Source organism: Pristiophorus japonicus, chromosome 4 (assembly GCF_044704955.1).
Source record: "Pristiophorus japonicus isolate sPriJap1 chromosome 4, sPriJap1.hap1, whole genome shotgun sequence".
NCBI classification, from domain to species: Eukaryota; Metazoa; Chordata; class Chondrichthyes; family Pristiophoridae; genus Pristiophorus; species Pristiophorus japonicus.
In genome coordinates this window covers 30,521,006-30,809,363 of record NC_091980.1, presented here as the reverse complement: position 1 = coordinate 30,809,363, position 288,358 = coordinate 30,521,006, and the positions used below count along the sequence as shown (strand labels likewise).

Sequence of the window (288,358 nt, the reverse complement as noted above, 5' to 3'; positions counted from 1 at the left end):
CAGAGCCGCAGATCGAGGAAGCAGCGGTACATGGGCTGCACACATTCACCATGAATTGTCCCCCGATAATGCTGAATATTGAACTAAATGGACTCCCGGTGTCAATGGTGCTGGACACGAGCGCGAACCAGTCCACCATGGGCAAAAAAACCTTCGAAAGTTTGTGGTGCAACAAGGCTTCAAGGCCAGCCTTAACTCCAATTTGCACAAAACTAAGAACTTACATGAAATAACTGATTGCTGTAATCGGCAGTGCTACCGTGAAGGTCTCCTACGCTTGAGCGGTGCACAAGCTACCACTCTGGGTGGTACCGGGTAATGGCCCCACGCTGCTCGGCAGGAGCTGGCTGGGAAAAATACGCTGGAACTGGGATGACGTCCAAGCATTATCACCCGCTGACGACATTTCGTGTGTCTAGGTCTTAAACAAATTTCCTTCGCTGTTCGAACCATGAATCAGGAAATTCCAAGGAGCAAAAGTGCAGATCCACCTAATTCCGGGGGCGTGACTCATCCATCACAAGGCGAGAGCAGTACCGTACATGATGAGAGAAAGGGTAGAGATCGAGCTAGACCGCCTGCAAAGAGAGGGCATCATTTCACCGATCGAGTTCAGCTAGTGGGCCAGTCCTATTGTCCCAGTCCTCAAGGGAGACGGCATCGTCAGAATCTGTGGCGATTACAAAGTAACTATCAATTGTTTCCCCCTGCACGACCAATACCCACTACCAAAGGCCGACAATCGCTTTGCAACGCTGGCGGGAAGAAAAACGTTCACGAAGCTGGATCTGACTTCAGCCTACATGACGCAGGAACTGGAGGAATCATCGAAGGCCCTCACCTGCATTAACACGCACAAAGGTCTTTTTGTTTATAACAGATGTCCGGTTGGAATCCGATTACCCATTCCAGAGAAACATGGAAAGTTTAATGAAGTCGGTCTCACACACCGTGGTCTTCCAGGACGACATCTTGGTCACAGTTCAGAAAACAGTCGAGCATCTGCAGACTCAACTGTGTGGCGCTCAGGTTAAAACGCTCAAAGTGCGTTTTCCTGGTGCCTGAAATGGAGTTCTTGGGAAGGAGGATTGCGGCGGATGGCATCAGGCCCACCAACGCGAAGACGGAGGCAATCGAGAACGCACCAAGGCCACAGAACGTGACAGAGTTGCGGTCGTTTCTGGGACTCTTGAACTACTTTGGTAACTTCTTACCGGGTCTCAGCACATTGCTAGAACCACTGCATGTCTTACTACGAAAAGGGGATAAATGGGTTTGGGGCAAAAGCCAAGAAAATGCCTTTGTAAAAGCGAGAAAATTGTTATCCCCAAAGAAATTGCTTGCTTTGTATGATCCATGTAAGCGTTTGGTACTAGCATGTGATGCGTCGACATAAGGCGTCGGGTATGTATTGCAACAAGCTAATGATTTCGGGAAACTGCAACCGATTGCTTATGCATCAAGGAGTCTGTCTAAGGCTGAGAGAGCCTAGAGCATGATTGAAAAATAAGTGTTAGCGTGTGTCTATGGGGTAATGAAAATGCATCAATACCTGTTTGGGCTAAAATTCGAATTGGAAACTGACCATAATGCCACTTATATACCTGTTTATCGAGAGTAAAGGGATAAATACCAACGCATCGGCCCGCATCCAGAAATGGGCGCTCACGTTGTCCACATACAACTATGTCATCCGCCACAGGCCAGGCACAGAAAACTGCGCCAATTCTCTCAGTCGGCTGCCATTGCCCACCACGGGGGTGGAAATGGAGCAATCCGCAGATCTAGCCATGGTTATGGAAGCATTTGAGAGTGAGCAATCACCCGTCACTGCTCAGCAGATCAAAACCTGGACAAGCCAGGACCCCTTATTATCTCTAGTCAAAAGCTGTGTGCTTCACGGGAGCTGGACCAGTGTCCCAGTGGAAATGCAGGAAGAGATAAAGCTGTTCCGGCAGCGCAAAGATGAAATGTCTATAAAGGCAGAATGCCTTCTGTGGGTCAATCGAGTAGTGGTCCCCAAGAAGGGCAGAAAGACGCTCATCAATGACCTCCATCGTAATGATGAAAGCGATAGCCAGATTCCACGTGTGGTGGTCCGGTATCGGTGCGGACTTAGAGTCCTGCGTTCACAGATGTAATACATGCTCTCAGTTAAGCAATGTATCTAGGAAGGCGCCACTAAGTTTATGGTCAAGGCCCTCCAAACCATGGTCTAGGGTACACGTCGACTATGCAAACCCGTTCTTGGGTAAAATGTTCCTTGTGGTTGTAGACATGTACTCCAAATGGATTGAATGTGAGATAATGTCGGCTAGCACATCCGCTGCCACTACTGGGTCATGTTTGCCACTCACGGCTTACCCGATGTCCTGGTGAGCGACAACAGGCCATGTTTTACCAGTGCTGAGTTCAAAGAATTCATGACCCGTAACGGGATCAAACATGTCACATCTGCCCCGTTTAAACCAGCATCCAATGGTCAGGCAGGGAGAGCAGTGCAAACCATCAAGCTAGGCTTGAAGAGGGTAACTGAAGGCTCACTGCAGACTCGCCTATCCCAAGTCCAGCTTAGCTACCACACGAGACCCCATTCACTCACTGGGATTCCACCTGCTGAACTACTCATGAAAAGAGCACTAAAGACAAGGCTCTCGTTTGTTCACCCTGATCTACATGAACAGGTAGAGAGCAGGCAGCTTCAACAAAGTGCATACCATGATAGCGCAAATGTGTCACACGAGATTGAAATCAATGATCCTGTATTTGTATTGAATTATGGATAAGGTTCCAAGTGGCCTCCCGGCACTGTCGTGGCCAAAGAGGGGAGCAGGGTGTTTCGGGTCAAACTTTCAAATGGACTCATTCACCGGAAACACTTGGACCAAATCAAACTCAGATTCACGGACTATCCTGAGCAACCCACCTTGGATCCTACCTTTTTTGATCCCCCAACATACACACCAGTGGCAACCGGCACCACGGTTGACAACGAAGCAGAACCCATCATCCACAGCAGCCCAGCAGGGCCAAACACATCAGGCAGCCCAGCAAGGTCAGCTGCACAGCAGCCCAGCGAGGGCCCAACAAATGATTCAACAACACCAGCTTTCACACCGAGACGATCAACCAGGGCAAGAAGGGCCCCAGACCGACTCACATTGTAAATAGTTACACTTTTGACTTTGGTGGGGGAGTGTTGTTATATATGTAAACTTGTATTTACTCTGAACAACCACCAGAGGGCTCATCCCCTGGAGTCCCAAGAGATCCCACAATCCCTTGGGAGCACAGGTATTTAAGGAGGCTTCACAGGTTGGAGAGGCACTCTGAAGACCTGCAATACAAGACTACGGTCACACTTTACTTTGAGCTCACAGTGTTCAGTCTGACTCTTTCTCCATACACTACAGATACCCTGTTCAACAATTCCATCTCCGTCCCTGGCTACTCATTCAGGCTGAACTCACAGGTGCACAACCATAATATTTTGTTTGACCCTGAACTAAGCTTCATACCTCCCCCCACCCCGCCTTCCCCCCGATGCAAAATGTCACTCATCTAATTTTATTGAATGGAAAATCCTGTGAATCCTGATGCCATCTGCACCCAACTCCCAATATTTGCTCATGATGTGTGAAGCTCCTCATGGGAGTGTGAATTCAATGTACCCTTAATATCCTCTGCATGCTTTTTTAATGTACTAGTTAATGCACTTTTAACATGGGTCAAAACTGTGTTATAGTTTAACACACATGTGTTAACCAATGTGCTAATGCAACACAAATTAATCTTCCCAGTTTGGAACTGAGCAATACAGACTAGGAACACCCAAGGCTTGGTTCCTGATCAACGCTGTGTTAGCTAGTCTCAGTTCAGGTGTGAAAGGTACACTGCATTTAGCTTTAGTGCCTCTGGACTAGGCCATGGCTTCTGCTCCTGATCACTACCTAGTGACCTTCTGCAATGGGTTTTTGCATGGACATAGATTGAGGACAGATTTGGACTTCTATGATGAGTCTCTTGAATAATCTGCTGATTTATTTCTGCCTAGACTCAATCATTAAGAATGGGCATTTGGGTGAGGTTTTAGGGGACTGCCAACATAAGTGGAACTGGTTTCCAGCACAAGTCACTGCCTTCAGTTTGAAAGGAAGAAGAGAGAAGGAAAGAATTTGGAAAAAATCTCAACTTCCACTACCAGTAGAGTTTAGTTTGTTAATTAGTTGTGCAAGTCACTGAAAGAGGAGATACTTAAAGTCGTAAAGTAAATAAAAAAGTGTTGTGTATGCAATAACTGTTCGACTGAGTACTGTTTAACTCCAAGAGGTATAACCTTGGCTCTGCTTTATTAAGGTCCAAAGTGACTAATATACAAAATGGCTGGCCTTTTATACTTGGGCCGCACACACATGCGTGCAGACCAATGGCCTCCAACAGTGATGCCATCTAGTGGCTATTGATCCCAAAAGTGGATACATGATAATACCCCCCTCTGAGATATTATCACAGTCTTTTACAAATTGAGATGGTCTGGTGTTGTACGCTCCCGGGTTAACTATCTCAGTTCAACTCCAGCCTTGGGTGAGTGTTCAGAGTCTGTTGTGACTGGTGGCTGGGTGGCTGACCTGGTGGGAGTGGTAATGGCCATGTCAGGGATTGAAAGTCCATGTTCATTGAACATGTCAGTGATTGAAAGTCCCGATTCACTGATGACCACTGAGTCCTCTGATGACTGGAGGTAGGTTGGTTGGTTGTTGATTGTCTCTTCCTCCGACTGTTCTGGTTCGTCTGTGTGCCACAGCTTTGTCTGATCCATATGTTTCCTGCATATTTGCCCATTTTTGAGCTTGACAATAAATACTCTGTTGCCCTCCTTGGCCATGACAGTACCAGCGATCCACTTGGGACCCTGACCATAATTAAGAACATATACAGGATCATTTACAGAAATATCGCGTGACACAGCTGCGCGATCGTAATACCCTTGTTGACTTTGTCTTCTATATTCAACATGATTATTCAAGTCAGGGAGTACAAGAGATAGCTTGGTCTTAAGACCTCACTTCATCATGAGTTCAGCAGGCGAGACCCCGCTAAGCGTGTGTGTCTTGTCCTGTAACTAAGCAGTATGCATGACAGGCGGGTCTCCAGTGACCCTTGGGTTACTCGCTTCATACTCTGCTTTATGATTTGGACAGCACATTCTGCTTGCCCATTGGATGCAGGTTTGAACGGTGCTGACCTTACATGTTTGATACCATTGAGTTTCATGAACTCTTGAAACTCCTGACTGGTGAAGCAAGGTCCGCTGTCGCTAACAACAATATCAGGCAGACCATGTGTCACAAACATGTCACTGAGATTCTCAATGGTAGCTGTGGATGTGCTGGATGACATGATTATACACTCTATCAATTTTGAATATGCATCCACCACACCTAAAAACATCTTTCCCAGGAAGAGACCTGCAAAGTCTATGTGGATCCTCGACCATGGTTTGGACGGCCATGACCACAGACTCAGCGGCGATTCCGCTGATGCTTTGCTGAGCTGCATGCAAGTGTTGCACTGATGCACACATGATTCCAGCTCAGAGTCAATTCCCGGTCACCATACATGATACCTGGTGATGGCTTTCATCATTACAATGCCAGGATGTGTGCTATGTAGCTCATGTACAAATTTCTCTCTCCCTTTCTTGGGCATAACAACACGATTGCCCCACAGTATACAATCCGACTGAATAGACAGTCGTCTTTGCAACGAAGATAAGCTTTGGTCTCCTCGCACATTTGCTTGGGTATGGCAAACCAATCACCTTTGAGGATGCAACTCTTCACCACTGATAAAATCGGGTCCTAGTGCTTCTTTCTCTACCATGCAGTAGGCTCTTTCCGCTTTAGACAAACTTTTGGAAGCATGCGCGACTGGTTGAAGTTTACCCGACTCATTAGCTTGTTGGAGTACGCAATCAAATCCATATGACGAAGCATCACAGGCCAATACTAAACGTTTACATGGGTCATAATGTACCAGCAGCTTGTTAGAGCAAAGCAGATTAGTGGCTTTTTCAAAAGCTCTATCTTGAGACGCACCCCACGCCTTTTCTTAGCAGCATGTGCAGTGGTTCTAATAAGGCGCTCAATTTAGGTAGGAAGTTACCAAAGTAGTTGAATAGACCCAGGAACGAACGCAGCTCCATCACATTCTGCAGCTTGGGTGCATTCTTGATGGCCTTGGTTTTCAAATCCGTGGGACTGATGCTGTTAGCAGCAATTTTCCTCCCCAGGAATTCAATCTCTGGTCGAGCGTTTCAGTCTGAGACCCACTTTGTCCAGACATTGTAGAACCTCTTCCAGGTTGTTCAGATGTTCCTCAGAGTCACGACCTGTGATCAGGATGTCATCTTGGAACACGACGGTTCTGGGAACGGACTTCAGTAGACTCTCCATGTTCCTCTGAAATATTGCTGTAGCCGAACGAATTCCAAAAGGGCACCTGTGATAAATAAACAGTCCTTTATGCGTGTTAATGCACGTAAGTCTCTTCGACGTCTCGACCAGCTCTTGTGTCATGTAGGCCGACGTCAAGTCCAGTTTGTTGAACGACTTCCCCCCGGCTAGCATTGCAAACAAGTCATCAGTCTTCGGTGACAGGTACTGATCCTGTTTCGAAACCCTGTTGATCGTAGCCTTGTAGTCTCCACAGATTCTGACTGTGTCATCACTTTTCAGCACAGGAACAATGGGGCTGCCTCATTCATTAAATTCAACCGGTGATATGATCCCTTCACGCTGGAGTCTGTCCAGTTTGATTTCAATCTTCTCCCTCATCATATACGGAACTGCCCGAGCTTTATGATGGATGGGTCTTGCATTCGAGTCCATGTGGATCTGCACCTTGGCTCCCGTGAAGTTGCCGATGCCTGGTTCGAACAGCGCGGGGAACTTGTTCAGTACTTGGGCACATGTATCTTTCTCCGATGACAATGCCTTGATGTCGTTCCAATCGCATCTGAGTTTTTTCAAGCCAGTTCCTGCCGAACAGCGTTGGGCCATTGCCTGGGACAATCCATAGCAGTAACTCGTGAACCGCTCCATCATACGACACTTTAATTGTGGCACTGCCAACCACCGTTATGAGTTCTTTGGTGTACGTGCACAACTTAGCATTGACTGGACTCAGCCTGGGCCTCACAGTCTTAGTATCCCACAGCTTGTCGAATGCCCTCTGGCTCATTATCGATTGACTCGCTCCCGTGTCCAGTTGCATCAATACCGGCACCCCATTAAATTTCACGTTGCTCATTTTCAGTTTGCTCTTAGTTAGGAACAAGTACAGTCCATACACTTTCTCCTCTGGTATCTTGGATTGCGTATCCAGATCCGCACTAGTCTGACCATCATCCTCCACGTGGTGTGTCGCAGCGCGCTTGCTCATCTGCGGACACTTGCGCTGGAGATGCCCCGCTCTCAGACAGTCTTTGCAACTATATTGCTTAAATCGACACTGCTGGTGCCGATGATTTCCCCCACAAAGCCAACATGGAGAAATCAGATGCATTCCCGCTGGCGGACTTTGGGCAGGTTTCGCATATGCCGTCGAGTAGGCCCTGCCATGTGCCGCTCTGCCGATCGCCGAATCAATCATTTTTACAGTACTTGCCGAGTTTCAATTGTTCACTAATATCTGCTTTAGACTTCTATCCGTCATCATGCATGACTGAGCGATCATGATGGCGCTGTTCAAGTCCAACATCTCCAGTAGTTTACGCAGGATCACCTCGTGGTTGATGCCGATTACAAAGAAGTCCCGCAGCATGTCTGCCAACACAGCCCCGAACTTAGACGGTCCCGCTAGACATCTCAGGTTGGCAACGAATTCTGCCGCATTCTGGCCTTCTGAGCGAACGTGCGTGTAAAATCTGTATCTCGAGATGATGGTGCCTTCGTCTGACTTAAGGTGGCCCTATACCAGTGTACACAATTCTTCATACGTCTTCTCTGTTGGACTCACAGGCAGGAGTAGATTCAATATCATAAATTTTTGGACCACAAACCGTGAGGAACACCGCCATGCGCGATCTACGTCACTGACCTCCTCCATTTTGTTGGCCACGAAGAACTGGCTCACAAAGTTTGCCCTATCTTCTCCTTCCACAAATCACTCCAACAATCCATTTGTGCTCATTTTTGCATGTAAAGGTTCTTGTTGCCTCGTCGCCAAATGTTGTGCATGCAATAACTGTTAGACTGAGTACTGCTTAACTCCAAGAGGTATGACCTTGGCTCTGCTTTACTAAGGCCCAAAGTGACTAATATACAAAATGGCTAGCCTTTTATACTTGGGCTGCACGTGGCCTCCAACAGTGATGCCATCTAGTGGCTAATGATCCCAAAAGTACATACATGATAAAAGGATAGAAAGAACATAGCACTTTTTATGACCTCAAAATATACCAAAGCATCTCACAGTCAATGAAATACTTTTGAAGTGTTGCAATATAGGGAAACATGGTAGCCAATTTGTGCACAGCAAAGTCCCACAAACATGACTGAGGTACAGATGAGCTGCCAGCACCCATGGAATTGTGCCCCAGCATGAGTTACCAGCCTTCAGCTGGGAGTAAAAGATATAAAACTGAGATGGAAAAAGGAACAGAGATGCAAGAAACCTGAACTGATGAGAAAGGTTGAGATAGCAACAATGCTCTGATAGAGTTACTTCAACAGTTTGAAATACAAGAAATAGCTTAGCATTGCAAATAAATGAGAAAAACAGCAGGGCTGTAGCGAAATGAGTTAATTGATCCAACGGTCCTATGTGGTGACATCATTATCTGCCGAGAAGATATTCCTGTAAATAGCAGTGCCACACTGTGTACACCTTCTGCAAACTCAAGGACATATGGTACAAAAGCAAATGCCCTGATAATTTGTTATTTGGAGCAGCTGTGCTTTGGTCCAACAGATGGCATTCAGTTTGACTACCCATGAGCATGGAACTATTCACCTGTAACCCAAAACAACACCTCACTTCAACATAAATTAGAACAATTCACAGACTGACTTTCTCGGGGCTAAAAGTATGTGTCCCTGCTTACCACAGGAATTTTTGTGACCCAGCGCCCCATAGACTAATGTCTTTGCTAAGCCAGTTTTATTTTCTTTCTCTCTAACTTTCATTGCCCTGAAGGTGCTAACTTATAATTCTACTGGTGCCAGTGCCCTCTATTAATTCATTCAAGTGGCCATTATTCCTTTATAAACCTTGCTAGCCAGTGCCAGATGCATTTTCCATGGTTACCTCTAATGTCAACCAAGAATCTGTTCTTGCTCCCCTTCTCTTCCTCATCTGCATGCTGCCCCTTGGAGACCATATTTGCAGATGTGTATCAGCTTCCTCGCATCTGCCAATGATATCCACCTATCTCCACCACTCCACTGCCTCTATGCTGTCATAATGTTTGTCAGGAATCCAGTCCTGGATTGCTGCAATTTCCTCCAGTTAGACATTAGGAAGACTGAAGGTATCATCTTAGGCCCTCTCACAAACTCTGTAATGTTATCACTGACTCCATTCTCCCTCTTCGCCACTGTCTTAAGCTGAACCAGAGTGTTCACAAACTCGGTGTCCTATTCGACCAAAGCTGAGCTTCCAATCCCATATCCTCTTGATCACAAAGACTGCCTACTTTTACCTCCATAAAACTGGACGCCCGCACTCCTACTTCAGCCCATTGGCCACTAAAACCCTCATCTCTGCCTTGGTCACCGCCAGACTCGACTATTTCAGTGCTCTCCTGGACAGCTTCTCATCCTCTACCCTCCACAACCTTCTGCTCATTCAAACTCTGCTGCTTGTATCCTATCCTGCACCAAGTCCCACTCGCCCATCACCTTTATTCATACTGGCCTACATTAACTCCCGTTCCCCCAACACCTCAAATTTATAATTCTCATCCTCATACTTAAATCCCTTCATGGCCTCACCTCTACTTATCTCTGTAATCTTCTTCAATCCTATAACCTTCTCAAACTCTCCGTTCCTCTGACTTTGTGCCTGCCCTTCCCATTGATGCAATACCTTCAGCTGCTTAGTTCCCATACTCTAGAATTCCTTCCCCAAGCCCATCTGCCTCCACCCTTTCCTTCTTTAAAACTATCCTTAGAACTCCCCTCTTTGACTAAGTTTTTGGTCACCCCCTCCTAAAGTCTCCATCTTTTGCTTGGTATCCCTTTTTTATTATACATCTATGAAGCGCTCTGGGATTATTTTCTACATTAAAGGCACAATATTTGTTGTTGTTATGTATGTAACTATGTAATATTTGCCACCAGAGGGCGCAACTGTTGGGGTCCTAATGGTCCCTTGCACACACGTGCAGGGCCAGTATAAAAGGTTGGCTGCCATGTTGTTTAGGCACTCTGGAGTTGTAATAAAGAAGACTAAGGTCACAATCAGTTTAGCTCACGGTACTCAGCCTCGTGGAGTTCTTGTATACCTAACAATTGACGACGAGTAACAGAATACAAACCTTCAAGCAACCATGGCTGCCATTGGAATATTAGAGAGATTCATAGATGGTGATGAGTGGGAAGCCATCGTCGAGCGTCTCAACCAGTACTTCGTAGCCAACAAGCTGGAAGGAATCACTAACACGGCCAAGCACAGGGTGGTTCTCCTCACCGTCTGTGGGCCTAAAATATACGGCCTCATCAAGAATCTGCTCGCACCGACAAAACCGACGGAGAAGGAATATACAGAGTTGTGCACGCTGGTTCGGGACCACCTCAAGCCGAAGGAGAGTCTCCTCATGGCCAGGTATCATTTTTACACGCACCACCGCTCCAGGGGCTAGAACGTGGCGGATTATGTCGCTGACCTGAGATGCCTCGCGGAACCTTGGAGCTACGTTGGGGAAAATGCTGCGGGACTTTTTTATGCTGAACATCAGCCACGAGGTCATTCTTCGAAAGCTGCTGGCTGCTGAAACCCCAGAACTGAGCAGGGCAATCGTGATCGCCCAGGCATGCATGGCCACGGACAGATATCTTCTCAACATCGAAGCTCACCGGCAGGTACTGTGCATAAAATGACGTCACTAGCCGGCCGAACTGTATATGGCAGGGCCTATATGTCTGCGGCTGCAAGACCTGTGATGACTCAGAGTCCGTCATCGGGGGTGAATGTGAATCCATTAGCACCGTGTTGGCGCTGTGGGGGTTATCATCGGGCCCATCAATGTCGATTCAAGCACTACGTGTGCAAAGGCTGCGCAACAATGGGGCACCTCCAGCAAATGTGCAAACTTGCTGCGACATACCACGTGGCAGAGGATGATCAATCCGGCGCGGATCACGCAGCACAGGCAACTCAACCCGAGGAGAAGTGTATGGAGTACATACCTTCACCACAAAGAGCCCTCAAATTAAATGGAGTTCCAGTATTTATGGAGTTGGACACGGGTGCAAGTCAGTCAATAATGAGCCAGAATGCTTTCAAGAAACTGTGGGGCAATAAGGCACAAAGGCCCAAACTGAGCCCGATTAATGCAAAGCTGCGTACCTACACCAAAGAACTCATACCAGTCATTGGAATTGTGGCAGTGAAGGTATCGTATGATGGAGCTGTGCATGACCTATCATTGTGGATTGTTCCAGGCAATGGCCCAACGCTGTTCGGCAGAAGCTGGCTAGAAAAGATTAGATGGAATTGGAACGACATCAAAGCATTATCTTCAATGGATGACGCCGTGTGTGCTCAAATGCTGAGTGAGTTTCCCTCGCTATTCGAACCAGGCATCGGCAACTTCACAGGCGCCAAGTTACAGATCCATCGAGGCCCTGATGCACGGCCCGTCCATCATAAGGCTCGGGCAGTTCCGTACATGATGAGGGAGAAAGTCGAGATGGAACTGGACAGACTCCAATGCGAAGGAATCATATCGCCAGTCAAGTTCAACGAGTGGGCCAGTCCAATTGTTCCAGTGTTGAAAAGCAATGGCACGGTCAGAATCTGAGGAGACTACAAGGTAACAATTAACCGAGTCTCACTACAGGACCAGTATCCACTGCCCAAGACAGGTGACCTGTTCGCAACGTTAGCGGGGAGGAAGTCGTTCACCAAGCTGGATCTAACCTCGGCCTACATGACAGAGGAGCTGGCTGAATCTTCGAAAAGACTGACGTGCATCAACACACACAAAGGGTTGTTTATATACCACAGGTGCTCTTTCGGGATTCACTTGGCTGCAGCCATTTTCCAGAGAAACATGGAGAGTTTGCTGAAATCTGTTCCGCGCACCGTTGTGTTTCAAGACGACATCTTGGTCACCGGTCGTGACACCATTGAACACCTACACAATCTGGAAGAGGTTCTAAGTTGCCTGGACAGAATGGGAGTCAGGCTGAAACGCTCCAAGTGTGTTTTCCTGGTGCCAGAAGTTGAATTTTTGGGGAGAAAGATTGCAGCAGACGGTTTTAGGCCCATGGATTCAAAGACGGAGGCTATCAAGAAATCACCCAGACCACAGAATATGATGGAGCTGCGTTCGTTCCTGGGACTCCTCAACTATTTCGGTAACTTTCTACCCGGGTTGAGCACATTGTTAGAGCCTTTGCACATGTTGCTATGTAAGGGTGACGACTGGGTTTGGGGCAAATCTCAAGACAGTCTTTGAGAAGGCCAGGAACCTGCTATGTTCAAATAAGTTACTTGTACACTATGACCCATGTTTAGTGCTAGCTTGTGATGCCTCATCATACGGGGTCAGCTGCATGTTACAGCAAGCCATTGTATCTGGCAATCTCCATCCGGTTGCATACGCGTCTAGAAGTCTGTCTATGGCAGAGAGAGCCTATAGTATGGTCGAGAAAGAGGCGTTAGCATGTGTTTATGGGGTTAAGAAAATGCACCAATACCTATTTGAACTTCGGTTTGAGCTTGAAACTGACCACAAGCCGCTCATTTCGCTGTTTTCAGAGAGCAAAGGTATAAACACCAATGCTTCGTCCCGCATCCAAAGGTGGGCACTAACATTATCCGCTTATGACTATGTTATCCGCCACAGACCAGGCACTGAAAACTGTGCCGATGCTCTCAGCCGGCTACCATTACCCACCACTGGGTTTGAAATGGCGCAGCCCGCAGACTTGCTTCTGGTCATGGATGCTTTTGAGAGCGAGGGGTCACCCGTCAGGGCTCGCCAGATCAGGATCCGGACCAGCCAGGATCCTGTGCTATCATTAGTAAAGAGTTGCGTCCTAAATGGTAACTGGTCGGCAGTTCCTAGGGAGATGCAAGATGAAATTAAGCTGTTTCACCGACACAAAGATGAAATGTCCATCCAGTTGGTTTGTCTCTAATGGGGTAATCGCGTGGTTTTGCCAAAAAAAGGCAGGGAAACGTTTATACGCGACCTACACAGTACCCACCCAGGCATTGTCATGATGAAGGCAATTGCCAGGTTGCATGTTTGGTGGCCCGGCATTGACTCAGACTTGGAGTCATGCGTGCATCAGTGCAACACTTGTTTGCAACTGAGCAATGCACCAAGGGAGGCTCCACTGAGTCGGTGGTCATGGCCCTCCAAACCATGGTCCAGGATCCTGGCCCCTTTCTAGGAAAGATGTTTTTAGTAGTCGTGGACGCTTACTCCAAATGGATTGAATGCATAATCATGTCATCCAGCACGTCCACAGCCACCATTGAAAGCCTCCGGGCCATGTTTGCCACCCATGGTTTGCCCGACGTCTTTGTCAGCGACAATGGACCATATTTCACCAGCTCGGAATTCAACGAGTTTATAACCCGCAATGGCATCAAGCATGTCAGGTCTGCCCCGTTTAAGCCTGCGTCTAACAGTCAAGTGGAGCGGGCAGTCCAAACAATCAAGCAGAGCATGAAACGCATGACGGAAGGCTCCCTGCAGACCTGCTTGTCTCACATTCTGCTCAGTTACCGAACGCAACCCCACTCGCTTACAGGGCTTCCCCCGGCAGAATTGTTAATGAAGAGAGCCCTCAAAATCAGGCTCTCCCTCGTCCACCCGGATCTTAATGATCACGTGGAAACCCGGCGACATTGGCAGAACATGTACCATGATCGCGCGGCTGTTTCACATGACATTGATGTTAACGACCCTGTGTTTGTCCTGAATTACGGTCATGGTCCCAAGTGGGTTGCTGGCACTGTTTTGGCCAAGGAAGGGAATAGGGTGTTTATAATCAAACTGTTAAATGGCCAAACGTGCAGAAAGCATTTAGATCAGACCAAATTGCGATTTACTGACAACCAGGAATGACTTGAAGAGGACATCACCATCAACCATTCACCAACACACAATCAACCAGCAATCGACCTCACTGTCAATCATGAGGGTGAACTCACCATTCCTGACAGTTTGGTCAGACCAGCCGCGGTACAGTGCAGCAATGGTCTGACTAACTCACACACGCCATTGTTTGAACTTAGACGATCAACCAGGGAGCGAAGGGCTCCGGATCGCCTCAACTTGTAAATAACTTGTACCGAAGACTTTGAGGCGGGAGGAGTGATGTTATGTATGTAACTATGTAATACTTGCCACCAGAGGGCATGATTGTTGGAGTCCTAATGGTCCCTTGCACACACGTGCAGGACCAGTATAAAAGGTTGCCATGTTGTTTAGGCACTCTGGAGTTGTAATAAAGAAGACTAAGGTCACACTCAGTTTAGTTCACAGTACTCAGCCTCTTGGAGTTCTTGTATACCTAACAGTTGTTATTGTAGTTGTGCTTCCTAACATATGCGTACCTTCCGCCAGTTGTCACTAGATAATGGCCAAGAGTGGAATCCCTGGCTGATTTACAGACAGTGAACAGAAACGGTTGTAGTCGAAGATAACTACACAGTAATAAGAACTCAACACTGTACTGCATTACCACAGGCTGTTGGCAACAGGCTTGGCACTATTTAATTCAATGTTGTCTTTCCTTGTACTTAATAATTACCCCACTTTGTGGTGATAGGGGTGCTACAATTAGCCTCTGGGTTAGGGAAAGAGAAACAAAAAACATCCAGTATTAACCTCTCCTCATTGCTATCCAATGGCCCTTTGCTGGAAAATGCATTGATGGTTGATTAGCTTGTTGATTAGATTGAGAATGGATCAACTAACCTAATTCACAAAATTATTCCACAATATGACTACAGGTGCAAACAGCTCTCCACACCATGAAGGAACAGAACCATTTGAATATGTTGTCCTGGAAATGATAACCGTGTGATATTATTGTACAAACATTTTAATGGAGGTATTAGCCTGTCAAAATAGCAGACAGCTTTAAACTGTCTTATGATAATATTGCATAGACATAACCTTAGTTTGGATCAAGGGTAAAAATAGGGACTTCTCTTGACATACAAACACTCTTTATAAGGTGCACTCTTTATATGTAAATAGAATTACTCACTCTGTACTTCGGGTTCAGCTTTGCCATGTAAAGGAACCTGCTCTTATTGTATAAATGACAGGTCTCACAAGTCTTACCACCGCACTGTGATCCATTTGCATCACTTAGAACCTTATAATGACAGTTCAAGAGGAAATGGTCAAATTTAGGTGAATTCTCTCACTCTATAAACAGAGAGTAATCTTGCTATGAAATGGAGACAGTCCTTGACATGTAAAGGCAATAGTTCTTGATAGTAACTGAAATAGATCTTCCTGTGTAAATGAATGTATGGGTTGTATGGGTTCAAGTAATATCATGATTGATCTGTATCTTCTATGCAAATGCATGTATTCCACAAGAGTACATGGAAGTGAGATTAAAATCATAGAATCATAGAAATTCACAGCACATAAGGAGGCCATGTCTGTGCTGGCTGATTTTCCAGCTCTTTGGTCCATAGCCATGTAGTTTACGGCACTTCAAATGCATGTCCAAGTACTTTTTAAATGCTATGAGGGGTTCTGCCTCTACCATCCTTTCAGGCAGTGAGTTCCAGGCCCCCACCATCCTCTGGGTGAAAAAATGTATCTGCAAATCTCCTCTAAACCTCCTATCACTTACTTTAAATCAATACTTCCTGGTTATTGACCCCTCTGCTAAGGGAAATAGGCCCTTCCTAGCCATTCTATCTCGGCCCCTCATAATTTTATACTCCTCAATTAGGTCTTCCCTCAGTCTCCTCTGTTCCAAAGAAAACAACCCCAGCCTATCCAATCTTTCCACATAGCAAACATTCTCCAGTCCAGGCAACACCTCGCAAATCTCCTCTGTATCCTCTCTAGTGCAATCACATCTTTCCTGTAATCTGGGGACCAGAACTGCATGCAGTACTCTAGCTGTGGTCTAACTAGTATTTTATACAATTCAAGCATAACCTTCCTGCTTTTCTATTCTATTCCTTGGCTAATAAAGGCAAGTGTCCTGTATGTCTTCTTAACTATCTTATCTACTGACCTGTTATCTTCAGGGATCTGTGGACATGCACTCCAAAATCCCTCTGTTCCTCTACATTTCTCAGTGTCCTACCATGTATTGTGTATTTCCTTGCCGTGTTAACCCTCCCCAAATGCATTGAATTCCATTTGCCACTATTCCGCCCACCTGACCAGTCCATTGATATCTTCCTGCCGTCTGCAGCTTTCTTCTTCATTGTCAACCACACAGTCAATTTTTGTATCATCTGCAAACTTCTTAATCATATCCCCCAACATTCAAGTCCAGGTCATTGATATATACCACAAAAAGCAGGGTACCCAACACTGAGCCCTGTGGAACTCCACTGGATACAGCCTTCCAGTTACAAAAACACCCATCGAACATTACCATTTGCTTCCTGCCACTGAACCAATTTTGGATCCAATTTGCCACTTTGCCTTTGATCCCATGGGCTTTTTCTTTCATGACCAGACTGCCATGTGGGACCTCATCAAAAGCCTTTGCTAAAATCCATATACACTATATTGTGTTCCTAACACAGATGAGACTGCACACAGGGAGGTTAAGGTAACAGTGACCTCAGTCTTTATTAAGACACTCCAGAGTGAGGAACAGGCCTTTAGGGGCCAGCTTATATGCGGTGCTCCCAAGGGATGCTGGGATCCCTTGGGACTTCAGGGGATGCACTTCCTGGAGGTGGAACATGGGAGTGCATGCTTTACAGATACACAACATCACTCCCCGCCAAAGTAAAAGTGAAAACTATTTACAAGGTGAGTCTTTCTTTCCCTGGTGGACCGCCTCGGTACAAATGTCTGTTCTGGTGTGTTGGCTGTGCCCTCGCTGGGTTGGTGTGTTGTTGGCCCTGCAGTGCTGTTGGGTGAGCCAGGCCTTGCTGGGCTGTTGCGCATGCTGGGTTCAATTTCCTGGTCCGGCGTGGTGTCGTTGATCCTTTGGGTGTGTGTTGTGGGCTCGAAAAAGGTGGTGTCTGCTGTGGGTTGTTCAGGGCAGTCTGTGAACCGCAGCCTCGTTTGGTCCAGGTGCTTGCTGCAAATTTGTCCATTGTCTAGTTTGACTACAAACACCCTACTCCCTTCTTTAGCTATCACTGTGCCCGCGATCCACTTGGGACCATGCCCATAGTTTAGCACATACACAGGGTCATTCAGATCAATTTCCCGTGACACAGTGGCGTGACCATCGTTTACATTTTGTTGCTGCCGCCTGCTCTCTACCTGATCATGCAGGCTGGGGTGAACCAGTGAGAGTCTGGTTTTTAGTGTCCTTTTCATGAGTAGCTCAGCCAGAGGCACCCCTGTGAGCGAGTGGGGTCTCATGCGGTAGCTGAGCAGTACTCGGGACAGGCGGGTTGGAGTGAGCCTTCTGTGACTCATTTAAGGCTCTGTTTGATTGTTTGTACTGCCCGCTCTGCCTGCCCATTGGAGGCTGGTTTAAACGGGGCCGAGGTAACATGTTTGATCCCATTGTGAGTCATGAATTCTTTAAATTCGGCACTAGTGAAACATGGCCCGTTGTCACTGACCAGTATGTCAGGCAGGCCGTGGGTGGCAAACATGAGCCTCAGGCTTTCAATGGTGGCGGTGGCGGTGCTTCCCGACATTATTTCACATTCAATCCATTTTGAAAAAGCATCCACCACCACCAGGAACATTTTACCGAGCAACGGGCCCGCATAGTCGACATGGATCCTCGAACATGGTCTGGAGGGCCAGGACCACAAACTTAGTGGTGCCTCTCTGGGCGCGTTGCTCAACTGAGCACACACACTGCATTGCCTTACACAGGACTCTAAGTCAGAGTCGATACCGAACCACCGCACGTGGGATCTGGCTATCGCTTTCATCATTACTATACCCGGGTGTGTGCTGTGGAGATCCGAGATGAACGTCTCCCTGCCCTTTTTGGGTAGCACTACACGGTTACCCCACAACAGGCAGTCTGCCTGAATGGACAGCTCGTCCTTTCGCCACTGGAACGGCTTGATTAGCTCTTGCATTTCAACGGGGATGCTGGCCCAGCTCCCATGCAGTACACAGTTTTTTACTAGGGACAGCAGAGGATCTTGGCTGGTCCAAGTCCTAATCTGGCGGGCCGTGACAGGTGATTTATCATTTTCAAACGCTTCCATGACCATCAACAAGTTTGCAGGCTGCGCCATTTCCAGCCCCGTGGTGGGCAATGGTAGCTGATTGAGAGCATCCGCACAGTTCTCGGTGCCTGGCCTGTGGTGGATGGTATAGTTATACGCTGATAGCGCGAGTGCCCACCTTTGTATGCAGGCTGAGGCATTAGTATTTACCCCTTGTTTTCAGCGAACAGGGATATGAGGGGCTTGTGATCGGTTTTAAGCTCAAATTTGAAGCCAAACAGGTATTGATGCATTTTCTTTACCCCGAACACACACGCTAATGCCTCTTTCTCAATCATGCTGCAGGCCCTCTCGGCCTTAGACAAGCTCCTGGAGGCATAGGCGACAGGTTGCAACTTCCCCGCAACGTTAGCTTGTTGTAATACACACCCGACTCCGTACGACGACGCATCATATGCTAGCACAAGTCTTTTACACGGGTTATACAATGCAAGCAGCTTGTGGGAGCATAAAATGTTTCTGGCTTTCTCAAAAGTATTTACTTGTTTTTTTCCCCATACCCAGTTCTCACCTTTACACAATAACACATGTAGGGGCTCTAAGAGGGTGCTTAACCCTGGTAGGAAGTTACCAAAATAGTTGAGGAGTCCCAGGAACGACCGCAGCTCCGTGACGTTCTGTGGCCTGGGCGCATTCTTGATAGCCTCTGTCTTGGCGTCTGTGGGCCGAATGCCGTCCGCCACTATCTTCCTCCCAAAGACTCCACTTCTGTTGCCATGAAGACGCATTTCGACCTCTTCAGCCGCAGAACTATGCGATCCAGTCGCTGGAGGACCATCTCCAGGTTTTGTAGGTGCTCGATGGTGTCCCGACCCGTGACTAATATGTTGTCCTGAAAAACAACTGTGTGTGGTACCGACTTGAATAGGTTCTCCATGTTTCTCTGGAAGATCGCTGCAGCCGACTGAATTCCAAATGGGCATCTGTTGTAGATGAACAATCCCTTGTGCAGGTGAGGCCCTTTGAAGACTCCTCCAGCTCCTGCGTCATGTAGGCCGAAGTCAGGTCGAGCTTGGTGAATGTCTTACCTCCTGCCAGCGTCGCAACTAGGTCGTCTGCCTTAGGTAGCAGGTATTGGTCCTGTAGCGAGAAACGATTAATAGTTACTTTATAATCACCGCAAATCCTGACTGTGCCATCACTTTTGAGTCCTGGAACAATCGGGCTGGCCCACTCGCTGAATTCCACTGGGGAGATGCTGCCCTCGCGTTGCAGACTGTCCAGCTCGATTTCCACTCTCTCCCTCATCATGTGAGGTACCGCTTGCGCCTTGTGGTGAATGGGTCGTGCCTCTGGGACCAAGTGGATTTGCCCCGGCAAAGTTTCCAATGCCTGGCTCCAAAAGGGAAGGAAATTTGTTCAGAACCTGGGTACATGAGGCCTCATCGACATGTGATAGTGCTCGGATGTCATCCCAGATCCAGCGGATTTTGCCCAGCCAGCTCCTTCCAAGCAGTGTGGGGCCATCGCCCAGAGTGGCAGTTCATGCACCGTGCCCTCGTAGGTGACCTTGACCATGGCACTGCCCAGGACATTGATGAGCTCTTTGGTGTACATTATCAGTTTCGTGTGGATGGGGCTCAGGGCTGGTCTGAGTGCCGTGTTGCACCACAGCCTCTCAAACATCTTTTTACTCATGATGGATTGGCTAGCGCCAGTGTCCAATTCCATGGCTACTGGTAAGCCATTCAATTTTACATTTATCATTATAGGTGGACATTTCATTGAAAATGTGTATACCCCGTGTACTTCAGAATCTGCCTCCTCTCTCTAAGGCTCGAAATTGCTTTGTTCCACCACGGACCGATTTTCCTCTGCCACGTGGTGGTTAGCAGGTTTTGCAGCGTTTGCAGCTCGTCTGCAAGCTCATTGGAGGTGCCCCATTGTTCCACAGCTCTTGCAAACATACCCTTTGAAGCAGCATGAATAGGCTGAATGGAAGCCTCCACAACACCAACAAGGTGTGAATTGCCTTGCATTCATCCTTTGTTGGGGACTCTGAGTCATCTGGGTCACCTCAGGCCTGCTGGCAGTTGCAGACTTGTGGTTTCTGCCCTACACATTTCTGCTTGCAAACACAGTTCCAGTTAATTTATGAACATTGCTAGCACTTGTGTGCTGAGAGATTTGTTTGGTGTTATCAATGGTGGACATAAACGCCTGTGCTATCGCAATGGCCTTACTGAGGGTCGGTGTCTCTGCAGTCAAAAGTTTTCGTAGGATGGTCTCGTGGCCAATGCCCAGTAAAAGAAAGTCTCTGAACATTTGCTCCAGGTAGCCATCAAACTCACATTGTCCTGCAAGACGCCTTAGCTTGGCGACGTAGCTCGCCACTACCTGACCTTCAGATCGTTGGCACGTGTAGAACGGATACCTCGCTATCAGCACACTCTCCCTCAGGTTGAGATGTTCCCGAACCAGTTACACAGCTCCTCATACGACTTATCTGTGAGTTTCACCGGAGCCAGAAGATTCTTCATTAGGCTGTAGGTCGGTGCCCCGCAGACCGTGAGGAGGACCGCTCTCCTTTTTGCAGCGCTTTCTTCTCCGTCCAGCTCGTTGGCTACAAAGTACTGGTCTAGCCGTTCGACATAGGCTTCCCAGTCGTCACCCTCCGAGAACTTCTCCAGGATGCCCACAGTTTGCTGCATCTTTGCATTGGATTCGTATACTCATCGCCAGTTATTGTGTTTCTAACACAGATGAGACTGCACACAGGGAGGTTAAAGTAACAGTGACCTCAGTCTTTATTAAGACACGCCAGAGTGAGGAACAGGCCTTAGAGGCCGGATTATATACAGTGCTCCCAAGGGATGCTGGGATCCCTTGGGACTTCAGGGGATGCACTCCCTGGTGGCGGAACATGTGAGTGCATGCTTTACAGATACACAACACACTACATCAAACACATTACCCTCATCGATCAACCCTCCTTGTTACCTCCTCAAAAAATTCAATGAATTAGTCAGACACGACCATCCCTTCACAAATCTATGCTGGCTGTCCTTGATTAACCTGTGTCTTTCTAAATTAAGATTTGTCCTGTGCCTCAGAATTTTATTCAAGAATTTTCCACCACTGAGTTTAGGCTGACTGACCTGTAATTATTTGGTCTATCCCTTTCTCCCTTTTATAACAATACAACGTTAGCAGTCCTCTGGCACCATACCTGAAGCCAGTGAGGATTGGAAAATAATGGTCGGAGCCTCTGCTATTTCCTCCCTTGCTTCTCTTAACAGCCTAGGATACATTTCATCCAGGGGATTTATCCACTTTCAATGATGCTAAACCCCTTAATACTTCCACTCTCACTATGTTTATTTCATCCAATATTTCACACTCCTCCTCCCTGATTGCAATGTCCGCATCATCACTCTCTTTTGTGAAAACTGATGCAAAGTATTAATTAAGAACCATACCCACGTCTTCTGCCTCCATACACAGATTACCTTTATGGACCCTAATAGGTTCTACACTTTCTTTAGTTATCCTCTTGCTCTTAATGCATTTATAAAACATCTTTGGGTTTTCCTTAATTTTACTTGCCAATATTTTTTTATGCCCTCTCTTTGTTTTGCTAATTTCCTTTTTAATTTCACCCTTGCACTTTCTATGCTCCTCTAGGATTTCTGCAGTATTTAGCTCTCGATATCTGTCATAAGCCTCCCTTTTTTTCTTTATACTACCCTGTATGCCCCTTGACATCCAGGAGGCTCTAGATTTGTTGGTACCACCCTTTTTGTTTAAGGGAATATACTTACTTTGAACCATCCGGATCTCCTCCTTGAAAGCCTTCCACTGTTCTGACACTGATTTATCTTCAAGTAGCTATTTCCAATTCACTTTGGCTAAATCACATTTCAACTTAGTAAAATTGGCTTTTCCCCAATTGAGAACTTTCATTCCTGGTCTATTTTTGACCTTTTCCATAACTACCCTAAATCTAACTGAATTATGGTCACTACCACCAAAATGCTCTCCCACTGATACCCCTTCCACCTTCCTAGCTTAATTCCCTGGAATTAAGTCCAGAACCGACCCCTTTCTTGTTGGGCTTGCTACGTACTGGCTAAAAAAGTTCTCCTGAATGCATTTTAAGAATTCTGCTCCCTCTATACCTTTCACATTAATTCTATCCCAGTTAATATTAGGATAGTTTAAATCCCCTACTATTACTGCCCTATTATTTTTGCACTTCTCAGAAATTTGCCTACATATTTGCTCTTCCATCTCCCTCTGTTAGGGGGTCTATAGCACACTCCCAGTGTGATTGCCCATTGTTGTTCTTCAGTTCAACCCATATGACCTGATTTGATGATCCTTGTGACATATCATCCCTCCTCACATCTGTAATTGTTTATTTAATCAATATTGCAACCGCCCCCTTCTTTTTAATCCCTATCTCTATCTCATCTGAAAACCCTGTAACCAGGAATGTTGAGCTGCCATTCCTGACTTCTTTCCGCCATGTTTCTGTAATAGTTTTAATATCATACTCCCACCAGCTCGCCTGCCTTATTTTCTAGACTCCTTGCAATGAAGTATATACCATTTAGCACTGCCAAACTCCTTTGTTGTCTCATTTCTAGCCTTTGTTTCCGCTGGCTTCCAAAATATGAATCACCATGGTGGCAAATCTGTTTTTCCCTCCTCTACCTGTCCTTTAATTCTCTCTTATTATCTCTCCTCATCTAAAGGTGACATTGAATGCTGCAACATGGTCCCACATGTGGCATAGGCTCTTTGCTACCTTGCCCAAGGGGTTTTCCTTCATGTATGAGCCTGGGCACTGAGTATCAGTGGCCTATCCAACCATTGGCCTTGACAGCTGATCTCAATCCTGTCGTTACCTATTGTAAAGTTTCCAACAGGAGTTTAAAAAAAAAAATTTATGGAATGTGGACGTCGCTGGCAAGGCCAACATTTATTGGTCATCCTTAATTGCCCTTGATAAGGCGAAGATGAGCCACCTTCATGAATACAACTGAGGGCAGTCAAGAGTCAACCACTTTTCTGTGGGTTTGGAGTCACAAATAGGCCAGACTGGGTAAGGACAGCAGATTTATTTCTTATAGGACATTAGTGAACCAGATGGGTTTCATGGTCACCAGTGCTAGCTTTTTATTCCAGATCTATTTAATTGAATTTAAATTTCCCAGCTGCTGTGGTGGGAGTTGAACTCATGTCTCCAGGTCATTCGTCCAGGCCTCCGAATTACTAGTCCAGTAACATAACTACTATTCTACCGTACCCTTTCAGAATTGGTGGATAGTGATGAGGATCAGGAATCCTGATCAAGTTTTCCTCTCCTGAGTCTGGGGATGCGAAGACCAATTCTGGAACTGGCACTGTTGTCCTGACTGAGAGAGCAACTAACTCAACATAGACTATGGATCTTCCAGGTCAATATGATTTAGTGGCACACAACACAAGAGGGTAGAAATTGCGCCCCCCCCCCACCTGAAATGGGGCGCATGCACCCCGTTTCAATGGTATGTGCCGCAGCTGTGGTTGAGGTCACCTCTTGAGCGAAACTCTTTGTTGTTTTATTTTATTCGGATCCGGAAGTCACTCTTAATAGGGGCGGTGATGACACGAGAGTGGCAGATACACAGCAGTGGCAATACCTGAGGGATGGAGGTTGGGGGCGATGCGGAGTGACCGCCGCAATGACATCATCACAGCGCCATGTCACCATGGCTCTCCCTTTCAATTAAAGGGGAGAGTCTTCGCGATTTTAAAACTTTGGTTCACTGGGCTACCAGGGAGGGTTTTGGCATGCCAACAGCCTGGCACCCAAGGGGGATGCCAGGCTGCAGACATAGCAGTCGGCTGAAAAAAAAAACATGGCGGCACAACAGTGCATCCTCCCCTTTAAGAGAAGCTGCATCACCATTACAGAAGGCCTCAGCCTCACTGGATCACTGGGAAAAAAACAGGTTTGGCATCGCCGGGTGGGCCGAAGACCTTCAGAGGGGAATGTCGCCGTCAGGGAGGTAGATCTGTGGTGTGCATAGCGATGACGCACTTAAGACGGAGTGGCAGTAGCAGAGCAGTAGGCGGGGTGGGGGATGGGGGGGCAAAATCGGGGCACCGCCGGGAAACCTCGGCAATTGGGCTATAGCGGCCATTCCACGAAAAGTCGGCGGCCACTCCACTTCGCAGCATGGACGCCGATTTTCAGTGGTAACTGTCATGTATCTTACATTATTACATATAACTGTATCCTAACATGCTATACATGACTGTAATAAGATATGAGCTGTAACCACCAGCATACCTTACCACCAGGGGTGCACTTGCAAGAGACAGGTATATAAGGTCAGGTCTCAGGCAAGTGCAGCATTCCAGAGCTGTGAAATAAAGGTGCAGGTCCAGAGTGACCTTGACTTCACTACATGCCTCGAGTGAATCTGTACTGAGGGGACAGGACTTTACAGTAACAGGCCTTAAGGAGAGGGGCAATTCCAGCCCAAGGAGTCACCAACAGGGTTCACGATGACATCCCACAGAACAAAATGAATAGAGATATTTAAATGTTGACAATCAAAAAATATATAACAGGTTCTGATCAGCAGTTTACTTCAGTCCAGGTTGTATGTAATCATTTCCATTATTTTTCACTTTTAACTTCCAACAATTGTCCTGAAAAACCAAGAGTGAAATATTTTACTCCTGTAGAACTATTTTTAGCTGTATCAGTAATCAAGTACCCCACTGATTAAAGGGGCGGGGGCACACTCCAAAAACTTTTCAAGTGCCCCCTTGTTTTTTTGGAGGCACTAAAAACACAAATTATACAAGTGCCCCCTAAAAGAGGGGGTGAGGGCACTAACACTGACAAACTTAAACAAATTAAACTTTGGATATGGTTCAAATTAAAATTTGGTTGCCGGGGGTAACGATGCACTCCAGTCCCTCCGACGCCCACCTCTCACGGAAGGCAGCGAGCGTACCGGTGGACACCGCGTGCTCCATCTCCAGGGACACCCTGGCCCGGATGTAGTCACGGAAGAGAGGCAGGCAGTCCGGCTGAGCCTTACTGCTGTACAACTCTTTTCGGGAAGCAAAAATAAACATTAAATCAAGTGCCCCCCCGATCTGGGGGACACACCAAACACTTTTCACATGCCCTTTTTTGGGGTTTTTTGGGTTTTTTTTTGGTGATTTTTATGGTTTTCTTTTTGGGTTTTTTTGGGCAGTAAAACCACAGATATATACAAGTGCCCCCTATAAAAGGGGAGGGGGACACTAAAACCGGCAATTAAAACAAATTAAACTTTAAAACATATAAAATCAAATTAAAATTTGGTTGCCGGGAGTAACGATGCACTCCAGTCCCTCCGGCGCCCACCTCTCGCGGAAGGCCGCGAGCGTACCGGTGGACACCGCGTGCTCCATCTCCAAGGACACCCTGGCCCGGATGTAGGCACGGAAGAGAGGCAGGCAGTCGGGCTGAACCTTACTGCTGTACAACTCTTTTTGGGGGCACACATAAACATTAAATCAAGTGCCCCTGATCTGGGGGACACTCCAAACATTCTTCAGGCCCTTTTTTGTGTTTTTTTTGGGGGGGTTTTGTATTTTTTGGTAGTTTTGTTTGGTGTTTTTTTGGGCATTAAAATCATAAATTTTACAAGTGCCCCCTATAAAAGGGGAGGAGGACACTAAAACCCGGCAATTAAAACAAATTAAACTTTAAAACATATAAAATCAAATTAAAATTTGGTTGCCGGGGGTGACGATGCACTCCAGTACCTCCGGTGCCCACCTCTCGCGGAAGGCCGTGAGCGTACCGGTGGACACCGCGTGCTCCATCTCCAGGGACACCCTGGACCGGATGTAGGCACGGAAGAGAGGCAGGCAGTCAGGCTGAGCCTTACTGGTGTACAACTCTTTTGGTTGGATAACAATAAAACAGTTAAGTCAAGTGCCCTCCAATCTGGGGGACACTCCAAACATTTGTCGAGGCCCTTTTTTGTGTGTTTTTTTTTGTATTTTTTGTGTGTTTTTTGGGTTTTTTTTTGGTGTTTTTTGGGTTTTTTTTGGGGGGCATTAAATCATATTTTTTCAAGTGCCCCCTATAAAAGGGGAGGGGACATTAAAACCTGGCAATTAAAACAAATTAAACTTTAAAAGAAATAAAATCGAATTAAAATTTGGTTGCCGGGGGTGATGATGCACTCCAGTCGCTCCGGTGCCCACCTCTCGCGGAAGGCCGCGAGCGTACCGGTGGACACCGCGTGCTCCATCTCTAAGGACACCCTGGCCCGGATGTAGGCGTGGAAGAGAGGCAGGCAGTCTGGCTGAGCCTTACTGGTGTACATAGTCCTTGTAATCTCGCCAGTGTTGCTACTATACTGCAATCCATTTGTGTCAATTAGAAGCGTAAAATGTCAGTTGAAAGGGACATAAAAGCAGGTTTAGTTATTTGTAATTTGTTAATACTCTGGAGATTAACAACAAATTGTGTCTGACAAGCAGCTGCTATTAGACAGTCCATCTACATGTGCTTATTACAAATTGCACACTTACGCACTTTCTAACCATGTCCATTTAATCTGTACTACAACATCTACATTCTCTAACCATCTCCACGTGATTAATCAATATTACAAATTCTACACATTCTAACTATCTCCACATAATTAATCAGTATTATAGTATTATTATCTTAAATCTGTGTAGTTTAGTTTCTGAGCCACCTGCCAGTGGAAATAGTTTCTCCTTATTTACTCTATCAAAACTCTTTGTAATGTTGAACACCTCTACTAAATCTCCCTTAACTTTGTCTTTACATAAGGACATAAGGAATAGGAGCAAGAGTAGGCCATTTGGCCCCTCTAGCCTGCTCCGCCATTCAATAAGAAATTGGCTGATCTGATCTTGGCCTCAAATCCACTTCCCTGCCCACTCCCCATACCCCTTGACTCCCTTACCATTCAAAAATCTGTTTATCTGCACCTTATATATATTCAATGACCCAGCAGCCACAGCTCTCTGGGGTAGAGAATTCCAAAGATTCACGACCCTCCGAGAGAAGAAGTTCCTCCTCATTTCCGTTTTAAATGGGTGACCCCTTATTCTTAAACTATGCCCCCTAGCTCTAGAGGGGAAACATCCTCTCTGCATCGACCCTGTCAGGCCCCTTCAGAATCTTATGCGTTTCAATAAGATCACCTCTCATTCTTCTAAACTCCAATGAGTATAGGCTTAACCTTTCTTCATAAGACAACACCTTCATCTCAGGAATCAACCTAGTCAACCTTCTCTGAATGCAATTATCTGAATCCAATGCAATTATATCCCGCCTTAAATAAGAAGACCAAAACTGTACGCAGTACTCCATGTGTGGTCTCACCAATGTCCAGTCAAGTTGTAGCAGGACTTCCCTACTTTTATACTTCATCCCCCTTGCAATAAAGGCCAACATTCCATTTGCCTTCCTAATTACTTGCTGTACTTGCATGCTAACTTTTCGTGTTTCATGTACAAGGACCCCAGATCCCTCTGTACTTCAGCATTTTGTAATCTCATCTATAATAACTTCCTTTTTTATTTTTCCTACTGAAGTGGATAACCTCATATTTTCTCACATTATACTCCATCTGCCAAATTTTTGCTCACTCACTTAGCCTATCTATATCCATCTGCAGATTATTTGTGTCCTCATCATAACTTGCTTTCCCATCTATCATTGAATCATCAGCAAATGTGGCTACATTACACTCGGTCCCTTCATCCAAGTCATTAATATAGATTGTAAATAGTTGAGGCCCCAGCACTGATCCCTGTGGCACCCCACGAGTTACAGCTTGCCAACCTGAAAGTGACCCATTTATCCCAACTCTGTTTTCTGTTATTCTAAGGAGAACAATCTCAGTTTCTCTAGTCTCCAAGTAACTAAAGTCCCTCATCCCTGGTACCATTTTAGTAAATCTCCTCTGCACCCTGTCCAAGGCCTTGACATCCTTTCTAAAATGTGGGCCCAGAATTGGACACATTGCTCTAACTGAGGCCTAACCAGTGATTTATAAAAGTTTAACATAACTTCCTTGCCTCATTAATTAATGCAAATTTAGGTCCCATGACCTACATGGGACTCCGACAGAATTTTAACCTGCTCCTAAGCTGAGTGAATCTGTTGGAAAGCTAGCGAGGCCTACTAAGGTAAGTTTAAAAAAAAAACTTTCCTTAGAGGGAGCCTAAATGAGAAGCACTGCCCCTGCAGACCGCACAAGGAATGTCCGAACCGCTGCTGCTCCAGGCTCCCCCACTACCCTGTCTCCAGCTGAAAGACCCTCGGAAATTTACCCCCTGACTCGTTCCGGACTTACCTGACTGCCGCAAGCAGGAAGTCTCCAGGCCGTACAATTTCTATCGATCAGATGACTACCAGGATTCAACTGCGACCCGGCAGTTAAAACTCCCGGGGCCTCCAATTCACACTCCTGTGCAGGATTTCTTTTCTCAGAGTGTTGTAAATCTATGGAATTCTCTGCCCCAGAGAGCTGTGGAGGCTGGGTCATTGAATATATTTAAGGCAGTTGTTATGTATGTATCTTGTGCTGCCACCAGAGGACTCATCCTCTGGAGTCCCAAGGGATCCCACAATCCCTTGGGAGCACAGGTACTTAAGGAGGCCTCACAGGCTGGAAAGGCACTCTGGATACCTGCAATAAAAGACTACGGTCACATTTTACTTTGAGCTCACAGTATCCAGTCAGACTCTTTATTCATATATCACAACTGGTGATGAGTTACAGATGACGAACCCAATGATGCAGAGAACAGTTGGCATCCTGGAGAAATTTTCGGAGGGAGATGATTGGGAAATCTTCATGAGGCGACTCGACCAATACTTCATGGCCAACGAGCTGGAAGGAGAAGCGAACGCTGCCAAACGAAGGGCGATTCTCCTCACCCTCTGCGGGGCACCAACGTATGGCCTAATGAAAAATCTGCTTGCTCCAGCGAAACCAACAGAGAAATCATACAATAATTTTTGCACACTGGTCCGGGAGCATCTGAACCCGAAGGAAAGCATTCTGATGGCGAGGTACTGGTTCTACACCTACAAAAGGTCTGAAGGCCAGGAAGTGGTGAATTATGTTGCTGAGCTAAGACGCCTTGCAGGACATTGCGAATTTGAAGGACATTTGGAGCTCAGAGACTTTTTTGTACTTGGCATTGGCCATGAAGCGATACTTCGCAAACTTTTGACTGTAGAGACCCCAACCTTGAGTAAGGCCATAGCGATAACCCAGGTGTTCATTGCCACCAGTGACAATACTAAGCAAATCTCTCAGCACACGAGTGCTGCTACAAATACTGTGAACAAAGAGATGTTGTTTTCAAATCGCAACGTACAGGGCAGGCCCCACATGCCTGCAGCTGCACGTCTGCAGATGTCTCAGAGTCCACCATCAAGGGTGATGAATGCAAAGCCATTAACATCTTGTTGGCGCTGCGGGGGTGATCATCGTTTCCATTCATGCCACTTCAAAGGCTACGTTTGCAAGGGCTGTGGAACAATGGGACACCTCCAACGTATGTGCAGACGAGCTGAAAATCCTGCAAACCACCATGTTGCAGAGGAGGATTGATCCATGGTGGATCACGACGAACCAGAGCCTCAGACCGAGGAGGCAGAGGTATATGGGATGCACACATTTACCACAAAGTGTCCCCCGATTACGCTGAAGGTTGAATTAAATGGACTCCTGGTGTCAATGGAGCTGGACACAAGTGTGAGCCAGTCCATTATGAGCAAAAAGACTTTCGAGAAATTGTGTTGCAGCAAGGCCTCAAGGCCAATCTTGACTCCCAATCGCATGAAAATGAGAACTTACACAAAGCAACTGATTCCTGTAATCGGCAGTGCTACTGTAAAGGTCTCCTACGATGGAACGGTGCACAAGCTACCACTCCGGATGGTACCGGGTGATGGTCCCATGCTGCTAGGCAGGAGCTGGCTGGGAACGATACACTGGAACTGGGACGACGTCCGAGCACTCTCGTCCGCTGACAACACTTCGTGCGCCCAGGTCTCAAACAAGTTCCCTTCGCTGTTCGAACCAGGCACTGGGAAGTTCCAAGGAGCATAGGTGAAGATCCACCTAATTCCAGGGGCACGACCCAGCCATCACAAGGCGAGAGCAGTAGTGTACATGATGAGAGAAAGGGTAGAGATCGAGCTGGACCGGCTGCAACGAGAGGGCATCATTTCGCCAATCAAATTCAACGAGTGGGCCAGTCCGATTGTTCCAGTCCTTAAGGGAGACAGCACTATCAGAATCTGTGGTGCTTACAAAGTAACTATCAATCGTTTCTCCTTGCAGGATCAATACCCACTACCAAAGGCTGACGACCTTTTTGCTACTCTGGCGGGAGGAAAGACATTCACAAAGCTGGACTTGATCTCGGCCTATATGACGCAGGAGCTGGAGGAATCATCGAAGGGCCTCACCTGCATTAACACGCAGAAAGGTCTCTTCATTTATGATAGATGCCCGTTTGGAATTCGATCAGCCGCGGCGATATTCCAGAGAAACATGGAAAGCTTACTGAAGTCGGTCCCGCGCATGGTGGTCTTCCAGGATGGCATCTTGGTTACAGGTCAGGACACAGTTGAGCATCTGCAGAACCTGAAGGAGGTTCTTAGTTGACTCAACCACGAGGGGCTGAGGTTGAAATGCTCAAAGTGCTTTTTCCTGGTGCCTGAAGTGGAGTTCCTGGGGAGAAGAAAATCATGGCGGATGGCATCAGTCCCACCTATTCGAAGACGAGGCAATCGAGAACACACCGAGACCACAGAACGTGATGGAGCTGCAGTCATTTCTTGGACTCCTGAACTACTTTGGTAACTTCCTACCGGGTCTCAGCACACTGTTAGAATCACTGCACTCCTTACTGCGTAAAGGAGACGAATGGGTATGGGGCAAAAGCCAAGCAAATGTCTTTGTAAAAGCTAGAAAATTGTTATGCTCCAACAAATTGCTTGTGTTGTATGATCCATGTAAGCGTTTGGTACTGGCATGTCATATGGAGTCGGGTGTGTATTGCAACAAGCTAATGAATCTGGGAAATTGCAACCGGTTGCTTATGCATCCAGATGTTTGTCAAAGGATAATATTCACGCAGGCGGCCAGTTTCTTCTTCACAACGCCCCGTGCAATGTCTTTGGCAACGTCCATGTTGGGGCCGGTAATGAAGGCCGCAGAGTGAGATACAAAGGAACTGGAAGACTTTATTGCCGATTTGAACAGAACGTTAGAAAGTATATGAGGAAGAGGCAAGCCAGGGCCTCGTTCAGCTGCATGAAGAGAGAGAGCCGATAGCATGATTGAAAAAGAAGCGTTAGCATGTGTCTATGGCGTAAAGAAAATGCATCAATATCTGTTTGGGCTAAAATTTGAATTGGAATTTGAATTGAATAAGCCACTAATATCTCTGTTTTCCGAGAGTAAGGGGATAAATACGAATGCATCGGCCCGCATCCAGAGATGGGCGCTCATGTTGTCCACATGCAACTATGCCATCTGCCACAGGCCAGGCAGAGAAAACTGTGCCGATGCTCTCAGTAGGCTGCCATTGCCCACTGGGGTGGAAATGTTGCAGCCCACAGATTTAGTCATGGTTATGGACTCATTCGAGAGTGAGAAATCACCCGTCACAGCCTGATAGATTAGAACCTGGATGAGCCAGGACCCCTTACTGTCCCTAGTAAAAAATTGTGTGCTTCATGGGAGCTGGTCCAGTGTCCCAGTGGAAATGCAGGAAGAGATAAAGCCATACCAGCGGCGCAAAGGTGAAATACAGGCAGACTGCCTTCTGTGGGGCAATCGGGGTCATCCCCAAGAAGGGCAGAGACACTTTCATCAGTGACCTCCACAGTACCCACCCAGGCATCATAATGATGAAAGCAATAGCCAGATCCCATGTGTGGTGGCCCAGTATCGATGCGGACTTAGAGTCCTGCGTGCACAGATGTAACACATGCTCGCAGTTAAGCAATGCACCTAGGGAGGCGCCACTAAGTTTATAGTCGTGGCCCTCCAAACCATGGTCCAGGGTCCATGTCAACTATGCAGGCCCATTTTTGGGTAAAATGTTCTTTGTGGTTGTCGATGCATACTCCAAATGGATTGAATGTGAGATAATGTCGGCAAGCACGTCCGCTGCCACCAGTGAAAGCCTACGGGCCATGTTTGCCACGCACAGACTATCTGATGTCCTCGTGAGTGACAACGGGCCATGTTTTACCAGTGCTGAGTTCAAAGAGTTCATGACCTGTAACGGAATCAAACATGTTACATCTGCCCTGTTCAAGCCCGCATCCAATGGTCAGGCAGAGAGAGCAGTGCAAACCATCAAGCAAGGCTTGAAGAGGGTAACTGAAGGCTCACTGCAGACTCGCCTATCCCGAGTCCTGCTTAGCTACCTCACGAGACCCCACTCGCTCACTGGGATTCCACCTGCTGAACAGCACTTAAGACAAGGCTCTCGTTAGTTCACCTTGATCTACATGAACAGGTAGCGAGCAGGCGGCTTCAACAAAGTGCATACCATGATAGCGCAAATGTGTCACGCGAAATTGAATCAATGATCCTATATTTGTATTGAATTATGGACAAGGTCCCAATTGGCTTCCCGGCACTATTGTAGCCTAAGAGGGGAGCAGGGTGTTTCGGATCAAACTTTCAAATGGACTCATTCACCGGAAATACTTGGACCAAATCAAACTCAGATTCACGGACTATCCTGAGCAACCCACTTTGGACCCTACCTTCTTTGACCCCCCCATCATACACACCAGTGGCAACTGATACCGCGGTTGGCCATGAAGCAGAACCCATCACCCGCAGCAGCCCAGCAAGACTCACCACACTAGACAGCCCAGCAAGGCCAGCTGCACAGCAGCCCAGTGAGGGCCTAACAAATGATTCACGAAAACCAGCATTTGCACCAAGAAGATCAACCAGGGAAAGAAAAGCCCCAAATCGACTCACCTTGTAAATAGTTACACTGTTGACTTTGGGAGGGAAGTGTTGTTATGTATGTAAACTTGTATATACCTTGTACAGCCACCAGAGGGCTCATCCCCTGGAGTCCCAAGGGATCCCACAATCCCTTGGGAGCACAGGTACTTAAGGACGCCTCACAGGCTGGAGAGGCACTCTGGAGACCTGCAATAAAAGACTAAGGTCACACTTTACTTTGAGCTCAAAGTATCCAGTCAGACTCTTTATTCATATATAACAGTGGTGAGACAGATGTTTGAGCAATAAGGGAGTTAAGGGTTATGGAGAGTGGGCAGGGAAGTGGAGCTGAGTCCATGATCAGATCAGCCCTCATCATCATAGGCAGTCCCTCGGAATCGAGGAAGACTTGCTTCCACTCTTAAAATGAGTCCTTAGGTGGCTGAACAGTCCAGCACAAGAACCACAGTCCCTGTCACAGGTGGCACAGATAGTCGTTGAGGGAAGGGGTAGGTGGGACAGGTTTGCAGTACTCTCTTTCCGCTGCCTGCGCTTGTTTTCTGCATGCTCTCGGCGTTGAGACTCGAGTTGCTCAGCGCCCTTCCAGATGCACTTCCTCCACTTAGGGCGGTCTTTGACCAAGGACTCCCAGGTGTCAGTGGGGATGTTGCACTTTATCAAGGAGACTTTGAGGGTATCCTTGTAACATTTCCTCTGCCAACCTTTGGCTCATTTGCCATGAAGGACTTCCAAGTAGAGTGCTTGCTTTGGGAGTCTCGTGTCTGGCATGCGAAAGCTGATCAAGTGTGGTCAGTGCTTCAATGTTGGGGATGTTGGCCTGGTCGAGGATGCTAATGTTGCTGCGTCTGTCCTCCCAGGGAATTTGTAGCATCTTGCGGAGACATCGTTGGTGGTATTTCTCCAGCAACTTCAGATGCCTACTGTACGTGGTCTATGTCTCTGAGCCATACAGAAGGGTGGGTATTATTATAGCCCTGTAGACCATGAGCTTGGTGGCAGATTTGAGGACCTGGTCTTCAAACACTCTTTTCCTCAGGGGCCGAAGGCTGCACTGGTGCACTGGAGCTAGTATTGAATCTCGTCGTCAATGTCTGCTCTTGTTGCTAAGAGGCTCCCAAGGTATGGGAAATGATCCACGCTGTCCAGGGCCGTGCCGTGGATCTTGATGACTGGGGGGCAATGCTGTGCGGCGAGGACAGGCTGGTGGAGAACCTTTGTCTTATGGATGTTTATTGTAAGGCCCATGCTTTCGTACGCCTCAGTAAATACGTTGACTATGTTCTGGAGTTCAGCTTCTGTATGTGCGCAGACACAGCCGTCGTCTGCCCTTATACATGGCCTTCTTCGACCTTACAAAGGCCTTTGACACTGTCAACTGCGAGGGTCTATGGAGCATCCTCCTCCGTTTCGGAGGCCCCGACAAGTTCGTCACCATCCTCCGCCTGCTCCACGACGACATGCAGGCCGTGATCCTTACCAACGAATCCATTACAGACCCAACCCACGTCTGCACCAGGGTCAAACAGGGGTGCGTCATTGCCCCAACCCTCTTCTCAATCTTCCTCGCTGCCATGCTCCACCTCACACTCAACAAGCTTCCCGCTGGAGTGGAACTAAACTACAGAACCAGTGGGAACCTGTTCAACCTGCGCCGTCTCCAGGCTAGGTCCAAGATCACCCCAACCTCTGTCGTCAAACTACAGATCAGCCATGATCGTATTGAATGGCGGAGCAGGCTCGAGGGGCCAAATGGCCTACTCCTGCTCCTATTTCTTATGTTCTTATGTTCTTATCGCTGTCAGCTCCTGCCAGCTTCTTGGCAGGAATAAAATCTGCCCTTAGGTTCTGAACTTACTAACCATCTCTACATAATTAATCAGTATTGCAGGGCCAGCTAGGGTTGCCATTCCTCCTGGAATGCCCTGGAGTCTGCATGGATTAAAGATTAACTGTGAGCAACCCGGGAAAAAAATCATCAGGGCATTTAAAAAATAAATTGTCTGGATTGTTTTCACTTTCTTTAAACAAGTTTGTTTATTAGTTATAACAATATTGGAGATGGGGAACAAAGGCTGTTTGACTGGCAGTCAAGAATCATCCAATGGGGCAACAAAAAAATAAAGACTTGCATTTATATAGCGCCTTTTACAACCACCAGACATCTCAAAGCGCTTTACAGCCAATGAAGTACTTTTTTGAAGAGCAGTCACTGTTGTAATGTGGGAAATACGGCAACCAACATGCACACAGCAAACTCCCACAAACAGAAATGTGATAATGACTAGATAATCTGTTTCTGTTATGTTGATTGAGGGATGAATATCAGCCAGGACACCAGGGATAATTCCCCTGCTCTTCTACGAAATAGTGCATGGGATTTTTTATGTCCACTTGAGAAAGTAGACAGGGTCTCGGTTTAACATCTCATCTGAAAGACTCGCTCAACACTGTACTGGAGTGTCAGCCTAGATTTACGTGCTCAAGTTCCTGGAGTGAGATTTGAGCCCACAATTTTCTGAGTGTGAGTTCCGAGGCGGGTGTGCTACCGACTGAATCACAACTGGTACTGAGTCCGTTCATTTTCCCATTGGTGTGGGTAGGCAGTGAGGATGGACATGTTGCGCGGCCAATGGCGGGGGTCTTGGGAGGAAGGTGGAGTGGTTGGAGGCAGGCGTTTCTGTGGTGAAACCCTCCTGGAATACATCCAACTCGAGCTGGGACCCCGAGGGCCCACACTAACCACCTCCATGTAATTAATTCATCAGTGTGCTATGAACTGCATACTCTTACCATTGACATATTAATTAGTATTGCAGTATTCCTCTAACTATCACAGCATGGTTAATCAGCATTGCAGATTCTTCACTCGAACAATTGGTCAGTATTTTAGGTCCACATTATCGAACCATCTCCATATAATTAATTGGTATTACATGCTCCACATAAAAAGTCTTCATGTTATTGATTAGAATTACACACAGTGCACTCAGTAACCAAGCTCATTGCATCGTAATCCTTAATGGTGTAAAAACATTAGACATATTTGCAAGTTTCTACATACCGTGAGAAAATTGAGTAGAGGACAGCACTTAGGGAATTAGGCTAGGGGTGTCAGACCTCAGGGGAGGGGTTACTGCATGAGGCCTGGGAATGGGCTACTTCAAAAGGACTAAGTAAAGAGAAGGGTGGGGACAGAGAGATGTTTAATTTGCAAGATGTTATTTTCCAATTTGCCCACCCCCCCCCACCCTTCTCTCTTCTTCTCCTCACCGCAGACACTTGCTGCATCGTGGTTCCACTAAGGCTGGCAGTCCTCTCGTACCTCACCCAAGTGGCCATCTTTTGTGTATGAGCTTAGCCAGCGAGTGTCAGTGGGCTATTCGACCACTGGAGCATCGCAGTCAAAATCCAAACCTGTCCTCAACTAACCTTCAGTTCCTGACATGGTCATTGGATGATAATGAATGGGAATCTTGGCTGATTCTTCCCCCTGGACACTCTGACTGAGATTGGTCATTCCAGCGCAGATGGGGAATGGACCCCGAGACCTTCCTGAAACTCTATGGTTCAGTACCATACAGGAACATAGGGACAGGATTTAGCCATTCAGTCCCTGGAACTTGTCCTGCCATTCAATTAGATCATGGCTGATCTGTATTACTACGGCCCTGTAGACCATGAGCTTGGTGACAGTTTTGAGGGCCTGGTCTTCAAACACTCTTTTCCTCAGGCGGTTGAAGGCTGCACTGGCGCACTGGAGGCGGTGTTGGATCTCGTCGTCAATGCCTGCTCTTGTTGATGGGAGGCTCCCGAGATATGGGAAGTGGTCCACGTTGTCCAGGGCCGCGCCGTGGATCTTGATGTCTGGAGGGCAGTGGACCATGTACAGTAGACACCTCAAGTCGCTGGAGAAATACCACCAGCGATGTCTCCGCAAGATCCTACAAATCCCCTGGGACAAACATTAGCGTCCTCGTCCAGGCCAACAGCCCCAGTATTGAAGCACTGACCACACTTGATCAGCTCCGCTGGTCAGGCCACAAAGGTCGCATGCTAGACATGAGACTCCCAAAGCAAGCGCTCTACTCAGAACTCGTCCACGGCAAATGATCCAAAGGCGGGCAGAGGAAACGTTACAGGGACACCCTCAAAGCCTCCCTGATAAAGTGCGAACTCCCCACTGACACCTGGGAGACCATGGCCAAAGACCACCCTAAGTGGAGGAAGTGCATCCGGGAAGGCGCTGAGCTCCTCGAATATCGTCGCCGAGGGCATGCAGAAATCAAGCGCAGGCAGCGGAAGGAGGGTGCGGCAAACCAGGCTCCCTGCCCACCATTCCCCTCAACCACTGTCTGTCCCACCTGTGACAGAGACTGTGGTTCTCGTATTGGACTGTACAGAACTCATGCTAAGAGTGGAAGCAAGTCTTCCTCGATTCCGAGGGACTGCCTATGATGATGATGATGATGGCTGATCTGTACCTCAATTTTACGTAGGCAGCTTGGTTCCATACACAGCAGTTCATTTACCCACTAAACCATTAGCAGTGAAATTTTAAGTCATAACTTATTTAAAATAAAGTCAAAGAACAGTACACTAGTGCGTGTGCCCGACCACATGCTATAAAAATGCAATAGGAAGCAGTTGGCTGTATAATCCAGATCGCTAATAGAGCGAAATTATCGTTTTAAAAACAAACTTGCTACTTGGTTTGGTGAAGGTTAGTGTTTTTTTTAATTTGTAAATAATATGCCTGCAGTGTTTAATCCGCCGACTATTTGAAGGCTTGTCTGCGTGAGCTGGCTCCCCTCCAGGTTTGACGAAGTTCCTGGAGACTCCAGGTTTTGCATCTTGAAGCCACCTCTTCCCATAACAGTCAGTGGGATCGGCGCTCAGTCAAGTCTAAGGAACACTCGCGGACAAGTACAACCGCAGGGGCTGGCGGATCGAGCTTTTCCCGACTGGTGAAGAAGGATGAGATTGGACTGGTGGAACGGTGAGGAGCTGAGGGAATGAGATCGAAAAGGAGGACATAGGAGAGTAGAGAATTCAGACTCTCGGACTCCTGCGCGACTGCCCAGGAATATCCCAGGAGAAACTTCGAACCAGGTAAGAGGCGTAGACATTTCTCCTAAAAAGTTGCTGAAAGTTGCTGGTCTCATTCCTGCTCAGTGTTTGGATCTGAATTAAAATGTAGGACGCAGCGATTTACAGTCTTGTGCTGAGATGGTCAGGTAGGAGAGGTGAGCTTTGGAAACAGGCGTCTGTCCGGTCATGGACATAAGGGCGAGATGGAGTAGAAGACTGGAATGGGTCAGCGAGTAAAGTGCCAATCATTGGAGAGTGTGTTCTGCATAACTTGGGTTTGATTTTTTTAAGTCACCTTATTTCATTGAACTGAATGAAAAAAAAAGAACTATCTGTTTCGTGTAGGGATCGTTCAATGCAATCAATCTGCCTCCAAGCAAGGGAAGTTTTAAAAAGTAATTTTAAAACATATAGTGAAGGGGAATGGACGTAAAGTTCGGAGAAGCAGTGGTCAAGGAAGGCGGGAGCGTCAGTCCATGTGTTCCCAGTCAGATAAAAGATTCAGAAACGCATCCCTCTCCACATTTTGATTATATATAGAGAGAGAAAGTCACTGGGCGAGTTTCACTTTCAACTAGAAAGAAAGACTTGCATTTATATAGCGCCTTTCACACCACCGGACGTCCTAAAGCGCTTTACAGCCAATGGAGTACTTTTTTGAAGAGCAGCCACTGTTGTAATGTAGCAAACGTGGCAGCCAATTTGGGCACAGCAAGCTCCCACAAACAGCAATGTGATAACGACCAGATTATCTGTTTTGGTGATATTGCTTGAAGGATAAATATTGGCCAGGACACAGGGATAACTTCCCTGCTCTTCGAAATAGTGTCATGGGATCTTTTACGTCCACCCTAGAGAGCAGATGGGGCCTACGTTTAACGTCTCATCTGAAAGACGGCACCTCTGACAGTGCAACACTCCCTCAGTACTGCACTGGAGTTTCAGCCTAGATTTATGTGCTCAAGTCCCTGGAGTGGGACTTGAACCCACAACCTTCTGACTCAGATGCGAGAGTGCTACCAACTGAGCCACGACTGACACAATTTAGAGATTTTGCCTCATTTACTTTTAAATATTGCCCAGTCACTAAACTTGTCAGTTTTCTATTTCGTCTGTATTTGTCATCTGTCAGTCCACACACTGCAGCATCCTGGGTTACCAGGTATAAAATATGAATTCTAATGAGATTACAAGGCACTGGAACCTCACACTCACAAGTTTCCCATGAGCAGTTAGAAGCTAACTTGGCTCTTCAGATGTTCTGTGAGTGATTGTAAGAATACAGTTGCACAAAACAGTGAAAACCCCTCACCTGGATCAGTCTTTCTTTCTACAATCTACAGGTTAAAGGCAATGCTTGACCTGAACTAACTAGTTGAATTGCGTTATCTCGCCTCTTTCCCACTGTTTTCACCCGTGGCATTTTTCACTAGAAGCCCTTAATCCTTCACCTAGGCATCTGAATTGAAAAGAAGCCTCAAGCCAAAAATAACACAAGATTGCACATCTGAACAGAAATAGTGCATACAATTAAAAAATATAAAGGATTGTTCTCTGGTTTACCAGTGAGCAGGAAGAATTCTAATAGCTGTATGGCATTTCTGCCACAGTGTCATATACAAACGATACTGGGACATTTCTCAGATGCAATAAAGTTTTGTCCTTAATTGCATAATAATATTGAGTATTGGTTAAACATGTAGCAAAAAGTTTAGGAAACATATTTTTGGGAAAATCGTAGAAACATTTCCAGTGATATTGGGAAGCCTACCAGGGAATTGATGAGGTTTATCAAGCCTGTGGAAAAGAGATCTCAACACTGTACTGTTAAGACCAGACCATTAGGAACAATGAACTTGCTTCTTGAGAAAGACAATGGCTCAGATTGTAAATTCATTGAAGATAGTTGCAATTTTCTTTTACAATGAGAGTTATTTTTTCCTCCCACAAACAATAGTTGTAGGTAGAAATAGGTAAGACCTGACAGAAGGGGCAGTTGGTGATGCAACATATTGAAACCCCAGAATGTGTATTTGTGCTAGTGATCTTCCACATGGTGAATACTGATCTTAGCTGTGCAGTCATGCCAAGATGGCGAATGAACGCCAAGCAGTTCCTCACGGGGAAGGAGGAGAAATTGGAAGATTTACCATGGGCTGGACTTGACATTTCCTAATGGCATGCAGGCTGTCCATCTTCTTGGTGAGTTAAAGGCACTAGTGTGGGAAGATCCAACAATAGACAAGGGGTTGGGGGCTGGAAGACTGCCTCAAAATTAGGACTTCTCAGGCTGAACCTCAACAAAAATGTGAAACTTAACAGGTCCAAGATCTCACGGTGCCAGATAATACTTTTTAGTTACATAGTCCACCAGCAATCATTTGACTGTTTGCTCCAAGTGCCTAGGATAAACATAAGAAACAGAATACCCCAGTGCTGCCCCATGATTTCAAACCTTTCTTCCCATTGTGTGTGTTTCACACTTCCGAAAGAACCCTGCTAAGTCCTGTTGAAAGCTCCTCAGTTTCTATCTAAGTACACTGAGTCCCAAATCAGATCATAGTGTGAACTAGCTGTTGAGGTTTTGGGGCCTTATGTTGGGATTTTAGTGGATATTGACATCAGCGAGACGCTGTTCAAGAAAATAAAATTCTGTTAGTTTCAAAAATTGTAGCTAACGTCTTTCAAGAAGATAACAAAATTGATTGATATCAATTAATTCCGCCAGATTCTGAGATCCTGAAATGTAAATTGAATGCTCAAATAGAATAACATTTGTCAAGCTTTGTACTTATTTTAAGGTAGTGGCTTGATGCACATCAATAGCAAGAAAATAGGAATAACAGGATTTATGTATCTGCAAAATATCTGGGGTTGTAGATTATTGGTGATAACAAGAGGAGAGTGACACAGGACAGTGACATACCCACATTATATACAGGATATCAGTAATAATTAGCTTTTCTGTGTTAAATATTTGTGCTCCAGAAACATGCAGCTTTTTCTGGGATATTTTACTATAAAGCTCACAGATTCAACCCTCACTATGACACATGATTATAGCAGAGCATTCTATGTCCGATATGGTGGCTACCAAGTCCTGAACCTAAACCTCAGAAAAAAAGTCAGGATTTAAAATTAATGATCAATAGATCAAGCTGAGTTGAAAATTGCTTTGGAGTGCCCATTGGATACTGCATAATGTAAAATGTATATTGTTCTTGCTTCTCTTTTGATCTAAAATTGAAAGTAGAGATCAGGATAATGTTTCCGTACTGATTGTAGCTTTGCGCCATCTTTGGATTTGGGCATGGTGCTGGAGGATTGGAGGACTGCTAATGTTGTACCTTTGTTTAAGAAGGGAGAAAGAGATAGGCCGAGTAATTGGCAGCCTAAACTCAGTGGTGGGAAAATCATTGGAAAGAATCCTGAAGGACAAGATAAATCTACATTTAGAAAAGCAAGGATTAATCAGTGACAGTTAGCACATATTTGTTAAGGGATAATCGTGTTTGACTAACCTGATTGCATTTTTTGAGGAGGTAACCAGGAGAGTCGATGAGGGTAGTGTGTTCGATGTAGTGTATATGGACTTTAGCAAGGCTTTTGATAAGGTCCCACATGGTAGACTGGTCATGAAGGTAAAACCCATGGGATCCAGGGCAAAGTGGCAAGTTGGATCCAAAATTGGCTTAGAGGTAGGAAGCAAAGGGTAATGGTTGATGAATGTGTTTGTGACTGGAAGGATATTTCCAGTGGGGTTCCACAGGGCTCAGTACTGGGTCCCTTGCTTTTTGTGGTATACATCAATGATTTGAATATAGTGGGTATGATTAAGAAGTTTGCAGATGACACTAAAATTGGCTGTGTGGCAGTCCCTCAAAATCGAGGAAGAGTTGTTTCCACTCTAAAAGTGAGTTCTTAGGTGACTGAACAGTCCAATACGGGAATTACAGTCTCTGTCACAGGTGGGACAGACAGTCGTTTAAGGAAAGGGTGGGTGGGGAGTCTGGTTTGCTGGACGCTCATTCCACTGCCTGCGCTTGTTTTCTGCATATTTCCGATGATGAGACTCGAGGTGCTTAGCATCCTCCCGGATGCTCTTCCTCCACTTAGGGCGGTCTTTGGCCAGGGACTCTCAGGTGTCGGTGGTGTGGTGTATGTAGCACACAAATCACTGACTCCACACGGTCTGGTGTAAGTCTAACTGCTGTGACCTTCGTCCTTTATTGTTCAGCTCCAGAGTGCCTCCCAGGTGTGGTGGTCAGCCTTATATAGCCCACTAGCAGGGTTTCCCACCGCTGCGCCCTCTGTGGTGTGGCATAGTACTTACAATACATTTAAGGTACTGGGACGATACACACATCATTACATAACATCACCTTCCCCCCCCCCCCAACCTGGACGCAGGACAACAATACACACATCATTACATAACATCACACTTGTCCCACGGAAGGCAGGTGGGCATAGAAAGTGCGTTAGTATGGTACATATTATCTGGTACATTAACTGGTTATTGACTGGTAGCGGAACCTTGATTTCCTTGTTAGCCGTTATCATTAATTGTACTTCATCCATTATTTTACACAAATACAGTGGCCATTCAGCATAAAAAAAGTAATTCTTATTATAAATTCACTATCTCACATTAACATAGCTCATTTTAGACTTGCTCTGCCAAACAGAAGTCCTTTGTGGGGACCACCTCTTTGTAAGGCCCTTTTAAGACTCCCAGGTGCATTTCCTTTTTAAGGCGCCATCTTTGATGCAGTAGGATTCCACGAGGCTTCTCCTTGGGCGGCGCCATCTTTGATGCTCTGCAGCTCCGACACGATGCCGCCGCCATCTTCTTCTCTGCCGCTCCGGATGCCCTCCGCCGTCGCAGTCTCCGCTCCCCTCCGCTGCCATCTGACTTGCCGCCTCTCCTGCGGCCGTCGTGGCCTCTCCAGCGGCCGCACTTGCCGCGTCCCCCGCGGCCTCCATAGCAGCCTCCCCTGCGGCTGCCATGGCCGCTGACTGACGCTACCAGCTCCTCGGCGGCTCCCGCCCAACGGCCTCTTCCTCTGCGGGGCCCTTCCGAACCGCCGGCCCCTGGATCCCTCAGCACCCCGCCCGCAGCGCCCCGCCGGCTCAACCTCCACCCCACCTTAGGCCCTTCTGTGCAGGGCTGCTTGCCTGTGGGGGCTGGGGCTGCAGGGTCTCTGTGTGAGATCCGGGCCTGGGACTTGCCTGTGGGGGCTGGGGCTGCAGGGTCTCTGTGTGAGATCCGGGCCTGGGACTTGCCTGTGGGGACTGAGACTGCAGGATCTCGGTGTGAGCTCCAGGCCTGGGGCTTGCCTGTGGGTGGATTGAGCCTGCAGCTCCAGCTCGGTCGGCGCTGCTCTCTGGGGACCCGGGGCACGGCAGCACCCCGGGGAGCAGCAGCCTGTGGGGTGATGAAGTCTTCCCAGCTCCCACAGACCATCCCCATCCACCTCCGGCCGAGGAGTGTCGGCCCATCGCCTGCAACGACCCACAAAGGTGAAGCGTGCGTCTCGTCCCCGTGGGATACCTGCACCATCGCTCTGCCGAGAACAGGTATCAGTTCCCTGGTGTAGGTACGCAGCTTCGCCGCGACCGGGACCAGCTTGGGTCGTGCAGCTGGGTTAATCCACAGTTTATCAAAAGTTCTCTGACTCATCAACGACGGACCCGAGCCCGTGTCCACTTCCATACTCACTGGGACTCCGTTAATTTTTACTTCACTTATCACTGGGGGCGAATCGTCGGTGCACGTATACAGTCCAAGCACCTCATCTTCTTCTGCCTGCTCCTCGCTGAACAGTGGATCATCCCCCATCTCCTCAGCCACATGGTGAGTCCAATTTCTTTTACACATACGCTGAAGGTGGCCTTTAACGTGGCAGGTATTGCACGTATATTCCGCAAACCTGCACCGGTGAGCCCCATGGCTTCCTCCACAGCGCCAGCATGGTGCTGCTTGATTGGCCCTCCTCGGCGGACTTTGAGCTCCAGGATCTCGAGGTCTCTGCTCTCTGCCCCAGGCAGAGCCACGTTCTGCAGTGATGGTAAAATTTGTGTCTGGCCGTGAGGATGCTCTCCTTCGGTTTCAACTGGTCACGAATGAGTTCAGTCAGCTCCTCGTATGACTTGTCCCTGCCGCTCCCAGGTGCCAGCAAATTCCTGACGAGATAGTAAACCTCATCTCCACAACTGGAGAGCAATATCGCCTTACGCTTCTCTCTCATTGCGTATGTGCCCTCCGTCAGGTCATTTGCTGTGAAGTAGTACTTGAGCCTTTCCGTAAAGGCCTCCCAATCATTGCCCACGGTAAAATCCTTTAGCGAGCCCAGAGTAGCCATGGTTGCGTGGAGTTCGTCCGCTTCCTCATTGCCAATGTGGTGTATGTAGCACACAAATCACTGACTCCACACGGTCTGGTGTAAGTCTAACTGCTGTGACCTTCGTCCTTTATTGTTCAGCTCCAGAGTGCCTCCCAGATGTGGTGGTCAGCCTTATATAGCCCTTGTTACAGGTACTACCAGGGTTTCCCACTGCAGCGCCCTCTGTGGTGTGGCATAGTACTTACATTACATTTAAGGTACTGGGACGATCACACATCATTGTTGCATTTTATCAAGGAGGCTTTGAGGGTGTCCTTGAAACGTTTCCTCTGCAGGAGGATATCAATCTACTGGTCAGGTGGGCAGAACAATGGCAAATGGAATTTAATTCCGAGAAGTGTGAGATAATGCACTTGGGGAGGGCTAATAAAGAAAGGGTATACACATTAAATAGTAGGCCACTTAGAAGTGTAGATGCACAAAGGGACCTTGGAGTGCTTGTCCACAGATCCCTGAAAGTAGTAGGCTAGGTGGATAAGGTGGTTAAGAAGGCATACGGAATGCTTGCCTTTATTGGCCGAGGCATACAATACAAGAGCAGGGAGGTTATGCTTAAATTGTATAATACACTGGTTAGGTCATAGCTGGAATACTGCTCTGGTCACTGTATTATAAGAAGGATGTGATTGCACTGGAAAGGGTGCAGAGGAGATTTACGAGGATGCTGCCTGGAATGGAGAATCTTAGCTATGAGGACAGATTGGAATAGAGGAGGCTGAGAGGAGACCTCATTGAGGTGTATAAAATTTTGAGGGGCCTGATATAGTGGATAGCAAGGGTCTATTTCCCTTGGTGGTGGGCGCAATTACGAGGGGGTAAAGTTTTAAAGTGGTTGGTGGATGATTTAGAGATGATTTGAGGGAAAGCTTTTTTATGCAGAGGATTGTGGGGGCCTGGAACTCACTGCCTGGAAGGATGGTAGAGGCAGAAACCCTCACCACATTGAAAAGGTGCTTGAAGTGCCATAACCAGCAGGGTTACAGACCTAGAGCTGGTAAGTGGGATTAGACGGGATAACCTCTTGTTGGCTGGTGCAGATACGATGGTAAGTACTTAAGGGAATCGAATACGACCAGAGTGATCTCCTGGCCTAGTTTCGATCGCCTGGATGGGTCGGAGAGGAATTTTCCCAGATTTCTTTCCCCAATTGGCCTGGGTTTTTATCTGTTTCTTTGCCTCTCCCAGGAGATCGCATGGCTCTGGTTTGGGTGGATTGTAAAATGTTGCGATGCATGGAGCATTGCAATTGTGTGGGCGGACTGGTTGGGCCGGATGCTCTTTACCTTTCTGCCATTGTTTATTGTTCGTAGGTTTATATGTAACCTTCATGGCTGCTGACCGAGGGCCTTGTAGCTCTTTGTCGGCCAGCATGGACACGATGGGCCGAAATGGCCTCCTTCTGTGCTGTAAATTTCTATGTTTGTATGTTTCTATGATAGCTCCTTGGCTATGTGAGGTGCCCCACAATTTGTGGAAGCGCTGGATGCTGCCCCATGATGGTCACAGATTGTCAAACAAGTAATGAGAAAAGGTAACGAGGAAACTGATAGTATTTAGAGGGATCTGGACAAGTTAAGTCGATTGGGTATAAGGATGGCCATGCATATTGGAACAGGAAACATGAAATTTGTGTATGGAACAAATGGGTAGCAATCATCAAAGCATACAATCAATATAAAGCTAATTAAGTACTGAGATTTATCTCACAGCAGTTGATTATAATTGGAAACAAATAATTTTCATTCTGTACGTGTAATTTATTGCTCATTCCTGTGACTCCAACCTCTTATGCATCCCTCCCTCCATTCATCCCAACATTGGCAGCTGTGCCTTTAGACATCCTAGACTCCACGCTCAGGAATTCTCTTCCTAACCCCTTCTACCTCTCCAACTACCTCTGCTTTTTTAAAACCTCCTTTAAAACCCTCCTCTTTGACCAAGCTTTTGGTCACCTCTTCTCATCTTTCCTCTTTTCACTCAGCGTCCATTCTTTCTTGTGACATTTTTCTATTTTAAAGGCAGACCCTAAATGCAATTGCTGTAATGGTGGCAGTAGTGGGTAGTTTGGGGCATCTACCTTTAAAAGGACATTCCTGAATTGGGAAGTGTTTGCAGAAGTGTGGCAATGATAAGTCAGAGACTTACATGGAAAAAAAGAGTGAACGACTCATCAATTTGCATTTGTTCTCGTTGAAAAAAACGTGATATGATCCATGCTTTACCATTGCTGCAGAACATAATTAGGTGTCAGCTGTGGCTCAGTGGGTAGCACATTCACCTCTGAGTTAGAAAGTTGTGGATTCAAGTCCCACTCCAGGGACGTGAGCACATACATCTAGGTTGACATTCCAGTGGGGTGCTGAGGGAGTGCTACATTATCGGAGGTGCTGTCTTTCAGATGAGACTTTAAACTGAGGCCCTGTCTGCTCTTTCAGCTGAATGTAAAAGATCCCATGGCACTATTTCAAAGAAGAGCAGGAGAGTTATCCCTGGTGCCCATGTCAATATTTATCCTTAATCAACATAACAAAAGCAGATTACCTGGCCATTATCACATTGCTGTTTGTGGGAGCTTGCTGTACACAAATTGGCTGCTGTGTTTCCCACATTAAAACAGTGACTACACTCCAAAAGTACTTAATTGGTTCTAAAGCACTTTGAGATGACAGGCACTATATAAATGCAAATCTTCCTTAACACAGATGTAAGCAAGTTATTTGTCTTAGACACACACACACAACACGTAACATGTATGTAGAGTGGACCCCTAGCAAAAGCAGTTGATGTTAAGTCAAGTTAAATTCTTTAAAAAGGAGCTGGATAAACATCTGTTTAAGAACAAGATTAAAGTGTATAAGGACAAGGTTAGACATTGTTGGCTAGACGGAGTCAATGAAGCTCGACAGTATGTGCAAGATGTGAAATCTAACTGGTTAGAGCTGAATGATGTGCATTATAAGATTGGGTTAGTCGTGTGGAGTTTTTGCTTAACTTATCTTGGGTGACATGCTCGAGGGTTGCTAGCACCTGTAAAACTGTATTCCAGCATTGAGTCACCGCATTCAGGGGAGGGGTGAAAATTGGAAACAAATGAGTAAAATGGGTGATGTGAATCAAAGGAACATCCTATCTGAAGCATTACATTTGCAGTGATGATTGCTGCTTGTTAAAAAGGATTAAGCACAAGCACTAGAATTGCCAAGTGTGGATGAACTTTGTCACCTTCCTTAAGGCTGGATTAGCTCCCCAGTCTGTGTGTTGCTGATCTCATCGAGGGGTGTTATAGTCAGTCTTTTCATTCCTGGAGTGGGTAAGTGGTGGTGGGGGCCATGGGAGTGAATTGGTCTGGGTTTTTGCTTTGGACCTTTATCCAGTGACTCGTGTTGGAAGTGCGCATGTACATATGTCTGATAAGGACAGCACCCACACACAATTGTGATGTACCACTCACTCCCCATGGTGGAGCAGCCTGCTGACTGACTGTCTAGGTTCACACATGAAGAATGGTCACTTTGGCAAGGTACTGCAGGGTGACCAGTGGCTGTAGAACTGTAGCCTAACAAAGAGAAAGGAGTACATTGGTAGAATAAGGAGGAAGGGAAAAGTGAAATTGGGAACGTACTAAGGGAAATCTGTATATTTCTTCCTAAACGTTTTACTTTCCTGCCATATCGTACAGATTGCACCAAGTTTGCTGATGACATCATGCAGCAATGGTGTTTTTTGTAAATTAATTAGATGTAAATGCTCTTTTGAAATCCTGTTCTGATGTTCTGCAACATTCAAAGTACTGTATTGGAATCAGTAAAAGGAATCACATATCAGGTGAATGTTTGTATTGCAAAGCGTGTTCAGAAAATCAAAATCCAAATTCAAAATGCCATTTAGTGAATCACTCCCTTCTTAAGCCTACTGTTCTTACTCAGACTGGTTAGTTGCTGAATTTCCTTAAGTTGAACATAAGAACATAAGAACATAAGAACATAAGAATTAGGAACAGGAGTAGGCCATCTAGCCCCTCGAGCCTGCTCCGCCATTCAACAAGATCATGGCTGATCTGGCCGTGGACTCAGCTCCACTTACCCGCCCGCTCCCCGTAACCCTTAATTCCCTTATTGGTTAAAAATCTATCTATCTGTGATTTGAATACATTCAATGAGCTAGCCTCAACTGCTTCCTTGGGCAGAGAATTCCACAGATTCACAACCCTCTGGGAGAAGAAATTCCTTCTCAACTCGGTTTTAAATTGGCTCCCCCGTATTTTGAGGCTGTGCCCCCTAGTTCTAGTCTCCCCGACCAGTGGAAACAACCTCTCTGCCTCTATCTCATCCAGCAGCTTCTGTTGGATGAGCCTCTCCCTATGTTTTAAACCTGATATGTGTGTTTTGTGTGGTTTAGCTGGCAGGCTACATGAGCATGTGCGTTCATGTCTCCAGCAACCAAAAAATACAGAGGGTGGAGCTGTATTGCTGCAACTATTCAAACCTACATGAGTACCTCTAAGTAAAAAAAAAGTGTCAGACTTCTCAAATCTCAATCTCTAGCCACAACTGGAGTAAGGATAGTCATCGGTGATATGGCAAGGAAATGAGAGAGGAGAAAGTGATAAATAACATGCAGGAATAAGATACAATAATAAGAGTACTCATTAGGGAGACAAAGCAAGCATATTCAGCAATGAGGTAAAACTATGAACTTGCCATCAAGATAGACTTGGCAATGTACTGGAAAAAAAAAGAAAGACTTGCATTAATATTGGGCCTTTCACGATCTCAGGACATCCCAAAGCGCTTTACAGCTAATGGAGTACTTTTGAAGTGTAGTCACTGTTATAATGTAGAAAATATGGCAGCCAATTTGCACACAAGGTCCCATATACGAGATGATGACTGGATCTGTTTTAATGATGTGGGTTGAGGGATAAATAATGGCCAGGTCACAGTAGAGAACTTTCTTACTTTTCTTCAAATACTGTCAAGGAATCTTTTATGTCCACCTGAGAGGGCAGACAGGGCCTCGGTTTAAAGTCTCATTCAAAAGATGGCATCTCTGAAGTAGCAGCTTAGATTAGGTGTTCAATCTCTAGATTTGGACTTGAACCCACAACCATGATTCAGAGGCGAGAGCGTTAACCACTGAGGCAAGGCTGACAGCCGAGGATACTTGCAACAGATGGACTGATGATACTTATTAACTCTGCCTCCATGGAGAGTATGCACCATCCATGCCAGTGAACCCAAAATATGTGGGGCAATCACAGGGCAACAAATGGGATGAAATGTTTAGGAATGAGAAAATAATAAATTGCACTCTTTGTGGGCACTAATGGGGTAGTACTGCTATGTCTGATTTGACTGCCTAGGAAAAGGAGGGCAGAATTTGCCTTTCCTGATTGTAATCTAGTGGCTTTTGCTGGAAATTGTACATCTATGGACATTGGGTGAGGACATTATATGGTTGGGCTCTGATGTCTCCATGCCACCATGGAAATGCACTCCAGCTTAAGTTGGCACCTTCATCAAATCACGGGAGGAAACTTTAGAGGGGCAAAAATTAATTCTTCTTATTTGGAGCGCAGTTAAAGGGGAGAGAAAAATTCCAAACCTTTTGCTTACCCCTGGCAGCGAACTAGTGTACAGGGGATCCAATTTAAGTAGTATGTTAAAATTACTGTACAATGTTTGTTTCCATAAATCATACCAAGAAATGTGATCTGAATCTTGTACTTTGGAAACGTGAGCTCTTTTGTGCAGGACATCAACGGTGCAGAAAAAATAGGTTTTGGTAGCTGTGGTTAGATAGTGAGTCACTCAGCTTTGGGGAGTGCCCGCAACATTTAACTGTTTGATATCAATGCACATGGTTAAATATTCTTTTCTGCCAAGTAAGAATCATTCAGTAGAACTCATTATTTTATCTTATAATTCCGTAATCTTATTGTGACTGGCCGGCCCCATTAAGAAGATTGGGTTCACAATCACAAACAAGCTTCATCCTGGTATCTACATATCGACGCTTTGTAGTCAGGGTCAATGGTAACCAATGGCAAGAAGCGACTGCAATTTCTTTTTCTTTCCTGTGATGTCAATTGAATAATCGAAGCAGAAGGAGCCACCTTGGCTGAGATCAGGGAAATACTCTCACTGTATAGAAACATAGAGGGGAAATTGGATAGCGCCAGCCTGTCGGCATGAACTGAGCCAGAACAGTTAGGCCCGAGGGCCGATCCAAATTGGACCGCGGGCTTCATTTTAAGACCGACAAGCTGCGGACGCTTGCTGTGCATCGCCAAGCAGCTCACCAGCGAAGCAGACATCAATTTTGGGATGCTGCGATAACTCCCCTGCTCTTCTTCAAAATAGTGCCACCACGGGATCTTTTACGTCCACCTGAGGGAGCAGACAGGGCCTCGGTTTAACGTCGCATCCAAATGACGGCACCTCTGACAGTGCAGCACTGGAGTGTCAGCCTCGATTTTTGTACTCAAGTCTCTGAAGTGGGACTTGAACACACAACCTTCTGACTCAGAGCCGAGAGTGCTACCCACTGAATCACAGCTGACACTGCTTAATTGTCCTGCTTAATTGTCCTCAGTAATTTAGATGCCTTAGCTGTTGGCCTGACATTCTTCAGGTGGTAGCACACTCAGCTCTGAGGCAGAGGGTTGTAGATTCAAGCCCCATTCCAGTACTACAGACTGTAAATTAGGTTGACATTCCAGTACGGTACTGAAGGAATACTGCATTATTGGAAATCCTGTCATGTTAAACTGAGGCTCAGTCTACCTGCTCATAGTGCCAACATCCCATGGTACCAAGCAAAAAAGAGTCTTTCAAGTTCTGGCCATCGCTGCTCCCTCAGCCAGAAATATAGATACTAGTCATTGATCTCTTTGTTATTTGTAGAATCTTGATGTCTGCAAAATAGCCGCCATGTTTTCATGCACAATGACATTCATTGTACATCAAAGCAATTCTTTCAGATGTTTCTGAGAGGCGTGAGCAGGGCTGTGTAACTATAGGAAGGTACAAGAAAGCAGCCTAGGAATGATGCTTTCTGTGATTTACCACCAACCCCCATGAAGTGATGTATTTTGTTTGACACCTTCCCTTGGAAGTACATCTGACATGGGGACTCAGTAAAGCAGTAGAAGATGAACTTGTGCCCAGCACTTGGTATTCTTATACAATCTAGGTAGTCTTATTGCTGTGGTGCTCCAATAATTGATTGCAATCTGTCGTTTAATACTTCTATATTTCTAATCAAGGCTGTGCATCCGAATGGTGTGAAAGATGCATTCTGCCCATATTCAGATATGTATTCTAGGTGCAAGCTCTGGACACAGACAATGGATATGCCCTGGTTCTCTTTTTCTATATCCTAGTGGCCTGATATTCCTGGGGTCAGCGAGGGTGCATTGGAGTGCATTTTGTGCCGGTGGACAAAATGTGGAGTGGTACCTGATTCTGTACAGATTTCAACTTATGGAAGAAGTACTGGTAATTCGAGTCGGGTTGGAGGTGGGAGGGGTGGGGGGTGCCGGGGTGGGGGGGACGTGGGGGGGCGGTTAGACTAGTATTTAAGATAGCATGTCTGGGAGACTACCAGAGCTACCCCAGAATTGTTCCACTCATGCCCCCATTGGGCCCAATGGAACCCTCGTCAGCTAAGAGCTGACATGAGTTCCACTGAGATCCAAGTAAAGGCCAGAGGCAAGTGATTCCAGAGGGGGATTGACTACCTTTTAATATTGGGTTTTGACTGAATTAGCATTTAAAAAATTTCGGACAATGTCTTTGGCCCTGGTCTCCGATCCACCATTGGTGCAGCATAGCAGCATTCCGATTTTCCCGGTTGCAGTTTGGATGAGTGACTGATGTGCCCTTACAGGCAATGGCTGGGCTGGAACCTGCATCGGGATTCAACGGTGGACGGGAGTTCAGCTTCGCACAATTCCGCTGGCAAAGCGGGACTTCGTAATTTCAGCCCCTGTATTTTTAAATCATTTTTTTCTTTTGTGACTCTGGTTTTCTCCCCGCCTCTTCTGAAGGCACTGATTCATCGTGAGATATAGCTCTGAGTGAGTCAGCTTCCCAGTAACTTAGCCAACTTGATATTCAAACAAGATAAAGTTAAGCTAACCAATTACTGCCATATCAGTTTCCTCCCAGTCTAAGTGAGTCTAGCAGTCATAAGAAGAGTCGTAAATATGCCATCAAAATGCATCTATTCGCTAATAACCTGTTCCAGGATGCTAGACCTGCTTAGCTCCAAACTTCAAAATAAGAGCTGAATGTCAGAGGAGAGGCAGGGCTGCCCTTGAAATCAAGGCAGCATTTAACTGAACATGGCACCAAGGGCCCAAGGGCCTAGGTCAGTGGGGTTGAGGGGAAACCCCTTCAGTGGCTGGACTCACATCTGACACATGGTAAGATGGTTGTGAAGGCCTATCAATGCATCCCCAAGACATTGGTGTATGAGTTCCCTAGGATAGTGTCCATCGCCCAACCATCTTCAGCTGCTACATTAATGACTATCATAAGGTCCGAGTGGGCTTTTCACTTACAATTCCAGTGGTCAGCTCCGTGCATAACTCCACCAATAATGAAGCTTGCTGCTTTATGGGTGCACTCTTCCTTGCATGGGTGCAGGTACAAAAGCACTCAAGAAACTCGACACCATCCAAGGCAAAGCAGTTAATTTTAATTCGATATTCACTCCCTTTATCACAAAAGTACTATGGCTGCATTATTTACCATCTACAGGATGCATAGAGTAACTCACCAAGTTTGCTTCAATAGCACTTCACAGCTCCATGACCTCTGTCAACAGGAAGGAGGAAAGCAGCAATTTCATGGAAACGTCATTGCTTCCAAGTCACGCACCATCTTGATTTGAACAAATATCACCATTCCTTCATCATCACTCGAGTTATCATAGAAGCATCATAAAAACTGCAGTGGTTCGAGGAAAAGGCCCATCACCACTTTCTCAGGGCAACTAGGGATGGGAGCTAATTGTAGCTTTGCCAGCATTTCCTTTTCAACAAATTTAAATAGTATATGGACCCAGATAATGCGTGTCAGCAGGCTATATGACTGGAGAGTGGGAATTAGTCAAACCCAATCCTGTCCTCATACATGGGCTTTTTAGCAATGATCACTGGATGGTGAACAGGAGCAGGAGCCTAGGCAGATTGTCGCCTCCCTGGTCCAGAGATACGAAGGACTAAGGCCAGTTGTAGCATCCCAATTGCTCCACGCCAGCTGAGATCCGTAGGCGCATTACGGTAGTCAAACCTGTGACCTTCTGGTCTGTGCGGCTTAATTACGTGCTGTTGTTACTTAATAAGCTATCACGGAATTTACCTTGATCCGCATGCCTGACACTGGACTCCCAAAACAAGCGCTCTACTCAGAGCTCCGACATGGCAAGCAAGTCCCAGGTGGGCAGAGGAAATGCTTCAAGGGCACAATTATAGAATCATAGAAATTTACAGAAGGAGGCCATTTCGGCCCATCGTGTCTGCGCCAACCAAACAAGAGCTATCCAGCCAAATCCCACTTTCCAGCTCTTGGTCTGTAGCCTTGTAGGTTACAGCACTTTAAGTGCACATCTAAGTATCTTTTAAATGTGCCTCTACCACCCTTTCAGGCAGTGAGTTCCAAACCCCCACCACCCATTTGGTGAAGAACTTTCCCCTCGTATTTCCTCTAAACCTTCCCCCAATTACTTTAAATCTATGCCCCTGGTTGTTGACCCCTTTGCCAAGGGAAACAGGTCCTTCCTATCCACTCTATCACATAATTTTATACACCTCAATCAGGTCTCCCCTCAGCCTCCTTTGTTCCAAAGAAAACAGACCCAGCATCTCCAATCTTTCCTCATAGATAAAATTCTCCAGTCCAGGCAACATTCTTGTTTATCTCCTCTGCACCCTTTCCAGTCCAATCACATCTTTCCTGTATTGTGGTGACCAGAATTGCACACAGTATTACAGCTGCGGCCTAACCAGTGTTTTATACAGTTCAAGCATAACCTCCTTGCCCTTATAATGCCTCGACTTATAAAGGCAATATTCCATATGCCTTATTAACCGCCTTATCTACCTGGCCTGCTACGTTCAGGAATCTGTGGACCTGCACTCTGAAGGTCCCTTTGTTCCTCTACACTTTTGAGTGTCGTACCATTTAATGTGTATTCCCTTGCCTTGTTAGGCCTCCCCAAATGCACTCTCAAAGCCTCATTGAAAAAGTGCAACATCCCCACCAACACCTGGGAATCCTTGGCCCAAGACCGCTCAAAATGGAAAAGTATCTGAGGAGGCGCCGAACACCTCCAGTCTCTTCGCTGGGAGCAAGGGGAAGCCAAGCGCAAACAGCAGAAGGAGCACACAACAACCCAAGCACCCCACCCACCCATCCCTTTGACTACCGTCTGCCCTACCTGTGACAGAAACTGTCACACTAATATGAGTTCTCAGATGACTAATGAGTCCCACATTGGACTCATTAGTCATCTGAGAACTCATATTAGTGTGGGAGCAAGTCATCCTCGACTCTGAGGGACTGCCTAAGAGAGAAGAGAGACACTGCAGGAATGTGATTAAGTGGTCTGGATACACTTTGGATATATAGCGCGCAAACTGTGATATATCCATTTAAAGTTAATGTTGGTCACCCCACATTGGGCACACAGATGTATATTAAGCCAAAGATTGTACATATCAAAAACAGGGCAGTCAGGATCCCGAATGGACAACCTCATGTTGAGATTGGGGGTAATTTTCCAATTACACACAAATGGTGGGGAACCACAGCCTTGATTTTCTGATTTGCACTGATGGCTATGTTGATGGTTAAGGTTGCCTGCAACTATTGTGCACTTGGAAAATTAGCCACCATATTAAAACAGCAATGCTCTTGTGCCACCCTGGCTCAGTGACAGCACGCTTGCTGCTGAATGGGAAGGTAATGGGTTGAAACTGCATTACAGGGACTTGAGCACATAATTCTAGGCTGACATTTCAGTGCACTGCTGAGGGAGTACTGCACTGTCGGAGATGCTATCTTTCAGATGAGATGTTAAACCAAAGCCCTGTCTGCCCTCTCAGGTGGACGAAAAATATCCCACATACTATTCGAAGAAGCATAGGGGAGTTCTCCTGGTGTTCAGACCAACATTTATCCATCAACCAACAGCTAACACAAGTGTCAGTCATGTCTCAGTGGGTAGCACTTTCACCTCCGAGTCAGAAGGTTGTGAGTTCGAGTCCCACTGCAGGGACTTGAGCACAAAAATCTAGACTGGCATTCAGTGCAGTACTGAGGGAGTGCTGCACTGTCGAAGGTGCCGTCTTTTGGATGAGACATTAAACCGAGGCCTTGTCTTCTCTCTCAGGTGGGCGGAAAATATCCTATGGCACTATTTTGAAGAAGAGCATAGGAGTTATCGCTGGTGCCCTAGCCAATATTTATCCCTCAATCAACAGCTTTAAAACAATGTGGTCATTATCACATTATTGTTTGTGGGAGTTTTCTGTGCACAAATCGGCTGCCGCGTTTCCTACATTACAATAGTGACTACATTTCAAAAAGTACTTGTTGGCTGCAAAGCACTTTGGGACGTCCGGTGGTCATGAAAGACGCTATATAAATGCAAGTCTTTCTTTCTAAAACAGGTTATCTGGTCATTTATTTAATTGCTGTTTGTGGGAGCTTGTTGTGGGCAAATTGGCTGCTGCGTTTCCTACTTTAAAACAGTGACTACACTCCAAAAGTATTTTATTGGCTGTAAAATGCTTTGGGGAATGTTAGGCACTATATAAATTCAAGTATTTCTTTTTTTTTCTTTATCTTTGTAAATTTGCACATTCAATTTATGCTACATTCACATTCATATTTTTTTGATTGGAAGCATCAAATGGATTGCACATCCATTGGAACACTACTGGCCTTTTGTATAAATAGTGGAGGGGAATAGCCTCTTCAAGATGGTGGCTGAAACAAATATCCTGAAATATGAGATCGATGTGAATTATCGACTGCACCCTGACAACTCTCCTAACTTTCATCCACAGCAGTTGCATTAATGTTTGGTGATCAACACTGACTGAAAATGGACTAAAAGAAATGGCAGACCAATTGAACAAATACTTTGGATCTGTCTTCACTAAGGAAGACACAAATAAACTTCCGGAAATACTTGGGGTTCGAGGAGCAGGAACTGAAGGAAATCCTTATTAGTCAGGAAATTGTGTTAGGGAAATTGATGGGATTGAAAGCTGATAAATCTTCAGGTCCTGATAGGCTGCATCCCAGAGTACTTAAGGAAGTGGCCCTAGAAATAGTGGATGCATTGGTGATCATTTTCCAACATTTTATTGACTCTGGATCAGTTCCTATGGACTGGAGGGTAGCTAATGTAACACCACTTTTTTAAAAAGGAGGGAGAAAGAAAACAAAGAATTATAGACCGGTTAGCCTGACATCGGTGGTGGGGAAAATGTTGGAATCAATTATTAAAGATGAAATAGCAGCGTATTTGGAAAGCAGTGACAGGATTGGTCCAAGTCAGCATGGATTTATGAAAGGAAAATCATGCTTGACAAATCTTCTATAATTTTTTGAGGATGTAATCAGTAGAGTGGACAAGGGAGAACCAGTGGATGTGGTGTATTTGGACTTTCAAAAGGCTTTTGACAAGGTCCCACACAAGAGATTAGTGTGCAAAATTCAAGCACATGGTATTGACGTGGATAGAGAACTGGTTGGCAGACAGAAGCAAAGAGTAGGAATAAACGGGTCCTTTTCAGAATGGCAGGCAGTGACTAGTGGGGTGCCTCAGGGTTCAGTGCTGGGATGCCAGCTATTTACAATATACATCAATGATTTAGATGAAGGAATTGAATATAATATCTTCAAGTTTGCAGATGACACTAAGCTGGGTGGCGGTGTGAGCTGTGAGGAGGATGCTAAGAGGCTGCAGGGTGATTTGGAAAGGTTAGGTGAGTGGGCAAATGCATGGTAGATGCAGTATAATGTGAATAAATGTGAGGTTGGTGGCAAAAACAGGAAGAATTTTATCTGAATGGTGACAGATTAGGAAAAGGGGAGGTGCAACAAGACCTGGGTGTCGTGGTACATCAGTCATTGAAGTTTGGCATGCAGGTACAGCAGGCGGTGAAGAAGGCAAATAGCATGTTGGCCTTCATAGCTAGAGGATTTGAGTATAGGAACAGGGAGGTCTTACTGCAGTTGTACAGGGCCTTGGTGAGGCCACACCTGGAATATTGTGTTCAGTTTTGGTTTCCTAATCTGAGGAAGGATGTTCTTGCTATTGAGGGAGTACAGCGAAGGTTCACCAGATTGATTCCCAAGATGGCAGGACTGACATATGAGGAGAGACTAGATCAACTGGGCTTGTATCCATTGGAGTTTAGAAGAATGAGAGGGGATCTCATACAAGCATATAAAATTCTGATGGAATTGGACAGGTTAGAGGCAGGAAGAATGTTCCCGTTATTAGGGGAGTTCCAGAACCAGGGGTCACAGTCTAAGAATAAGGGCTAAGCCATTTAGGTCCGAGATGAGGAGAAACTTCTTCACTCAGAGAGTGGTTAACCTGTGGCATTCTCTACTGCAGAAAGTTGTTGAGGCCAGCTCGTTAGCTATATTCAAAAGGGCCCTTACGGCCAAAAGGATCAAGGGGTATGGAGAGAAAGCGGGAAAAGGGTACTGAGGTTGAATGAGCAGCCATGATCTTATTGAATGGCGGTGCAGATTCGAAGGGCCGAATGGCCTGCTCCTGCACCTAATTTTATGTCTATGTCTATGTCTAATTATTGAAGTAGCTTGTCGTTGACACAATTTGAAGTGCAATTTCAGACATTAAATGGGATCACAAAACCAGCAAAAAATATAGCATAAAATAGGGAAAATAATCCTAGAAAATGAAAGGAGATGATGTGCAGTAAAGAGACGATGGGAACTTTGATTTGGTATAAATGTTGCAAATATTGTGAGAAGGGATTGAGGGATTAGTATGCAGGTATAGGCTTGCCCTATGCTGATTTTTTATTATTATTTAATTCTTGCGATGTGGGTGTCGCTGGCAGGGCCAACATTTATTAACCAACTCTAGTTTTCATGAAAAGGTGGGGGATGGCCTCCTTCTTGAACCACTATAATGGTTTGGAAAATAAAGAAAGACTTGCATTTATATAGCGCCTTTCACGACCAACGGACGAATCAAAGCACTTTACAGCCAATGAAGTACTTTTGGATTGTAGTCACTGTTGTAATGTGGTCAACAATTGGATGGCTTGCAAGGCTATTTCAGAGGGCAGTTCAGAGTCAACCAAATTGGTGTGGGACTGGAGTCATTAATAGGCCTGACAGGGTAAGGATGGCAAGCTTCCTTCCCTAAGGATGTTAGTGGACCTGTTGGGTTTTTACAACAATCCGACAACTTCATGGATACTGTTGCTGTTGTAAAAATATTTGGACTACAGGCATTTTTGTGTTATAAAATTGTTGTTAATGGCACACACAAGGTTCTAGCATCGGCTGCAAAAAGATATATAAAAACACTGGATTATCTTATTCTGATCACTACAGAGACTCAGCTCCGTGGGTCTTGTGAATTGCTGCCAGACTCCCCGGCTGATGTGTGATGGAGAACAGTGCTGAGACGTGGTTGTCAATGGGAGAGTGTGAAGCTGGCAGGCTACTAAAGCTCTCCCGAAATCGGAACTGCAAAGTGAAGCAACTTTTCAAAAAAGCTGAGTACATATGCTCCAGTGCAGTCAGTGAAGAGAGTCCCATAGACAGCACCTGTTATGCAGCATTGGTATAAATGCGCTTGATACTTTTTAACAACAACAATTTGCATTTTAACGTAGTAAAATGTCCCAAGGAGCTTCACAGGAGTGATTATGAAACAAAAAATTGACACCGAGCCACATAAGGAGATATTAGGACAGGTGATGAAAAGCTTGGTCAAAGAGTATTAAGCAGCATCTTAAAGGAGGAGAGAGAGAGGCAGAGAGGCTTACGGAGGGAAATCTAGAGCTTGAGGATGCGCAAGAGGCCAGGATTGGAGGAGCGGAGTGAGCTTGTAGGGTTGTAGAGCTGGAGGACGTTACAGAGATTGGGAGAGGTGAGGCCATGGTGGGATTTTAAAACAGTTGTTACTTAACTTTTCATCAGAGAAAAATGGGGGAAATTACTGTGGAATATATAAGCAGATATATAGGCAAAAAGAAACAATTCTATACAGTATTTTATTTCAGGCAATAAGATGGAGCAGAGTAGTCATTACCAGTTCAATATTACATATGTACGTAGAACAAGGTAATATTAAGCCATGTAGATCCTGGGTTCAATCTCTGGTTTGTGCCAAGTGAGATGATTTAGGCAGGGCAGTACTTGGCTAGAGAGGGATAAAATCGTCTCGTTTCCGATTGCTGTCCTTTGACTGATTTTGTGATGTTTTATTAAGTTAAAGGTGCTATATAAATGCATGTTGTTGTTGTTGATTGCTATCCAATATATTGCCCCTGCTGGAAAGTGCGTCTATGTGGAACTCAGGTGAGAACACGGTCAGTCTTGGCTTTGCTGCCAGATCAAGTAAGCTGCTATGGTGGAATGTGCAACATTGACTATCTTAAGCTTAAGAATGGCTACTTGGTTGAGGAACTGGAACTGCATGTGCACATTTGGAACCGTACATCAGTATTTAGGAAAGGAAGGATAAAGGGAAGATAGCTCAGGAAAACAAGTCAATAGTAAGGAAATTTGGATGAGGTGTATAATGGGCAGCTGATGCTCCACTGACAAATTTTGCACCCTCGCCAAAAGTTTAATTTCCCCTCCTTTGCCTCTCTGCCAAATGTCAAAAGAATAGCAGTGTATTATATACTATATAGAAGCTCACAGTATTAGTAACCATAATCAGACAGAATAGGGTAGAACTTCTCATGACATTTCCTTGAAAGGACTCGTCCACAAAGTTACTTGCTCTTGGTGAGAAGTTCATGTCTGTGGCTGTCACAAGATCCCCCCCCCCCGCCCCGTCCGAGTAAAGAAAGAGAAAAAGCCACTCACCCTCACCCTGCTATCCAATGCCCTTTCCAGCACTTGCCTAGACCAGCCCCTCTCTTTCCTGCTTCCGGTCCAAGTTCATATCCTGCTGTTCCCTGTTAAAGCAGGAATCTATGAATTACTTTGTTACAATGCTTCACATGCTTCAATGCATTAAAAAGAAAGATAAAAAGAAGGGCTTGGATTTGTATAGCGCCTTTCATGACCACAGGACATCCAAAAGCGCTTTATAGCCAATGAAATACTTTTGAAGTGTACTCTGTTATAATGGAGGAAATATGGCAGAATATTTGTGCACAGCAAGCCCCCACATACACTATTGAGATAATGACCAGAAAATCTGCTTTAGTGATGTAGATTGAGGATGACTTTAGAGTGAAGCAGTTATTCAATAAGTTACATTTAACTTCAGGTCTTCTTAGCTTCACGCGCTCTTGTTCTCTTGGTTCGGTAAAAAGAACTTCTTCACATCTAATCTGTGGATTCTGGCCATGGCTAAAAATAATTTATATCACCCACTTTAATCTCTTTTCAATGAGAGTAGATTTGTCTCCTATAGCCTCTCCGCACAGCTCATTCACTTAAAATCCAATACTACTTTTATCACCGATCCCTCTTTTATGTTTCTGATTATTAAGTGACATTTTCCCTTGATCTGCCAGTTGCTAAATACCTTTAGGTCCCTGTCAAGAATACCCATCGCCTGTGGAAATCCAGCCTTCCCACTTAACTCTAGGGTTGAAATTGTGCCGGGCGATACAAGTAACAACATGTTCTTTTAAACAGGTCTTTGTTAAAATAGTGGACAGAGGAATTTTATGAATCCATTAGTGTACAGTGTGATTGAAATCCTTTATGTATTACTCACAAATTTAGACATTTTACTTACAATACCTTGTGACGGTTAAACAATTCTCGGATTGTGGCCTATAGAGGGTAAAGTTCAACTTCAACAGGGATGCAAAATGGGCAGTAGTGGCTGGGCCGCACATTATAGACACTGCTTGATTTTCCTTCCAGTGATTTTGAAAGGAAATTTCGACGGGGTGTAAAACGGGCGGCTGATCCGGTACTGCACTTTTTGTATCCCTGTCGAGGTTGAACTTTACCCTCTATAGGTCACAATCCGAGAATTGTAAAAATTCTGTTGGAACTTTGACCTCTTATAACTACTCTCTGCTTCCTAATACTTAGCCCAATGAAAATCCTGTTTAAAAGCCTCACCTGATGTCATGTATTCAACCAGCATTGTAACCCATGTATAAACTGACCTAAGTTGTACACCGTGAGAACACTGACCACTAGGTGGGAGACACTCCTAACCTGGACCTTCAGGTATAAAAGGGGAAGCTCCATCCACCTTCATCACTTGAGTGATAAGGAATAAAGGACAGGTCACAGACTGACCTTCTCTCAAGCATGGGCCTCGTGTGCATTTATACTGTGTAGTAAGGACGTACCAATGGCGACAAGAAACTGGGATTTAAACCACGCGAGCATGGCCACTAGCAGAACAGACGAGAGGTACTGTGTTAAGGAATGGTTGGGACAGAGATTCAACATTGTTAAAGCAGCACACAGTTCTCCAGGCAGACAAGGGCAGTCAGGCATGCCCCAACATGTAGTCGAACCCAGAGGGGGAGTTCGACAGAGACAATAGCAAGCTGAACAGCGATTCACGCCATTGCAAGGGACAATGTGGCCAGTAATGGGGTCATCAACACCTGTTGATGGTGCACTCAAGGACAATAACAGGGGCAGTCAGGGACAATCGACTGGCAAGGGACCTTTTGTTTCAAACCGCAACTCATGCTGGAGGCGTGGAGGCATACATTCAGCCGGAGTTTGCAGAGATGAGCAAAATACCTGCAGAAATTGCAGAAATGGACACTGGGGGAAATCGCTGGAAGCTGAAGTTCAGCGAGTTCATGTGGAGCACGTATACAGTTCATACACCAGGACGCCACCGATAATGATGAAAGTGCTCCTCAATGGCATCCCAGTATCAATGGAGTTAGACACGGGTGCCAGCCAGTCCCTGATGGGTATCAAACAGTTCGAAAAGTTGTGGGCATCCAAGGCAGGGAGGCCAAAATTATCGCCGATTGACGCACAGCTTATGCCTCCAGGAGTCTGTCCCAGGCAGAAAGGGGCTACGAGATGGTAGAAAAGGAGGCGCTCGCATATGTATATGCGGTAAAGAAAATGCACCAGTACCTGTTTGGCAGGAAATTTGAGCTGGAGACAGATCACAAACCCCTAACGTCCCTTTTGGTCGACAACAAGGCCATAAATGCAAACGCATCGGCCCGCATACAGAGGTGGGCATTCATGTTAGCTGCCTATGACTACACAATTCGGCACAGACCGGGCACCGAAAACTGTGCCGATGCACTCAGCAGGCACCCACTAGCCACCACTGAGGGGGCTACCGAGCATGGTGCTGAGATGGTCATGGCTGTTGAAGCTTTCGGAAGCGAAGGCTCACCCGTGACAGCCCGTCAGATTAAAGTCTGGACAAATAGAGACCCGCTATTTTCTCTAGTCAAGAAATGTGTCTTGAATGTGGACTGGGCAGCCACGTACAGGGCATGCCCTGAGAAATTTAAACCATTTCACAGGCGCAAGGATGAACTCTCAATTCAGGCCGATTGCCTACTGTGGGGAAACCGCGTAGTCATGCCCCAGAGGGACAGAGAGGTGTTCATCAGAGAACTCCACAATGGGCACCCGGGCATTGTCACGATGAAGGCAATTGCCAGGTCACACGTTTGGTGGCCAGGGATAGACGCAGATCTGGAACTTTGTGTTCGCAGGTGCAACACATGTGCCCAGCTGGGTCATGCACCCAGGGAAGCCCCCCTTAGCCCCCGGCCATGGCCCGCCAAGCCTTGGTCACGCATCCATGTGGACTACGCAGGTCCTTTCATGGGGAAAATGTTTTTGGTTGTAGTAGACACCTACTCCAAATGGATCGAGTGTGACATTTTAATTTCAAGCACATCCTCTGCCACGGTAGAAAGTCTACGGGCAATGTTCGCCGCCCACGGTCTACCGGACATCTTGGTCAGCGACAATGGCCCGTGCTTCACAAGCACTGAATTCCAGGACTTCATGGCAGGCAATGGAATTAACCATGTTAGAACGGCACCGTTCAAGCCAGCCTCAAACGGCCAGGCAGAATGAGCAGTGCAGATAATCAAACAGGGGATGCTCAGATTCCAAGGGGGTTCCCTACAAACCTGCTTATCACGCCTCCTGTTGGCCGATAGATCCCGACCACACTTGCTCACAGGGGTTCCACCCGCAGAGCTACTAATGAAAAGGATGCTCAAAACCCGATTATCCCTTATACACCCCACCATGAAAGAAATTGTCGAGAGCAGGCGCCAGTCACAATATCACTACCATGACAGGAATGAGAGGGCGCGATGTATTGATGTAAATGATCCTGTTTTTGTCCTCAACTACGCTGCAGGGCCCAAATGGCTCGCAGGCACTGTGGTTGCCAAAGAGGGAAATAGGATTCTGGTAGATAAACTTACCAATGGACAAATCTGCCGCAAACATGTGGTTCAAACAAAAAGGAGGTTCAGTAACCCCATAGAAGAAGCAGAGGAAGAACACGATATAGAGTTCACTCCATCACAGGTGACCGAACACCGGAACCAAAGGGAGGAGAGCCCAGTCACTGTGGGCAGTCCGGACAGGCCTGAGGCACTGCAAACAGCAGACACTCAGGCCAGCGCCCAACAACCGGAGCCCCAACTCAGGCGCTCTACAAGGGAGCGTAAACCACCAGAGAGACTCAACCTGTGATCCCAATAAGACTTTGGGGGGGGAGGTGATGTCATGTATTCAACCAGCATTGTAACCCATGTATAAACTGACCTAAGTTGTACACCGTGAGAACACTGACCACTAGGTGGGAGACACTCCTAACCTGGACCTTCAGGTATAAAAGGGGAAGCTCCACCCACCTTCATCACTTGAGTGCTAAGGAATAAAGGACAGGTCACAGACTGACCTTCTCTCAAGCATGGGCCTCGTGTGCATTTATACTGTGTAGTAAGGACGTATCACCTTCAAGCCCATTAGCTGTTCTGCCAGGGCGATTCCGCAATCCCATTGTCTCTGCAGGGAAGAAGTACTGGAAGTGAGCATAAGTGTCAACCGTGGCTTTGTGGTAAAAAAGAAAGACTTGCATTTATACAACGCCTGTCACGACCGCAGGTCTTTTGAAGTGTAGTCACTGTTGTGATGTAGGAAACACGACAGCCAATTTGGGCACAGCAAGATCCCACAAACAGCACCATGATAATGACCGGATAATCTGTTTTTTGATGCTGGCAGCACTGTGACCTCTGATCAGAAAATCATGGCTTCAAACCGCACTCCAGAAGCCTCAGCACATACTCGAGGTTGACACTCCAGTGCAGTATTGAGGGAATGCTGCACTGTTGGAGGTGCCATCTTTCCGATAAGTCATTAAACCTAGGCCCCGCCTGCCCTCTCAAGTGGACATAAAAGTTCTGTGGCACGATTTTGGCAAATATTTGTCCCTCAACCACCAAGACTAAAACAGATTATCAGGTCATTATCTCTTGTCTCATTCTAATTGTGGGAGCTTGCTGCGCACAATTTGACTGCTGCATTTCCTCCAATACAACAGTGATTCCGCTTCAAAAGTACTTAATTGGTTGTAAAGAGCATTGTGACGTCCTGAGGTCATGAAAGGCTTGTATAAATGCAAGTCTTTCTTTTCATGCCTGCTTCCGTTCAGTTCTCTGGTATTACAGGTACTACTGTGTACATGGAGTTTCAGCCACTACACTCCATAAATTATGTCCTCATTTCTTAAAGTATTCACAATTTAATCAACCTTGGTTTTGAACCTAAAATTCTACAGGAACTTGGAAGTATAGTGGACAGTGAGAAGGATAGGGATAAACTTCAAAAAGACATAGACAGGCTGATGGAATGGGCGGACATGTGGCAGATGAAGTTTAAATCAGAAAAGTGAGAAGTGTACATTTTGGTGGGAACAATGAGGAGTGCCAATGTAAACTAAAGGGTGCAATTCTAAAGGGGGTGTCATCATCATAGGCAGTCCCTCAAAATCGAGGAAGACTTGCTTCCACTCTAAAAATGAGTTCTCAGGTGGCTGTACAGTCCAATGCAGGAATTACAATCTCTGTCACAGGTGGGGCAGACAGTGGTTGGAGGAAAGGGCGGGTGGGGAATCTAGTTTGCCACATGCTCCTGCCGCTGTCTGCGCTTGGTTTCTGCATGCTCTCGGCGACGAGACTCGAGGTGCTCAGCGGATGCTCTTCCTCCACTTTGAGCGGTCTTGGGCCAGGGATTCCCAGATGCCAGTGAGGATGTTACACTTTATCAAGGAGGCTTTGGGATTGTCCTTGAAGCGTTTCCTCTGCCCATCTGGGGCTCGCTTGCCATGAAGGAGTTCTGAGTAGAGCACTTGCTTAGGGAGTCTCGTGTTGGGCATGTGAATGATGTGGCCCGCCCAACGGAGCTACTCTGACTAGCAAGATGGTCACGATTACGGCATCTCTGAGATCTCCTGGCATGCTCTCCTCCTTTCAGATAAGAGAGATAAGGTCATGCATTCATAAGAGCATAAGAAATAGCAGCAGGAGTAGGCCACCTGGCCCCTCGAGCCTGCTCTGCCATTTAATAAGATCATGTCTGATCTGATTATGGACTCAGCTCCACCTCTCTGCTTGCTCCCCATAACCCTGTTATTCCCTTATCGCTCAAATATCTGTCTATCTCCGCCTTAAATATTCAGTGATCCAGCCTCCACAGCTCTCTGGGGCAGAGAAGTCCATTGATTTACAACTCTCTGAGAGAAGAAATTCCTTCTTATCTCAGTTTTAAATGGGTGCCCCTTATTCTGAGTCTATGTCCCCTAGTTTTAGTTTCCCCTATGAGTGGAACTATCCTCTCTGCATCCACCTTGTCGAACCCCCTCATTATCTTATGTGTTTCGATAAGATCACCTCTCATTCTTCTGACCTCTAATGAGTATAGGCCCAACCTACTCAACCTATCTTTATAAGTCAACCCCCTCATAAGAACATAAGAATATAAGAAATAGGAGCAGGAGTAGGCCATACGGCCCCTCGAGCCTGCTCCGCCATTCTATAAGATCATGGCTGATCTGATCATGTACTCAGGTCCACTTCCCTGCCCGCTCCCCATAGCTCCTTATCCCCTTATCGTTTAAGAAACTGTCTATTTCTGTCTTAAATTTATTCAATGTCCCAGCTTCCACAGCTCTCTGAGGCAGCGAATTCCACAGATTTACAACCCTCTGAGAGAAGAAATTTGTCCTCATCTCAGTTTTAAATGTGCGGCCCCTTATTCTAAGATCATGCCCTCTAGTTCTAGTCTCTCCCATCAGTGGAAACATCCTCTCTGCATCCACCTTGTCAAGCCCCCTCATAATTTTATACGTTTCGATAAGATCACTTCTCATTCTTCTGAATTACATTAAGTAGAGGCCCAACCTACTCAACCTTTTCTCATAAGTCAACCCTCTCATCGCCGGAATCAACCTAGTGAACCTTCTCTGAACTGCCTCCAAAGCAAGTATATCCTTTCGTAAATATGGAAATCAAAACTGCATGCAATATTCCAGGTGTGACCTCACCAATACCCTGTATAGCTATAATAACACTTCCCTGCTTTTATATTCTATCCCCTTTGACCCAATGGTCAAGATTCCATTGGCCTTCCTGATCACTTGCTGTACCTGCATACTATCCTTTTGTGTTTCATGCACAAGGACTCCCAGGTCCCGCTGTACTGAAGCGCGATGCAATCTTTCTCCAGTTAAATAATAACTTGCTCTTTGATTTTTTTTCTGCCAAAGTGCATGACCTCACACTTTCCAACATTATACTCCATCTGCCAAATTTTTGCCCACTCACTTAGCCTGTCTATGACCTTTGCAGATTTTTTGTGTCCTCCTCACACACTGCTTTTCCTCCCATCTTTATATCGTCAGCAAACTTGGCTACATTACACTCGGTCCTTCTTCCAAGTCGTTAATATAGATTGTAAATAGTTGGGGTCCCAGCACTGATCCCTGCGGCACCCCACTAGTTACTGATTGCAAGCCAGAGAATGAACCATTTATCCCGACTCTCTGTTTTCTGTTAGTTAGCCAATCCTCTATCGATGCTAATATATTATCCCCAACTCCGTGAACTTTTATCTTGTGCAGAAATCTTTTATGTGGCACCTTGTCAAATGCCATCTGGAAGTTCAAATACACCACATCCATTGGTTCCCCTTTATTCACCCTGTTCGTTACATCCTCATCTCTGGAATCAACCTAGTGAACCTTCTCTGAACAGCGTCCAATGCAAGTATATCCTTTCTTAAATACGGAGACCAAATCTGTGCGCAGTACTCTAGGTATGGCCTCACCAATACCCTGTACAGTTGTAGCAGGATTTCTCTACTATTATACTCTATTCCCCTTGCAATAAAGGCCAACATTCCATTTGTCTTCCTGATTACTTGCTGTACCCGCATACTAACTTTTTGTGTTTCATGCACAAGGACCTCCAAGTCCCTCTGTACTGCAGTACTTTGCAATTTTTCTGCATTTAAGTTATAATTTGCTTTTCTATTTTTTCTGCCAAAGTGGATAATCTCACATTTTCCCACATTATACTCCCTCTGCCAAATTTTTGCCCACTCATCCTGTCTATATCCCTTTGCAGATTTTGTGCGTCCTCCTCACAATTTGCTTTCCCACCCATCTTTGTATTATCAGCAAACTTGGCTACATTACACTCAGCCAAGTCATTAATATAGATTGTAAATAGTTGAGGCCCCAGCACCGATCCCTGCATCACCCCACTAGTCAATGTTTGCCAGTTGGAAAATGAGACATTTATCCTGACTCTCTGTTTTCTCTTAGTTAGCCAATCCTCTATCCATGCTAATATATTACTCCCAACCCTGTGAACTTTTATCTTGTGCAGTAACCTTTTATGTGGCACCTTATCAAATGTCTTCTGGAAATCCAAATACACCACATCCACTGGTTCGCCCTTATCTATCCTGCTCGTTATATCCTCAAAGAACTCCAACAATTTTGTCAAACATGAGTTGCCTTTCATAAATCCATGCTGATTCTGCTTGATTGAATTATGCTTTTCCAAATGTCCCGCTACTGCTTCCTTGATAATGGACTCCAGCAATTTCCCAACGACAGATATGAGGCTAACTGGTCGATAGTTTCCTGCTTTTTGTCTGCCTCTTTTTAAAATTCGTGCCAATAGTGTTTCTTCGCCATACTTTAGTGCTTCAGCGGGGATTCCATCTGCTCCTGATGCCTTGTTCTTGAGCTGACGGGTAGCTTTTTCTACCTCGTGCAGGGCTGGGGTTTTGCTGAGATGGTGACGGGTAGCATGCTGCGGGATGGTGTCGAGGACACTTGCGTCGAAGGCAGAGTCTCGCTTAAGGAGATCTTCAAAGTGCTCCTTACAGCGGGCCCTGACTTCCTAAAGGGGGTGTATGAACAGAGAGACCTGGGAGTATATGTGCACAAATCGTTGGAGGTGGCAGGACAGGTTGAGAAAGTGGTTAAAACAGCATGCAGGATCCTGGGCTTTATAAATATAGGCATAGGATACAAAAGCAAGGAAGTTATGATGCACCTTTATAAAACTCTCGTACAGCCGTAACTGAAGTATTGTATCCAATTCTGGGCACCGCATTTTAGGAAGGATCTGAAGGCTTTAGAGAGGGTGCAGAAAAGATTTATAAGAATGCTTCCAGGGATGAGGGACTTCAGTTACTGGAGAAACTGCGGTTTTTCTCCTTAGAGGAGAGAAGATTGGAAGGAGATTCGATAGCGATGTTCAAAGTCATGAGGGGTCTGGACAGAGTAGATAGAGAGAAACTGTTCCCATTGGCAGAAAGGTCGAGAACCAGAGGCCACAGATTGAAGGTGATTGGCAAAAGAACCAAAGGCAACATAAGGAAAAACTTTCTTACGCAGCGAGTGGTTAGGATCTTTGATAAAATGCAACATCCCCACCGACACCTGGGAGTCTCTGGCCAAAGACCACCCTAAGTGGAGGAAGTGCATCCGGGAGGGCGCTGAGCACCTCAAGTCTCATCGCCGAGAGCATGCAGAAAACAAGCGCAGATAGCGGAAGGAACGTGTGGCAAACCAGTCCCACCCACCCTTTCCTTCAATGACTGTCTGTCTGTACAGAGATTGTAATTCCTGTATTGGACTGTTCAGTAACCTAAGAACTCATTTTTAGAGTGAAAGCAAGTCTTCCTCGATTTCGAGGGACTGCCTATGATGATGATGGTTAAAATCTGGAATACACTGACTGAAAGGGTAGTGGAGGCAGACTCAATCATGGCTTTCAAAAAGGGAGCTGAATAAATAGATGAAGGAAAAAGAATTGAAGGGCTACGGGGAAAGGGGAGTGGGACTAGCTGAAGTGCTCTTGCAGAAAGCCAGCACTGGCTCAACGGGCCAAATGGTCTTCTTCCATGCTGTAACCATTCTATGTATCTAACTTGGTGACAGCTTTAAAATAGTTTATTGAGTTCAGCCTCATCCCTCAATTTGATAAAGCCTGTAGCCTGGTTCCTGACCACTTAACATCAGCTGTCAGGCGAATCAGTTAAGTGCATTCAGCTAAATGAGCAATTAACAAAGAAGCTTTCAGATGAATAGGTTTTAGATTCAGAACCACTGGTATAATTATAATACAGAAACACCAGTGATTAAAGAAAACCGGGAAAACTAGAGCTATCAAAGGGCTGATGCTACGAATTTGGGATCCTCGTGCAGAGCTTTGAATAGTGGGAATGCATATTGGGAGTTCGGGCATGGCGATCAAACATGCCCCCTTCCCTGCCACTCCAGGATTTTCTGTCTTTGGAATTCAAATTTTCAAAATATACCCTTGTATGTGTGATAGGTTTTATTTCGTTTTAAAGCAGGAGGTAGAGGCAATAACAGGAGACACAGTACATGGTGTATTGATGCTTTTTTACAGAAATTCATTAATATCAAAGGATGCACACTTTACATGAGCAAGTTGGAAGGTGGGCTTAAAGAAAGAAAGAAAGAACTTGCATTGACATCTTTCACATGCTCAGAACATCCCAAAGTACCTTACAGTGCATGAATTACATTTTGAAGTATGGCAACTGTTAATTTGTGGGCAAAATTGTCACCAATTTGCACACAGCAAGATCCCACAAAGAGAGATGAGAGGAATGACCAGTTAATCTGGTTTTTTTTGATGATGTTGGTGGCGGGATAAATATTGGCCAGGATTTCATGAAAATTCCCTTATGTTTCTTCGAATTGTGCCATGGGATCTTTTACGTGCATTTGCGTAGGCAGATGGGGCCTGGGGTTTAATGTTGCATCTAAAAGACAGCATTTCTCAGCACGCTCTCAGTACTGTGCTGAAGTATCAGCCTAGAATTTTTGCTCAAGTTCTGCAATGGGGCTTGAATTCACAAGCTTCTCACTCAGAGGTTAGAGTGCTAACACTGAGCCAATCGAAATATGAAAATAATGTATCCTTTTTCCTTAGAGCGTCTAGATTTTACTGCCAAAAATGAGGTGGGTCTACCTCTGAGATTCCACGATTACAAAAGCCAATTAAATATTAAAAATGAACCCGTCTTAATCAGGCAAGCAGAAACAAATTTGTGCACAAGTGCTTACATGGATTTGAATAGTTCATTTTAAGAAAGAACTAAGGAGAGATTATGGTTACGTTAGCATACTTTAAAAAAGCAATACCAGTTACATGAGTAGCGATTTCCACACAACAGAAAGAAGCAATGCCGACATGGTAACATGTCTTGCGATCCACTTCTCAATATTCCTAAATAGCAACAACTTGTATTCATATAGTGCCTTGAACACAATAAAGGCGCCTTACTGGAGTATTGTCAGACAAAAGTTGACACCGGATCACATCGTGAGATTTTAGGACATGTGACCAAAGGTTTGTTAAAGAGGTAGGTTTTAAGGAGTGTCTTAAATGAGGAGAGAAAGGTGGAAAGGTTTAGTGAGGGAATTCCAGAGCTTCAGACCTAGACGGCTGGAGGCACGGCTACCAGTGGTGAGGCGAAGCACAAGAAGCCAGAGTGGTACAATGCAGAGATCTCAAAGGGTTGTAGGGCTGGAGACGCTAACAGAGATAGAGAGTATGAAGGCCATGGAGGGATTTGAACACAAAGGAGAGCGCAGTGATGCGATCAGCAAAGCAGCAGAAGGTACAGCCTCTGTGTGACAGCGCGTGTACCCTTGGCCAATATGTTGTGCGTCACACTGCAGTTTTCAGAGATGAGTGTTCCAGGCACTGTACAAGAAGAGCTCGCCTTAAATGTGTCTAATATGACCCCACCCTGTTAATTTTGCAGATGTTGTTTCGCTCTGGCAAAAAATATAATAATCTAAATTACTTGCAGAGTTAAAGGAGTTGTTCTAGTTTACATTTTTTTTCTCCTAATGGCTCGAAGTTGAGTTCAGTGAACATTTAGTAGACTTCCATTTTTCTCCTGATGCACGTTATTTAATTGTGTGTGGATAATTCTCAGCTTCACCGCTTGTCAGGAAACTGGCAGAATTGTCCCTCCCCACCCTTGCCCCCATCCTGTTACAGCACCCGTCTGTAATGTATTTGCTTCATGGGTTCTTTGCTTAGGAATTCATAGCAACACATTGCTATAAACAACTAGTTCGTTTATTAACAGAGGTTTAACAATCACACTACACATTACCAGTTCATCCACCAGGCTCACAACCACATGCCTCATCGTGGATCCCCTAAACCCTACTGGCTGGGGTTTTATTCAGTCATGTGAACATCACGTGACTGGCTAAGCTACTCCAAACTCAACAGCTCTACAACTCTTTTGGAGTAAAACATAATTAACATTAAATCAAGTGCCCCCTAATCTGGGGAACACTCCAGCCACTTTTCAACTGCCCTTTTAAAAAAAAAAATTTTTTTTTTTGTTTTTAAAAAAATTTTTTTTGGCAATAAAATCATAAATTTTACAAGTGCCCCCTATAAAAGGGGAGGGGGACACTAAAAATTCAACAGCTCTACAAACCTGTGAGCATATTCATAGGTGCATACATGACGCTGTCGGATTTTTATTTCCATCGCAATGAAAGCGGGAAGGTTCTATAATGAGCGGGCGATGAGCTGGGCCAGTTTACTGCCCAGTCAGTGGAGGTGCAATGACCTCTATTGTCACCACTGTGTTAACGGATTTGCTATTTCTAAACTCAGCATCTGTTTGTTTACATTTTTCAACGAATGTATATAATTCACCAGTATAGTCAAAATATCGCACAGCACATTTTTATAAGGTAATTCAAAGAAAATCAAACTTTAATAATAATAGAAAAATCCAGAAGATATTAAGGGGCCGAAATTGCCCTCCTTCTTAAGGTCCTTTACCACCTCAGAGGCAGTAGTGGTGCGGATAGGCCTGACCAACCAGGGGCACGCAGGTGGGGCGACCCTTCCTAAATTGCCCTGGATTGGGAGCGGCGAATAGGGGTTCCACCCGGGTTGCCGCCCCGTCGGGCACGCGCCTACCCCTTTCCGCCCCGCGTGGGAAACTGCCCCGCGGGAGCGGTGCCCCCGTCGGTCAGTGCCACTGACAGCTTTTCCCTGTGAGAAGCTGTGTGTGGCTGGACAGCACGTTCGTCCTTAAAGGGGAGGGCATGCTGTGGGCGTCGCCATTTTATTTTAAATGTCGCCCGACTCTGAGGTCGGCCCGACAATGGCGACCTCTTGGGTACCGGGTGGCTGGCCTGGCCGAAACCCTCCCTGGTGGCCCAGTGGACGCCACTGAAGTTAATGCAGAGCTTGCAGTGGTCCTCCCCTTTCACTGAAGGGGAGGGACATTGTGACGTGTTGCGCTGACGTCATCAGCATGACGCTGATGGCACATACCACCGATCGACCCACTCCACATGCACTTCCGCCCCGCAGCTGACCCGAACACCGCCCTGAGATTAAATTTCTTTTAAAGTCCTCAATATCACTCTACTCTCCTCCTCAGTGATCAGAACTGAACATAGTGCTCCAGATGGGACTTGTCTTCTGCCATTTTGGTTGTATAGTTCAACACTCTGTTTTTAAAAATATTCATTCTCGGAATGTGGATGTCACTGGCAAGGCCAGCATTTGTTGTCCATTCCTAGTTGCCCTTGAGAAAGTGCTGGTGGGATTCTTTCTTAAACTGCTGCAATCCATGTGGCGAAGGTACTCCCACAGTGTCATTAGGTAGGGAGTTCTAGGATTTGAACCCAGTGATGATGAAGGAACGGTGATATATGTTGTAATGTATGTGCTTTATGGGTTCTTGCTTAAGAATTCATAGCAACACATTGCTATTAATAATTAGTTGGTTTATTAACAAAGGTTTAACAATCAAACTACACATTACCAGGCTCACAACTGAATACCTCATCCTGGGTGACCTAGACCCAATTGACTGGGGGTTTATTGAGTCTTGTGAACATCACATGATTGGCTAAGCCACTGGCAATGCAACAGCTCTACAACTATTTTAGTTGTACTAGTAATCAAGTGCCTCCCTGATTAAAGGGGGGGTGGGGGGTGGGGGCATACTCCAAAAACTATTCAAGTGCCCCCTTGTTTTTTTTGAAGGCACTAAAAACACAGATTATACAAGTGCCCCCTGGCTAAAAGCGGGGGTGGGGGGGGGGCACTAAAACCGACAACTTAAACACATTAAACTTTACATGTGGTTCAAATTTAAATTTGGTTGCCGGGGATGATGATGCACTCCAGTCCCTCTGGCGCTCACCTCTCGCAGAAGGCCGCGAGCGTACCAGTGGACACCGCGTGCTCCATCTCCAGGGACACCCTGGCTCGGATGTAACCACGGAAGAGAGGCAGGCAGTCAGGCTGAATGACCCCCTCGACCGCCCGCTGCCTGGACCGGCTGATGGCCTCCTTGGCCGTGCCCAGGAGCAGTCCTACGAGGAGGCACTCGGACCTACCCACTCCCCTCCGCACAGGGTGTCCAAAGATCAGGAGTGTGGGACTGAAGTGCAACCAGAATTTGAGGAGCTGCCCCTTCAGATAGCGGAAGAGGGACTGCAACCTTGCACATGCAATAAAAATGTGGAACACGGACTCCTCTAGACCACAGAAATTACAGGCGACCTGGGAGCCCGTGAACTGACTTAAAAACATATTGCATAGGACTGCTCCATGCAACACCCTCCAGGCCAAGTCCCCAATAAATAAGGCGCAACAGCTCTGCAAACCTGTGAGCATACTCACAGGTGCATACATTACATATATGTTGGAAGGGTGTGTGGTTTGGAGGGGAACGTGAAGGTGATGGGGTTCCCATGAATCTGATGCCCATACCCTTCTAGGTGGTGGATGGCAAGGGCTTAGACGTGCTGTCAAGGTATCATAAAATTATATAGCATAAAAGGAGACCATTTGGCCGAGATAACCTGTGCTGGCTCTTTGAAAGAGGTAACCAATTAGTCCCACTCCCTTGCTCGTTCCCAATAAACCTGCACATTTTTGTTTTGGTGAGTTGCTGCAGTCTCTCCTGTAGATGGTACACACTGCAGCTATGGTGTGCTGTTGGTGAAGGGAGTGAATGTTTAAGGTGGTGGATGGGCTGGCGATCAAGCGGACTGATTTGTCCTGGATGGTGTCTAGCTTCTTGAGTGTTGTTGGAGCTGTTCCAATCTAGGCAATTGGAGAGTTACACTCTTGACTTTGCTTTATTGATTGCTGCTCTTTAGTGATTTGTCATATTCAGAACCCCGAGACTTCTTTGAACTTCATCCTTAGACATTTTGACACCATTCACAGAATACAATCACTAGAGCTGTTTGTCGTCCACTGAGGTGAAATAAGAGAAATCCTATTTACTGCAAATGTTAAATAAGAGCGAAAATATGATCTGTTTTTCAATTTCAGATAGTACTGAATAAGCTGCTGTGTATTTTCAGCATTTTCTGTTTTTATTTAAGATACAGAGGCTGGATTTTCAGTTTTGATCATTTTGGGGCGATAATGGCAGTGGATCGGTAAAGTTTGCGCCGGGAAATGGTTTGCGTCCTCAGCCACAAAATTCAGCAACTGGGCCCTGAGTGTGGAGCGGAGTGCTAAGGGAGGCATTGCACACCTCTTTTAGGGCGCTAGGCCAGTTGACCAACTGAAAGTCCAGAGCTAAAGAGCCAGCCTCGGAGAGCCCTAAGTAAGGCTTGCTTCAAGAAAAAAAAATCGGCACAAAACACACAAAACACATTCACAATACCTTGACCACCCCACATTAGGATAAATTGCAAAAATAAAAATAAACAAAACAATCAAACTTACCTCATTCATTATTTACTGCACTCACTGCCGCCGGGACAGCTCTGACTGCCTGGTTTTCCAGGTGGTCCCACTAGGGAGCGCTATAGGGCACTAGAGGCTCAGCATCAATTCAGAATCGAAGCACAGTCGAGACCGGTGGCGTCCACACCAGCTCGATGCTCGCAGGCGGTGCTGGTCAGCAAACCTGGCAACTAATTTCCCGACGGGGCGCTGCAAGCTGGCCGCCCACCTGGAAACCATTCCCGCCCATCTGGGGCACTAACAGGGGCGGCAAAAGACCGAAAATCGAGCCCTGACTATTGTTACACAATACGTTTAATATACTGTTCCAATTATCTCCTGGGCAGCCTCCAATCTTCCACCCTCCGTAAATTTGAGCGTATTCTAATTCGCACCAAGTCCCGTTCACCTACCCCCCTTGTGCTAGCTGACCTACATTGGTTCCCGGTCCAGCAACACCTTGATTTTAAGATTCACATCCTTGTTTTCAAATTCCTCTATGGCCTCACATCTCCCTATATCTGCAACATCCTCTAGCCCTACAACCGTCCAAGAAATCTGCATCAATACTCACTTTAAGCTATGCAGTGCTCTTGAAGGTCCTGGCTCACCGGCTTTTAAGTGGAAAGACCGCACATGCGCGGAATTTTGAAAGGGCCACGCAGTCTGTTAAAGTGGCCACGCAGCCCCCCCCCCGAAAAATTAGGGGAACATTGCTCTGCAGTCCTCCAACTCTGGACTCTCGTGCATCCCTAACTCCTTTTGCCCCAGTATTGGCAGCTGTCAAGGTCCTAAGCTTTGCAGTTCCTGCCCTAAACCATTCTGCCTCTCCACCTCTCTCTCCTTTAAGACTCTCTTTAAAACTTATCTCATTGACCAAGATTTTAGTCACCTAACCTAATATCTCCTTTGGCTTGGTGACAATTTTAGTCTGACTTAGTGAAACAGCTTGGGACGTTTTCCTATGTTAAAGGTGCTATATAAGTGAAAGTTGTTGTTGCTATTCTGCAGGATCCCTGAATTAATTCCATTTACATTGCATAGAAGTTTTCAGAGACCAGGAGCGGCACTGAAGTACTTGCACGTACATAAGAACACGTTTGTGCAGCTGCTAAGCAGTTTCATTTGTACAATCCTGTTTGCTTGCAAGGCGCAATCGTTGCTTTATTTTTTTGGCTGTTAACCTCAGCCAATATTAATGTAAGGTCTATACAAGCCAGCAAAGCAATAAAACATTTTGCAGGCTATTGTGGGTGGGCTGCTTCATGTGCAGAAAGAAATTATGGCCCACGGCATTCAATGCTACTGTCAGCGTTTATATAGATTTGACATCGCCAGCACAAGGAGAAGCAATAGCTGCTTTCATTTACGCAGTGCTTGTAAGGTGGAACAGCATCTCAAAGTGCTGTACAGAGGCATATGGGAAAATGGATACGGAGCCAAAGAAGGGAACTCCCTACCTAACAGCACTGTGTCAGTACCTTCACCACACAGACTGAAGTGGTTCAAGAAGGAGGCTCACCATCGCCTTAGCAAGAGCAACAAGGGATGGACAATAAATGAAGGCCTTGCCAGCGATGCCTACATCCCGTGAATGAATTCAAAAAAAGATTAAGAGGAGTGACCAAATGCTTGGTCAAAGAAGTGGCTTTTACAGAGTGTATTTGAGGAGAGAAATGAATAGAGGAATTTAGTGTGAGGCCAAGGTGGGTTCCAATAGTGTGATAAGGTAATGCGCAAGAGCCTAGAGTCAGAGGACTAGATAATCCAGCTGGAAAGGAGGTGGTGTTTTCGGGCTGCAGAAGGTTAGGGAAGGGCAAGGCTGTGGACCGATTTAAAGATGAGGACTTTGAATTTAAAGAGTTATAGGTTTAGGGGGCAAGGGCAGGCGTGATGGGCAAGCAGAACTAGGAGACGGGCAGCAGAGTATTGGATGAGCTGATTGTTATAGAGGACACAGGTCATCCAGGAGAGTACCAGAGTAATTGAATCTGGAGGTGACAAAGGCATGAGAGTTTCAGCAGCAGATGAGCTGCGAAGGTGATTTGCTGTTGGGCCACAAGATCTTTGTTCATATTATAGTACTGTTGCCAGGGCAAGCCAAGGCTATATTCCCCTAGACAATAAAGTTCAGCTTCATTTCATAAAATAACATGCTGATGCAAACACCTTTCAGTGAGCGGCTTGGTCGCATTCACAAACACACCATCATTTCCTACCTTTTTATATGCTAACAGATGTGACAAATAGCTCATTAGTTAACACTCTGCATATCCTGGCCAAGGATTGTTTTATTTGAAGATCTCACCTCTTTTTCTACTCTTTAATCTGAGCTGAGGCAACAAGAGGTTGTCTTAACAGCAAAACAAAATGTTAGTTAGACCTTTTTGGGTAGAATTTGACTGTGCAATCAGGAGAGATGTAAAATGGGCTGCCAACTCGCTGTCGGCCCTTTTACACTCTTGCATGTTTTACATTCTTGCACGTTTTCATCATTCATAGGCAGTTCCTCGAAATCGAGGAAGACTTGCTCCCACTCTAAAAGTGAGTTCTCAGGTGGCTGTATATTCCAATGCGGGAATTACAGTCTCTATGACAGGTGGGGTAGACATTGGTTGAGAGAAAGGGTGGGTTGGACTTGTTTGCCGCACGCTCCTTCCGCTGTCTGTACTTGATTTCCGCATGTTCTCGGTGATGAGACTCGAGGTGCTCAACACCCTCCTAGATGCTCTTCCTCCACTTTGAGCGGTCTTGGGCCAGGGATTCCCAGGTACCAGTGGGGATGTTGCATTTAATCAAGGAGGCTTTGAGGGTGTCCTCGAAACATTTCCTCTGCCCACCTGGGGCTCGCTTGCCGTGTCGGAGTTCCGAGTAGAGCGCTTGCTTAGGGAGTCTCGTGTCGGGCATGCGGACGATGTGGCCCGCCCAACGGAGTTGGTCGAGCGTGGTCAGCGCTTCGATACTGGGGTTGTTTGGCCTGAGCAAGAACACTGACGCTGGTGCATCTATCCTCCCAGTGGATTTGCAGGATCTTACGGAGGCAGCGCTGGTGGTACTTCTCCAGCGCTTTGAGATGTCTGCTGTATCTAGTCCATGCACATTTTACACTCTCATACAAAGACATTGACTCCAACGACTTGCATTTATATAGTGCCTTTAACATAGTAAAACATCCCAAGGTGCTTCACAGGAGTGTTATCAAACAAAATTTGACACTGCCACATAAAGAGATTTGGGCCAGATTTTCGGCAGGTTTGCAACCGGGTTTTCGCCGCGAATTGACCCTCTGGGGTGAAAACCCAGTCGCAAAGCCCAGGTGGGATCCTCGGGCACCCGTTTGTGGTGGCGCTTACAAGCACCGCCGAGGAGAGGTGCGCCGACGTGCAACGTCGCGGATTGCGTTTGCGCCGGACTTTCAGCACTCTCCCGACCCGTATGCTGTGCCTAGACTAGCGATAGATCAAACTTGATAGATTCAACAAGCATAGGGGTGATGGGTGAATGGACTTGATGCGGGTTAAGATATATGCAACAGAATGTTGGATGAGTTTAAGTTTACCGATGATGGTAGGTGCGCGACAAGCCAGGAAAACATTCCAGATATCCCACTGCCTGTGGTGGTATATTATCAAAGGAAAAAAGTAAAGACTTGCGCCTTTCATGACCACCAGACGCCCCAAAGCACTTTACAGCCAATGAAGTACATTTTGAAGTATAGTCTCTGATGTATCGGTATAGAGGAAGCCATTTTCATGGATTCAAGTGGAGCCATCGGGGGCGATGGAAAACCTAGGTTTCAATCCCATGGTTAGAGACCACGAACATAAGAAAAAATGTGATGGATGGTGCTCAGAGATTATGGGCCTCCATTTGTGCACCACTCTTCCACCTACACCCAAACAATATACAAATATCTCGAGACAAAAAAATTGTTGAATTAAAAGGGGACTGTACCAAGTATAAAAAGAAGGAAAGACTTGCATTTATATCATGCCTTTCACGACTACTAGGTGTCCCAAAGCGCTTTATGGCCAATGAAGTACTTCTGAAGTTTCGTCACTTTTATAATGTAGGAAACACAGCAGCCAATTTGCGCAGAGCAAGTTCCCACAAACAGCAATGTGATAAATGTTTGTTGAGTGATAAATATTGGCCAGGACACCTGCTCTTCTTCGAAATAGTGCCATGGGATCTTTACATCCACCTGAGAGAGAAGACTCAGGTGAAACCAAGAAGACTTGGTTTAACATCTCATCCGAAAGGCAGTGCAGCACTCCCTGAGCAGTGCACTGAAGTGTCAGGCAAACAGACAAGAGATGCGGTCAATATAAATCAACAGGTGGATTTATTATACAAACAAGAAGTGAACAGATTAAAATTGTTGTGAATTACAGCTTATTCTCCATAACCCAGGTCGGTGATTCAAGCGTGGGCAGGTACAGCAGGAGCGGCGAGGTCGGGGCGAAGGAGTGGCGAGAGATTGCAGAGCAATGTGATCGGGGCCCAGGAGAGGCGAGGGCCCAGGGGCAGCACGGGCCAGCCCACACTGCAATATGTCTGCGCACTAGGTCCGTGCAGCAAAGCTGGCCTCCAGTCGTCTTGGTTAATCCTTGCCACTGGATCAAGACCTAGCTCTGTCAAGCCCGTGTGGTGGCTGGTGTGCAACTGCCACCACATGTTAAAAAAATCCACGCACAGGCATCTTCCACCCTTCAATATGCAGTTCGGAACCTGGAATATTAGGTCCTTCATTGAAACACCTGTCAACTCATTGAACTCATCTCTTTTTGGCGTGGAAGCAAGTCATCCTCGATTTGAGGGACCGCCTAAGAAGAAGAAGGAGTGTCAGGCTAGAATTTTGTGCTCAAATCTCTGTAGTGGGACTTGAATCCACAACCTTCTGACTCAGAGGCAAGGGTGCGACCAACTGAACTACTGCTGACGAACTGAACCATTTGCGGCATTTAATTCCTTATATTCTAAAGAAAAGAGTGGAATAAAGGAATGAATAAAGGACTTGAATTTATATAGCATCTTTTACAACTACAAGATGTCCCAAAATGATATAAGGCCCATTAAATACTTTTGTAGTGAGATCAATTTCTAACTCTGATAATGTAGGAAATGCAACAGACAATTTGAGCACAGCCATCTCCCACAAACAGCAATGTAATAATGACCAGATCATATGTTTTAGATCTTGGTTGAGGAATAAACATTAGCCAGGACAACAGATGAACTCCCTTGTTCTGCTTCAAATACTGGCATAGGATATTTTACATCCATCTGAGAAGGCAGACAGTTTAACATCTCATCCGAAAAACAGAACTCAATCAGTACTACACTGTAGTCTCTGGAGTGGGGCTTGAACCCACAACTTTCTGACTGAGGGGCAAGAGTGCTACCACCGAACATGACGCTTTGAGACAAAGTTATTATACAAGTATTAGGAAGTATTTATTTACAAAAAAATCTGTCAATCTCAGATTTGAAAGCTTCAGTTGACACAGCATCCACAGACTTTTGGGGGAGAGTTCCAAATTTCTAATAACCTTTGAGTGAAGAAGTGCTTCTCCTGGCTGGAGTGTCTAGAACTAGGGGGCACAGTCTCAGGATAAGGGGTAGGCCATTTAAGATACAGATGAGGAGGAATTTCTTCACTCAGAGGGTTATGAATCTTTGGAATTCTCTGCCCCAGAGGGCTGTGAATGCTGAATTTCTGAATATATTTAAGGCTGAGATAGATAGGTTTTTGGAGTCTCGGGGAATCAAGCAATATGGAGATCGGGCGGGAAAGTGGAGTTGAGGTCGATGATCAGCCATGATCTTATTGAATGGCGGAGCAGGCTCGAGAGGCCGTATGACCTACTCCTGCTCCTATTTCTTGTGTTCTTATGTTCCTGATTTCACTCTTGAATGACCTATCTCTAATTTTAAGATTATGCTCCTTGAGCTGGACTCTCCCACCAGAGGAAACAGATTCTCTTTAACTGCCCTATTGAATCCTTTTTACATTTTAAACGCCTAGATTAGATCGCGTCTCAATCTTCCCTACTCAAGGAATAGAAGTTTTGCAGCCTTTCCTCATAATTTAACAATTTAAGCTCCTGGTGAATCTGCAATGCAACCCCTCCAAGGCCAACATGTCCTTCCGGAGGAACGGTGCCCAGAACTGACTGCAAGATTCCCATATGTTTGCGTAATAACACAAACTAGCATAGTCATGCAGGCATGCTGGTGCATTGTGCTATCTCAGTTTCAATTCGATTGGCCTGCCCGCTTTGTGCAATTGCATCATGCCATGATGTTCTCAGGCCCATCCACTGAACTGGTCTCTGATCGCTTTACACAGAGGAGGTCAGCTCCAATTGGCGGGCCATGTAGTCTGCATGACTGATATTCTTGATTGAATTTTTCGAGGAAGTAACCAGGAGGGTCGATGAGGGCAAAGAATAGGAGGTAGTGTATGTGGATTTTAGTAAAGCTTTTGATAAAGTCCCACATGGCAGACTGGTCACAAAAGTAAAAGCCCATAGGATCCAGGGCAAAGTGGCAAGTTGGATCCAAAATTAGCTCAGAGGCAGGAAGCAAAGGGTTAACAATTGATGGGTGTTTTTGTGACTGGAAGGATGTTTCCAGTGGGGTTCCGCAGGGCTCAGTACTAGATCCCTTACTTTTTGTGATATACATTGTGACGTCCGAAATCCGGAAACTTCGGGACCGAGGCCGTTCCAGATTCCGGGTATTTCCGGATTTCGAAACGTCTTTGCCAAGGCTGAGGTAGGTGGGGTCGGGGGTAGGGCCGCTGAGGTAAGGGGGTAAGGTCGGGCCGCCGAGGGCCGGGGCGGAGGCCGGGCTGGGGCGAGGTCGGGCCACCGAGGGCCTGGGCGGAGGTCATGCCGGGGCGAGGTCAGGCCGGGGTGAGGTCGGGTCAGGCCAGGGCGAGGTCGGGCTGGGTCAAGGTCGGGCTGCCGAGGACCGGGGTGGAGATCGGGTCGCCGAGAGCTGGGGTGAGATTGGGTGGGTGAGATTGGGTTGTTGAGGTCTGGCCACCGAGGGCCGGGGCAATGTCGGGCTGCCACGGTGGGGGAGTCCGGATTTCAGAACATTTTCCGGTTTGCAGACGACCCCGCCATGGATCGGCCCGATGTCCGGATTCTGAAATATTCCGAATTTTAGAACTCTGGATTTCGGACGCTCACCCTGTACATCAATGATCAGCTGTGTAGTTGATAATGAAGAAGAAAGCTGTAGACTGCAGGAAGATATCAATCAACTGGTCAGGTGGGCAGAACAGTGGCAAATGGAACTTAATCCAGAGAAGTGTGAGGTAATAGATTTGGGGAGGGCTAACAAGGAAAGGGAATATACATTAAATGGTAGGATACTGCGAAGTGTAGAGGGACAAAGGGATCTTGGAGTGCATGTCCACAGATCCCTGAAAGTAACAAGCAAGGTGGATAAGGTGGATAAGAAGACATGTGGAATACTTGGCTTTATTAGCCGAGGCATAGAATACAAGAGTAGGGAGGTTATGCTTGAACTCTATAAAACACTAGTTAGGCCACAGTTAGAGTACTGCATGCAGTTCTGGTCACCACATTACAGGAAGGATGTTATTGCACTGGAGAGGGTACAGAGAAGATTTACGAGGATGTTGCTGGGAGTGGAGAATCTAAGCTATGAGGACAGATTAGATAGGCTGGATTTGTTTTCATTGGAACAGTGGAGGCTTAGGGGAGACCTCATTGAGGTGTATAAAATTATGAGGGGCCTGCATAGAGTGCATAGGAAGGGCCTAATTTCCTCAGCAGAGGGGGTTAACAACCAGGGGGCATAAATTTAAAGTAATTGGTAGAAAGTTTAGAGGGGATTTGAGGGGAAATTTCTTCATGCAGAGGGTTGTGGGGGTCTGGAACTCACTGCCTGAAAGGGAGGTAGAGGCAGAAACACTCACCACATTTAAAAAGTGCTTGGATGTGCACCTGAAGTGCCGTAACCTGCAGCGTTACGGACCTAGAGCTGGAAAGTGGGATTAGGCTGGATAGACTCTTGTCGGCCGGCGGGACACGCTGGGCCGAAATGGCCTCCTACCGTGCTGTAAAATTCTCTGATTCCATGATACAAGACTCCCGAAACAGGCACTTTATTCCAATCTCCATCGTGGCAAGCGAGCCCCCAAGGAGGACAGAGAAAATGCTTCAAGGACACCCTCAAAGCTCCCTTGAAAAAATGTAACATCCTCACCGACTCTTGGGAATCCCTGGCCCAAGACCGCTCAAGGTGGAGAAGAAGCTTTCGGGAAGGCGCCAAACACTTTGAGTCTCTTTGTCGGGAGTATGCGGAAGTCAAGTACAAACAGCGGAAGGAGCATACGACAAACCAAGCACCGCATCCACCCGTCCCTTTAACCACCACCTGCCCCACCTGTGACAGAGTCTGTAGATCCCGCATTGCCCACCTTAGAACTCAAGTTAGTGTGGAAGCAAGTCATCTTCCACTCCGAGGGACTGCCTAAGAGAAGTATAAACAGCCGAGAGCAGAGCATGCAGAGCACTCTCGAACAGAACAAAAGAAAAGATTAGCATCAGAACACCTTCATTGGATAAATTCTCAGAACCATCAAGGGAGCGATTTGACCATTAAGTACGATGAGCCTGGAGCCTTTGTTCATCAGACTGGGAAGGATTGCTAACAGGAAGCTGCAATTTAACTGGAGATTTTTTTTTATAAGTGAGACATTCCTTCCAAAGACACTTGAGTCTAGAGGGGCCTGGGGTTAACGACTAGCTGCAGACATAAGAGATGAGCTGGGAATCAAGTCAGGAGGTGGAGGAGCCACAGCAGCAGGCAATTCCGCAGAGGGTAGGTGGGTGTTTCAAGTAGTTTTGTGTTGGGTTTTGTATGTGGATAAACTACCAAAATATATTCCATCATGGAGTAAATCAAGCAATGTTTTGTGGTTCTGTACTGTGGTTACATTGGAGTATATTTTAACAATACAAGATAGTCACTAACAAATTCAGGACAAAACGTCTTTACCCAGAGTGTTGTTAGAATGTGGAACTCGCTACCACAAGGAGTAGTTGAGGCCAAGCTAGATAAACACATGGGGGAGAAAGGAATAGAAAGGTCACGCTGATGGGGTTAGATGAAGAGGGGTGGGAAGAGGCTCGTGTGAAGCATTAACACCGGCATCAACCAGCTGTACATCTATATAATTCTATGTAACTTACTGACTGTTGAAAACAAGTACATAGAAGAATTTAATCTAAGTGCTGGTTGGAATATTAACTCAGGATTTCTTTTACTCTGATTGTCTGTTTTGGAGTCAAAATTGGTTGTGATTTCACAGGCACTTGTAGCTCTCCAATACTATGCACAAGTGACCATCTTTGAGCACCGGCAGTGAGCTTCGATAGGCTCTATACCCACAACAGAATCAGAGTTCATCAGGGTCCTGTTCCCGTGTGACAGCCATGAACAGCAGGGGGCGGCGTATAGTGTTCAGAAGGGGGAATGCTAATGATTTTTTTTCTCGGGGGGCTGAGACCAGTTGTAAATCCCCAGCTGCGGCCTTGGGTTGAGATGAGCTAAACTCAGCACAGACCAGGAGCAAAATTTTCGCCACCATTCTGCGGTTTTTTTGGTCTACACTTTTTTTTGGAGCAAACTAAAATCTGCAAGTTTCGCCAATGTTTCTGCGCCATTCTAAAGTAGGTACATCCGATTTTTTTTAGCTCCCGATTTTTTCACGTCACTATGGCCCCAAGTTTCCACATGATTTGCTCCTGATTTTTAGGAGCAACTGGTGTAGAACAGAGTATCTTAGAAATCGGAATTCTAATCATTTAGTTTGCTCCAGTTCAAGTCAGTTAGAACAGTTTCACTTTGGAACAGAATTTTTTTTCAAAAGGGGGCGTGTCCGGCCACTTACGCCTTATTTTAAAGTTTCGTGAGTGAAAACTTACTCCAAACTAACTTAGAATGGAGTAAGTGAAGATTTTTGTACGCTCGAAAAAACCTTGTCTACACTTTAGAAAATCAGGCGTAGGTTACAAATCAGGCGTAGGGAATGGTGGAGGGGGGTGTTTAAAGGGAAGTTTACAAACATTAAACACTTCAGTTTTACAATTAAAGAGCCAGCATCAATAATAAATGATAAAAACATCAATAAATCAACCAAAAAACCAATCAAAAAAAATTAATAAGAAATAATGTCTTTTTTTTTTAAATCAATAAATAAAACATTTTCTACTTACCGACTGCAGCACCGGGAGCCCTCCAACAGCGTGCTGGGATGCCCCCCTCAGTGTGTCTCTGTCAGTGTCTCTATCTCTCTGTCTGTCTGTGTGTCTCTCATTCTCTGTCTGTCAGTGTCTGTGTTTCTGACAGCGAGGGGAGGGGGAGGGGGGGAGCAGAGGGAGGGAAGGGGGAGAACGGGGAGGGATGGGGGAGAAGGGGGATGGGGGGAGAAGGGGGAGAAGGGGGAGGAATGGGGAGAAGGGGGAGGGAGGGAGAAGGGGATAAAGGGGAGAAGGGAGAAAGGAGATGGGGGGAAAGGAGATCGTCGGGAAGGAGATTGGGGGAGAAGGGGATAAAGGGGAGAAGGAGATGGGGGGAAAGGAGATTGGGGGGGAGAAGGAGATTGTGGGGGGAGAAGGGGATTGGGGGGGGAGAAGGAGATTGGGGGGAGAGAAGGGGATTGGGGGGGGGAAGGAGATTGGGGGGGTGGGGGGGAAGGAGAAGGGGGAGGGAGGCTGAACGGGCTGGGCCCAAGACTTCGGGCAGGGCCCGTCCCCAGCATCAGATTTACAGGTAGGTGGCATTGGGTCGGGTCAGGGCGGTGGAGGGAGGGAGGTCGGTTCGGTTTGGGTCGGGGGGAGGGAGGGCGGGAGAGGGAGGTCAGGTCGGGGGAGGGAGGTCAGATCCAGTCCGGAGGTGGGGGGGGGGAGCGGGTGTTCGGGTCCGGTCCGGGGGCGGGGGAGGGGGGGAGGCGGGTGTCGTGTCCGGTCTGGGTGGGGGGGGGGGCAGTGGAGGAGGAGCGGGTGTCGGGTCCGGTTCCTGGGGCGGGGGGGGGGGGGGAAGCGGGAGTCGGGTCGGGTCGGGTCCAGTCTGGAGGCAGGGGGCGGGAAGCGGGAGTCGAGTCGGGTCAGGAGAAAGCAGGAGCTGGCCGTGGGAGGAGCCTTATTCACGCAGCCCCAGTGAGGCCATTCGGCCAGGGCTAGGGGCTGCATGATTCGGGCCCCTCCCACACAGTTTCGGGCGCCTGGAGCTACTGCACTTGCGCGCCCACTGTAGCGTGCATGTGCAGAGGTCCCGACACTGTTTTCAGCGCAGGGACCTGGCTCCGCCCCCCACAGCTCCTGCTGCGCTGCGCCGAGGGCCAGAGGACCTGCAGGGAGGTGGAGAATACGGAGGTTTTTTTTAGGCCCACTTTGTGGCGCGAAAAACGGGCATCCAGGACGGGACTGCGCCATTTTAGGCGCGGCTCGAAACTTGGGCCCTGGGGGCGGAACCTGTCGAGTGCGCCATTTCTGGCCCTGTAAGCGAGTTTGGCCAAGTCTGATTTTTTTTTCTAAAACGGAGCGATGCAGTGTCTGAAAAACTATACTTAAGGAAATCGGCGCAGAGAAGATGCCATTGTTTCAGCAGAGCTGAAGATACGGCACCGGGGGGATGTGGGGGTTGGTGGGGCAGGGTTCTTTTGGCCTGGGAAAGAAGCGGGCCGGTGTGGGGTCCTTTCGGCCCAGGATAGAAGCGGGTTGGTGCGGGGTGAGGGGAGGCCTTTCGGCCTGGGATTGCAGTGGCACCGGCATTGTAGAGGTGAAAAAAAAGTCTGTAAATGCTAAAAAGGAATAGAGCAATTTCATATATTGCGATTTCAGTCTGTTGTCCCAAGTCTCACTTAGTGACCTATTTTACAAAGGAGAAATGCTTTATTTGTGCCTCAGCCCTTCAGTGTGTCCCTCGTTCCTCTGGCAAGCTCCGTTTTTCGGCGCAGAACAAGCTCCTCCCACAGAGCTTAAGGACATCTGCGCCGTTCCAAAATCCAAGGTTATGGCGGCGAAACTTGGAACTTTTTTTTGCCGCAGTTGGGCCACTAAAAAATTGGAAGTACTTCTACAACTGTGCCAAAAAAAGTTTATGTGGAATTTTGGGGCCCCAGGAGTCGAACCGGGGACGTTTCTGGCCTGTACAGCTCAGTGACACACCAAGCAGCGCTTTTGTCCAAAGCTATTGGGCGAAGCTTTGCAATTACGTATTTGATTAACAAAAAAACGTAGTGGATCTTTTGTAGTGTTAATGGACTGGGATTCAATGGAGGGGATAAATTTACATCAAATCCCTGACATTGGAGAAATTCAGTTCAGTAGTTGAAAAGTCACTTTTCTAATGTCGAGCTTACGAAATGAATAAGATTTATGCTGAATGAAATGTTATAGAATCATAGTCCGGATGCTCTTCCCCACTTAGTGCGGTCTTCGACCAAGGATTCCCAGGTGCCGATGGGGATATTGCACTTTATCAAGGAAGCATTTTAGGGTGTCCTTGTAATATTTCCTCTATCCACCTGGGGCTCGCTTGCCATGTAAGAGTTCCGAGTGGAGCATTTGCTTTGGGAGTCTCGTGTTGGCATGCGGACGATGTGGCCTGTCCAACGAAGCTGGTCAAGTGTGGTCAGTGCTTCGATGCTGGGGATGTTGGCCTGAGCGAGAACACTGATGTTGGTGCGTCTATCCTCCCAGGAGATTTGCAGGATCTTCTCCAGTGGTACTTCTGCTGTGGTACTTCTCCAGTGCTTTGAGGTGTCTACTGTATATGGTCCACGTCCCTGAGCCATATAGGAGGGCGGGTATAGACCATAAGCTTGCTGCCAGATTTGAGGTCCTCGTCTTCAAACACTTGCTTCCTAACCCACGACCGCTCTAAGTGGAGGCAGAGCATCCAGGAGGGCATTAAGCACCTCGTGTCTCGTCACCGAGAGCATGCAGAAATCAAGCGCAGACAGTGGAAGGAACGTGCGGCAAACCAGGCTCCCCACCCACCCCTTCCTTCAACCACTGTCTGTCCCACCTGTGACAGAGACTGTAATTCCCATATTGGACTGTACAGCAACCTGAGAACTCACTTTTAGAGTGGAAGCAAGTCTTCCTGATTTCGAGGGACTGCCTATGATGCAGCACTGAAGGAGACTATTCAGCCCATCGTGCCTTGCCGGCTCTTTGACGTTCTCCTTTTAACGTACAGCTGCACTTGGCTATCTTGCCAGCATAATAATAAATGTATTTTAATTGCTTTTGTTTGTGCCAAAATAAAACCCACATTGACAGCAGCGACAAGTGGAAGAACTGGTTCTGAGTAGTTCTGGAGAATATAAATTGAAGCCAGAGGATCTAATTGCTCATAGTTTAAGCAGTTTTATCATCAGCAGTAATTATATATTTTAAAATTCTCATCAACTTTTATTGCCAATTGTTCTCCACTCCCATCCTCTCTTAAATGACATGCTCACTTTCACAGAGGAATGAATGGGAAAAATATATATTTACAAAACTGTTTTGCAAAATGTCCTATTTGAAAAGAGTTTCCAAAAACGATTGACGCTCCTACCCACAAATGACGGTTAAAAACCATTGATTTGCCATTAATTTCTGGAGACGTCATTGAGAGAAAATTGTGAATTGTTGAAGAATTCTCAATAAATGAAAACTTTGGGATAGAAATTGGATCCCGAGCGGATGCAAAAGGGGATAAACGTCTTGTGCCCCAAAAATGCCTGAAAGACATCTGACCTGAAATTGGGTTGGCTAATTTTTTCAGGCATCCCTGGCGGCCACCTAAAATGTGCTTTAGGACCCTTAAATATGTAAATGAGGGGCCTAAAGTCTCTCTTCGATCCCCTCACAGAAATTCTATTGCATTCAGCTGGGCAGGTGTCGAGGCTGGCCCACACAGCAATCTTAAGGTTTTGAGCATGGAAAACAAAGCCTACCTGTGGAGCCAGAAAAAGCAGCCCCCCGCCAGGCAATCACCCACCATCCACCTCCCACCCCGCCCCGGCCACTGTACTTATTGCTCGCTCCAACCCATTCCAGGGGACCTGCTGGCAAGGCAAGCGGACCGACATTCATGCCCCATAAGTGAAGGAACTGACTGTGGAGGTGCGACAGGTGTCGGTTGCTCACGCGTAAAATGTAACGAGGTCCCAGGCCCAATTTTGCCCGGCCTTGGGGCGTGCATTGCCAGGGCAGCAGCCAAAACATGCCCAGATGAATTTCATAGAATCATAGCAGTTTACACCATGGAAGGAGGCCATTTCAGCCCATCGGGTCCATGCCAGCCAACAAGAGGCTATCTAGCCTATTCCCACTTTCCAGATCTAGGTCCGTAGCCCTGCAGGTTACGGCACTTCAGGTGCACATCCAAGTACTTTTTAAATGTGTGAGGGTTTCTGCCCCTGCCACCTTTTCAGGCAGTGAGTTCCAGACCTCCACAATCCTCTGCGTAAATAAATTTCCCCTCAAATCCCCTCTAAATCTTCTATCAATTTAAATTTATGCCCCCTGGTTGTTGACCACTCTGCTAAGGGAAATAGGTCCTTTCTATCCACTATACCTGGTACCTTTGCTTAAGTAAGAAATGGTAAATTGTCCCCTTCTAACCCTAGTACTAATGTTTAAAGAAAATGGTGAGAAAAGTCTGTATTGGAATAGGGGACAGGGAACTTCTTAAATTATTCACTTGTGCGATATTGCTACGTCCCTGTTTCAGCATATAAAGGAATCGATTATTCCCTACCATTTGTTCATTGGACAATATTTATTTTCCCCACTCTCTGAGTTGATAATTAAGATGTTTTGATTTATATTTTGTCATGTGTCATGAGCCCATAAGTTAAAACTTATTAGATATTAATATTTTTGTGTCGTACATGTGATACACAGAATGACCTGGTATTCATTTAGCTCCTTTCATATCTTTAGAAATCTGCAAAAGATTTAAAACCAAGGACTTACTTTTGAAATGCAATCACTATTATGTAGATGAACATAAAATAGTGATTGCCCAGCAATGTCCCACATACAGTACATAAGAACATAAGAACATAAGAATTAGGAACAGGAGTAGGCCATCTAGCCCCTCGAGCCTGCTCCACCATTCAATAAGATCATGGCTGATCTGGCCGTGGACTCAGCTCCACTTACCCGCCTGCTCCCCGTAACCCTTAATTCCCTGTAAATGAATACAGTAAATCACAGTAAATGAATAACAGTAAATGAATCACAGTAAATGAATAAAAAAAACATACTCTGTTCCTGGTGTTGATTAAGGGAGGAAATTTGACCAGAAAACCAGGAAAGCTCCCAAATGGTGCCATGGGATCATTTGCGCCTATTAAGCAGGCAGACAGGGTCTAACATTTTGTCCAAAAGACAGCACCTCTGACGAGGCAGTACTTCTTCGAATGTCAATCTGGAAAATGTGCTCAAGTCCTGAAGTGGGCTTGAAACCACAACCTTCTGACTCTGAAATGAAGTTGTGCACTGAGCATCCAAACCTTTAGCAGTCTTCTCTCTGCCCACCTGAAGAAGTTTCACGTTATGTGGCAGATGCTCCCCTAGCAACCAAACCACCATTAAGCAGGAGACGGCTACTGAACAATTAAAACAGCACCTGACTCGGCAGTGACTGACTGGATAACTGCACCACCTCGTCTGGCACTGCATGATAAAGACGAGAGATGTCCCAAATTCACATCCCTGGTGTGCACAGTTTGCTGATTTCAGCTGAGATAGTGGTAGGAGTGCTACAATCGGCCTGTGTTAACACTCAGGGCTCCCATTTAAGATTTTTTAAATTCATTCACAGGATGTGGGTGTCGACGGCAAGGCCAGCATTTATTGCTCGTCCCTACTTGCCCTCGAGAAGTTGGTGGTAGTGAGCCGCTTTCTTCAATAAGCGGCTTGCTAAGCCACTTCAGAGGGCTTAAGAGTCAGTCACATTTCTGTGTGTCTGGAGTCAATTATAGGCCAGACCAGGTAAGGACAGCAGATTTCCTTCCCTAAAGGACATTAGTGAACCAGGTGGGTTTTTACGACAATCAGTTTCTGATTACTGATACTGGTAATTTTGTTTCAGATTTATTTAATTGAATTGAAATTTCCCAGCTGCCGTGGTGGGATTATAAACTCGTGTCTCTAGATCATTAGTCCAGGCCTCTGGATTACTAATTCAATAACAGAACCTCTATTCTACTGTACACAAGCACTGATCCAGTGATCCTTGCAGAAAAGTAGATGTACATAGACATGAGATCAGGATGGACCTAAGTTTGACTGTGATGGCCAGGTTGTCCCAAAGCGCTTTACAGCCAATGAAGTACTTTTGAAGTGTAGTCACTGTTATAATGTAGTCACTTACACTTCCAGCCAGAGTCACTGGAGAGCCATCAAGGGCAGGAACTCAGGAGTGTTGAGTTCAATTGCTGTGCACCTAACTCGATACATATGGGGTTGCAAATTTGGAATATTCCATCCACTGGATAAACACACTGATTCACTATCAAGAGAACCCGTGGACCAATAATCCTATTAAATTACATAGGATATATGGCACAGAAACAGGCCATTCGGCCAAATCAGTCCATGCCAGCGCTTATGCTCCACTCGAGCCTCCCCCTATTTTTCTTCATCTAACTCTTATCAGTGTAACCCTCTGTTCCCTTTTCCCTCATATGCTTGACCAGCCATCCCTTAAATGCATCTATACTATTCGCTTCAACCACTCCCTGTGGTAGCGAGTTCCACATTCTCACCACTCTTTGGGTAAAGAAGTTTCTTCCGAATTCCCTACTGGATTTCTTGGTGACTATCTTATATTGATGGCCTCTAGTTATGCTCTACCCCTCAAATGGAAACATTCTCCTTGAATCCACTCTTATCAAAACCTTTCATAATTTTAAAGGTCTCTATTAAGTCATCCCTCCACCTTTTTTTCAAGAGAAAAGAGACCCAGCCTGTTCATCCATATTGATATATATACTCTCGCATTTCTGGTATCACCTTTGTAAATCTTCTCTGCACCCTCTCCAGTGCCTCAATATTTTTTTTATAATATGGTGACCAGAACTGTACTCTCTAAGTGTGGTCTAACCAAGGTTCGATACATGTTTAGCATAACTTCCCTATTTTTCAATTCTATCCCTCTAGAAATAAGCCCTAATTTTGGTTTGCTTTATTTTACGGCCTTGCTAACCTGTGTCGCAACTTTTAGTGATTTGTGTATTTGTACTCCGAGATCCCTTTGTTCCTCTACCCCACCTAGACTCGTACCATCCAAGTAATAAATGACCTCCCTATTCTTCCTATCAAAATGTACTACATCACATTTATCTGAACTTCAATAGCTCTGTTGATTAGTTCTAATTTAATCAGGTTTTTCATCTACTGGGATAGTGATGCCTGCTGATAATGTTTTCTTTTGTTGATGGTAAGAAAATGAGAGGGAACAAAACTGATTTCCAGCTCTGGTAGCATTGCACAGCTAGACTAGAGGCCCAAAGAAACATAGGTCTGCCAAGGGCTATAAATGAAGGGGAGGTGGGCCTCAACTAGCACCCAGGTCCCGTGACGGGCACCATGAATCAGATGATTGATCTGTAATCTGCATGAGTCAAAGGAAGCTGCAAAAATGAGATGTACTGCACTGCTATATAATTGCCAGGAAATAATGAACATCCGATTACATCCTGTATGATTGGCAAACTTTGATTCAGGTATCCTGAGCTATTTTAAAGAACACATAGAATAGGATTTGTTGTATTCCATTCCTATTGGTACATGTTCAGATTAGTTTGAGTATAAGGGTAAAGCTTCTATAAACAACTGCATTCTGCACACTTGACCTCTGAGGTTGAACACTGGAGCAAAAAGCAGTGTGCTATTAAATTTCCGACATGTAGCAGCAATGCTGAATCACAGGAACCTGCTAAAGTATTTGCTTCTAAAGATAAACCTGTGCTGCGCAGCGGTGTTGTACCAGGTCTAAATAGTTCGAATACCTATGGCCCTTATCTTTGTTTCCTGACGAATTCTCAAATTGACTCTCTCTTAAATGCCATAATTGTCATTGTTTTTATATCCATGTGTCAAATATTTAAAAAGAAGGGTATATTTAGCATGGCTTAGATACAAAGGGGTAGAAACTCGCCTTGGTCGGTAGTTCAAAACAGGCATAATACCCCATCGACTGCCTGATATACGTCGCACCGATATTCAATTCCATTGATGTCAATGGAGCTGAATATCTGATTATTGTGTATAACGGGCAACAAAAGCGATACTGCCCGACAATGTTCCCTCTAATTATTTTTTCCGTGCGTGGTCCCTTTAAATTTGCGCGGCTGCGCAGTATGTTTTCCAGCAGAGCGGGACCTCCCGATCGGTGCGCAGCTTAGGGGGAAAGTTGCCACCCAATTTGTGTTGCCGTCCAAGACAAATTTCTGCACCCTCCCCATATCCAGAATTGTTTGACTGGCATCCTGCGATCTTCACAAGCTTCAGTGTTGATATTGTAATTTTGTCCTGCTGTTTGGGGGCAACTTTTGCATCGATAGCGCATCCGTTTGCGCTTTAACAAAAGGGGAGTTAACAAAACCGCAATTAGGTGGCAGGTACTCGTGCCAACTTACCACTGTGTCGATGTCTGCCGCGATTGTTGGGTGGACCTGCACCCTGGTGGCCAGAGCTCCCAATGGAAACAGGCGAGAGCCTCGTACAGATCTGCAAATCGGGGTCAAACGTTGCAGTTAAGACCCCAGTGCCATTTTCGACTACCGCCAGTTCCTGCAAGTTGGGAGGCAGCCATTTCCAGCAATGATTAAAGGGCTGCTGCTGTCGGGGAAGGCTGGATGGAGGTGTGAGAAACCGTTCTATGGAAGTTACCCATGGGTTTTGGCTTTGGAATGTTATGTACTTGCTGCTTGCTGTAGGTTTCTCAAGCATAATACTTGCTGTTCCAAAGTCCTGCTTCTTTGTATTCCTCACTCTAAGTAAACCTTCCCCTTAAGGTGCTGCCGTAGGCCTTTTCACAAATGATCATCCTGCGCGATACCTCACCTCCAGATTGGGGAGCTGTGTATTAGGGAGTGTATTTTGTGCTGGCAGTTAACTGACCACATTATAATGTGGGCCCAAGACTGAAATCCATAGGACCCCACACTGACTCCTCCGGGCAGCCCCTGCGTGTATCCTGACCCCCACCCGCCCACTTAACACGAAAATTCCTGTTTCTCCTCTTGTAAGCTTATTTTTTTATAAAATTGTCTTTGTCCCCTTGCCTGGTCAGAATCTCGACTCTTTCTAATTGGTCTCTATGCAAATATGAGTGCATACGCCTGCTCTGGCACTTGTAACAAAAGAGAGTTCAGAATAATTCCCAGAGCTGCGGACATCCCAGACTCTCTCTCTAAAATCAGTGTATTGCAATTGTAGGAACCAGAATAGCTTCAGGCCAAAGGGAAAGCTGGAACAGCCCCAGTTTACACATGATTTGGCTAAATATCTTGCTGGTTAGAACGTGTCCAGGAGGAAGATGCTATGCAGATGTACACCAAGATATAGGAGGCAAGGAGGGAACTCAAAATGCATGGAGAGTAGAAACAGACATGGAGGATAGAATAGAAGACTGAGTACGTATAGAGTGAGGCAGAGGGAACTAAAGGAAAAAACATAGGGGAGGAGAGAATCAAAAACTGTGGAGTGGACTGGACAATAATGTAAGAATGGCTTACTAACATTATATATTATTTTTCCTAATGGATTAACTTTCAGGATTCAAACTTTGCCTCTTGTTACAGAACTTCTTGGGGATACCTAAGTCAATATACCACACTGTGGTAGGAGGATCCTGGTTCTTAAATGATGGGGGAAAAAATGAGCAATGGTGTTTACTTATTTTTAATGTGTGCTGGTGAGAAACTTTTATACTGAGCTTAGAGGATGTTACCACCATGATTCCCTGCTGCGTTAGCTGATGGCAACCCAATATAAACTTGCTGAATTTGCTAAGGCCAGACAGCGGGAAGCCTCCATGACACAGGCATACCAGGATATCCAGGTTGAAACTAGGGTCAAAGATGAGCTTGCACTTTAAATGGGAGAAGAGTTTTATCTCTAGATTTGCTGTTTTTTTAATGTTAGGAGTTTGTGGTTCAAAGGAGCTAATCACTTTAAATTGTCTTCCTGCAGATTTTAAGAAGGGCACCAATGCACTGAACCATGGCAGCAAAAAGCTTACGACTTGTAGCACTTTTGGTGATGGTTGGCATTTCTGAAGTGAATCTGGAGAAACCATACACCTCACCTTTCCAATTTACCCACCATGTTTACAATGCTACTATCTATGAAAATTCCTCCCCCAAGACCTACATCGAAAGCAATATAAAAATGGGCATTCAGATCACAGAGGCTGTTGGGAACATTAAATACAAAATTGTTTCTGGAGACAATACGAATGTGTTCAAAGCTGAGGAATACTTGGTAGGCGACTTCTGCTTTTTACGCATAAGGACCAGAAGTACCAACATGGCTGTTTTGAACAGAGAAGTAAAGGATCATTATCTGCTGACAGTCCAGGCATCTGACAGAACATTCCAACATGAAGTGTGGACTAAGGTGATGATCCAAATCCTTGATAAAAATGACTTGCGTCCTCTTTTTTCACCACTGTCATACACTGTCTCCATAACAGAGGATACCCCATTGAGATCCAGCATTGCCAGAGTCACTGCAACAGATGCAGATATCGGAAGCAATGCAGAGTTTTATTATGCTTTCAAAGACAGGACCGATGTGTTTGCCATTCATCCCAGTAGTGGCATTGTCACACTGGCGGGAAACCTGAATTACACAACTCTGAAGCAGTACATCCTAGAAATCTTGGCAGTGGACCGCATGATGAAGCTGTTTGGAGGCAATGGGATTGGTAGTGTGGCGAAGCTGACTGTCAATGTAGAGCAGGCTGGTACGAGAGTGCCAGGAATTCTCTCTGTACGTTTCACCCCTCCTGGAACTGACCACGGTGCCACACATGCTATTATCACAGTTGAAGAAGGAGTAGATGCAGTGGACATTGTGGATGGGGACTCATTGCACCTTTTCAGAGTGGTACCATTCTACCAAGGCAGTAGGGAGTTCAAGCTAATATATATCAGTGAGGCAAACTGGTTGAGCAATTCCCTTGGCTATAATTTGTCTCTGCAAGCCAGAGTTAAAAGCAACCCAACTAACTATTCACCAATAAAAGTTATTCACATACCAGCAAAGCAGACTGAAGCCTTAAAGTTTGAGGAAGACGTTTATGAGGTTAGATTGTGTGAGTTTGCACCACCAAATAGTCCTGTTGTAATGGTTAAAGCTCAACCTAAACTTCCAAATCAGACATATTATCTGGAACGCAGTCATGACAGTACCAAATTTAGGATAAATCGTCTAACTGGTCTCATTACCACTAATGCTGCACTGAATTTCTTGGAACAATCCCATTTTGAATTGAAAGTAAAGACCAGTGTTGGCCAGATCTCCACCAGTATTATTATTGATCTCATAGACACCAATAATAATGCTCCAGAGTTCCGAGCATCTTCATACCAGGGGAGTATTGATGAAAATGTCCAAATTGGAACAAGTATCTTAACCGTCAATGCAACTGACAAAGACCAAGGTGAAAATGGCTATGTGACGTATAGCATTGCCAATGTAGCTCCTGTTCCTTTCAACATTCATCCTTTCACAGGGACTATTGTGACATCTGAAGACCTGGACTATGAACTCATGCAGCGAGTGTACCACCTACGAGTTTGGGCTTCTGACTGGGGATCACCATATGACTATGAAATGGAAGTCCCTGTCACAATTTACTTGAAGAATCTGAATGACAACAAGCCATTGTTTGAGAAGGACAATTGCCATGGTAATGTTTCAAGAAATCTCACTGTGGGATACCTCATCACCACTGTCTCTGCAGTAGATGCAGATGAACTGCAAGGAATCAGATACGAGCTTTTGTCTGGTAATGAACTGGATTTTTTTGATCTCAATCCAATTTCTGGTGCACTAATGTTGAAGAACCCCTTCCCTTACAATCCTGTCAATAAGATGTCATTTTTTAATCTTAAAATCACCGCCTCAGATGGGGAGAACTATGCTTCCACTATAGATGTTAACCTCACTGTTACAGATAGACTGAAAATGGTCAGCATGCATTGCGAAGACACTGGAGCAATTAAAATGTTAGCAGAGACCCTGCTGCTTTCTGTTAAACCACACCATCAACCACATGAAGAAGATTCATTCTCTTATATCCACATTGTCAATGCTCATACTCCACAATTTAATATTAATTTTCCAAACTCAATTGACATAAGAGAGAACATCCCAGTCTATTCAACCTTCTTGAATATTCATGCTACCGATCCTGACTCTGGTTTCAATGGCAAGCTGGTCTACGTGATCTCGGATGGGAATGAAGACAGTTGCTTCATTGCAGAGATGGAGACTGGAGAACTGAAAGTTGTGTTACCCTTAGATTATGAAAAAACAAATCTTTATATTTTAAACATTACAATTTATGATCTTGGAATGCCTCAAAAATCCACTTGGAGGCTGTTAACAGTGCATGTGCTGGATGCAAATGATAATAAACCAATATTCTTGGAAGATAGTTATTCAGTAATAGTACATGAAAATGCAGAGCTTGGAAGGACTATAGCCCAGGTGAAGGCTAAAGATAACGATATGGGAGAAAATGGAGAAATAAAATACTCACTTCTGACTGATACCAAAACATTTTCCATTGACAAAACTTCAGGGAAAGTGCGTGTCACTGGTAAATTAGATCGAGAGCTTCATCCAATATATGTTTTGAAAATCGAAGCCAGGGATCAGCCTCAACTGGACCCCCAGCTATTCTCAACCATTGATCTAACAGTAGTCTTGGAAGATGCCAATGATAACCCACCTCAGTTTGTCCCATCCTACTACAGGGTGAGAGTTCCTGAAGATATTCCAGTAGGGACTGTCATAGTGTGGCTTGAGGCCTATGATCCAGATCTCGGACAGGGAGGTGAAGTGCGCTACAGCCTGATAACGACTAGAGAAAATACATTCAGAATTGACAAAATAGTAGGAGCTGTCCGTATCAATAAGCAATTAGACTTTGAAAATGAGAATTTTTATAATCTAACAGCTCATGCTGCTGACAGTGGAAAACCCCGTCCTCAGAGCACCACCTGTTATGTGGAAATCGAAGTGATTGATGTCAATGAAAATCTGCATCGACCACACTTCTCCTCCTTTGTGTTCAAAGACTCTGTCAGTGAAGGGGTGCGTGTGGGAACCTCAGTGATGAGACTCACTGCTCAGGATGAAGACAAAGGGAAGGATGGTGAGATACGCTATTTGATCAAGGGTGGAACAGGTCTTGGAGTCTTTACCATTAATGAAGTAACAGGTAAGAACACGAGCAGAAATGCTAAACAAGAATAGACAACCACTTAGGCTCCCTGATCATACTTTCCACTAATTTGGATTGAACTGATTTCATTATAATCTCTGGAAAAATAATTTGAATAACAAGTATTACTGAATGTTTGAGGATTGAGCCTTTTTAAAATTTATCATCTAAAATTTATTGCCATTTTACAAAATAAAGTCAAACCTCATTACAAGTTGGAGGATTAAAAAAGCAGTTTTTATCAGGAATTAATGTAAACTATTTCAGTCTCCTTACCAACTGGAGCTTCAGGTAAGGTTAGAAAATAAATTTATGATAATGCAGTCTCAGTATTAATCCTGTGATCCATAAAGATGGCAGTGCTGCATAGAACAGTATTCCCGATTGGCCTGATGGAACTATTACTAAGTTGGAATAGGTGTTAATCTTATTGAGCCTTCATGGGAAATATCAGCAGATTGGAGTCAATAGCTTGGAAATCTTTGAAAATTGGGGGAGATGTATAAAGGGCAGATGAATCGATAGCGCCCATTTTACACTATCGCCCAAAGTCAAAAGTTACTCCCACTGGAAGGGATACCTTCAAACTACAGAAATTTCAATAAGATTACAGAATGTTTATTTTTACTGAACACAGTTTAAGGGGGAACACACCACTACCTATGTAAGAATGTAAGGTTTGTGTGGCTCTTAATTTTTACATGTTAAAACATTTGAAAATCTGTCAGTTGGATTTGTGGTTTGAAAATAGTATTGAAGGTAAGGAGATGCACCCGTTCTGTATGTAAACAGCCCCGAGACTTGGAAATACCATTTGCGCAAAGGCTTGCTGCACAGTGTGAACATTTTTGGAACTGGAAGTATATTGTAAAATGAAAATCTGTTGCGTACCAGAAATGAACACGAAAAATAGACTGAACATTTGGACATTCATTGTGAGTTTTTGTTAATATGCAAGTGGGTAAATTTAAAGGCCACTGTTAGGGTTTTTTTCAGCAGTCCTCCACTGTTTCCTGAAAATTATGAATCCTGCTTATAACAGTAGCTCTCCAATACAAAGGAGCATAGAAACAGGAGTTGTCCATTCTGCCCTCCAGCCTCTTCCGCCTTTCAATAAGATCATGGCTGATCTGTATCCACACTCCGTACACCCGCCTTGGCTCCATATCCCTTAATACCCTTGGCTAGCAAAATTCTATCAATCTCAGATTTAAAATTACTAATTGAGCTAGCATCCACTGCCTTTTGTGGGAGAGAGAGTTCCGCACGTCTACCACCCTTTGTGTGAAGAAGTGTTTCCTAACTTCTCTCCTGAATGGCCAGGCTCTGATTTTAAGGTTATGTCCTCTTGTCGTAGACTCCCCCACCTGTGGAAAAAGTATCTTTATTTACGCTATCAATTTCTTTCAAAATCCTAAAATCCTCAATCAAATCACTTTTTAACCTTCTATAGTCAGGGATTTTAAACCTAGTTTATGTAATCTCTCCTCATAGTCTAACCCTTGGAGCCCTGGTAACATTCTAGTGACTCTGCGCTGTACTCCTTCCAAGGCCAATATATCCTTGCTACAACAATAGCAACAACAGGGTTCCTGGAACTGTACACAATACTTCAGATGTGAACTAACCAATGCTTTGTATAGCTGTAGCAAAACTTCCTCCTCTTTATATTCTAGCCTCTACTTATAAAGGGTAACATTCCATTAGACTTTTGTATAGTTTTTGCACCTGACTACTGCATTTTAGTGATCTGTGTGCATTAACCCATACATCCCTTTAGACCTTCACTGTTCCTAGCTTTTTACCATTTAAAAAATGTTTGAACCTATTCTTTTTTTGGTCCAAAATTGATGACTGCACACTTGCCAGCATTGAAATCCATCTGCCACAGTTTTGCTCACTCATTTAATCTATCAACTTCTCTCTAATTTCATGCTCCCGACTACACTACTTACTATGCCACCAATGTCAGCAGCAAACTTGGATATATAGCTCTCTATTGAGTAATCCAAGTCATTAATAAATATAGTGAATAGTTGAGGCCCCAGCACAGATCATGGGATTACAGAGGATTACAAAAGATATACGACACAGAAACAGGCCATTCGGCCCAACCAGTCTATGCCGGAGATAATGCTCCAATCGAGCCTTCTCCCTTTTTTCCTTATCTAAATCTATCAGCATAACCCTCCATCCCCTTCTCCCTCAAATGCTTATCTAGCCTCCCCTTAAATACATCTACTATTTGCTGTAACTGCTCCCTGTGAGTTCTACATTCTCACCACTCTTTGGCTAAAGAATTTTCTTCTGAATTCCCTAATGCATTTCTTGGTGACTATCTTATATTGGTGGCCTCTCGTTATGCTCTTCTCCCTTAAGTGGAAGCATTCTCTCTCTATCTACCCTTTCATAATTTTAAAGACCTCTATTAGGTTACCCCTCAACCTTTTTTCAAGAGATCCTTGTGGGACACCACTAGTCACTTCCTTCCAATTTGAGTATATTACCATTATCTCTACACTCTACTCTGCCTTCTATTGCCTAACCAATCTCCTAACTAGATCAATAATTTGCCTTCAATTCAGTAAAATGGGTATTTCTTTGAAAAGATGATATAAAGCTATTCAATTCTGGGAGTATCATTGCAGAAACCACTTCTATTGCCATGTGATTTGTGTGGACATACCTACATCTCCTCCTCCACCTCCACTGCAAGAATTGTGGGACTTGTGAGCGTAAAGCCACACCGTTTACCCCACTTGGGCCCCGGGCGAGCCATTGCCAGTGCTCTTGCATATTTGATAACTCTGTAAGGCTTATATATCCACTTCCTCATTCTATATATGACTCGTTTAGTGCATTTCGGGGGAACACTGATGGTTTGTTTTTTGCCCTTATGGCAAGATACTGACAATATAGTCTCTGGAGGGATGCAAGGAGGATGTGTTCCCTGACTGGGGAGTCTAGAACCAGGGGTCACAGTCTCAGAATAAGGGGTCAGCCATTTAGGACTGAGATGAAGAGATATTTCTTCACTTAAAGGGAGGCAAATCTTTGGAATTCTCTACCCCAGTGGGCTGTGGATGCTCAATGTTTGAGTATATTCAAGACAGAGATCGATAGATTTTTGGATATTAAGGGAATCAAATGGGGATATGGGGATAGTGCAGGAAAATGGAGTTGAGGTAGAAGATCAGCCATGATCTCATTGAATGGCAGGGCAGGCTTGAGGGGCCAAATGGCCTACTTCTGCTCCTATTTCTTATGTTCTTATGGAGCAATATTAGGAGGGCAGATAACCTGCCCATTGGAAAACTGATGGGATCGGGTGGATGCTGGATTTACACGTCGCCCGATATTATTCTCCGCTGACTTCAATGGGGAGTAAAATCGGGCAAGATGTAAAACCAGTGTTGCCCCGACCCATGAGTGTTCCGCCAGCGAGTGAGGTTGAAATTCCCCCCTAATTGTCTTCTACATTACATAAAACCTGAGTTGTTTGCCTCAGTCATTAAAGATAATGTTTTTTCTTTTCACTACAGGAATAATACAGACTGCAGAGCTCCTTGATCGTGAAAGACACCCCCACTACTGGCTGACAGTTCTTGCTACGGATTTAGGAGCCACCCCTCTGGTCACTTCAACCGAAGTCTTCATCAAAATTATAGATGTTAATGATAATCCTCCTCAGACCACGGCTCCTGTATACTATACTTCAATCATTGAAAACTCCCCGAAAGATAAGTCTGTTCTTCGCATTGATGCTGAAGATCCTGATTCCAGTTCACAGGGTCAGCTGACGTACAGGATCACTAGTGAAAACCCAAGAGGATTCTTTACTATTGACCCAAAGACTGGTATGTTAATATTGTCTGAAACCATTGTTTTTTAAATGCTCAGTATTTCCTCATGTTTTGTTTGCTTATACCTGTATAGCTATTGTCTGCTCTCTATAGTGTTATTCCAAATATATGTTTTCTTCATGAATTCCTCATTACCTTTACCACCCAGGAAGTGAGAACTTTAAATTTGTTAAAGTTTTCATGAATGACAGATTTATAGACAAAATATAAATGCATTGAAGGATTATCGATAGACTGCTCTGACCCAGTGTATTATGATTCATTAATTTGTACATAAATGGACTCTGATTAAGCCTCTACCTGTGCAAATTGGGCTGGTGCATAAATCTTTTTATAGGTGGATTCTGAACGGATAGATTTCTAGAGATATTGTTGCCTATCGACAAGAGTTCTGGTCATTCCAATACTGACTGTGCCTGTCAGCAGGACAAAGTATTTTGTCTTATTCTTGGATAGTGCTGATTTTGTGGTTTTTTTCTGGTTCCTGGTCATTTTGTATCGAATTGTCCAAGGTTTCATTAATAGAAAACTGCAGAATATTGTTGCTTAAGCAAAAGCAAAACTGACACTTAAAAACAAGTTCAAAATATCGGTTAACAGCATCTGGGAGATGCTTTATTCAACTTGCAATATAAATTTATGTTGGTAAAAAGGAGAAATTACCAACAGTTTTGAACTTGCCATTGCAATATTGTTGAGCTTGAAAATATAATTTTCCGATATCACTACCTTTAAGTAACTGACAGCTAGAGTTGCAAATTTTAAAACACCTTTCAACTGAACTTTGGCCAATTGATGATTAAATTTGGCTAAGACTAAAATAGTTAAAATCCTTTAGGTTAATAGAGCAGATGTATGCTGTTCCTTGTTTGCTTTTATTAGTTATGTAGTTGCTCTCCTTGATGCAAGGACATGTAGGCCGAGAATTTGCTCACCTCGGCGGCTTCAAGGCGGGCGATGTCGGTGGTGGACCCTGGCCCTGCTGCTGGCTCCATCCCGCTGCCTAAAATGAACTTGCGTTTCCATCGCCAATTAGATCGAGTGTGTCTGGTGATGTTATTCATGACACATCTTGAACCGCTTTCCTTAAAGGGACTATGGCCACCTTACTTTTGACATTTGTGCTGTCAGTGTTCTACAGCATTGAAGTGCTGCAAACACTGACAACCACTGCACAGAGGTGCAGGCTGCACCCAGGTTCTCCCATAAGCCTATGGAGGGAGTCAGTGCACGCCGGGAGGTCCTCTTCCCTTCCCATGGGCAGAAGATACCTCCCCAGGACATGAACACAGCCTGGTTGCACATTGCACAGGAGACCTCACGCAGGGATGTAGTCCGGTGGATCTGGGTGCAGTGGCACAAACTTTTCAATTATCTCATTAGATCACAAAACTTTAATACAAAGCCACACTCAACTTCATCCTCCTGTGCCTCTCATCACATCGCCATCACTCTGCCTTTCCTACCCTATTCCTGCACATCCTTACCCACACCAACTTACCTTGCACCTTCACCCATCCAGTATTTTATCCAATGTTCATATAATGTTTCTGTTAATGTGCTGTCAAACATTGAAACCTTTATTTGTAACACCTTTGGAAGTGGCTTAGTGAGTTGCAGTGAATGGTGAGACATAATGGTACCTTCCACAATGATGATGAGTATGAAAGGAGTGGTTTGGGCATTGTAGGGATGCTTTATGGTGTTGGTAAGGGGTGGTGCCAACCTGGTGCATCATGTGGCAGCCAGGGTGTACCGTGTCAAGTGAAGTAAATGTGGCCATGGTGAGGCTATCCCTGGCCTCCCGGGCAGCAATGTGTCCGGGTGCTGATGCCCTCAGTCCTGTGCAGCATCAGGTCATCGCGGAGAAGGTTGATGCTGTTGCTGGTGTGCCTGGGCTGCTGGTGTTGGGACTGATCGTGGTCGGATTCTGAGGATCAAGGTGAGACAGTATAAAGGGCACCCATGTTGATAAGGATAGATGACAGGTGAAGTAGAGATGACAGAAGCATTTTGTCAATGGTGAGCGAGTTCGTCCAATGAGGTGAGAGTGGATGGTGAGTGGAAAGTGGAAAGCCTGCAGAATCAATGCTGGAAACGGACTGAGAAAAGCTTGTGGCTGAGGAAAGTGCTGATCTGTCAAGTGGGAGCTTTTACTGTACAATTGAAGCTGTCAAGTAATCAGCTGGAGCAATGACCACTGAACTCATGCCTCAGGTTGACAGCCATGGTCCCCAAACAGTGATTCCCATGGCCATGCAGTTAAAGTCAAATGATAAGTTAAAAAAGCCTGGTTAGCATTTGTCAATTAGACGCTAATGATTTTAATTGGGTCCCCCACTGCTGCCGGTCAGGTCTGCTCAGCGTTGACAGACCTGACATTGTGAAGGGCATGATTCGGCAGGGTGACAGAACCTGCTGTCAGAGAAAAACATTTGCCCACCCAACCCGCCTCCGATCCCAGCCTGGAAAGTCTCCAGACCCGGTTCCTCTAATTGGACCAGGACACATGCTGGGAAGGCTTAACAAGCCCTATCAAGGGAAAAACATTTTAGACAACGGGGTGGAGCCAGCAGCGGGGTCAGGACCCGCCACCAACGTCGCCCGCCCCAGACCCGCCGAGGTGAGCAAAATCCCGGCCTTGTTCTTTGATTCCGCAAGTGCGAAACCATGGGAAAAATCTTGCCGCATGCTTCAAAAATATAGAAAGCAAGGCAGTTATTTGCTGCTGTTCTTCTGACTTTGTGTAACCCTGAGGCTGTGAACCAGTGATTTACAAGCAGTTCTCAATCTACAAAATCATTTTTCAACAAGTGACCTTAACGTGTTTATTTAGACCACCAGGAGTACTTAAGCAGTTGTCATAAAGAGATAGGTTAAACAAAACTCCATCATTCTATGTTTCTATAGCAGCTAAACATTGAAGGTGGGGGGAAGGGGTCATGTTGGCCTTGAGCGCAATTGTATCACGAGTGATAACTAATCTGCAGTCCATTTTACATCTCTCCCTATTTTTGTTTAATTTGAAATTTGACATTTGGAACAATTTACATCAATTAATAAGGCTAATTGTGAAACTAACCTGTTTATATAAAAACATTTCTTGCCAATTTTTAATGTCAACTTAATGACTTGTTGTAAGATTTATGATTAACAATAATTTACAAAATTACTGAATGTCTCTGTCTGTGCATGAGTCAATAAAACTATCAACAAGGCAATTGTCTGCTGCAAGAAATTGGGTTAATTAGCGAAACTATGAAAACAGAAAGTCTTTTTTCTCCAAACAAGAAGTTTTAGGGGCCAAAATTGTCCCCGCTTTAAGGCCCATTACCGTCTCTAAGTGGCGGTAATGGAGCGGATAGACCTCACCGACCGGGGGCAGATGGATGGGCCGACCCATTCCAAATTGCTCCCGGGCCAGGAGCAACGGGAACGGGTTCCCACGCCGCCTGTGCTACTGCCCCTTTCCGCCCTGCGAGGGAAATTGGCCCATGGGAAATTGCCCCGTGGAAGTGGCGCACCACCGGTCAGTGCCACTGACAGCTTTCCTATGTGGGAAGCTGTGTGGCTGGGTGACGCATACGCCCTTAAAGGGTTGGGCGCGTTGCTGCCGCCTCCATTTTATTTTAATTGTCGGCCGACTCCGAGGTCAGCCTGACAATGGTAGCCACGGGTTCGCCCGGGCCGCCAACAGGCAGCCCGGCACCCCCTCTTGGGTACCGGACTACTGGCCCAGCCGAACCCCTCCCTGGTGACCGAGTGGGCCTAACTAAACTAAATTCAGAGCTCGCAGCGGTCCTTCCCTTTAACTGAAGGGTGGGACACTGACTATTTCAGCGCAGCGATGATGACTCGTAGTGTCTGCCGCCCCACTCCAACAGCACTTCTGTCCCTTAATGGATTGGGGCGGAGAAAAACTTAACGAATCGATGAGTGCGCCTACTTTTTGGTCGGGAGCAATTTCGGCCCCTTAATGTTTAATTTATTAACTAGATTGGAGAATTTGGTTTAAAAAAAAACCTGCTGGCAAATTCCTATTTTAACTGATTACAGTGAATGAACAATATTATGTGATGATTGTCATGTTTGTAACTACAATGTAACACCACTCTATTACTGTATACACTCAACTTAGATGCACACCTTGATCACAGGGGGTGAACTTGTGGGAGACACTCCTTACTTGATCACACAGGTATATAAAGGGAGGTCCCATGCAGGGTCATCACTTCTGGAGTCCTGTAATAAAGAGTTAAGGTCACAGAGTGGCCTTGTCCCTGGAATGTGCCTCGTGTGGTTTCATGCTGTAGAGTAAGGACTTTACAGTGGCGACGAGAAACGGGAATTCACGACCCACGAGAATGGCCACTGGTAGCACAGAGGAACGGTACTGTGTTGGGGAAGACTGGGACGATTTTGTTGAGAGGCTTCAGCAAAGCTTCGTTGCTAAAGACTGGCTGGGGGATGCAGCGACCGACAAGTGACGGGCTCATCTCCTGACTAGCTGCGGGCCAAAGACTTATGCGCTCATGAAGGACTTACTGGCACCCGAAAAGCCGTCGGACGAAACCTTTGAAGAGCTTAGCAAATTAATCGGGGAGCACCTCAAACCGGCGAGCAGCATAGACATGGCTAGACACAGATTCTACACCCACCGACGTCGAGAAGGACAGAGCATATTGGACTTTGTAGCGGACCTCCGGCATTTGGCCAGCCTCTGAGTTCACAGACGCCTGCAGGGGGGATATGCTAAGGGACTTCTTTATCGAGGGTATCGATCATGCGGGAATTTTTCGCAAATTAATTGAGACCAAGGACTTGACCTTGGAAGCGGCAGCGTTGTTAGCTCAAACTTTCATGGCAGGGGAGGAAGAGACGACAATGATTTACGCGCACAATTCTGCCTCTAACGCGGCGATGGATCAGGGAGTCAACATCATCAATGCTACTCAGAGCCCCGCAGGCAAGCAGGGGCAGTCCAACATTTACCAGGCAGCAATAGAGCCCAGAGCAGGACCTCAACAGAGACAATGGCAGGCTGAATGGACGTTCACGCCATCACAGTGGACAATGCGGCCCGGGATGGGGCCATTGACATCCACTTATAGGGTACTTAAGAGCAGTCAAAGGGACAGTCAGCGCGGAATTCCTGGCCTTAGTCCCTTTGTCCCCAACAATGGAAACTTTAACTCATGCTGGAGGTGTGGGGGAAAACACTCAGCCAGATCTTGCAGATTCCAACAGTTTGTCTGCAGAAGCTGCAATCTCAGTGGCCATTTAGCTCGAATGTGCAGAAAACCTGCAACCAGACTAATATATGAGGCAGATGGACCAGAAGAGGGTTCTGTGAGGCAGAATGACTTTTGGGGTAAATTGATGGACGCTGAGGTTCAGCGGGTCCACGCGGCGAATATTCACAGTTCATACACCAAAATGCCACCAATGATGATGAGGGTTTTGTTAAATATTATCCCAGTACGCATGGAGCTGGACACTGGGGCTAGCCAGTCACTCATGGGAGTTCAGCAATTTGAGAAGCTATAGCTGCTTAAAGCCAGTAGACCCAAATTAGAACGTATTGAGACACATACGGACTTACACCAAAGAAATCATTCCGGTGCTAGGCAGTGCAATGATGGCTATCACACACAATGGGTTAGTGAACCAGCTGCCGCTCTGGATTGTCCCGGGCAATGGTCCCGCACTGTTGGGGAGGAGCTGGTTAGCTGAGATGAACTGGAAATGGGGGGATGTTCACGCAATGTCCTCGGTGGAGCGAAATTCATGCTCACAAGTCCTACAACAATTCGAGTCACTATTCCAACCGGGCGTCGGGACTTTCAAAGGCACTAAAGTAGTGATACACATCACCCGGCCGCCAGGCCAGTGCACCACAAAGCCAGAGCGGTGCCGTATGTGATGAAGGAAAAAATCGAAAGTGAATTGGACAGGCTGTTGCAAAAGGGCATCATCTCACCTATTGAATTCAGTGACTGGGCGAGCCCCATCATTCCCGTTATAAAAGCGGATGGTTCTGTCTGGATCTGTGGCGACTACAAGGCCACCATCAATCGGGTGTCCCTACAAGATCAATACCTGCTCCAAGAGCGGAGGACCTCTTCGCCACTGTGGCAGGCAGCAATCTGTTCACCAAGTTGGACCTCACTTCAGCCTATATGACCGAGAAACTGGCCGACTAATCCAAACTACTGACCACCATCACCACGCACAAGGGGCTGTTTGCGTATAAGAGGTGCACGTTTGGCATTTGATCAGCGGCTGCGATTTTTCAAAGAAACATGGAAAGCCTGCTTAAATTCATTCCGGGACCAATTGTATTCCAGGACGAAATCCTCATCACGGGTCGAGACACCGAGGAACACCTCCACAACCTGGAGGAGGTGCTATGCCGACTGGACTGGGGAGGCCTGCGACTCAAGAAGTCTAAATGCATGTTCTTAGCTCCTGAGGTTGAGTTTCTGGGCAGGAGGGTTGCTGCAGGTGGGATTCGGCCCACCAAATCCAAAACAGAGGCGATTCAACGAGCACCCAGGCCCTGCAACACATTGGAGCTGCGTTCATTCCTGGGACTGTTGAACTATTTCGGGAACTTACTGCCAAACTTGAGCACGTTGTTGGAGCCGCTACACGTGCTCCTGCGTAAGAGTTGCGATTGGTTTTGGGGGACTGTCAGGAACGGGCTTTTGATCGGGCGCGAAACCCACTTTGTTCAAACAAGTTGTTGACTCTGTACGACCCCTGTAAACGTTTAGTTCTGACATGTGATGCATCGTTCCATGGGGTTGGGTGCGTGTTGCAGCAGGGTAATGCTGAGGGTCAGCTACAACCTGTGGCTTATGCCTCCAGGTCGCGCTCTCAAGCAGAACGGGGATATGGGATGGTCGAGAAGGAAGCGCTTGCATGTGTCTATGGTGTAAAAAAAACTGCATCAGTATCTCTTCGGTAGGAAGTTTGAGTTAGAGACGGACCACAGGCCACTCACATCCCTGTTGTCAGACAACAAGGCTGTCAATGCCAACGCATCAGCTCGCATACAGCGGTGGGCTCTCATGCTAGCTGCTTATGATTGCTCCATCCGGCACCGGCCCGGCACTGAAAACTGTGCTGACGCGCTCAGCAGGCTCCCACTGGCCACCACCGAGGGGGCAGCTGAGCAAAGCGCTGAGATGGTAATGGCTGTCGATGCCGTTGACAGTGCAGGCTCCCCCATCACAGCCCGCCAGATCAAAATCTGGACAAACAGAGATCCCCTCCTATCCTTGATTAAGAAATGTGTCCTGACTGGGGATTGAGCGCCCACACACGGAGCATGCCCTGAGGCGGTCAGACCGTTCCACAGGTGGATGGATGAGCTCTCCATCCAAGCTGACTGCTTACTATGGGGCAGCCGGGTAGTCATGCCCCAGAAGCTCAGGGAGGCATTCATCAGGGAACTCTACAGCGAGCACCCAGGCATTGTGATGATGAAGGCCATTGCCCAGTCACACATTTGGTGGCCTGGAATTGATTCAGACCTGGAACACTGTGTTCGCAGGTGCACGACCTGTGCCCCCAGGGAGGCCCTGCTCAGCCCGTAGCCCTGGCCCACCAAGCCATGGTCACGCATTCACATTGACTACGCGAGCCCGTTCATGGGGAAGATGTTCGTTATTGTAGTAGATGCGTACTCGAAATGGATCGAATGTATCATCCTGAATTCATGCACGTCATCCACCACCGTGGAAAGCCTATGTGCGATCTTTGTAACCCATGGCTTGCCGGACATCCTGGTTCGTGATAATGGCCCGTGTTTCACGAGCTATGAATTCCGGGAGTTTATGTCGGGCAATGGCATCAACCACGTCAGGACTGTGCCGTTCAAGCCGGCCTCCATTGGCCAGGCGGAACGGGCAGTCCAAATCATTAAGCAAGGTATGCTCAGGATTCAAGGATCCTCCCTACAATGCCACCTATCGCGCCTCCTGCTGGCCTATAGATCCCGCCCGCACTCGCTCACGGGGGTCCCGCCCGCAGAGCTACTCATGAAACGGACACTCAAAACTCGGTTGTCCCTCATCCACCCAGTCCTGACCGACCTAGTTGAGGGCAAGCGCAAGTCACAAAATGAGTACCATGACCGTAATTCAAGGGGGAGAGGTATAGAAATAAATAATCCTATATTCGTCCTCAATCACGCCATGGGGCCCAAATGGCTTGAGGGTACTGTAATTGGCAAAGAGGGGAATAGGGTCATCGTGGTAAAACTCAACAATGGCCAGATATGCCGTAAACATCTGGACCAAGTAAAAAAAAGGTTCAGCGTGGACACGGAGGAACCTGAAGAAGACCATGAGATGGAGCTCACACTATGGCCAGCGAACGTGCAACAAGAGCAATCAGAAGAATGCATAGTCCCTTGGGTCAGCCCGGACAGGCCGGAATCACCACACGTGACAGACACTCATGTCAGTGTCCAACAACCAGAGCCCCAACTGCGGCGCTCCACGAGGGAGCGTAGACAACCTGAAAGATTAAACCTATGATCCCAGTAAGACTTTAGGGGGGGCCGGGGGAAGGTGATGCCATGTTTGTAACTACAAGGTAACACCACTGTATTACTGAATACACTCAACTTAGATGCACACCTTGACCACAGCGGGTGAACTTGTGGGAGACACTCCTTACCTTATCACACAGGTATATAAAGGGAGGTCCCATGCAGGGTCATCACTTCTGGAGTCCTGTAATAAAGAGCTAAGGTCACAGAGTGGCCTTGTCCCTGGAATGTGCCTCGTCTGGTTTCATGCAGTAGAGTAAGGACTTTACACTGATAACATCAAAAATGTTGAGAAATTGGTCAACACCAAACTTGTGAAATTTGCAACAACTCCCAATAAATTGCTAAAATTTGAATATGTTATCCAGTTCCACATCTTCCCTTTCCCTTTATCTTCATCTTCTCCCTTTCCTCAGTTCTTCCCATTCTCTTTGTCATCCCTGAGTCATTGCTTCCTTCCCTTCCTTCAGTTATTTTCCATTAGTTGGATTCATAAGATCCCCCGTTTATTGGTCTTGCATCAGGCCACAATCTGAGATTTTCCTGTTTATTGTCAGAATTTCCATTTTTGATGAAATGCTTCACTAAGAAAACTGATTTCTCCAAGTTGTCCTTAGATGCATCTAGTGATACTTCATAGTGCATCTCGAGTAAGTTGCCAGAGCTTCTTTGACTTAAAGCTGTACCGCAGTAATATAAAGGAAGTAGATTTAGGTGATGACATTGTAGCTTCAATAGGCTTTTTTCAAGTTCAGAAATCATGTTCGTTGAAACAAAGACCTGCAGTAATTTTTGAGGTATTTTATTAATAAATCCATCCAAGAAGATACTCAGATTAGGGCAATGTTTGCAATCAATAATGTGACAATTTCAGTGTCCTAAATCTGGCTTTTCTATTCTACCCCAACTCCAGTGGAAACAGTGGGAAAATTAGGCAGTAAGTCCTACCACCTCAGCCCTGCCTGACTTCAATTTTCCTCCCCTCCACCCCCACGAAGAGGCTGCTGGCTGCCCCTTCATCACTTGCCATGTGTAAATGCCAGCAAGAAGGCTGGTTTCCCACTGATTACCACTGCTGTCTTTGCCGATGCCAGAAGGCTGGCAGTAGTGATGCCAAGGTCGTTGGTTAGTGGAAGGGCCTAATAGTGGCCTATGCTTCCTCAATAATGGCCCTAGATATTTAACCTGCTAATGGTCTCAATCAGTCCAAGGCCCTCAGTTTAAAACAAAATGTTTACAAAACCTTCAAGTCTCATCTGATCCCTTGAAGATCTTCTCTGGCAGTTATGGTGCTGCAATGGGCATCGCGCTACAGCACCATTGCATTTTCCTCTTCTGCAGCAATGGACCTCCTTTTGCTGGTGGGATTCCCGCCAAATGCCCACTCCACATACAGAACTAGGCCGGAGGAGGAAACAGAACAGGCTTTCAGGTGGATTTGGGGCGGTGAATGGAAGTCCTGCTCCGACTTTCTTCGGGTAGGCTTGGGTAAATCCAGCCCTTTTACTTTCCAGCAGAGTTTACTGGATAACAATTAGGAGTAGGAGGCACAGTTGATTTATTTTAAACCATCACTAACTGTTGCCCCCATTGAAATCAGCTAAGTCGAGACAGATTGAGGATTGTGCATGGGGACATTCTGATCTGTGTGGTATAGTGAGACACTAGGAAGTGTCGTTAGCCATAATGCCATCGCTGATACCTGGGCTAAAGGGGTAAATTATGAGGACAGGCTGCATTGACTAGGCTTGTATTACCTTGAATATAGAAGATTGAGGGGTCGTCTAATTGAGATGTTTAAGATGATTAAAGGAACTGATAGAGTAGCTAGAGATAGACTATTTGCTCTGGTGTGGGTGTCCAGAACAAGGGGGCATATCCTTGAAATTATAGCTAGGCCGCTCAGGGTGATATCAGGAAGCATTTCTTCACACAAAGGATAATGGAAATCTGGAATTCTCTCGCACAAGAAACTTTTGAGGTTAGGTCAATTGAAAATGTCAAAACAGATTGATAGATTTGTGTTAGGCAAGGACATTAAGGGGTATGGAACCAAAGTGTGCAGATGGAGTTATGATGCAGATCAGCCATGCTATAACATGATCTAATTGAGCGGCGAACAGGTTTGAGGAGCTGAATAGCCTATTCCTGTCCCTATGCTCCATCACGAAAGTCTGATTTTTAAAAAATTTGTTCATGGGATGTGGACGTCGCTGGCAAAGCCAGCATTTATTGCCCATCCCGAATTTCTCTTGAGAAGATGGTGTGAGTTGCCTTCTTGAACCGCTGCAGTCCATGTGGTGAATGTACTCCCACAGCGCTGTTCGAGAGGGAGTTGCAGGATTTTGACCCAGCGCCGATGAAGGAAGAACGATATATTTCCAAGTCAGGGTGATGGATGCCTTGGAGGGGAGCTTGCAGGTGATGGTGCTCCCATTTGCCTGCTATCCTTGTCCTTCTAAGTGTTAGAGTTCACAGGTTTGTGAGGTGATGTCGACGAAGCTTTGGCTGTTGCTGTAGTGCATCTTGTAGACTGCAGGCATGGTGTACTGGTGGTGGAGGGAGTGAGTGATAAAGGTAACGGATGGGGTGCCAATCAAGCAGGCACCTGGATAGTGTCGAGCTTCATGCATTAACACAGCTAACTGTACCAGTATGAAGTACTTCCCTTTTTCAATATTTTGTTGGTCTTTAATAGTTCATTTCATCAACTTTCAGATATACTCACAGATTTGTGATAAGCTAAGCAGCTTTCAAATTAGAAAAGGAAGCAACTCAAAACTGCCACAACATGTTATTGCCCTTTAAACAAATTCCATGTAAATCTGATACAGCAGTTACCCATTTCTCTTTTTGTTTTGTATTGGTGTTGTTAACATTGCCTTGAGGTCGTAAGCAAGGTCTGACTAATCCTTGGAAAAAAGAAACCAGCAATTTGATTTCCCTTTACCTGTTTAGACACGACTTGGAATGGTGTAACAGTAACAACAAACACATCTGCACACTTTATTGTGTGTAACCTTTTTTAATTGGGTGTTTAGCTGTGATGTGCAGCAGGTATAGGCTACATAGTCAGATTGGAGCGTGGGCAGGTACAGCAGGAGCGGCGAAGGAGCGGCGAGAGATTGTGGAGGGATGTGATCGGGGCCCAGGAGAGGTGAGGGCCCAGGGGCAGCACGGACCAGCCCACACTGCGATATGTGTGCACACTAGGTCCGTGCAGCAGAGCTGGTCTCCAGTCGTCCTGGGTAATCCTTTCCACTGGACCAAGACCTAGCTCTGTCAAGCCCGTGTGGTGGCTGGTGTGCAATGGCCACTCCACGTTAAAAAAATCCAAGCACAGGCATCTTCCACCCTTCAAGATTTAGTTCAGGATCTGGAATTTTAGGTCCTTCATTGAAACACCTGCGAACTTTTTGACATGGAAGCAAGTCATCCTTGATTCAAGGGACTGCCTATGATGATGATGACATAGTGTCAGGCATGCCATTGTTGGTAGCACTCATCCCTGAGTCAGAGGTTGTGCATTCAAAGTCCCATTCCAGTGATTTGAGCACAAGATCGAGGCTGACACTCCAGTGCAGTACTGAGGGAGTGCTGCACTGTCAGAGATGCCGTCTTTCGGATGAGATGTTAAACCGAGGTCCTGCCTGCCCTTTCAGGTGGATGTAAAAGATCCCATGGCACTATTTCAAAGAAGAGCAGGGGAGTTATCCCGTGTCCTGGCCAACATTTATCCCTCAAACAACACCATTAAAACAGATAATCTGGTGATTACCATATTATTGTTTGTGGGACCTTGCTGCGCACAAATTGTCTGCTGCGTTTTCTGCGTGACAACAGTGGCTACATTTCAAAAGTACTTCATTGTCTGTAAAGTGCTTTGGGACATCCTGAGGTCATAAAACACGCTAAATGCATGTCTTTTAGGCTTCATATTGTAGTGTGAGTTAGTTTGACTCAGTTAGGAACAGTCTCGCCTGAGTCAGAAGGTTATGAGTTTAAGCCCTGTTCCAGGAACTGAGTATATAATCTGGGTTGATATTACAGTGCAATTCTGAAGTAATGCTGCATTGCTGGAGATGCTGTCTTTCAAATGAGACCTTAAACTGAGGCCCAGTCTGACTGTTCAGATGGATGTTAAACATTTCATGGCAGGATTTGAAGAGGAGGTATTTTTCTATCTTTCCTCAACCAACTCATTGCTCGTTGTGGGACCATGTTCTGTGCAAAATGTCGACAGCATTCACATAAGTAGCCACAGTCAATTCAATGTATTTGCAGTGCTTTAGGCTGTCTTGAGGATGTGATAAAGCACTATATAAATGCATGTTATTTTTTTTCTTGGATTTCCCAAATTGAAAGATGTTTGTCCACTTGCCAAAGGTTCTCTGATTGCATTCAACATTGAGTGTGTCACTCTGTTTTCTCCTGTCTTTTCTCAAGACAATCTTCAACCCTCTTGGTTTCTAGAGTGATTTGATGCAAATTATTTCAACAAAAATGGCAATGCTAATCATATCACCGCACTTCTTGGCCATAAGATTGTCTGATGGAGGGGCAGCACAACTGAGATGTGATTATGGTGAGGGGCAGGGCTAATTTAAGGCCGTTTACCAGGAAATTGCAATCCAGGAGGGGGAAGAGATGGGTCCTTTTTTAGACATGGCTTTATACAAATTATGGGAGAAACATGATTCCAGGTACAAAGGCTGCTGCACAAGGTTAGGTTGGGAACAGAAAAACCTTTTTTGCAAGATAGTGACATAGAATAATCCCATTGCAGTAGAGATGGGTTATCATCAATGTCGCCTTTAGGGCACAGTAAAAGAAGCCGCTCGCTCACTCCATTTCGGATCACAAACAGCAGGGCTTTAATAACACAGCCAAGAAAAGTATCCGATCAGGGAGAGGGGCCCTGACCGACAGCCCACTCCACCAATCACTGCCCAACCTACTGTGACTGGCGTCGACTCTCAGCAATTGCTGTGGCAGAGAGGGGGGCAGGTCCTGAGGGTAGCAGGTGAGAGGGGGCGGTTCCTGGATGGTTATCCCCACGGATAGCCTGGATTCAATAGTCCCTTTACCTAAAGATGAGCCCTGACCTGCCTAATGGGACATCGAAAGTAATCACCGGGTCACCTGTTTAGCCTCCTGTGTATTCTGAACAAACGGGACTTTTTTTTCTGGAAAAATCTGTTGATTTACGTCTGCACGAAAAATACGCGACTTGCGAATGTGAGAAATACAATTTGCGCATGCGTGAAAACAACGCCGATTTAGAAAATGTTTTAATCGTGCAGAGGAACTCTCTGGTGTCCAGCTACCTTGATTTCTCTTACTCCCAGTTAAAAATCAAGAATTTGTTTAGCTTGCTGAATGGCGCCTTGCTCACCTGCTGGTGGCCCTGTCAAATAACCAGCCGCTCTTTCCTGAGGTGACCAATTCTTGTTGGTAATGAGCGAAAATAAAAAGTTACCTTGAAGCGCGCGTGGGAAAATTGCATGTTGCAGAAAATTGGAACAAGGACCCGGGAAAGGTGGTGGTCGCCGAGCTTTATACACGGCGATCATATTCCCGGGCTCGAGCCCAGGGCATGCAGCTTCTGCATGTAAAGATTAACATTTACATTTTTTTTAATTTTATGTACGTCCACATAAGTGATGCGAATATTAATCACAATTCAACCAGACAACCAACAAATATAAAGTGCTGTAGTCTTTAGTTCATAGTATTAAAAAAAATTGAACAATTGAACAAGAACAGGTAGTCGTATTTTTAACTTCAATCACTTCTATCAATAACCATTGTCTCCTTGAACCAGCACACCTGCCATGTCTCTCTAACACCCTATCTTTCTCCCCAGTCTCTCTCAAACCCCAGTCTCTCTCAAACCCCAGTCTCTCTCTCTCACCCAGAATCTCTCCCCCAGAATCTCTCTCTCCCCCTGAATCTCTCTCTCTCTCCCCCAGAATCTCTCTCTCTCCCCCAGAATCTCTCTCTCTCTCTATCTCTCTCTTCCCCAGTCTCTCTCTCTCTCTTCCCCAGTCTCTCTCTCTCTCTCTCTCTTTTCCCCAGTCTCTCTCTCTCTTTTCCCCAATCTCTCTCTCTCTCTTCCCCAGTCTCTCTCTCTCTCTCTCTCTTCCCCAGTCTCTCTCTCTCTTCCCCAGTCTCTCTCTCTCTCTTCCTCTCTCTCTCTCTCTCTCTCTCTCTTCCCCAGTCTCTCTCTCTCTCTCTCTTCCCCAGTCTCTCTCGCTCTCTCTCTCTCTTCCCCAGTCTCTCGCTCTCTCTCTCTTCCCCAGTCTCTCGCGCTCTCTCTCTTCCCCAGTCTCTCTCTCTCTCTCTCTCTCTCTCTCTTCCCCAGTCTCTCTCTCTCTCACCCCCTCCCAGTCTCTCTCTCTCTCACACCCTCCCAGTCTCTCTCTCTCACCCCCTCCAAGTCTCTCTCTCTCACCCCCTCCGTCTCTCTCTCTCTCACCCCCTCCCAGTCTCTCTCACCCCCTCCCAGTCTCTTTCTCTCTCACCCCCTCCCAGTCTCTCTCTCTCACCCCCTCCCAGTCTCTCTCTCTCTCACCCCCTCCCAGTCTCTCTCTCACCCCCTCCCAGTCTCTCTCTCTCACCCCCTCCCAGTCTCTCTCTCTCACCCCCTCCCAGTCTCTCTCTCTCTCACCCCCTCCCAGTCTCTCTCTCACCCCCTCCCAGTCTCTCTCTCTCACCCCCTCCCAGTCTCTCTCTCTCTCACCCCCTCCCAGTCTCTCTCTCTCTCACCCCCTCCCAGTCTCTCTCTCTCTCACCCCCTCCCTCTCTCTCTCTCTCTCTCTCTCACCCCCTCCCTCTTTCTCTCTCTCTCACCCCCTCCCTGTCTCTCTCTCTCTCTCACCCCTCTACCCCCCCCCACTCTCTTACTCTCTCTCCCTCTACCCCCTCAGTCTCTTACTCTCTACCCCCCCCAGTCTCTTACTCTTTACCCCCCCACCAGTCTCTTACTCTCTACACCCCCCCCCCCAGTCTCTTACTCTCAACCCCCCCCCCCCTCCCAGCCTCTTACTTTCTCCACGCGCAATCTCTCTCTCTCCCCGTCAGACTCTCTCTCTCTCTCTCTCTCTCTCTCTCCCCGCCAGTCTCTCTCTCTCTCTCTCTCTCTCTCCCCCCCCCGGTCTCTCTCTCTCGTTCCCCACTCTCTCCCCCCAGTCTCTTTACCCCTCCCACTCTCTCCCCCCTCCACAGTCTCTCTCTGTCTCCCCCCCCCCACCACCCCAGTCTCTCTCTTTCTCCCCCCGCAGTCTCTCTTTCTCCCTCCCTCTCTCTCTCTCTCCCTCCCTCTCTCTCTCTCTCTCTCTCCCTCCCACTCTCTCTCTCTCTCTCCCTCCCACTCTCTTTCCCTCTCTCCCTCCCAGTCTCTCTCTCGCTCCCTCCCAGTCTTTCTCTCTCCCCTCCAGTCTCTCTCTCTCCCCTCCAGTGTCTCTCTCCCCGTCAGACTCTCTCTCTCTCTCTCTCTCTCTCTCTCTCTCCCCGCCAGTCTCTCTCTCTCTCTCTCTCTCTCTCTCTCCCCGCCAGTCTCTCTCTCTCTCTCTCTCTCTCCCCGCCTCTCTCTCTCTCTCCCCCCGCCACTCTCTCTCTCTCTCTCTCTCCCCACCAGTCTCTCTCTCTCTCTCTCTCCCCGCCAGTCTCGCTCTCTCTCTCTCTCTCTCTCCCCGCCAGTCTCTCTCTCTCTCTCTCCCCGTCAGTCTCTCTCTCTCTATCTCTCTCTCTCCCCGCCAGTCTCTCTCTCTCTCTCTCTCTCTCTCTCTCCCCGCCAGTCTCTCTCTCTCTCTCTCTCTCTCTCCCCGCCAGTCTCTCTCTCTCTCTCTCTCTCTCTCTCCCCACCAGTCTCTCTCTCCCCGCCAATCTCTCTCTCTCTCTCTCTCTCTCTCCCCGCCAGTCTCTCTCTCTCTCTCTCTCTCTCTCTCTCTCTCTCTCTCCCCGCCAGTCTCTCTCTCTCTCCCCACCAGTCTCTCTCTCCCCGCCAGTCTCTCTCTCTCTCTCTCTCTCCCCGCCAGTCTCTCTCTCTCTCTCTCTCTCTCTCTCTCTCCCCGCCAGTCTCTCTCTCTCTCTCTCTCTCTCTCTCTCTCCCCGCCAGTCTCTCTCTCTCTCTCTCTCTCTCCCCCCGCCAGTCTCTCTCTCTCTCTCTCTCTCTCTCTCACCCCCCGCCACTCTCTCTCTCTCTCTCGCTCTCTCTCTCTCTCTCTCTCCCCACCAGTCTCTCTCTCTCTCTCTCTCTCTCTCCCCGCCAGTCTCTCTCTCTCTCTCCCCCCGCCAGTCTCTCTCTCTCTCTCTCTCTCTCTCTCTCACCCCCCGCCACTCTCTCTCTCTCTCTCTCTCTCTCTCTCTCCCCGCCAGTCTCTCTCTCTCTCCCCACCAGTCTCTCTCTCTCTCCGCCAGTCTCTCTCTCTCTCTCTCTCCCCGCCAATCTCTCTCGCTCTCCCCGCCAGTCTCTCTCTCTCTCTCTCCACGCCAGTCTCTCTCTCTCTCTCTCTCTCCCCGCCAGTCTCTCTCTCTCTCTCTCTCTCCCCCGTCAGTCTCTCTCTCTCTCTCTCTCTCTCTCTCTCTCTCTCTCTCCCCCAGTCTCTCTCGCTTTCTCTCTCCCCCAGTCTGTCTCTTTCGCTCGCTCTCTCCCCCAGTCTGTCTCTCTAGCTTGCTCTCTCCCCCAGTCGCTCTCCTCTTCCCCCAGCAAGTTCTCCCACAGATCTGAAGAAAATGTGCCCACACTGCAAGGCTGAAACGATTGGGTAACGCGCATGAGCAGTTCTGGGATATCACTCGCATGCGCAGAAGGCCGCACAAATGGCTGTGTGAATAATCACAGTTGTGATATATTCACAGAGCACAGCATACACAGCTTCCTAACATGGCAGGCAGCTCTCTCGGAAGTCTCCAAAAATCTGTGGTTCTGTTTATTATTAACCCTGCACTTGCAGTGCACAATATGTCCACACCCACATTGTGGAGCTACAAACATTACAAGCTTACAGACATTACACTTCTCGCTCCTTAATGAAGAAGCCATCATAACAAACATCATACATAACTTTCATATTTATACATAAAACAGGATATAAACTTATTTTTTTCCATATTTACAAATTTAACTTTAACACTTGTTTTCTGTTTCGAAGAGGATACCTTCACTCTCGAACAGAACCTTCCAAACATGGTGTTGAATCTAAACTCAATCGAGGCTCATCCTGAGGAACGTTTTCCTCCTCGGAATTTCCTTGATTTTCATTTCAACTCACTCTAAATTCAGGCTCTTTGTTCTCCTGACTCGGACTCAGACTTTCATTCTGATTCTCTCCTGGATTTGTTTCCAGTATATTGGATTTAGGATTTACTACTGGTGTATCAAAACTATCTGATGAGTCAGAAATAATTGAATCATTCCCACCTTCAACTCCTTCCGTGTCTGTAGGTAAAATATGATCAATATGAACAAACCTAACCTGTCCATTATCAAACATCTTTGCCAAATATGTGCGAGGACCACATATCTCCGCCACTCTTCCTGGTAACCACTTTACCCATTTATGGTGATGGTTCTTCACTCTCACCTTCTGGTTTAATTTCACTCTTCTCTCTTTTAGTCTCCCTTTATCATGATTCTCTTTTTGTCTAATTTGTGTCTCTTCTACAGACTGTGCCAAATTTGGCTTTAACAACGAGAATCTGGTTCGTGGCTGTTGTTTGAGAAACAACTCCACTGGCGTTCTACCAGTAGTTGTATGAGGAGTATTTTGATATGTAATCAAAAAATTAGCCAATTTGTGATCCAATGACAACTGTCGTTTTCTTGGATTTGGATCTAACATTTGTTTTATGAGGGTACGTTTGACAATTTGTACAGTGCGCTCTGCTGCACCATTCAAAGCAGGGTGGTATGGGGGAACCTTGTTATGTTTCACACCATTTTTGCTTGTGAATTGTGCAAATTCTTCTGAAGGAAATTGTGGTCCATTATCCGAAACAATTTCTTCGGTGAGGCCAAATGCAGAAAATAATTTTCGTAAAATGTCCAATGTTTTACTTGTTATTTTCCACATTGGAAACACCTCAACCCACTTTGACTGGCTATCAATTGCAATGAACAATTGTTGTCCATCTAACTTAGCAAAATCAATACGTAGCCTTTGCCACACCCTGGGAGGCCATTTCCATGGCTGTAATGGTATACTGGTGGTGGTTGCTTGCTTACCGATTGACATGTTGTACACTGACTCACAATGTACTCTATATCTTTATCAAGACCTGGCCATCATAAATAACTGCGTGCAAAACTCTTGGTCAAGCACATTCCCAGGTGTTGGTCATGGAGGTCTCCTAATAATTTGGACCTGAATTTATTTGTTATAACCACTCTTGCACCCCACATGATACAATCTTTATCGACTGATAATTCATTCCTATGAATGAAGAATGGATGTGTATCGTTGTCTGTTACCTGGTTTGGCCATCCATTTGCAATATAATCATACACCTTTGACATCACTGGGTCACATTTGGTTGCTCTGCCAATCTCTTCAGCTGTGACTGGCAGTTCATCAATGTATGAAAAATAAAACACTTCTTCCCTATCCAATGTAACTTGTGATGGGGAAGGCAATCTAGACATTGCATCACCACTACTGTGATCAGTTGATCGTCTGTATTCAATATCATATGTATATGCTGACAAAATCAAAGCCCATCTCTGCATTCGGGCTGCAGCTAATGATGGAACTGGGGACTTTGGATGGAGGATTGCTGTTAGGGGCTTATGGTCCGTAACGATGGTAGACTTACAGCCATATAAGTATTTGAAACTTCTTGACCCCAAAAATTAATGCCAAAGCTTCCCTTTCAATTTGCGCATAATTACTCTCACTGGCACTGAGAGTGCGTGAAGCAAAAGCAATTGGTCTCTCCTCCCCACTACTTAATACATGAGAGATTACTGCCCCAACTCCATACGGAGAGGCATCACATGCTAGCTTAATCTCCTTAGATATGTCATAGTGAACTAACGTGGTGCTCTCTACCAATTTGCTTTTACACTCCTTGAATGCTGTATCGCATTCTTTTGACCACTTCCAATGGACCTGTTTTTTCAAAAGTTCATTCAGTGGATGTAATACTGTAGCCAAATTTGGTAGGAACTTCCCATAATAGTTCAAAAGACCCAAGAATGAACGAAGTTCAGTGACATTCCTGGGAGTGGGTGCATTTCTAATTGCATCCAATTTTTCCATGGTTGGATGTAAACCATCTTTGTCTATTCTCTACCCTAAGTACTCCACTGAATTTTTAAATAACTCACACTTATGAGCAGACACTCGTACTCTGTGCTTCTCTTGCCATTTGAGGACTTAATTCAATATGTTATTATGAATTTGCCTATTTTGTGCTGAAATTAGTATGTCATCCAAATAACATACTACCCCTTCAATACCTTGCAAAATCTGGTTCATCACCCCTTGGAATATGGCTGGGGTGGAAGACACTCCAAACAGTAGCCTATTAAATTGGTATAGGCCTAGATGAGTATTTATAGTCAAACATGACTTGGACTCCTCACCTAGTTCAAGCTGTAAGTAGGCATTCGTAAAATCCAGTTTTGAGAAGATCTGCTCACCCGACAGTGTTGTGAACAAATCTTCTACATTCGGCAATGTACTGGGGACATTACCCTCTAGAACCTGGTTTACGGTTACTTTATAGTCACCACACAATCTTACTTTACCATCAGACTTAGGTACAACAACAATGGGTGTAGCCCAATTACATCGATCTATCTTACAAATAATGTTCTCAGTCCCTAGTCTTTTTAGTTCTTGCTCAACTTTGTCTTTGAGTGCATATGATACGGAACGTGGTTTGTAGTAAACCGATCTAGCATCCTTCTGTACCCTGACACTCGCCTTGAAGCCTTGGATCGGACAGCCCGTTTGGCAGAACATTTTCGGATACTTCTTGATAACCTCATCCATTGATGAAAATCTCGCTTCCACACAGAAAATCTTACTCCAATCCAGCTTCAGTGAGCTCAACCAATTTCTTCCTAGTAAGGCAGGCTTGTCTCCTTTCACTACTACTGGAGGCAAGTTCTGAAATTGATCTTTATATTTCACCATACGGTGATACGACCTACCTCAGGAATTTTCTCTCCCGAGTAGCCCCTCAGCTCTATCTTGGATTTCTCCAGTTGGAAATCACGCAATTTGTCGCGATATAGTGACTCCGGTACTACACTCACAGATGCACCCATGTCAATTTCCATTGGTATCTTGAATCCCGCAACATCTATGTGGATTTTGATGCTTTCCGAATCGCTGTCCGTTAACCTCATGCTCCTGATGACGTGTAACTCTAACATCTCCTAGTCCTGTTGTTGTTCTTCCATGTTATGTAGTCTCTTTGGATTTCTACTCATAGCTTTGAACGCTGGACTCATAGCTTTAAAAGCTGGTTTACTCTTCAGTCGGCATGCCTTCGCAAGATACCCAGTCTTCCTGCAGAAGAAACACTCTGCCTTCATGTATGGACAACTTTTAGCAATGTGTTGTCCCAGGCACCTCTAGCACGATTTCGACGCTCTGGTAGAATTTCTAGTGTCTGTGACTTTCGGCAATGCCTGTCTTTTACTTTGAACCTGCAGGTGATTTACCTCGGTTGACTGATGACCGTAATTATTAGTTAATTCTCAGGAATATTGTTCGGCCATGCTCAACGACCTCGCTGTCTGACAAGCAATCTCAAAAGTCAAGTCATCCGTTGTCAATAACTTCCTTCTGATCGCATCATTTTTCACCCCACAAACAAAACGATCCCGTAATGCTCGGTTTTGAAAGTTTCCAAAATTACAGTGCATCGACAGCTATTTTAATGCAACAATGTAATCACCGATACTTAAATCAGCCTTTTGATTCCGAATCCTGAAACGACAGCTTTCAGCAATTTCTAATGGTTTGGGATTATAGTGCTGCTCCAGCTTCATTAAAATCTCTTTAAGCGTTGTGTCCTTTATCTCGTCAGGCACAAGCAGATTAACAAGAGTGTCATATAATGCCGGCCCTGCCTCCGATAAGAAGATCGCTTTCTTACAACACAGCCTGGTTCTGGACTGCATTGTCTGGAACTTCGATTCTGTTATTTGCAGTGAAATACAATTCTAGCTGATCCACATACGCTTTAAAACGTTCCTGGTCGTGTCTATATTCACCCAAATATCCCAATACACCTGCCATTTTAATCTCTAGCTGTTCACAGCTGTTTACCTCGGATTTTGTAGCTTTTTTTCAAAGACAGAAACTTCCAAAGTCTCTCTGACAGCTGGCTGATTCCTTCAACAAACTTTTAGCTATAAATCATCCGAAAAATCCCATCTCAGTCCCCAAATGTGATATATTTACAGAGCACAGCACACACAGCTTCCTAACATGGCAGGCAGCTCTCTCGGAAGTCTCCGGAAATCTGTCTGGTTCTGTTTGTTATTAACCCTGCACTTGCAGTACACAATATGTCCACATCCACAGTGTGGCGCTACAAACATTACAAGCTTACAGACATTACAACAGTGCTCACAGGAAATACCTCGGGGTCAGGCCTGTAGCGGGTTCCACCACCCCCATGGTGAGCAATGGCAGCCTACTGAGAGCATCGGCGCAGTTTTCTGTGCCTGGCCTGTGGTGGATGGCGTAGTTGTATGCGGACAACGTGAGCGCCCATCACTGGATGTGGGCCGATGCATTGGTATTTATCCCCTTACTCTTGGAAAACAGGGATATTAGTGGCCTATGGTCAGTTTCCAATTCGAATTTTAGCCCAAACAGGTATTGATGCATTTTCTTTACCCCATAGTTTCTTTCTTTTTCAATCATGCTGTCGGCTCTCTCAGCCTTAGACAGACTCCTGGATGCATAAGCAACCGGTTGCAATTTCCCAAAATCATTAGCTTGTTGCAATACACACCCGACGCCATATGACGATGCATCACATGCTAGTACCAAACGCTTACATGGATCATACAACACAAGCAATTTGTTTGAGCATAACAATTTTATAGCTTTTACAAAGGCATTTTCCTGGCTTTTGCCCCATACCCATTCATCCCCTTTACACTGTAAGGCGTGCAGTGGTTCTAACAGTGTGCTGAGACCCGGTAAGAAGTTACCAAAGTAGTTCAGGAGTCCCAGAAACGACCACAGCTCCGTCACATTCTGTGGCCTCGGTGCGTTCTCGATTGCCTCAGTCAGTTCGAATCGGTGGACCTGATGCCACCCGCCGTGATCCTCCTCTCCAGGAACTCCACTTCAGGCACCAGGAAAACGCAGTTCGAGCGTTTTAACCTGAGCCCACATGGTTGAGTCGAATAAGAAGCTCCTCCAAGTTCTGCAGCTGCTCGACTGTGTCCCAACCTGTAACCAAGATGTCGTCCTGGAAGATCACGGTGCGCGGGACCAACTTCAGTAAGCTTTCCATGTTTCTCTGGAATATCGCCGCCGCTGATTGAATTTCAAATGGGCATCTGTTATAAATGAAGAGAGCTTTGTACCTGTTGATGCAGGTGAGGTCCTTCGATGATTCCTCCAGCTCCTGCATCATGTAGTCTGAAGTCAAATACAGCTTCGTGAACGTCTTTCCTCCTGCCAGCGTTGCAAAGAGGTCGTCGGTCTTTGGTAGTGGGTATTGGTCCTGCAGGGAGAAACGATTGATAATTACTTTGTAATCGCCACAGATTCTGATGGTGCTGTCTCCCTTGAGGACTGGGACAATCGAACTGGCCCACTCGTTGAATTCGATCGATGAATTGATGCCCTCTCTTTGCAGCCGGTCTAGCTTAATCTCTACCCTTTCTCTCATCATGTACGGTACTACTCTCGCCTTGTGATGAATGGATCGTGCCCCCGGAATTAGGTGGATCTGCACTTTTGCTCCTTGGAATTTCCCGATGTCTGGTTTGAACAGCGAAGGAAACTTGTTTAAGACCTGGGCACACGAAGTGTCATCAGCGGGAGATAGCGCTCGGACATCGTCCTAGTTCCAGCGTATCTTTCCCAGCCAGCTCCTGCCAAGCAGCATGGGACCATCACCCGGTACCACCCAGACTGGTAGCTTGTGCACCGCTCCATCGCAGGAGACCTTTACAGTACCACTGCCGATTACGTGAATCCGTTCCTTTGTATAAATTCTTAGTTTTGTGTGAATTGGAGTTAAGACCGGCCTTGAGGCCTTGCTGCACCACAATCTTTCAAGTCATTTTGCTCATCATGGACTGGCTCGCGCCTGTGTCCAGCTCCATTGACACCGGGAGTCCATTTAGTGCAATGATCAGCATTATCGGGGGACACTTTGTGGTAAATGTGTGCACCCCATGTACCTCTGCCTCCTCAGTCTGAGGCCCTGGTTTGTCGTGATCCTCCGTGGATCTGTCCTCCTCTACAACGTGGAGGTTTGCAGAATTAACAGGATTTTCAGTGCGCCTGCACATATGTTGGAGGTGTCCCATTGTTCCACAGCCCTTGCAATCGTACCTTTTGAAGTGGCATGAATGGAAACGATGATCACCCCATCAGCGCCAACAAGGTGTTAATAGCCTTGCATTCATCACCCTTGATGGTGGACTCTGAGACATCTGTGGACGTACAGCTGCAAGCATGTGTGACCTGCCCTGTAGGTTGCAATTTGAAAACATCACTTTGTTCACAGTACTTGTAGCAGCACTTGTGTGCTGAGAGATTTGCTTCGTATTGTCACTGGTGGCAATGAACGCCTGGGCTATCGCTATGGCCTTACTCAAGGTTCGGATCATAGGTTTGCAAAGTATAATTTCGTGGCCAATGTGCTCCAAATGTCCTTCAAATTCGCAATGTCCTGCAAAGCGTCTTAGCTCGGCGACATAACTCGCCACTTCCTGGCCTTCAGACCTTTTATAGATGTAGAACTGGTACCTCGCCATCAGAACGCTTTCCATCGGGTTCAAATGCTCCCGGAGCAGTGTGCATAAATCATCGTATGATTTCTCCGTAGGCTTCGCTGGAGTAAGCAGATTTTTCATGAGGCCATACGTTGGTGCCCCGCAGACGGTGAGGAGAATCATGTTTCGTTTGGCAGCATTCTCTTCTCCATCCACCTCGTTGGCTACGAAGTATTAGTCGCGTCGCTCCACAAAAGTTTCCCAATCATCTCCCTCCAAGAATTTCTCCGGGATGCCCACTGTTCTCTGCATCTTTGGGTTCGCTATCTGTATCTCGTCGCCAGTTGTTATGTATGAAGAAAGAGTCAGACTGAATACTGTAAGCTCAAAGTAAAGTGTGACCGTAGTCTTTTATTGCAGGTCTCGAGTGCCTCTCCAACCTGTGAGGCCTCCTTAAATACCTGTGGGATCCCTTGGGACTCCAGGGGATGAGCCCGCTAGTGGCTGTACAGAATATATACAAGTTCACATATATAACATAGTGATTTGTGTATTTGTACTCCCAGATCCTTTTGCTCCTCTACCCCACTTAGATTCTTCTTTTCCAAGTAATATGTGACCTCCTTATTTTTCGTACCAAAATGTAATACCTCACAGTTATCTGCGTTGAAATTCATTTCCCAATTATATGTCCATTCTGCAAGTATATTAATGCCTTCTTGGAATTTGTTGCAGTCCTCCTCAGTATTGACTATCTTCCCTCCTCCCCCCGCCCCCCCGACCTCTTCCAAATTTGGTATTATCTCAAATTTAGAAATTGTGTTTTAAATTCCAAAGTCTAAATTGTTAATAAAAATTCTGAACAGTAGTGGTGCCTGCACTGATCCTTGTGGGATCCCACTTCTCACCTTCTTCCACTCTGAATAGCTACCCTTTACCCTCACTCTCTGCTTTCTATCGTGCAGCCAGCTAGCTATTTATTCTGCTACTGTATGCTTTGACCTTATTTATTAGTCTATTATGAGGCACCTTATCAAAGGTCTTCTGGAAATCGAGATAAATTACATCAACAGTATTACTCTTGTCAACTCTCTGTGTTATCTCTTCAAAGAATTCAATGAGGTTGGTCAAGCAAGGCGTTCCCTTTTGAAATCTACACTGACTATTCATCATTATATTTTTGGTTTCTGGATGTTTTTCTATTTTCTCCTTTAGTAGATATTTTATTATTTTTGTCTACCATCGATGTTAAGCTGACTGATCTATAGTTCCCTGGACATGTTCTGTCCCCCTTCTTAAATATAGGTATTACATTAGCTATCTGCCAGTCCTCTGGAACACCTTTTTCTAATGAATTATTCAATATTTGTAATAGTGCCTCTGCTATCTCTTCTAGATTCTTTTAAAATGCGTGGATGCAATCTGTCTGCATGAGGGATTTTATCCTCTGAGTTTGATTAGTGTATTTAATATTTCTCCTGTTTTTATATTAAATGCAGTTATATAATTTCTAATCTCATCTTCCGAGGTCATGTCTGCCTGATCCGTCTCCCTGGTAAATACCGAAGCAAAATAGCTCATTAATATTTCTGCCTTTTCGCTATCGCTGCCTGTGATTTTATCCTGTCCATCCCTTTGTGGCACTATTCCCATCCAGACTTACCTTTTTTTATTTATATACCTGTAGAATATGACACTATTTTGTTTTATGTTCCTTGATAATTTGATTTCATCCTTCCTCTTTGTCTTTTTCATCCTCTCCTTATAATGAAGTCTCTCATCCCTGATAACATCCTGCTTATCCTCGGTACCCATTCTAAGGCCTTTATATTTGGCAGTGAGACACACACAAAAACCCATACTTTCATAAAAAAGCAATGACTGTCACTAGACATACATATTCGATAGGGTCAGAGCTATTCTTGATTTTAGTTTAGTGGGAATATTCATTTCACCCAGCTCGGGATACTTGGCAAGTGTAAGACAAAATTTATCATGAACATTTCTTTGCATCTTCATTCAGTCACAATGAAAAGCACACGGGGCATGTTGTCAGACAAGTGGTTTAATATCAATCATCATGGAACTGATAAAGAAACATAGAAACATAGAAAATAGGTGCAGGAGTAGGCCATTCGGCCCTTCAAGCCTGCACCACCATTCAACAAGATCATGGCTGAACACCCACCCCAGCAGCAACCCCCCCCCCCCCGGCCCGCTTCACGCCCCCTCTACATCCCCCAACCCCCCCAGCCGCAAGGACCACATCCAACTCCCTCCCGAACACATCCAATGAACTGGCATCAACAACTCTCTGCGGCAGGGAACCCCACAGGCCAACAACTCCCCGAGTGAAGAAGTCTCTACCCATCCTAGCCCCCACCCCCCCCCCCCCATCCCAAGACCATGCAACCACTGCCCCCCACCCCCCCCCGCCACCGGCTCCGGACCCACCCAACACCGGGAACACTCCCCCTGCACCCAACCCGCCCCTTCCCGTCAGAATCCTTCCCAAATGCCGAATACCCCCGGACGTCGAGCCCACTGCCCTGGCCACCCCGGAGCCACGCCCCCGCGACGCCAACCACACCACATCCACCAACCGCCATCTGCGCAGTCAACCCGTCCACCCCACTCCGAACACTCCCCGCACCGAGGCACAGAGCCCCCAGGCCCGCCCCTCCAACACACTTCGCCCCCCCCAGACCTCCGCTGCAATATGGCCCCTCGCGTCCCCCGCCCTGGTTTTCTCCACCCCCCCCACCTCCACCACTCTCCCTTCCATCCCCCGCCCCCGTCTCCCCTCCACTTCCCTCTGCCTCCCCGCACAGGCTCCCATCTTGGGGGCGGTAACCTTCTGGGACAGGGAATTTTAGCTCCCAGCGTGGAAGTCCTGCTCCCGCCGCAGAATTGGCCTTACCACCCCTCAATAGAAGCGGAGTGCAATTTCCCACACTCCACTTCCTTTGGGGGCAGTTACCGGGGCACGACTGGATGCTCCTGTAACAGTTGGAACTGGTGCTCTCCACTCTCTGTCCTGTGACAGTGTGAACTGGTGCTCTCCACTCTCTGTCCTGTGACAGTGTGAACTGGTGCTCTCCACTCTCTGTCCTGTGACAGTGTGAACTGGTGCTCTCCACTCTCTGTCCTGTGACAGTTTGAACTGCTGCTCTCCACTCTCCCGTCCTGTGACAGTTTGAACTGGTGCTCTCCAATCTCTGTCCTGTGACAGTTTGAACTGGTGCTCTCCACTCTCCCGTCCTGTGACAGTTTGAACTGGTGCTCTCCACTCTCTGTCCTGTGACAGTTTGAACTGGTGCTCTCCACTCTCCTGTCCTGTGATAGTTGGAACTGGTGCTCTCCACTCTCTGTCCTGTGACAGTGGGAACTGGTGCTCTCCACTCTCCCGTCCTGTGACATTGTGAACTGGTGCTCTCCATTCTCTGTCCTGTGACAGTGGGAACTGGTGCTCTCCACACTCTGTCCTGTGATAGTTGGAACTGGTGCTTCTCCACTCTCTGTCCTGTGATAGTTGGAACTGGTGCTCTCCACTCTCTGTCCAGGCATTGTAGATGCTTGAGGGTGGAAACAATTTAACTCGGCTAAATGTGCTTCTTCTCATGGTGTTTCCTGTAAATATGCACTCTTGGCTGAAATGGTTTCTGCTTTAGTCTTTAGAATATATCTTACAAAAGAGTTGTGTTCTTTTTGGTTCTAGGTCTCATCACCACCACGGCGCGTAAGCTGGACCGTGAAAAGAGAGATGAACACAACCTAGAGGTGAGTAGAACAAGGCCAGCAGGTTAGCTGTCAATATGCTGAGGCATCATGTCAGTCAGAGGAAAGACAGTGGTCAGGTTGAAAATCTTGCTCAGTTTCTTTAACACACAAAGGAGCAGCATTACATTTTTGGATTTGATATTCATTTCTTAAAAAAAAAGTAACTTTTTTCATGAGGAAAAAATAGCTAACCCTGCTAGTAATCATTTACACAGAGACTAGATTCAGAATCTTCACAATCATTGTGCTTAGGCTTTCCAAAACCCCCTCCTCCTCCTCCCCGCCTTCCCCACTGTTTGGCATGCACCTTTGCTGGGACAGGAATTTTACCAGCCCCCGCGATGCCTCCCATGACCCCGCCCATATTTTTGGCCCCAGGCTATTCTCTACATGGGAGACAGACTCACCAGCCTCTACCAACACGTTGCGCAGTCTGGTGTGAGGCAGGTGAGGAGTGGAGGCTTACTGCGGCAGACCTTGTGGGAAGGATGGGTGAGTGTTACCGTAGCAGGAAAAAGAGCTGGCCAGTAAGTTGCCTGTTAGAACTTTTGACAGAGAATGAAAAATTGGATCATTAACTGGGATTGTGCTTGGCAGCACTCTGAAAGCACCTGCAGAGGCCTCTTCAATTTTTGCTCTTGGGCCCATTCTGCCCATGTGGACACGAAGCCCAATAGCCAGCCCATAGGTCCAGCATTTGAAGAGTGCAAATGGCCTCCGCCTTGTTTTTCCTTATTTACCTGGCTTTGCCATGCACCTGCCCACGTATGGGCAGGCATAGTTTGCTCTGGCAGAAGCATCCCACAGATAACGGTGGGGAGATGGAATCTGAGCAGAGCCCATCCAATGTGCCCCAGAAAGCAGGGAAGGGGTAGGCAGGCAGAAAGCCTCAGCCTTCTTTTCTAAATTGGGCTAGAAGTGCATGAAAGCTTATCAGGTTTGTGATCCTGTAAAAAGAACGCTCCGCTCACGAGGAGGATTAATATTGGGGCACCTTACTTTGAAAGATTTCAGCTGGATTCTTTGATAAGTTTACCTACATTCTTCTGCTTCTGATACTGTGTGGGCCTCACAATTTGAAGCATTCCCACTCAGAAACATTACTGTACTTTTACTCTGGGGTGATTCCATGATGTGGCTGTTCCTTGCCTGGAAATTACAGGTATTTGCTGTGTGATTTTCCATCTTTCCCAACTATGAGTTTCCTGTGGGGAGCACTTCATTATGGATACTGTACTCATTGCAGACTCAAAAACAATCGGGTTTATTTCATGACCGACACTGTTCCCATACCAACACTTAATGCACTCATATCAAATCCACCTATGTGCTTTTTTAACACCGGTGTTAATGCATATGAATGGGAGGTGAATTGAACTTAACTTATGTCACCATTCACTTTCCCAGCACATTCCTCTGGCTGAGTAGCTCGTAAAGTAGCACTGGCTCTGGACGCGCATGGAGGCGGGTATTTGTGTCTTAACGGCAGGAAAGTATTGGGGGAAAATCTGCTTTTTCTGCTTCCTCGCAGGTGACTGTTAGTGACAATGGTGTTCCCCCAAGACAGTCCACAGCAAAGGTGGTGGTGGAAATTGTGGATGAAAATGACAATGCTCCGAAGTTCCCAGAGGTCCTATATAACGTTAGGCTGCCGGAACGCAATAGCTCCACAGAGCCTGAACCCATCTACAAGGTGATCGCTTCCGACCACGATGTAGGCCCTAATGCAGATATCACCTACAGCATTGAGGACAACCCGGAGGATGGGAAATTCGATATTAATCCAAAATCTGGGATGGTGTCATCTACATGGACATTCACAGCAGGCGACTATGACATCCTAACAGTAAGTAGGAATAGGCCTTGTTTCCTGCTTAAAATTCTTAATTTAAAAGCACAGTCTTCTGCATGGATGGAATCGAAGCTTCTGAGAAAAGAATGAAACGCTGGGGAGTGAGATATAGGTGGAGTGGGCAGGAATTTTTGGGAGAGGGAGGTGTGTTTTGATATGGGTTTGCAGGCGGATGTGAAGCCCGCCGAGAGCAGCCTCATAAATCTATGCAAATTGGGGTCCTATTAGATCAGTAGGACCCCAGTGCAGTTTCAACTTTCTCACGAGGTTGGAGCAAGTCTGCAGCTGGTCTGAAGAAAGCAGAGGTCCTTCTGGTAAGTCTAAAGCTTTCCTTTGTGGGGCCAGGAGGAGCTGCTCTTCCCACCACCCCACTGCCCGCCTGCAAGACCTGCCCGAGAAACCAGCACCCCGCCACTTACCTGAAAGCCGGAAGGCGGCCAAAGATTGCCCAATATTACCTGCTGCAGCCGCTCTGTCCCCTGTTCGTACCTGTTCCAAGGCGGCAAGTGGGTGGTGGGCCAGGGAGTTAAAATCAACGTGACCTCCTGTTGCCTCTGCCGGGCAGGAAGTCAACTCGCCGGAACGGTTTCCTGCTGGAAACCCGCTCCGAGTTAAAACCCACCCCAGAATCATTCTTATTTTTTTCCCTTGCATTTCACCAGGGAAAGAACTTTAACTAATATCTGGACTAAGCATTGCATTAAGTATCATTGCATTATTTTGGAGATGAGCCAAAGCTGTCAGCAATGAACAGATCCTAGATATGAACCTCTTGGTTGCGAGCTGTTGCCTGAGGCATCACCTCGTACCAAAAACATAAACATAGTTAAAAGTGGCAGGCTGCATACCTCACCTGGGCCGCAGGGAACGACGAGGCCTATTTAGTGTATTTTCTTCCCCCTTTTCCTTGCAGTGTTTCATGTCTTTTTCTCTTTTACTCCTCACAGGCTGTGGGGCTTTCAGGTGTTTTCTCGTGCTGGCGGCAGAGTTATCCCAGCACTGATAGCGGCAGTGAATATCTTTACTAAAGCCATAGGCCGGAATTTCCCCCGAAGAAAGTGGGTGCGTTTGCAGCGTGGGGGCAGTTAGTGTTAAAAATAGGATTCCCAACCTGATCCCGCCTCCAACCCACCCACATCCGGTTTTGCCGGAGGGGGAGGGGTGGAGCGCGTGGTCAACTCGCTCACTGCGGGGCGTTACCTCAATTTGAATATTGTTATGAGGTTGGAAGCCTCCATATATTTCTCCCCTCCATGTTGTGTTTCAGTGCCTGTGGATGGGTTTCACACAATTTACGAAACCCGGCAGTTAAACAGAGGCGGGGCTGCTGCATCCAGGAGGTAAGCGGCTTTATACCTACCTCCTGGATCCAGGGTCCTGACACCCACCCCTCTCCCCCGCGATCGGCGACCCCACCATACGGCCACTGATCACCTTCCCATGCCTCTCCCCACCCCTTCCCAACGATGATGATGAGGCTGGCCACGATCTTCCCGTGTCGGCGCCGATCCTCCATCCTCCCCGCTGACAATCCCTGGCCGACCACACCACCCCCCTTCCCCAGATTCCTCGCCGTCATCTCCCCCCCCACCCCCGTCCCCTCCCAATCCCCGACCGCGGCCGATCCTCTCTCTCCCCACCCCCTTCCAGTCTCGACCCCTGCCGATTGCCGGTCCTCCTCCCGCAATCTCTCCCCTGGACCGGCCCCTCGCTTGTGAGGCCTACCTACCCACAGCCAGCCAGCCTCTTAATCTGGCTGGTTGCGGGCGGGCATCCGAGACCTCGCATTCAAATCAGGCCCTGCCGTTAAAGTCTTCAGGGCCTGCAGGAAATCTGGCGTCCTGGGTTTCCCACCCGCCTCTGAGACCCCCGGCCCCCCAACCCACCTCCCTGGAGAAACTAGTTTTTGTTGCTCAAACAGGCGCTTTGAGCATGGACTATGACTACTGGGATAACACCAGATCTATAGCCTTTTTACTCTCATTGTCCAAATGCAGGAGACTGGATAGACCTTGTAATGAACAGAATTACTTCCTTTACTATCTCAGCTCGCATCTGGGTCTGGTGCTTCATTTTTGTACCCCTGATTTTATTTTTTAACTTTAATTTCTTTTACGTCACATATTTGACTCTCTCGTCCTCTCCACCTCTCCTGCTTTATGACTCTCCTTAAAATCTACCTTTTTAGTCAAGGTTTTAGTCACCCATCCTTTGAGTACGTTCCTGCGAAGTGCCTTGGGTTGTTTTCCTGTGTTAAAGGCATTATATAAATGCAAGTTGTTGTTACCTTTGGAGTCACCCAAGGATCTAACCTTGGCTCCTTCCAATTTCTCAGCGACATGCTGATCCTCGACGACATTCAAAAACACATCCTATCTCTGTAACCTCCGGCAGCATACAACCCTCGGACAACACTGCATTCCTCCAATTCTGACCTTGTTCACCCCTCCATTGGTGGCCGTACCTTCACTTGTCTAGACCCTAAGCTCTGGAATTCTCTCTCTAAACCTTTCCATGCCTCTGCCTCTCCTTCTTTAAGATGCACTTTAAAACCTCTCTCTTTAATCAAGATTTTGGTCACCTCTCCTAATATCTCCTTATGTGACTCGTTGCCAGATTTTGCCTGGTAATGCTCCCGTGAAGTATGTTTGGATGTTAAAGGCGCTAAATAAATGCAAGTGGTTATTGAGGCGAGATTCTCCATTCTCTTGCAGCTCGGCCTGATTGCCTGCTCTATTGTCCTGAGACGGGTCTGATTTTCTTTCCACTTACTGCTGGGCTTTATTCTTTTGCCCTGGAATTGAACCATTGGAGAAAGATTCGGTAAATTGAATCACAAATTAGAATTATTTTTTTTAAATTGGCTTGGTTTGATACAAATGATCAAACAACCTAACATGTGCGATTTTCATGACTGCAGTTATCTCCCTTTTATTCTGAGCTTTACAACACTATACTGAATGATTCACTCCGGATAGCCTGCTCTATTTAACAAGAACACCTTGCATTTATACAGCGCTGTTAACGTACGTTCCAAGAAGCTTTACAGGAGTGTTATCAAACCAAATTTGACACTAAGCCACGAAGGAGATATTAGGACAGGTAGGTCACAGAGTGAGGTTTTCAGGAGTGTCTTAAAGGAGGAGAGAGCGCGGTAGAGAGGCGGAGAGGTTTAAGAATGGAACTTCAGAGCTTAGGGCCTAAGCAGCTGAAGGCACGGCTGGCAATGTAGGAGCACAGGAAATTGGGGATGCGCAACATGCCAGAATTGGAGGAGCACAGAGGTCTCGGCGGGTTTTAGAGCTGGAGGGGTTTACAGAGATAGAGAGGGATGAAGCCATGGAGGGATTTAAAAACAAGGATGAGAATTTTAAAATCGAGGGATTGCAGGACCGGAAGCCAATGTAGGTCAGCGAGCACAGGGTTAATGGGTGAACGGTTAATTGGTGCAGCTTAGAATATAGCCAGCAGAGTTTTGGATGAGCTGAAGTTTATGGAGGGTGGAAGATGGGAGGGTGGCCATTATTGGAATAGTCACGTCATGAGTTACCCAATGCATGGATGAGGGTTTCAGCAGCAGATAAGCCGAGGCAGGGACGAGGACGGTCGATGTTGCGGAGCTGGAAGTAGGCAGTCTTGATGATGGAGCAGATATGGGGATGAAAGCTCATAGATGTGTCAAATAGGACATCAAGGTTGCAAACGGTCTGGTTTGGCCACAGAAAGTGGCCAGGGAGAGGGATGGAGTCGGTGGATAGGGGGACGGTGTTTGTGGCGGTGACCAAAGACAATGGGCACTATTTAGTTGGAGGAAATTTCTGCTCATCCAGAACTGGATGTCAGACAAGCAGCATGACAAATCCGATCGATGCATTGGAGGGGTCGAGGGACGTGGTGGTGAGGTAGAGCTGTGGCTCATCAGCTTACATGTGGAACCTGACTGTGTATTTTTGGACGATGTCGCCGAGAGGCAGCATGTAGATGAGAATCATAGAATCATAGAAACTTACAGCACAGAAGCAGGCCATTCAGCCCGCAGTGTCTGTGCTGGCTCTTTGACAGAGCAGTCATGCTTAGTCCCACACCCCCACTTTTTGTCTGTGATCCTGTAAGTCTGTAGCCTCAAGTCCCTTCCAACTCCCTTTTAAAAATAAATAGTAGGGAGCCAAGGATACCTCCTTGGGGAACTCCAGAGCAATGCTCCTTCTAATATTTTAGGGGGCCACACAGCCCATTCAAAATTAAGCGCATGTGCAGTTTTTCCACTTAAAAGCCGGTGAGCTGTCTGCGCAGGACCTCCAGAGCGCAGCTTAAAGGGAACATTGGTCCAGAGGTAATGCTGCAGGAACAAAAAGAGAACCCATTGCAGGAGATTCACTGTCACAGCAGACTGGAAAAATATATTTTTAGCAAACAACTTAATTTCCTCTGAATTACATGGAATTTACAGCACGGAAACAGGCCATTCGGCCCAGCTGGTCTATGCCGGTGTTTATGCTCCACACAAGCCTCCTCCCACTCTAGTTCAGCTCACCCTATCAGCATATCCATCTATTCCTTTCTACCTCATGTACTTATCTAGCTTCCCCTTAAATGCATCTATGCTATTCACCTCAATATCTCCCTGTGGTAGCGAGTTCCACATTCGAACCACTCTCTGTGTAAAGAAGTTTCTCCTGAATTCCTTAGGATATATTTATGACCTCTGGTTTTGGACTTCCCAACAAGTAGAAACATCTTCTCTACGTCTACCCTGTCAAACCCCTTCATAATTTTAATTAGGTCACCCCTCAGCCTTCGCTTTTCTAAAGAAAGAGTGTTCTTAGAAGAAAACTTGGAAATGGGTGCTGGATAAGCAGTTGTAAAGTTAATCTACTGAATATTTTTTGAGGAAACCATATTTTGAACCGAAGTTTAACCTATCCTTAAAGGGCCATTGTCTTCCTGAAAAAAAATTGGCAAGCCTATCTTAATTTTTGCAAGATGAAGAGCCAGAAGAACATTTTAGTCACAATTACATGTGCAGTTGATGCCATAAACAAACACAAATATATTTGCCAAATATTTTTGTGAAGCTGCTTAATATTTTAAGTAACATTTTTTTTAAAGTCACAAACGAAGCTCTGTTTAATTGCAGCTTCCAAAGACAAGGAATCCATTAAATAGAAATAAAACCTGATTACAGAGCAACAAGAAAGGAGTGCTGGGATTATTGTTTAAACACGTTTACATGTAGAAGGCAAATGTATTCTGTGCTATTAGTTAAGAACAATGGAACCTTTAATGATCTTGCTGCGTCCTCAGGAAACTGAAAGATTCTTGGCCACCTGTGGCTTTACTCGAGGGTAGCTGATAGATCAGCATCTTCTTGAGTCTGTAATTGCATAGAATTTACAGCACAGAAACAGGCCGTTCGGCCCAACTCGCCAACTGTTGTTTATATTCCACACGAGCCTCCTCCCACTCTACTTCATCTAATCCTATTAGCATAACCTTCTATTCCTTTCTCCCTCATGTATTCATCTACCCTCCCCTTAAATGCATCTATGATATTTGCATCAACTGCTTCATGTGTTAGCAAGTTCCACATTCTAACCACTCTCTGGATAAAGAGATTTCTCCTGAATTCCTTATTGGATTTAGTAATGACTATAGAATCATAAAAAGTTATGGCACAGAAGGAGGCCATTTGGCCCATTGTGTCTGTGCCGGCTGAAAAAGAGCTATCCAGCCTAATCCCACTTTCCAGTTATTGGTCTGTAGCTTTGTAGGTTACGGCACCTTAAGTGCACATCCAAGTACTTTTTAAGTATGATGAGGGTTTCTGCCTCTACCACCCTTTCAGGCAGTGAGTTCCAGACCCCCGCCACCCTCTGGGTGAAAACATTTCTCCTCAACTCCCCTCTAATCCTTCTACCAATTACTTTAAATCTATACCCCCTGGTTATTAACAGTTTGCTAAGGGATATAGGTCCTTCTTATCCACTCTATCTAGGCCCCTCAGAATTTTATACACCTCAATCAAGTCTCCCCTCAGCCTCCTCTGCTCCAAAGAAAACAACCAAAGTCTATCCAATCTTTCCTCGTAGCTAAAATTCTCCAGTCATGGCAACGCTGTCGTAAATCTCCTCTGTGACCTCTTTAGTGCAATCACGCCTTTCCTGTAATGTGGTGCCCCGAACTGTATGCATTACCCCAGCTGTGGCCTAACTAGTGTTTTATACAATTCAAGCATAACCTTTGTGCTCTTATATTCTATGCCTCAGCTCATAAAGGAAAGTATCCCGTGTGCCAGTATGACTATCTTATATTTATGACCCCTGGTTTTCGACTCCTCACAAGCAGAAACATTTTCTCTATTTCTACCCGATAAAACCCCTTCATAATTTTAAAGACCTCTATCAGTTCATCCCTCAGCCTTTGCTTTTCTAGAGAAAAGAGCCCCAGCCTATACAGTCTTTCCTGATAGTTATAACCTCTCAGTTCTGGTCAATCTTTTTTGTCCCTTTTCCAGTGCCTCCACATCGTTTTGTAATATGGAGACAAGAATTGTGCACAGTATCCGTTGCGCCAGTCCTGGATGTGACTGCACCTGGTACTAAGTGCAAAAATTCATATACATCTCAAAACACCTACCCAGAGGCAACCTCAGGTGTTAACCAGCATTGTGACTGAACATAAGGTGCCTGGAATTTAGATACTACTTTTAACAAACAAAACACAATCTGCATTGTAAAGGATTCTTTCCAACTTAATCTTTTGGGAGAAATGAATAACCACAAGAGAAATCTCTGCAAAATTTACCTGACTCCCAAGACAATTAAAAGAATTGCTGAAATATCAGCCTAATATTACAATCTACAGTTTTGAGCCCTGATTGATTTAGTTCCCATTTAACATTCTCACTCCAATATTACTGTATCCACAGGTGTTTCAGAGTATTTAATCATCTATGCCTGTACTTAACCCTAGAACCTATTTCTAATTTCATTAGTCCAGCATGATTTTAAAGCAATTAAAACAATAGTTACTACTTTGGGTTGGATTCAATTCACCGTACTTATTACTGTGTGTGAAAATATTGGCTGGCTTTTCGGCTTTGCTCATTTCGGGGCGGTAAAGTTTGCACCCGGGAATAGTTTGCGCCTCATTCAGCAAAATTGGGCAGCTGGGCCCTGAGTGTGGGGCAGAGCGCTAAGGGAGGCATTGCACACCTCTCTTAGGGTGCTAGGCCGGCTGAGCATGCGAAAATCCCGAGCTAAATAGTCAGTCCGGGAGCGCTCTGAGAGAGGCCTGGGGAGAAAAAAAGTCGAAAAAAAATACCAAAAACATTTGCAATACATAGCCCAAGCCGCCACAACATAAATCGCAGGTGGACATTACTTACCTCACTGCAGCTGGTATAGGTCGGACCGCCCGTTTTCACAAGCGGTCCCAGCAGGGCGCGCAAAGCGGCACTATGGATCGACTCAAAAATCGAGCCAGTGTTGCAACCAGGGGCTTTGCATACCAACTTGCCTCTTCTGGGCGGCAATGCTCTGCGCCCAGCCGAGACTTGCCCTAAAAACCCCGGCTGCCGCCTGCCCGGAAGAGCTCACCGCCGCCATTGCCGTCTCTCCGGGGCAAAATCAGAGACGAACAGGAGTGGAAAATCTAGCCCAATTAATATTCTTTTGATCCCTAATCTTGTTTGAAGCTGCAATCTATGTTACAATCATGTTTCCCCAGGCGTTTGAGCATGTGAAAAACTCGCACCATGAACACTCCACCTTTTCTTTCATGATAGCAAGCTTGATTTTTCCAGTCTATATTCAGAGCTTAGCATTTTGAGCCAGACAGAAGTACTGTTAGTGTGTAATCAGTGACATGCCGTGTACAGATTAGTATTTGGTGTGTGATTGTTTTTCTTTGCCTTTAAGAAAACCCAGGTTAAGGCCAAGACTAATAGTGCAGGAAAAAGTGAGAAAGCAGAAAGGAGGCTTTACAAGAAGATTTACAAGGATGATACCAGAAATGCGAGGGTATACATATAATAGAAAAGATGAACAGCTGGGTCTGTTTTTTCTTGAAAAAAGAAGGTTGAAAAAAGAAAATAGAGGACTTGAAAATTATGAAAGGTTTTGATCGAGTGGATACAGAGAGAATGTTTCCACTTGTGGGGGAAAGCATAAGTAGAGGTCATCAATATAAGATAGTCACCTAAAAATCCAACAGGGAATTCAGGAGAAACTTCTATACCCAAAGAGTGATGAGAATGGAACTTGCTACCACAGGGAGTGGTTAAAGCGAATAATATAGATGCATTTAAGGGGTGGCTAGACAAGCATATGAGGGAGAAGGGAATAGAGTTAGATGATAGAGTTAGATGAGGAAAGACGGGAGGAGGGTCGAGTGGAGTATAAACGCTGGCATGGACTGGTTAGGCTGATTGGACTGTTTCTGTGCCGTATATACTAGGTAATCCTATGTGAGGAAGAAGGAGATGGATAGTGTATTTCAAGGTTAGGAGGAACAAGAGAGGAAAGGTCGAATCAGCAATAATCATAGCAGTATCATACGTTTTACGCAGTGAGTGGTTAAGATCTGGAATGCACTGCCGGAAAGAGTGATGGAGGCAGACTTAATTTTATCTTTCAACAGGGAGTTAGATAAGTATCTGAAGGAAAAAAATTGCAGGGCTACGGGGAAAAGACATGGGAGTGGGACTAACTGAGAGTCGGCATGGGCTCGACAGGCCGAATGGCCTTCCTCCGTGCTGTAACCATTCTATGATTCTATGTTAGAAAAGGACAAGTGGATTGTGATGGAGGTAATTAAGCATAGAGAATTAGAAGCTAGACAGTAAGTTGGTAGTGAACAATACTAGGTGCATAATGACCGTTTTCCAGTATGAGAGTTCCAGGTAAATGAATAAGTACTAGCTCTATTTTAATTATACTGGTGATTGAGAACAGATGTATTGGCACTGAGCCAATATGGTTGTTGTGTACTTATATTTGCAATTATAATTAAAGTCTGGCAGATAATAGGCAATTGCATTTTCAGATTAAGAAAGATTTTTTAAACAACTCTGAAGTGTGTAACTTATTAAAGTGTCATAGACTTGAGGGGGTGGCACAGGTGTTGAAATACAAAGGCACTGTGCCATGGTGCATTGCTGGTTATTTGGTGACAATCTCAGCCAGACTATCAACTCGGTATTTTCCCATGAAGAGCAAGGTTCATTGGAAAATGGCATCACTAAAGTATGGGTTCCCTTAAGCGTGACTGCCAATTTAGGCCTGTTAGTACTGATATGGCTTTCTTCTATCAAAGTGTGCTTGTTGATGCCAAATTAGGGCAGTGTGGGCTTTTTTGGGTTGGGGTGGGTCAGTTTGAGTTCCTTTGCTCTGAAATATACCAATCCATTTGTAAAGTGGTTATATTGCAAATGGCTTACTTACCATAGCTGCAGGAGATGGAATCCATTTCACCTCAAGTGAGAATTTTAGAACCTGTTTCTTTTTTTATTTCTCCCTCAATCAAATAACTGTAATGACTCAAGAGTCTTGTCACTGTAAACAGCCTCAGGTGTAAACCTGATCCAACTTTATTCGTGCCCATAGTACCCGCGCTTATATACCAGTGACCACGCACACGCGCGTACAGCCCGATGACCTCCGACAGGAGTGCCCCCTGGTGTCTGGTGACCTCAAGCATCAATACATAACAACATCCCCTTTCAAAATCTTAATATCAGTCTCTTTACAAATTAAGATGGTCTGGGACTTCCCTCTCACGAGTTGATTGTCTCAGTTCAACTTTAGTTCCAGGCGAGCGTTCTGAGTCAGTTGTGACTGAAGGCTGAGTAACCGATCTGATGGGAGTGGTAATGACCACATCAGAGACTGAAGGTCCAGGTTCAGTAATGACAGCAAAGTCCTCTGATGAATGAACATTGGTTGGTTGGTCACTGACTGCATCTTCCTCAAATGGTTCCGCAGTTTTACCTGATCAGCATGTTTCCTGCATGTTTGCCCATTCTTGAGCACGACAATAAACACTCTGTTATCCTCCTTGGCTGTAACAGTACCGGTGATCCTTTTTGGACCTTGACCCTAGTTCAGTACATAAACCGGATTGTTGACCGAGATGTCACATGACACAGCAGCACGATCATGATACCATTGCTGACTTTGACGTCTGTTTTCAACACAATCATTCAGATCAGGATGAACAAGAGAAAGCTTGGTCTTGAGAGTTCTCTTCATCAAGTAGTTCAGCAGGGGAAACCCAGTAAGCATATGAGGTCTTGTCCTGTAACTGAGCAATATACATGACAAACGAGTCTGCAGTGAACCCTGAGTTACACGTTTCATACTGTGCTTGATTGTTTGAACAGCATGCTCTGCTTGACCATTAGATGCAGGTTTGAATGGAGCTTACCTCACATGTCTAATACCATTGAGTTTCATGAACTCCTGAAACTCAAGACTAGTGAAACAAGATCCTTTGTCGCTCACAACAATATCAGGCAAACCATGAGTAGCAAACATGACACGAAGGCTCCCAATAGTAGCTGTAGATGTACTGGATGACATAATAATACACTCTATCCACTTTGAATATGTATCCACCACAACAAAAAACATCTTTCCCATGAAAGGGCCCGCAAAATTGATGTCGATCTTCGATCATGGTTTAGTTGGCCACGACCAAAGACTCAGCGGAGATTCCGCTGGTACTTTACTTAGCTGCATGCAAGTATTGCACTGACGCATACATGATTCCAGATCAGAGTCAATTCCAGGCCACCATACATGAGACCTAGTAATGGCTTTCATCATGACAATACCGAGATGAGTGCTATGTAGTTCACCTACACATTTTCCTCTACCTTTCTTTGGCATAATGACACGATTACCTCACAGTTAACAATCCCACTGAATGGACAGCTCATCTTTGCGACGGTTGTAAGGTTTGGTCTCATCACACATTTCCATAGGTATTGCAGACCAATCACCATTGAGGACACAACGTTTCACAACCGATAAAATAGGGTCATGGCTGGTTCAGATCCTAACTTGTTGAGCAGTGACAGGAGTTCCTTCACTCTCCTCTCAAAAGCATCCATTACTAGCAGTAGATTTGCAGGTTCAGGCATCTCCATATCAGCTGTGGGCAAAGGCAGACGACTCAGTGCATCAACACAATTCTCAGTGCCAGGTCTATGATGAATAACATAATCATAGGCAGACAATGTCAACGCCAACCTCTGGATACGGGACGATGCATTGGTATTAATCCCTTTGTTTTCCGAAAACTATGAAATGAGTGGCTTGTGATCGGTTTTGAGCTCAAAACGAAGACCAAACAGGTACTGATGCATCCATACACACAGGCCAAAGCTTCTTTTTCTACCATGCTGTAATCTCTTTCCGCCTTTGACAAACTTCTCGAAGCATACACAACAGGTTGTAGCTTACCCGACTCATTTGCTTATTGGAGTACACAGCCAACCCCATATGATGAAGCATCCTAGGCCAATACAAGACGCTTACACGGATCATAATGAACAAGCAACTTGTTTGAACAGAGCAGATTCTTAGCTTTCTCAAAGACTCTATCCAGACCCAGTTGTCGCCTTTTCTGAGTAGCATGTGCAGTGGCCCTAATAAAGTGCTCAATCTGGGTAAGAAATTACTGAAGTAGTTGAGTAGCCCAAGGAATGAACGCAGCTCCATCACATTGAGGCCGGGATGCATTTTTGATGGCCTTGGTTTTTGAATTAGTAGGCCTGATGCCATCAGCAGCAATCTTCCTCCCCAGGAATTCAACTTCAGGTGCCATGAAGACACACTTCGAACGTTTCAGCCTGAGTCCCACTTTGTCCAGACGATGTAGGACTTCTTCAAGGTTGTTCAGATGTTCAGCAGTGTCGCGACCTGTGACCAGAATGTCATCTTGAAACACGACAGTTCTAGGAACGGACTTCAGTAGACTCTCCATGTTCCTCTGAAATATGGCTACAGCCGAACAAATTCCAAAAGGACACCTGTTGCAGACTAACAATCTTTATGGATGCAGGTGAGTTTCTTCGAAGTGCCGACAAGCTCCTGTGTCATATAGGCCGACGTCAGATCTAGTTTAGTGAACGATTTTCCACCAGCTAGCATGGCGAACAGGTTCATCAGCCTTCGGTAATGGATACTGATCCTGTTTCAAAAATCGGTTAATCGTAACCTTGTAGTCTCCACAAATCCTGACAGAGCCACCACTCTTCAATACAGGAACAATGGAACTGGCCCACTCATTAAACTCGACCGGTGATATGACCCCTTCACGTTGGAGTCTGTCAAGCTCAATTTCAACCTTCTCCCTCATCAAGTAAGGAACAGACCGAGCTTTATGATAGACAGGCTTTGCATCAGAATCCAGGTGAATCTGCACCTTGGCTCCAGTAAAATTCCCAATGCCCGGTTCAAACAAAGAAGGAAACTTCAACACTTGAACACAAGAAGTGTCGGTGGCAGAGGAGAGGCGGGTGTTCGAGGTGCGTGGAGAGGCCTATAAAGGCCCGGCGGCAGTGGGAGGTGGCGGCAGAGGAGAGGCGGGAGTTTGAGGTGCGTGGAGAGGCCTATCAAGGCCCAGCGGCAGTGGGAGACGGCGGCAGAGGAGAGGCGGGGGTTCGAGGTGCGTGGTGAGGCCTATCAAGGCCCAGCGGCAGTGGGAGGTGGTGGCAGAGGAGAGGCGGGAGTTTGAGGTGCGTGGAGAGGCCTATCAAGGCCCAGCGACAGTGGGAGACGGCGGCAGAGGAGAGGCGGGGGTTTGAGGTGCGTGGTGAGGCCTATAAAGGCCCAGCGGGAGTGGGAGACGGCGGCAGAGGAGAGGCGGGGGTTCGAGGTGCGTGGAGAGGCCTATCAAGGCCCAGCGGCAGTGGGAGACGGCGGCAGAGGAGAGGCGGGGGTTCGAGGTGCGTGGTGAGGCCTATAAAGGCCCAGCGGCAGTGGGAGACGGCGGCAGAGGAGAGAGAAGGCAAAAAAGGAGTAGAAAGAAATCGAAAGGTGACATCACAGTCAAGGGGGTAAGTGATTGGCTGATGATGGGTAAGTAGTTTTTCTTTTCTTTTCTATATCAGTAAGTAACATTTAGCATTGTTGTTGCCAAATTAAGTTTATCTAAGGGTTAACTCATGGCAGGACAGCTCGGACACATGTTATGCTCCTCCTGTACTGTGTGGGAAGTCATGAACGCTTCCGGTGTCCCTGATGACTAAGTGTGCAGGAAATGCATCCACCTCCAGCTCCTGACGGACCGATTGCGGCATTGGAGCTGTGGGTGGATTCACTCTGGAGCATGCACGATGCTGAGAATGACGTGAATAGCACATGTAGCGAGTTGGTCTGACCGCAGGTAAAGGGTACTCAGCCAAATAGTAAATGGGTGACCAACAGGAAGAGCAGTGCAAGGAAGACAGTGCAGTGGTCCCCTGCGGTCATCTCCATGCAAAACAGATACACCACTTTGGGTACTGTTGAGGGGGATCACTCATCAGGGGAGGGCAGCAGCAGCCAAGTTCATGGCACCGTGGGTGGCTCTGCTGCACAGGAGGGCAGGAAAAAGAGTGGGAGAGCTATAGTGATAGGGGATTCGATTGTAAGGGGAATAGATAGGCGTTTCTGCGGCCGTAACCGAGACTCCAGGATGGTATGTTGCCTCCCTGGTGCAAGGGTCAAGGATGTCTCGGAGCGGGTGCAGGACATTCTAAAAAGGGAGGGTGAACAGCCAGTTGTCGTGGTGCATATAGGTACCAACGATATACCGTATATACTCGCGTATCCTGCGATCTCGCGTATCATGCGACCCCTAAATTTTCGTCCCCAAAACATGATTTTACCATATATCTCATGTATCATGCAAGTCACTTTTTTGAGATCGAATACAGACCTTAACATGAAACATCGAGTGGATTCTGCTGTAAAAGCTGTTCGCGAATCGAACACCGATACAGCAATCGTTCCAGCTGGCTTGACTAGCGTCGTTCAGCCACAGCCTCTACTGTGTTTGCGGGTAAAAGAAGCATGGGCTGAGATAGATGGAGCCTCTAATAATGCAGCAAACTTCAGAGGGAGTTGTGGGTGGCGGAGGTCGGGTCGCCGGGGGGGTGGAGGGGGGGGTGAAGAGGAGGTCGGGTTGGGTCACCGGGGGGAAGCGGAGGTCGGGTTGCCGGGTGGGGGGGGAGTTGGGGGAGCGGAGGTCGGGTCGCCGGGGTAGGGAGAGCGGGGGTCAGGTCGGATCCGGTCCGGTCTCTTTCCTCCCCCCCCCCTCCCCGACCTCCGCGACTCTCTCTCATCCCCCCCGATAGAGTACAAGCGACAATAGAGGCTGCAATCCAGCCCAGGAGATACCTGCCGAGATTCAGCGTGGATACGGTCTGCTTAACAGCCTAACAGCCTAATCTTGGCCAGCACTTCACACCCGCAAATTTTGTATCTTGCGTATCATGCGACCCCCCAAATTTAGGTTACAATTTAGGTCTTCAAAAGTCGCATGATACGCGAGTATATACGGTAGGTAAAAAACGGGATGAGGTCCTACGAGATGGATTTAGGGAGCTAGGAGCGAAATTTTAAAAGTAGGACCTCAAAAGTAGTAATCTCAGGATTGCTACCAGTACCACGTGCTAGTCAGAGTAGGAATCGCAGGATAGCTCAGATGAATACGTGGCTTGAGGAGTGGTGCAGAAGGGAGGGATTCAAATTCCTGGGACATTGGAACCGGTTCTGGGGGAGGTGGAACCAGTACAAATCGGACGGTCTGCACCTGGGCAGGACCGGAACCAATGTCCTATGGGGAGTGTTTGCTAGTGCTGTTGGGGAGGAGTTAAACTAATATGGCAGGGGGATGGGGACCTATGCAGGGAGACAAAGGGAAATAAAATGGAGGCAGAAGCAAAAGATAGAAAGGAGAATAGTAAAAGTGGAGGACAGAGAAACCCAAGGCAAAAAACAAAAAGGGCCACATTACAGCAAAATTCTAAAGGGGCAAAGTGTGTTAAAAAGACAAGCCTGAAGACTCTGTGCCTCAATGCGAGGAGTATTCGGAATAAGGTGGACGAATTAACTGCGCAGACAGCAGTTAACGGATATGATGTAATTGGCATCACGAAGACATGACTCCAGGGTAACCAAGGCTAGGAACTCAACATCCTGGCGAATTCAACATTTAGGAAGGATAGGCAGAGAGGGAAATGAGGCGGGGTGGTGTTGCTCATTAAAGAGGAAATTAATACAATAGTAAGGAGGGACATTAGCCTGGATGATGTGGAATTGGTATGGGTGGAGCTGCAGAATACCAAAGGGCAGAAAACGCTATTGGGAGTTGTGTACAGACCACCAAAGAGTAGTGGTGAGGTTGGGGACAGCATTAAACAAGAAATAAGGGATGTGTGCAATAAAGGTACAGTAGTTATCATGGGCAACTTTAATCTACATATTGATTGGGCTAATCAAACTGGTAGCAATGCGGTGGAGGAGGATTTCCTGGAGTGTATTAGGGATGGTTTTCTAAACCAATATGTCGAGGAACCAACTAGAGAGCTGGCCATCCTAGACTGGGTGATGTGTAATGAGAAGGCACTAATTAGCAATCTTGTTGTGCGAGGGCCCTTGGGGAAGAGTGACCACAATATGGTAGAATTCTTTATTAAGATGGAGAGTGACACAGTTAATTTGGAAACTAGGGTCCTGAACTTAAGGAAAGGTAACTTCGACGGTATGAGGTGTGAATTGGCTAGAATAGACTATCAAATGATACTGAAAGGGTTGACGGTGGATAAGCAATGGCAAACATTCAAAGATCACATGGATGAACTTCAGCAATTATACATCCCTGTCTGGAGTAAAAATAAAACGGGGAAGGTGGCTCAAACGTGGCTAACAAGGGAAATTAAGGACAGTGTTAAAACCAAGGAAGAGGCATATAAATTGGCTAGAAAAAGTAACAAACCTGAGGATGGGAAAAATTTAGAATTCAACAGATGAGGACTAAGGGTATAATTAAGAGGGGAAAAATAGACTACGAGAGGAAGCTTGCAGGGAACATAAAAACTGACTGCAAAAGCTTCTATAAATATGTGAAGAGAAAAAGATTAGTGAAGACAAATGTAGGTCCCTTGCAGTCGGATACAGGTGAATTAATAATGGGGAACAAAGAAATGGCAGACCAATTGAACAAATACTTCGGTTCTGTCTTCACGAAGGAAGAGACAAACAACCTTCCGAATGTACTAGGGGACTGTGGGTCTAGTGAGAAGGAGGAACTGAAGGATATCCTTATTAGGCGGGAAATTGTGTTGGGGAAATTGATGGGATTGAAGGCCGATAAATCTCCGGGGCCTGATAGTCTGCATCCCAGAGTACTTAAGGAAGTGAATAGAGGATGCATTTGTGGTCATTTTCCAATAGTCTATCGACTCTAGATCAGTTCCTATGGACTGGAGGATAGCTAATGTAACACCACTTTTTAAAAAAGAAGGGAGAGAGAAAACGGGTAATTATAGACCGGTTAGCCTGACATCAGTAGTGGGGAAAATGTTGGAATCAATCATTAAGGATGAAATAGCAGCGCATTTGGAAAGCAGTGACAGGATCGGTCCAAGTCAGCGTGGATTTATGAAAGGGAAATCATGCTTGACGAATCTTCTGGAATTTTTTGAGGATGTAACTAGCAGAGTGGACAAGGGAGAACCAGTGGATGTGGTGTATTTGGACTTTCAAAAGGCTTTTGACAAGGTCCCGCACAAGAGATTGGTGTGCAAAATCAAAGTGCATGGTATTGGGGGTAATGTACTGACATGGATAGAGAACTGGTTAGCAGACAGGAAGCAGAGAGTCGGGATAAACGGGTCCTTTTCAGAATGGCAGGCAGTGACTAGTGGAGTGCCGCAGGGCTCAGTGCTGGGACCCCAGCTCTTTACAATATACATTAACGATTTGGATGAAGAAATTGAGTGTAACAGCTCCAAGTTTGCAGATGACATTAAACTGGGTGGCGGTGTGAGCTGTGAGGGGGACGCTAAGAGGCTGCAGGGTGACTTGGACAGGTTAGGTGAGTGGGAAAATGCATGGCAGATGCAGTATAATGTGGATAAATGTGAGGTTATCCATTTTGGGGGCAATAACACGAAGGCAGAATATTATCTGAATGGCGGCAGATTAGGAAAAGGGGAGGTGCAACGAGACCTGGGTGTCATGGTTCATCAGTTATTGAAGGTTGGCATGCAGGTACAGCAGGCGGTGAAGAATGCAAATAGTATGTTAGCCTTCATAGCTAGGAGATTTGAGTATAGGAGCAGGGAGGTCTTACTGCAGTTGTACAGGGCCTTAGTGAGGCCTCACCTGGAATATTGTGTTCAGTTTTGGTCTCCTAATCTGAGGAAGGACATTCTTGCTATTGAGGGAGTGTAGCGAAGGTTCACCAGACTAATTTATGAGATGGCTGATTGTCATATGAGGAGGGACTGGATCAACTGGCCCTTTATTCACTGGAGTTTAGAAGGATGAGATGGGATCTCATAGAAACATATAAGATTCTGATGGGACTGCACAGGTTAGATGTGGGAAGAATGTTCCTGATGTTGGGGAAGTCCAGAACCAGGGGACACAGTCTTAGGATAAGGGAATAGGCCATTTAGGACTGAGATGAGGAGAAACTTCTTCACTCAGAGAGTTGTTAACCTGTGGAATTCCCTGCCACAGAGAGTTGTTGATGCCAGTTAATTGGATATATTCAAGAGGGAGTTAGATATGGCTCTTACGGTTAAGGGGATCAAGAGGTATGGAGAGAAAGCAGGAATGGGGTACTGAGGGAATGATCAGCCATGTTCTTATTGAATGGCAGTGCAGGCTCGAAGGGTCGAATGGCCTACTCCTGCACCTATTTTCTATGTTTCTATGTCATCCACCGAGGACAATGCTTTGACATCATTCCAGTTCCACTTGATTTTCTCGAGCCAATTCCTGCCGAACAGTGTTGGTTCATTACCTGGGACAATCCTAATGGTAGATCATGAACCACACCATCATATGACACCTTGACTACTGCACTGCCAATCACCGGTATGAGTTCCTTAGTCTAAGTCATACGCGGTCCCTCAAAATGAGGATGACTTACTTCCATGCCAAAAAAAGGAGTTCACAGTTGTTTCAATGAAGGAACCAAACTATATCCTGAAGGTTGGAAGATGCCTGTGAGTGAATTTTTTTAATGTGGGTGGCCGTTGCACACCAGCCATCACATGCGCTTGACAGAGCTAGGTCTTGGTCCAGTGGCAAGGATTACCCAAGACGACTGGGTAATCCATGCTCTACTGCATGGACCTAGTGCACACACATACGTGTGTGAGCAACACAGTGTGACCATGTGACCCAGCCTCCTTTTGTTCCATTAATTCCTGTCCCCCACCACCGACTGTGGGAAGTCCCTCACCTCCAGCTGGTATTTCTGTGACATGTTCAATGATAGTTAACAGTGGCTATGAACACTCTCTGTGGCATATTGGAGCAAAATACGCACTGCATCACCCTTGTATAGTTACATTCTAAATCTAAAACATTGTACTCATTTTATTCACTTATGAAACGAATTCTGCTTTTCCACTTCAAATGCATCAATAAATCACTGCCATGGACTCACAACGTGGCTTTTAAAGGCACAAGATGTGAAAATACGGGCTTGAGACACCAACGATACCTGGACAGAAATCCTACGTGCCAAGTGTTTGTGCAGAAACAGAGAACGTTGCGTATTTCGTGTATGTTGCAGAATTCGACCAATGGGGTGCACTTGGAGTAGTTTAATGTAAGTACACAATTTGGCATTGACTGGACTCAGCTTAGGCTTCACAGCCTCAGTGTCCCACAACTTGTCGAATATCCTTTGGCTCATTATCGACTGACTTGCATCCGTGTCCAGCTCCATTGATACAGGCACGCCATTTAGCTTCACATTAACGATTATCGGCTGGACCTTCCCAAGAATCAATACAGACCATACACTTCCTCCCCGGGTTGTGTATCCGGGCCAGCACTGGACTGGTCATCATCAACGATGTGATGAGCGGCAGCACGCTTGCTCAGTTGTGGGCACATTCTCTGAAGATGCCCCATTTTCGAACAGCCATTACAGGCATATTGTTTAAACCGACACTGATGAGGCCGATGATAGCCCCCACAATGCCAACAGGGTGAAATCGGATTCGTACCAGTTAGTGGACTTTGAGCAGCTACAGGTTTCACATAAGCAGTCGAATAGGCCCTGCCATAAGCAGCTCTGCTAGACGACAACACATTCATGTTTACAGTACTTGCCGTGGAGCTCTGACTCTTCGATGATATCTGCTTTAAAATTATCATCAGTCGTCGTGCATGCCTGGGCAGTCGCGATGGCCTTGCTCAAATCCAGCTTCTCTTCGGCCAATAACTTCCGAAGAATCACATCATGGTTGATGCCTATCACGAAGAAATCTCGTAACATGTCTTCCAACACGGTCCTGAACTGACACGGCTCAGCAAGACGTCGCAGGTCAGCCACGAATCCCGACACATCCTGGCCCTCAGCACGAACATACGTATAGAAGCGATAGCGTGAGATGATGGTCCCCTCTTTTGGCTTAAGATGGCCATGCACCAAAGCGCACAAATCCATGTACTCTTTGACCGTTGGACATAAAGGCAAGAGAAGGTTCTTCATAAGGCCATAAGTTTTCAGACCACAAACGGTGAGGAAAACCGCCCTGCACCTAACTGCGTCAGTCTCTCCCTCCATTTTGTTGGCCACAAAATACTGATCCAGGCGGTCGATAAAATCCGCCCTCTGCAAATCTCTCCAGAATTCCAATCGTTCCCATTGTACATGCGAAGGTTCTTAAGTTACCTCGTCGCCAAATGTAATGTCAAGAGTCTTGTCACTGTAAACGGCCTCAGGTGCAAACCTGATCCAACTTTACTCACGCCCAAAGTACCCGTGTGACATAGTACCAGCGCTTATATACCCGTGACCGCGCACACGCACGTACAGCCCGATGACCTCCGATAGGGGCGCCCCCTGGTGTCTGGTGACCCCTAGCATCAATACATAACAATAACAAAAACAGATTATTTGGTCATTATTACATTGCTGTTGTGTGAGAGCTTGCTTGTGCACAAATTGACTGCTGCGTTTCCCACATTACCCGCTACCCACCACCACCTCAGCATAAGCCCAGCCCGCCCAGCATGAGGTTGAAAAGGCCATCCGACAACTGAAGAACAACAAGGCCTCAGGAGCAGCTGGAATCCCCACCGAAACACTAAAGCATTGCAGAGAAGCACTATTGGCGCGAATCCATGAACTAATTTCTCTTATTTGGAAGGAGGAGAGTATGCCAGGGGATCTCAGAGACGCTGTGACCATCTTCAAGAAAGGTGACAAGTCCGATTGCAGTAATTACAGAGGAGTTTCCCTGCTGCCGGCCACAGAGAAAGTCATCGCAAGAATCCTCCTCAATTGCCTTCTGCCAATTGCTGAAGAGCTCCTCCCAGTGTCGCAATGCGGATTCCGCCCACAAAGGAACACAATGGACATGATCTTCACTGCGCGTCAAATTCAAGAGAAATGCAGTGAGCAGCACCAACCTCTCTACATGGCCTTCTTTGACCTCACAAAAGCCTTCGACATTGTCAACCATGAGGGATTATGGAATGTCCTCCTCAAATTTGGCTGCCCTCAAAAGTGGCCATCCTCCACCTGCTTCACGATGAAATGCAAGCCATGATCCTGAACAGCGGATCCACTACAGACCCAATTCATGTACGGTCTGGGGTCAAGCAGGGTTGTGTCATCACACCAACGCTTTTCTCGATCTTCCTGGCTGCAATGCTCCATCTCTCCCTCAATAAGCTCCCCGCTGGAGTAGAGCAAATCTACAGAACAAACGGGAAATTGTTCAACCTCTGTCGCCTCCAGTCCTGATCCAAGGTCATCCCATCCTCTGACATTGAATTACAGTATGCAGATGATGCTTGCGTTGCACACACTCGGAGGTCGAATTCCAAACCATCGTCAACACCTTCACTAAAGCATACGAGAATATCGGCCTTACACTAAACATCCGTAAGACAAAGGTTCTCTACCAACCTGTCCCCACCACACAGTACTGCCCCCACCCCCCCCCCCCCCACCCCCCAATTATCAAGATCCATGATGAGGCCTTGGACAACATGGACCATTTTCCATACCTCAGGAGCCTACTGTTAACAAGGGGAATCATCGATGACGAAGTACAACATCGCCTTCAGTGTGCCAGTGCAACTCTTCGGTCACCTGAGGAAGAGAGTGTTCGAAGACCAGGACCTCAAACCCGGCACCAAGCTCAAGGTCTACAGAGCAGTAGTGTTACCCGCCCTCCTATATGCTTCAGAGACATAGACTATGTATAGCAGGCACTGGAGAAGTACCACCAACACTGCCTCTGCAAGATCCTGCAAATCCATTGGCAGGATAGGCACACGAATGTCAGTGTTCTCGCTCAGGCCAACATCCCCAGCATCAAAGCATTGACTACGCTTGATCAGCTCCGATGGATGGGCCACATCGTCCACATGCCCGATACTAGACTCCCCCAAAAAAGCACTCTACTCAGAGCTTCCACACAGCAAGCGAGTCCCAGGTGGGCAAAGGAAATGCTTCAAGGTCATCCTCAAAGCCTCCTTGGGGGCTGATACCTGGGAATCCCTGGCTCAAGGCTGCTCAAAGTGGAGGAGAAGCATCCAGGAAGGCGCCAACCACCTCGAATCTCTTCGCCGGGAGCAAACGGAAGCTTAGCGCAAACAGTGGAACGAGTGCACACCCCAAGCACCCCACCCACCTGTCCCTTCAATCACCGTCTGCCCTACCTGTGACAGAGACGGTAGATCTCGCATTGGACTCATCAGTCACCTGAGAACTCATATTAGTGTGGAAGCAAGTCATCCTCGACTCCGAGGGACTGTCTAAGAGAAGAGACAATAGTGACTACACTCGAAAATCATTTAATTGGCTGTTAAGCGCTTTGAGACGTCCGGTGGTCGTGAAAGACGCTATATAAATGCAAGTCTTTCTTTTTATTTACACTGTAATGTATTGGATTTTTTTGCCTTCCATTATTAACCTATAAGCAACTACTAAGTCACTACTGGACAGAGAAGTCTCTTCAGTCATAATTAGTTTGAGTCGTGGTGTTCGGAAAAGGAATAAGTTTTATCCAGTTTTCCAGCAGTTCATGGCGAGTGCTTCCTTGCCATGTAACAGCTTGCAAAGTCCAGCTCCTTCATGCACACCTTCAGGCTTGGCTTATACTTATCAGATACAGAGATCAGAAACAACATCAAAGTTATTCAGGAATCAGTTGGGTTTGGACAGTTGATGAATAGTAACAACCAACGGGGAAAAAAATCTCAGTGCAAGTGAAATTGGATTAAATGTCGGTACAGGTTGGAGACAGCCAAGTGAATAAGGTCCACTATCTCATGTATGAAGTGCACTGTTGCCCATTTAAGATTCATTTTGCACAATAAGCATGCGATTATATTTTTAAATAACGAATTTAATGTTTATTCATTTATAAACATTTTTATTTCATTTCAATGGAGATTGTTATGATGTAAAAACTACTTAAATGCTCTCTGTTATGTTGTGAGTCATTGCTCGTTTCTTCCCAGATGCAACTGACAGCTTGAAAATCCACCCAGAGGATATATCTATATCTAAAAAAATCTTGTGTATTAACACATGTCCTGTCCAATTTCCCATCATCACAATTTTTGGTCTTGCTTTTATGTTAATGTTTGGCATTGAAACTGCTTATGCAAACATTTAGAATGGAAATCCTGTATGTAAACAGTTGTCTGTAACAATGTAGTTACAGACTTGGGTCAGTAGTGGAGAAAGTTTCTGCAATCACACTCCCAACTCCATCACCATACTGTGTCTTTAAAAAGTTATATTCATCAACTAACAATGGGCAATGCCACGGGCCATTTACTAGTAATCTTAAAAAAAAAATGAGTAGCTCTGGGAACTGGTGTGACTAGAGAGAGTTACCATAGAATTTCAGTAGACTGTAACAATGGGTTTGTGAAATTTTCACACCATGTTTACTTCTACTGCGAAGACATCCAATGGTAAAATATTATCCTTCTCATCTGGGAGTTGTGTCTGGAGAGAATGTACAGCTCCATACAGCTGCCAGTAAGTGTGGTGCTGGTGCTATAAAATGCTGTCCTGCTGCTATAAAGTGTATCCATACAGCAGATATATAGCAGGAGTAAGACAAGGACAACTAGACCCAGTCATGATGTTGTGAGACCATGCAATACATTCCATACTGTGCTAGAATGAATTGTATGGTCTGACACTATCATGACGAGAATTACTTTTGAAATGCAACACATTAAACTCTCTCATCTATACTTTCAGATCCGTGCCTCCGACAGTGGGAGTCCCCAGAAATCAGCAACAGTTCGCCTACACATTGAATGGATTCAGAAACCTTCACCATCCACTGAACCTCTGGCTTTTGATGAGCCTCATTTTAACTTCGCTGTCATGGAGACGGACCCCGTGAACCATATGATTGGGGTGACCAGTACAGAACTCACTAAAAGCCAGTTGTGGTTTGATATTATCGGTAAGGCATTAATACACTTCCAGAAGTTCTTTAGGTTATTTAGGATTCTTTGTTGCCTCGTATGGTTTGTATCTAAAACTGTTGATAATTAAACCTGCTCATCTTTCTGATCAACACAGAAAATGTTGGAAAAGCAAAGCAGGCCTGTTAATGTCACACCAATTTCCCAGCTGCCACAAAGAGGAATATCTCTCCTCTGAGGACTATGTTTAAGCCCAGGCCTGATCAATGCGATGACAGTGTTCTCACTCTCAGGTTAATTAGCGCCCTAGGCAAACTGTTCACCTGGCGCCCCAACAATCCCCTCAATCTCAACCAATTCCAATGTAAAGGAAAAAAAGATATCTTACATGTACTGGTTTATTATCATATCCAAAGTAAAGTTATTAATGATAATCACTACTTATTTCAATTTTCCCAATTTATGACCAAACACTGTCCAGCAGATGTTCCACAAACTGGGAGAAGAGTTTCATTTTTTCCATACGCTTCTTGCAAAGTCCTCGCCATGGTGAAGATTGTGAGGGACAGGAAACACCTGAGCCTGCTGCACAATGTTTGATCATAAATTGGGAAAATTGAAATAAGCAGTGATTATTTCGAGTGCTCACAGCATGCTGGGATATATTGTAAGTATATGACTTACAGATTGCGGATTAATATTCCTTGAAAGCTCCAAACACTGGAGAAAGGGCGATAGCTGATTGCTGCTAAAACAGTAAAACCCTGCGATCAAAAGCTGCAATAGGCACTATTGTGATAAAATATATTCAATTTGTTGCATAATCAGGTTGTCCAATAATATTTACAGTGCACATATAATATACATTAGTATTTTATAAGTATACCTCTGTGTATGTTAACTGTGCACTATAGTACCATACACCACTAGTACTATACACCAGTATATATAACACAATCTGTATTGGCGAGTATCCTGTGACCACCCATGTATCATGACCCAGGTATGTTTCACTCTGCAGAGGACAATACTGTTGTATTTTAAAGTAGATTATATAAAATGTCACTTCATTCATTTTTTTGGACCAGGCGACGCTAAAAAAAAATACAGCACCTCAGTCGCCAGAGAGTTGATGGTTTACTGGGGAAAGAGAAATGAGATAAAGATGGGAGAGAGTAGGACATTTTCAAGATTAGTATCTGTAATGGGGAATCATGCGGAAGACAAAAAGGATCTTAAAAGGATGAATTAGAAGCAGCTGCCAAACTCTGTGCGACAAAGCTGTCTCCATTTAAAGGATGTTCATACAGTGCTTGTCCTTTTAATGCATAGGGCTGAATGGTTGTCTCATCTGATTTGATCTGAGCTGCGCTGATCTGCAGGGGTTGGCGGGAGTGTGTCTGCCACCTCCCATTGTCAGTTTCACCGTGTCCATTTCACTCCTTGTCTCTGGGAGGCCGGCTGGGCTACACCAGGGAGGGGGGGGGCCATGTGATCAGTAAAACAAAAACCCAACTCACCACAAGTGAAGAAAATCAAATGAAAATTAAATAAAAAGGAAAGCTGAGAACCCACTGCTAACTTTGATGCCCTCCCTTTGCTCAGTAACCAGCAGCGCCTGGATACATCTTTTTTCTGGTTCCAAATCTTTCCACTTTGCCCTGATCTTCAAACATGTCAAGGTGTTTAAATGAAAGAACCGCGTAGGGCAGTTTCAGATTAATGAGCCAGGAAGAAAGAGGGCGATATCACTTGAGTACCTTTTTATTGCCTCCACTGACCCCCTCTCCAACCTGCTCCCTGTTAGTTCTGCGGAATCTCGGTGTTCTATATAACACTAAATTCACCGCCGTTCGCGCCCTAGTTACGACATACTCAAGGCAAGTTCATTATTGAGGGCTCTAGTTAGGAGAATTCCCGCTGGATTCGAACCCATTTCCCAGCACGCCCCTTGGAGAGATTCGTTTAATTCAATTTTTTGGCGCCCCCCAAATTTTGGCGCCCTAGGCAACCGCCTAGTTCGCCTAATGGTTGTGCCGGCCTGCTCACTCTCTTAGATGTAAGCTTAAATCTGCCTGTAATTTGACAGTAAGTAGCACTAATTATGTCATTTCACTCAGGCTACAATTAGAGTAAGTTTACAGTACGCAAAGCTGCTTCAAATAGAAAGAAAGAACTTGTATTTATTTATCAACTTTCACAACCTCAGGATATCCCAAAGCATTTTGCAGCCAATGAAGTATTTTTGACCGTTTAAAAGATAGGAAATGTGGCAGCCAATTTGCATACAGCAGGGTCCCACGAACAGCAACGGAATAATGACCAGTGATGTTGGTTGAGGGTTAAATATTGGCCAGAACATCAGGGAGAACTCCCTTGCTCTTCATCAAAATAATGCCGTGGGATCTTTTATGTTCACCTGTTTAACATTTCATCCAAAAGACGGCACCTCCAACAGTGCAGTACTCCCTCATTGAAGTGTCAGCTTAGATTATGTGCTCAAGTCTCTGGAGTGGGATTTGAACCTTCTGACATAGCAGCATAGAATGAAACTGTTCAGCCCATTGTACCTGTGCCGACTCTTTGAAAGAGCTACTCAACAAGTCCCACTTCCCCTCCTTTTTTCCCCACAGCCATGCAAATTTTTCCGTATTAAGTATATATCCCATTTCCTTTTGAAAGTTACTATTGAATCTGCTTCTACCCCTTCAGGCAGTGCATTCCAGGTCGTAACAACTTGCTGCGTAAAAAAAAATCTCATCTGGTTCTTTCGCCAGTTACCTTAAATCTCTGTCCTCTGGTTGCCGACTCTGCTACCAGCAGAAATAGTTTCTCCTTATTTACTCTATCAAAACCTTTTCATAATTTTGAACACTCAGTGCTGTCACTGAGCCAATGCTGGCACCTTGGAATAGAATTCTCTACATACTTGGCTGTTTAAAATGTGCAATGGCACTTTCAACTTCTGGCTTGAGATCTCCTTGGGAAGCTGAGGTAGACAGCATTGGAAGGTGGTACATAAAGTTAAATTGCCTAATGGATGGAGGGCTCACCTTCCCAGATTACAACAGTGACTACACTTCAAAAAGTACTTTATTGGCTGTAAAATTATTTGGAACGTCCGGTGGTCGTGAAAGACGCTATATAAATGTAAGCTTTCTTTCTTTCTTTCTCTCTTTCTCTCTTTCTTTCTCGCTCTCTTTCTTTCTTTCTCTCTCTCTTTCTTTTTCTCTCTCTTTCATCCTTTCTTTTTCTCTCTTTCATGTGATTTATTCTGGCACACAGGGACTTGCTTGGGCCATGTTTGCCTGTCCACCTTGAGGTGGACAATTCTTGCACTCAGAGAAGCCTTTTGAGACCAAAAACTCTCACAGAGCTATAGAGTGCCTTATTCTGAGCAGGACGTTTCTGTCAACAGTTATCAATTTTCCCTTGATCCAGTGCATAAATATGTTATCAACGTAATAAGTGACAAAGAATTTTCTACAATTTTATGAAAGTAGGAACACGAAGGCTGCTTCTTTCAGATACATTGCACCTGCAGATAAACATCTTCCATTTTACGATCGGTTGAACCCCTCCTATTGTGTTTAGGTAACTGTTCGTGCTGCTGGTTTGTATTTTTTGTGAAGTTCATCAGTGCTGTTTGTTTCCTTTCTGAACTGAATAAAATTTAGTTACAGTTGTGCTGAGATTTGAATGTTTCTCATGCAAGTGATTTATTTATAGCGTGCCAGCTGTGAACATCCAGTCCAGGTGATGACAGATTATGAACACCGATGGTCGATAAGATCTGTGTAGGTGCAGTCTCATAGCGTGGGCTCATATTGAACCTTCAGCAGTCCATTCTGAATGCAGTGGTAGAGGGTCGGGGAGTACCCAGGGTGCAGTGTGCCCACTAATTGTCATGGTTACACGAGCATGCTGCACATACCCAAACCCTGAATTGCACTGCTTTTGCACCAATGGAAAAGCACTTGCTACTGCTGGTGGTCTCAAGAGTTTCCTGCGGTTATCTCAAGGGGAAAGGGGCTGGAATATAAAAAGAATCTGTTATGTTACAGTTATATAAAGCTCTGGTTTGACCCTATTTAGAGTACCACGTTTAGTTCTGGGCACCACACCGCAGGATGGATATATTGGTGAGGACAGGTTGCATAGACTAGGCTTGTATTTCCTTGCATTTAGAAGATTAAAGGTGACCTAATTGAGGTGTTTAAGATGATTAAAGGACTTGATAGGGTAGATAGTGAGAAATATTTCTTCTGGTCGGGGAGTCCAGAAAAAGGGGGCATAACCTTAAAATTAGAACTGGCCATTCAGGGATGATTTCAGGAAGCACTTCTTCACACAAAGATTAGTGGAAATCTGGAACTCTCTTCCCCCCCATCCCCGCCCCCATCCCCCCCCCCCCAAAATAAAATCTGTTAGGGCTGGGGGTCAATTGAAAATGTTAAGACTAAGATGGAAAGACTTTTGTTCGGCAAGGGTATTGAAAGATACAGAACCAAGGTGGGCAGATGGAGTTAAGATACAGATCAGCCATCATCTAATTAGATGGCGGAACAGGCTGGAGAGGTTGAAAGGCTCTGTAGGCTCAATTTTGACCAGGAGTTGCTCCGTTTTTTTTGGAGTAGGCTGCTATTTCTGGCGTAACTTAAAAATCCCCAGTTTCCCTAATCAATTTGCACCAGCGTAACTCACTTAGTTACGATTGTTTTTAGGTTAGTTTTTTTTTTCTCAAAAGATGGCGTTACCAGCCACCTATGCCAGTTCTGGCCATTTAGACAACTTTGGCCAGCTAATAGTTACTCCATTTCTACTTAGGCCAGCGTATGTGGCCACTTGAGAAACCCCTTGCGGAGAGTTAAAGAAATCGGCGCAGGTAAGTACATCGGGGGCCATTCGGCCTGGGATAGGAGCGGGAAGCGGAGTGGACCTGAACCAACCAAGCCTTAGGGAACAGACTTGCAAAACCATCCTTCCTTCGCACAATTAAAATAAGAAGAAATAAAAAATTTAAAGTGCTACCTTCAGCATCAAACTGCAATTCACCTTTCTGCACTCAGCCCGGGACTCACAGAATGCACACAGGAGAACTCACAGAACTCCCCGGCAGGCAAGAGAACTCCGAGATCGCACCGGGAGGCCACTCGGCCTGGGCTAAAAGTGGGAGAATGAACAGGGAGGCCACTCGGCCTGGGCTAGGGGCGGGAGCGAATGGAAGTAAAAATAGGAAGCACTTAAACCCACTCCATTGGGCCTGACTTGTAATTACTCCGAGATTGCATTTGAATTTCAAATCTCCCAAGATCCCTGTCATATTACTTTTAGAATAAAAGATTTCTTAGTTCCAGAAAATAATTTATTTCTTATAGTAATAAAATGTCAGATAAAACTTATAGAGGTTCCTTATTAACAACGCTGTATAATGTATTTTACCCTGATGTCATTTGGCAGCGGAAGAATTGCTGGGTAAAGACAAAACTCATTCCTTCTGACCTCTCCTTATTAAAAGTCTTTATCTGTCTCTGTTCAGTGCTGTGATTCAGTAACCTTCCTCATGGGAGGAGCTGGCTATTGTTTTCAGAACAGTGCCCGATCTATAATGGTTGATTGCCAACTCACAGCACTACTGCACATGCGCCTACATCACCATTCTCCACTGCGCATGTGCAGACGTCCCAGCAAATTTTCCAGTGCAGAACGCAGACTCCACCTCCCCCCCCCCCCCCCCCCCCCCCGAGTCGACAGGACAAGCTGCACGGCTGCAGTGAAGAGGCCAGACAGTGGCCAAAGTTGCAACATTTTTTTCCGGCGCATCTCCAAACGTACACAAGTGGCGCAACTCGGGTAAGTACGCTGAAAAACGGGCTCGGCCAAAATTGAGCCCATTGTTTCTGCATCAGCTCGCTTGCATATGTATTGGAGGAGGTTTGGTGTAAATCCAGTGTAAAATGGCCGCATGAAAATTCCAGTTAACAGGACGGTTGTGGCTGAACGCTGGAGCACACTGGGGCACTCGTGTAGGGGCAAAGAGGGCTGATGTCTTGTCATGTTGAAGAATGGGTGGCAGATTGAGGGACTGTCCCTTTATTTGAAAGTGAGAGAGGAGGAAGTAAAGCTCTAGTGTCAAAAGTGAAGCCTTGAGCGATGAAATGTGCTTTGATGCCCCTTGCAGCGGTCACTGATTACTCTTCCAGAGTTCAGGTGATCATGATGCCCCCGTGCATGTAGTTCTGACTGCAACAAATCCCGAGCTTATTGCTAGCATTGTCAAATTCCAGCTTTTTTTGTATGGTGAAGTTGTAAAGGAACAACAGGCTCCAAATATGTGTGAGATGATCTGGTGTGTCCTGCAGACCCCTTCCTGATTTGTCCAGGCAGCGAAAGTGTGCCTTTAAGACCCTGATGTTCCTCTCGATAACCATTCTGGTAGCACTCTTTTTCAAAATCCTCCCCGTCCCTCCCTAGCAATGCTGTTTACAAGGATACGCAGCTTTGCATCCAAGGCCATAAATTAGAAAAATACGTTGTGTAATGTATTTTTCTCATTTAGCTGTTGTTATAAAAGGCCTGCCAATTTGTTGGCGGGGGTATTATTGGCCGACCCCTGAAAGTTCCTGGGATTTCTGATGGATTTGAAAAGGGGCAGCTTGCTGATCATCCAAAGTCTATTCCAAATTCCAGCCCTTTCATAGAAACATAGAAAATAGGCGCAGGAGTACGTCATTCGGCCCTTTGAGCTGCACCACCATTCATTGGGCCCAAGTTTCCACATGATTTGCGCCTGATTTTTAGGAGCAACTGGTGGAGAATGGACTATCTTAGAAATTGCAATTCTCCACATTTTTTTTTCTGCAGTTCTAGTCAGGTAGTTCTACTTTGGAACAGAATTTTTTCTTCAAAAGGGGGCGTGTCCGGCCACTGACGCCTGATTTCAAAGTTTCCACAGTGAAAACGTACTCCAAACTAACTTAGAATGGAGCAAGTGAAGATTTTTGTAGAACTGAAAAAACCTGTTCTACACATTAAAAAATCAGGCGCAGGTTACAAATTAGGCGTCCAGAACGAGGTGGGGGGAGAGGGGGGGGAAGTCATTAAATTCTATAATAAATCCTTATTTATACTTCTACAAATATTATACATATAAATCCAATCTGAATAAACATTTATAAGCAAAGAAAAGATTAAATAAACCATCTTCCTACCCGTGTGAAAGTGCTTCAGCCAGGGAGAATGCTGCAATCAGCCTCACAAGTTGAGGCACCCGTTCGTTCCCGCGGGGGGGGGAGGAGGCACCCGTTCTTCCCGCGCGGGGGGGGGGGGGGGAAGGAGACAGTGAGAAAGCTGCAAGTGCTGATGTGCTAATGGCAATGTGCTTTTATTAAAAAATGTTCAAAAATTAAACAGCTACAAAGAACTACAAAAATGGCCGAGTGCCAATGTTTCCTTCACACTGCGCGTGCGCGAACGCTCCAACGCGCACACGCAGCGTTGCCGGCAGGAAAAAAACTAATTTAAACGGTACCCGCCCCCTCCCACTTACAAAATTGGCGCGAGTGTAGGCTCCGCCCCCCTGGGCGCCGCGCCAAACAGACAAGGAGCTGCAAAGCGCTCCAGAATCGCGCGTTTTATTTCCGGCGCCGTTTTAGGCGCGAAAAATGGGCGCCCAGCTCGGAGGGGTGCCCGTTTTTTATCGTGTGGAAACTTGGGCCCAATATGATGGCTGATCATGCAACTTCAGTACCCCATTCCTGCTTTCTCTCCATACCCCTTGATCCCTTTAGCCGTAAGGGCCACATATATCTAACGAACTGGCCTCAACAACTTTCTGTGATAGAGAATTCCACAGGTTCACAACTCTCTGAGTGAAGAAGTTTCTCCTCATCTCAGTCCTAAATGGCTTACCCCTTATCCTTAGACTGTGACCCCTGGTTCTGGACTTTCCCAACATTGGGAACATTCTTCCTGCATCTAACCTGTCCAATCCCGTCAGAATTTTATATGTTTCTATGAGATCTCCTCTCATTCTTCTAAATTTCAGTGAATATAAGTCTAGTCGATGCAGTCTTTCTTCATATGTCAGTCCTGCCATCCCGGGAATCAGTCTGGTGAACCTTCGCTGCACTCCCTCAATAGCAAGAATGTCCTTCCTCAGATTAGGAGACCAAACTGTACACAATATTCAAGGTGTGGCCTCACCAAGGCCCTGTACAACTGCAGTAAGACCTCCCTGCTCCTATACTCAAATACCCTAGCTATGAAGGCCAACATGCCATTTGCATTTGCCTTCTTCACCACCTGCTGTACCTGCATGCCAACTTTCAATGACTGATGTACTATGGCACCCAGGTCTCGTTGCATCTTCTCTTTTCCTAATCTGTCACCATTCAGATAATATTCTGCCTTCGTGTTTTTGACACCAAAGTGGATAACCTCACATTTATCTACTCTCATTTCCCGCTGCCATTGTACACAAAACCCATGGCCCTGGCCCCAGAGATTTCAGGGTCTTGGTGAGAAAAGTGACTTCTTCACTTTTCTCAGTCCAATTTTCTCCTATCATCTTTTGGAAGCAATTTGAGATAATTGGCAGAAAATGAAGGGGGTAAATGAGAACTGTTTTTATGTAGCGTGTTGTTACGATCTGGAATGCCCTGCCTGAAAGGACGGTGGAAGCAGATTCAGTAATAACTTTCAAAAAGGAATTGGATACATACTTGAAAAGGAGTAATTCGCAGAGCTATGGGGAAAGGGGAGGGGAGCGGAACTAAATGGATTGCTCCTTCAAAGAGCCGATGCAGACACAATGGGCCGAATGGCCTCCTTCTGTGCAGTATGATTCAATGATTCTTAGCACTGACTAACACTGTCATTCTCCATATGCAAGCCTATAAAAGTGTGCACTGGCTAAGAGTGCCAACATTGTAGGAGAGAGCATCAAAGCCGAACATGATCATGTCTTCACTGAACATCCGCTTATGCAAACATTCCAGCAGAGGCTACTGAATATCAATCGGGAGCCGGAGGCCCGGCTGACTTTTGCTGTTTCCTAATCCGGCATGCTGAGGCCAGTTGTAGCATCTCAGCACAAACTGGAGAGTGAACCTGGGGCCTTTCTGGTCTGTACCATCCGGTTCCAACTGAGCAGCGCATTTTACCAAATTAGCCATCAGAGGCACAACAGGATCTCTCTGTCCACTCGATGTTTAGTAACTGCGTCTCTGTGGTAGTGAAGATGTTTCACACACTGAGGAGACAGAGGCACAATTTGTATGCAAGATTTAAAGCGACCAATGATATATCTGTTCAGTGTACAGTAATAAAAATGTATGGACAGTCAATAGAAGAGCATTTGCTGTTAGCCGAGAGTACATCATTATTCCCTCCTCATTGTCATTCAATTCATCGTGTTACCATCTGGGATCTGACAGGATCTCCATTCCCACTGGGTAATCCGTCTGCTCGTCACACTGTGCATTTCTTCACTTGGCTGTAGATGTAATAAGTCCCCTGTTGCTCAGAGTTTCCATTTAGATGACATTTTATTATGTTGTTAACTAATCACACAACTTGCTTTTTCTTTGCTGCCGGCTGGAAATAATTTATTTTGTCGTTTTTCACAGTACTGAATGTCCCAAATAAAAATAATATTCGTATGAAAGTGTTTATCGCAATGTTACTGGCTGTGCTATTTTAGAGGAAGTGCACACAGTATACAATCATTTCTATGGCACTGCTGTTAAGATCAAACAAGGGTCTGAATAACTGATTTGTGGATCAATAATATAAGAAGGGTAAATTCCTGTCACTTCAGTTAAATAATGGGCGTTTCAACTGAAAATACCATTTGCATTTCAGAGGAACTGGCTAGATTCAGTCAATTGATAAAAACTAGCGTGAGTTTATGAGACACTTTCCTTAGATAATCTAACAAGGATCTAGTATAAGATGGACTCGGATATAAGAATGTGCTTTATTGTATTCAAACTGACAAGAACACTTGTCGGAGTCAAAATACCAAACTATGAGACAGTTATTCTGAATTAACAAGGTCCTATAAGCAGACGCGGGATCTGTTTTTTTTTGGGTGGTATTGGCTTAGGGAGGAATAGTGGTCAAGGCACTGTGAGCTCCCTGCTTTTCTTCAAATAGATCCACTAGACCTTTAACTTCCACCAGAACAGGCAGAGATATCTTGGCTTAATATTTCACCTGCTTAGAGAGAGTCCACTACAGTAAAATTGTACTTGGTCCACTGGAAAGCACTTGCCCAATAAGCAAAATGGCCTTTTCATGTTTTAGACTTCCTTATGTTCTGAAAAGGCTGTTTGACTTTTGATGTAAAATACAAGTATATTATTGAGAGAGGTTTCCTTGTTTGGCATTGAATCCAGGGCAAATGTCTTTCAGCCTGGCATACTCATCTCTTTTTACTCTCTCTCAGGTGGGAATGATAATGAGGAGTTTGAAATTGAGAAGAACAGTGGCACCATCACCATTGCCAAACCATTAGATGCCAGTCAGACATCAAATTACAACTTGACAGTACAAATGACGAATGGAACAAATGCTGTCACAACTCAGGTATAAGAGTAAAATAAATATTAATGTCAGCAGTGTGTATTATTTATTTCATTGTTCAGTCCTAATGGGCTGTGTGTGCCAGTAATGCTTGGGGTAATGCCACTACCTGCTGGAGTCATTTCATAACTCAGCCAGCAGGAGGTGCCCGCTCCTTATTGATGGTAGTTGCAGTGCTAATTTATTGGGGATCTGAAACACAGCTGCGATGTTTTGCTGCTAAGATGGAGCTTGGCTTGCCCCTGCTCGGGTACCCGCTGTGGAGAGGTGGTTTAAATAAGCCCATCCTGAGGTGAATCAGCAGCTCATTGCTGAGAGAGGTTTCTGTAGATTGGGAGCTGCTATATATGGCTGCTGCCTTTGGGGAGGAGTCAGGTTGCACAAGATTGGAAAACCAGCAGCAAGTGACTGGCTTTTTGCTTCTTTTTTTATATAGGTGTAACACTGTAAAGTGTGATATCTGTAGTTTAACAACAACAACTTACACTTATATAGCACCTTTTAACATAGTAAACCATCCCAAGAAACTTCACAGGAGCGTTATCAAAAAGGATTTGACACCGAAGCACATAAGGAGATTTTAGGGCAGATGAGGCTGGCTTTAAGGAGCACCTTAAAGGAGGAAAGAGAGGCAAAGAGATTTAGGGAAGGAATTCCAGAGTTTAGGGCCAAGGCAGCTGAAGACACGGCCGCCAATGGTGGAGCGGTAAAATCAGAGATGCTCAAGATGCTAGAATTGGAGGAGCGCAGATATCTCGGAGGAGGGCTGGAGGAGATTAAGGAGGGGCAAGGCCATGGAGGGATTTGAAAACAAGTTGAAGTGTGAGGAAGGCACTATACATTATACTTTTTATATAGATAAATAGATAAAATAAATTTGCTGAGCATAAATGATAAATGTGTCACAAAGATGACACTACAAAACACTATACAAATGAGCAACGTTTTTACTGTTTGCTCTCATTCACACTGCTATATTAATTGCCATTTGTGATGATACTTCAATATCAGCATATTGATTACATTGCTCCAATCTTTGTCAGAGGGAAGCTACATTTTGAAAGTGTACAAGGTAATTTTCTTGCCCTTATGCAATCCCTGTGCAAACTTGTATTGTAAGCTATTCTAAAATGTTTCTTTTGCCTCTAGCTTTTGGATTTTTCTAGTCGGTATGACTCAATACCACACCAGGCATTGCAGTCATCTATTGAGTGACTGAAGATCTTTTTAAATCAATTCTGTTAAGATCCTCGGGTCACTTAAAAACTGGGTAATGAGCTGCCCCCAATGGGTAGATGCACCCATGCGCTATGGTCCTGACCCTTACAGACCAAGAGGATCTCACATTTGATCCTTGGTCCGTGCTCATTTGGTGGGGGTGTCTACAATTAGTGTTAGGTTAGTGAATAGGGAGTGGGGAAAAGCAGACTGGGTTGTCCTTTTGGTTACAATTCAGTGATCTCTGCTGGATACTAAGTACACATTTGTGAAGATCAGTAGAGGAGAGGGGAGATGGTGATGGCCCTCCCCCCCACCCGCCGACGCTCACTGTCTAGGTTCAAACACGGAGAATGAAACATGAGCGATATATCAAAAGCTGGTGACACTTGAGGCACTGTACTTCTGCCTGAATCCCTGGTTCAGAATCGGAGGGAAAATATAACAGTAAAATTTTTTCAGATGTCCTAGTATTTGTTAAACAACCTTATCCCTGACAATATGGAATCACTGTTCAGATGATTTTTTTTCTTTGCCAGATTTTTGTTTTCACGGGACCACCTCATGGGCTTTAAAAATACTCAGCTGAATCTTGCTCCATTGAGCTAGATGATTCCATTGTCTTCCTTTGAACAGATGGCTTCACTGTTCCTATGTCCTGTTCAGTTAGTCTTACTGCATCTTGACATGTATGTTTACTGCTTGTCCATTCCAACGAGTTGGTCTATTTTCCTTTTATACAGGTGAATTCTCTGGCTAGGATTTATTCTCTCCGTTGGAATCACAGCACATATTCATTGGGATGGGACATAATAATAACTTAAGAAATAGGAGCAGGAGTAGGCTATTTGGCCCCTCAAGCCTATTCTGCCATTCAATAAGATCATGGCTGATCTGATCTTGGTCTCAACGTCACTTCCCTGCCTGCTCCCCATAACCGTTGACTCCCTTATCGTTCAAAAATCTGCCTACCTCCACCTTAAATATGTTCAATGACCCAGCTGATCTACCTGTCCCGTTGCCCTGCTCCTGATCCTATTCGATGAGCTGGGGTCAGATTATTTAACATACTGTTGGCAGGGTACTGGCAGGGATTGGAAAATGGCTATGGTAGGTTTGGGACAGCTGCCGTGGCATAAAATATATAAATATATATATATAAAAAGCTGTCTTGGCCCATGCAATCGAACACTCTGTGGCTAAGGCAGACCGTTGAATTTTAAATACCTCCTGCCACCTCCTGCAACCATGTAAGACCGCCGTTCCTTGCACCCAGAATTACTAGGGCACAAATGGTGACAGTAACAGGTAAATAGTAGCATTTGGAGGCAGAAGACGTTCAATCCATCGAGCCCACCGATCCACAGTATTCCTTTGGTGCACTTCTAAATAGTAACAGTTGCCATTTATTTCTGTTATGTGTCTTCATTTGAGTGTGCCCCCCTGTATTAGGGTTATTCTATGTCCCCCATCACTAGCAGTAGAAAATTTTGTAAGTGGTGGGGATGGGGGGAAGGGCACAGGAAGTCGGCAGAGCGGCTCCCTAACTGATTTCCCATCCTGGTCCATTTGATTTCCCCCTGGAGCCAGCGTAACTCCAGGGGAAAATCCTTCTCACTGTTTCTGTAATGTCCAGTAATAACTCTTAATAACTTCCAGCACAGCACTTTCTAATCACTTTTGTTTTTATATATTAGGCATACATCAAGGTGATTGATATCAATGAACATCGGCCACAATTTTTAGAGAATAAATATGATTTATGGATTCCTGAAGACACTCCTCGCTTGACAGAGATTCTGCAGATCAGAGCCCGAGACACAGATGGGAGAAACAAACTGATTTACACCATCCAGAACAGCGTTGATGCTGATAGCTTAAAACTGTTTCATCTGGACCCTACCACTGGAGTGCTATTGACTACCGATGAACTAGATTATGAATCGATGCACCGGCACACACTCACCATTATGGTAGGTTAAACACATACCTTCAAAGACTAAGCAGTCTAGCGTTTTAAGAGGCTTGTGTAGAAAGTCTTCTTATCCAATTAGGTTTTTTTTTGTGTGGATTTTGTGCTATCTTGTCACCTATGCCGGCAATTTCCTCGGGCCTTTCCCCATTCCACCAGTGGAGCTTTCATGGAACCCCTATTTGGGGATTCCACCAACCTTTTGCCAAAGTTATGGAAGCGGAGAAGATCCAAGGAAATTCCTGGCTCTATTGTCAGCGTTGTGCACTCCCATCTCAAGTCCAGTATGGTTAGATGTAGAGTGAAGCTCCCTCTACCTACCATCTCCCAACAATATGCCTCAGCCCTGACTTTGGAAAACAAGCCCATACTGCACCAGTAGGACATTTTCAGTTCTCCACAGCCAGCCCACCTGTGGTCTCTCTAAGTTAGATTGGCAATTTAGTTCCAATTTGTACAGATATATACTATATGCCCATTCCCACTGGGAACTGGATTGACCCTGTCCAAACTCATTGTATGTAGGACCCAATTATGTTGGATTAGACAGTGTTATAGCACAGAGTTGGACTGGGATTCAGATATTGGCACTTGTTTGGACAATACACTAGGAAGCTCAAGACTGCACAAGACAGTGTTTTCCATTGCACTGAAGCCATTGCTTTTCTATTTCTTAGACTAGGATCGAGGGACTGTAGGGCCATTTCCAATTCAAGTGAAATTAATTGGACTAGTTCTCTTAACTTGGATTCCGTAAAGGTGGCATTGATAGAATCACAGTCTGATTCTGCGGAGGCTGGGGATGAGATTGTTATTGAGCTGGAAATTTCCTGGCAGCATATGGGAAAACCCTGAACTGTGCCAAACCTGTGCCATCCACCATATGGTTGCTGTCATTGTGCAAAATGATAAATTACATTCCTTTCCACAGCACTGATAACCTTGCCTTGATATTCAAGGTTATGAAAGTAATATTTCTATAGTTTTCTTTGCCAAGTTTCCTGATTGTATAGCCTTCTGGTTGCACCGTGCCCAGTCTTCAAGATGACAGATTATTCCACTGAGCACAGTGGGCGCTGTGATACAATGTGCTGGCACATATCTGACTAACATTTTAAGCTAAAATGTAGGCTTGAATGCAATGGAGCGATGGAACTATATTTTCTCTGCGGCATCTGTTAGGGTACATGAGTTATAAATCTGTTAAAGTCGGGGCTGATATTTCCATTCCTAACCCAAGCATCTTGACATTTGCCATCCAGCTAGATTTTGTTTTCAAAAGGACATCTCACATTGTTTTTACAGTAATTATCTCCCTTTTGTTAAATGTAACACAGCAGGTAAATGAGATATATATATTTTGACTTCCGTAAAGAATTTGATAAAACCCCTTCCAGGAGACTTGGGGAAAAGTAGAAGCTGAAAGCATTCAAGGTGAAGTTGCAAATTGAATTGTTAGTTGGTTAGATGATAGTAAGCAGAGAATAAATGCCACTTGCAACAATTCCAATTAAGCAACGATATCCAAGTAAATCCCACATATATAGTTCATATTTATTGCTAGAATGGTGAAGTTTCAATGATGAAGCAAATGTATTCTCAAGAAATCAATGGCATTTCAGAAACCCACAATCACTCAGCAACTGGGCAGAGAAATGGCAAAAGACGAGTTTTAAAAATGTAAATTAATTCATATTGGTATAGAATCCAGCATCAAATATGATTGCAGATATATAAATAATTAAAATGTCACAGGAAGGATTTGGCTAGTTGTTCAAACATTGAAAACATATTGTAAGTAGCTTTCAATCCACGTATTATTTTGTGAGAAGGAAAGAAAGAAAGAAAGAATGAACGTGCATGTATATTGCACTTTTCACGACCTCAAGACATCCCATAGCACTTTGCAGCCAATAAAGTACTTTTGAAGTGTAGTCACTGTTCTAAAGTAGGAAACACAGGAACCAAATTGTGCACAGAAAGCTCCCATGAACAGCAATATGATATTGACCAGATAATCTATTTTAGGCGTTGGTTGAGGGATAAATGTTGGCCAGATCACCGGGAAGAACATCCCTGCTCTTCTTTGGATAGTGTCATGGAATCTTTTATGTCCAACTGAAAGGGCAGCTGGGGCCTCGGTTTAACGTCTCATCCAAAAGACATCCATGACATTGTTCATGGATTAGTATGGGTTGGTCTCATAGCTCTGCTCCACTGGTGGGTAGTACCAAACGTTTGAGCGAGTACAGTGATGAGGCCGACACAATGTCACGGTGGCCAAGGCTGAGGTTTAATCAGGCAGGTATCTGTCATGGCAGCTGCTCCTCTCTTTTTGTAGAATGTGATTGGTCGTTCAGTCATTTTGTCTTTTTGCAGAAACGTCATAAAGGAGACATTTTAGGGGTGGAAAGTGGAATATGATTGGCTGTTTTTGGTTTTCTCACTAATCATATTACACAGTTAGCAAGAAAACAGTCAATTAGAAAGAAAAAAAGTAGCAGTCACTGCAGCTGGACGAAATATTAGTGTAGGGGTAAAGATAAATAGATCCATTGAGAAGTCTAAGGAAATGGCACTGGCATAGTCTTTAAAAAAATGTCAAATCGCTCTTAAATATTGGTACAATTTTGTTCACTCTACTTATGATAGAGTAATATAAATGATTCTAATTGGGGTAACTAGAATGGCATTAGATCTGTGCAGTTACACAGTAAATAAACCCCATCTCTGCTGAATCAGTAGTAATAATATGGTTACACTAAAAAGGCTCTGACTTGTGCTTTAAGGGTTAATATCACTAGTTTCTTGTGTTTACTGTTTTTCCATCCCTGTCAGTTAAAATAATTCTGGTCGTAAATAATGACTCTGATAGACACCATGGCAGGCTTCCAATAGAGCTGTTAGATATTTTGCCAACATTGTAAAATTGGCTGTGTTTCATTTTTAGAAGAATGTGATTTGTACATCAGACTTAAATAATTACTGTTTCTTTGAGTGATTGCACTCTGAGAGATCAGGATAGTTAATAGCTGGATGGTATTTTCCAATGTTTCAGCTAGAAAAGAATTTAGAGATTAATTAGGTGTTATGGCATATTGCTGATTTACACGGGGAACTGGGTCAAATCCAAGCGGAAGTAGGGTACGATGATTTCTGATGGGGTGTGGTGTCTGTTGGTACATTGCTACATGTTTAGAGCATACATAGATCCCATTTAGGTGATCTGATACAACAAGGGCCGAACACACTGTTTCTTTTTGCCCAGTTTTTATTTGAAAATATATTTTTTGAAAAAAAATATGAAATGAAAATCTTTCTACATGTCGAATTTTGATGGAGTTTTGACCTGATTGTTTTTGTGACAGGTGCGGGATCAGGAAGTTCCCGTTAAGCGGAATTTTGCCCGGGTCATTATTAACGTGGAGGATTCAAACGACCACCCACCCAGGTTTACTAGTCCCTCTTACAAAGGCAGTGTGACAGAAGCTGCACCGTTTGGATCTGAAGTTCTGCAAGTAACTGCTGTAGACAAGGACACAGGAATTAATGCAGAAATCATGTACTCCATTCAATCAGGTAAAAGATAATCAAATATAGAATATTTTATAGATAATAAAGAGGCTGATGTTGCAGTTCTTAAGCATAGGTAGGATCACAAGGTAGATATGGATGAGAAAACCCATTTGACCTATTTTAACTCATTCACCCAGAAAACCCTACAATTCCCTCATTACAACATTAAAACAGTTTGTTAACTGATTTCAGGCTCTTTGTCTCCACTACCCTCCCAGCATGTCCATTATATAGGTTGATTATGTGTAAAGAAGAAATTCCTGACAGCAATCCTAATTTCACCAGCTTTCACTTGCTTGAATCTGTGATGCCATGTCTTATTTCGCAATTGAATTTGAAGTAATATTCCAAATTAACTTTTTCTATACCATTAGGGGCCGAAATTGTCCCTTTCTATGAGGCCTCTGGCTGCCTGAAAGTGGTGGCCACGGGTCAGTGCGGAATGGTGGCCGAGTCTCTGCGGAGGGGCCGCCATTTTAAAAATGGCCCTTCTTCAGGTTTGGAGCGGTGTAGGGGACCACTCCGCCTGTTTTCCCGCCGCAGACCCCTTACCGACTGGCAGTGACCTCTTCCCGAAAATGCCCCGTGGGAAATTGCCCCTTTCCTGGAATTTTCCTGCGGGAGCGGCCCCACCACCGGTCAGTGCCACTGACAGCTTTTGCTGTCGGTACCTTGTCTGTGGCTTGGCGCGCGGCCGCCCTTAAAGGGGAGGTGGCGCTGCCGGTGACACCATGTTATTTTTTTTTGTCGGCCGACTGGCTGGTCGGGCCAACAATTATGGCCGCGAGTTCAGCCAGGCCGCCAACAGGCAGCCTGGCACCTCCTTTTGGGTGCCAGATCACTGGCCCAGCCGAAACCCTCCCTGATGGCCCAGGTTTTGCCACAGAGATTTTGCTACAGAGTTCGCACTTTAACTGATGGGGAGGGACATTGTGACGCGCCAGCACGATGATGTTATCAGTGCAGCGCTGATGACTTTGAGCGTCAGCTACTCCGACCCGCCCCCCACTCCCACCCCGCTGGTGATGGCTACTCCGACCTGCCCCCACTCCCGCCCCGCTGGTGATGGCCACTCCGCCCCGCCCCCACTCCCGCCCCGCTGGTGATGGCCACTCCGCCCCGCCCCCATTTCCGCCCTGATGATGAGGCCACTTCCGCCCCTCTCCAAAAAACATGAAGTGCTGAATTTCACCTGTTGAACCGCCCCATGCATTGGGGCGGCCGGAACACATCGAAAATGGTAAGCGCAACTCGTTTCGGACAGTGCGCAATTTTGCCGCCTTAGTGACCTCTTTAAGATCACCTCTCTGTCGCTTCCTTTCAAAGTTGGAAAGCCCAAAATTCTACACTCATTCCTCAGTTCTCTGACACTAGGGATCGTTCTCATGACTTGGCTCTGCACCGCTTTTCATGGCTGAACTCATTCCTTGTTTGTCTCTGTATCTACAATTGGACACAACACGCAATAAGGAGTCTGACCATAGTGACATATAACATTATATAAGACCATATAGCATGTTACACTGTATAGTTCCTTTTAACAATGTATAGCATCTTAGAGCATATTTATTTTTAACCTTTCATTAAAACAAACAGTTGTTGAAGATGTGTCAAGTCAACTGCCAAAAATTGGCTGCTATTTGTTCATTACAATAAAGCTTTGGGTCACTGCTCTCCTTTCCTTGACAGTTCATTGCATGACATACAAATCAACAAATGTAGAAGCTGCAAGTTTAAAAGTGACGCACTTAAGCTAAAGCTTTATATAACTGTGGCAATAAATCATTGAGTAAATTCAGAAATAGACATCTCAATAATGCCATAGCTATGGACCCTTATTTCACAGATAATTGTATATGAGCCTCAAAAAGATCCCACACCCGTGTAAAAGGATAACTTTCCTCATGTGTTTTTCAGGCAACAGTGGCAATATGTTCACTATTGACCCTGTTTCAGGCAAGATAACCGTGGCTAAGAAGCTAGACCAAGCTGTTAAAGGATCCTACGAGTTGACAGTAAAAGCCAAAGATCAAGGTTACCCTCAGCTCAGTACACTTGTCAGTGTTGATATTATTGTTATGGTTTCTGATAATTCGCCTCCCAAGTTTCTGATGAAGGAGTATTACGCAGAAATCAGTGAAGCAACTGACATCGGATCTTCGGTTGTCATGGTAACTGCAACCAGCCAATCAGCAGTGACTTATGAAATTAAAGATGGAAACACAGATGACACATTTCATATCAACTCGTATTCAGGTGTCATATCTGTTCATAAGGCGCTAGATTTTGAGAAAAACTCAGCGTACAAATTAAAAATTCAAGGTACCAACATGGCTGGTCTATACAGCAACCTAATGGTGTTAATAGACATTATAGATGAAAATGACAACCCACCTATCTTTGTTAAATCTCAATATGTTGGAAGAATTAATGAGAATTCTCCTATCAACAGCATTGTGCTGGATGACAGAAATGCACCTCTCGTAATTCAAGCCTCTGATCGAGACCAAGATGCCAATGCTATGTTGGTATATCAAATCATGGAACCTGATATATTGAAATACTTTGCTATTGATTCCAACATGGGAACCATTAGCACAGCTGCTATTATTGACCATGAAACCATCTCCATCTTTCATCTCACGGTGCAGGTGCATGATCGTGGGCATCCAAGTCTATTTGCGGCAGAAGTAGCAAGTGTCACTATAATGGTGACGGACATTAATGACTGTCCTCCAAGGTTTGAGAAAGACTTGTATGAATCAACTTTGCTGATACCTGCTCACAAAGGGACTGAAGTTCTCACAGTTAAAGCAGCAGATGCAGACTCTGATAGCTTCTCAAAAATTACATACAGTGTAGAAGAAGGGAATAACAAGGAGACATTCACTATTGACTCTTTCACTGGTTTGATTTCTGTCAAGGACACAGCCAATCTCAAGGGTCATTTTGAACTGACAGTTAGAGCATCTGATGGGATGTACAAAAGCACTACAGCGGTAAAAATAAAAGTATCCATTATAAAGGAAAGTGGCCTAACATTTGCCCAGAGCTTACATTCGTTTTCAGTGTTGGAAAACACTACGCTGGCTGAGACCTTGGGTGTTGTGAAAGCATCTGGAAATCAGCTGAATGAACCCATCTTTTATTATATATTAAATCCAGATGAAAAGTTTAGAATAATCTACACATCTGGTGCTTTTCAAACAACTGGAGTTACATGCGACCGCGAAGAACAGGAAGAATATGAATTTGTTGTTGAGGCCCGGGATATGCGTAGCCCTCCCAGAGTTGCTCATACATTAGTTAAAGTCTTTGTGGAGGACATTAATGACAATGCACCAGAGTTTGTCCATTTACCATACCTAACTACAGTCCAAGATGACGCAGAACCAGGCGATGTCATATATCAAGTTACTGCTGATGATGTGGACAATGGAGACAATGCAGTCATTCATTATAGCCTTGTAGATCACTATGGATACTTCTGGATTGATCCCTATCTTGGAGACATCTCACTCAGTAAGCACCTTGATTCTGATGCATCAGATAAGTATATATTAACTGTTATAGCTCAGGATAGAGGGGATCCTCCGCTTTATGCACAGACTGAAGTAGTTATCACTGTAAGAGATAAAATCACCCCGAGGTTTGAGAAAGCATACTACAGGGTCAGTGTACCCGAAAACATTTCTCCTTATACCCCAATTTTTCATGTGCATGCCAACAACCCTTCAGGATTCCGTGTGATCTACAACATTGCCACAGAGAGAGCGCTGCACTTATTCTCTATTGAATTCAAGGCTGGGGTTCTGAGTGTAATTGAATCCCTGGATTATGAAAGCCAGACAAAGTATGTGCTGACTGTTAGGGCCACCGATTCAGTGACTGGATCTTATGCAGAAGCAATTGTTGAGATTGAAGTTGAAGATGTCAATGACAACCCTCCTGTGTTTACAGAAATGGTCTATGGTGCAGCATTATCCGAGGCCTCAGCTATCGGTACCTCTGTGGTGCAGGTCAGTGCCACTGATGCCGATTCTGGAAGGAATAAAGTTATCAGCTATCAGTTTGCAGCTGTTACAAATAGTTCAGAATACTTTCATATTGACACTACTAATGGCCTTGTTACAACAGCACGCCTCCTAGACCATGAACAGACCCAACATTACAGCCTTACAGTTAGGGCTGTAGATAATGGTATTCCTCCATTAATTAGTGATGTCCTTCTGAATGTGAACATTTCAGATTTCAATGATAACCCACCTACATTTCGCCAGAACCAGTATGAGACTACCATTAGTGAAGTGGCTACTTGTGGTCATTTTGTTATACGGGTGCAGGCAAGAGATCCAGACAGTATGGACATTAATAACCTGGAGTACATCATCTTGGAAGGAAATGAACAGAGACACTTTACCATTGGAACAAAATCTGGAATAATTTCCGTGTCTAATTCTTGCAAGAAAATATTAGAATCAAATTACCACTTGAATGTGTCCGTTTCTGATCGGGTTTTTAGGCGATCTATACCAGTCCAGATTAGAACTTCCAAAACAAATAGATACAAGCCCGTATTCGATCAAAGCATGTACGAGGTTGAACTAGCTGAAAACGCTGAGGTGGGAACACATGTGATTGAACTCTTGGCTATAGATCCAGACTCCGGTCCATATGGCAGCATTGACTATACAATCATAAATAAGTTAGCAAGAGAGAAATTTAGCATCGATGACCGTGGTCGTATTTTAACAGCACAGAAATTGGATCGTGAGAATTCAACAGAAAAGGTCATTGCCATTAAAGTAATGGCAAAAGATGGGGGCGGTAAAGTGGATTTTTGTACTGTGAATATTATATTGACTGATGAGAATGACAATGCACCTCAATTCCAAGCTGCTGAATATAAAATTCATATCCCCGCCAGCACTCTTAAGGGCGCTCCCGTAATCCAGATTGTGGCTGTTGATGCAGATGAAGGAATGAATGCCGATGTCACTTACTCTGTTGCCTCCAGTGAAGACAAGGCTGAGGAAATATTGGAGATCAATCCCCTTACTGGATTTATCACAATCAAGGAGAGCCTTATTGGGCTGGAAAACAACTCGTTTACTTACTACGTGAAAGCACAAGATGGGGGTTCTCCGCAACAGGATTCTTGCGTTCCTGTTCTCGTCAAAGTTATCCCACCAGAGCTATCAATCCCACGATTCTCTGAACCACTGTACTCCTTCTCGGCCTCAGAGGATCTCCCAGCTGGGTCAGAAATTGGTGTAATCAAGGCAGAGGCTGACCAACCAATTATTTACAGTCTGGTGAAGGGGAACACAGATGAAAGTAACAAGGGTGGAGTATTTACCCTTGATAAAAACACTGGAACGTTGAAAATTGGGAAGAATATAGACCACGAAAGAACAAAATGGTACCAAATTGATGTAATTGCCCAATGTTTCCATGGGGATCTTGAGGCTGTTTCTTCAGTGTCCATCACCATCCAGGTAAAGGACGTTAATGACAACCAACCCATTTTTGAGGCTAATCCTTACAAAGCCTTCATCCCAGAGAACATGCCGGCAGGAACCACAGTCATACAGGTGACTGCCAACGACCAGGATACAGGAACCAACGGACATGTGACCTATAGTCTGTCCAGTGAATTTGATGATGTTGCAGATATTTTCGCCATTGATGGAGAAAGTGGGTGGCTCACTACACTGAAGGAACTGGACTGCGAAACAAAGAGCACGTACAAGTTTGCCGTGGTGGCCTTTGATCATGGAGGAAGAGTGCAACTGTCCTCAACTGCCATCGTAGAAGTTGAGGTCACTGATGAAAATGACAATTCCCCACAATTCACAAGGGAGCTCTACAAAGGTACGGTCAGTGAAGACAGCAAACCTGGGGAAGTGGTTGTTATTCTCAGTATGATGGATGCTGACATTACAGAATCCAATAGACATGCCACCTGCTACATTACAGGTAGGTCTTTAGTTATACATATATTCATTTAGACATTGCTGACGTTTAGGAGTATAATTATATACTTACCAGACACCTTCATTGCCTGCACAGGGACAAACACCTGCCCATTGTAGAACCTGTCCGTATTCCATCCCATTGATTGGATAGATTCTACAATAGGTGGGTGATCCACTTTGCCAGATACTGCCCAGGCAATGAAGGTGAAAGTGTCTCCTGACAAGACTATTGGTCAATTTTATTATTTAGGAACTGAATTTATCCTAACTTTTTTGCAAATTGTGTTCCTTTTATATAACTTCTTACACCTATGCATCACTCCCTGGCTGAAAGAGCAGGATGATGAACTGTTCCCAGACCATTTCTGTTATTGAACCACATACTCGATGATCAATTTTAAGGAAACTTAGCAAAAAGATTATAAAGAAAAACTTGGATTTATATAGCATCTTTCATGACCATCGAATGTCTCAAAGCGCTTTAAAGCCAATGAAGTACTTTTGGATTGTAGTCACTGTTGTAATGTGGGAAATACAGCAGCCAATTTGCGCACAAGCAAGCTCCCACAAACAGCAATGTGATAATGACCGGATAATCTTTTTTTTTTGTTATGTTGATTGAACCTTCTGACTCAGAGTCAAGAGTGCTAACCACTGAGCCACAGCTGACACTTAAAAATTATAAAGGTTATAAAGCTTTATTTCCTAGCTTGATGACCTGGTATGTTGGTTGTATTCTCCACTCTGGGTTCATTGATTCTCTTAGTTTTGCCATTTGCCCTGTGGAACGTCATTGGGCTTCCGCTCTTTATTAGATCAGTACGTGATTGTTCTGAGCTTCTGCTGCCAATGGCGTCTTGCCCCATGGCTGCGCATACTTGAAATACTCGCTTGTGCTTCACACGCATTTAAATCATGCGCAGTGTGCATCTGAACTTCTGATATGTGCTGCAGGCAAGTGTAGCTTCCCACTGGAAACTCAAAGTAAGAAAGTCATCCCTTAGAACTTGGAGCTTTGCGGCAGGATTACCCTGCTCCCACTGGAGGAGGGTCAGGGCAGCCCTTCCACCCACCATTCTGACCCTACCGTGACGCCGAATCCGGTTCCAGGGTCGGTGGGTGGGTCATAAGTTATGCAAGGTGGGCTCCTGGTCGGATCTCCGTCACAAGCCCGCTGCTGTGAGGAAAGAATATGGAGCTCCGGAAAAATAGAGATGTCTACATTGTAGCGGTAGAAGAGCCCATAAAATCCAAGGTTTGATTTATTTTTAGACCTCAACAGGAGTTAGTCTAAAACAGATGAGGCTTGCCCAGGGTCTACCAGGATGTCTCTCGTGGCAATCTGTGAAGTTGGCAGCAGTAACCACGGAGGTGCAGGGAACCAGGCAAGCTGCCAGGCCACCAGCCCGTTATTTATATGTGGCACAGCGGTGAAGGGGTGGCTGATGGTCTTGCCTGCTGTGGTGGGGGCACGGGGGCTGGTAAGAATATGTATGTCGGGCAGGGATGTTGCAGAAGGACTCCCTGCCCAATTGTTCTCTGCTATTCCACCCGATTGGAAGAAAATATCAGCCCACTGTGCTACACTACCAATGTAACCAAGATGCCTTTTCCCGAATCCACGTCTCTTTTCCACGCTCTTACTCTATGAAGTGCCTTGGGATATATTTTTACATTAAAACAAGCTATGTAAATGGAATTTGTTATCAGATAGAGTTACACGCTAAATTAATAATCAGATTGTAGAATGCATCGATGTGTCAAATGTGTCGCAATTAAAATAACGAAGTTTGGCACAAGAAGCTGTGAATTACCAATTTGTTTTGTCAGACGGTGATCTTCTGGGCCAGTTTGCTATTGAAAACTTCCAAAACCAATGGCGAGTTTATGTAAAGGAAACACTGGACCGAGAGGAGAGAGAGAAATACATTTTAAATATCACGGCCACTGATGGCAAGTTTCTAGCTGAATCTGCAGTCGAGGTCCTCGTCCATGATATTAATGACAACAGTCCACATTGCCAACAGGTAATTATCCTACAACAAAAACAGCGTGTACGCGTCTAATCGAATCTCTGCCAATGCTCTGGTGGCAGAGCAGAAGCAACGCCAGTGCAAATCCTGCCGATTATTTCTCGCTCCCCAGAGAACACACCAAAGGGTTTAGATTCCTCTGATAAAGTCATTTACATAAACTTCCTTTGTGCACTATTTCCAGGCAGTCGTTAACCCATTTAAGGTAAAAGTAAAGTGCACAAGGGGTTTGGCCAGTGGACATTCCACCCAGGCCTCACACTGGACCTGTCAATAACATACCAAGAGTTACCCTTGCTCTCCTGGAGAATATGGTGCGTGTCATCCTTCCCCTGTAGAGAACAGTTATATGTCCCTCCGTCAGCCTTCACACACATCATGTCCTGAAAGAGGGAAACATTGGAGGAAGCATGAATTTGATACACTGATTGATTATGAATGCTGAGTAATGACAGAATAACCTTTGGTTACTTATGTCTGTTTTGAAGTTTGTCTTTCTTTTCCCAGCTGATGTACACAGAGATAATTTCAGAAGGTGCACCTTGGGGCCAGTTCATTTTGAAGGTTTCTGCAAAGGACTCAGATGCTGGTATCAATGCTCAGATTACTTACACTCTGCTTGGGTCGGGCGCAAACAAGTTTCGGCTCGACCCACAGACAGGTAAGAAATGAACAGTTGGTTTTGAAGTTTATATTTAAATAGCACAGCGGTATTTAACCATAACAAATAAAAAAGTGATATGTAACTCTGCAGCCTGGAGCTTGTAGAGGTTCTCAAGTTGCTATCGGATACTGAGCAGAGTTTTCAACAATATTTGCTATGAGGCAACGTAAGAGTGAAGTCGAGGGATAGGAACACAGCATAAAAAGACCAAAGTCCAACAAGTTTGTCTTCTACCATCTTGTTCGTAATATGATACAATGACAATGGACTTGTTGATTGCTTGTATTCTGCTTTATTATGTTTTACTCAACTCTCTTCTATTCTAATTGGGTCTGTTGCTCAACTGAAATGGGCAGCAATCAGACTTTTTTTGCAAACAGAGTTTATTTCACTCCCAGTTTGATAGGATAATGGCAGCTGCCCCAGGACAAGCGGCTGTGCGGCTGCTGGATCTCAGTTTCAGCCCCTCAGTAGACACTGAGGTGAAATTATAGGCAAATTGGTTTTCAGGCTCCTTTAGTAATGCAGAAACTGCTCTTAGTTGGGATTAATACCTTCAGTAATATCTTTAATTAGTGTTTTTCTAATACCTTGCCAACTTGTACGTAACACTAGTTTATAAATTTGTGATATTTGTTGCAAATAAGCATGTGGAGCATAGAACTTTCCAGATGTGGTTCCTACGATAGGAAAAATTTCCAAAATCATTCCAATGCATTAATAATCCTGACGAATGGGGTAGTCTGGTTTGCGTGCCTAGGAAGATACTTTGTAACTTGGCAAATAGTTTTACAACAAAACGTAAAATCACTTTGGAGAATTACAATTTCCTCCGATGTGCGTTGTCATAATTTTTGTCTGCTGCCTGTGTTCAAGTCAGTAAGGTGGTATTTTTCAAATGTTATGGCTGAATTTTGATTGGGCATCTTAACGTCCAACGGCAGAACATCAGCAAAAATATTTGTGGCATGGCGTCGGTGAGGATACACCTGAAATATTTTTCTCAAAACTGGTGAAAAGTCGAAAAGTGGTCATATTGTGGAAGATAATTCCTGTTGTGCATGAAAGGGCAAATCATTTTCTTTCCAAATGTACACATCTGTCAATGCATCGAATTGAAGCTGCATGGCTCTGTCCAGATGTGTGCATCCATATGCATTTGTCCACTTGTGTCACCTGCGTCGCTGAAATTTGGATAAATGCGAGTAAAATGGTTAGACTGAAACAGAGAAAGATTGTGAACAGAGTCAGGGCAAAGTGAAGCATATTCATGCAGTTAAACCTCAAGCAAAAACCTGGTTAATGAGAAAGATGTGGCTGGGCACTGAGGTGTGGTAGTTAGTTAACTAAAGAATTATTGTCTTCTAGTTTATCACCAGTTTCCTCCATCATTTTCTTTCCTCTGCTCTTTTCAATATAGCCGAGAGTATAGTTCCACGGGCACTGGGTGCTCTCTGGTACCTCATCAAAGTGCCCATTATTCATGTGTGAGCCCAGACTGTGAGCCTGAGTGGGATTTTTAAGCACAAAGGCCTCACAACTGATCCCAATCACGTTTGTATCTGTCAACCACAGGATAATTGGATAGCAATTAGGAGTGAGAATCCATCATTGAGTTTCCCCTCACTAACCCATGAACGCCAAGGCCAATTGTTGCACTACAAACACTACCTCAGCTGTGGTTAGTTAAACTCAACATATGCTGGGGCTTGAACCTTGGCACTTCCTGTTCACCATGGCTCAGCTACTCGGAAGATAAACTCACTTGACTCATCAGGGGAGCTGTTAAATATTTGAATGGCAGATTACAATGTACTAACTTCTGTTTTTATTCCCTGCCTCAGGAGAACTGATGACAGTTGGCATCTTGGACCGTGAGAGGCAAGCAGTGTATAATCTGGTTGCAAAAGCATCTGATGGGAGTGGACTATTTTGTGAGGCAGATATCAGCATTGTATTACAGGATGTGAATGACAATCCTCCCAAATTCTCCGCATCTCAGTATGCAGTATCTGTCTTTGATAACACCACTGTTAAGACCCCTGTGGCGGTTGTCCATGCCAGGGATCCCGATGTTGGTAAGGATTTTGCAAACAGTCATGGTGTGTTGTGGTTTTGGTGTAAATCTGGGCAGTTGTATGGGTGTTGGATTAAGGGTCCCAGATATCCATCCACTTCAAGTCACTCTTTAAAGAAAGTGACTGACTTGTGAAAGAAGTGACTGATCCTGGTTGGCTTTTGGTTTTGTAAGTCAGTACAACATTCAATTGCACAGTATTTGAAGGCAGTATTTAGCTATGCCGGGCAGGTAGCTTGCGTTCAGCTGGCGGAAGCAAAGTACTGTCGAGGCTAGAAATTTGAAATGACGCAGCAAGTGCTAGAAACACGCAGCATGCCGACCAGCACCTGCGGAGAAAACCAATAAGCTGATCTTTCAGGTACTTCAGAGCTGAAAAATAAGAGATGGACGGGCATATTAATCACATGCACACACAATATAGAAATATAGACAGAGAGGAATCATGAGTGAATGATGATCTGAGATGATCTGTTACATCGTTTCACTCATGATTCCTCATTTATATTTTAGATGTAATTTTCCCCATCCATGTTTTCGATTGCATTAATATGCCTGTCCACCTCTTATTTTTCTGTCTTGAAGAAAGTTCTGCACCTGACATGTAACTCTTCTCACCACTGATTGATCTGTTATGTGTTTCCAGCATTTTGTTTGTTATTGTTTAACATTCAGCTGTGTTATCATTATCGCATTTAGTTTGCATTGTAACCCAAACTTTTATTCAACTATGCCAAACCCCTGATTTCACATTCAGCCATGCTGGGTTCCAGGCTGAATGTGCAGAATCTAAACTTATGTTTAGCCAAGCTGCATTCTAAGCTAACATCCCATTGCACTGGACACTAAGCTCAATTTGATGCCACTAGTGCTTTTCAATGTCTTTACAGCCTTTGGGATTGTTGGAGTGTGTTAAGATGTTATTCCTCAGAAAGATTCTACTGCACTATTTAGAGTGGATGTTCTTCCAGATCTGAATTTTCAGAGGATTTGCAGCTTGTGGGAAGTTTCACTGGGATAGAAAGTGAGTGAAGGGTTTATTGCATAGGGTAAGGGTTCACTATCCCTTTCCCATAGGGATTTAGTGACAAAAGGGAGTTAATGTTCTTCTATCACAGTTTGCAGATGTGTGGGAGGATTTTCTCCAAAGGTAAGTTATGTATGTATGGGGAAGGGTTTGCTCTCCCCTGAAATATGTTGATATATGTGACAAGTTCAAAACCTAAATAGAGACATGTGATGGATTTGCTGAACTGGGGCTGCTGGCTGCATGGTATGAAGTTGTGGGAGAGTGATTCAAGTCTTTTGTCGGACTCCCTGCCCCTGCAGTATAGATTTGCATAGAAGTAGTTTGCCTTCTGAGGGGTTATAGTACAGAATTGAGTGCACTACACTGGAGGGATTCCCTAGTTCTCCAATATCCTACCTGGCTTAAACTTTATGACTGGATAGCCTCGCTTGTTCTTTTCTAACTTTGTTTTCCCCATCAACAGGTCTCAATTCGGAGGTCACGTATTCCTTAGTGGACTCGGCGAATGAGCATTTCTCCATCGATGAGCTCTCCGGTGTCATATATCTAGCAAAGTCTTTACACAAGGAGCAGCAGAAAGGTTTTAACCTCATAGTTCAGGCCACAGATCATGGTCTTCCACAGAGACTCTCTTCATTTGTCACTGTGGTAGTCTCAGTCATAGGCATTGAAGAGTTCATCCCTGTCTTCATACAAAGAGAGTATGTCGCCAACATCCCTGAGGATGTGAGCAATGGGCTACAGATACTGAGTGTGTCAGCACTGACACGAGATGCCACTAATAAAGCACAGATTGTTTACACCATTATGAATGGCAATGAGCATGGCAAGTTTTACATCGATTCCAAAACAGGTAACAATTATATACTTTAAAATCTGTTTGATAATGTAGCCAACAGTATTGTGAATGATATTATTACTCCCCAATTGAAAATTGTGTTCTGTTCTGAAAGCAACTGTTCAAATACTACAGGGTTTGCTGGGTGAATATCAGGTAATAGCTGTTAGTTTGCTATTTGCGCTTGTTAATGTCCAAGGGACACCAACAAACGAAGGGCTCATGGATATGTGGTTATGCAGTAGAATGGAGAGATTGCATATTTCTTGGGGAATTGGGTATTGTTATGATGTATGCTGGTACACTGGAGAGCGTTGTGTCACACAAATACATGGGCTGGTATATGGGCAGAAAGAGGTTGTCACTGTACCACAAGGATATTTATGCATACTTGAGCAGTTCATTGCCTCTTGAGGAATATCTCAGGTTAGTTCACATTCAGTATCAGAACCCAGTGCCAACAATAGACAGGAACTTACTCTCTTAGCACTTATCACCATTTATAGTTGAACCAGAATATACTTTGAAGCCAGAAGCAGGAGCTGGGGTGGCATTCAAATTGGCTCTAACAACACTTGCACCAACCAAAAGTGTTTTTTTTTCCATATTAAGATGTAGTGCATCCAATACACAATTAAAATACACAAGTCCCTGTTGCATCAGTGCTAGAATGGCTGATTTTTAAATGTGGCTAGTGGATAACCTCTGTAGCTAGTAAAATTTAACAGTAAAACTGTCTGTGATAGAATACCGTTGACCAAAGCTTAACAAGGGCTTGGGCACATATTCTATGCTGACACTACATTGAAGTAAAGAGAAATTGCTGCAGTGTCGGTGTCTTTCAGATGAGGCGTTAAACTGATGCCCTGTCAGCCTCAGGACAGGCCAAATATATGGGAGAAACAGGCACCAAGTCTAGAGCTTGTTGTTAATGGAAATTTCCAATAAAAACACAGAAATAATATCAATGGACCACCAGTGTACCCTGAGCCAAGGATGTAAATGTGTTGATCACCCTATTTGACCATCTTGACCACCTTGTACAGTCCACAGTACCTTTTAGACATATTAGCGAACAGCTATTAAAGATGATTCTGTAGCACTTTTTGAAGAAAAGCATTGAGTTGTGCTGGTAATTTTCTTCCTTCACACTGTCTCCAAAAGTAGATTAGTTGGCCATTCATCTCATTGTTGTTGTAAAATGGATGCCGCATTCACTTACATGTCTGCACTTCAATATAATTTATTGCGTCTGAGGTGCTTTAGGAAGTCCTGGACGATGTGAAATGGTTCTCTATATGTCCAAATTCTTTCTTTCTTTATCATGGATGGGCAGTGGAGAAAGGACTTGAAACAGATTTTTAATTTTTCAATAAAGAAATCCATTGAAGTTAATCCATTTGTAAAAACCATGTCCAATCCTGTGTGCAGGAGCCGTGTACGTGAATGGGAGCCTAGACTATGAATCCTGCCAGGAGTATTATCTGTCAGTTGATGGCAACAGGAAAGGGACACCATTGTTCAGTGACAGTACGACGGTCATCATAAATGTCACGGACATTAACGATAACCCGCCCGAGTTCAGCCATGGCGTGCACATTGCTGAAATCAGTGAGGATGCTCCACTAGGCGAATTGGTCCTTAAAGTAAGTTTTTTTTTAAATCCGTTTTTGTTACATTATGATCCAAATAGAAATCAGAGTGAGAAGTGAAAAAGAAACCGCTGTCGAAAATTTCAATGATAAGTTATTCATCCTGGTGATAAATCAGTTAGACACCATCTCCTCCCCATCTGCCTCAAGCTTATAAGCAGCATGGGTATGTAAGATCTGAAGAGGAACCCATAAAACCATGCTCTGTGTCGACTCACTGCACAGAGATCAAGTGGCAATTTAATGTGCTGATGGCGATGCTTTCAAAATCTGTTCAATTATCTCTTTACTGTGGAATCAAATCATCTCTGTGGCCCTCGTCCTAAATAATAAAATTATGATTTAATGTCAGTTTCGCCTGAGTTAGAATTAGAATGCCAGACAGAATCTGCCATGAAGACTGTAGACGTGAATGTAGTATCATTTATTAGTTCAATAAGACACGACAGGATGTCTCCCTGAACTTGTTCTCTCTCTTCTGTTTCCATTAGGTGACAGCTGGTGACCGAGATGGACCCCTAAACAACCGAATCCATTATTCAATAATGAACGGAGATCCTAACCAGCATTTTACTATAAACTCAAAGAATGGGGAGATTTTGTTATCACAACACCTTGACAGGGAAGAGGTAAATAGAAAGTCTGTGACAGAAGGACTGGAAGGTACAATCGATAAACCATTGTCCTTTCAGGAGGATAGATGGAACTATCCTGTCAGGGGTGATTGAGTGGCATACTGAATGAGAATATTGTCCTTGTGGGGGCAATGGGTGGCACAGTGGATAAGTACATTACCCTTCCTGATGGAGCTGGGCAGTGCAGTGGATGCGAAAACTCTTCTTCTACCTCTAGAACTTGGTGTCAAATAATAACCAGACAGAAATGATGGAGGTCCCTTTTTGTCAAACTCATCCAGTAACAGTGGTAGGAAGTTCCTGGATTTCCGATCTCTAAAATCATGTTTACTGAACAGCACACATGCTCAGTCATTTGTGGTGGAGGACTATTTCTTCATTTCAAAGGTTCACAGTGATTCAGCAAAGTCACAGCTGAGTATCATTTTCACAATTCCACCGTTTATGAGTAGCCTTCATCCTGAAAACTGCTACAGAATACTGTCGGCAAAAATTAGGATCTGTTAAAGCTGCCTGAGAATAAGACATGGTTCAACTGTCCAACAGTATCTTCAGAATAGGCTGATATGGAGCACAGCCCCATGCACCAGGATAGGTTGTTCAAATCCTTTGTTACCATCGTGGGCAGTGGATGCAGTCTTAAGGTTGTGGCTTCTGCATTCATTATAGCAGCAGATGTTTACATACTTTAGGAACAAATACACAGCTAGAGTACTGTGTGCAGTTCTGGTCTCCACATTATAGGAAAAATGTGATTGCACTAGAGAGGGTACAGAGGAGATTTACAAGGATGTTGCCAGGACTGGAGAACTCTGAGGAAAGATTGGATAGGCTGGGGTAACTTTCTTTAGAACAGAAGAGGCTGAGGGGAGACTTAATTGAGGTGTATAAAATTATGAGGGGCCTAGATAGAGTGGATAGGAAGGACCTATTTCCCTTGGCAGAGATCAATAACCAGGGGGCATAGATTTAAAGTAATTGGTAGAAGGATTAGAGGGGATTTGAGGAGAACTTCTTTCACCCAGAGGGTGGTGGGTGTCTGGAACTCACTGCCTGAAAGGGTGGTAGAGGCAGGAACCCTCACCACATTTAAAACATACTTGAATGCGCACTTGAAGTGTTGTAACCTACAAAGCTACGGACCAAGAGCTGGAAAGTGGGATTAGGCTGGATAGCTCTTTTTTGGCCGGCACAAGCACAATGGACCGAATGGGCTCTTTCCGTGGGGTAAATGTCTATGATATGGGCCATTCATAAGGAGAGTTTACTGATGTTTTCTTCTGAGGACTCTTATTGCTGGGGTTTAGTTTCTGGCAGGCCTCCAGTGCTCCGCTACATGCTTCATCGCCTCGGAAGTGAGTGCTGCCAGGCTATTTGACTGCTGGGTAGATCGAAGACCAGCTCAGTCTGCTTCTGGACCAGTGACCATAAATGAACACTTTCCAGCAGTAGTCCACAGATAGGGATCAGGACTGGGAATGCTGGATGATTTTTTATCCCTCTCCCTAGCCCAGGGTTACTGAGACCAATTCTAACATCCGTTCCCTCTCCCACTGTTATCTCAGCACAGACTAAGATAAAACTTGGGACCTTCCTATATATATATTACGTTACCATACTACTGAGTGCATTCACCCAGTGACATCCAAAGGATTCTTTATGTATCTGCTGCCACATGTGCAGAATGGTAGAAAAGAAAGAAGAAAGATTTTCATTTATTTAGTGCCTTTCACGACCACCGAACGTCCCAAAGCACTTTACAGCCAATGAATTACTTTTTGGAGTGTATTCACTGTTTTAATGTCGGAAATGCAGTAGCCAATTTGTGCACAGCAAGCTCCCACAAACAGCAATGTGATAATGATAATGACCAGATAATCTGTTTTTGGTGCGGTTGATTGAGAGATAAATATTGGCCAAGGCACCAGGAATAACTCCCCTGCTCTTCTTCAGAATAGTGCCATAAGTTCTTTTACGTCCACCTGAGCCTCGGTTTAACATCTCATCCGAAAGACAGTACCTCCGACAGTGCAGCACTCCCTCAGTACTGCACTGGAGTGTCAGCCTAGATTTATGTGCTCAAGGAGTGGGACTTGAACCCACAACCTTCTGATTCAGAGGCAATAGTGCTACCCACTGAGCCACAACTGACACATAAAGTAATACAAGTATTTTAAAGTTACATTTGTATAATTGTAGTAAGAGCCATGACATACGCTGTGTCTCTTCTCCAGATACCCAGTTACTCCTTGGTAGTCCGGGCTATAGACAATGGCGTGCCTCCACTTTTCAGTGACACTACTGTAATCCTCCGGGTCTTAGATGTGAACGATAATCCACCTATGTTCTTTCAGTTCAACTACAGCGTGGTTATTCAGGTAGGTGTGAATGGATGAGAGCCATGATCTTGCAGAAGGCTGTACACAAGTATTTTATTGCAAAGAAAATATCTAATAACAATTTGCATTTATATAGCACCTTTAACGTAGTAAAGCGTCCCAAGGTGCTTCACAGGAGCAATATCAAACAATATTTGATACCGAGCCACATAAAGAGATAGGTGACCAAAAGCTTGAACAAAGAGGTAAGTTTTAAGAAGCATCTTAAAGGAGGTGGAGATGGAGAGGTTTAGGGAAGAAACACCAGAGCTTAGGGCCGAGGCAGCTGAAGACATGGCCGCCAATGGTAGTGCAGTTAAAATCGGGGATGTGCAAGAGGCCAGAATTGGCGAAGTGCAGATATCTCGGAGGGTTGTAAGTCTGAAGGAGATTACAGAGATAGGGAGGGGCGAGGGCATGGAGGGATCTGAAAACAAGGATGAGAATTTTAAAATCGAGGCGTTGCCAGACCTGGAGCCAGTGTAGGTCATATTATTTGACCTAGCTGATGTTAGGTACAATATACTTTTCCACAGATATTTTAAAGATGGGTTAGTGTAGGAAGCTAAACGTGTCACACAGCTTATCTGGAGCAAAAGAGATCAGTTCAGTTAGCGACAATGACACGTTTGACCTCGACTGCTCTTCACCTATAGGATGCCAAACTAGGTTCAATTCAAGTCCTCTTGGGAAGAGACCAACATTGCTTCTCACAGGCAGCAGCAAAAGGTCAGATGTGAATTCCATTCCAAGCTGTCATGGACATTTTGGATTTAATTTTATTTCAACACTGATCTTCAGTTTGAGCTTCTCACACTGAGGGTGTGTGTCTGCCAAAACGGACCTGAGCACCTAATTTAAGAGCCGCAGATTCACAGCTCACATGTGTACAGGAAAGAAAATAGAATTGAAGTACAGGTTCGACCTTCCAAATCCGGAGTTCCGGAATCCAGAATGTTCCGGAATACGGACACTGGGCCAATCCGTGTTGGGGTTGTCCGGAAACCGGAAAATGTTCCGATATCCGGACTCCCCCCGCCTCGGCGAACGAATTTCGCCCCGGCCCGACTTCGCCCTGGCCCCCCTCCCTCCCCTTTACCTCGGCTGCCTGACCCCACTCTCCTCAGGCCAGACAAGGAACTCCTCCACGGCGACAGGGCCCCGCCCAATCAAGTCCTCGGCAGCAGGGCCCCGCCCCCATCAGGCCCTTGGCGGCGGGGCCCCGCACGAACACTTCCACGGCGGCGAAGCCCTGCCCGAACACTTCCACGGCGGCGAGGCCCCGCCCGGCAACCTGAACAGCTCATCACCGAGCACCCCCCGCTCCCCCCCCACCCACCCCTTTCTGACGTTCCGAAATCCATAAATACCCGAACCTGGACTCGGGTGTTTCCGGATTCGTGACGTCAAAGATGTTCCAAAATCCAGCAAAACGCAAAATCCGGAACGGCCTTGGTCCTGAGCGTTCCGAATTCGGGACGCTGCACCTGTATTAGTCTTTTAATGAAGATTTAATGAGGAGGTAAGACCGAAAGGGAAAGGAATTGGTAAGGTAGATGTGGACAATTGAACTGTCCTAAGTGCTGCGATCAGACTTGCCCAAAGGGAGCATAGGTCATGGAATCAAATGTAGAGACCACCACGCACCTGATTGATTGCGTTCCCAAGTTTCTGGTGAAATGAGAGTGGCGCAAAGTGAGCCGCATTTGTTACCTTTTAAATGGGTGATAACCTGATCACTCGTGACGTAATGGGGACTAATAATCCCACACAGACAGTTCCAGAGACTAAAAACTGCTCTCCTTTCTCAGGAGAATGAGGCAATCGGCTCAAGCGTATTGCAATTGTTGGTAATAGACCGCGACTCCACCTCCAATGGGCCGCCATTCCTTTTCACGATCGCAGCTGGCAACGAGGGGGTCAACTTTCACATTGACCAACAGGGATTGCTGAAAACGCAGACTCGCCTCCAACAGAAAGTGAGGGATCAGTACATTCTGCAGGTCCAGGTAAGTTTTCGAAAACTCTTCTTAATCCTCTCCGATGGCACTGACTGTTAAGTAAAAAAAGGAACTATAGATATGTGAGGTTGGGTGCCAATTAATCATATCAGTATCTAAGAGTGGAGGACTTGTATGATGTACCCTCATGGTCTGACACTGATGTTGATGAATGAACATTAGTCAACATCAACACGTCTCCACTTCTGGCAGTACTACTCACCTACACCATTAGATCCTCCAAGATACAGTTGAAAATTATCTCTGCTGCAGTGAGCAGCATACCGTCTATCTGTTCAGGCAAATCCTACAATTGGCACTGTTACAACATTAACAAACAATAGCACCATTGATGTGACTTGCTACTTACCAACTGCCCTAACTCTTTGCATATAGGATGATCTCATTAGAGCACACATTATTCCATACACCACAGATATGAAATTCTCGAAACATCTTGTTGAAATAACAAGTATAATAAGACTTTGGTTGATGCTTCTAATAATCCACTTAACTACACTTCTACAGGCTGAGGCATTGTGAATGAGCGAGGCTTAAAGGCTGGGGTATGATATTGGATATGTCTGCTGGTTTAGCAAATGAAAGCCTCAAAGACTCAGGCACTGTCTCGTATTGGAACAGATCCAGAACTGTTATCCAGTATATTTTCTCACTAAATCCTGCCTGCAATAACTTCAGCAAAGAAAAGATAGCGAGAAGTGATGCAATGTAATTTATTTTTAAACCTTTGCTTGCTCCAGGTCACAGACAGTGGTCGGCCACCTTTGTCATCTTCGTCTTTTATAAACATTCGCGTGATCAAGGAAAGTCGGTACCCGCCATCTGTGCTTCCGCTGCAAGTCTTCATTGTCACTTCCAGCAGCAAGTTCCCTGGAGGATTCGTTGGAAAAATCCATGCAACAGACCTTGACCTTCACGACACTCTTACCTACAGCACAGTCCCGGGGTTCGCAACGGACGGGGTGTTTTCTGTTGGAAACGCAGATGGCAAAGTGTTGGCACGGCATGCCTTAGAAGCAGGGCACTACCTGTTCAACGTCAGTGTTACTGACCGAAAATTCATCACCACGGTGGACGCGGAAGTACATGTCACGCGCGTGACGCCCAACATACTTGACCACGCCGTTCTGGTGGAGCTGGTGCAGGTTACGCCAGAGAAGTTCATCAGCGACCACTGGCAGAACTTTCAGCGAACCCTGGCAAATCTCCTCCAGGTTAACAAGAGAGGCGTTGAGCTCATCAGCATGCAGCCAGCGCAAGGCTCCCCGAACTTAGACGTGCTCCTAGTTGTAAAGGAATCAGAAGACTCCTTTTATAAACCTGATGTTCTGCAGCAGAAGCTCACTTCCTCAGCTGTGGACCTGGAGAAGTGGGATGAACTTCGGATAGAGAGGGTGGTTCACCGCTGTTCCGATCACAACTGTCCCCGACAACACTGCCAAGGGAAATTTCAACTGGACATGGGAAATGTATTAACATACACCACCGCTATTCTCAGCGTCATTGTTCCCCGGCACCTTCACTACCAGGCCTGCTCATGTAATGGTAAGACTTCATTGTACAATCATTAAATCAAAGTGTTTAACCGGTTTACTCTCTATCCTCTTCTGGAGGTGTCTGCCTTGGCTCAATGGTAGCATTCTCGCCTCTGAGTCAGTAGGTTGTGGATTCAGGCCCCGCTGCATAGACTTAGTACACAATCTAAGCTGGCACTTCAGTGCAGTATTGAGAGTGTTCTCTCAGTGTCCTGGCTGACATTTATCCCTTGATCACCTTCACTAAAACATATTACCTGGCCATTTATCTCTGCTGCTTGTGGAGTCGTGTGAAAATTGGCTGTCATGCTTGCTTACATTACAATTTTAAAAAACATATTTAATTGGCTGTTAAGTGCCCTGGGATGCAAATTTATACAACACTTGTGAAAGGCGTACAAATGCAAGGTTGTTCGTTCATTCTTTCTTTGGGTGGCGACTTGCGCTAAGATACTGTTAGCACTCCAATTCCCCGCTCAAGTGCAATTCTTCATACATGAGCCCAGATGGTGAATGGCAGAAGGAAATTCCCCATGGGAGGCATCATGGTTGAGCCTGATACTGTCCTCACCTGATGTATGTATCTTGTAGCTAGGAACCTTGTGTGGTGATTAGGAGCAGGAAACTCTATTGATTTTTTCCTTCCATATTTCAGAGATTCCGAGGTCAATTATAGGACTTCTACTACTACAACAGCTAACTCCGCGTACTCCAGGAACTGAACCTAAGACTTCTGTACCATTCTGTTCAATACCAGACACTGTATTTACCCACTGAGCATTATGAGAGCCCCACACGTAAAAAGAAGCATCTTAAAATATTGCTATCATGATTTAAACAGACATCAGAATGAATTTAAATATTACTCAGCAAGTAAAGAGGTGTACACACAATTGTTCTTTGAAAATAGTTTTGATCAGTGATTTATGCTTAACCTTACCAGCAGGTTACTGTCTTTACATGCTGTGCCGTGCAATTCAATTTATTGCAGTTCCATCGGTGCTATGTAGCATATCTAAACAAGCGATATGCACATCTCTAAAACAACAGCTGTTTCTCACCTATTTCCTGCGCCTCAGAGAATCAACGAGGATTCTTGTCTTCATCTTCAAACCCCTCCATGTCCTTGTTTCTCCCTACCTCCATGATCTCCCCCAGCTCTATGTTCCTTAATACACCCTCCGGTCCTTCAATGCTGGCTTATTTCTTGTCTCTTGCTCCCTCCATTCCACCATCAGTTGCTGCTGCTTCAGCCACATTGCCCCTGTCCTCTGGAATGCCCTCTACCACCACCCTCACTGACTTCAGATATCTCCTTAAGACCTTCCTTTTCAACTGTGGTTTTATCCGTGCCCACCCTCTCCTTCCCATCACTTTTATCAGTTTAGTTATTAGTCACTATCCATCACCCTGTAAAGCTCTCGGAGACATCATCTCATTGAGAGGCGGAACAAGCTCGAGGGGCTGAATGGCCTCCTCCTGTTCCTATTAGGGGAGATGACCAAAAGCTTGGTCGCAAAGATGTGGGTTTTAAGGTGCGTCTTAAAGGAGGAAAGAGAGGTAGAGAGGCGGTGAGGTTTAGGGAGGGAATTCCAGAGTTTAGGCCCCTGGCAGCTGAAGGTGTGGCCACCAATGGTGGAGCAATTAAAATTGGGGATGCTCAAGAGGCCAGAATTGGAGGAACGCAGATATCTTGGAGGGCTGTGGGGTTGGGGATGATTGCAGAGATAGGGAGGGGTGCGGCCATGGCTGGATTTGAAAACAAGGATGAGAATTTTAAAATCGAGGAGTTGCTTATCCGGGAGCCAAAGTAGGTCAGCAAGCACAAGGATGATGGGTGAACAAGACTTGGTGCGAGTTAGGACATGGCCAGCAGAGCTTTGGAAGTTTATGGAGAGTAGAACATGGGAGGCCGGCAAGGAGTGCACTGGAATAGTCAAGTTTGCAGTTAACAAAGGCATGGATGAGGCTTTCAGCAGCAGATGACTGGAGGCAGGGATGGAGTCGGGTGATGTTACAGAGGTGGAAATAGGCGTTCTTAGTGATGGCCTATTTCCACCTCTGTAAGGTCAGAAGCACATCTCAGGGTCAAATATGACACCAAGGTTGCGAACAGTCTGGTTCACCCTCAGACAATTGCCTGGGAGAGGGATGGAGTCAGTGGCTAGGGAATGGAGTTTGCGTCGGGGACCGAAGACAACGGCTTTGATCTTCCCAATATTTAGTTGATAGCCTTAAAGCAAAAGATTTACAGGTTCAAATCAAGCTTCAGTCAGTGTAACGTAACTAACCTCCAGTTCAGAGCTGTATTGCTCCAACATAGAATCATAGGACATACAACACAGAAGGAGGCCATTCGATCCATCGTGCCTGTGCCAACTCTTTGAAAGAACTATTAAATTAATCCCACTCCCTGCCCTTTCCCCATAGCCTTGCAAATTTTTCCTTTTCAACTCTATATCCAATTTGCTTTTGAAAGTTAAATCTGCTTCCACTACCCTTTCAGGCAGTGCATTCCAGATCATAATAATTCTCTCTGTAAAAGAAAATCTCATCTCCCCTCTCGGTTGGCGAACAGTTAAGAACAGAGTTCTCATTCCATGGTCATCCTCTTATGATTTAGAAAGCCTGAAGTGTCACCTGAGCGAAACAAACAATACAGATTAGAGTTTTACTGAAGATCTACATCTTTTTGTAAACGAGCCCCTGGTGGGCAGAGGAAACACTTCAAGGACACCCTCAAAGCCTCCTTGAAAAAATGTAACATCCCCACCGACACCAGGGAATCCTTGGCCCAAGACCGCCCAAAGTGGAGGAAAAGGATCTGTGAAGGCGCTGATCACCTCTAGTCTCTTTGCCGAGAGCAAGCTGAAGCCAAGCGTCGACAGCGGAAGAAGCGCGCGGCAATCCAGGCTCCCCACCCACCCATTCCTTCAACCACCGTCTGCCCCACCTGTGACACAGACTGTAGGTCCCGCATTGGACTCTTCAGTCACCTGAGAACTTATTTCTAGTGTGGAAGCAAGTCATCCTCAACTCCGACGGACTGCCAACGACGACATCTTTTTGTTGGCTTTAATGAGCTGACATAATAATTCATCAGAAGCTGTACATAATATCTGGAGTAATGTCTAATAAAGATCCAGTCAAGGCATTCACGGTACATTGTTGGGCCAGTACATTCATTTACTAATGTTCAATCAGCCAATCAAACTGCTTATCACTTTAGGGATCCAAATTTGTCCTGGCAATTCACAAACCAACCGGAGATAAATGGAAAGTTCAAAGTGATGCAATTACTTTGCAAATACCTTAACTTCAGCTGTCTGGATAAGCAAAGCAGTCATCAAATCCATTCTAAGTAACGAGTTCCTTTTATCATTACTGAATTTGTTTTGTGGTGTAACTCTAACGACCACCTCCAGACTCTCCTACCTCTGGTGAGAGAATTCAAAATCCCAAGTTACTGTTGGAATCGATAGGAAAGCTGTGGCATTGTCCACCAGGTTCCAGATTTGAAGCCCTCCTAGTAACACATACAAGTATATGAACATATGAACAATGACGGGCAGGTAAAGACCCTTTGGTCCATTCAGCCTCTCCCACACAATTGTGATACCTTGTGTCTTACAATATACATTCTGCACCTTACTCAAAACCATGTGATCTCCTGAGAGAAGCGAAAAACCTGAATAAAAACTGCGCGCCAATTTAGGGCAAGAAATCTGGGAAATTCCTCTCCGACCCATCTACGCAATCGAAACCAGTCCAGGAGATCACTCTGGCCATGAATTCCCAGCAGTACTTACCTTGTGTAAGCAGTGATGTCTGCTCCAGTCAGAAACAGGTCCAGCTCTTGCATGAGGGAATTCAGCGAATCAGTGTCCTCCGCAAGAGGATAGCAGCCTGTTGCAGAGGTCTATTTATTTTCCGGAAAAAGAACTACCTCTTGATCTATCCTAGATCTGGCCTTATATACATTACAATTGTGACCCCTGGTCCTCCCGAACCTATAATTGGAATAAACAGTCAATTGGAACATAATCTATTCCTGTCATTATCATATAAACCTCTTAACAGATCTACACTTCTCTAAGATATAGAGTCCCAACTCTTTAGCCTATTTTGATAACTAAGATTAATCTGTTGGCTTCCTCTGCACCCTTTCCAAAGTCTCAATATCACCCACCATGTGAGGAGACCAAAACTGGACATATGTTCTAAAGTGAGGCCTGACCAAGTCTTATACAAGGACAAAATAGTATGCCTCGTCTTTTAATCAATTGTCCTCTAATCATTCTAGCTATCGCTTCATGGCATTACTCATGTATTTTAGAGATGCATGCACTAGAATGTCCAGATCTCTCTCTTTCTCCACCTTCTTTAATGCTTTGCCCTGAAGAGTGTATGAATGTTGAACATTCGCCCCACCCACATGCATAACACTGTTCTTTTCCAAAGTAAACATCATTTGCCAAATATCTACTGTATTTATTTGAGTCCGTTTATTTCAGTTTATTGACAGGGTGTCTAATTGAGAAGATATTTGATTCGTAGTTGTTGTGGTATTCTGCATTTGTGGCTATTGGATTATGGTTATTTTATCAACTAAAACTGTATCAGCTGAAGATGCGTCAAGAAATTTTTAATATTTCAGATTCTTCTCTGAGATTCACTGGTGACAGCTACATGAAGTATCGTTATCTGGGTGAAGAAGATCCAGTGAGCACAACGATCAGTTTCCGAATGCAGACTCTCCAGCCAGAGGCAGTAGTGATGTACACCAAGGGAACTGACTCCAGTCTTCTTGAGGTAAAAGTACAACCTAGTCAATCTTAGGATTCAATGACCATTTAAACATTCGGCCAGACAACAACAAAGTTGAATTGTAGATTTGTTTGTGACAAAATAGGGAGTTTTGGTCAGTTGAGTTACTGATACATGCAGAACCCCATCAAATGCCAGACTTACCTAATTCCAACTAACTTAGGTGCAAAGTGGCAAGAGTGAAAGCTTAGGGACATATGTGTGTGCAGGAAAACTGTTGATCTTTAACCAGCTAAAGGCCATGCAGATTATCCACATGGAGCAATGTTAAGCGTGTTGCTACTTGTTCAGCCAGGTCTATCCTACCCTGTTATGGTGGTGACTTGCATGGTTATCTAAATCCACATGAGAAGAATCTCAAATCTACCCCTCCACGTCCCGTTGATGAGCTGGGCTGACTGATCATTCAACAGCAGTGCCCAAGCATACTGCAGATCTGCCTGGGTCAGATATCAGATTACCGAGTCAATCACACGGGACAAACTCAATTCCAACATCCATCCATCCATGTGATCTTAGAGCCACCTCAACTCCTGAGAGTTTACAATTGGTCAAGACTCTGCTTCTTGCACTTAGCATTCCCTCTCAAAGAGGATAAGAACATAAGAATCTGGAGCAGGAGTAGGCCATTTGACCCCTCGAACCTGCTCCGCCATTCAATAAGATCATGGCTGATATTATCTTGGCCTCAACTCCACTTCCCTGCCTGCTCCCCATAACTCTTGACTCCCTAGGTAGTCATTAGGTAGTCATTAAGCAATGATCTAGTTTGGGTTTGAGGCTTTGCTAAATGCTTAACAGGTACTAGGAAATCTTCACAAGCAGCATCGTGAACAGAGCACCTGACCACAAAATATGTGAGTGCATTGCTACCATCCTGACCACAACATGGACAGAACACAATTGGGCCAAAATTGCCCCTCTCATTAAGGCCTGTTACCACCGCAAATTGGCGGCCATGCTGTGGAGTGGAATGGCCACCGACTTTTTGTGGAATTGCCGCTGATAGTCCAATTACCCTTCCGAGGTTTCCCGGCAGTGCTCCAAGCTCCGCCCCCCTCCCCCCACCCCCGCACCACCACCCCTTCCCTACCGCTCTGCTGCTGCCGATCCATGTTAAGTGTGTCATTACTGTGTGCACTGCCGATCTACCGCCACCCCCCCCACCCCCGACCGTGATATTCCCCTCTGAAAATCATTGGCCCGCCCGGTGGTGCCAAAACCTGTTTTTCACGGTGATCCAACGAGGATGAGGCCTTCTGAGACGGCAATGCGGCGTCCCTTAAAGGGGAGGGCTCACTGCCGGCAGCCGACTGCCATGTCGGCACGACAATTATGCCCCCAGGTTCGGCCGGGCCGGTATCATCCTCATCATCATAGGCAGTCCCTCGAAATCGAGGAAGACTTGCTTCCACTCTAAAAGTGAGTTCTCAGGTGACCAATATGGGAATTACAGTCTCTGTCACAAGTGGGACAGACAGTCGTTGGAGGAAAGGGTGGGTGGGGAGTCTGGTTTTCCGCACATTCCTTCCGCTGTCTGCGCTTGTTTTCTGCATGCTCTCAGCGACAAGGCTCAAGGTGCTTTGCGCCCTCCCGGATGCTCTTTCTCCACTTTGGGCGGTCTTGGGCCAGGGATTCCCAGGTGCCGGTGAGGATGTTACATTTTATCAAGGAGGCTTTGAGGGTGTCCTTGAAGCATTTCCTCTGCCTACCTGGGGACCGCTTGCCATGTAGGAGTTCCGAGTAGAGCGCTTGCTTTGGGAGTCTTGTGTCGGGCATGCGGACGACGTGGCCCGCCCAACGGAGCTGGTCGAGTGTGGTCAGTGCTTTGATGCTGGGGATGTTGGCCTGATAGAGAACGCTGAAGTTGGTGCGTCGGTCCTCTCAGGGAATTTGCAGGGTCTTGTGGAGACAGGCAGCCTGGTACCTCCCTCTTGGGTGCCAGGCCCCTGGCCCGGCCGAAACCCTCACTGGTGGCCTAGTGGGCCGACGTTTTAAAATCGCAAAGGCTCTCCCCTTTAAGTGAAGGGAAGAGCCGTGATGATGCGGCACTGTGATGACGTCATCGCGGCGATCACTCCGCACCGCCCCCAACTTCCGTCCCTCAGGTGTTGCCACCGCTTCGTTTCCACCACTCTCGTGTACTCACCGCCCCCATTAAGAGCAACTTCCGGATCCGAATGAAAAAAAACCAACAAAGAGCGGAATTTCGCTCAAGGAGCGACCTCAACCACAGCTGCGGTAAATACCATTGAAACGGGGTGCGTGCACCCCATTTGGGGCTGGGGGGGGGTGCAATTTTGGCCCCAATATTTCATGGAACAATTGTTCCATTAGTTGAAGGTATAGAGGTTCAGCAACAGCCCCTTGACTCTCTGTAACCATGGGTACTGAATCATGTTCAGTATAAATAGAGTAGCAATCAGTTTATTTAGTTCATTCTTGTTATATTTTTGAGTTTACTATAGGGCAAAGCTCTGGTGATTAATGCTTATGATTGTTGCTTCTCACACAATACAGCAACTGAAGGTCTTTCCCAGACACAAGGCCTAGAAAAATGTGTGTTAGTTTATTGGTACAGTGTCTTTCACAGGCTGAGTGGCCTCACTGGATGGTTATTTATTGTTGTTCCTGCTGCTGCTTATAAATCATCAAATGGCAGACCGTCTGCTTTTCTCATTCTAAAATTAGATTTTGTTTCATATGTTCACATAAAATAGCATAATAATCAATAATTATATTATTGACGCCTGAGAACCCTGTTACTGTCATTGTAATTATTGTCAGCAAAATTAACACTGTTCAGAAGCTTAAGTGTGTGATTGGGGAGGTGTGATCTAATGAGATTGGAGGGAAACTGAAGAGACTAAGAAGGGCCACTGCGATCAGCGAAAACAAGGAGGAAATGAGTACTCGCAGATGCAAGACCAATGCGGGGAGGAATGTTGGTACATGAGGCAAAGACTGATGGGCAGGCAGATACAACAACTTGCATTTATATCGTGCCTCAAATGTAGTAAACCATCCCAAGGCGTTCCAGAGGTGCGATATCAAACACGCTTTGTCCCGAGCCACATAAGAAGATATTCGGATGGGTGCTTGGTCAATGAGGTAGATTTTAAGGAGCATCTTAAAGGAGGAAAGAGACGCAGAGAGACAGAGAGGCTTATGGAGAGAATTCCAGAGCCTAGGGCCTAGACAGCTGAAGGCATGGCGGTCAGTGGCGGAGCAGTGAAAATCAGGGATGAAAATCAAGAGGCCAGAATTGGAGAAGCGCAGAGCTCTTGGCAGGTTGGAGGGTGGGAGGTGGTTTCAGAGATAGGGAGGAGCAAGGCCATGGAGCGGTTTGAAAACAAGGATGAAAATTTTAAAATCAAGACATTGCTGGACCGGGAGCCAATGTAGGTCAGTGAGCACAGGAGTGATGGCTGAATGGGATTTGATGCAAGTTAGAACGCAAGCATCAGAGTTATTGATGAGTTCAAGTTTATGGAGGGTGGAAGATGGGAGGGCAGCCAGGAAAGCTTTGGAATAGTCAAGGCTAGAGGTAACAAAGGCATGGATGAGGCTTTCAGCAGCAGATGAGCTGAGGTGGGACAGAGACAGACGATGATAAAGAGATGGAAGTAGACAGTTTGGTGGGATGGAGCAGATATGGTTAGAAGGTCATCTTAAGGTCAAATAGGATGCCAAGATTGCGAACTGTCTGATTCAGGCTTAGACACTGACCAGGGAGAGGGATGGAGATGGATACAGGACCAATATAATGAAAAGAGTGACTGATGGTAAAAGGTAGAGTGAAAATTGTGAAAAAGGAGATGATACTAGGAGCATCGCTGCTGAAACAAGAGAGAAAATGACAAGACCGGAAATTAGGCAATGGAATGGGGGAAAGGCTGATGAGGTTGCATGGAAGGTACTACATTAACAAAAAAGAAATGGATGGAATCATTATTTACAGAAACCTAGTAGAGTGTACTGTGGCAAGAACACTTTAAAATCTCTTTTCTGATTATGTTTTACAGATTATCAATGGATATCTGTTGTTCACATATGTCTGTGATGGAAAGAGTAGGGTCTTGTCAGTGAACAACATGCCAGTCAACAATGGATTGTGGCATTCAGTTGTAGTTGAAATAACTGAGATATCTGCAAAGCTGGTGCTGAACACAGTGCACATAGCCTTTGCTGAGCTGTCAGAGACATGTCGCAGAAATCGTTTTGTGTTCTTTGGTGGTAAAGTTCAAGAGGACAACTTGGGACCCAATAATCATGGACAAGTCATCAGGGATTTCAACGGCTGCCTTGGCTCCATTAGATTACAGAGGGGTAATGTCACAAAAGATGAAGAAACAAGTGAGGTTGAAACGTCTGTCGGAATCGAAGCCTGTTGTCCCCCTATTGAAGTATGTTCGAACGCACCATGTCAAAATGGGGGAATGTGCACCGAAATTCCTTCTGGAGGTGAGTAATGAGCACATCAGAAAAAGACACAAGCAAAACCTTTGGGTGGGCATTTTACCCTGGCTGCAGTAGAGTTAAAGGATAACTCTTAAGCTCACCTGATAGTTCGGTGAGTTTATCCAGTGAGTAATACCCCTCTGTCCCAGTCGACTCAACTGCTGACATTCATTATCTAGGCTCACCCATGAAGAATAGCAGCTTGATGATGCCTTTGGATCCATATCCTAATAGAAATCCAAACTTTTGAGGGGATGGATGGGATAAAATTGGCAGAAAAAACAGAGGAGAAAGCGACTATGGTGTAGGTTATTGTATGATTATAACGTAATACAAAAATATTATTCTTTTATGTCTTAAATCCAGGTTATGTTTGCAAGTGTCCAAAGAACATCCTTGGTGTGCACTGTGAACTAATCGATCATCCCTGTCTCTCACGTCCCTGTTCACATAATGGATCTTGCATCCCAGAAAAGAGTGGCTACACCTGCAACTGCACAAAGGAGTATTCAGGACCAAGGTAAAGGACAGTGCCTAATCACATTTCCCTATATCTGCTCCTCCCATCTCCCTTATTATGAATGAGAAGGACCGTAAACTGTAGTGGACCCAAGTTCAAATCGCACATCAGCTGGCTTCAGACTGTATTTCTGTCTGTGGTGACATGTTGCTTTATTGCTTGAAACATAGCCTATATTTCAGCATACAAAGTTCCATTTGTATATCCCTCAACTGATTCTCTTACTAAATGCCAGACCTACACCTACTTAAAATTACTAGTCCAATCAACCTCAATCATTCCAACCATTCACCATCCTCGATGTGAAATAGTTATATCTGATCTGTCCATACTCAAACTTCATGTGCTGTATCCTGTAGATTAACATAGTTTATAGTTCAACGTTTACTCTCCTTTGGTAGTCTCATCACGTAGCACTGCTTTACATTGAATTTAATTTTCCATTTCCAAAACTATCTAGACGCTTCTGCACCTGATGAGCCTGCTAGAATTACATTGCATCTACAGCACAGAAACAGGCCATTCGACCTGACAGGTCTGTGCCGGTGTCTACATAAGTCTCCTCCCACCCTACTTTGTCCACCCTATCAACATATCCTTCTATTCCTTTCTCCCTCATGGACTTGTCTAGCTTCCCCTTAAATGCATCTGTGCTATTCGCCTCAACCACTCCATGTGGCAGCGAGTTCCACATTCTCCCCACTCTCTGTGTAAAGAAATTCCTCTTACATTCTTTATTTGATCTGTTGGTGACTATCTTACATTTATGCCTCCTTGTTCTGGACTCGCCCTAAAGTGGAAACAATTTCTCCATGTCCGTCATATTGAACCACTTCATAATTTTAAAGATCTCTATCTGTTCTTCCCTTAGTCTTGGATGAAGAGACCGAGTGTAATGTAGCCAAGTTTGCTGATGATACAAAGATGGGTGGGAAAGCAAATTGTGAGGACACAAAAAATCTGCAAAGGGATATAGACAGGCTAAGTGAGTGGGCAAAAAATTGGCAGATGGAGTATAATGTAGGAAACTGAGGTTATCCACTTTGGCAGAAAAAATAGAAAAACAAATTATAATTTAAATGGCGAAAAATTGCAAAGTGCTGCAATACAGAGAGACCTGGGGGTCCTTGTGCATGAAACACAAAAAGTTAGTATACAGGTACAGCAAGTAATCAGGAAGGCAATTAGAATGTTAGCTTTTATTGCAAGGGGGCTAGAGTATAAAAGCAGAGAAATCCTGCTACAATTGTACAGGGTATTGGTGAGGCAACACCTAGAGTACTGCATACAGTTTTAGTCTCTGTATTTAAGGAACGATACACTTGAATTGGAGGCTATTGAGAGAAGGTTCACGAGGTTTATTCCGGAGATGAGGGGGTTGACTTATGAAGATAGGTTGAGCAGGTTGGGCCTATACTCATTGGAGTTTAGAAGAATGAGAGGTGATCTTATCGAAACATACGATAATGAGGGGACTCGACAAAGTGGATGCAGAGAGGATATTTCTACTCATAGGGGAAACTAAAACTAGGGGACATAGTCTCAGAATAAGGGACCGCCCATTTAAATCTGAGATGAGGAGGAATTTCTTCTCTGAGGGTTGTAAATCTATGGAATTCTCTGCCCCAGTGAGTTGTCGAGGCTGGGCCATTCAATATATTTAAGGCGGAGATAGACAGATTTTTGAGCGATAAGGGAATGAAGGATTATGGGGAGTGGGCAGGGAAGTGGAGCTGAGTCCATGATCAGATCAGTCATGATCTTATTAAATGGTGGAGCAGGCTCGAGGGGCCGTATGACCTACTCCTGCTCCTATTTCTTATGTTCTTATGTTAGTCTTTTTTCCAGAGTAAAGAGCCTGACCCTATTTAATTTTTCCTGAAAGTTGCATCCTTTCCAAAGAAGATTAGGTTTGCCACATTCTGTTGAAGCTGGTCCATATGAAAATATCTATAATACATTAAAAAATTAATGTCTGCATGTACTTCGTGTCTACAAAATCTTACTTCCTGTTGTTAAATTCCTATGTTCACATTTATAATGAAAAGTGCCTATGTAACCTTGTCATGTTGTAATTACAACCTATCATTCCTCCTCCCCACTCTGCCTGTACTTCAGAGAAACTCCTATCCTCCAAGAGAATCTACTTCTCTGCTTCCCAAATTGCCCTACATTTTGCTACCTAACAATAAATTATCATTGGACAAAAATAATGACAGAATGCACTAATTTAAAATGGGAATTTAATTTTGCTTGTGCCCCCGCTTTCGAACTTTGCTTCTCCTGAAAGCTATACTTGGTCTTGAATTCACATGTACAATGCAATGGGAGGTAAACTAGTATATATAATAAATCACAAATGTGCTTAATGTTGTATATTTTGCCTTGTATAGATCCATTTCTTTTAATCTCCGTCCCACCAGAGGTACGCCATGACACCCATTGTCACTGACGTCACCATAGTGATTCTGAAGTGGAGAGACAAGAAATGAGTAATAAAAATGGAATGTTATTTCCATACTGATCATGTGCATACATATTTATTATATTTTTACATGTAAAGGTGTAGGAGTTCTCTAAGCAGAAGACACTGCCCCTAGATGTTCCTAACTTTTAATAAGTAACTTTATAACTCAAGAAAATCAGTTGAAACTCTTTCATTTACACTTCATTACTGTGAAGTACGATTTCCTTTGCTGTCTATCCACACGTCTTATAAATCAGGATTATCTGGAAATGGCTCCATTCTGAAGATGCTGTTCTCCAGCGGGTTTTGCTGTTAATGTTTCTGTTGAACTGTGGAGCACATCATAGCCGAGATCACCCTGTCCTCGCACGACACCCAATGGAGATCACTACGTAACAATCAGGAGCACAAACCCAGATCCACTTTCTCTTCCTTAACCAAGGGAGCTGCCGCTAACCATGGCCCCCTACTGCCATCCTGGCTGAGGTCAGCACAGACTGTTCTGTGCTGATCAGGAAATTCTGTTATCTGTGAACCTCAGAGACAGTGATTTTAACTCTGAACCGAACTGTTTAGTGGACCTCCGCCCCCACCCACCCATTACTGTTTCTAACGGTTGTTTGCTTTGAATTCCCAGGTGCGAAGAGGATTTCAATGAATGTCTGAAGCAGCCTTGCACGAACAATGGGAGCTGTGAGAACTTCCATGGTTCCTTTAATTGCAGCTGCACGCCTGGATACGCTGGCAGATTGTGTGAGACATGGGAGAAGCACTTGCGGAGCTCTCCGATAGTCATCAGCCGCTATGAAATTATCGAAATAGTAGTAGCGGTGCTGGTGGCCTGCGTTTTAGTTGCACTGTTCGTCGTTCTCCGTAAGTTCAAATGCAAAAAGAAGAAACAAGCCCCCCTGAGCATCTTGGGCAGCAACGAGCTATCGAAGAGTGAAACGACAAAGAACATTTGCTGTGATTCACATTCATCCGCACTCATCCCACTCAATATTCTCAAGGGGTCCGTGTATGACTTGGACAGAGATTCGTACCAAGGATTCGGATCACAGGGACATCCAGATCTCAACACATTCAACCCAGTGCACAGCAAGTGCAGGCCAACCGTCGTGTGCAGTGTGGCACCAAACCTTCCACCTCCTCCCTCTTCTAACTCGGATAATGAATCTATACCAAAAACGACCTGGGAGTGCGAGTACGAGGGTGAGAACAGCCAATGTTTTCTATCTTTGGGATCTTTTTATTTAATCGAGGCTTAAGAGCAAAAGAACATACGAAATAGGGCATGAGTAGGTCATATGGTCCCTTGAGCCTGCTCCGCCATTCAATAAGTCATGGCTGATCTTCGACCTCAACTCCACTTTCCTGCACTATCCCCATATCCCTTGATTCCCTGAGAGTCCAAAAATCTTATCAATCTCAGCCTTGCATATACTCAACAGCTGTGCAGCCACAGCCCTCTGGGTAGAGAATTCTAAAGATTCACAACCCCGCAGGAAGAAATTCACAACTCCCTGTGTGAAGGCTTAAACAAGTTATAAGCATAATTAATTCAAATTTATTTTAGAAGTCTTCTTCCCAGATTCGCCTAACAGCTCAGTGAGTTGATCCAGTTTGTAGCTGATCTGTGCAGATCAGGAAATTTCCAGATTTGCTGTCGGGTGAATGCTGAGTTACCTGATCTCAACAACATAGGAAGTCCCTTGGAATCGAGGAAGACTTGCTTCCACTCTAAAAGTGAGTTCTCAGGTGTCTGTAATAGAGCACTGAAATTGGCTTTAGATGTCCCAATGGGCATAGAATGGGCGTGTATGGCTATTCCTTCATTGTCACTGTCAATATCATGGAATTCCCCACCCAATGCCATTGTTGGAGCACCATTATTACAAGGACTGCAGTGGTTCAAGAAGGAGACACACCGCCGATTTCGCAGGATAACTAGGCATGGCCAATAAATGCATCCTTGCCAGCATTGCCTATGTCCCAAAAAACAAATATTAAAAAAAAACATTAGAGGGATGCAAGTTCATGAAATACCTTTCTTTGTTTGTTTGCAAAGGCAAAGCCAGATAGAATGCATCAATCTATATAATGTCATGGTTAAAATGGTGCACAGCTCTTTTAGTTCTGCTCAAATAAAAAAGTTTGGCAAGTACTTTTTTCACGAAGACCGTTCCCCTTTAAATTCTGATTTCTATATTGTGCCTTAGAATTACATTCCTGGAAAGCCTCTAATGCTTGTTCTACCTGAGAGCCTTGAAGATCACACCTGCCCTGACCTGCAGCAGGGATTCCTAAAACTAGATTCAATCACAGTTAGTTCCCATGTCACTGCTCTCTGTGTTTAAACATCAGTCAAAGAGGATCTTTTGGCAAACAGTATGTAATGCCTTTGAGACCAGTAATGAACGAAAGGATTATGGGGGTATTTTCAACCTCGCCAGCGGAGAGGTAACCCGGCTGAGTGGATGGCCCGCCCATTATAGAATCTGCCTGGGATTTCGTTCTACAACGAGCGGACAATCCATTTCGCCAGGTTACCGTCTAGGCGGCAAAGTTGAAAATGGCCGCCTCGAACTCTGCCGGTGTGCACCTATTCAATTGGGTGATGTAAGTTAGGGGAATTTTATTGTGGGAGAAAATGAATCCGGTTCAGGAGGCTCATACTGAAAGTGTGTGTTGTGTTACTTTTTTTTAAATCTTTACATCTTTAAATATTTCGTGGACGGCCACCTAGTAATTATGAAGCTGTTCATTTTTTCATATGTTGGGGTTTAACAAAAAAAATGATGTGCATGCACAAAATGGGGCCTGTCTATGTGTGCCTCCCAGTGGTGGAGTGATTTCCCCTCATTGCCTGACACAGTATAGCACTGCCGGGATCCTCCTTTTATTTTCCACAATTTTACAGGTGCCAGTCAGCCTCTAGCGCCACACGCAAAAAGCCTTGACAATGAATGTTAGTCGGCTGTTTGACTGGAAAAAAAATAGAGAATTACACTGAGCCTGATATTGTCCTTAACCAACAATCACCAGGGAATGTGAGAAAACAATCAGGAGCAGGTTCTCTGGCCAATTTTCCTCACCTTAAACCAGTGATAATGAGTCCAATTCAAACAACCCTATTGCCATTGGAGTTCATAGGGGAGATAGAGAGAAACTGTACCATCTGGTGGGGGGAAGTCCAGAACAAGGAGACAGAACATCAAAATTAGAGCTAGGCCATTCTGGGGTGATGTCAGGAAGCACTCCTTCGCACAAAGGGTAGTGGAAATCTGGACCAGTCACCCCCAAAAAGATATTGAGGCGAGGCCAAATTAAAATTTCAGAACTCAGATTGATAGATTTTTGTTAGGCAAGGGCGTTAAGGGTTCTGGAACCAAGGTAGGTAGATGGAGTTAAAATGCAGATCATCCATGATCTAATTGAATGGCGGAGCAGGCTCGAGGGTTGAATGGCCTGCTCCTGCTCCTATGTTCCATTCAAGCTGATAGCATCTTAGGGTTAGGGTTAGGGTTTGAATAGACCAGAAGTCTAACCTCGGTTATGATACAGCGGCGTGATAAACTCACTGAGCCATTGGGCACTTGCAACAGCCTGCATTTTTTTGACAGTTCTTTAGTTGTTGCTCCACCATTATTACACTCCCTTTAGCTCCGCAGGGCTTGGTGTTATCTTTCTTGCAGGTCGGGTCCTGTCGGTGAATTGAAGCCTCCTTTACGGATTGTTTGAATGGAAAAGCATTGGCATTAAAAAAGGGAGAAAATAAAGGAAGTGGAAAAATAGAGAACATTAAACAAAAGATATAAAGCAGAAAATAAATCAGACGGATAGGCAAGTCTTAAAAATTAAAAAAAAATATATAATAATGAAAAGAAATCCTAAAAAAAAATTGAAAACAGGAAAATAGAGAAAAAAAATCTTGCTGAGATCCTTCAGAGGGGAACTGGCAATATGTATAGGACAGAGTCAATATGAAGTTTGTAACTATTATTGGGCAGTATGGGCCTGATAGCTGGTTGCATTAAGATGGGTAGTTTGAGGTTGTTGGGTGGCACCCTGTGGCAGCCACTATGGATGGGCCAGTCCGTTATCAACCTGCAGAGGGCAGTATGGTCCTATCAGTTCACATCATTGTATGATTCACTGAGTGAAGGATAGGAACACATACACCGGGAAAGAGAAAGAATGAGCTGCGAAATGATTAGGTGGAGAACAGGAGATGGTTAACTCGCAGAAGTGATAACAGCATGACAAAAAGGAGGCACGATGAGAGAAACTGGGCAAATAAAAGACATGTGCCAGTGAGACCCAGAGAATGTGTGAGTGGTTAAGGCAGATCAGCTATGTTGGAGAGGGGGAAAGCATAACGGAACAGGGTGCAGTGGCCCAGGAGTCTGGTGGAAGGAAAAGACCAGTTACCACAGGCATGCAGCCCACCCCACCGGAGGTGTACTGTGCTGATGAGTGATCCCCCTCCCAAGCACCAACCTTGGGTCATGCCTGGGGTGGGGGAAGGGGAGGGGTTCAGTTGCTGAATCTAGACTGAGTAGAGGGAAAAAATATAAAGCTATAGAAAAACTCTATGAACCGTGCTCATTTCTTTCAAAGATGCCTCTTGATTCCTTGTACGTAGTTTGAATATCGTACCTTAAAATTCTTTATTTTTTTTTAAATTCCAGTCTATCACGGTGACCCTCCGGTCTGGCCTCCCCAGTCCCAGTCATCAAGAATCCAGGAATACCCATGTTATGAAGGAATGGAAGAGAATCCCCCACGCCCGATGGGCAACGAACACTTTGGTGTATACGACGGCTTCCCGTTCCCGCTGGACCACTATTCCGCACGGAACAGGCGGGCACCCCTCCCTCCGCAGTACAACGATCAGGTTCTGGAGGACTTTCCCGACGGCGATCCGGCGACTTTACTGCCGTCGCGTTGCCAGAATGAGTACACCGCCATCAGTTACTACCCGGCAGAGCTGCTCAAAGCCCAGGTCCCGGGCCTACCCATGCAGCCCGGCTACCAGAAGGTTCACGTCCGTCTCAGTGTCGCCCAGCCATCCTACGCAGACTGCGGGCCTGTGCACTCGCAGGCAGTGGTGCCCCATCTCATCATGCCGACGTGCTACGAGGACTCTGACCTGATGGAGAGTGACTATGGCAGCTGTGAAGAGGTGATGTTTTAGCAAGAAGACTTTTTCAAGTCTCTATCATGCACTATGACAGTTCAAGGCCAAGGGCACACACTAGATGCCCACTCTAAGACCACTGTAACAATTGCATTGTGGGTACAAGTGGAACGGTCGATTTGGTGCCCCCTGGACAACAGGGCTGATTAACAGTGCCCCAGACTGGCAGCTCTGCCACTGCACAAATGCTGCAGCAACACTTTGGTATAGCATCAGTAAAGCTGCAACACTGAGGTGACGTGTGGCTGTTGATAAATTCAGAAGAAATGCCACGGTAAAGACTGGCCAGACTTTGGCAAAACAAATACAATATTGTAACTTGTATGATTGTAATGTTAGTGAGGTTGTGAAAATCTAGTCTTTATAGTAATGCAAATGTAATCTCTCCCCAGCCATAAAAGTATTGAATTAATGAGAGACTGTGGACAATATTATGTATGCTGTCTGTTTACTCATGGTTATTTGCATCAGCTATGATGTCAATGGTTATGCACGTCAGAAAATACCATTAAAAACCATCGTGATACTTGTTATGTTTCACTGACACAGTTTGAATTCAGCATGTAGTGGGGTAGGAGGGGGATTTATAATATTGCAGCTGTTTATAGACTCATATATGTTATTTTACATGGGAATTGACACCACCTTCATCGCCAGAGTCAATAAGTGTTACTCTGCACCTACCTGTGCTATCCCTGGCCAGGGAATGATTCTTGCCCATACTTGTTGCTCGAAAGAGAAACTGTTCCATTCCCCGACATTCTTTACATTTGTTTTGAACCACCCGATTCACAAAGAAATACTAATTATTCAATGCCTGATAAATACAGGCAATTAAAAATTATTTTACTAACAAGCTTTCCAATTGAAAAGGATAGCGATTTGATGAAGCAGACCCATTTGTGCCTGAAATCCATTGCTATAAAATGGCTCCCGAGTGTCTTATGTAAATGTGAGCATCGTGAAGAACGTTGTCTGGCATTTGGCAGATGAACTTATTAAAGCAAAGAATTGTATTCACTTGAAGAATTTGAAGCAATAGTTTGGGGGTAATGCAGGCATGTTTCTGCGTGCTGGAACTGGTGAGAATTGGTGACAGTGTGAGGTTCTGAATCTGACACCTGTTCAGGGAAAAGTCAAGAACAGGAGTCTCAAAGCAAACACATCTGCCCCGGGTCATACTGGACTAAAATGAGCTCTCCCAGACAAGGGAAATAGTAGTTCATCTTCACAAATCTAATCAGAGTTTTACTAACCATAACATATGTTCCAGTACAGAAACAAAAAACAAAACAAGCAATGCTTTCTCCTTTGCCTGACTGCCATCTTGGCACTGTGCTTGGAGAGAGCGCTACATCTACCCGTTCATAGGTATTTGGTGGCTAAGCCTGCCTTTCAGCATTCTTATTGGATCAATACCTTGGAAGACTATAGGCCAAGGACTTCTTGATGAGCTTTTTGTTCTGTCTATTATTGGAGAAAAGAGTGAGGTCTCATTATCTGAATACTGGAAGAATTATTGGTGAGAATTTCATTGTTACGTTTCAAAATAAAATCCTGTCGAGAATCCAGATTGAAATGCTCGTTTTATATTATTAATGTTTCCTGTTCTATTACCAACATCTTCAGTTTTATTACATATTGAGCCAAGGCTTGTTTATGTAATACACCTCCACAATCAAACAGTAACAGTAAAGTAAGAGTGGTACACTCTTTCTCTAGCACTCCAATCTGTGCAACACGCTGGTGTGGAACCAGTCACTGTCATTGTCCTCCGTTCCAGTCAAACCATTGGGCCAAACTTGGGGTTGAATGGCATTGAGTATAAAGCGGTCTCCATCTGAGATTGCTGTGACTTTCCACCCCAAGAGTGATGTATAAACTTGGCTATTGAGCTTAAGGGCCACAGTTAAACAACTTGGTGACTCTGTCTTTTAGGATCATGCGTTTTATGGAGGGGAAACTTCAAATGCATTCTGTGCTAGTGAGGGTTCATGCACAAATTGTGTTACATCAAAGAGAGTCTTATCCAGGGTCACGCTGTATAACGATCAACTTTCCAGAATGTGGCAAATTGTCCATCTCTGTGAACACTGCAATGATATAATGATTTTGACACTGAAGACCGAAGTTGTAGCGTACCCAGATTCCTCCCTGTTATAGTTGTGCAGACATGTTGTGCTTTTTCCCTATTTGAGTAAAATGTAACGACAGTGTATTTTATTTTTGCGGCCAGTGTTTAATATATTGCTTCCTCTGTATGAGTTTGCACAGAAAGTGTTTCTCTTTTTATTTTGTATTAAATTCAATAAAATGTGGTTTTATTTTGATTACAGATCGTCAATACCTTGTATTTATTCCATTTATTTTTTTAATAGGCTGAGTTAAAAAAATGAATAACACCAATGCAGTAAGTTCTTCTCAGAAACTGAAGGACAGCGAGGAGATAATGGGGTGACCTCGAATAAATAAGATGGTGGTCAGCAGGAAGTGAGACAGAGAATGGGCGAATGAAGAGCACAGTGGGCGTGGGGAGAGAAGGTGAAGGAAGAGAGTAGGGAAGAGAATATGAAACATTAGCATACAGGCCATTGGCAAGATTGATGGGGAGAAAGGTCAGGTGCGATGGAGAGGAGAGATGGGAAGAGTAGATGCAGCTAGATGGGAAGAGGAAAGGGTAAAGCAGTAAGGTGACAGGCACTCAGAGGATAACAGAAAGTGAAAAGCGGGGGAAGGTAGAATCATAGAATCCTACAGCAGTTCTTTTGGTTTAAAGACCACTTTTCAAATCAATTAGTAATGTAGGGGATGGTATGTGGGGTCAGTTTGCCTTCCCTGACCCAGAGCGGTTGCGAGTCGCTCCCGCTCCCTGGTTCTCGATTTATTAATCAGGGTGTGATAAAGTACAGCAGACAACTGCTTTGTACAAAGAAGGTATGGATTTTATTCAAGAAAGCAAATACACTCCAGTAAAACTGTAAAATCTTACAAAAGGTTCTAAACAATGGGGAACACTTTATTACAGATAATAAACACAATATAAATACCTCCCACCTCCCACTTACTCTCTAACTAGGTCAAACTCTAGGGCTCCAGGGATAATGCTCACCAATCCTTCCTTTCACAGTTAGGGCTGTTTCGTGGTTTCGGGGTTCTTTGGTTATAGTCGGTTTGCCTTGCCGTAGCCGGGACATGACAGATGACCTCTGCTGCGTATTGAAGCCAGTTGAGACGAGTTCTTTTCTCCGAAGTCGCGATGTTTCTTAGTGCGTTTTCTCGCCGTGTGCTCTCAATCTTGTTGTTCCAAAGTGCTTGGTCAGAAAAGTTCTTTCTGTGATGGTCAGAATAGAGATAGTTCTCTTGGTACGATAGGCCCTTAATTATTCTCTGAGAGCCTGTTTAATCTTTGCGCCAAATCTAACGTTTCTGTTAGTTTAAGTTTTTGCTGCCCAGCTAACTGAAATTTGATTAAGTTTTAATCTGGCGTTGATAGACTTTTCTGAGCTGATGAGCTCTTGTCCGTTGTGATGGCACTGCTTTTTGCTTCAGGAAATCTGGCCAGATATTTCTATGCCTGTTGAAAAGGTGTTGGAATATGTATGTGACATTTGGGTCCTGTTGGTAGGGTAGATAATGTTTCTTCCGTGGTTGATTGTTTCAATGCTAATGTTTTCTGGGAGTCTGACTGAGGTTAAACAATTCCCCCAGACAATTTGATTAGCTCCAATGTCCAAACTGGCCTTTTAGAGATTGACCCCACCCCTTTTCTAGCAGACCCAACACTCACCTTTTAAAAATCCCAAACTTGGTCAAAACTAGTAGATTTCTTCCATAAACATTTTAGGATCCCAAACTCTCTGCTTAATAGTCCCAAATCGAATTTCCTTTTCAGTGAGTCCAAACACTGGGGGGTTTCTATGAATTTTGGAATCTTGCAGTCCCCCATTTAACACTCTTCGCCACAGACTGTGATCCTAAATGAACAAAATTCCTGATTCCCGAGAGCCAACCTTCCCCTGTGATTTACCTAGCTAAACCCAAACATATATTCCCCTTTGAAATGCATTAGTTTATAGGTAAATTCAGTCATAAGTTACATTACAGCATAGGGTCCAATGCCCCTCCATTACTCCAGTTTCACAAAAATACACAGTAAAACACACATAGTACAAACTTTTTAACACTTGACCTCTGCGTTTTTTTTTACAGCAGGTGGAATCTAAACCAGACCTCACCGGGTGTCTGTGAATTTTCTGCAGTGTCCGATTATATTTTGTGTTTTCCTCCCTGATACAACCCTTAAGCACCCTCTGGTGCTGGGACCGACGACCTCTGCCTCTCACCCTGCAGGTAGTGCACCATAGATAAAGAATAATCGCGAGCTGGCAGACAACTAAAATGTGTGAAGCTATTCTGATCCCGGCAGGGACCTCTATATTTCTGAAAATATCCCACCAGGGTGGAACTGTGATCTCCGAAATCTCGCCCTCTATCTCAACTGTTTTTTTTGTTCGAGAATATAGAAATGTTTCTGTGATACTTCTACAGCTTTCAGTCGGCAGTAAGATGTTCGGGTAGAGGGAATTTCGTTACCAAAATGTTCGACATAGTCTTGCAGCTTTGTTATGTTGTCACTCACAGTGAGGTGAACAGTGGAGGGTTCAGGAATGGGGACAATCCGTTCCTGGGCCACTTAAACTTCTGCCTCGGGTTTAAAACAGAAACTGCTGTCACTCACCGGACACCAGAAGTGTTGGCCATGCTGGTAGTGGGGCGCACTGGTGGTGACACAATATGTCCCACCCGCTATGTATGCTACCTGTGGAGGAACATGGTCTTGCGCCATTACCTCCATGGTACAGTTAATAGGCTGTGCTCCAGCAGCTTTAAACCCACACTGTGGTTTAGAATAGGCGTTCAAGTGCTGGGGACACAGTATTATGTGCGCACCCTGGCTCTGGCACCTGGAGACGTCAGTACCTGTCATAGCATGCTCCCACTTTATGACATCAGGTGGGACCACTTTGAAACGAACGTGTGAACCTCCTTGAATGACTCCAATATTCTCCACCCTGTATACCGGTGCGGGTCGGGCTGTCCCACCCATGACCGGCATTCTAAGTACTATCCCCATGATGGTGTGATTAGAACACCCACAATCCACTGGGACAGGGTAGGCTTCAGAAGCTAGATGGAGCTGACACGGGCTTAGTGAATTACTATAAGGGTGGAGGGCTGCGAGGTGCTTGTTGCTGATCCAGGAGGGGACTAAACCTTGTTTTGAATCCTCCAGGTTGTTACAGCCCTCACCCAACAACCATGCCCCCCATACAGCACACACACCTCATTCTGTGCAGCCTGGTCTGAAGCATTCCTATCCTCCCGTATGAGTGCATTCACTGTTTGTGCGTGCCTTTCCAGCTCAGCAATAACCTCTTTTAAATGGACCGTTATGGCCTGGTCCTCGTGTATCTCTGAGCCCACCATTGTATTTTCCTCTAGAATCTTACACAGTTGGTTCTTTAACCCAGTGATCTGCATCTGGAGTTGTACATCATCCATGCTATTAACAATAACCCGGTCCTGTACTGAACACTGTGGTTACATTGTTCCAGGTCCCTCTTCTCTGCCTCCCGGACCCCACACTATTCCCAATATTCAGATTATCAAGCTGTTCTTTATCTACATTTCCATAGTCCAGTTCATAAAATTCCTGAAACATCACTTTTAACAGAGCTTCATAAAGCTTCTCCATCTTCTTCAGGCACCACACAGGCAGGTGGACTTCAGTCAGGTTCAGGATCACGGATGCCACGGAGTAGTGCACGTTCTGATACAAAACTTTGTCAGTAGGGATTAACACCAACCCATTCCCTGGACCCCTGGTGGTGGTGGGACACCTATCTACAGCCGTCTGTACCATCGGGGCTCTGGGCGGGGCTTCCTGGTGTATGAGATGAGATCTGTGGCGTTGATGCTATTCGGGGGATTTTGCATCACACAGACGTTGGGCCTCAAACCCATGCAGACAAACAATCTAGGCTGGGCCTCGAACCCACACAGACAATACATGACATGGATCCCTTGTTTCTCCTTCCACCACTTTTCCCAACACAATCGCGTATCTTTGGCTTGATTCATTCCTATTAAGACAAAAAATGAAAGAAAAATCTTTTGCTCTGTTGGGGCCGTCCCTCACAGGTCCTTCTCCAGTTATTCACATTTTTTCATCTTTAAATCAATTTAACTAAGTCAAATGTCCAGCCTTTGTGATCTAAATTACTGAAGTTCACACAGCACTGCCCCATGCAGGTTCAAGTTCAACTACACCTTGAGGGCATTTCCCTATAAATCAATTACACCTCTCCGGTAATTGCCTGCTTGAAAGAAAAAGAAAAGAACATCCATTGTGGCTTTTCTGACCGCCCAATGGGTTCATTCATCCAGCTATTTTCCCCTTACTGTTACTGAGGGAAAAGATCCACTCAATATATAACTTAAAATATAACTTCAAAATGTTACAAATGCTCGGAATAATTATATACTCTTGACAAGGTGTTGCTTTCTGCTTGTACAGAGTGTTACCTTTTTTTCGACAAACACGCACACGAATACTTGGTACCACGCATACCAATAGCTTACACATTACACTGGTTCTCCCTTTCATGCATAATAGCAGCACACAGCCTTTTCTCCACTGGTCACATTCTTGAATTGTTCAGAACATTTTTATTTTAAAATACCAAATATATGTAATTGCCTCGTGTCCGGAACTAGAGGTTTTTCACACAATTTAAATCAACCAAAATTCCACCATGGCCATAATGAAAGTTTGGTTTTCCCAGGTTAATTAACCTCAATTCCAAATTAATTCGAACCAATTTCAATCTAAGCAGTGCCAGTTGAAAAAAACTATACAGACACGCACACACATAAAGACAAGTTACAAACCATCCACGTGCTTTTGTCCCAAATTCCCACAGTTATAACACTCTTGGGATTGACCCGCATTACCTCCCTCTTTTCTCCCTGTGCCCATAGTGTTCCCAGCATGTAGGGTGTATAAATCTGCTTTGTCTATGTTGCCAAAATCTAACTCGTAAAATTTCTTGAACATTTCTCTGAGTAGCGCTTGGTATAGCTGCTCCGTTTCCTTCGGGCACCATGCAGGTAAGTGTACTTCTGTAAGGTTTAAGATGACTGAAGCTACTGCATAGTGTACCCCTGGTATTCCTCGATGTCACCTCTGTGACCCGTACTCGCCCCTATTAGTGCAAGCAGGAGCAAGGCCCCTCTCATTATTCGGTTTCTTCCCTGTAGGGACACAAAATAGATAGCCTTGCCCTTGAGAAAAACAGTTCTCTGGCTTGGCAAGGGTGATCCAGTTCTACAATCCAACTTAAACTTTAAAATTTTTACATTTCTAAAATCTAAACTTAATTCCCAAAAATATTTAAAACACCGTTAAACTCGTACAGTAACGCTATGTACATTCGTCACCCATCTCTGGGTGGCCAGGCTAAATCCTGTTCTGCTCCTTCCTTTTGTGGCCTCTGGGCAGCTTGTATGGCTGGATGTAAGGTGGTCTGTACTGCAGGACCCGGAGAACTGGGGGTTTCCCTGAGTCCCTGATGATCGGGGGAATGGCCCCTCCGGTACTACAGCACACTACCCACTTCTGTGTAGCTGCTGGGTCCATGTCGTTGACTGTGGGTGCCGCACAGCCTGCGGCTGTAGGCTGGGGACTCTCAGTTGGTGGCTGATCCACCACTACCTCTCCCATGAGTCCCTCACTGCTGAAGGTTATTTGCTGGGGGTCCCTGTCCGTAGAACGGTTCACTGGTCCCAATTGTAGCGGGATGGAGAATGACCTAGCCTGTTCATTCCCTGTGAAACCCACTAGACTGTACGGGACCCCGTTAGATAGAGGTGAGGTGTCTGGGTTATCTGCATATACAATGGTGCTTGAAGCTCCAGCGTCTAGCCGATAGGTCCCTGTCACCTTCTCCACCTCCATCTTAATGCATGGTCTCTCATATTCTAGGGGACACAGGTACACAGGCGGCGCTGGTTCTAGTCACGGGTTGGGATTTGGCAGGGCGGATGGTGTTTCCCTCTTGATGGCCATAGCTACCTTCCCTGGGCCATCCAATTATGGACTGGAGAGCGGCCACGAACTCCTCGAAGGAACAGGGAGAGTTCTGCGGTCCGGGTCTAGCCTTTTGGGCAGGTGCTGGGGGTTCCTTAACTACGTTATCCTTCCAAGGGTTCCTGCAATCCTTTCTCCAAGGTCCACTTTTCCCACACCCAAAGCAGTTAGGCTTGGTGTCGGAAGAGATACCCACTTCCTGGTGCCATTCTCGCTTTGCTTGGAGGGGCCATAACTCATGTACCCTTCCCTTGGGTGTCCGTCGACTGCTCCTAAAAGCCAGGGTTAGTTGCCTAATCACTGAATCCTTGATGGCATGGGAAGGCCTAGGATCGAACCACAGCTCGGCTTTGGTTTCACCCGTTGCAAACTGTTTTCCATTGTTGTGTTTCTGACACAGATGAGACTGCACACAGGAAGGTTAAAGTAACAGTGACCTCAGTCTTTATTAAGACACTCCAGAGTGAGGAACAGGCCTTAGGGGCCGGCTTATATACAGTGCTCCCAAGGGATGTTGGGATCCCTTGGGACTTCAGGGGATGCACTCCCTGGTGGCGGAACATGGAACTGCATGCTTTACGGATACACAATATCACTCCCCCGCAAAGTCAAAGTGAAATCTATTTACAAGGTGAGGCAGTTGGGAACCTTTCATTCCCTGGTGGACCGCCTCGGTACAAATGTCTGTTGTGGTGTGTTGGCTGTGCCCTCGCTAGGCTGGCATGTTGTTGGCCCTGCAGGGCTGTTGGGTGAGCCTGGCCTTACTGGGCTGTTGGGCGTGATGGGTTCGCTTTCCTGGTCCAGGGTGGTGTCGTTGATCCTTTGGGTGTGTGTTGTGGGCTCGAAAAAGGTGGTGTCCGCTGTAAGTTGTTCAGGGCAGTCTGTGAACCGCAGCCTCGTTTGGTCCAGGTGCTTTCTGCAAATTTGTCCATTGTCTAGTTTGACAACAAACACCCTACTCCCTTCTTTAGCTATCACCGTGCCCGCGATCCACTTGGGACCATGTCCATAGTTTAGCACATACACAGGGTCATTCAGATCAATTTCCCGTGACACAGTGGCGCGACCATCGTTTACATTTTATTGCTGCCACCTGCTCTCTACCTGATCATGCAGATTGGGGTGAACCAGTGAGAGTCTGGTTTTAAGTGTCCTTTTCATGAGTAGCTCAGCCCGGGGCACCCCTGTGAGCGAATGGGATTTCGTGCGGTAGCTGAGCAGTACTCGGGACAGGCGAGTTTGGAGTGAGCTTTCTGTGACTCGTTTAAGACTCTGTTTCATTGTTTGTACTGCCCGCTCTGCCTGCCCATTGGAGGCTGGTTTAAACGGGGCCGAGGTGACATGTTTGATCCCATTGTGGGTCATGAATTCTTTAAATTCGGCACTGGTGAAACATGGCCCGTTGTCACTGACCAGTCAGGCAGGCCGTGGGTGGCAAACATGGCCCTCAGGCTTTCAATGGTGGCGGTGCTGGTGCTTCCCGACATTAGTTCACATTCAATCCATTTTGAAAAAGCATCCACCACCACCAGGAACGTTTTACCAAGAAACGGGCCCGCAGAGTCGACATGGATCCTCGACCATGGTCTGGAGAGCCAGGACCACAAATTTAGTGGTGCCTCTCTGGGCGCGTTGCTCAACTGAGCACATACACGGCATTGCCATACACAGGACTCTAAATCAGAGTCAATACCGGGCCACCACACATGGATCTGGCTATCGCTTTCATCATTACTATACCCGGGTGTGTGCTGTGGAGACCCGAGATGAACGTCTCCCTGTCCTTTTTGGGTAGCACTACGCAGTTACCTTCACAACAGGCAGTCTGCCTGAATGGACAGCTCATCCTTTCGCCGCTGCAAGGGCTTGATTGGCTCTTGCATTTCAACGGGGATGTTGGCCCAGCTCCCATGCAGTGCACAGTTTTTTTACTAGGGACAGCAGAGGATCTTGGCTTGTCCAAGTCTAATCTGTCGGGCATTGACAGGTGATTTATCATTTTCAAACGCTTCCATGACCATCAACAAGTCTGCGGGCTGTGCCACCATCAACAAGTTTGCAGGCTGCGCCATTTCCAGCCCTATGGTGGGCAATGGTAGCCGACTGAGAGCATCCGCACAGTTCTCGGTACCTGGCCTGTGGCGTATGGTATAGTTATATGCTGATAGCGCGAGTGCCCACCTTTGTATGTGAGCTGAGGCATTAGTATTTATCCCCTTGTTTTCACCGAACAGGGATATGAGGGGCTTGTGATCGGTTTCCAGCTCAAATTTGAGGCCAAACAGGTATGATGCATTTTCTTGACCCCGAACACACACGCTAATGCCTCTTTCTCAATCATGCTGTAGACCCTCTTGGCCTTCGACAAGCTCCTGGAGGCATAGGCGACAGGTTGCAACTTCCCCGCAACGTTAGCTTGTTGTAATACACACTCGACTCCGTACGACGACGCGTCACATGCTAGCACAAGTCTTTTACATGGGTTATACAATACAAGCAGCTTGTTGGAGCATAAAATGTTTCTGGCTTTCTCAAAAGCAATTACTTGGTTTTTTTCCCCATACCCAGTTCTCACCTTTACACATGTAGGGGCTCTAAGAGGGTGCTTAACCCCAGTAGGAAGTTACCAAAATAGTTGAGGAGTCCCAGGAACGACTGCAGCTCCGTGACGTTCTGTGGCCTGGGCGCGTTCCTGATAGCCTCTGTCTTGGCGTCTGTGGGCCGAATGCCGTCCACCGCAGTCTTTCTCCCCAAAAACTCCACTTCTGTTGCCATGAGGATGCATTTTGACCTCTTCAGCAGCAGCCCTACGCAATCCAGTCGCTGGAGGACCATCTCCAGGTTTTGCAGGTGCTCGACGGTGTCCCGACCCATGACCAATATGTCGTCCTGAAAAACCACCATGCGTGGTACCGACTTGAGTAGGCTCTCCATGTTTCTCTGGAAGATCGCTGCAGCCGACCGAATTCCAAAAGGGCATCTGTTGCAGATGAACAGTCCCTTGTGCGTGTTGATGCAGGTGAGGCCCTTCGAAGACTCCTCCAGCTCCTGCGTCATGTAGGCTGAAGTCAGGTCGAGCTTGGTGAACGTCTTACCTCCTGCCAGTGTCGCAAATAGGTCGTCTGCCTTAGGTAGCAGGTATTGGTCCTGTAGCAAGAAACGATAAATAGTTACTTTATAATCGCCGCAAATCCTGACTGTGCCATCACTTTTGAGTACTGGAACAATCGGGCTGGCCCACTCGCTGAATTCCACTGGGGAGATGATGCCCTCGTGTTGCAGACTGTCCAGCTCGATTTCCACTCTCTCCCTCATCATGTGAGGTACCGCTTGCGCCTTGTGGTGAGTGGGTCGTGCCTCTGGGACCAAGTAGATCCGCACCTTCGCCCTGGAAAAGTTTCCAATGCCTGGCTCCAAAAGGGAAGGTAATTTGTTAAGAACATGGCTACATGAGGCCTCATTGACATGTGATAGCGCTCGGATGTCATCCCAGTTCCAGCGGATTTTGCCCAGCCAGCTCCTTCCAAGCAGTGTGGGGCCATCGCCCAGGGCAATCCAGCATGGCAGTTTGTGCACCGTGCCCTCGTAGGTGGCCTTGATCATGGCGCAGCCCAGGGCAGTGATAAACTCTTTGGTGTACGTTCTCAGTTTTGTGTGGATGGGGCTCAGGGCTGGTCTGAGTGCCTTGTTGCACCACAATATCTCAAACATCTTTTTACTCATGATGGATTGGCTAGCACCAGTGTCCAGTTCCATGGCTACGGGTAAGCCATTCAAATTTACATTTAGCATTATACGTGGACATTTCGTTGAAAATGTTTGCATCCCATGTACTTCAGCAACTGCCTCCTCTCTCTGAGGCTCAAAATTGCTTTGATCCACCATGGACCAATCTTCCTCTGCCACGTGTGGTTAGCAGGTTTTTCAGAGCTTGCAGCTCGTCTGCCCCATTGTTCCACAGCTCTTGCAAACATACCCTTTGAAGCAGCATGAATAGGCTTAATGGAAGCTTCCACAACGCCAACAAGGTGTGAATTGCCTTGGACTCTGAGTCATCTGGGTCACCGGAGGCCTGCTGGCAGTTGCAGACTCGTGGTTTCTACCCTGTGCATTTCTGCTTGCAAATACAGTTCCAGTTAATTTATGAACATTGCTAGCACTTGTGTGCTGAGGGATTTGTTTGGTGTTATCACCGGTGGACATAAATGCCTGTGCTATCGCAATGGCCTTACTGAGGTTCGGTGTCTCTACAGTCCAAAGTTTTCATAGGATGGTCTCGTGGCCAATGCCCAGTACAAAAAAGTCTCTGAGCATCTGCTCCAGGTAGCCTTCAAACTCACATTGTCCTGCAAGTCGCCTTAGCTCGGCGACGTAGCTTGCCACTTCCTGACCTTCAGATCGCTGGCACGTGTAGATCCGATACCTCGCCATCAGCACGCTCTCCCTCGGGTTAAGGTGCTCCCGAACCAGTCACACAGCTCCTCATATGACTTATCTGTGGGTTTCACCGGAGCCAGAAGATTCTTCATGAGGCTGTAGGTCGGTGCCCCACAGACCGTGAGGAGGACCGCTCTCCTTTTTGCAGCGCTTCCTTCTCCGTCCAGCTCGTTGGCTACAAAGTACTCGTCTAGCTGTTCGACATAGGCTTCCCAGTCCTCACTCTCCGACAACTTCTCCAGGATGCCCACAGTTTGCTCCATCTTTGCATTGGATTCGTATACTCGTCGCCAGTTGTTGTGTTCCTGACACAGATGAGACTGCACACAGGGAGGTTAAAGTAACAGTGACCTCAGTCTTTATTAAGACACTCCAGAGTGAGGAACAGGCCTTAGGGGCCGGCTTATGTACAGTGCTCCCAAGGGATGCTGGGATCCCTTTGGACTTCAGGGGATGCAGTCCCTGGTGGCGGAATATGGGAATGCATGCTTTACAGATACACCACAGCCACCAGGCTCCGAAACCAGTGGGCCCTCTCATCCCGGGTCAAGTGATCCAGGTCGAAGGACCCACTGCAGGAACTCTCGTAGACAGGCCACAGCCTGTCTGCAAAAGCTGGTGGGGTTACCCCTGCCTGTTGCATTGTCTTCTCCACTTGGGAGAAGGGACTCCTGTCATTTAGGCCCATAACATCCAAGACTTCTTCCTTGACAGCAGCATATGTACTCTGCCCTCTCTTGCTTTCCTCAGGGAGAGACTGGTATACTCTACTGTCTGGGGAGAATAGGAGCATTTTTACCGTTTTGGAATCGTCGCCTGCCGCTTGGTCTACTTCCATCAGGTGATCCGAAGGGTCCCCTTTATGGGTGAGCTTGTCCAAGTGGGCTACCATGGTTCTAAGCTGCTGGGTGCTGTGGGGGACCATGAAGTTACTTTCGAGGGGCCCTGCTGCCCCACCGAGAGTGGGCGCACCGTACTTTTGCTGCCGTACCAGGCACATCGGCCCCGGTCCCTGCCCTCGTCGTACTGGTGTCGCTCCCACCTCTCCCTGCTGCCAAGCCGAGTTACAACCCGCGCCACAGGTGGTGGTGCACCATCCCCGTCTGTCCCGCAAACTGTTCGCCCCTCCTACTGCCAGACCGGGCTAAGCCCCGGCGCTACAGATACTGGGTGAATGTCCCTTCCAATTCGCCTCTCCTGCTGCCAGACCGGGCTAAGCCCCAGCGCCACAGGTACTGGTCGAACGGTTCCCCCCTGCTTTTCCAGGTCTGCCTGAGGCGTACTCGGGTTTATTAGGCAGAACATGCCTTTGACCTTGGAAAGAGCAAGGTTCAGACTCTCAATTTGCTTTTGGCAGTGACCGTGGTTTCCAGTCTCAAAGCCCCTCGTGCTTACTACTTTGTAAGCTGCCTGGACGTCTTGCAACCTCTCGTCCTGCTCTTTAATTATCCTGGTGAGGCGGGTGTTTTCTTCCCTCAACACCAGTTCGTCACCCTTCGCTTCGGTGACCTGGCACTGAAGGTAATCCTGGCGGTTTCTATGTTTTCCACTAACCGTAGTTTCCCTTGCTTTTGCATCCCAACTCCTCAAATAATTTCTCCCCCATGATAGCTCTGGCACTCGAGTGTTCCTCGGATTCCCTGAGGTCTGCCTCCAGCGACTCGACTTTCTTGTCCAATTGATGTCGGCAGATTAACCATATTGCATTCCCCACAGAGCACTTATGGTCCTTACTCTCAATCCATTAGTCTGCAGCGTCCACAGGACGCTCAACGCGCAATAGGTACAATACCCATTTCTTTGTTATATTGACTTTCTTGAATATGTAAGAGGAAATCCTCTCTTCCATTTTGCTTCTTTCCTCAAAAACAGTGTCTACTGCATCACACCCTTTTGACCAAGCTCCTACCTGGCACGCCATTCTGTAGGAGGTGCTGCATCGGGTCAGTTTGCCTTCCTGACCAGAGCAGTTGCGAGTTGCTCCCACTCCCTGGTTCTAAGCTTGGATTTATTAATCAGGGTGTGATAAAGTACAGCAGACAACTGCTTTGTACAAAGAAGGTATGGATTTTATTCAAGAAAGCAAGTAACACAAATACACTCCAGTAAAACTGTAAAATCTTACAAAAGGTTCTAAACAATGGGGAATACTTTATTACAGATAATAAACACAATATAAATGCCTCCCACCTCCCACTTACTCTCTAACTAGGTCAAAGTCTCGGGCTCCAGGGATAATGCTCACCAATCCTTCCTTTCACAGTTAGGGCTGTTTCGTGGTTTGGGGGTTCTTTGGTTAGAGACGGTTTGCCTTGCCGTACCCGGGACATGGTAGATGACCTCTGCTGCTTATTGGAGCCAGTGAGGCGAGTCCTTTTCTCCGAAGTCGCGATGTTTCTTCCTGTGTTTTCTCGCCATGTGCACTCGATCTTGTTGTTCCGAAGTGCTTTGTCAGAAAAGTTCTTTCTGTGATGGTCAGAATAGAGATAGTTCTCTTGGTACGATAGGCCCTTAATTATACTCTGAGAGCCTGTTTAATCTTCGCGCCAAATCTAACGTTTTTTTTGTTTAAGTTTTTGCTGCCCAGTTAACTTAAACCTGATTAATTTTTAATCTGGCGTTGATAGACTTTTCTGAGTTGATGAGCTCTTGTCTGTTGTGATAGCACTGCTTTTTACCTCAGGAAATCTAGCCAGATATTTCTATGTCTGTTGAAAACGTGTTGGAATACATATATGACATTTGGGTCCTGTTGGTAGGGTAGATAATGTTTCTTCCGTGGTTGATTGTTGAAATGCTAATGTTTTCTGGGAGTCTGACTGAGGTTAAACAGTTCCCCCAGACAATTTGATTAGCTCCAATATCCAAACTGGCCTTTTAGAGATTGACCCCACCCCTTTTCTAGCGGACCCAACACTCACCTTTTAAAAATCCCAAACTTGGTTATCACTCGTAGATTTCTTCCATAAGCATTTTAGGATCCCAAACTTTCTGTTTAATAGTCCCAGATCGAATTTCCTTTTCAGTGAGTCCAAACACTGGGGGGTTTCTATGAATTTTGGAATCTTGCAGTCCCCCATTTAACACTCTTCACCACAGAGTGTGATCCTAAATGAACAAAATTCCTGATTCCCGAGAGCCAACCTTCCCCTGTGATTTACCTAGCTAAACCCAAACATATATTCCCCTTTGAAATGCATTAGTTTACAGGTAAATTCAGTCATAAGTTACATTACAGCATAGGGTCCAACGCCCCTCCATTACTCCAGTTTCACAAAAATACACAGTAAAACACACATAGTACAAACCTTTTAACACTTGACCTCTGTGTTTTGTTTTTACAGCAGATGGAATCTAAACCAGACCTCACCGGGTGTCTGTGTATTTTCTGCAGTGTCCGATTATATTTTGTGTTTTCCTCCCTGATACAACCCTTAAGTTCAGCTAGAGCTCTTCCAGCACCCTCTGGTGCTGGGACCGATGACCTCTGCCTCTCACCCTGCAGGTAGTGCACCATAGATAAAGAATAATCGCGAGCTGGCAGACAACTAAAATGTGGGAAGCTATTCTGATCCCGGCAGGGACCTCTATATTTCTGAAAATATCTCACCAGGCTGGAACTGTGATCTCCGAAATCTTGCCCCCTATCTCTTTTTTTTTTGTTCGAGAGTATAGAAATGTTTCTGAGATACTTCTACAGCTTTCAGTCGGGCAGTAAGATGTTCGGGTAGAGGGGGAATTTCGTTACCAAAATGTTGGACATAGTCTTGCAGGGTTGTTATGTTGTCACTTACAGTGAGGTGAACAGTGGAGGGTTCAGGAATGGGGACAATCCGTTCTTGGGCCACTTGAGCTTCTGTCTCGGGTTTAAAACAGAAACTGCTGTCAGTCACCGGATACCAGAAGTGTTGTCCATGCTGGTAGTGGGGTGCACTGGTGGTGACACAATATGTCCCACCCCCTACGTATGCTACCTGTGAAGGGACAAGGTCTTGTGCCATTACCTCCATGGTACAGTTGATAGGCTGTGCGCCAGCAGCTTTAAACCCACACTGTGGTTTAGAATAGGCGTTCAAGTGCTGGGGACACAGTATTATGTGCGCACCCTAGCTCTGGCACCCGGAGAGGTCAGTACCTGTCATAGCGTGCTCCCACTTTATGACATCAGGTGGGACCACTTTGAAACGAACGTGTGCACCTCCTTGAATGACTCCAATGTTCTCCACCCTGTATACCGGTGCGGGTCGGGCTGTCCCATCCATGACCGGCATTCTAAGTACTATCCCCATGATGGTGTGATTAGAACACCCACAATCCACTGGGACAGGGTAGGCTTCAGAAGCTAGATGGAGCTGACACGGGCTTAGTGAATTACTATAAGGGTGGAGGGCTGCGAGGTGCTTGTTGCTGATCCAGGAGGGGACTAAACCTTGTTTTGAATCCTCCAGGTTGTTACAGCCCTCACCCAACAACCATGCCCCCCATACAGCACACACACCTCATTCTGTGCAGCCTGGTCTGAAGCATTCCTATCCTCCCGTATGAGTGCATTCACTGTTTGTGCGTGCCTTTCCAGCTCAGCAATAACCTCTTTTAAATGGACCGTTATGGCCTGGTCCTCGTGTATCTCTGAGCCCACCATTGTATTTTCCTCTAGAATCTTACACAGTTGGTTCTTTAACCCAGTGATCTGCATCTGGAGTTATACATCATCCATACTATTAACAATAACCGGTCCTGTACTGAACACTGTGGTTACATTGTTCCAGGTCCCTCTTCTCTGCCTCCCGGACCCCACACTATTCCCAATATTCAGATCATCAAGCTGTTCTTTATCTACATTTCCAAAGTCCAGTTCATAAAATTCCTGAAACATCACTTTTAACAGAGCTTCATAAAGCTTCTCCATCTTCTTCAGGCACCACACAGGCAGGTGGACTTCAGTCAGGTTCAGGATCACGGATGCCACGGAGTAGTGCACGTTCTGATACAAAACTTTGTCAGTAGGGATTAACATCAACCCATTCCCTGGACCCCTGGTGGTGGTGGGACACCTATCTACAGCCGTCTGTACCATCGGGGCTCTGGGCGGGGCTTCCTGGTGTATGAGATGAGATCTGTGGCGTTGATGGTATTCGGGGGATTTTGCATCACACAGACGTTGGGCCTCAAACCCACGCAGACAAACAATCTAGGCTGGGCCTCAAACCCAGGCAGACAAGACATTGGGCCGCGAACCCACACAGACAAGACATGACATGGATCCCTTGTTTCTCCTTCCACCACTTTTCCCAACACAATCGTGTATCTTTGGCTTGATTCATTCCTATTAAGACAAAAAATGAAAGAAAAATCTTTTGCTCTGTTGGGGCCGTCCCCTCACAGGTCCTTCTCCAGTTATTCACATTTTTTCATCTTTAAATCAATTTAACTAAGTCAAATGTCCAGCCTTTGTGATCTAAATTACTGAAGTTCACACAGCACTGCCCCATGCAGGTTCAAGTTCAACTACACCTTGAGGTCATTTCCCTATAAATCAATTACACCTCTCCGGTAATTGCCTGCTTGAAAGAAAAAGAAAAGAACATCCATTGTGGCTTTTCTGACCGCCCAATGGGTTCATTCATCCAGCTATTTTCCCCTTACTGTTACTGAGGGAAAAGATCCACTCAATATATAACTTAAAATATAACTTCAAAATGTTACAAATGCTCGGAATAATTATATACTCTTGACAAGGTGTTGCTTTCTGCTTGTACAGAGTGTTACCTTTTTTTCGACAAACACGCACACGAATACTTGGTACCACGCATACCAATAGCTTACACATTACAATGGTTCTCCCTTTCATGCATAATAGCAGCATACAGCCTTTTCTCCACTGGTCACATTCTTGAATTGTTCAGAACATTTTTATTTTAAAATACCAAATATATGTAATTGCCTCGTGTCCGGAACTAGAGGTTTTTCACACAATTTAAATCAACCAAAATTCCACCATGGCCATAATGAAAGTTTGGTTTTCCCAGGTTAATTAACCTCAATTCCAAATTAATTCGAACCAATTTCAATCTAAGCAGTGCCAGTTGAAAAAAACTATACAGACACACACACACATAAAGACAAGTTACAAACCATCCACGTGCTTTTGTCCCAAATTCCCACAGTTATAACACTCTTGGGATTGACCCGCATTACCTCCCTCTTTTCTCCCTGTGCCCATAGTGTTCCCAGCATGTAGGGTGTATAAATCTGCTTTGTCTATGTTGCCAAAATCTAACTCGTAAAATTTCTTGAACATTTCTCTGAGTAGCGCTTGGTATAGCTGCTCCGTTTCCTTCGGGCACCATGCAGGTAAGTGTACTTCTGTAAGGTTTAAGATGACTGAAGCTACTGCATAGTGTACCCCTGGTATTCCTCGATGTCACCTCTGTGACCCGTACTCGCCCCCATTAGGGCGAGAAGGAGCAAGGCCCCTCTCATTATTCGGTTTCTTCCCTGTAGGGACACAAAATAGATAGCCTTGCCCTTGAGAAAAACAGTTCTCTGGCTTGGCAAGGGTGATCCAGTTCTACAATCCAACTTAAACTTTAACATTTTTACATTTCTAAAATCTAAACTTAATTCCCAAAAATATTTAAAACACCGTTAAACTCGTACAGTAACGCTATGTACATTCGTCACCCGTCTCTGGGTGGCCAGGCTAAATCCTGCTCTGCTCCTTCCTTTTGTGGCCTCTGGGCAGCTTGTATGGCTGGATGTAAGGTGGTCTGTACTGCAGGACCCGGAGAACTGGGGGTTTCCCTGAGTCCCTGATGATCGGGGGAATGGCCCCTCCGGTACTACAGCACACTACCCACTTCTGTGTAGCTGCTGGGTCCATGTCGTTGACTGTGGGTGCCGCACAGCCTGAGGCTGTAGGCTAGGGGCTCTCAGTTGGTGGCTGATCCACCACTACCTCTCCCATGAGTCCCTCACTGCTGAAGGCTATTGGCTGGGGGTCCCTGTCCGTAGAACGGTTCACTGTTCCCAATGGTAGCGGGATGGAGAATGACCTAGCCTGTTCATTCCCTGTGAAACCCACTAGACTGTACGGGACCCCGTTAGATAGAGGTGAGGTGTCTGGGTTATCTGCGTATACAATGGTGCTTGAAGCTCCAGTGTCTAGCAGATAAGTCCCTGTCACCTTCTCCACCTCCATCTTAACGCATGGTCTCTCATATTCTAGGGGACACAGGTACACAGGCGGCGCTGGTTCTAGTCACGGGTTGGGATTTGGCAGGGCGGATGGTGTTTCCCTCTTGATGGCCATAGCTACCTTCCCTGGGCCGTCCAATTATGGACTGGAGAGCGGCCACGAACTCCTCGAAGGAACAGGGAGAGTTCTGCGGTCCAGGTCTAGCCTTTTGGGCAGGTGCTGGGGGTTCCTTAACTACGTTATCCTTCCAAGGGTTCCTGCAATCCTTTCTCCAAGGTCCACTTTTCCCACACCCAAAGCAGTTACGTTTGGTGTCGGAAGAGATACCCACTTCCTGGTGCCATTCTCGCTTTGCTTGGAGGGGCCATAACTCATGTACCCTTCCCTTGGGTGTCCGTCGACCAGGGTTAGTTGCCTAATCACTGAATCCTTGATGGCATGGGAAGGCCTAGGATCGAACCACAGCTCGGCTTTTGTTTCACCCGTTGCAAACTGTTTTCCATTGTTGTGTTTCTGACACAGATGAGACTGCACACAGGAAGGTTAAAGTAACAGTGACCTCAGTCTTTATTAAGACACTCCAGAGTGAGGAACAGGCCTTAGGGGCCGGCTTATATACAGTGCTCCCAAGGGATGTTTGGATCCCTTGGGACTTCAGGGGATGCACTCCCTGGTGGCAGAACATGGAACTGCATGCTTTACGGATACACAATATCACTCCCCCGCAAAGTCAAAGTGAAATCTATTTACAAGGTGAGGTGGTCGGGAGCCTTTCTTTCCCTGGTGGACCGCCTCGGTACAAATGTCTGTTCTGGCGTGTTGGCTGTGCCCTCGCTGGGCTGGCATGTTGTTGGCCCTGCAGGGCTGTTGGGTGAGCCTGGCCTTACTGGGCTGTTGGGCGTGATGGGTTCGATTTCCTGGTCCGGGGTGGTGTCGTTGATTCTTTGGCTGTGTGTTGTGGGCTCGAAAAAGGTGGTGTCCGCTGTAAGTTGTTCAGGGCAGTCTGTGAACCGCAGCCTCGTTTGGTCCAGGTGCTTTCTGCAAATTTGTCCATTGTCTAGTTTGACAACAAACACCCTACTCCCTTCTTTAGCTATCACCGTGCCCACGATCCACTTGGGACCATGTCCAAAGTTTAGCACATACACAGGGTCATTCAGATCAATTTCCCGTGACACAGTGGCGCGACCATCGTTTACATTTTGTTGCTGCCACCTGCTCTCTACCTGATCATGCAGGTTGGGGTGAACCAGTGAGAGTCTGGTTTTAAGTGTCCTTTTCATGAGTAGCTCAGCCCGGGGCACCCCTGTGAGCGAATGGGATCTCGTGCGGTAGCTGAGCAGTACTCGGGACAGGCGGGTTTGGAGTGAGCTTTCTGTGACTCGTTTAAGGCTCTGTTTGATTGTTTGTACTGCCCGCTCTGCCTGCCCATTGGAGGCTGGTTTAAACGGGGCCGAGGTGACATGTTTGATCCCATTGTGGGTCATGAATTCTTTAAATTCGGCACTGGTGAAACATGGCCCGTAGTCACTGACCAGTCAGGCAGGCCGTGGGTGGCAAACATGGCCCTCAGGCTTTCAATGGTGGCGGTGCTGGTGCTTCCCGACATTAGTTCACATTCAATCCATTTTGAAAAAGCATCCACCACCACCAGGAACGTTTTACCAAGAAACGGTCCCGCAGAGTCGACATGGATCCTCGACCATGGTCTGGAGAGCCAGGACCACAAATTTAGTGGTGCCTCTCTGGGCGCGTTGCTCAACTGAGCACATACACGGCATTGCCGTACACAGGACTCTAAATCAGAGTCAATACCGGGCCACCACACATGGATCTGGCTATCGCTTTCATCATTACTATACCCGGGTGTGTGCTGTGGAGATCCGAGATGAACGTCTCCCTGTCCTTTTTGGGTAGCACTACGCAGTTACCTTCACAACAGGCAGTCTGCCTGAATGGACAGCTCATCCTTTCGCCGCTGCAAGGGCTTGATTGGCTCTTGCATTTCAACGGGGATGTTGGCCCAGCTCCCATGCAGGACACAGTTTTTTTACTAGGGAAAGCAGAGGATCTTGGCTTGTCCAAGTCGAATCTGTCGGGCATTGACAGGTGATTTATCATTTTCAAATGCTTCCATGACCATCAACAAGTCTGCGGGCTGCGCCACCATCAACAAGTTTGCAGGCTGCGCCATTTCCAGCCCTGTGGTGGGCAATGGTAACCGACTGAGAGCATCCGCACAGTTCTCGGTACCTGGCCTGTGGCGTATGGTATAGTTATATACTGATAGCGCGAGTGCCCACCTTTGTATGCGGGCTGAGACATTAGTATTTATCCCCTTGTTTTCAGCGAACAGGGATATGAGGGGCTTGTGATTGGTTTCCAGCTCAAATTTGAGGCCAAACAGGTATGATGCATTTTCTTGACCCCGAACACACACGCTAATGCCTCTTTCTCAATCATGCTGTAGACCCTCTTGGCCTTCGACAATCTCCTGGAGGCATAGGCGACAGGTTGCAACTTCCCCGCAACGTTAGCTTGTTGTAATACACACTCGACTCCGTACGACGACGCGTCACATCTAGCACAAGTCTTTTACATGGGTTATACAATACACGCAGCTTGTTGGAGCATAAAATGTTTCTGGCTTTCTCAAAAGCAATTACTTGGTTTTTTTCCCCATACCCAGTTCTCACCTTTACACATGTAGGGGCTCTAAGAGGGTGCTTAACCCCAGTAGGAAGTTACCAAAATAGTTGAGGAGTCCCAGGAACGACTGCAGCTCCGTGACGTTCTGTGGCCTGGGCGCGTTCCTGATAGCCTCTGTCTTGGCGTCTGTGGGCCGAATGCCATCCACCGCAGTCTTTCTCCCCAAAAACTCCATTACTGTTGCCATGAGGATGCATTCTGACCTCTTCAGCAGCAGCCCTACGCAATCCAGTCACTGGAGGACCATCTCCAGGTTTTGCAGGTGCTCGACGGTGTCCCGACCCATGACCAATATGTCGTCCTGAAAAACCACCATGCGTGGTACCGACTTGAGTAGGCTCTCCATGTTTCTCTGGAAGATCGCTGCAGCCGACCGAATTCCAAAAGGGCATCTGTTGCAGATGAACAGTCCCTTGTGCGTGTTGATGCAGGTGAGGCCCTTCGAAGACTCCTCCAGCTCCTGCGTCATGTAGGCTGAAGTCAGGTCGAGCTTGGTGAACGTCTTACCTCCTGCCAGTGTCGCAAATAGGTCGTCTGCCTTAGGTAGCAGGTATTGGTCCTGTAGCAAGAAACGATAAATAGTTACTTTATAATCGCCGCAAATCCTGACTGTGCCATCACTTTTGAGTACTGGAACAATTGGGCTGGCCCACTCGCTGAATTCCAGTGGGGAGATGATGCCCTCGCGTTGCAGACTGTCCAGCTCGATTTCCACTCTCTCCCTCATCATGTGAGGTACCGCTTGCGCCTTGTGGTGAGTGGGTCGTGCCTCTGGGACCAAGTAGATCCGCACCTTCGCCCCGGAAAAGTTTCCAATGCCTGGCTCCAAAAGGGAAGGTAATTTGTTAAGAACGTGGCTACATGAGGCCTCATTGACATGTGATAGCGCTCGGATGTCATTCCAGTTCCAGCGGATTTTGCCCAGCCAGCTCCTTCCAAGCAGTGTGGAGCCATCGCCCAGGGCAACCCAGCATGGCAGTTTGTGCACCGTGCCCTCGTAGGTGGCCTTGATCATGGCGCAGCCCAGGGCAGTGATAAACTCTTTGGTGTACGTTCTCAGTTTTGTGTGGATGGGGCTCAGGGCTGGTCTGAGTGCCTTGTTGCACCACAATATCTCAAACATCTTTTTACTCATGATGGATTGGCTAGCACCAGTGTCCAGTTCCATGGCTACGGGTAAGCCATTCAAATTTACATTTAGCATTATACGTGGACATTTCGTTGAAAATGTTTGCATCCCATGTACTTCAGCAACTGCCTCCTCTCTCTGAGGCTCAAAATTGCTTTGATCCACCATGGACCAATCTTCCTCTGCCACGTGTGGTTAGCAGGTTTTTCAGAGCTTGCAGCTCGTCTGCCCCATTGTTCCACAGCTCTTGCAAACATACCCTTTGAAGCAGCATGAATAGGCTGAATGGAAGCTTCCACAACGCCAACAAGGTGTGAATTGCCTTGGACTCTGAGTCATCTGGGTCACCGGAGGCCTGCTGGCAGTTGCAGACTCGTGGTTTCTACCCTGTGCATTTCTGCTCGCAAATACAGTTCCAGTTAATTTATGAACATTGCTAGCACTTGTGTGCTGAGGGATTTGTTTGGTGTTATCACCGGTGGACATAAATGCCTGTGCTATCGCAATGGCCTTACTGAGGTTCGGTGTCTCTACAGTCCAAAGTTTTCATAGGATGATCTCGTGGCCAATGCCCAGTACAAAAAAGTCTCTGAGCATCTGCTCCAGGTAGCCTTCAAACTCACATTGTCCTGCAAGTCGCCTTAGCTCGGCGACGTAGCTCGCCACTTCCTGACCTTCAGATCGCTGGCACGTGTAGATCCGATACCTCGCCATCAGCACGCTCTCCCTCGGGTTAAGGTGCTCCCGAACCAGTTACACAGCTCCTCAAGCGACTTATCTGTGGGTTTCACCGGAGCCAGAAGATTCTTCATGAGGCTGTAGGTCGGTGCCCCACAGACCGTGAGGAGGACCGCTCTCCTTTTTGCAGCGCTTCCTTCTCCGTCCAGCTCGTTGGCTACAAAGTACTGGTCTAGCTGTTCGACATAGGCTTCCCAGTCCTCACCCTCCGACAACTTCTCCAGGATGCCCACAGTTTGCTCCATCTTTGCGTTGGATTCGTATACTCGTCGCCAGTTGTTGTGTTCCTGACACAGATGAGACTGCACACAGGGAGGTTAAAGTAACAGTGACCTCAGTCTTTATTAAGACACTCCAGAGTGAGGAACAGACCTTAGGGGCCGGCTTATGTACAGTGCTCCCAAGGGATGCTGGGATCCCTTAGGACTTCAGGGGATGCAGTCCCTGGTGGCGGAATATGGGAATGCATGCTTTACAGATACACCACAGCCACCAGGCTCCGAAACCAGTGGGCCCTCTCATCCCGGGTCAAGTGATCCAGGTCGAAGGACCCACTGCAGGAACTCTCGTAGACAGGCCACAGCCTGTCTGCAAAAGCTGGTGGGGTTACCCCTGCCTGTTGCATTGTCTTCTCCACTTGGGAGAAGGGACTCCTGTCATTTAGGCCCATAACATCCAAGACTTCTTCCTTGACAGCAGCATATGTACTCTGCCCTCTCTTGCTTTCCTCAGGGAGAGACTGGTATACTCTACTGTCTGGGGAGAATAGGAGCATTTTTACCGTTTTGGAATCGTCGCCTGCCGCTTGGTCTACTTCCATCAAGTGATCCGAAGGGTCCCCTTTATGGGTGAGCTTGTCCAAGTGGGCTACCATGGTTCTAAGCTGCTGGGTGCTGTGGGGGACCATGAAGTTACTTTCGAGGGGCCCTGCTGCCCCACCGAGAGTGGGCGCACCGTACTTTTGCTGCCGTACCAGGCACATCGGCCCCGGTCCCTGCCCTCGTCGTACTGGTGTCGCTCCCACCTCTCCCTGCTGCCAAGCCGAGTTACAACCCGCGCCACAGGTGGTGGTGCACCATCCCCGTCTGTCCCGCAAACTATTCGCCCCTCCTACTGCCAGACCGGGCTAAGCCCCAGCGCCACAGGTACTGGTCGAACGGTTCCCCCCTGCTTTTCCAGGTCTGCCTGAGGCGTACTCGGGTTTATTAGGCAGAACATGCCTTTGACCTTGGAAAGATAAAGGTTCAGACTCTCAATTTGCTTTTGGCAGTGACCGTGGTTTCCAGTCTCAAAGCCCCTCGTGCTTACTACTTTGTAAGCTGCCTGGACGTCTTGCAACCTCTCGTCCTGCTCTTTAATTATCCTGGTGAGGCGGGTGTTTTCTTCCCTCAACACCAGTTCATCACCCTTCGCTTCGGTGACCTGGCACTGAAGGTAATCCTGGCGGTTTCTATGTTTTCCACTAACCGTAGTTTCCCTTGCTTTTGCATCCCAACTCCTCAAATAATTTCTCCCCCATGATTGCTCTGGCACTCGAGTGTTCCTCGGATTCCCTGAGGTCTGCCTCCAGCGACTCGACTTTCTTGTCCAATTGATGGACCTGTTGGTGTCGGCAGATTAACCATATTGCATTCTCCACAGAGCACTTATGGTCCTTACTCTCAATCCATTAGTCTGCAGCGTCCACAGGACGCTCAACGCGCAATAGGTACAATACCCATTTCTTTGTTATATTGACTTTCTTGAATATGTAAGAGGAAATCCTCTCTTCCATTTTGCTTCTTTCCTCAAAAACAGTGTCTACTGCATCACACCCTTTTGACCAAGCTCCTACCTGTCACGCCATTCTGTAGGAGGTGCTGCATCGGGTCAGTTTGCCTTCCTGACCAGAGCAGTTGCGAGTTGCTCCCACTCCCTGGTTCTAAGCTTGGATTTATTAATCAGGGTGTGATAAAGTACAGCAGACAACTGCTTTGTACAAAGAAGGTATGGATTTTATTCAAGAAAGCAAGTAACACAAATACACTCCAGTAAAACTGTAAAATCTTACAAAAGGTTCTAAACAATGGGGAATACTTTATTACAGATAATAAACACAATATAAATGCCTCCCACCTCCCACTTACTCTCTAACTAGGTCAAAGTCTCGGGCTCCAGGGATAATGCTCACCAATCCTTCCTTTCACAGTTAGGGCTGTTTCGTGGTTTGGGGGTTCTTTGGTTAGAGACGGTTTGCCTTGCCGTACCCGGGACATGGTAGATGACCTCTGCTGCTTATTGAAGCCAGTGAGGCGAGTCCTTTTCTCCAATGTCGCGATGTTTCTTCCTGTGTTTTCTCGCCATGTGCACTCGATCTTGTTGTTCCGAAGTGCTTGGTCAGAAAAGTTCTTTCTGTGATGGTCAGAATAGAGATAGTTCTCTTGGTACGATAGGCCCTTAATTATACTCTGAGAGCCTGTTTAATCTTTGCGCCAAATCTAACGTTTCTTTTGTTTAAGTTTTTGCTGCCCAGTTAACTTAAACCTGATTAATTTTTAATCTGGCGTTGATAGACTTTTCTGAGTTGATGAGCTCTTGTCTGTTGTGATAGCACTGCTTTTTACCTCAGGAAATCTGGCCAGATATTTCTATGTCTGTTGAAACGTGTTGGAATACATATATGACATTTGGGTCCTGTTGGTAGGGTAGATAATGTTTCTTCCGTGGTTGATTGTTGAAATGCTAATGTTTTCTGGGAGTCTGACTGAGGTTAAACAGTTCCCCCAGACAATTTGATTAGCTCCAATATCCAAACTGGCTTTTTAGAGATTGACCCCACCCCTTTTCTAGCGGACCCAACACTCACCTTTTAAAAATCCCAAACTTGGTTATCACTCGTAGATTTCTTCCATAAGCATTTTAGGATCCCAAACTTTCTGTTTAATAGTCCCAGATCGAATTTCCTTTTCAGTGAGTCCAAACACTGGGGGGTTTCTATGAATTTTGGAATCTTGCAGTCCCCCATTTAACACTCTTCACCACAGAGTGTGATCCTAAATGAACAAAATTCCTGATTCCCGAGAGCCAACCTTCCCCTGTGATTTACCTAGCTAAACCCAAACATATATTCCCCTTTGAAATGCATTAGTTTACAGGTAAATTCAGTCATAAGTTACATTACAGCATAGGGTCCAACGCCCCTCCATTACTCCAGTTTCACAAAAATACACAGTAAAACACACATAGTACAAACTTTTTAACACTTGACCTCTGTGTTTTGTTTTTACAGCAGATGGAATCTAAACCAGACCTCACCGGGTGTCTGTGAATTTTCTGCAGTGTCCGATTATATTTTGTGTTTTCCTCCCTGATACAACCCTTAAGTTCAGCTAGAGCTCTTCCAGCACCCTCTGGTGCTGGGACCGACGACCTCTGCCTCTCACCCTGCAGGTAGTGCACCATAGATAAAGAATAATCGCGAGCTGGCAGACAACTAAAATGTGGGAAGCTATTCTGATCCCGGCAGGGACCTCTATATTTCTGAAAATATCTCACCAGGCTGGAACTGTGATCTCCGAAATCTTGCCCCCTATCTCTTTTTTTTTTGTTCGAGAGTATAGAAATGTTTCTGAGATACTTCTACAGCTTTCAGTCGGGCAGTAAGATGTTCGGGTAGAGGGGGAATTTCGTTACCAAAATGTTGGACATAGTCTTGCAGGGTTGTTATGTTGTCACTTACAGTGAGGTGAACAGTGGAGGGTTCAGGAATGGGGACAATCCGTTCTTGGGCCACTTGAGCTTCTGTCTCGGGTTTAAAACAGAAACTGCTGTCAGTCACCGGATACCAGAAGTGTTGTCCATGCTGGTAGTGGGGTGCACTGGTGGTGACACAATATGTCCCACCCCCTACGTATGCTACCTGTGGAGGGACAAGGTCTTGTGCCATTACCTCCATGGTACAGTTAATAGGCTGTGCGCCAGCAGCTTTAAACCCACACTGTGGTTTAGAATAGGCGTTCAAGTGCTGGGGACACAGTATTATGTGCGCACCCTAGCTCTGGCACCCGGAGAGGTCAGTACCTGTCATAGCATGCTCCCACTTTATGACATCAGGTGGGACCACTTTGAAACGAACGTGTGAACCTCCTTGAATGACTCCAATATTCTCCACCCTGTATACCGGTGCGGGTCGGGCTGTCCCACCCATGACCGGCATTCTAAGTACTATCCCCATGATGGTGTGATTAGAACACCCACAATCCACTGGGACAGGGTAGGCTTCAGAAGCTAGATGGAGCTGACACGGGCTTAGTGAATTACTATAAGGGTGGAGGGCTGCGAGGTGCTTGTTGCTGATCCAGGAGGGGACTAAACCTTGTTTTAAATCCTCCAGGTTGTTACAGCCCTCACCCAACAACCATGCCCCGTACAACACACACACCTCATTCTGTGCAGCCTGGTCTGAAGCATTCCTATCCTCCCGTATGAGTGCATTCACTGTTTGTGCGTGCCTTTCCAGCTCAGCAATAACCTCTTTTAAATGGACCGTTATGGCCTGGTCCTCGTGTATCTCTGAGCCCACCATTGTATTTTCCTCTAGAATTTTACACAGTTGGTTCTTTAACCCAGTGATCTGCATCTGGAGTTGTACATCATCCATGCTATTAACAATAACCGGTCCTGTACTGAACACTGTGGTTACATTGTTCCAGGTCCCTCTTCTCTGCCTCCCGGACCCCACACTATTCCCAATATTCAGATCATCAAGCTGTTCTTTATCTACATTTCCATAGTCCAGTTCATAAAATTCCTGAAACATCACTTTTAACAGAGCTTCATAAAGCTTCTCCATCTTCTTCAGGCACCACACAGGCAGGTGGACTTCAGTCAGGTTCAGGATCACGGATGCCACGGAGTAGTGCACGTTCTGATACAAAACTTTGTCAGTAGGGATTAACACCAACCCATTCCCTGGACCCCTGGTGGTGGTGGGACACCTATCTACAGCCGTCTGTACCGTCGGGGCTCTGGGCGGGGCTTCCTGGTGTATGAGATGAGATCTGTGGCGTTGATGGTATTCGGGGGATTTTGCATCACACAGACGTTGGGCCTCAAACCCACGCAGACAAACAATCTAGGCTGGGCCTCAAACCCAGGCAGACAAGACATTGGGCCTCGAACCCACACAGACAAGACATGACATGGATCCCTTGTTTCTCCTTCCACCACTTTTCCCAACACAATCGCGTATCTTTGGCTTGATTCGTTCCTATTAAGACAAAAAATGAAAGAAAAATCTTTTGCTCTGTTGGGGCCGCCCCCTCACAGGTCCTTCTCCAGTTAATCACATTTTTTCATCTTTAAATCAATTTAACTAAGTCAAATGTCCAGCCTTTGTGATCTAAATTACTGAAGTTCACACAGCACTGCCCCATGCAGGTTCAAGTTCAACTACACCTTGAGGTCATTTCCCTATAAATCAATTACACCTCTCCGGTAATTGCCTGCTTGAAAGAAAAAGAAAAGAACATCCATTGTGGCTTTTCTGACCGCCCAATGGGTTCAGTCATCCAGCTATTTTCCCCTTACTGTTACTGAGGGAAAAGATCCACTCAATATATAACTTAAAATATAACTTTAAAATGTTACAAATGCTCGGAATAATTATACACTCTTGACAAGGTGTTGCTTTCTGCTTGTACAGAGTGTTACCTTTTTTTCGACAAACACGCACACGAATACTTGGTACCACGCATACCAATAGCTTACACATTACAATGGTTCTCCCTTTCATGCATAATAGCAGCACACAGCCTTTTCTCCACTGGTCACATTCTTGAATTGTTCAGAACATTTTTATTTTAAAATACCAAATATATGTGATTGCCTCATGTCCGGAACTAGAGGTTTTTCACACAATTTAAATCAACCAAAATTCCACCATGGCCATAATGAAAGTTTGGTTTTCCCAGGTTAATTAACCTCAATTCAAAATTAATTCAAACCAATTTCAATCTAAGCAGTGCCAGTTGAAAAAAACTATACAGACACACACACACATAAAGACAAGTTACAAACCATCCACGTGCTTTTGTCCCAAATTCCCACAGTTATAACACTCTTGGGATTGACCCGCATTACCTCCCTCTTGTCTCCCTGTGCCCATAGTGTTCCCAGCATGTAGGGTGTATAAATCTGCTTTGTCTATGTTGCCAAAATCTAACTCGTAAAATTTCTTGAACATTTCTCTGAGTAGCGCTTGGTATAGCTGCTCCGTTTCCTTCGGGCACCATGCAGGTAAGTGTACTTCTGTAAGGTTTAAGATGACTGAAGCTACTGCATAGTGTACCCCTGGTATTCCTCGATGTCACCTCTGTGACCCGTACTCACCCCCATTAGGGCGAGAAGGAGCAAGGCCCCTCTCATTATTCGGTTTCTTCCCTGTAGGGACATAAAATAGATAGCCTTGCCCTTGAGAAAAACAGTTCTCTGGCTTGGCAAGGGTGATCCAGTTCTAAATCCAACTTAAACTTTAACATTTTTAAATTTCTAAAATCTAAACTTAATTCCCAAAAATATTTAAAACACCGTTAAACTCGTACAGTAATGCTATGTACATTCGCCACCCGTCTCTGGGTGGCCAGGCTAAATCCTGTTCTGCTCCTTCCTTTTGTGGCTTCTGGGCAGCTTGTATGGCTGGATGTAAGGTGGTCTGTACTGCAGGACCCGGAGAACTGGGGGTTTCCCTGAGTCCCTGATGATCGGGGGAATGGCCCCTCCGGTACTACAGCACACTACCCACTTCTGTGTAGCTGCTGGGTCCATGTCGTTGACTGTGGGTGCCGCACAGCCTGAGGCTGTAGGCTAGGGGCTCTCAGTTGGTGGCTGATCCACCACTACCTCTCCCATGAGTCCCTCACTGCTGAAGGCTATTGGCTGGGGGTCCCTGTCCGTAGAACGGTTCACTGTTCCCAATGGTAGCGGGATGGAGAATGACCTAGCCTGTTCATTCCCTGTGAAACCCACTAGACTGTACGGGACCCCGTTAGATAGAGGTGAGGTGTCTGGGTTATCTGCGTATACAATGGTGCTTGAAGCTCCAGTGTCTAGCAGATAAGTCCCTGTCACCTTCTCCACCTCCATCTTAACGCATGGTCTCTCATATTCTAGGGGACACAGGTACACAGGCGGCGCTGGTTCTAGTCACGGGTTGGGATTTGGCAGGGCGGATGGTGTTTCCCTCTTGACGGCCATAGCTACCTTCCCTGGGCCGTCCAATTATGGACTGGAGAGCGGCCACGAACTCCTCGAAGGAACAGGGAGAGTTCTGCGGTCCAGGTCTAGCCTTTTGGGCAGGTGCTGGGGGTTCCTTAACTACGTTATCCTTCCAAGGGTTCCTGCAATCCTTTCTCCAAGGTCCACTTTTCCCACACCCAAAGCAGTTACGTTTGGTGTCGGAAGAGATACCCACTTCCTGGTGCCATTCTCGCTTTGCTTGGAGGGGCCATAACTCATGTACCCTTCCCTTGGGTGTCCGTTGACCAGGGTTAGTTGCCTAATCACTGAATCCTTGATGGCATGGGAAGGCCTAGGATCGAACCACAGCTCGGCTTTTGTTTCACCCGTTGCAAACTGTTTTCCATTGTTGTGTTTCTGACACAGATGAGACTGCACACAGGAAGGTTAAAGTAACAGTGACCTCAGTCTTTATTAAGACACTCCAGAGTGAGGAACAGGCCTTAGGGGCCGGCTTATATACAGTGCTCCCAAGGGATGTTTGGATCCCTTGGGACTTCAGGGGATGCACTCCCTGGTGGCAGAACATGGAACGGCATGCTTTACGGATACACAATATCACTCCCCCGCAAAGTCAAAGTGAAATCTATTTACAAGGTGAGGCGGTTGGGAACCTTTCATTCCCTGGTGGACCGCCTCGGTACAAATGTCTGTTCTGGCGTGTTGGCTGTGCCCTCGCTGGGCTGGCATGTTGTTGGCCCTGCAGGGCTGTTGGGTGAGCCTGGCCTTACTGGGCTGTTGGGCGTGATGGGTTCGATTTCCTGGTCCGGGGTGGTGTCGTTGATTCTTTGGCTGTGTGTTGTGGGCTCGAAAAAGGTGGTGTCCGCTGTAAGTTGTTCAGGGCAGTCTGTGAACCGCAGCCTCGTTTGGTCCAGGTGCTTTCTGCAAATTTGTCCATTGTCTAGTTTGACAACAAACACCCTACTCCCTTCTTTAGCTATCACCGTGCCCACGATCCACTTGGGACCATGTCCATAGTTTAGCACATACACAGGGTCATTCAGATCAATTTCCCGTGACACAGTGGCGCGACCATCGTTTACATTTTGTTGCTGCCACCTGCTCTCTACCTGATCATGCAGGTTGGGGTGAACCAGTGAGAGTCTGGTTTTAAGTGTCCTTTTCATGAGTAGCTCAGCCCGGGGCACCCCTGTGAGCGAATGGGATCTCGTGCGGTAGCTGAGCAGTACTCGAGACAGGCGGGTTTGGAGTGAGCTTTCTGTGACTCGTTTAAGGCTCTGTTTGATTGTTTGTACTGCCCGCTCTGCCTGCCCATTGGAGGCTGGTTTAAACGGGGCCGAGGTGACATGTTTGATCCCATTGTGGGTCATGAATTCTTTAAATTCGGCACTGGTGAAACATGGCCCGTAGTCACTGACCAGTCAGGCAGGCCGTGGGTGGCAAACATGGCCCTCAGGCTTTCAATGGTGGCGGTGCTGGTGCTTCCCGACATTAGTTCACATTCAATCCATTTTGAAAAAGCATCCACCACCACCAGGAACGTTTTACCAAGAAACGGGCCCGCAGAGTCGACATGGATCCTCGACCATGGTCTGGAGAGCCAGGACCACAAATTTAGTGGTGCCTCTCTGGGCGCGTTGCTCAACTGAGCACATACACGGCATTGCCGTACACAGGACTCTAAATCAGAGTAAATACCGGGCCACCACACATGGATCTGGCTATCGCTTTCATCATTACTATACCCGGGTGTGTGCTGTGGAGATCCGAGATGAACGTCTCCCTGTCCTTTTTGGGTAGCACTACGCAGTTACCTTCACAACAGGCAGTCTGCCTGAATGGACAGCTCATCCTTTCGCCGCTGCAAGGGCTTGATTGGCTCTTGCATTTCAACGGGGATGTTGGCCCAGCTCCCATGCAGTACACAGTTTTTTTATTAGGGACAGCAGAGGATCTTGGCTTGTCCAAGTCTAATCTGTCGGGCATTGACAGGTGATTTATCATTTTCAAACGCTTCCATGACCATCAACAAGTCTGCGGGCTGAGCCACCATCAACAAGTTTGCAGGCTGCGCCATTTCCAGCCCTGTGGTGGGCAATGGTAGCCGACTGAGAGCATCCGCACAGTTCTCGGTACCTGGCCTGTGGTGGATGGTATAGTTATATGCTGATAGCGCGAGTGCCCACCTTTGTATGCGAGCTGAGGCATTAGTATTTATCCCCTTGTTTTCAGCGAACAGGGATATGAGGGGCTTGTGATCGGTTTCCAGCTCAAATTTGAGGCCAAACAGGTATGATGCATTTTCTTGACCCCGAACACACACGCTAATGCCTCTTTCTCAATCATGCTGTAGACCCTCTGGCCTTCGACAAGCTCCTGGAGGCATAGGCGACAGGTTGCAACTTCCCCGCAACGTTAGCTTGTTGTAATACACACTCGACTCCGTACGACGACGCGTCACATGCTAGCACAAGTCTTTTACATGGGTTATACAATACAAGCAGCTTGTTGGAGCATAAAATGTTTCTGGCTTTCTCAAAAGCAATTACTTGGTTTTTTTCCCCATACCCAGTTCTCACCTTTACACATGTAGGGGCTCTAAGAGGGTGCTTAACCCCGGTAGGAAGTTACCAAAATAGTTGAGGAGTCCCAGGAACGACTGCAGCTCCGTGACGTTCTGTGGCCTGGGCGCGTTCCTGATAGCCTAAGTCTTGGCGTCTGTGGGCCGAATGCCATCCACCGCAGTCTTTCTCCCCAAAAACTCCACTTCTGTTGCCATGAGGATGCATTTTGACCTCTTCAGCAGCAGCCCTACGCAATCCAGTCGCTGGAGGACCATCTCCAGGTTTTGCAGGTGCTCGACGGTGTCCCGACCCATGACCAATTTGTCATCCTGAAAAACCACCATGCGTGGTACCGACTTGAGTAGGCTCTCCATGTTTCTCTGGAAGATCGCTGCAGCCGACCGAATTCCAAAAGGGCATCTGTTGCAGATGAACAGTCCCTTGTGCGTGTTGATGCAGGTGAGGCCCTACGAAGACTCCTCCAGCTCCTGCGTCATGTAGGCTGAAGTCAGGTCGAGCTTGGTGAACGTCTTACCTCCTGCCAGTGTCGCAAATAGGTCGTCTGCCTCAGGTAGCAGGTATTGGTCCTGTAGCAAGAAACGATAAATAGTTACTTTATAATCGCCGCAAATCCTGACTGTGCCATCACTTTTGAGTACTGGAACAATCGGGCTGGCCCACTCGCTGAATTCCACTGGGGAGATGATGCCCTCGCGTTGCAGACTGTCCAGCTCGATTTCCACTCTCTCCCTCATCATGTGAGGTACCGCTTGCGCCTTGTGGTGAGTGGGTCATGCCTCTGGGACCAAGTAGATCCGCACCTTCGCCCCGGAAAAGTTTCCAATGCCTGGCTCCAAAAGGGAAGGTAATTTGTTAAGAACGTGGCTACATGAGGCCTCATTGACATGTGATAGCGCTCGGATGTCATCCCAGTTCCAGCGGATTTTGCCCAGCCAGCTCCTTCCAAGCAGTGTGGGGCCATCGCCCAGGGCAATCCAGCATGGCAGTTTGTGCACCGTGCCCTCGTAGGTGGCCTTGATCATGGCGCAGCCCAGGGCAGTGATAAACTCTTTGGTGTACGTTCTCAGTTTTGTGTGGATGGGGCTCAGGGCTGGTCTGAGTGCCTTGTTGCACCACAATATCTCAAACATCTTTTTACTCATGATGGATTGGCTAGCACCAGTGTCCAGCTCCATGGCTACGGGTAAGCCATTCAAATTTACATTTAGCATTATACGTGGACATTTCGTTGAAAATGTTTGCATCCCATGTACTTCAGCAACTGCCTCCTCTCTCTGAGGCTCAAAATTGCTTTGATCCACCATGGACCAATCTTCCTCTGCCACGTGTGGTTAGCAGGTTTTTCAGAGCTTGCAGCTCGTCTGCCCCATTGTTCCACAGCTCTTGCAAACATACCCTTTGAAGCAGCATGAATAGGCTGAATGGAAGCTTCCACAACGCCAACAAGGTGTGAATTGCCTTGGACTCTGAGTCATCTGGGTCACCGGAGGCCTGCTGGCAGTTGCAGACTCGTGGTTTCTACCCTGTGCATTTCTGCTCGCAAATACAGTTCCAGTTAATTTATGAACATTGCTAGCACTTGTGTGCTGAGGGATTTGTTTGGTGTTATCACCGGTGGACATAAATGCCTGTGCTATCGCAATGGCCTTACTGAGGTTCGGTGTCTCTACAGTCCAAAGTTTTCATAGGATGATCTCGTGGCCAATGCCCAGTACAAAAAAGTCTCTGAGCATCTGCTCCAGGTAGCCTTCAAACTCACATTGTCCTGCAAGTCGCCTTAGCTCGGCGACGTAGCTTGCCACTTCCTGACCTTCAGATCGCTGGCACGTGTAGATCCGATACCTCGGCATCAGCACGCTCTCCCTCGGGTTAAGGTGCTCCCGAACCAGTTACACAGCTCCTCATACGACTTATCTGTGGGTTTCACCGGAGCCAGAAGATTCTTCATGAGGCTGTAGGTCGGTGCCCCACAGACCGTGAGGAGGACCGCTCTCCTTTTTGCAGCGCTTCCTTCTCCGTCCAGCTCATTGGCTACAAAGTACTCGTCTAGCTGTTCGACATAGGCTTCCCAGTCCTCACCCTCCGACAACTTCTCCAGGATGCCCACAGTTTGCTCCATCTTTGCGTTGGATTCGTATACTCGTCGCCAGTTGTTGTGTTCCTGACACAGATGAGACTGCACACAGGGAGGTTAAAGTAACAGTGACCTCAGTCTTTATTAAGACACTCCAGAGTGAGGAACAGGCCTTAGGGGCCGGCTTATGTACAGTGCTCCCAAGGGATGCTGGGATCCCTTAGGACTTCAGGGGATGCAGTCCCTGGTGGCGGAATATGGGAATGCATGCTTTACAGATACACCACAGCCACCAGGCTCCGAAACCAGTGGGCCCTCTCATCCCGGGTCAAGTGATCCAGGTCGAAGGACCCACTGCAGGAACTCTCGTAGACAGGCCACAGCCTGTCTGCAAAAGCTGGTGGGGTTACCCCTGCCTGTTGCATTGTCTTCTCCACTTGGGAGAAGGGACTCCTGTCATTTAGGCCCATAACATCCAAGACTTCTTCCTTGACAGCAGCATATGTACTCTGCCCTCTCTTGCTTTCCTCAGGGAGAGACTGGTATACTCTACTGTCTGGGGAGAATAGGAGCATTTTTACCGTTTTGGAATCGTTGCCTGCCGCTTGGTCTACTTCCATCAGGTGATCCGAAGGGTCCCCTTTATGGGTGAGCTTGTCCAAGTGGGCTACCATGGTTCTAAGCTGCTGGGTGCTGTGGGGGACCATGAAGTTACTTTCGAGGGGCCCTGCTGCCCCACCGAGAGTGGGCGCACCGTACTTTTGCTGCTGTACCAGGCACATCGGCCCCGGTCCCTGCCCTCGTTGTACTGGTGTCGCTCCCACCTCTCCCTGCTGCCAAGCCGAGTTACAACCCGCGCCACAGGTGGTGGTGCACCATCCCCGTCTGTCCCGCAAACTGTTCGCCCCTCCTACTGCCAAACCTGGCTAAGCCCCGGCGCTACAGATACTGGGTGAATGTCCCTCCCAATTCGCCTCTCCTGCTGCCAGACCGGGCTAAGCCCCAGCGCCACAGGTACTGGTCGAACGGTTCCCCCCTGCTTTTCCAGGTCTGCCTGAGGCGTACTCGGGTTTATTAGGCAGAACATGCCTTTGACCTTGGAAAGAGCAAGGTTCAGACTCTCAATTTGCTTTTGGCAGTGACCGTGGTTTCCAGTCTCAAAGCCCCTCGTGCTTACTACTTTGTAAGCTGCCTGGACGTCTTGCAACCTCTCGTCCTGCTCTTTAATTATCCTGGTGAGGCGGGTGTTTTCTTCCCTCAACACCAGTTCGTCACCCTTCGCTTCGGTGACCTGGCACTGAAGGTAATCCTGGCGGTTTCTATGTTTTCCACTAACCGTAGTTTCCCTTGCTTTTGCATCCCAACTCCTCAAATAATTTCTCCCCCATGATAGCTCTGGCACTCGAGTGTTCCTCGGATTCCCTGAGGTCTGCCTCCAGCGACTCGACTTTCTTGTCCAATTGATGGACCTGTCGGTGTCGGCAGATTAACCATATTGCATTCTCCACAGAGCACTTATGGTCCTTACTCTCAATCCATTAGTCTGCAGCGTCCACAGGACGCTCAACGCACAATTGGTACAATACCCATTTCTTTGTTATATTGACTTTCTTGAATATGTAAGAGGAAATCCTCTCTTCCATTTTGCTTCTTTCCTCAAAAACAGTGTCTACTGCATCACACCCTTTTGACCAAGCTCCTACCTGGCACACCATTCTGTAGGAGGTGCTGCATCGGGTCAGTTTGTCTTCCTGACCAGAGCAGTTGCGAGTTGCTCCCACTCCCTGGTTCTAAGCTTGGATTTATTAATCAGGGTGTGATAAAGTACAGCAGACAACTGCTTTGTACAAAGAAGGTATGGATTTTATTCAAGAAAGCAAGTAACACAAATACACTGCAGTAAAACTGTAAAATCTTACAAAAGGTTCTAAACAATGGGGAATACTTTATTACAGATAATAAACACAATATAAATGCCTCCCACCTCCCACTTACTCTCTAACTAGGTCAAAGTCTCGGGCTCCAGGGATAATGCTCACCAATCCTTCCTTTCACAGTTAGGGCTGTTTCGTGGTTTGGGGGTTCTTTGGTTAGAGCCGGTTTGCCTTGCCGTACCCGGGACATGGTAGATGACCTCTGCTGCTTATTGAAGCCAGTGAGGCGAGTCCTTTTCTCCAATGTCGCGATGTTTCTTCCTGTGTTTTCTCGCCATGTGCACTCGATCTTGTTGTTCCGAAGTGCTTGCCTGATTAATTTTTAATCTGGCATTGATAGACTTTTCTGAGTTGATGAGCTCTTGTCTGTTGTGATAGCACTGCTTTTTACCTCAGGAAATCTGGCCAGATATTTCTATGTCTGTTGCAAACGTGTTGGAATACATATATGACATTTGGGTCCTGTTGGTAGGGTAGATAATGTTTCTTCCGTGGTTGATTGTTGAAATGCTAATGTTTTCTGGGAGTCTGACTGAGGTTAAAAAGTTCCCCCAGACAATTTGATTAGCTCCAATATCCAAACTGGCCTTTTAGAGATTGACCCCACCCCTTTTCTAGCGGACCCAACACTCACTCACCTTTTAAAAATCCCAAACTTGGTTATCACTTGTAGATTTCTTCCATAAGCATTTTAGGATCCCAAACTTTCTGTTTAATAGTCCCAGATTGAATTTCCTTTTCAGTGAGTCCAAACACTGGGGGGTTTCTATGAATTTTGGAATCTTGCAGTCCCCCATTTAACACTCTTCACCACAGAGTGTGATCCTAAATGAACAAAATTCCTGATTCCCGAGAGCCAACCTTCCCCTGTGATTTACCTAGCTAAACCCAAACATATATTCCCCTTTGAAATGCATTAGTTTACAGGTAAATTCAGTCATAAGTTACATTACAGCATAGGGTCCAACGCCCCTCCATTACTCCAGTTTCACAAAAATACACAGTAAAACACACATAGTAAAACACAGTAAAACACACATAGTACAAACTTTTTAACACTTGACCTCTGTGTTTTGTTTTTACAGCAGATGGAACCAGACCTCACCGACTGTCTGTGTATTTTCTGCAGTATCCGATTATATTTTGTGTTTTCCTCCCTGATACAACCCTTAAGTTCAGCTAGAGCTCTTCCAGCACCCTCTGGTGCTGGGACCGACGACCTCTGCCTCTCACCCTGCAGGTAGTGCACCATAGATAAAGAATAATCGCGAGCTGGCAGACAACTAAAATGTGGGAAGCTATTCTGATCCCGGCAGGGACCTCTATATTTCTGAAAATATCTCACCAGGCTGGAACTGTGATCTCCGAAATCTTGCCCCCTATCTCTTTTTTTTTTGTTCAAGAGCATAGAAATGTTTTTGAGATACTTCTACAGCTTTCAGTCGGGCAGTAAGATGTTCGGGTAGAGGGGGAATTTCGTTACCAAAATGTTGGACATAGTCTTGCAGGGTTGTTATGTTGTCACTTACAGTGAGGTGAACAGTGGAGGGTTCAGGAATGGGGACAATCCGTTCTTGGGCCACTTGAGCTTCTGTCTCGGGTTTAAAACAGAAACTGCTGTCACTCACCGGACACCAGAAATGTTGTCCATGCTGGTAGTGGGGTGCACTGGTGGTGACACAATGTGTCCCACCCCCTGTGTATGCTACCTGTGAAGGGACAAGGTCTTGCGCCATTACCTCCATGGTACAGTTGATAGGCTGTGCGCCAGCAGCTTTAAACCCACACTGTGGTTTAGAATAGGCGTTCAAGTGCTGGGGACACAGTATTATGTGCGCACCCTAGCTCTGGCACCTGGAGACGTCAGTACCTGTCATAGCGTGCTCCCACTTTATGACATCAGGTGGGACCACTTTGAAACGAACTTGTGAACCTCCTTGAATGACTCCAATATTCTCCACCCTGTATACCGGTGCGGGTCGGGCTGTCCCACCCATGACCGGCATTCTAAGTACTATCCCCATGATGGTGTGATTAGAACACCCGCAATCCACTGGGACAGGGTAGGCTTCAGAAGCTAGATGGAGCTGACACGGGCTTAGTGAATTACTATAAGGGTGGAGGGCTGCGAGGTGCTTGTTGCTGATCCAGGAGGGGACTAAACCTTGTTTTAAATCCTCCAGGTTGTTACAGCCCTCACCCAACAACCATGCCCCCCGTACAGCACACACACCTCATTCTGTGCAGCCTGGTCTGAAGCATTCCTATCCTCCCGTATGAGTGCACTCACTGTTTGTGCGTGCCTTTCCAGCTCAGCAATAACCTCTTTTAAATGGACCGTTATGGCCTGGTCCTCGTGTATCTGTGAGCCCACCATTGTATTTTCCTCTAGAATCTTACACAGTTGGTTCTTTAACCCAGTGATCTGCATCTGGAGTTGTACATCATCCATGCTATTAACAATAACCGGTCCTGTACTGAACACTGTGGTTACATTGTTCCAGGTCCCTCTTCTCTGCCTCCCGGACCCCACACTATTCCCAATATTCAGATCATCAAGCTGTTCTTTATCTACATTTCCATAGTCCAGTTCATAAAATTCCTGAAACATCACTTTTAACAGAGCTTCATAAAGCTTCTCCATCTTCTTCAGGCACCACACAGGCAGGTGGACTTCAGTCAGGTTCAGGATCACGGATGCCACGGAGTAGTGCACGTTCTGATACAAAACTTTGTCAGTAGGGATTAACACCAACCCATTCCCTGGACCCCTGGTGGTGGTGGGACACCTATCTACAGCCGTCTGTACCGTCGGGGCTCTGGGCGGGGCTTCCTGGTGTATGAGATGAGATCTGTGGCGTTGATGGTATTCGGGGGATTTTGCATCACACAGACGTTGGGCCTCAAACCCACGCAGACAAACAATCTAGGCTGGGCCTCAAACCCAGGCAGACAAGACATTGGGCCTCGAACCCACACAGACAAGACATGACATGGATCCCTTGTTTCTCCTTCCACTACTTTTCCCAACACAATCGCGTATCTTTGGCTTGATTCATTCCTATTCAGACAAAAAATGAAAGAAAAATCTTTTGCTCTGTTGGGGCCGCCCCCTCACAGGTCCTTCTCCAGTTAATCACATTTTTTCATCTTTAAATCAATTTAACTAAGTCAAATTAGGTGAGTGGGCAAATGCATGGCAGATGAAGTATAATGTGAATAAATATGAGGTTATCCACTTTGGTGGTAAAAACAGAGAGACAGACTATTATCTGAATGGTGACAGATTAGGAAAAGGGGAGGTGCAAAGAGACCTGGGTGTCATGGTACATCAGTCATTGAAGGTTGGCATGCAGGTACAGCAGGCGGTTAAGAAAGCAAATGGCATGTTGGCCTTCATAGCGAGGGGATTTGAGTACAAGGGCAGGGAGGTGTTGCTACAATTGTACAGGGCCTTGGTGAGGCCACACCTGGAGTATTGTGTACAGTTTTGGTCTCCTACCCTGAGGAAGGACATTCTTGCTATTGAGGGAGTGCAGCGAAGGTTCACCAGACTGATTCCCGGGATGGCGGGACTGACCTATCAAGAAAGACTGGATCAACTGGGCTTGTATTCACTGGAGTTCAGAAGAATGAGAGGGGACCTCATAGAAACGTTTAAAATTCTGACGGGGTTAGACAGGTTAGATGCAGGAAGAATGTTCCCAATGTTGGGGAAGTCCAGAACCAGGGGACACAGTCTAAGGATAAGGGGGAAGCCATTTAGGACCGAGATGAGGAGGAATTTCTTCAACCAGAGAGTGGTGAACCTGTGGAATTCTCTACCACAGAAAGTTGTTGAGGCCAATTCACTAAATATATTCAAAAAGGAGTTAGATGAAGTCCTTACTACTAGGGGAATCAAGGGGTATGGTGAGAAAGCAGGAATGGGGTACTGAAGTTGCATGTTCAGCCATGAACTCATTGAATGGCGGTGCAGGCTAGAAGGGCCGAATGGCCTACTCCTGCACCTATTTTCTATGTTTCTATGTTTCTATGTTTCTAAATGTCCAGCCTTTGTGATCTAAATTACTGAAGTTCACACAGCACTGCCCCATGCAGGTTCAAGTTCAACTACACCTTGAGGTCATTTCCCTATAAATCAATTACACCTCTCCGGTAATTGCCTGCTTGAAAGAAAAAGAAAAGAACATCCATTGTGGCTTTTCTGACCGCCCAATGGGTTCAGTCATCCAGCTATTTTCCCCTTACTGTTACTGAGGGAAAAGATCCACTCAATATATAACTTAAAATATAACTTTAAAATGTTACAAATGCTCGGAATAATTATACACTCTTGACAAGGTGTTGCTTTCTGCTTGTACAGAGTGTTACCTTTTTTTCGACAAACACGCACACGAATACTTGGTACCACGCATACCAATAGCTTACACATTACAATGGTTCTCCCTTTCATGCATAATAGCAGCACACAGCCTTTTCTCCACTGGTCACATTCTTGAATTGTTCAGAACATTTTTATTTTAAAATACCAAATATATGTGATTGCCTCATGTCCGGAACTAGAGGTTTTTCACACAATTTAAATCAACCAAAATTCCACCATGGCCATAATGAAAGTTTGGTTTTCCCAGGTTAATTAACCTCAATTCAAAATTAATTCAAACCAATTTCAATCTAAGCAGTGCCAGTTGAAAAAAACTATACAGACACACACACACATAAAGACAAGTTACAAACCATCCACGTGCTTTTGTCCCAAATTCCCACAGTTATAACACTCTTGGGATTGACCCGCATTACCTCCCTCTTGTCTCCCTGTGCCCATAGTGTTCCCAGCATGTAGGGTGTATAAATCTGCTTTGTCTATGTTGTCAAAATCTAACTCGTAAAATTTCTTGAACATTTCTCTGAGTAGCGCTTGGTATAGCTGCTCCTTTTCCTTCGGGCACCATGCAGGTAAGTGTACTTCTGTAAGGTTTAAGATGACTGAAGCTACTGCATAGTGTACCCCTGGTATTCCTCGATGTCACCTCTGTGACCCGTACTCGCCCCCATTAGGGCGAGAAGGAGCAAGGCCCCTCTCATTATTCGGTTTCTTCCCTGTAGGGACATAAAATAGATAGCCTTGCCCTTGAGAAAAACAGTTCTCTGGCTTGGCAAGGGTGATCCAGTTCTAAATCCAACTTAAACTTTAACATTTTTAAATTTCTAAAATCTAAACTTAATTCCCAAAAATATTTAAAACACCGTTAAACTCGTACAGTAAGGCTATGTACATTCGCCACCCGTCTCTGGGTGGCCAGGCTAAATCCTGTTCTGCTCCTTCCTTTTGTGGCTTCTGGGCAGCTTGTATGGCTGGATGTAAGGTGGTCTGTACTGCAGGACCCGGAGAACTGGGGGTTTCCCTGAGTCCCTGATGATCGGGGGAATGGCCCCTCCGGTACTACAGCACACTACCCACTTCTGTGTAGCTGCTGGGTCCATGTCGTTGACTGTGGGTGCCACACAGCCTGAGGCTGTAGGCTGGGGACTCTCAGTTGGTGGCTGATCCACCACTACCTCTCCCATGAGTCCCTCACTGCTGAAGGCTATTGGCTGGGGGTCCCTGTCCGTAGAACGGTTCACTGTTCCCAATGGTAGCGGAATGGAGAATGACCTAGCCTGTTCATTCCCTGTGAAACCCACTAGACTGTACGGGACCCCGTTAGATAGAGGTGAGGTGTCTGGGTTATCTGCGTATACAATGGTGCTTGAAGCTCCAGCGTCTAGCAGATAGGTCCCTGTCACCTTTTCCACCTCCATCTTAACGCATGGTCTCTCATATTCTAGGGGACACAGGTACACAGGCGGCGCTGGTTCTAGTCATGGGTTGGGATTTGGCAGGGCGGATGGTGTTTCCCTCTCGATGGCCATAGCTACCTTCCCTGGGCTGTCCAATTATGGACTGGAGCGTGGCCACGAACTCCTCGAAGGAACAGGGAGAGTTCTGCGCTCCGGGTCTGGCCTTTTGGGCAGGTGCTGGGGGTTCCTTAACTACGTTATCCTTCCAAGGGTTCCTGCAATCCTTTCTCCAATGTCCACTTTTCCCACACCCAAAGCAGTTACGCTTCGTGTCGGAAGAGATACCCACTTCCTGGTGCCATTCTCGCTTTGCTTGGAGGGGCCATAACTCATGTACCCTACCCTTGGGTGTCCGTCGACCGCTCCTAAAAGTCAGGGTTAGTTGTCTAATCACTGAATCCTTGATGGCATGGGAAGGCCTAGGATCGAACCACAGCTCGGCTTTGGCTTTCACCCGTTGCAAACTGTTTTCCACTGTTGTGTTTCTGACACAGATGAGACTGCACACAGGAAGGTTAAAGTAACAGTGACCTCAGTCTTTATTAAGACACTCCAGAGTGAGGAACAGGCCTTAGGGGCCGGCTTATATACAGTGCTCCCAAGGAATGTTGGGATCCCTTGGGACTTCAGGGGATGCGCTCCCTGGTGGCGGAACATGGGAGTGCATGCTTTACGGATACACAACATCAGTCCACCCGCAAAGTCAAAGTGAAAACTATTTACAAGGTGAGGCGGTTGGGAACCTTTCATTCCCTGGTGGACCGCCTCGGTACAAATGTCTATTCTGGTGTGTTGGCTGTGCCCTCGCTGGGCTGGCATGTTGTTGGCCCTGCAGGGCTGTTGGGTGAGCCTGGCCTTACTGGGCTGTTGGGCGTGATGGGTTTGATTTCCTGGTCCGGGGTGGTGTCGTTGATTCTTTGGCTGTGTGTTGTGGGCTCGAAAAAGGTGGTGTCCGCTGTAAGTTGTTCAGGGCAGTCTGTGAACCGCAGCCTCGTTTGGTCCAGGTGCTTTCTGCAAATTTGTCCATTGTCTAGTTTGACAACAAACACCCTACTCCCTTCTTTAGCTATCACCGTGCCCGCGATCCACTTGGGACCATGTCCATAGTTTAGCACATACACAGGGTCATTCAGATTAATTTCCCGTGACGCGACCATCGTTTACATTTTGTTGCTGCCGCCTGTTCTCTACCTGATCATGATGGTTGGGGTGAACCAGCAAGAGTCTGGTTTTAAGTGTCCTTTTCATGAGTAGCTCATCCGGGGGCACCCCTGTGAGCGAATGGGATCTTGTGCGGTAGCTGAGCAGTACTCGGGACAGGCGGGTTTGGAGTGAGCTTTCTGTTACTCATTTAAGGTTCTGTTTGATTGTTTGTACTGTCCTCTCTGCCTGCCCATTGGAGGCTGGTTTAAACGGGGCCGAGGTGACATGTTTGATCCCATTGCGGGACATGAATTCTTTAAATTCGGCACTGGTGAAACATGGCCCGTTGTCACTGACCAGTATGTCAGGCCGGCCGTGGGTGGCAAACATGGCCCTCAGGCTTTCAATGGTGGCGGTGCTGGTGCTTCCCGACATTATTTCACATTCAATCCATTTTGAAAAAGCATCCACCACCACCAGGAACGTTTTACCAAGAAACGGGCCCACATAGTCGACATGGATCCTCGACCATGGTCTGGAGAGCCCGGACCACAAACTTAGTGGTGACTCTCTGGGCGCGTTGCTCAACTGAGCACATACGCTGCATTGCCGTACACAGGACTCTAAATCAGAGTCGATACCGGGCCACCACACATGGATCTGGCTATTGCTTTCATCATTACTATACCAGAGTGTGTGCTGTGGAGACCCGAGATGAACGTCTCCCTGCCCTTTTTGGGTAGCACTATGCAGTTACCCCACAACAGGCAGTCTGCCTGAATGGACAGCTCATCCTTTCGCCGCTGCAAGGGCTTGATTGGCTCTTGCATTTCAACGGGGATGTTGGCCCAGCTCCCATGCAGTACACAGTTTTTTACTAGGGACAGCAAAGGATTTTGGCTGGTCCAAGTCTCATCTGGAGGGCCGTGACAGGTGATTTATCATTTTCAAATGCTTCCATGACCATCAACAAGTCTGCAGGCTGCGCCACCATCAACAAGTTTGCAGGCTGCGCCATTTCCACCCCCGTGGTGGGCAATGGTAGCCGACTGAGAGGATCCGCACAGTTCTCGGTACCTGGCCTGTGGCGTATGGTATAGTTGTATGCTGATAGCGCGAGTGCCCACCTTTGTATGCGGGCTGAGGCATTAGTATTTATCCCCTAGTTTTCAGCGAACAGGGATAAGAAGGGCTTGTGATCGGTTTCCAGCTCAAATTTGAGGCCAAATAGGTATGATGCATTTTCTTTACCCCGAACACACACGCTAATGCCTCTTTCTCAATCATGCTGCAGGCCCTCTCGGCCTTAGACAAGCTCCTGGAGGCATAGGCGACAGGTTGCAACTTCCCCGCAACGTTAGCTTGTTGTAATACACATCCGACTCTGTACGACGATGCATCACATGCTAGCACAAGTCTTTTACATGGGTTATACAATACGAGCAGCTTGTTGGAGCATAAAATGTTTCTGGCTTTCTCAAAAGCAATTACTTGTTTTTTTTCCCCATACCCAGTTCTCACCTTTACGCAATAACACATGTAGGGGCTCTAAGAGGGTGCTTAACCCCGGTAGGAAGTTCCCAAAATAGTTGAGGAGTCCCAGGAACGACTGCAGCTCCGTGACATTCTGTGGCCTGGGCGCGTTCCTGATAGCCTCTGTCTTGGCGTCTGTGGGCCGAATGCCATCCACCACAATCTTTCTCCCCAAAAACTCCACTTCTGTTGCCATGAGGATGCATTTTGACCTCTTCAGCCGTAGCCCTACGCGATCCAGTCGCTAGAGGACCTCCTCCAGGTTTTGTAGGTGCTCGACGGTGTCCCAACCCATGACCAATATGTCGTCCTGAAAAACCACCATGCGTGGTACCGACTTGAGTAGGCTCTCCATGTTTCTCTGGAAGATCGCTGCAGCCGACCGAATTCCAAACGGGCATCTGTTGTAGATGAACAGTCCCTTGTGCATGTTGATGCAGGTGAGACCCTTCGAAGACTCCTCCAGCTCCTGCGTCATGTAGTCCGAAGTCAGGTCAAGCTTGGTGAATGTCTTGCCTCCTGCCAGTATAGCAAATAGGTCGTCTGCCTTAGGTAGCAGGTATTGGTCCTGTAGCGAGCAACGATTAATAGTTACTTTATAATCGCCGCAAATCCTGACTGTGCCATCACTTTTGAGTCCTGGAACAATCGGTCTGGCCCACTCGCTGAATTCCACTGGGGAGATGGTGCCCTCGCGTTGCAGACTGTCCAGCTCGATATCCACTCTCTCCCTCATCATGTGAGGTACCGCTCGCGCCTTGTGGTGAGTGGGTCGTGCCTCTGGGACTAAGTGGATCCGCACCTTCGCCGCGGAAAAGTTTCCAATGCCTGGCTCCAAAAGGGAAGGAAATTTGTTGAGAACCTGGGTACATGAGGCCTCATGGACATGTGATACCGCTCGGATGTCATCCCAGTTCCAGCGAATTTTGCCCAGCCAGCTCCTTCCAAGCAGTGTGGGGCCATCGCCCAGGGCAATCCAGCGTGGCAGTTTGTGCACCGTGCCCTCGTAGGTGACATTGAGCATGGCGCAGCGCAGGACAGTGATAAACTCTTTGGTGTACGTTCTCAGTTTCGTGTGGATGGGGCTCAGGGCTGGGCTGAGTGCCTTGTTGCACCACAGTATCTCAAACATCTTTTTACTCATGATGGATTGGCTAGCACCAGTGTCCAGTTCCATACATAAGAACATAAGAATATAAGAATTAGGAACAGGAGTAGGCCATCTAGCCCATCGAGCCTGCTCCGCCATTCAACAAGATCATGGCTGATCTGGCCGTGGACTCAGCTGCACTTACCCGCCCGCTCCCCGTAACCCTTATTTCCCTTATTGGTTAAAAATCTATCTATCTGTGACTTGAATACATTCAATGAGCTTGCCTGAACTGCTTCCTTGGGCAAAGAATTCCACAGATTCACAACCCTCTGGGAGAAGAAATTCCTTCTCAACTCGGTTTTAAATTGGCTCCCCCGTATTTTGAGGCTGTACCCCCTAGTTCTAGTCTCCCCGACCAGTGGAAACAACCTCTCTGCCTCTATCTTGTCTATCCCTTTCATTATTTTAAATGTTTCTATAAGATCACCCCTCATCCTTCTAAACTCCAACGAGTAAAGACTCTACTCAATCTATCATCATAAGGTAACCCCCTCATCTCCGGAATCAGCCTAGTGAATCGTCTCTGTACCCCCTCCAAAGCTAGTATATCCTTCCTTAAGTAAGGTGACCAAAACTGCACACAGTACTCCAGATGCGGCCTCACCAATATCCTATACAGTTGCAGCAGGACCTCCCTGCTTTTGTACACCATCCCTCTCGCAATGAAGGCCAACATTCCATTCACCTTCCTGATTACCTGCTGCACCTAAAAAACTAACTTTTTGGGACCAATCGTGGAGCTTTGGGGGCGTGTCCTGCTCAGTTGGCTGAGTGAGCAGTGAGGAGAGCAGCTCCTGTTGTAGCTCCTGGCTGGGCCTGTGAATCAGCCCAGGAAGAGAAGGAAGGAAGGGGCTTCACCACCAACATTCACCCAGAGGGAGAGGAGGAAAGCAGAAAACTTTAACAACTTTACCATTTCTACAAAGAGTTGGAGAGAGGGGGAAAGACCAACAACAACATCCAGTGTGGAAGGAGGGAGACTCTACCATTCTACAGGTGGGTGTATTGGTGCAGTCCCTAAAAGACTTTGTTGTATCGGTGGGGGGAGGAAAGAAGACCAGTCGGGGGCCGGAATATCGCGGGGGGTGTGTGTGTGTGGAAGTGTGTGTGGGGGTCTCGCTTACAGCTGGGCCCTACACACCACTGAAGCACTTCTCCCCCATTGCCTAGCCTGGAATAGCTGGAGCTACCAGGCTGAAGAAACAATTAATCCACCCTAATTAACATCGTTGGGAGTGTGTACCTGTGTGGCTCCAGCTGCACCAGGTGAAGACATCTTCTCCCCTCACCCAAAGACCACCCCAAAGACTATTTTGTTTGCCATCTGGGGATTGCACCCACCCACAGCTGCGAGGGGAGACCTGCCCTCGCAGTTTTCCCCCCTTCCCACCCCCCTCTCTCTTTCTCTGTTACTCTCTGTTTCTCCCCTCTCTCTCTGAGAGCCCCTTTTTTCTTAAATTACAAAAACAATTAAGACAACTGAGCAGAGGGAGCAAGGCCCCTCCCCAATTGTCAACTAGGGGAGAGGTGTGCCTCATTAAGAGCTCCTCTGCTCAGTCTTTTGAACGAGGCCATTAAAGACCAGTAAGGCCTGTGACTTTGGGGTGGGTGTCGTTCTTAAAGGGACCCCGCGATGGCGACCCCATCCATGTCGGTGGCAGGGCCGGCAATGACGTATGCGCAGGCGGCATCCGCAACCACGGTGCCTCCTGTGCCTCCTGCTGCCCTGCCCTGCCACCTTTCAGATTAATAACGAAAAAGCACGGGGTCAAGAGCTACACTCACCCCACAATGAGCATCGAGGAGTGCGTGCGGGCGATGGCTGGGGTAGTCGGCCCCTCGGCCATTGTCGCGGCCTCCAAAATGTCTGGGAAGGCGGTGTTCTTCCTGGGGTCGGAGCGGGCGGTGTCCCTGGCCATTGAAAAGGGGCTCACGGTGGGCGGGGCGTTCCTGCCGGTGGACCCTCTCGAGGCCACCGCGCAGAGGGTCATCATCTCAAACGTCCCGCCCTTTATTCCTGCTGAGCTCCTCCTCTCTCACCTACACCAACTGGGGGAGGTAAGGTCGGGGATCAACCCCATACCGCTTGGCCTCAGGGAGAACAGCCTGCGCCATGTGTTCTCCTTCCGCCGCTAGCTCTTTGTCCGGCTGGTGCGGGAGGAGACGACGGAGGGCTATTTTAATGTGGTGGACGAGGGGACTGCCTACCGCGTCTTCTGGACGTCGGACGGCGTGCGGTGCCATGCCTGTACGGAGGTGGGGCACGTTCGTAAGATCTGCCCCGCCTCCAAGGCCGCCAAACCACCGAGGGCGGCCAAGGCTGGCGCCGCCGCCACCCCTCCCCCTAGTTGCGTCCGCGTGCCGGGAGCCGTAGGTGCGCAGGCAGCGTCGGAGGCCTTTGTTTTCACGGCCTCCGGCGGGGGGGGAGGGAGAGCGTCCGACCGGAAAGAAGGCGCGGAAGAAGGCGAAACATCTAGAGGCGGGTCCCCTCAGTGCACCAGACGATTTGTTTACCGCGCTCGGCCCAACCCCGTTACCGGCGAGCGCGGGGTGCCCTGAGCCCGTGCCCGAGCCCTTGACTAATACCGCAGAGGGGTTCGGGCGCGGGCAAGACAAGAAAAAGGGGGGAGTGGAGCGGGAGGCCTCGGCAGACATTGGGGTCTCCCTGCCTCCGCGCACCCCCAGGAACAAAAGGAGGCGCCGCTCCAATGAGGCGGAGGGGGAACAACTTCTCTCCGCGGAGGAGTCGGTGCCCGCCGCGTGTCCCGCGTCCCCCACTGGCGCCCCCAAACTGCGCCGTAGGCACGAGGAATCTGTCCCCGGGGAGGGTGAGGCAGTCGAGGCTGCCCAGCAGCTGCCTCCCGGGGATGGCGTGGAAGATCTGCCTGTCGTGGGGGCGTGGGGCCAGCAGAGGAATGCGTAGCCGCCGGGTCGAGCGTCCCGGGGACTGAGGCGGGCGGGGCCGAAAAGGTCGAACCTGAGCCCACCCAGCCAATACCCAACTTCCCCCGGGATTTGCTCGACTCGGCAGAAACTGAAAATATGATTAATTCCACAGAACATCTACACGCTGGGCCGGGGGGTGGCGGCGGGGAGGGGGAAGAACAACAACCCTCGCCCCCTACTTTGGAGCTGAGGGACTTGGTGGACCTGGAGAATTTCCTAAACCAGGTCTCAACGTGTTCCGCGGCTCCTGGGGCGGAGGGGGAACCCCTTCCGCTGTCGCTTCCCGACTCAGCACCACTTTTAAAAGAGCCCAGTGGGGACTCCTCTGCCGCGATCCTGGGGGTGGGATCGGGGCAGAGCCAGGGCAGGATGGAGCGGCCGGGTAGTTTGCCGTACCTCGTGCGGTCGATGGGCCGGCTGCTGGCGGCGACCTCCCGGAGGGGGACGGGGACTCGGTGGGGGACGCGGGAGAATATCTAGAGTCCATCGCCAGTGAGGTGGTGGATCTGCTCGCATCCGCCGCTGAGACCCTCCTCATTCCTGCAAAGGAAATCCGAGACTTTTTGGTCCAGTGCCGGGGTCGCCGCGACCAAGCCCGACTGGCCCTGGAAAAATGGTCTGAGCCGGTGTTGCTCGTCGCTTCCGTCCGCGTCGCCGTTAAAACCATGGCCGCAGGCGGGCCCTCATCAAAGGCGCAAGGCCTTGAGCTGCGCCGGCTCAAAAAGTTCCTCGCTGGGCTGCTGAAGGAGTGGAGGTCAACAAACGACTCCACTCCGCCCCCCACAATAGGTTAGGTAGAGGTTGCACTATGCTCTAGTCATGAAGATAACCATAACCAGCCTCAACATCAACGGCAGCAGAGAGGCACACCGTAGATTTAACAATTTTTCGCTCCAGCGGGAGGGGAAATATGCGGTGTGCTTCCTGCAAGAAACCCACACCGTTCCGGGAAATGAAGCCACGTGGCTCCTGGAATGGCAAGGAGAGGTCCGCATGAGCCACCTCACCGCCACTTTTAGTGGGGTGACCATCTTGCTGGCCCCGCATTTTCAGCCGGAGATCTTGGGGGTCGAGGAGCCCGTGTCAGGCCGCTTGCTGCACGTAACGGTTCGCCTGGGGGACGTGCCGCTCCATCTCGTGAACGTGTACGCCCCTCAGCCCGGCCCGCAGCAAACGCGCTTCTTCGAAGAGGTGTCCGCTCTTCTTGGCTCCGTCGACGTCGGCGACTGCATTGTCCTCGGGGGGGATTTTAACTGCACCCTCGAGGCGAGGGACCGCTCCGGTGCCCCGCAGAGCATGACGGCGATGGAGAAGTTGAGGGACCTGGTCGGATCCTTCGACTTGGTGGACGTCTAGCGAAATCTCCACCCCGACTCCAGCGCCTTTACTTGGGTGAGGCCTGGAGTAGGATGGTCCAGAGTCGACCGCCTTTACGTGTCTCGGGCGTACGTTTCCTGCGTCCCGGCGGCCTCCATGCGGCCGGTGCCATGTTCGGACCACCACCTGGTGTGGGCGGAGCTCGCTTCGCTCCGCGCGAGGACGGGGTCCGCGTACTGGCATTTTAACAACCAGCTGGGTGGAGGACGTGCGGTTCCAGGACTCGTTCCGTCGATTCTGGTCCGACTGGAGAAGGAAGCAGGGGGGCTTTCCCTCCTTGAGGCTATGGTGGGACGTGGGCAAGGCTCACGTCCGCGTCTTCTGTCAAGAGTACGTGAGGGGGTCGACCAAGAGGCGGGTGGCCAGGGTCGGGCGTCTAGAAAAAGAGGTGCTCGACCTGGAAGCCCGTCTCGGTCAAGTCGTCGGGGACCCGGCCCTGCGGACGGTGTACGAAGCGAAGAAGGCCGCCCTGAAGGACCTGCAGCTCGTCGGGTCCCGAGGCGCGTTCGTGAGGTCGCGGATCCGGTTCCTGCGGGATCTGGACCGCGGCTCCCCCTTCTTCTACTCGCTGGAAAAAAGGCAGAGTGTCCGTAAGCAGCTCTTGACGCTGCTGGCCGACGATGGCTCTCTCGTCTCGGATCCGGAGGGCGTCAACAACAGAGCCCGTGAATATTACGGGGCCTTGTTCTCTCCGGAGCCGTCCAGCGAGGAAGCGCGTAGAGTTTTGTGGGAGGACCTGCCGAAGGTCAGCCCGGAGGGCGCCGAAAATCTGGAAGCTCCGCTAAGCCTGGCGGAGCTGACCGGCGCCCTCGACCGGCTCTCGAGGGGAAAATCCCCGGGGCTGGACGGGCTGACCGTGGAGTTCCACAGGGCGTTCTGGGACGTCCTGGGGGGCGACTACACGCGGGTCCTGGGGGAAAGTCTGGCGACCGGGGAGATGCCCCTCTCTTGGCTCAGGGCAGTCATCGTCCTGCTGCCTAAGAAGGCCGATCTCCGCCTCCTTAAGAACTGGCACTCGGTCTCCCTCCTCAGCACGGACTACAAAATCTTCGCCAGGGCGATGTCTGCTCGCCTTGGCACAGTGCTGGACCACATGATCCACCCCGACCAGTCCTACACGGTCCCGGGCCGGACAATCCACGATAACATCCATCTGGTCCGGGACCTCATCCATTATTCCCAGGAGGCTGGTCTGTCGGTCGCCTTCCTATCCCTCGACCAAGAGAAGGCGTTCGACAGGGTGGATCACGACTATCTGCTCGGAACTCTGCGCGCTTTCGGGGTTCGGGACGCATTTCGTCGCCCGGATCCGACTTTTGTACGCCGCCGCGGAGTGTCTGATTAAGGTTAACGGGTCCTTGACGGCGCCCCTTCGCTTTAGGAGAGGGGTGCGCCAGGGATGCCCCATGTCCGGCCAGTTATACGCCGTCTGTGTGGAGCCTTTCCTGCGCCTCCTGCGGACGAGGTTGACGGAACTGGCTCTGCAAGGGCCGGGCGTGGAGGTCGTCCTCTCGGCTTACGCCGATGACGTGCTCCTCGCGGTTGAGGATCCCGCTGACCTGCGGAGGATGCGTGAGTGCCAGGAGATTTACTCGGCTGCATCCTCCGCCAGAATCAACTGGGAAAAATGTTCCGGACTCCTGGTGGGTCAGTGGCGGGTGGACTCCCTGCCGGAGGAGCTCAGGCCTTTTGCCTGGAGCACGACCCATCTCCTCTATCTGGGAGTCTACCTTAGTCCCGACGAGGAAGCCTGGCCGGCAAACTGGCAGGAGCTGGAGGCCAAGGTCGCCGCTCGCCTCGGGCGCTGGACAGGACTGCTCCGAGTGCTGTCCTACAGGGACCGAGCGCGAGTCATAAACCAGCTGGTGGCCGCCATGTTGTGGTACCGGCTGGTCACTTTGACCCCTCCCCCTGCGTTTGTCGCCAAGATACAGAAGAAGCTGGTGGATTTCTTCTGGAACAACAGGAAGCACTGGGTCTATGCGGCGGTCTTGAGGCTCCCGCTTGGGGATGGTGGTCAGTCGTTGGTGTGCGTCAGCACCCAGCTCGCGACTTTCCGTCTTCAGACCCTGCAGAGATACCTTTACGTCGAGCCCCCTCCTAGGTGGCGTGTTCTGGCGACGTATTTCTTCCGCCAGCAGCACGGCCTCAACTACGACACGCAGCTCCTGTTTGTGAGTGTGGGGGGCGTCAGGACCGCCCTCCGGGAGCTGCCTGTCTTTTACAAGGAACTCATCAGGGTCTGGAACAAAGTCTCCACCAAGCGCAGCTCTCCACCGGCTGGAGTGGCGGCCGTCATGCAGGAGCCGCTGCTCGGGAATCCGTACCTCCACGACCGAGGTTTTAGGTGGCAGTCGGACGAGAGGGCTGTGGCTGGTGAGGTGACCAGGGTCAGGGACCTGCTCGATGGCGGAGGAGCAGGCTGGATGGCACCAGACACGCTGGTGCGGCGCCTAAATTCTGCCAACGTCCGCCACGCGGCCGATGCCATTGAGTTGCTAAAAAGAGCTCTGGGCCCCGACTCCGTTAGGTGCATCGAGGAGGCTCAAGCACGTGGGGAGATCCCGTCCGAACTGATCCCCGTCCGGTCGCAATTCCTCATCGGCGCCAAACCCCGGAACCTCCCTCGGGGGCCGGCGCCTCACAACTTGAGCCGACTCGGGGAAATCCCCTCCGTGCCTTTCAGTTCCGCGCGGAGGGGTTTCCTGTACGGGCTGCTCCTGCACACTCTCAACTTTGCCATCCTCGCCTGCCGTCCGGACACGCCATGGCGTACCATCTTGCCGTCCGGAGGAGGCGGGGGTCCCCGATGGAGGGCACTCTACGCAGGGGTCCTCCCACTATTTGTCGGGGACTTGGCCTGGAGGGTGGTGCATTGGGCAGCGCCGTGCAATAAATTTTTAAGCCGGTTCATGGGCTCCCAGGCCGCCTGCAATTTCTGCGGTCTGGAAGTGTCCGTGTTCCATGTTTTTATTAAGTGCACGAGGTTGCAGCCCCTGTTCTGTTATTTAAAGGGGCTGCTCCTGAAATTCTGGCTGCACTTCAGTCCCGCACTCCTGATCTTCGGGCACCCTGTGCGGAGGGGAGCGGGTAGGTCCGAGGGCCTCCTCGTAGGACTGCTCCTGGGCACGGCCAAGGGGGCCATCAGCCGGTCCAGGCAGCGGGCGGTCGTTCAGCCAGACTGCCTGCCTCTCTTCCGCGCGTACATCCGGTCCAGGGTGTCCTTGGAGATGGAGCACGCGGTGTCCACTGGTACGCTCGCGGCCTTCCGCGAGAGGTGGGCACCGGAGGGACTGGAGTGCATCATCACGCCCGGCAACCAAATTTTAATTTGATTTTATGTTTTTAAGTTAATTTGTTTTAATTGCCGGTGCTTTTAGTGTCCCCCTCCCCTTTTATAGGGGGCACTTGGAAAAATTTGATTCTGTGCCCCAAAAAAACCCCCCAAAAAATAAAAAAAGGGCATTGTAAATGTTGTTGTTTCCCCCAGATCGGGGGGCACGGTTTAATGTTTTTTGTTGACTCCTAAAAGAGTTTCATGCACAAGAACCAATCGTGGAGCTTTGGAGGCGTGTCCTGCTCAGTTGGCTGAGTGAGCAATGTGGAGAGCAGCTCCTGTTGCAGCTCCTGGCTGGGCCTGTGAATCAGCCCAGGAAGAGAAGGAAGGAAGGGGCTTCACCACCAACTTTCATCCAGAGGGAGAGGAGAAAGGCAGAAAACTTTAACAACTTTACCATTTCTACAAAGAGTTGGAGAGAGGGGGAAAGACCAACAACATCCAGTGTGGAAGGAGGGAGACTCTACCATTCTTCAGGTGGGTGTATTGGTGCAGTCCCTAAAAGACTTTGTTGTATCGGTGGGGGGAGGAAAGAAGACCAGTCGGGGGCCGGAACATCGCGGGGGGTGTGTGTGTGTGGAAGTGTGTGTGGGGGTCTCGCTTACAGCTGGGCCCCACACACCACTGAAACACCTCTCCCCCATTGCCTAGCCTGGAATAGCTGGAGCTACCAGGCTGAAGAAACAATTAATCCACCCTAATTAACATCGTTGGGAGTGTGTACCTGTGTGGCTCCAGCTGCACCAGGTGAAGACATCTTCTCCCCTCACCCGAAGACCACCCCAAAGACTATTTTGTTTGCCATTTGGGGATTGCACCCACCCACAGCTGCGAGGGGAGACCTGCCCTCGCAGTTTTCTCCCCTTCCCACCCCCCTCTCTCTTTCTCTGTTACTCTCTGTTTCTCCCCTCTCTCTTTGAGAGCCCCTTTTTTCTTAAATTACAAAAACAATTAAGACAACTGAGTAGAGGGAGCAAGGTCCCTCCCCAATTGTCAACTAGGGGAGAGGTGTGCCTCGTTAAGAGCTCCTCTGCTCAGTCTTTTGAACGAGGCCATTAAAGACCAGTAAGGCCTGTGACTTTGAGGTGGGTGTAGTTCTTAAAGGGACCCCTCGATGGCGACCCCATCCACATCGGTGGCAGGGCCGGCAATGACGTATGCGCAGGCGGCATCCGCAACCACGGTGCCTCCTGTGCCTCCTGCTGCCCTGCCACCTTTCAGATTAATAACGAAAAAGCACGGGGTCAAGAGCTACACTCACCCCACAATGAGCATCGAGGAGTGCGTGCGGGCGATGGCTGGGGTAGTCGGCCCCTCGGCCATTGTCGCGGCCTCCAAGATGTCTGGGAAGGCGGTGTTCTTCCTGGGGTCGGAGCGGGCGGTGTCCCTGGCCATCGAGAAGGGGCTCACGGTGAGCGGAACGTTCCTGCCGGTCGACCCTCTCGAGGCCACCGCGCAGAGGGTCGTTCTGTCGAACGTCCCGCCCTTTGTTCCCGCTGGGCTCCTCCTCCCTCACATACAACAACTGGGGGAGGTAAGGTCGGGGATCAACCCCATACCGCTCGGCCTTAGGGAGAGCCGCCTGCGCCATGTGTTCTCCTTCCACCGCCAGTTTTTTGTCCGGCTGGAGCGGGAGGAGACGACAGAGGGCCACTTTGATGTGGCGCACGAGGGGACTGCCTACCGCGTCTTTTGGACGTCGGACGGCGTGCGGTGCCATGCCTGTAGGAAGAACTGCCCCGCCTCCAAGGCCGCCAAACCACCGAAGGCGGCCAAGGATGGCGCCGCCGCCACCCCTCTCCCTAGTCGTGACCGCATACCGGAAGCCGTAGGTGCGCGGGCATCGTCGGAAGCCTTTGAATTCACGGCCTCCGGCGGGGGGGAGGGAGAGCGTCCGACCAGAAAGAAGGCGCGGGGAAAAGCGAAACACCTCGAGGCGGGCCCCCTCGGTGCGCCAGACAACCCGATCACCGCGCTCGGCCCAACCTAGTCATCGGCGAGCGCGGGGTGCCCTGAGCCCGTGCCCGAGCCCTTGAACAACACCGCAGAGGGGCCCGGTCGCGGGCAAGAAAAGGAAAAGGGGGGAGTGGAGCGGGAGGCCTCGGCAGACATGGAGGTCTCCCTGCCTCCGCGCTTCCCCAGTAACAAAAGGAGGCGCCGCTCCAATGAGGAGGAGGGGGAACAACACCCCCCCGCGGAGGAGTCGGTGCCCGCCGCGTGTCCCGCGTCCCCCACCAGCGCCCCCAAATCGTGCCGAAGGCGAGAGGAGTCTGTCCCCGTGGAGGGTGAGACAGTTGAGGCTGCCCAGCCTCTGCCTCCCGGGGTTGGAGTGGAAGAACTGCCTGTCGCGGGGGACGTGGGGTCGGCGGAGGAATGCGTTACCGCCGGGTCGAGCGTCCCGGGGACTGAGGCGGGCGGGGCCGGAAAGGCCGTACCTGAGCCCGCCCAGCCAATATCCAACTTCCCCCGGGATTTGCTCGACCCGGCAGAAAATGAACACGTTAACTTTAATTTAAATTTTAGTTTTGAAGAAACCGTGCACGCTGGGCCGGAGGGTGGCAGCGGGGAGGGGGAGGAACACCCACCCTCGCCCCCTACTTTGGAGCTGGAGCGCTGGGAGGGCCTGGGGATTTTCTATGGCCGGGTCTCTCCTTGTTCCCCGGTTCCTGGGGCGGAGGGGGAACCCCTTCCGCTGTCGTTTCCCGACTCAGCACCACTTTTTAAAGAGCCCAGTGGGGACTCCTCTGCCGACGATCCTGGGGGTGGGATCGGGGCGGAGCCAGGGCCGGATGGAGCGGTCGGGTCGTTTGCCGTACCTTGTGCGGTCGATGGGCCGGCTGCTGGCGGCCACCTCCTGGAGGAGGACGGAGACTCGGTGGGGGATGCGGGAGATGATCTAGCGTCCACCGCCAGTGAGGCGGTGGATCTGCTCGCGACCGCCGCTGAGACCCTCCTCATTCCTGCAAAGGAACTCCGGGACTTTTTGGCCCAGAGCCAGGGTCGCCGCAACCAAGCCCGACTGGCCCTGGAAAAATGGTCCGAGCCAGAGCTGATCAAGGTGTCCGTCCGCGCCGCCACTAAAACCTTGGCCGCGGGCGGGCCCTTGACAAAGGCGCAATACCTTGAGCAACGCGAGCTCGAGGGACTCCTCGCTGGGCTGCGGAGTGAGTGGAGGTCAACAAAAGACTCCGCTCCCTCCCCCACAATAGGTTAAGGTAGAGGTTGTACTATGCTTTTGCCATGAAGATAACCATAGCCAGCCTCAACATCAACGGCGGCAGAGGGGCACGCCGTAGATTTGACAATTTTTCGCTCCTGCGGGAGGGGAAATACGCGGTGTGCTTCCTGCAAGAAACCCACACCGTTCCGGGAGACGAAGCCACGTGGCTCCTGGAAGGGCAAGGAGAGGTCCGCATGAGCCACCTCACCGCCACTTCTAGTGGGGTGGCCATCTTGCTGGGCCCGCATTTTCAGCCGGAGATCTTGGGGGTCGAGGAGCCCGTGCCAGGCCACTTGCTGCACGTAACGGTTCGCCTGGGGGACGTGCCGCTCCATCTCGTGAACGTGTACGCCCCTCAGCCCGGCCCGCAGCAAGCGCGCTTCTTCGAAGAAGTGTCCGCTCTTCTTGGCCCCGTTGACGTCGGCGACTGCATTGTCCTCGGGGGGGATTTTAACTGCACCCTCGAGGCGAGGGACCGCTCCGGTGCCCCACAGAGCATGACGGCGATGGAGAAGTTGAGGGACCTGGTCGGGTCCTTCGACTTGGTGGACGTCTGGCAAAATCTCCACCCCGACTCCAGCGCCTTTACTTGGGTGAGGCCTGGAGTAGGATGGTCCAGAGTCGACCGCCTTTACGTGTCTCGGGCGTGCGTTTCCTGCGTCCCGGCGGCCTCCATGCGGCTGGTGCCGTGTTCGGACCACCTCCTGGTGTGGGTGGAGCTCGCTTCGCTCCGCGCGAGGACGGGGTCCGCGTACTGGCACTTTAACAACCGGCTGCTGGAGGACGTGCGGTTCCAGGACTCGTTCCGTCGATTCTGGTCCGACTGGAGAAGGAAGCAGGGGGGCTTCCCCTCCTTGTGGCTATGGTGGGACGTGGGCAAGGCTCACGTCCGCGTCTTCTGTCAAGAGTACGCGAGGGGGTCGACCAAGAGGCGGGCGGCCAGGGTCGGGCGCCTAGAAAAAGAGGTGCTCGACCTGGAATCCCGTCTCGGTCAAGTCGTCGAGGACCCGGCCCTGCGGACGGTGTACGAAGCGAAGAAGGACGCGCTGAAGGACCTGCAGCTCGTCGGGTCCCGAGGCGCGTTCGTGAGGTCGCGGATCCGGTTCCTGCAGGGTCTGGACCGCGGCTCCCCCTTCTTCTACTCGCTGGAAAAAAGACAGAGTGTCCGTAAGCGAGCACTTGATGCTGCTGGCCGACGACGGCTCTCTCGTCTCGGATCCGGAGGGCATCAACAACAGGGCCCGTGAATATTACGGGGCTCTGTTCTCTCCGGATCCGTCCAGCGAGGAAGCGCGTAGAGTTTTGTGGGAGGACCTGCCGAAAGTCAGCCCGGAGGGCGGTGAAAATTTGGAAGCTCCGCTAAGCCTGGCGGAGCTGACCGGTGCCCTCGACCGGCTCTCGAGGGGAAAAACCCCGGGGCTGGACGGGCTGACCGTGGAGTTCCACAGGGCGTTCTGGGACGTCCTGGGGAGCGACTACGCGCGGGTCCTGGGGGAAAGTCTGGCGACCGGGGAGATGCCCCTCTCTTGGCGCAGGGCAGTCATCGTCCTGCTGCCTAAGAAGGCCGATCTCCGCCTCCTTAAGAACTGGCGCCCGGTCTCCCTCCTCAGCACGGACTACAAAATCTTCGCCAGGGCGATGTCTGCTCACCTTGGCACCGTGCTGGACCACATGATCCACCCCGACCAGTCCTACACGGTCCCGGGCCGGACAATCCACGACAACATCCATCTGGTCCGGGACCTCATCCATCATTCCCAGGAGGCTGGTCTGTTGGTCGCCTCCCTATCTCTCGACCAAGAGAAGGCGTTCGACAGGGTGGATCACGACTATCTGCTCAGAACTCTGCGCGCTTTCGGGTTCGGGACGCATTTCGTCGCCCGGATCCGACTTTTGTACGCCGCCGCGGAGTGTCTGATTAAGGTTAACGGGTCCTTGACGGCGCCCCTTCGCTTTAGGAGAGGGGTGCGCCAGGGATGCCCCATGTCCGGCCAGTTATATGCCATCTGCATAGAGCCTTTCCTGCGCCTCCTGCGGACGAGGTTGACGGGACTGGCTCTGCAAGGGCCGGGCGTGGAGGTCGTCCGCTTGGCTTACGCCGATGACGTGCTCCTCGCGGTAGAGGATCCCGCTGACCTGCGGAGGATGCATGAGTGCCAGGTGAGTTACTCGGCCGCGTCCTCTGCCAGGATCAACTGGGAGAAATGTTCCGGACTCCTGGTGGGTCAGCGGCGGGTGGACTCCCTGCCGGAGGAGCTCAGGCCTTTTGCCTGGAGCACGAGCCATCTCCTCTATCTGGGAGTCTACCTTAGCCCCGACGAGGAAGCCTGGCCGGTGAACTGGCAGGACCTGGAGGCCAAGGTCGCCGCTCGCCTAGGGCGCTGGACAGGACTGCTCCGAGTGCTGTCCTACAGGGGTCGAGCGCTAGTCATAAACCAGCTGGTGGCCGCAATGTTGTGGTACCGGCTGGTCACTTTGACCCCTCCCCCTGCGTTTGTCGCCAAGATACAGAAGAAGCTGGTGGACTTCTTCTGGAACAACAGGAAGCACTGGGTCTCTGCCGCGGTCTTGAGTCTCCCGCTTGAGGAGGGTGGTCAGTCGTTGGTGTGCGTCAGCGCCCAGCTCGCGACTTTCCGTCTTCAGACCCTGCAGAGATACCTTTACGTCGAGCCTCCTCCTAGGTGGTGTGCTCTGGCGACATATTTCTTCCGCCAGCAGCGCGACCTCAATTACGACACGCAGCTCCTGTTTGTGAGTGTGGGGGGCGTCAGTACCGCCTTCCAGGAGCTGCCTGTCTTTTACAAGGAACTCATCAGGGTCTGGAACAAAGTCTACACCAAGCGCAGCTCTCCGCCGGCTGGAGTGGCGGCTGTCCTGCAGGAGCCACTGCTCGGGAATCCGTATCTCCACGACCGAGGTTTTATGTGGCGGTCGGAAGAGAGGGCTGTGGCTGGTGAGGTGACCAGGGTCAGGGACCTACTCGATGGCGGAGAAGCGGGCTGGATGGTGCCAGGCACGCTGGCGCGGCGCCTAAATTCAGCCAACGTCCGCCGCGCGGCCGAAGCCATCGAGTCGCTAAAAACAGCTTTGGGCCCTGACTCTGTTAGGTGCATCGAGGAGGCTCAAGCACGTGGGGAGATGCCGTCCGAACTGACCCCCGTCCGGACGGAATTCCTCATCGGCGCCAAACCCCGGAACCTCCCTCAGAGGCCGGCGCCTCACAACTTGAGTCACCTCGGGGAAATCCCCTCCGCGCCTTTCAGTTCCGCGCGGAGGGGTTTCCTCTACGGGCTGCTCCTGCACACTCTCAACTTTGCCATCCTCGCCGGCCGTCCGGACACGCCATGGCGTACCATCTTGCCGTCCGGAGGAGGCGGGGGTCCCCGATGGAGGGCACTCTATGCGGGAGTCCTCCCACTATTCATCGGGGACTTGGCCTGGAGGGTGGTGCACGGAGCAGTGTCATGCAACAAATTTTTAAGCCGGTTCACGGACTCCCAGGCCGCCTGCAATTTCTGCGGTCTGGAGGAGTCCGTGTTCCATGTTTTTATTGAGTGCACGAGGTTGTAGCCCCTGTTTTATTATTTAAAGGGGCTGCTCCTGAAATTCTGGCTGCACTTCAGTCCCACTCTCCTGATCTTTGGGCACCCTGTGCGGAGGGGAGCGGGTAGGTCCGAGGGCCTCCTCGTAGGACTGCTCCTGGGCACGGCCAAGGGTGCCATCAGCCGGTCCAGGCAGCGGGCGGTCGAGGGGGTCGTTCAACCTGACTGCCTGCCTCGCTTCCGCTCTTACATCCGGTCCAGGGTGTCCTTGGAGATGGAGCACGCGGTGTCCACCGGTACGCTCGCGGCCTTCCGCGAGAGGTGGGCACCGGAGGGACTGGAGTGCATCATCACGCCCGGCAACCAAATTTTAATTTGATTTTACGTTTTAAAGTTTGATTTGTTTTAATTGCCGGTGCTTTTAGTGTCCCCCTCCCCTTTTATAGGGGGCACTGGAAAAAAAAAGTGATATTAGTGCCAAAAAAAAAAGAAAAGAAAAACACAAAAATAAAACAAAAAAAAGGAAAAAAAGGGCCTTGTAAATGTCTGGTGTGTCATCCAGGTCGGGGGGCATGGATTAATGTTTATGTTTTTCAGGTAAACTCCAAAAGAGTTTCATGCACAAGGACCCACAGGTCCCTCTGCATGTTGTGATTTCTCCCCATTCAAATAATATTCCCTTTTACTGTTTTTTTTTCCAAGGTGGATGACCTCATATTTTCCGACATTATATTCCATCTGCCAAACCTTAGCCCATTCGCTTAACCTATCTAAATCTCTTTGCAGCCTCTCTGTGTCATCTACACAACCCGCTTTCCCACTAATCTTTGTGTCATCTGCAAATTTTGTTACACTACACTCTGTCCCCTCTTCCAGGTCATCTATGTATATTGTAAACAGTTGTGGTCCCAGCACCGATCCCTGTGGCACACCACTAACCACTGATTTCCAACCCGAAAAGGACCCATTTATCCCGACTCTCTGCTTTCTGTTCGCCAGCCAATTCTCTATCCATGCTAATACATTTCCTCTGACTCCATGTACCTTTATCTTCTGCAGTAACCTTTTGTGTGGCACGTTATCGAATGTCTTTTGGAAATCTAAATACACCACATCCATAGGTACACCTCTATCCACCTTGCTCGTTATATCCTCAAAGAATTCCAGTAAATTAGTTAAACATGATTTCCCCTTCATGAATCCATGTTGCGTCTGCTTGATTGCACTATTCCTATCTAGATGTCCTGCTATTTCTTCCTTAATGATAGCTTCAAGCATTTTCCCCACTACAGATGTTAAACTAACCGGCCTATAGTTACCTGCCTTTTGTCTGCCCCCTTTTTTAAACAGAGGCGTTACATTAGCTGCTTTCCAATCCGCTGGTACCTCCCCAGAGTCCAGAGAATTTTGGTAGATTATAACGAATGCATCTGCTATAACTTCTGCCATCTCTTTTAATACCCTGGGATGCATTTCATCAGGACCAGGGCACGTGTTTACCTTGAGTCCCATTAGCCTGTCGAGCACTACCCCCGCTAGTGATAGTGATTATCTCAAGGTCCTCCCTTCCCACATTCCCGTGACCAGCAATTTTTGGCATGGTTTTTGTGTCTTCCACTGTGAAGACCAAAGCAAAATAATTGTTTAAGGTCTCAGCCATTTCCACATTTTCCATTATTAAATCCCCCATTTCATCTTCTAAGAGACCAACATTTACTTTAGTCACTCTTTTCCGTTTTATTTATCGGTAAAAGCTTTTACTATCTGTTTTTATGTTTTGCGCAAGTTTACTTTCGTAATCTATCTTTCCTTTCTTTATTGCTTTCTTAGTCATTCTTTGCTGTTGTTTAAAATTTTCCCAATCTTCTAGTTTCCCACTAACCTTGGCCACCTTATACGTATTGGTTTTTAATTTGATACTCTTCTTTATTTCCTTGGTTATCCACGGCTGGTTATCCCTTCTCTTACCGCCCTTCTTTTTCACTGGAATATATTTTTGTTGAGCACTATGAAAGAGCTCCTAAAAGTCCTCCACTGTTCCTCAATTGTGCCACCATTTAGTCTGTGTTCCCAGTCTACTTTAGCCAACTCTGCCCTCATCCCACTGTAGTCCCCTTTGTTTAAGCATAGTACGCTTGTTTGAGACACATCTTCCTCACCCTCAATCTGTATTACAAATTCAACCATACTGTGATCACTCATTCCGAGAGGATCTTTTACAAGGAGATCATTTATTATTCCTGTATCATTACACAGGACCAGATCTAAGATAGCTTGCTCCCTTGTAGGTTCTGTAACATACTGTTCTAAGAAATAATCCCGTATGCATTCTATGAATTCCTTCTCAAGGCTACCTCGTGCGATTTGATTTGACCAATCGATATGTAGGTTAAAATCCCCCATGATTACTGCCGTTCCTTTTTCACATGCCTCCATTATTTCCTTGATTATTGTCCGCCCACCGTGAAGTTATTATTTGGGGGCCTATAAACTATGCCCACCAGTGACTTTTTCCCCTTACTATCTCTAATCTCCACCCACAATGATTCAACATTTTGTTCATTAGAGCCAATATCGTCTCTCACATCTGCCCTGATATCATCCTTTATTAACAGAGCTACCCCACCTCCTTTCCCTTCTTGTCTATCTTTCCGAATTGTCAGATACCCCTGTATGTTTAATTTCCAGTCTTGGCCACCCTGCAACCACATTTCTGTAATGGCCACCAAATCATACCCATTTGCAATGATTTGTGCCATCAACTCATTTACTTTATTTCGAATGCTGCATGCGTTTAGGTAGAGTGTTTTAATACTAGTTTTTAAACCATGATTTTTAGTTTTGACCCCTCCTGCAGCTCCTTTATATTCATACATATTGTCCCTTCCTATCATCTTGTGGTTTACACTTACCCCAGTGCTACTCTGCTCTGTTGCCTCCTGCCTTTTGCATTCTTTCTTAGGGTCCTGTTCATCTGAACTCTCACCCACTCTAACTAGCTCAGAGCCCTCTCCTGGGTTCCGAATACTCCTCGCATTGAGGCACCGAGCTTTCAGGCTTGCCTTTTAATTACACTTTGACCCTTTAGAATTTTGCTGTACAGTGGCCCTTTTTGTTTTTTGCCTTGGGTTTCTCTGACCCCCAATTTTACTCATCTCCTTTCTGTCTTTTGCTTCTGTCTCTATTTTGTTTCCCTCTGTCTCCCTGCATTGGTTCCCATCTCCCTGCCATATTAGTTTAACTCCTCCCCAACAGCACTAGCAAACACTCCCCCTAGGACATTGGTTCCGGTCCTGCCTAGGTGCAGACCGTCCGGTTTGTACTGGTCCCACCTGCCCCAGAACCGGTTCCAATACCCCAGGAATTTGAATCCCTCCCTGCTGCACCACTGCTCAAGCCACGTATTCATCTGCGCTATCCTGCGATTCCTATTCTGACTAGCACATGGCACTGGTAGTAATCCCGAGATTACTACTTTTGAGGCTCTACTTTTTAATTTAGCTCCTAGCTCCTTAAATTCGTCTCATAGGACCTCATCCCTTTTTTTACCTATATCGTTGGTACCAATGTGCACCACGACAACTGGCTGTTCACCCTCCCTTTTCAGAATGTCCTGCACTCGCTCCGAGACATCCTTGACCCTTGCGCCAGGGAGGCAACATACCATTCTGGAGTCTCGGTTGCGGCCGCAGAAACGCCTATTTATTCCCTTTACAATTGAATCCTCTATCACTGTCACTCTCCCACTCTTTTTCCTGCCCTCCTGTGCAGCAGAGCCAGCCACGGTGCCATGAACTTGGCTGCTGCTGCCCTCCCCTGATGAGTCATCCCCCTCAATAGTACTCAAAGCGGTGTATCTGTTTTGCAGGGGGATGACCGCAGGGGACCCCTGCACTAGCTTCCGTGCACTGCCCTTCCTGCTGGTCTTCCATTCCCTATCTGGCTGTGGACCCTTCACCTGCGGTAAGACCAACTCGCTACACGTGCTACTCACGTCATTCTCAGCTAGTCCCACTCTCACCACCCTTTCCCTGTAGGTCTGCAATTTTTTTTCCTTTAGGTACTTATCCAAATCCCTTCTTGAAAGCCCAATTGAATCTGCCTTCACCATCCTTTCAGGTAGTGAATTCCAGACTCTAACCACTCGCTGCGCAAAAAAGTTATGCCTTTAGTTCTTCTGCAAATCACCTTAAATCTGTGTCCTCGACCCTTTCACCAATGGGAATAGTTTCTCTCTATCTACTCTCCCCAGACCCCTCATGATTTTGAACACCTCGATCAAATCTCCTCTCAATTTTCTCTGCACTAAGGAAAACAACCCCAGCTTCTACAGTCTGTCCATGTAACTGAAGTCCCTCATCCCTGGAATCAATCTTGTAAATCTTTTCTGTGCCCTCTCTAAGGCCTTCACATCCTGCCTAAAGTGCGGTGCCCAGAATTGGACACAATACTCCAGTTGAGGCTGATCCATTGTGTTATAATCATTCATCATAACCTCCTTACTTTTGTACCCTATGCCTCTATTTATGAAGCCCAGGAGCCCGTATGCTTTTTTAACCGTTTTCGCAACCTGCCCTGCTATCTTCAACGATTTGTGCACATTTATCCCCAGCTCTCTCTGTTACGCTACTCCCTTTGGAATTTATTTATATTGCCTCTCATTCTTCCTACCAAGGAAGAGAGTATTCGAAGACCAGGACCTCAAATCTGGCACCAACCTTATGGTCTATAGGACTGTAGTGATACCCGCCCTCCTGTATGGCTCAGAGACGTGGACCATATACAGTAGACACCTTGAATCACTGGAGAAATACCACCATGCTGTCTCTGCACGATCCTGCAAATCCCCTGGGAGGATAGACGCACCAACATCAGTGTTCTCGATCAGACGAACATTCCCAGCAGCACTGACCACACTCGGTCAGCTCCGTTGGGCGGGCCACATCGTCCACATGCCCGACACAATGCTCCCAAAGCAAGTGCTCTACTCAGAATTCCTACACCGCACGCGATCCCCAGGTAGGCAGAGGAAACGTTTCAAGGATACCCTCAGAGCTTCCTTGATAAAGTGCAACATCCCCGCCGATACCTGGGAATCCCTGGCCAAAGACCGCCCTAATTGAAGGAAAAGCATCAGGAGGCCGCTGAGCACCTCGAATCTCGTCGCCGGGAACATGCAGAAAACAAGCGCAGGCAGCAGAAGGAGCGTATGGCAAACCAGCTTCCCCACCCAACCTTTCCTTCAACCACTGTCTGCCCCACCTGTGACAGAGACTGAAATTCCTGTATTGGACTGGACAATCACCTGAGAACTCACTTTTAGAGTGGAAGTAAGTCTTCCTCGATTTCGAGGGACTGCCTATGATGATGGATCTATAATAATAGTCAGTTTTTAATCTGTTCTTTGTCTGTCCTGGGATGGGGGTGGAGCCAGGGGCCCAGAGCATGTGGTCCGGACTAAGTGACAGTTGTACTGACCAGGCCCAGGGCCCGCCCTGCCTCGCAACCAATCAGGGTGGGAAGAGATGGAATTTTAAACGCTTGACACTGGGTTTGCTCCAATAAGGAGGCGGCAGTGGATGCGGTGGGGCCAATAGACACAGGCACGAGGAGAGAAGGGCCTGCCCAGGCGTTGCTGTGGAGCCGAGAGGAGCATGCGGCGGGAGCGGTGGGTGAGAGAGAAAGAGGAAAGGGGAGGGGGAGGGAGAAGCAGGCGGAGAGGGAGAGGGGAGGGAGGGAGAACATCAGCGTTGATTCTGTAGACGAACAAGGTGATAACATTCTAAACAAGTACTGTTGCAATAAAGATACTAATTTAACCGTAAATGTTTTGTGGTGCCCTGCTAGTTTAAATTGTAATACCGTACAATACTCATAACTTGAAAGTGCTGCATGTGAAGTGTTTTACTAATGTTTTTAACAAAACAGGGGGCCGAAGTTCCTGTGTTCTGCGCCTCCCGTTTGCGTCTTCGAAATTGTTTTCGCCCGCGGGCGGATGGCTATACGGGTTCCCGCGAAATTGCGCGGGAGTTAGCGGAGGCAAACACGATAGCGCCCCTGCTCATGTTGCCCCGGGCCATTGCGCTTCAGCTGATAATGTCATCGCCATGCACGGCGACCCCTTTTCGCCCCGCAGCAGAAATTGGCTAGCGCCCAGTGAGGCCACCGTGGGCCTACAGAGTTTGCAGCGTCCCTCCCCTTTGACGGAAGGTGAGGGGCGTTGAAACGTGTCAGCAGTGTGTCGCTGCTGAACCCACCCCAAAGGGAAGTGGAGCGCGCAACATTGCGCTTCACTTCCTGTGAGGGGCGGTAACCACAATTTCGCGGCCAGGGTGGGACTTCCGTGCCGGGCATTGGAAGTCTCGCCCCACCCCTCATTTACCGCCTCAAAACCGGGCGTAACCAAATTTTGCACCCCAGGTATTCAGTTATGGATATCAGTGAGATGGGTGTGTCTGCTTCTCACACCAATTCTGGGCACCCTGCAGCAACAGATGGCCAATATTGGCCACTTAGTGCTGGACAATTTCTGAAGCTATCAGCAGGCTGGCCAAGGTGAGTGACAGTATGAGCACAATGCACACGCTGGAATGCTGCTGGAAGCATGACTCCCCGCCATACTGTCCCACTGGCATGGTCTGTAACAGCTGCATTGTGTGATTGTACGTGTTTACGTGAACATGTTCAGGCGCGTGCTTGAAGGGACCTCAGGCGCTCTGATCATGTGTCAGGAGGATGGCACAGGTTCGCGGCGCCAGGGTGAGAAATCGGCTTGAGCGGCAGGGAGCATCGTTGCAAAGTGAGTAAGAGCTGTGGGCCTCCAAGAGTAGGCGGGCCCAGCCGTTGAGAATAATTCACAAGAAATGAATCAGTGTTGGCTTTATGAAGAGGAGCAGGCTTGAAATGACCTCTGGCTGGGGACCCCCTGGAAAGTTTTTACGAGCCACCAGGGGTGCATGGACCCCAGTTTGAGAAACACTGTCCTACAGCACAGAAGGAGGCCTTTCGGCTCATCGTGCCTGTGTCGGCTCTATGAAAGAGTTATCCAATTAGTCCCACTCCCCGTATTTTTCCTCATAACCCTGAAAACTAGTCCCCTTCAAGTACATATCCAATTGCTCTTTGAAAGTGACTATCACACTTTCTCTACTCCCCTCTCCTCTACTGCAACAGTAACTTCATCTTCTTCTTTTGTGAAGACAGATACAAAGTACTCAATCAATACTTCAGTCATGTTCTCTGCCTCCACTAGAAGTTTTCCTTTTTTTGTCCCTAATCAGCCCCACCATTCTTTTAACTAGCCTTTTACTTTTTATATGTTGATAAAATATTTTTGGGTCCCATTTTATGTTACCCGCTAATCCCACACATAAATCTAGGCTGACACTCCGGTGCAGTGTTGAGGGAGTGCGGCACTTTCAGAGGTACCGACTTTCAGACGGGATATTAAACCGAGGCCCCATTTGCCCTCTCAGATAGACGTTAAAAAATCCCATGGCACTATTTCGTAGAAGCACAGGGGAGTTATCCCCGGTATCCTGGCCAATATTTCTCCCTCAATCAACATAACAAAAACAGATTATCTGGTCATTATCATATTGCTGTTTGTGGGAGTTTGCTGTGCGCAAGTTGGCTGCTGCGTTTCCCACATTACAACAGTGACTACAGTCCAAAAGTACTTCATTGGCTGTAAAGTGCTTTGAGATGTCCGGTGGTCGTGAAAGGTGCTATAGAAATACATGTCTTTCTTTCTTTCTTATACTCTAAATTTGGCCGTATATCCTTTTTCAATGTTGCCCTTCACTCTCTGGTGTAGTGGGATTGCAAGAGACAGGAGAGGTTGATAGTCATAATAAAGGAAGGCAGTGATTGAGTAGAAGGCACAATGAAGAGTCTTGTGATATTTATTATCATTGTTATCAAGAGTACTTCCTGTTTATTTTTCGGCAACAGCTCTCAGACAAAATGATAACTGGCATGAGGAATTTCAATGCAAAATGAAGACAACTTTATCTCAAAATTTAGCTCTAAGATTGAGAATGAGATTAGTCTGAAAATATACTTGCGCTGCAGTATATTTAAAATTCAGCCAGATAAAGATTTCTATTCTGTAATGACTAACAACCGCATAATCAGGAAATAGAAACGGAATTGTTTAAGGTGGCAGTGCTGTGTTCCCACTGTGCTGCAGGTCAATACTGATCGGAGGTCAGGCTATTCCACCATTCAATAAGATCATGGCTGATCTGATCTTGGCCTCAACTCCATTTTCCTGCCCATTCCCCATAACCCTTGACTACCCTATAGTTCAAAAATCTGTCTATCTCCACCTTAAATATATTCAATGACTCAGCCTCCACTGCTCTCTGGGGTAGCGAATTCCAAAGATTCAAGACCCTGTGAGAGAAGAAATTCCTCTTCATCTCCGTTTTAAATGGGTGACCCCTTATTCTGAAGCTATGCTCTTTAGTTCTAGATTTCCCCACAAGGGGAAACATCCTCTCTGCATCTACCCTGTCAAGCCCTCTCAGAATCTTATGTTTCAATAAGATCACCTCTCATTTTTCTAAACTCCAATGAGTAGTGGCCCAATCTGCTCAACCTTTCTTCATAAGGCAACCCCTTCATCTCAGGAATCAATCTAGTGAACGTTCTATGAACTGCCTCCAATGCAAGTATATTCCTTCTTAAATAAGGAGAATAAAACTGTACGCAGTACTCCAGGTGTGGTCTCACCAATACTCTGTACAGTTATAGCAGGACTTCCTTACTTTTATACTCTATCCCCCTTGCAATAAAGACCAACATTCCATTTACCTCCTAATTACTTGCTGTACCTGAATTCTAACTTTTTGTGATCCCTCTGTGCCGCAGCATTTTGTAGTCTCTCTCTATTTAAACAATAATTTGCTTTTTTATTCTTCCTACCAAAATGGATAACACATTGTCCCACATTATACTCCAAAGTTTTATCCACTCACTTAACCTATATCCCTTTGCAGATTCTTTGTGTCCTCCTCACAACTTGCTTTCCCACCTATCTTTGTATCATCAGCAAATTTGGCTACAGTGCACTCGGTTCCTTCATCCAACTCTATAGATTGTAAATAGTTGAGGCCCCAGCACTGATCCCTGTGGCATCCCCACTAGTTACAGTTTGCGAACCTGAAAATGAGCCATTTATCCCGACTCTCTGTTTTCTGCTGGTTAGCTGGTTAGCCAAACTTCTATCCATGCTAATATAATACCCTTAACCCCGTGAGCTCTTATCTTGTGCAGTAACCTTTTATGTGGCACCTTATCAAATGCCTTCTCGAAATCCAAATACACAGCATCTACTGGTTCCCCTTTATCCACCCTGCTCGTTACATCCTCAAAGAACTCTAGCAAATTTGTCAAACACGATTTCCCTTTCATAAAACCATGATGACTCTGCTTGATTATATCATGATTTTCTAAATGTCCTGCTAACACTTCCGTAATAATGGACTCCAGCATTTTCCCAATGATAGATGTTAGGCTAACTGTTTTATAGTTCCCTGCTTACTGTCTCCCCCTTTTCTCAAATAGTAGCGTTACATTTGTGGATTTCCAATCCGCTGGGACCTCTTCAGAGTCCAGGGAATTTTGGTACATTATAATCAATGCATCCGCTATCTCTGCAGCCACTTCTTTTAAGACCCAAGGAAGCAGACCTTCAGGTCCAGGGGACTTTCCACCTTTAATCCTATTAGTTTGCTTAGTACTTTTTCTCTAGTTATAGTGATTGTTTTAAGTTCCTCCCTCCCCATGGCCACTTGATTATCTATTATTATTGTGGACTTTTAATGTCTTCCACCAGGAAGACTGATACAAAATATTTGTTCAAATTCTCTGCCTATTCCCCAGTCTCATCCTCTAAGGGACCAATGTTTACTTTAGCTACACTCTTCGTGTAGAAGCTCTTACTGTCTGTTTTTTATATTTATTGCTAGTTTACTCTCATAATCTATCGTCTCCCTCTTTATTATTTTTTAGTCGTCCTTTGCTGGTTTCTAAAAATTTATCAATCTTCTAGCCTATCACTAATCTTCGCAACATTGTATGCCTTTGTTTTCAGTTTGATACTATTCTTAACTTCCTTAGTTAGCCATGGATGCTTCTTCCTTCTCTTTTTTTCTCACTGGAATATATCTTTGCTGAGAGTTATGAAATATTTCCTTAAATGTTTGCCACTGCTTATCTACACTCTTACCCTTTAATCTATTTTCCCAGTCCACTTTAGCCAACTCTGTCTTCATAACTTTGTAATTGCCTTTATTTAAGTTCAGGACACAAGTCTGAGACCCAAGTTTCTCACCTCCAAACTCAATTTGAAATTGTAACATGCCATGATCACTCTTCCCTTGAGGATCCTTTACGAGGAGATAATTAATTAATTCTATCTCATTATACATTTCTAGATCTAAAATAGCCTGCTCCCTGGTTGGTTCCACAATGTGTTCTAAGAAACCATCCCAAATACACTCTATGAACGCTTCCTCAAGGCTACCTTTGCCAATTTGATTTGTCCGAACTATATGAAGATTAAAATTGCCCATGATTATTGCAGTACTGTTCTTACAATCCCCCATTATTTCTTGAGTTATACTCTGTCCTACAATATAGCTACTGTTAGGGAGCCTAAAGACTACTCCCACCAATTACTTATTTCTCTTATTTCTTATCTCCACCCAAACTGATTCTGAGCCAATATCATTTCTCACTACTGCACTGATCTCATCCTTTATTAACAGAGTTACCCCCACCTCCATTTCCTTTCTACCTATCCTTCTGAAATGTCAAATACTCCTGAATATTCAGTTCCCAACCTTATTCACCTTGCAACAATGTCTCTATAATGGCTATCAGATCAGACCCACTTATTTCTATTTGTGCCATCAAATCACCTATCTTGTTACGAATGCTGCATGCATTCAGATAAAAAGCTTTAAAGTTTGTCTTTTTACCATTATTCCCTACTCTGACTCTACTTTCTGGTGCATTCCTACGCTTGTATGCTTTGTCCCTTCCTGTCACACTCTGGTTATCACTACCCCTATCGCTACCCTGCACTATTTCCTTTTCCTTTCTCTTTGACTTTTTAAATTTCCTCTCAATCAGATCACCTCTCATTGGGCCCAAGTTTCGGCCTCAGTTGCTCCTGATTTTTTGGAGCAACTGGTGTAGAACGGAGTATCTTAGAAATTCAAATTCTCGGCATTTAGTTTGCTCCAGTTCTAGTCAGTTAGAACCGTTTCACTTTGGAACAGAATTTCTTTTTCAAAAGGGGGCGTGTCCGGCCACTTACACCTGTTTTCAAAGTTTCGGCAGTGAAAACTTACTCCAAACTAACTTAGAATGGAGTAAGTGAAGATTTTTGTACACTCAAAAAAACCTTGTCTACACTTTAGAAAATCAGGCGTAGGTTACAAATCAGGCGTAGAGAATGGGAGGGGGGGGGGTTTAAAGGGAAGTTTACAAACATTAAACACTTCAATTTTACAAAAAGAGTCATCATCAATAATAAATGATAAATATATCAATAAATCGACCAATAAATCAATCAAAAAAAATTAATAAAAAATAAATTTTTAAAAAAATCAATAAATAAAACATTTTCTACTTACTGACTGCAGCACCGGGAGAGTCCTCCAACAGCGTGCTGGGATGGCTCCCCCTCTCCCCCCACCGTGTGCCTCTGTTAGTGTCTCTATCTCTCTGTCTGCCTGTGTGTGCTTCTCACTCTCTGTCTGTCAGTGTCTGTGTTTCTGACAGTGAGGGGTGGAGGGGATGGGGAGTGGGGGTGGAGTGGTGGGGGAGTGGGGGTGGAGTGGTGGGGGAGGAGGGGTGGTGGAGTGGGGGAGAGGGGGTGTAGTGGGGGAGAGGGGGTGTAGTGGGGGTGGGGGGGGAAGAGGAGGTGGGGGGAGGGGCGTGAGAAGGGAGGGAGGGGAGGGGGGGGTGAGAAGGGAGGGAGGGGAGGGGGGGTGAGAAGGGAGGGGAGGGGGGTGAGAAGGGAGGGGAGGGGGGGTGAGAAGGGAGGGAGGGTAGGGGGGTGAGAAAGGAGGGAGGGGAGAGGGGAGGAGAGGTAGGAGGAGGGAGGGGAGGGGGGAGAGAAGGGAGGGAGGGGAAGGGGGGAGAGAAGGGGGGAAGAGAGAGAGAGAGAGAAGGGAGAGAGAGAGAGAGAGAGAGAGAGAGAGAAAGAAAGGAGAGGGAGGCTGAACGGGCCGGGCCCGGCCGGGCCCAAGACTTCGAGCTTAGACTTACCGGATTGACAGGTAGGTGGCGTCGGGTCCGGGGAGGTCGGGAGCGCGGATCGGGGGGAGCGCGCGTCGGGGCGGAGGGGAGGGGGGGGTTGGTCGGTCGGGGGGCGGGGGGGGAGATCGGTCGGGGTGGGGGGCGGGGGAGATCGGTCGGTCGGGGAGGGGGGGGGGAAGGTCGGGAGCGGGGGAAGCGGAGGTCGGGTCGGGGGGAGGGGCAGTCCGGTGGGGGGCAGGGTGCGGGCGGGAGTCAAGTCAGGTCGGGTCCGGTCCGGAGGAAGCAGGAGCTGGGAGGAGCCTTATACACGCAGCCCCAGTGAGGCCATTCGGCCAGGGCTAGGGGCTGTAGCGCGC

General features: G+C 46.7%; 1 protein-coding gene across 1 annotated transcript; it reads left to right on the top strand.

Moving 5' to 3' along the window:
• The first annotated feature begins 96,910 nt into the window (after positions 1–96,910).
• On the top strand, positions 96,911–213,439 carry LOC139262030 (protocadherin Fat 1-like). Its single transcript, XM_070877192.1, has 23 exons — positions 96,911–100,142; positions 103,688–104,002; positions 132,212–132,273; positions 133,805–134,119; positions 157,601–157,811; positions 168,224–168,363; positions 171,276–171,551; positions 174,919–175,129; positions 177,044–181,105; positions 182,935–183,131; positions 183,645–183,798; positions 185,646–185,879; positions 187,372–187,761; positions 189,178–189,392; positions 189,890–190,027; positions 192,268–192,411; positions 194,223–194,420; positions 195,173–195,977; positions 200,625–200,779; positions 204,820–205,258; positions 205,622–205,775; positions 208,880–209,454; positions 212,934–213,439. Exons 1-23 carry the CDS (start codon positions 96,911–96,913, stop codon positions 213,437–213,439), a joined length of 13,128 nt encoding a protein of 4,375 aa, XP_070733293.1.
• Positions 213,440–288,358: the final 74,919 nt, after the last annotated feature.

Excerpts from the sequence above, each read along its gene's own strand:
- LOC139262030 (XM_070877192.1), top strand. The coding sequence starts at position 96,911 with ATGGCAGCAAAAAGCTTACGACTTGTAGCACTTTTGGTGATGGTTGGC. Across the intron at positions 187,762-189,177 it reads TTACATCGATTCCAAAACAG|GAGCCGTGTACGTGAATGGG; the intron begins GTAACAATTATA and ends TCCTGTGTGCAG. Across the intron at positions 194,421-195,172 it reads AGTACATTCTGCAGGTCCAG|GTCACAGACAGTGGTCGGCC; the intron begins GTAAGTTTTCGA and ends TGCTTGCTCCAG.